The sequence below is a fragment of the Choloepus didactylus genome, chromosome 8, assembly GCF_015220235.1.
Source record: "Choloepus didactylus isolate mChoDid1 chromosome 8, mChoDid1.pri, whole genome shotgun sequence".
In the NCBI taxonomy this organism is placed as follows: Eukaryota; Metazoa; Chordata; class Mammalia; order Pilosa; family Megalonychidae; genus Choloepus; species Choloepus didactylus.
Window position 1 is genome coordinate 26,246,273 of NC_051314.1, and position 288,358 is coordinate 26,534,630.

The 288,358-nt window shown below is 40.6% G+C and overlaps 2 protein-coding genes, 1 long non-coding RNA gene and 2 pseudogenes across 3 annotated transcripts; 2 read left to right on the top strand and 3 right to left on the bottom strand.

The window, feature by feature from the left end:
* Positions 1-35,781: 35,781 nt before the first annotated feature.
* Positions 35,782-36,588, top strand: LOC119543516 (annotated as a pseudogene).
* Positions 36,589-88,240: 51,652 nt separating this feature from the next.
* ASCL1 (achaete-scute family bHLH transcription factor 1) lies at positions 88,241-90,694 on the bottom strand. The gene is given in 3 exon segments (XM_037846952.1): positions 88,241-89,352; positions 89,732-90,325; positions 90,327-90,694. Coding segments are annotated over 2 exon segments (690 nt in total). The 5' UTR covers positions 90,470-90,694; the 3' UTR covers positions 88,241-89,352; positions 89,732-89,778.
* Positions 90,695-102,465: 11,771 nt separating this feature from the next.
* On the bottom strand, positions 102,466-113,208 carry LOC119543197. Its single transcript, XR_005218536.1, has 2 exons — positions 113,106-113,208; positions 102,466-103,209 (listed from the first exon to the last, which is right to left on the bottom strand). It is a non-coding gene; the product is annotated as an uncharacterized LOC119543197 (long non-coding RNA).
* Positions 113,209-118,995: 5,787 nt separating this feature from the next.
* PAH (phenylalanine hydroxylase) lies at positions 118,996-218,926 on the top strand. Its single transcript, XM_037846112.1, has 13 exons — positions 118,996-119,215; positions 127,729-127,836; positions 147,253-147,436; positions 180,693-180,781; positions 191,849-191,916; positions 200,684-200,880; positions 202,353-202,488; positions 203,524-203,593; positions 207,157-207,213; positions 208,791-208,886; positions 209,431-209,564; positions 212,882-212,997; positions 215,087-218,926. The coding sequence occupies exons 1-13, from the start codon at positions 119,171-119,173 to the stop codon at positions 215,128-215,130; spliced, it is 1,344 nt and encodes a 447-aa protein (XP_037702040.1). The 5' UTR covers positions 118,996-119,170; the 3' UTR covers positions 215,131-218,926.
* A 43,946-nt stretch (positions 218,927-262,872) lies between these two features.
* Positions 262,873-262,943, bottom strand: LOC119543532 (annotated as a pseudogene).
* Between the last annotated feature and the right edge of the window lie 25,415 nt (positions 262,944-288,358).

Sequence of the window (288,358 nt, forward strand, 5' to 3'; positions counted from 1 at the left end):
CACAGCGTTAATCTCCTGATGTGCATTAACACATTCAATCATCACCACAGCCCTAGGAGGTAGTTACCCATCTACAGCTGAGACTCAGAAAGGTTAAGTAAGTTACCCAGAGTCACACAGCAAGCTGCCTCCCTGGATCTTCTCCAAGGTCTGGCTGTCTCCAGCAGCCACCCACTCTTCACAACTCCCCCCACTGCCTCCCAACTTGTCCTTGCCTGGATTTGCAGGACCCAGTGACAGCTTCTTGATGAGTCCCTCAAGGTGGAGGATGGATTTGCTACGCTCTGGCTGTGCTGTTTTGTGCAGTGACCAAGGGCACACATTTTATCAGACATTGGGCCTGAATAAGGGGCTCAGGCCTTTAGTCTGTGGCTGTGGAACAGAGAAAAGCTAACTGACCCAGAAGGGGATTGAACTTGTGACCTAGGCTTCAGAGCGCCAGGCTCCAACCTCCTGGTTGCAGACACAGCAGCTCCAGAGGCATGTTTTAGGAGAGGCTTGCCTTGCATTTTAAATATTGTGTCATTTCTCCCCAACACCCCCTCCCCGTTGCTGAAGATTAAGAACTGAGGTTCACGGAGGGGCAGAATGAAAAGAAAATAAATCGTGATTTAAATTCATGCTTCTGGATGCGTTGCTTATCCCACAGAACCCCTCTCCGCTTCATCTCCGCCAGTCCCATTCTGTGATTTATTTCGGGCGATGGCCCTCTGTGTATGTGTAAAAATCCCGCTGAATGCTTTCCCCTGAGGGCAGTCAATGCGTCTCTCTGAAGTTTAGCGCTGATGCTGGTGTGTGCAAAGGGATGAAAAACGTACATTTTCAAGTCTCCCCAAAGCTTCGAGCCAAAAGAAAAAAAAAAAAAGAGAGAGAGAGAAAGAAAAAAGTTGTCCATTCCCCTTTTTCAGCCCTTGCACTTCAAATGCTAATGAAAAGTGTGTTGTCTTGGGCCTTGAATAGGTCTAAAATGCTCTGGTTTGGAAGTATTTGCATACCCTCCTGAATAGGGAGGCAGCCAGCAGACGGGATTAGTGCTACACATCAACTCCTCCCAAAAAGAGCTGACAGGGCTGAAGGAAACTGAATGTAGGCAGAAGTCTGATTTTAGGTGAGATGGGGGTGTATCTTCTCCAGATAATAATAATTTCCTTCTTTCTCCTTAGAAAAAAATTTTAGGAAAAAAATATCACTGAATAGGTGAAATAACCCAAGTATGGAAGTTTGCAAAAAAAAAAAAGGGGGTGGGGTGGGGAGTAGGTATCTTAATCTATCACTCCAAAATAACTTCTATATTTTTAATTTTGCAAATCACCACATACATATGGTTTTCAAATAGGTGGAATTATTTATATTTTTATATTCATTTAATAGTATATAATTATTATCCTTTTAAATTCTGTGCAGTCTTGAAAAGTCTGATTTTATTGACTAGTTAATCTTCCTTTATTTTTTCATAAATTTCTCTTCTTTAGTTACTGTAATAGCTTCATGCTTTTAGCCGTTTGATTCTGTTGAGTTATTTCCTTAGGATAAAATCCCTCCATCGGTTTTCAAGACCAGATGGTATGGATATCTTTACAGATTTTTCTGACTGTTATCAATTTATGAATTACCAACTTGATACAAGAGAAGTGTGTCTTACAATTTCCTTTCAAATGTGCAATTTGAGTGTAATGGATTTTTAAGATTCTAAGATCTTAACTTTCTTATATAATTTAGCATTGCTAAATTGATGTCTTTTAAATATCAATTTCTCTAATATGCAATTCTTCAAACACTAGCAAGGATTAAAATTTTCCATATTTTTATTTCCTGTTTATAATTTCTCTTAGGCGAACTGCCTGATCTATATCTATTTTTCCAAATTATCCATTCAAGTGTGGATTTCTTATATAAACTTGAATGAATTTTTGCAAATTGTAACATGAACACCTAGATGCAAATATATTATCCCAGTCTGTTGTTGTATCATTGTAGTTTTGTTCTTTTACATTGCATAAGCATATTTGGATCTTTGTATTTTCCAACCAATCTGTTTTGCTCCTTGTGCCAGTTTGGATATATTATGCCTCCCCCTCACCCCCCACCCCCATGGCAAGCCATGTTTTAATCCAATCTTGTGGAATATTTGGATTAGATTGTTTCTACGGAGATGTGATTCACCCAACTGTAGGTGATACTTTAGATTATTTCCCTGGAAGTGTGGCCCCACCCATTCAGTGTGGGTCTTGATTAGTTTACTGGAGTCCTTTAAAAGAGCTGGCACAGACGCTTGCTGACGCTTTGAGATACTGGTCCAGAGTTTGCTCCGAAGAAGCTAAGAGAGGACAAAACACCCCAAGAGATGCTTGCTGATTCTTAGAGAAGCTTGGAGATGCGGACAGCAGGACATTTGGAGATGCTAAGCTATGAAGAGAAAGCCAGTTGGAAACACAGCCCGGGAGCAAAGGAACAGCAGATGCCACTCACATTGCCAACTGACAGAGGTGTTCTGGATGCCACTGGCCGTTCTTCAGTGACGGTATCCTCTTGTTGATGCCTTAGTGTGGACACTTTTATGGCCACAGAACTGTAAATTTGTAGCATAATAAACCCTATTTATAAAAGCCATTCTATTTCTGGTATTTTGCATAATGGAAACATTAGCAAACTAGAACACTCCTTGTGATCCCAGCAAAAATTTTTATGGAATATTGAGCTGCAAGTTAATACATGGCAGTGGAACAACTTATCCTGAAGCTAAAGATAAAAAAATCAGTAAAGGGCATTAGACAGCAGTAAGAAAACGACTAAACTGAGCACATTACCGAGCTTGATATCCTGGATTCTTTGATATACTTGCCCTCTCTTTGTCCTGTTGTATAACTCAATAATTAAAAAAAAAAACAAACCTGGACCTTCATCCTGAGAAACACTGAGACAGAGCATATGCACTTAACGTATATACACATGGCTAAGCAGATTCTTTACTCTTTTATTCAGGAACAGCCTAGTGTGAAGGTGAAAGAGCATTGTGGAGGTCAAATCATGTTTCCTAGAAAAACATGTTCTTAATATTAATCCACTTAGGTGAGTGTGAACCCATTGTAAATAGGACCTCTTGAAGATGTTATTTCTAGTTAAAATGTGGCCAAATGAATCAGGACGGATCTTAATCCTATTACGGCAGGCCTTATAGAGAAGGCCTTAGGGAGAAAGCCACCAGGAAGGAGTAGAAGCTGGAAGTCAATGGAACCCTGAAGAGAACAGAGAAGATGATGCCGTGTGCATTGCCATGTGACAGAAAAGCCAGGGACCCAAGCATCACGGGCAGCCAGCTCCAGAATGCCACAGTCTTCAGGAAGAAAGCATCACTTTGTTGAAGCCTCATGGATTTCCGCAGCCTCAAAACTGTAAGTCAGTAAATTCCCATTGTTTTACACAACCCATTTTGTGGTATTTGTGATCACAGCCTGGAAAAACTAAGGCAAACATACAGGTGGATTCGCCTTGTTCTCAGTTATGCTCAGAAAAGGAGGTCTGCCTTGAAAACCCTACCTCTTCTGCCTCTCTAGAAAGAATCTTCTTCCACCTTTATGTCTTTAGAGGCTGTCATCTCCAGAGTCTTGGGGATTTAGTACCAAAGAGTGGAATTCACATTCTCTGCCAAAACACGGGTATTTTACAAAATCATTAAGGAAAGAAAAGCTAAAAGGATGCACAAAGTTTAAAACATATACATTCAAAGTCTATTTTGTCATTTTGCAAAGTTACTGGGTACAGAAATGACTCAAAGGGCAAATTCCCCATCTTCACATTTGCATGGCAAATGCCACATAAAGCTATAGGAAAATGATTAATAATCCAAATTTTTATGATGTGATATAAATATATTCTAAATTTATTTTATTATACATATATGATACAATTCATACTATTTAATTAAATTATGTATTTTGAAACATAATTAAATAATTATATTACTTTATAGCATATTAATAATGATCTGAACATAGATTTATGCAATGTTGGAGTTGAAAGACACCTTAAATAAGGGTTTTGCCAGGTGTTTTGCAAAATATGTTACATAGAAATATTGTGAACAGTTATATAGAATGGGCTCAAATAAGTTTGGATAGCTTTGAGTTAAATAAAGTTACTACTACTAGGTTACTCAGAAACTTTCTTTGTAATTTTTTTCTAAACAAGGAGTCCCCGAATTTTCATTTTGAACTAAGTCCTGAAAATTATGTAGCCAGTCCTGCTGGGAAGACTTAACTGTGAAGTTAACTTTTGCACAAAAAGCTAAAGGAGCCAAGAAGGAAAGAAACCATAAGGAAATCTGGTTGAAGAGCATTCTAGGTAGAGCGGAAAGCAAGTGCCAGTCCTGAAGTGGAAGCATGTCCAGTGTGCTCCAGCAACAGCAAGAAAAAAGCAAAGCGAGTGAGGCAGAGAGGAAAAGTGGCAGAAGTCACAGTGGGTTGGGGATCATGTAGGGCCTGTAAAGACTATTAGCCTTTCTCTGAGTAAGCTGGAAACCCTTAAGTGGAAAGTTTTGAGCATAGGAATGATGTGATCTGACTCACCTTTTACCAGAATCACCTTTGCTACAGGATTAAGAGTAGGTTTTAGCAGTACATGAAGGTGAAAATGGAAAAGAAGAACTTCAGGGCCAAAGCAGGGGGATCACGTGGGAGCCTGGCCCAAGGTGGAAGCAGTGGAAATATCGTGTGATCTGATTCTTGGATATATTCTGAAAAGAGCACAAAGAGTATTTGCTGAAAGATTAGCCATGGGATGTGAGGGGTGTCAAGATGACTGCAAGATTTTAGGCTTAATCAACTGGAAGAATGGAATTGCCATAAAGTGTGATAGGGTACACTGTGGAAGAAATAGGTTTTAGGGTAAAAGATCAAGAGTCCATTTTGGACACGTTGAGTTTAAAAATAATGAGTAAACACTAGGATATGATCATCTGAGGCTCAGGGGAGATATTGTGGCTGAAAAATATAAATTTGAAAATAGTAAGTTAATAGATGGTATTTAAGGCCGTGGGATAGGATGCAATTCCCCAAAGGAGGGGGGAATTGATAGGGCAGAGGCAGGAAAGAAGTATGAGTCTTGGGATATTCCAAAGGGAGATAAGAAAATAACTCCAAAGGAAACTAAGAATTCACAGGAATACCAAGGATTAACACCTCTCCAGTCATCATCTTCTCTTTGGATACTTGCCCTGTGTGATGGTTAGGATCATGTGTCAACTTGGCCAGGTGATTGTACCCAGCTGTCTGGTCAAGCAAACACTGGCCTAACAATTGCTGTGAGGAAGTTTGTGGCTAGTTAATAAACCAACAGGCTGGTTTATTAAATCATCAGTCAATTGACTGTGGTTGTGACTGATGACTCACCAAAGGGCATGTCTTCCACAATGAGAGAATGCAATTGGCTGGATTTAATCCAATTAATCAGTTGAAGACTTATAAGCGAGACAGAAAGAGGCCCTTCACTTCTTCAGCTGCCCAACGAAGCATTTCCTGAGGAGTTCATCGAAGTTGCTGGTTCGTTTCCTGGGGAGTTCATCGAACACGTTTGTCAAAGATCCCAGTTCATTTCCTGAGGAGTTTGTCAAAGTTGCCAGCTCATTTCCTGAGGATTTCATTGGACATCTTCCTTGGAGTTGACAGTTTGCTGATTGCTCTACAGAATTTGGACTCGTGCATACCCACAGTTGCATGAGTCACTTTTATAAATTTTATAGTCAGACACACCTCTCATTGATTCTGTTTCCCTAGAGAACCCTAACTAATTCACCCTGTAAATATTTCATGGCATAAAATACTTAGAACAATCTCTGGCCAATAGTAAGCATTCAATAAATTGTAGCTATTTATTATTACTGATACTTAAGGTTTGTGCTCTCCGTTTCATCAGTGAAGAAACTGAGGTTTCATAACTTCCAAAAGTCCCTTTAGCTAATAACTAAAAGAACCAGAAACACAATCAAGTCCTTCTGTGTCCAAAAAAATCCATTTTCCCCACTACTTATCCTAGACAACTTTCATTTCCAAATATTTTTACTTGAACTGTCCAGAAAATAAGGTTTAAAGTCCATTGTCACCAAGCATTTATTGAGCACATTAATGGCAAAGAAACAGATTGGAATGGAAATAGTAACCTCTGTCATTTATTGAGCACTTAATATGTGGTGAGACTTGTGTTATCTCATTTAATACTCAAAACAGATCTCTGAAATAAGAAGTATTGTAATTCCCTTCTTACAAATAAAGAATGGGAATCTTGGAATAGTGAAGTAAGATGGAGATATGTGAGCTTAGATCACAAAAGAAAATAATTATTAGAGTGACATGGGTGGGTTCTTTCAGGTAAACAATTTCAGTTTGGGATCTTGGTGACACTCAGCATCGATATTTAGCATTTACCAGCTCACCTGGAGACGTAAGCTGTTTGCAAAACTTAAGGAAGATGGACCTACATAAAGGTAGCTTAAATATCTGAATTCTATCAAGTATTCATTGGAATTCTTCTCTTTCTTCTCTCCCTCCCTCTTTCTCTCCTTTCCTTCTTTTCATCTCTCCTTCCTTCTTTTCTTTCTTCCTCTCTTGCAGAGACATGTCCTGAATGCAGATCCAAGGCAGCTTTGTGCAGCATTAGAGAGAACTATGAGGTGAGTCACCTTAGGGTTTACACAAGCACAAGTTACTCCATCAAACATGGCAAATGGTGGATTTTCAGGTGTTCCTTGGTTTAGTCAACTTCCCACTTGAATTGTGCAAGATGTCTTTACCTCCAGGTCCCTGTAAACTTCTGTTATAACCCACACCACATTGTACTGCAATTTACCTATTTTTGTGACCACATGCACTATACTCCATTCACCTCAAGAGTTGGGACTAGGTCTTTCAACAATTAAAAGCGTACTCTATATTTACTGTCTGAATGAATGATCATGAATCCAGTAGACAGGTGCTATGACAGAGTGGTTAAGAAGGTGGGCTCTGCCTCTCTCTCTAACTAAGCCATATTGGCAGGTGATCTCACTGCCTGCCCCCCTATGTGGGACCTGACTCCCAGGGGTGTAAATATCCCTGGCAATGCAGGATATGATTTCTGGGGATCAATCTGGACCCAGCAGCATGGGATTGAGAACATCTTCTTGACCAAAAGGGGGACGTGAAATGAAACGAAATAAAGCTTCAGTGGCTGAGAGATTTCAAATGGAGCCGAGAGGTCACTCTGGTGGACATTCTTATGCACTATAGAGATAACACTCTTTAGGTTTTAATGTACTGGAATAGCTAGAAGTAAATACCTGAAACTACCAAACTCCAGCCCAGTAGCCTTGACTTTTTAAGACAATTGTATAACAATGTAGATTACAAGGGGTGACAGTGTGATTGTGAAAGCCCTGTGGCTCGCATTCCCTTTATCCAGTGTATGGATGGATGAGTAGAAAAATGGGGACAAAACTGAATGGAAAATAGGGTGGGATGGAGGGGATGATTTGGGTGTTCTTTTTCATTTTTATTTTTTATTCTTATTCTGCTTCTTTCTGGTGTAAGGAAAATGTTCAAAAATAGATTGGGGTGATGAATGCACAACTAAATGATGGTACTGTGAACAGCTGATTGTACACCATGGATGATTGTATGGTATGTGAAGATATCTCAAAAAAACTGAATTTTTAAAAAAAAAAAAAAGAAGAAGGTGGGCTCTGAAGACAGAATGCCTAGGATTAAAACTTGACTCTGTTGCTTACCAGCCTTGTGACTACAGATAAGTTGCCTAACCTACCTGAGCCTCAGTTTCTATATCTATAAAATATGGATAATAGAACCTCTTTCCTAAGAGAATTAAATGTGCAACCCTTAGGATATGTAGTAAATGCTGTTGATCCCTCCTCCCAGAAAACTCTTCATCCAGATATCTGCAAGGTGAACTCCCTCATCTCCTCCAAGAATCTGCCTGGAAGCCACCTTTTCAAAGAAGCCTACCCTGACCACCTTATTTAAAATTTCAACAGCCTCCTGCTACAGACCTGGTTCCCAATCTCCCTTACCCAGTTCTGATTTTCCTTTTTCATAGCACTTATCACTTTCTAATGTGCTATATAATTTACTTATTTCTATGTGCTACTGCCTAAACCAGAAATTCAATATTTGGGAATTAAAGAAATTCCAGTTTAAAGCAGCTTGTGTCTGATAACCTGTTTCACCATTTATTGGAGTGTGACATTGGTATGGCTTCATTTGAAATAAGTCCTTGAATACTAAACCTTCTTAACATTTGTTCCTGAAAAGCCAGAAGAATATGTCCCAAGAGTTTGCAGAGTTATTTGCAAATGTTAGTGACAAACATTCCAGCTAGCTTGCCACTTCTGGTCATGGCTGACAAGCTCCTATCTGACTAACTCTCCTGAAAATAGCAACTGTAAACTCTGGACAGAATATAAGAAACAACCACCTGAAAACTCTTCAAAGCCGCCTGAAGCAGGAAGATTCTAGAGAAGGGTTGGCTCCTAGAAAAACAGAATGGTACAGGATGAATTTCCTGTTTTTATGGCTTTTAGCTTGAGAGAAAGCCACAGCACAAACCATGCGGGCAGTTAATACTCAGTAAGAAACCCACAGTTTTTCTGACTTGAAGAACCAGAGGACAGAATTCAGAACAGTTACAGGAATTGAAAGTTAAGGAAGGAATTCCTTGGATGAAGAGAGCAGAGAGAGTGAGCAAGCCCCAAATTCTGGGTATAAATTCTCCTCGAATCTCTGCCTGACCTCTGCAAACTCCAGGCATCCCATCTAAGGCTAAGAGAATTAAACTATAATCACAGCTGCTACCCACTGCAGGGAGACAAGTGTTTTCAGTTTGAGTTGAGACAAGTTAACTGTCCAATGAAACAAATGAATAAAAATCAATACTTCTCAGAGGCGTATAATGGAATTCAGAGTCTAGACAATGTATCATTCACAATTTCCAGGATACAATCCAAAATTACTTGACATTCAAAGAAATAGGAAAATCTGACCCATAAAGAAAAGAAGAGACAATCAATGGAACTGACTCAGAGATGACCCAGATTTTGGAATTATTTGACAATGATTTTCAAGCAGCTCTTATGATCATAATGAATTAAAAGAGAGGAAATCTCTGTATAGAAACATAAATTACAAAAATTCAAATGGAAATTTTATAACTAAAAAATATAATATGTACAATTAAAATTCACTGAATGGGTTTGATGTCAGGTTGGAGGTGAAATAATACTTGGTTAATTTTAAAGATTAATCAATTAATAGAAATTTTCCAAGATGAGGAACAAAGAGAAAAAAAGATTTTAAAAATGAGCAAAGCAATATCACGATGTTTAACAGATGTGTAATTAAAGTCCCAGAGGAATAGAGACATAGAATGGGGCATAAACATTTTTGAAGAAATAATGGCCAACATTTTTCCAAATTTGGTGAAAGACATGGGTTTACAGATTCAAAAAAACTCAACAAATACCAAGCAGACAACATTTTTAAAAAATAACATTGAAGGACATCATTACCAAACTGATGAAAACTGAAAATAAAGAGAAAATATTGAAAGAAGTCAGATTAAAATAACAATGCATACACAGGTAACAGTGATTTGAATAACTGTTAAATTCTCACCAGAAACAATGGAAGCCAGAAGTTAGTATTACACATTTAAAATGCTTGCAATAAAAAGTCAACTCAGAATTTTATGTCCACCGAATACATCCTTCCAGAATAAAGGCAAAATAAAGACATTTTCAGATACAAGAAAACTAAGAGAAATTATCAGTGGCACATACATACTATAAGAAATGCTAAAAGAAGTTCTTTAGGCTAAAAAGAAATGATACCAGATATAAACAGAACTTCAAAAAATAATGAAGAGAGCAGTTACATGTATTCCTGAGTTGTAACGGCTATTTCTAAATTGTGAGATGCTGAGCTCTCTGTGTATAACCTGGTTGGTCCCTGGAATCTTGGGTATCTGTGTGACACCTAAGACTCAGAACAAGAGTCCCGCAGCTATGAATATCAGCATTACCCAATATAGCAAATATTAAAGAGTCTGAAAAAAAAGAAGAGATCAGACTTCAGTTAGAGATATGAACAAAATGGACTTGCTTAAGACTAAGGTAAATTCGATTCAGGGATAAAGGATGATATTGACAGTGTTTTAAAACTTCAACTTCTGTGTGAGACCAAAGGAAGAGATGTTTATTAGGTGCAAAATCTATATTTTTTGTAGCACACTATATAATTTAGCTTATATGGTCAGTTTATTCAAACATCATGATTACATGGAACTTTGAATAAGGAGTGAAATTTAGTTGGTTTGTATAGGTTAGTGTGATGCCCCGGTACATCCCAGAGTAATTTGCACAGAGAACAAAAATGTATTTGCAAAGCCCCCTTGAGGGACTGGGAGAAAATGTGGAAATATTAAACTTCCCCACCTGGAGAATTACTGATATTCTTGCAAGCATTGGGGACTATCAATTCAGAAGGCTGAGCCACAAAGGAGAGGCTAAGCCTACTTTTAATTGTGCCTATGAGTCACCCCAGAGAATGTTTTTTGTTTCTCAGATGTGGCCTCTCTCTCTAAGTCAACTCTTAAGGTAAACATATTGCCCTCCCTACTATGTGGGACATGACTCCCAGGGATGTAAATCTCCCTGGCAATGTGGGACATGACTTATGGGGATAATAAGCTTGGCCGTGACATCATGGAATTGAGAAACCCTTCTTGGACCAAAAAGGGAAGAGAAATGAAACAAAATAAAGTTTCAGTGGCTGAGAAATTTCAAATAGAGTTGAGAGGTCATTCAGGAGTTATTCTCATGCATTATATATATATATCTCCCTTTTTAGTTTTTAGTGTATTGGAATAGCTAGAAGAAATAACTGAAACTGTTGAACAGCAACTGAGTAAACTTTATTATTGAAGATGATTGTATAACTATACAGTTTATACCATGTGACTGTGTGATTGTGAAAACCTTGTGCTCTCACTCCCTCCATCCAGATGAATAGAAAAATGAGGACAGCATGTAAATGAATAATAGGGAGGGATGGGGCGTATGGGATGTTTTGGGTGTTCTTTTTTACTTTAATGTTTATTCTTATTCTCTTTTGTGTGTGATAATGAAAGTGTTCAAAAATTGATTGTGGTGATGAATGCACAACTACATAATGGTGCTGTGAACAGTTGATTGTAACTGTGGATGATTGCATGGTTTGTGAATGTATCTCAATAAAATTGAATTTTAAAAAAAATGAAGAGGACTGAGAATGGTACATATGGAGGTGAACATAAAACACTATTTTTTCCTTTTGATTTATTTAAGAATGTATATGACTAATGCCATAATTATAACATTGTATCATAGAGTTAGTAACATATGTAGATGTAATACATATGACAACTATAACATCTTTATGGTTGTGTACATTTTGCAAGAAGATACATTAGCTCAAACAGATTTTAAAAAGTTAAGGATGTGAATTATAATTCCCAGCAACCACTAAAATATAATGCAAAAAGATATAGGTTTAAAACCAATAGATGGATTAAAATGAGATTTTTAAAACTACAATTAATTCAAAAGAAGGCAGGAAAGGAGTAACAAAGGATCGAAAAACAGAGAAGACAAACAGAAAAAACAGTAAAATCATAGGTCTAAATCTAATCATATCAGTAATCACATTAAATATTAATGAACTAAACACTCCAATTAAAATATAGGAAGGGGAGTAAATGGTGGATACAGAGTGTTGTAAATAAAAATAATTTTAAAATATAGGGATAGTCAAAATGTATTTAAAAAGCAAGACCTGACTATTTACTCTCTACAAGAGACAAATTTTAGATATAAAGACACAGATATGTTGAAAATTAAAAGATGGAAATAGATACACCATGCCAACAGTAAGTATAAGAAGGCTGGAGGGTATATCAAACACTCAGACTAGAGCAATTGCAATCTTGGTTTTCTGATTATGCCTTTTCTAGGGTGACCAATATCTTCATTGTTTTCATAAGTCTTGGAATCACCTGGTAAAAAAAAATTCGCATTTTTTCCTAAGCCTGGTGGCAGAGTAAAGGGAAGGATCTTCGGAGCAGGGTGATCCTGAATTTAAATCTTGACCCTATAGGATGCTAATCAAGTTTATTAAGCTCTCTGTGACTCATCTGCTTCATCTCTAGAAGGAAGCTAGAAATATCCTTGAGATATGTCATTGTTTAAAAGATGAAAATATGCAAAGCATCTAACAATGGCTTAAATGTACATAGAAGACATTTAATACGTGTTAGTTCCTTTCCCTCCTCATTTTCGATTTTGAATAGTCTTCAAAGGCCGAGCACATTCTCTTTTGGTATTCATTCTTTGTCTTATTGAGGGATTAATTAGTTGTAAACTAATAAAAGCCTGTTGAAGGTCGCTCAAATAAAAACAAAAGTGAGGAAAGTAAGGGGTGTTAAAATGATACGAGGCATGCTCGTATACCTTTAAAAGGAAATTAAGTTCAGGTAGCCTCACTGGGAAAGAACTGGGAACTGGGCTCTACATCTGTTGGTATCCACCCCATTAATCTGTCTATGGAGTAGCTTCCCCTTATTTTTACTTCATTCATCACTTCTGCTATTCCATAAATTTGGTTTGTAGCTCTTATTTCTCAGAGTGAGAATTTGATTGGTTGTAGACCAGCCAATAGCTTTTCTTGCATTGATTCCAGTTGATGACTGCCCACATCTCACTCACTTTCCACTCTACAAATAATATCTATTTGCTTTAAAATTTAAAGGGATAAGTAGTCTTCACTCTCCAGAAGAGGTTTCCCTCTCTTTATGCTTCCTCCGAAGAAGAAAATTCTGTTTTCCCAAAAGAAACTGTATTTTAATTCCCCATGTAGAAATAACCTCGGTTTGTTGACCTTCTTTTTAATAAGACATCTTTAAAAATATTTAAGCTGACATTCTCCCAGGAGACAGAGCCTTGTCAGGTTACTTTCATACTTACTGCCGTGCCACTTAATTTAATTATGTCATCTTGTTGCTACACATAATCTCAGGGGACCCTGGGAAATTGGGTCCTGCTGAATGCTTCGCGTTTTAAGCATCTCACTCTCTTCTCAATCAAATCATAATTCTCTAGTCTGGTTATACAAAGTAACCATCCCAAGATGGTTAGGGTCACATTGATAAAGTAAAATGGAGATTTAAGGGATTATCTGGTTAATTTTATCAATTTCTGCAGCCAGTCCAGATAATTAGGCCAGGAATAAAAACTGTCTCTTCTTCTCAAAGCTTGCCTTTGTTCTAAATTGTTCATCCCACAGCTTTATATATTCTCTTTGTTCTATAGACACAACCTATTTATTTTTAAGCCACAGAGTTTCTTAGTTTATTAGCTGGGCAACTTAGTAATTTTTCAGCTTTAGTCACCATTTGTACTGGGAAGAAAATTTTCATGGATAAATATTATTCATTCCAGAGTATACAAGGCCAAAATTGAACCTGGCATTTTACTGTAGGAGACCAAAGGTTAAATGGAAAAGACCTACATAATATGCAAATACATTTTTAGTTTTTCTGTGTAGCTTTCATAAGCAGGCTTAACCTCCTTAAGTAATGGCTTGGGTTTGAGATAGTTTAATTCAATCAAGTCTCTACTTTCTTTTCTGAAGGCACTTGAAGCTAACTCAGAGTGCCCAGATATTGATGTGTTATTGACACTGCCTTGGGGCGGTGTAATCTGACTCATTTATCAGTCTTTACTCAGGAAGACTTAGAGCTGACCTAACTTAGAGACTGAATTATCTGTGGCCTTCAGAGCCAGATGGTAAGTTCCTGTGAAGGTGGGGATATTGCTTCCAGTCATTATTGGGAAGTTAATCTCCACACCTGCCACAGCCTATGGAAGAGGTAGATAAAAAGAAAGAACTTGCTGCATTCCTCCCAACACAGCCCCAAACAAACACTTCACAGCCAAAATCAAATTCAGCATGAAATGTAGAAGTTATTGCCATTTGACCCAAACTCCTTCAAATACTAACTTTATATTTTAAAAAGAAAAATTCGGTTAGCTATCGCTTTGCATCCAGGTGCTTTAAGTAAGTCTTTTCTTCTTTTCGTATTTATGAAACAGCATAGTCAAAGACAGAGAAGAATGGGAAAACACTCCTGTGTAGGTTTACCAGAGTACTGTTAAAGAAAAGAAATTACTTTGCTTCAAAGGTGGAGGTTTACAATACCTGTATAATGTTTCTAAAAGGGATAATGAAAGGTTTGGCTAGAGTTTTTTTTGTACTGATGGGATTTTTTGACTTGCATGCGTATGTTAAAGCATACACACATGCATACACATCCCAATAGATCTACAATACGTGGATTCTATATATCCTACTTGCTGCTTGTGTTTATTAAAAGGATAATTCAGTCCTTTTGTCACATAATAAATATGTTTGGTTGAAGGGACACAAAAATGGAGGATACATGGCCTTTTTTCTACAGGAGTCTTAGGAGAAAGCATTGAAGTATAGAATGATGCACATAGCACTTCATATGATTTAAGAAAGTTGTCATTGTGCTAATGTTTTCATAATTCTTAGGCACTTCATTTTCAGTCAGAAATACTAAATATAGACACTTTCAGAATTATTGGAGCAGGGTGGTTGATAGCAAAGACTTATATTGGTTTGGCATTTTTCATAGTTCTGTCTACAGATATTTTTAACTGATTTGAATCAGTTTCTTTTGGCTCTATTAAATTAATAAGAATAATATACAAGAGACTTGAGGTACCGTAGGGAGAATTTGGGCTTTAGAGCCAGCCAGATCTGGAGTTGACTGTTGGTTTCACCAACAAATCAAATCATTGGATGACATTGGGCAATTTACATAACCTCTCTGACCTTTATTGACCTTATTTATTGAGTGGAGATAACAAACCCTAATTCCCAAGGTTTGTTGTAAAGATCTGTGCCAGTTTGGATGTATTATGGCCCCCAAAATGCCATTATCTTTGATACAATCTTGTGGAGGCAGACATATTAGGGTTGATTAGATTGGAATCGTTTGATTGAGTGTTTCCATGGAGATGTGACTCAATCAACTGTGAGTGAGATGTTTGATTGGATAATTTCCATGGAGGTGTTACCCTACCCATTCAGGACTGGTCTGAATTAAATCACTGGAGCCATGTTAACCAGGTGACAAACAGAATGAGCTGAGAGCAACTGAGAGTGATATTTTAAAGAGGAGCTGCAGCTAAGAGAGAACAAAATACCCCAAGAGCAACATTTTAGAGAATGCCAGTTTGAAACGCAACCTGAGAGCAAGCAGACGCCAGCAACATGCCTTCCCAGCTAACAGAGGTTTTCCGGATGCCAATGGCCATCCTTCAGTAAAGGTATGCTGTTGTTGAGGCCTTACCTTGGATACTTTGTGGCCTTAAGATGGTAACTTTGTAACCAAATAAACCCCCTTTATAAAAGTCAACCAATTTCTGGTATTTTGCAAAATGTCTGTATTAGCAAACCGGAACTAGATCGTGTAAGATGTTATTTTTGAAAATCACGTAGGAGAGTAAGTGGTTTTATAAATGGCAGAAATAAATGATGGTCAAATTCTACGCCCTATAACAACCTGGTCATTATCAAGCAACAAATTAATTGAAGGCCTCAGAAAATTTGACACCTTTCCAAGCCCCACTCTAGAGGATCATCTCAAATATGGCTTAAAACAAAAAGGCCTTATATTAATGTGCAAGATTTTATTCCATCTTGAATTTAAATATTAAAAAAAAGTCATTTATATGACATCCTTCTCAAACTATCAGGAAAAAAAAATGTTATATCCAACAAGGGGATGAAGACTTCAGGCTGCTGTTTTTTTTCCTCCCAAGTGGGCTAGCTCTTAATCAGAGTGTATTCTCCATTCAAAACAATTTGTGAAGACTGGCATGAAAATGCAGATTCATAATTGAACAAAGACAATTATTTTCAGATTGAAGTACAGTGGTGAATAGCTCTGTGCTATCTCCAATTAATGTCAGATTTTTATTTCAAATGGAAGGCTGAAATCACAGATGAGTTAGCCTTAATTGGGAGAAATGGTTGAAACTGTACTTTTAATATGCTAGTGTAACATCGTATATGTAGGTCATCTTTTTTCATGTACACATAACAGTGTGCCATTTACATGGTGTCCATTGTGGACTCCAAGCTGTAATGGTGGGAGGGATGGCCTGTCCTCAAACAAAAGCAAAACCATCCAAGAGTTAATCAGAGCCATAAAACAGTACAGCTTTTAAAAAAAGGAAATGAAGAGCCCAAAACTTATAATAGCTATATGTTAAATCATAAATTATAATGGAAAACAACTCAAGATAGTGTTCAGTTGAACCAGGTTTCCCTTGATCCTGACTAATCCTTCATAATATATTCATTAAAAATGATTTCAGAAGGTTGCCCAACCATGCGTACACGAGCCAAACATATTAGGGTAGGCCTAACAGATTAAGGAAAAAAGACTGTAAAAATATTTCAGGAATGCCACAGATATACAAAATCTGTGCTTCTCAAACTACCAACAAGCATTGAAGGAGTGCTCAGGGACAATAAGTCCTGTGCTAGGAACTTGTGTTGGAAACAGAGTTGGCTCAGGAGACAGGAGGGTACAGAAACCTTCCTAGTCACAATTCCTGTTCGCAGTCCTTTCAGTGCATCTGGGGATAGAAGACTCAGGCACTTAAAGCCCTGTCTTCAACCACCACAAATCATTCACATCTGTGCAGAAGTTCCCAGATTTCAGAGGGATTTCACAAAGTGGATTTCATTTGATCCTCAATCTGCAGGGTGAATGAGTACAGAGTTGGGATTAGAAACCAGCATTTTATTAACAATAACTCACCCATTGTGTAAAACATCATTGGAGGAACTATACATGACTCCAATGCCTTAGGGTGAGGACACAAGATGCCATAGTGATAATAATAAAAACAGCTGTCTTTTCATATTCACTGGCTTTCACAATTAGTGAGATATTTATTCATTTTCATTTTACAGATGTGGAAAGTGAAGCTTGAAAAGAATAAGTGGCTTCTTTTCTAAAGTCATACAGCTAGGAAGTTAGATCCAAGCCCAGACTCACTGACTCCGAATCCTGTGCTTTTTCCCATTCAGCAGGAAAGACCCAGGTTTCTACCTCTGGTGCTCACCTGTTGTTCACAGGATTTATTCATTCATTCGATAAAAAAATCAGTGGAAAAAACAGACCCATATATCTGCCCCTTGGAGGTTACATTCCAGGAGGAGAGACAGACAATGCACAAATTGAGTGAAAAGGCTGTAAGTGCTATACAGAAAAACAAACCAGGAAAGGGTGCCGAGAAGTTGCGATCTTAATTTGAGTGGTCCAAGGAGGCCTCGCTAACAGGTGGCAGTTCAGCGAAGATCTGCACAGGTGAGGGAGTGAACCCTGCATGTTCTTAGGGGAGGGCATTTCAGGCCATGGGGGCAGCAAGTTATCCTGAGGTGGGGGCTTGCCTGGTTTGTTTGAGGAATAACAAAAAAGCTAACTAACATGACTGGAACTGGGTGGGCTAGAGGTGAAGCAATAAGAGAGGAAGTCGAGAGTAACGGGAGGCCAAACAGAGGCAGGCATGCAGGCCAGTACAGGGGCTTTTCTGAGTGAAATGGAAGCTCTTCAAGAGTCATCCGACTCAACATGTTAAAAGTACCGCTTTGGGTGTAGTGCTGAGAATAGACTGAACAAGGGTTCAGAATTGAAGCTGAAAAACCAGATAGGAGGCAAAAAATAATAGACAAAATGAAATGTGGCAAAAGATGATATTAGTTTATGGTGGGGAGATGGAGGGAAATCGGCAGAAAGATGAGAAAGAGGGCTGGTTCTGCCTCTGTCGCTGCCTGTTATCCTTGCCATGTCGTCAAGTATCTTGGAAATACCCAGCAGGAAAAAGCCTCCCAGGAAATTGTTCTTAGGTATGGTAGGCAGCCATAGAAGTGCCTTGCTCAGATCTCCCTTCAAGAAAGAACCTACTGCAAGGGGTGCAGTTAGCTGGCAACCTCCAGCTGCTGCACCTTTGTGATTTCTGCAGCAGAGTTTTCACTGAGGCTCGGCTCCCCCAGGCCGTCTCAGGCCAGTGACAGAGCCCAGCACGTGCACTGGAGCCAGGCCACTCCTGTCTAATACAGGACTTCTCTCACAAGCCATCTGCTCTGGCTGAGGCTTCCTCCCAGCTGCGTTACAGCCTGAGGCTCTTCCTACCCAGTCCTCCTTCCTTCTTTCCCCCTCTCCCTTCACAGATATGACACCTGCATCATGGTCTGAAGAACTTCTCACCTATTCCTGAAATCTCTTACACTTCTAATTCATTTTGGTGTCTTCTTCTAAGACGACCCAAACTGACACATTGCCTCTTTCATCAGCCTTAAGCTTCAGTAGCTCTTTCTTTCTCTCCACTGAGGTTCTTGGAACCCTATCCATGACTTTGACACCTCCTATTCTTTGCTCTGCCCAATAGCAAAAAAAAATAATAATAGTAATGAATATGAATTGAGCTCTTACGTACCAAAACTTGCATATTAAGTGCCTTACATGGATTATATCTTTTTAATCTTTACTACAATGCAGCAAGTAATGTATCATTTTATAATGAGGAAACTAAGTCTTAGAAAGGTTAATAAATTTGCCCAAAGTAAAAAAGTTGGTAAGTGAAGGGACTGGGATTGAAACTTGGGGAGCCTGGGCATGGAATCTGAAATATTATCACTGTGTCAATTTCAGGACAGGGTCCTCCCACTGCCCTACCCCACTGGATTTATGCTTCTTACTATTTGACCCCAGTCTCCAAAGACTGACATAAGATTTTCACCAGACTTATCCTTAGGTCTCAGTCAGAACCTGGGGTACAAGCCGTGGGGTTATACTTCCTACCAACTTTCCAAGGTCATACTCATTCCACCTCTTCAAAAGAGATCTCTCCTAGTTTCTCTGCAAATGTTGGTCTGCTGGCTAGATAGTGTCTTTGTGGCCACATTCCATATAAGTTATTTATTAATTTCATGACAGCTATTTCATAAACAATCATAACGTAAGGGAAAGAGCACTGAGTTAGTGTTAGAAGACTCCTGAGTTCTAGTCCCCGCTTCAACACTAAAGCAGTTCAAGGCATTTTCAGATACAAGTCACAAAATCCCATTTCCACTAGCTATGGCAAAGGGGAAGTTATTGGCTATCTTAATTTGGAAGTCAACAGGGTGGCTCTAATTTCAGGTACAATTGTATCCAGGTGTTCAAACAACAGCTTTGGGACTCTGTCTCTTTCCCTGCATCTATCAGCTCTATCTGATACTATTTTTATTTATTTATAGTACATTCAATTTATTTGCCAGAAAAGATGGCTTTCCCCAACTCCATGGCTACATGGTCCTTAACACTAGAGGTCACAAAAGAAGAGAGACCCTCTCTCAGTATCCATATAAATACCTAAATAAGGACTTGATTGACCCGATTTGGGCCATGTGCTTGACTGAACCAACCACTGGGTCCAGGATGATGACATGTCTGATTGGCCAGCCTGCATCATACATGCATCTCTGCAATGGGCGATGCAGGACCAAGTGATTAAGCATTCCTGCAAGGAAATGGAAAAGATGTCAAGCAAGGAAATATAATAACTCTCCACAACAATCCCTAGGATCTTCCCACATGTAAAAAAGTTACACCCCTCCCCAAGACAAGCAACTCAAAGCCCCATTCATTTACCACATCCAGCTCAAAGTTCAAATCTGGATGATGTGCAGTCCTCTTCATCATCAGATCCAGATGTGACTCCTTGTGATCCAGTAATTGAAAACTAAAAAGCAAGTTATCCTAGCTCACGTACCACACACACATACATGTGTGTGCACATACACACACACACACATGCACACCTGTCAGTATAGAATGGTGATAGGCTGACTGCAATAAAAACCTCCACTCATTGAGAAGAATGAGGAACTAGCAGCCCCTAATTCTTATCAACTGTGAAACCCTTGACCTGGTAGTGGAGAAAGTTCATTGATTTGATCCTCAGTATGTCTAGGATCTATTTGCTTTCAGCCAGTTACAAGAGCCAGTAAACAAACCCCAAATTCTTTCCTAGACGTGGTCTTCAAGCTGGTTTATTATTTACTTCCCCACGGTCTCATTCTTCCTCTCAACTCAGTGTTTATGGCTAACTGGAGGCCATCTCAAGAGACCAGCTGAGCTGGAAAGCCCATCCTTAATCTGAATATTGCTGCAAGATTGGGTCCTTTGAGTTGGTGGAGAAATCTCAATTGACCTTTGTCACGCAAGTCTTTCTCACTGTTTTTTTCTACCATTTGGGATTCAGATGTAAATAGCCCTTCCACCCTGTTAGGTCCCACATTTCTGGACTATCTCTGTTCCCTTTCTTTTCTTTTCAGTTCTTGCCCAAATACATTTCTTTCTTAGCATTCTTGGAATTTACCCAGAATCAGCCAACATGCACTAACATCTGGCTCTTCAAAACTCTTCTCTTACAGCACAGTCTCCAACAGTACTTCATCTGTCATTCAATGACTGTAGGCAACAGTTCTATCAAGTGTTTTGCTCCAGCACCAGGGATCTCTGGTCTTCCATCTGCCACATGTATTTCCTCACCATCTGACAAACAATGCTAAGCCACTGACACATATTTTAGATTTTGATTATAACAGTACATCTGTTCAACTATTTGTAGGGAAGTTAAACTTCTGTAACAAATATAACTAAAAATATATAATGGCCAAGCACAATAGGAGTTTACTGCTAACATACATACCAGGCTGAGAGAAACGTTCCTAGTTATTGGGTGACTCTCTTCCAAATGGCGTCTCAAGGACCCAGGTTCCTGTAACCTAGTGGATCCACCATCCCTTACTGCCTTGTCATCAACTTCATCCAACCAATAGAATGGAAAAGAGAGCATGAAAGGTCCTACCTGCTTCTTAAAAGCTTCAGCACAGAAATGGCACACGTCACTTCCACTCACATTCCATTGACTAGAATTCAGTCACCAGAACTCTCTCAACTGTAAGAGAGATGAGGAAATGTATCCTAGCTATTTGCCAAGAAAGAAAGGAAATATTAATGGTAAACAGTTAGGAGTATCTGTCATGCTGATTAACGAAAAAGTGTACCTAAACGGAGGGAATACTTAACTTTACCAGTTGAAGCTTATGGACCAAATGAGGTAAGGGCTGACATGTGGCTGCCGGGTTTAATGACAAGGATAGCTGGTGATTTTGATGACAGTTTTTATGGTATTAGTGAGGAAGAAACTAGATTGTCAGACATTGAGATATGAATGTAAGGTGAAGAAATAGTCAACACTTTCAAGACTTTCAGCTCTAAAGAGTGGGAAAAAGCTGGGAAAGGTGAAAGTGGGGTAGAAGGAAGATTTTAATTTTATTTTTTGTTTTTAAATTAGAAAGTCTCACATATATGTAAATATTTATGGTAAGAGACCAACAGAGAGGGAGATATTTATAATTCAGCAAAAGGAGAAAGTAATTGATGGCGTGAGGACTGTGAAAGAAGGTGGCAACAGTGTGACAGAGTAGGAGTCATCTCACTCTCACACTCCACTTTCAGTCCCACTCTTGCTTTATTTTATACGCATTTTCTTTGCAATTCTGGGCACAACATGCACAATACCTGCCCTTGTCAACTGAGAAAAGCACAGAGATAATGGTAATTTTCATCTCACAAATGTATGCAATAAACTTGTTACTGACTCCTCCTCCTGCTGCTAAAATGTGCAACAAGCAGGAACATAAAATTAGTTCTTCTTAAAAATGTCCTGTCATAATAGAAGAATCTCTTTCATTGAGTATCTTTTATATGCGAGGTATAGAGAGAGCCACTTTATTTCATGGACCCTCCCAATAATTCTTCAAGGAAAATATTAACCTTAATTTTTATGGATGTTGGAACTTAGGCTTGAGTGAATTTTGTGTAGCATCAGTCATCATTCAGTCCAGGGAACAGCCCGCTCTAGTTATTTTAGGAAGAAAGAGATTTCATTCAGGAATCTTGAATATCATTAGGAGAGTTGAAAGAGTGAGCTTTAGACTGGTCTCTAGTATTAACTCCTGGAAAACTGGTGCCAAGGGAGTAGTTGCCTGGAACTGTTGCTTCAAGCATACTATAGTAGAGATGGAGATGGAGAAATCAAGATACCTCCACTTCAAATGCCTCGAAACATCCAGAAGCTAGTGACTTGACAATGGAATGTTGCTTCAGAAAAACAAGTCTTACTCAGCAACAACAAAGGCTAAAGCCAAAAGGACAATTGTCCTGCTCACTTACACATTCCAATCTCAGAAAAGTGTATCTAACTGGTGAAATATAATTTGCATTCAAAATCTAACTTCAAGGGATTCTGAGAAATAGGGTGTTCAGCTTTCAGCCTCTTGTCATATAGGAAACTCTTAGCAAGGGGTTGCAATGGATTCTAAAGGCCAAGAAATTCATCATGTCCACAAGACATGGTTATTAATAACCTGGGATTAAAAAAAAAAGTCTTTCTATTACTTTCATGTTGTCCTTGGATAAAATTATGGAAGAATTTCCTAATCTGGAGATCCACAGCATTGTTCTACAGGATGTTAATCATTATACCATAAAAATATATTTGGGAAGCACCAGTTTAAACCAGGTTAAAGGTGTTTCTTCACCATAGGACTTCTTGGAAACTTTGATATATATGTAGGCTATCTATTGCTAGAATGGTGAGTAACACACCCCATAACTTGATGGCTTAAAACAACAAATACTTATTATTGCTCATGATTCCACAGGTGGGCTAGAGGGTGCTGCTGATCTTGTCTGAGCTTGCTCACATCTGGGAATTCGATGACTATTGGCTGCTCTAGGATGGTCTCAGCCATGATGACATGGGCAACTTGGTTCTGCCTCACTTGTTGCATCTTCTAGCAGACAGACTAGAAGAGAAAGGCAGAAAAGCAATAGAGGAATAAAAAAAAGCAAAAGAGCTTTTCCAAGACTCTCTTAGCATCAAGTCTGCTAACACCTTGTGTATCAAATAAGTCACACAGTCAAACACAGGATCCAGGGGCAGGAAAATATCATCTACCTTTTGATGGAAAGGGTTTCAAAGTTACATTGCAAAGGGCATGGATACAGAGACACCTGAATAATTGGAGACATTAATGCAACCTACCAAAATATGTTAAAATGTATTATAATTCTTTGAGAGAGGAACAATATATGAAACATTTTCCTAACTTATTTGACTAGGGAATTACTCTTGTTATGGAGAATTTCCTTGGAACAACAATTTGAGAGCTACAAAACTATTGCAAAGTTAACTCGTGCACAATTATGTAACAGTTTCACAAGCATACATCTGTATTTTAAGAGAAACAAGAAATCTGTTTTCCCTATGTGATTTTCATCATACTCTTTAGGCTTGGAGGGTATGGTGCTGGAGATCCAACCCTATCCTCTACCAAAAGAATGCTTTCTAGGTGGAAATCACTTCCTATAACAAATAATTAAATCAAAAGAGCAGAGACTATTTTGACCAGGAAAGAAAGTAGATCTAATGTAAGGGCACTAGTTGTTTTCACCTGCCTGTCATTGACATTTTCCCTTTGGTTCCTTTGGGGAACTTCCCTTTCCCTCCTTTCAATCAATGTGGTTCTTTTGGATCTGATCCAATCCCTAGCTCCAGGAGTCAGCACAGACCCAGGCCTAACCAATTAGTGTGTCTTATCCCCTGACCGCAGTGACTGGTTAATGAAAACAGATCAAGGACTTTTGCTGGAATCCTTCTCGGGAGTTGCTATCCTGATAGGGAATAGGCCTAGAGCAAATGTTGGCCACCTTGCTAGCATGAGGGGAGAACCTGACTGAAAGTTAAGCCCAATGAAGAGAAAAATCTAAGCTGAGAGATGGAGGAAAAGAGTTTCAATAGCATATAATTTGAGCACCTGTATACGACTCTTCCTGAAGCGGTATACTCTTGTATTTTTCTAATTTAACGAACAGATTTTCTTTTATTGCTAAAATGGGTTTTATCTGGGTTTCTTTCACTAACAACTGAAAGAGTTTTAATTAAATGATACAGCTAATGATACCTACCTACATTGAACTTTCTCTATCTACATTTCCTTTTCCTTCTTAACACCACCCTGAATTCTTGATCTGAGAGGTCCTTTCCTCATTGTACCTGTGGAGAAACTCCTGTAGTGGTGGGGTGTTGGTAGAGTTGACTATCTTCATCTCCTCCTCTGTCTATATGGAACTTTAAAAAATACAATAACTTGAATTGTATTTTTGCAGCCACCCATCTTCTCTATATCTCACTTTTAAGCACACATTCAGCCTCAGGTACCACAAGTTTTGAAGGAAGAATTTGGACAGTTTGAAGGAAGAATTTGAGGAAAATCTAGATCTTGATTAATTTTGTCACTCATTGCTAAATAATATTGAGTAATTAAAATTGAGAAAAACCAAAAATGAAGTCAGGCAAAAATGAAGACCTAGTGTTCCTAGACATGCCTTCTTTTAGGGCAAAAATACAAAAATACAAATTTGAAGATGAAGCTTGCATAAGTAGAATGCATATGTAATTTTACTTTTCACTGTGAAATAAAATAAATTGGCAAAGAGTTGGCTGAGCTGTCTGTGGTCCTGAAAATTCTATCTTTAACTACATGGATGCTTCTTATGATTTACTTTTGTTACAGCAATGATTTTTTCATAAAGACAAAACTATTACTAAAAGAATTCTGAATACAGGCAGAGAATTTAATCTCATCTTCCTTAACTCTAATTAGTACTGAACAGATAAATTAATGGAGCAGATTGCTTTCCTTATTCTGGCAGATAGCTTTAATGTACAGCTACTAAGTAACAATAAATACAAACAGGAAAAAAAATCACTAAACAGGAGGTATACTGTCTAATCTTCTTCTTGACCTTAATTATAGTTTTATTACAAAGAAAATATATAACTCTCATATCAAAGCTTAAATATTGTCACATAATCTACTTTGTTAGATTTTTCTTACTGATATTTATGAATAGGAGCCTTTCACAATCATGTCACTTCTCTTTATTTTGAATACTTCAACACATAAATGTAATTCTATATTCTTGACACTCTCTTTGCAGCACATTTTAGACTCCTTTTTTTTTTTTTTTTTTTTTTTTTTTTACTGTTAAAGTGAGGAGAAAAAGAAACATTTCTACAGTGTGGTTGGCCATGGTGGTAAGGGAGCTTTCTTTAACCTGGCTTCCCCATGGGGTAGAAGATGTGCCTGTGGAAAAGGTATTGCCCATTTATATTACACATTAGAAAAACTGATGAGCATAACACTTAAATTTGCACAATAAATAAGTTGCCGGATCCAAGTTGAAGCCTATCTAACTTTGTGTCTAGTATTATCCTTCCTAAAGCAGTTTTCTTGGAAACTAACCAGTGTAGTTTGTCCTCACTCATCATTTTGTGGTTCTCCTCCATCGTTGCAAGGTGGCTGCTCTAGCTCTGTAACCAGGCAGCAAGATTCTAAACATCTGAACTCATGTTGCATCTTCTTTGATAGAAAAAAGTCACAATACCTGTGGTTGAAAGCATGAATTCTGCAGTCAGACAAGCCCAGTTTCAAAGCTTGGACTGCTAGACAGCTCTAAACTTCAGTTTCCTCATTTGTAAAATGTGGTTAACAGTACCTGTTTTATATAGTATGTAATATGCAAGGAGTTTAGAAAGGAATATGATGCATTATAATTCTAAAGTGTTAGTTATTATATATTATTTATGTGACATATATAGCTAGTAAATAGCTAACAGAATAGGTAAATAGATAATAGATATAGATAGGTGATATATATATATATATACACATAAAAGATAGATAGATAGATAGATAGATAGATAGATAGATAGATAGTTAGGTGTAGTAATGGATCCATACCACAATACTTGCATTCTTGGTAACCAAGTAAGAACTGATTTCTTGGGAATTGTGGAAGGTATATTATGTGATAACTTAGATATTATATTAATATCAAATGTCTTTATTGCATGCAAGGAATGCTAAGCCCTGAAGATAAAAGAAAATGTAATATAATAGTCTCTCTGGTTCTCATTAGGGCCTTAGTATGTTTTGTTGTAGTCAACTCAATCGTTGGCTTCCTTCCTCCCATCCTTGTCTTTGCCTCATTCTGCACCCTTTCTCTTGGCAATTTCTCTTATTCCTGTGCTTCAAAAATTATTTCTAGTTGCATTTGTAACGCCAGAGGAATGGGTGTATAGGCTCTGGGCCTATATATCTCATTGCCTAATGACTTGTCTGTACCCTCAAAGTTAACATGTCACAAACTGAACTCATTATTGCCCTTTTCTCCCCTTCAATTTTGCACTTCCTCACCATTCCATATCCCAGCAAATGAGACTCCTGTTAACTTACTAGAAGCCTAGTTTCCTTCTTACCCCTGCACCCAATAAGTCCCCAACTGCTATTAATTCTACCTTCAAAATATGTCTCCCATGACGTCCCCTCTCTTGCTCCACTTAAACACTCCACTGCCACTGTTTTCTTAGTTAAGGTCTTCATTATCTATTTCCTCCTAACTGGTCTCCCTACTCTCTCCAATCCAGCCTTCAGCCAACTGCCAAAGTGAAATTGTGAACATAAAATATCTTATTATGCCATTCCCCTGTTCACACTCCTTCAGCAAGTCCTCTTTCCTCCAGGATAGTTTCTAACCTCTTTATTTTACATTAATATTTTAAGGAGTTAAAAATAGTACCCTTCTTTTCTACTCCACTGAGAGAAATCAAATACAGACAGATATCAAAATGTCAGCTTTATTAATGAAAATGCAGTCTGATAACCAGGCTTGGAGTTGGGTAAACAATAGGTTTCCTAATCCTGTACCACCTCCCAGCTGGACACCCACAGATAGGCAGACTCCTTTTATGGCATGGCCAGGAGCAGCCCAGATGAGTTGCTCTCTGCAAGATAGGAGAAAAAATGAGGCTAAACTCCCCACTCCTAGGGAGAAACAAGTGAGAGGTCAGAGAGAAACAGGGAGAGTAATGCTTATGGAGGTCCCCCACATGGAAGCATGAAGACAGCAGAAATGAGATTCCTGCCCCTCACTCCACCCCCAACATAGACATATCAATAAAGCTATTCATGGTTCTGTCACTGGCTTCTCCAACACCCCAACTGCCCTGAAGCCAGGCTTGCTGAAGTTCTTACAGTGGCCTCCAAACACAGTCTTTCTCTTGCTTCCATGCCTCTGTGCATGCTCTTTCCTCCAGCAAGAACGCTCCCCCTCTACATCTCTGTCCTGAAATTTTTCTGTTATTCCTCCTTCAAGACCTAGCTGTCTCCTTGTGAAGACTCTTTTGCTTCACTATGGAAGAGATCTTCTCCATGCTCCCACTGTACATTGTGCACACAGCCATCCTGCTTGCCATTGAGTGTGGTGAGCTCCCACTGCAAGGATGAAGCTTTTCAAAGACAGCAAATGTCATCTTTGAATTCCCGGGACCTAAGACAGTGCTTGGCACAGAGTAGATCCTAATAAATATTAAGTGGTTGAATGAATGTATGGTGGGTCTTCATTATTTTGCCTCCATAGCATCATGTTTTCCCTTCTTATAGAAACAGCACCTTGGTTTTCTTTTAAAGAGCTAATGTCCTCCTTCCCTGTGCTATACAGGGGTCAATATGACCCAGTTTGAATCTTGAGCAGAGGGACACAAAAATCAAAGAATGGGTTTATGAATTCTGATGGTGCCTAAAAACACTGAGCTGGTAATGAGAGGTGGATGTTCGTTGAAGAAAAGAGGAAGGGAGAGAGGGGGAGGGAAGAAGGGAAGAAAGGAAGAAGAGAGAAAGGAATGAAGAGGGGGAGAAGGTCCAGAAAGAAGGGAAGGAAGAATTGGTTTAGGGTGGCCCTCTTGTCAGCTCTGCAGAGACAGCTAGGAAGAATCAGACTGGCTAAGCTACAGACAACCCTGGGGTCTGCCTGCCTCGTACCTTCTCCTCCACTAACAGCGCTTTTGAATGGCTGCTTCCTTGCCTGAACTATTTTGGTACATCTATTATTGGATCCCATTTAGTGTCTGTTTATTTAAATCTGCTTTCAACTAGAACATAATTCTCTTGATTAGCGGTTGATGCCGCGACACAGTAGGAATACAGATAATTGTCACTCTGCACATTCTGCTGGAAATGTAAAATTATTATCTTTAGAGCCTTTGAGTAGGGTGTGTGAGATTGAATGTTATGCAGCACGGGCGCCGTGGAATTCGAAATTCGTAGAGCGCTAATTTGTTGGCTCTTTCCCCTTCCGCCCCTGGCTGTCATTTGAGCCTCCCGGGGAGCTCAGGCAGACACCCAGCTCCCCGGAGCATTCTGCCATTTACTCAGCTGCAAAGATAGTGCCGTCCATACTCAGAGGTTGAGGCTTCCATTGTGGTTGTCCTGGACCCAAGGGCCTGGAAGGACAACTTAGACCACTGTCTCAGGCCCCACTGTCTTTCCGGGGCTGCCTTAACCAGGGGGCAAGATGTGAGAGGCCAGGACAGCTGCAAGGCGCTAGTCGAGAGCAGCCTGCAGACGTGCGGGTAGAGCTGGGATTGGATCCGCAGTTCCTCACTTCGCATCCCTCCACCCCTCACTCCCCGCTTCCCCTCACGCGCTCCCCACTTCACGCCCACACTCACTACTCCCATCTCCTCCACCTCCTACCGGTTCAAAAACTGCACACCTACCTCTAGCGCTCAGCTCCCCGCCCCAACCTCGCTGCCTCTTCATTTGCCCACAGCATCACTAATTGCTTTTTAGGGTCCCGTTTCTGCTCTCTGTTCAGAATTCACGGGGCGTTCCCCAGCCCCTTTTATGCCAGTTTTCTGAACCCTTTCAGCCTCTTTTACAAACTTAGCACTTTCTGTGCCTCTTTTAGTCTTTTCGAGAAGAAAGAGACTTGAGAGGTTTTTTTTTTTGTTTTTTTTGTTTTTTTTATTCTTGGCAGTAAAGCTCCTTCTCGGCACTCCCTCCCCCGCCCTCTCCAACCTCTGCCTCTCCCCCACACCTCCCCCCCCAAAAAAAAAGCACACGCATTGGCCCTCCTCCCACTGAATGGGGCTTTGTGCAGGGTATTTCCGGAACATAGCCCAGTGCCCAGGCCCCTGTGTGAGGAGAGGAGGGGCTCAGCCGGGCAAGGAGACCCTCAAGCCCACCCCATTACCACGGTCACTGTTTGCCCTGGATTCTCTAAAAGGCCTATTGTTGCTGGTTGCCAGGTACTCCTTAGCAACACTTAAGCCAAGCTGCCTACCCTATTTAGGCCCAAAACTTTTCAATGGCCTCCAAAACCTGTGCTTGTCAGCGCTGCAGACCGACCCTCAAACAGCCTCAGAAGGGAGGGAGAAGCCAAGCCATTTCCCAGCCGTCTCTGCTTTTCAAATATCTGTGTTTGAGGCTGCTCAGGGGCTCTTGTCATTTGCTTAGGATCAGCAGGCCAAACAATTGCAATGAAAATTTCTCTCTCCCCATCCCTGGCATCTCCCTTCTCTCTCCAACCCCCCATCCCAGACGCAGACCCCACTCTAACTTAATATTCAGCTGGGACTGGGTTTCATTATATTCTGCAAGGGCCTCCTGACTTTTCTTCCTGACCATTTCAAAGGAAATTGCTTCATTATTTTAGGACAATTCTGATACCCTTGTATGCAGGAGTTTATACTCCTCCCCATCTCAGGCAGGAGGAAAATAATAGAATCACTGAGTCTGTATTCTAGAAGGAGTCTTAATGATGGTCCCCAGATGAGGGTCTGGAAACCCAGATCCAGGAATGGGCTGGCTCAGTTCTCGTAGTTATTCAGCAACAGACAGGGTCCCCCCATCCTTTGTTTTTCTCTCCTAATGGGAGAAGGGGATTGTCAGAGTGAGAAAAACACAATCAGTGCACCTCAATGAAAAAAAAAAAAAAAATCAAGAGGAAGGAGGAGCAGGTTCTCATTCTAGAAGAAAAGTTCTATGCATCCCAGTCCCAAGTGCTGGCCCAAGATTCACAGGGTAGAAGTCTTATTTTCAGCAGCAGCATGAATATGCCCCAGCTCTGGTGATGAACATCTGTGGTAGTTGATGAGTATCTGTGGAAGTTGATGTGTTCTACTTGCTACCTTACTTCCCTTACCGTGAATATTCCCGGCATCTCTCCCAGGTCCTGAATCTGAAGAGGGCTCTTTGGCTCCTGCAGCCCCATCACCCCGCACTTGCTGTTGGCCAGAAACTGAATGACCTGCTCAAAGTCACATAATACTTAGAAAAAAACTCAGCTCTGATCTGGTCCCTGACACCTCCTGCCTCACTTCTACCCTCTCCTTATAACTCAGTTCCTTCTTGCCATATCTCCCTTCTGTCTCCTTTACACGCTAACCCCTGCCTCAGGACCTCCACTGCTGCTCTCCCCTCTGTCTGGGAAGCTCTGACCCCAGATCTTTATGGGGGGCTGGATCCTTCTCCCCATTTGAGACTCAGCCCATAAGTCACTATCTCAGGGAAGCCATCTCCTTCCACAAACTGAAAGCTTTTTTTCCATTGTCCTTTTGAAATTAGCTTATAACATTTATTATAATTTTTAAAATAATTATTCAATATTTATTATAGACATTTATTATAATTATATTATTATTATTTATTATAGACATTTCGGTTTTTTTTTTATTATCTGTGCCATCCCCAAGTGTAAATTCTATGAGAACAGTGGCCTTGGCTTGTCCATCACCATACTTCCAGAGTATAGTACAGTATCTGGCACTTAGAAGATACTCAATAAATATTTGATGAATGAATAAGTGCATGAATGTGCAGATATGAAAATTGGAACTCAAGCCTTCTAACTCCCAATATGATTTACTTTTTCTTGAGGTTCTGTGAGGATGAAAAAAGGAAAGGTATTGTTGTGTATTTAAATACCATCTTATAATCCAGTGTTGCTCAACCTTTAAAAAATTATTCTTTTTATTGCTATTATCAACCCCTAAGGGGCCTTTTTAGATGTATTTTCCCTAATTGGTCCCCATGAAATTACCACAGATATGCCTATTTATGTTCTGTGACCCCTTGAAAGTCACAAATCCTTGTAATGTCCAAGATTGCTCCCCCCAAAAACTAATTTTCTCCTCTTGGGAGTGACATCATTTCCCTTAAGAATGTTTGTTATTAGCCAATGGAGTCATTCACAGTAAACACGTACATATTTCCAATGGTGCTATAACACCAGGGAATGAATTCTGACTCAGATGAAAGTGGAAAAGAGTTGTCCAGAGCTCAGGTGTAGAAACACTCAGACCATAGAGAATGACAAGAATGGGCAAAAAGGATGGTGGAAGTGTTAACTTTGGGCATCAAGCCCAACCCTCATATTACATACTTCACAAAGGTTTTTTAAGCTCTTTAGAAAAATCCTTTCACTTTAAGTAAATGTGGTGTCAAACCACTAATCATTTACCCCTTGCCTCTCCTTATTCAGCTTTTAATCAGATTATACAAAAGCTTTCAGATGTTGATGGTTTCCAAAGCCAGTGTGTGAGGATGAGGTAGGATTACTAAAATGCTGACTTGGAAGTCTAAAATTTAAACTTTTACTACTGGAGTAGGTCCAAAAATAAAGTCTTCATTAAAAATTCAACACTGCAGTATTTGCAACACTACAGTAAAAGTATCTGTAGACTGTGGACTGACATAACTATATTGTTATGTTCATTCATGCATTAACTCAACCAGTGTTTATCGAGTCCCTCCTATGGACCAGGCACTGTGCTGGGGGCTGCAAAGATTATCCCAACTACCTCTTATCTGGCTCCCAGCCGCCAAGGGTTCCAACAAATCATACTCAACAATGCCAACAAGGTTATCCCTGATAACTGAGCATATCATTCCTTACTTGAAAGCATCAATTAGTCATAATATCTAAGAGCAACACATGTATAAAGTAAAGCCCGAATTCTTTAGCATATTATTAAAATATCTTTGGCAACTTGCCCCAAACATTTTAGTCATATTTCTTACCACTCCTTCTCCATCATACTCTTTCTCTCTCTCTCTCTCCCTCCCTCTCTCTCTCTCTCTCTCTCTCTCTCTCTCTCTCTCTCCATCATATTCTTTCTCTTTCTGTCTCTCCATTTTCCACACACACAAATCACAGTAGACTACTCAAAATTCCCTACTAAAGGCCTCTATGTCTGTGTACATGTGTTTTTCTCTGCCTCCCACTCTTCTTTGCCAGGCAAACCTCTTCTGATCCTTTGCTGTCTGATGCCAATATGAAGCCTTCCCCAACCCTTCTGCATTTCCCAGCCAGGATGAAGTGTCCATTCTATAGTTTTATTCCAGTTAGCCCACTGTGATGGTTAGGATCATGTGTCAACTTGGCCAGGTGATTGTACCCAGCTGTCTGGTCAAGCAAACACTGGCCTAACAATTGCTGCAAGGACATTTGTGGCTGGTTAATAAACCAACAGTCTGGTTTATTAAATCATCAGTCAATTGACTGCAGCTATGACTGATGGCTCACCAAAGGGCGTGTCTTCCACAATGAGAGAGTGCAATTGGCTGGATTTAATCCAATTAATCAGTTGAAAACTTATAAGCGAGACAGATAGAGGACCTTCACTTCTTCTTCGGTTGCCCAGCGAAGTGTTTCCTGAGGAGTTCGTCGAACACGTTTGTCGAAGATCCCAGTTCATTTCCTGAGGAGTTCGTTGAAGTTGCCGGTTCATTTCCTGAGGAGTTCATTGGACATCTTCCTTGGAGTTGACAGTTTGCTGACTGCTCTACAGAATTTGGACTTGTGCATACCCACAGTTGCATGAGTCACTTTTCTAAATTTTATTGTCATAGGCACCTCTTATTGATTCTGTTTCCCTAGAGAGCCCTAAGTAATACACCCATGCTCTGGTATGGAAAGTATCCCAGTGTATCACACTTTTTAATTTCTACATCTGTTTTTTTCCCATGGAAATGTAATCTCCTGGATGACAAGGACTGTGCCTTGTTTCATCTCTCTACTCCTAGAGCCTGAATCCCAATTTGCTTTGCAACCTTGACCTTTTCCTGTGAGAGGCCAAAGGTGAGAAATGGACTAGCAATGAGCATGTTTCTTATTCTCGAAAGGCAGAAGGGGGTATAATTTAGTAGCAATGGGAATAGAGAGTGAAACAAAGGATTCAACTTCTCTGCATGACAATGTGACTTTCTGACATCATGGCAAAAGGTGCCATGCAGGTTATAAGACCATTGGGTAAACATTTTATTCCTCATTATGGGTTTGTCATTCAATAACACTGAAAATTAATGTTTGTCCTCTGGAGTTATGCTTATATGCTTGATCAAGCAGGCAAATGTGTACTACCTAGAAAATATTCAGAAAAATCAATAGGTATGACTATAATTTACACTGATGCAGTGCTCTCCAAGGAAACCAAATCTAAAAGGTTTATGGGGCTCAGGAATCTTCTGACATTTGGAGCCTCAAATCTACCTTAGCTCAGCCTCCTCTATGGGATCTGGGGTGTCAGAGATCATCTCTGTAAGTTCTAAAAAGCCCTATCTCCCACATACCTCATCTAGAATATGATTGAGATGGAATGATAACAAGTTGCAGAAAAGGATTACTGAAGGTGAGGACATCAGGGAACAAGAGTCCTCCTGGAAAGCAGGAGGTAAAATTTCCTATTAAAGAGGTTAGAAAAAATAGGTGCTTAATAAGAAATTAAAACTGCTATCACTTTAGGTAAATGTGCTGCTATCAAGATAGTAGAGCGAGACACTTCAGGATTTTATCCCACCAACCAGCTTTGAAGAACCAACAGGAACTGGCAGAAACATCTTTCTCAAAGCTCCAGAAAACAGACAAAGGGCTGCAGTAACAGGGAAAGCACTGAATCAAGAAAAAGCCTACTTAATTGATAAGATCTCATGGCACCCTGGCTGATCCTTCCCCGACTTTTTACCAGCTGACCCAGAGCCAGCCACTGTGCAGATCACTGGTCTCAGTTCTTGAGGGAGCAGAGGGACCCTCATATGCATACTTAGAGCAGGTATATCTGGCTCAATATGTCTGGTGGTGGCTTGAGGGACTCCCTATCCCAAAACTTGCCCTGCATACAAAGGCAGCTCACAGAACTCCCTTACAGAATGCTGTGGGAGAAAGTCAAGTCATACTGCCTGGGGCAAAGAACTGCTGGCTAAAAGGATATATAATGCAATGCCAAGGGCTGTGAGGGAAGTGTTTCCTATGGAAGATGGGACATTTTGAATCATATAAATGGGGAATTCCTATGGCCACACATGCATGCCCAATACAAGCCATATGTGTGGAAAGGATCAGGGAGGCCCCTACGCTTTGGCCTGGAGCTGTTCTCTAAACTCATTGTATGGATAAGCCCTGAAGGAGAGTACTTGTACAGGTCAATCTACAAAGACTGGGAAAGGTATTTTCTTTTTTTAGCTCTAATTTTTTGGTTTGTTTACTCCTGGCATTCAAGAAACCTCTGTCATAGCACTATTTGGATACAAGCTTAAGGAACAGATGCCTCAGAGTCTAAATTCCAGCAAAAACACATTAAAATATCATAATGTCCAGGTTGCAAAACAAACAAAGAAACATGAAGCAATGGGTCAGGCAAAAGAGAAGATTAAAGAAACTGTCAGTGAGGAAACCCAGACCTGGGACATTCCAGAAAAAGACTTTAAAAATGAAACTAAAAATTAGATACAAAGTTGGCTTCTGGGGTGTCAGCAATGTTGTACTCTTGACAGGTGTTTGCTCTGTAACTATTTGTTAAACTACAGTTTGAAATTTGCTCTATAACTATTGGTTAAACTGTACTTTGAAATTTATCACTTTTTTGCATATATGTTATATTTCATAATAAAAAATGTTTTAAAAAGGTCATCCTAAATATGCTCAAAGAGCATATGGACAAAGAACTAAAGGAAATAATGAAAACAATAACTGAACACAAAGGGAATAACAATAAAGAGATAGGAACTATTGAAAGGAACCAAACAGAGCTGAAGATCACAGTAACAGAAATTAACACCTCCCTAGACAGATTCAACAGCATACTGGAGCTAGTAGAAGAAAGAATTAGTGAACTTGAAGATAAGACAATTAAAATCATTTAGTCTGAGGAACACAAAGAAGAAAGAATGAAAGAAAGTGAATATATTCTGTGGAACCTGTGGACACCATCAAACATACCAATATACACTTTGTGGGAGTCCCAGACAAAGAAAAGAGAAGGGGGCATAAAGAATATTCAAAGAAATAATGACTGAAAAATTCCCAAATTTAACAAAAGACATAAATATACAACAAACTTCAAACAGAATAAACTCAAATAGACCCATGCTAGGACATTTATAATCAAACTGTCAAATGCCAAAGATAAAAAGAGGCTTCCAAAAGCCACAAGAGAGAACCAACATGTCACGTAGACGGCAGCCTCAATAAGGTATGTGTTGATTTCTCATCGGAAATCATGGAGGCAAGAAGGCAGTGGGATGACATATTTGAAGTGCTGAAGGCAAAAAAAATTGCCCATAAAGAATTCTGCATCTGTCAAAACTATCAAAAATTAGGGAGTTTTCCAGCTTGTTCTGCATGGCTCCTGTAGGCCCCATCTCAGCCATGATAATCCATGCCTTCCAGAGCAGCCACCAGGACTTCCCCTTTAAGACCTGGAGGTTGACAGCTGTCAAGACCCACATCATGAAGTCAGCAGATATGGATAAGTTAGCCAATGAGTTGTCTATTCCATCTCTCCCAGAAATGATGTTTAGAAGCAATATTTTAAGAATCCAGCATGGCTCTGGTTTGGGTACTGAGTTCAATGCTACAGATGCCTTAAGATGTGTAAGTAACTACCAAGGAATGTTCAAAGTAACCTGTGCTGAAAAGTGGCAGGAAAGCAGGATGAAAGGTGAACACTCCGAAGATGTTATTAGACCATATGATTGGACCTATGCAACAGATTATAAGGGAGCATTACTTGGAGAATCACTTAAGTTAAAGGTTGTACCTACAACAGATCATATAGATACAGAGAAACTGAAAGCCAGAAAACAGATTAAGCTTTTTGATGAAGTTCTCCTGTTTGAGGATGAACGTCAGAATCATGGAGTTTCAAGCCTGAGTGTGAAAATTAGAGTAATGCCTTCTAGCTTTTTCCTGCTATAATGGTTTTTCTTGAGAATTGATGGGGTGAATGACACGAGCCTTTACCAGGAGGCTGACAAGACCTATATGTTATGAGAATATACATTATGAGAGAGCAAAATTGCTAATTTAATGTATGTTTCACCTTTCCTCTTCACAGAACCTAATGAAATGCCCCAGTATTTACCAATAAAAGAGGCCATTTGTGAGAAGCTTATATTTCCAGAAAGAATCAATCCTAACCCTGCAGACTCACAAGAAAGTACACGTGTGGAATAGAATGGGATACAACATATACTCACCATGGAATCTGACTGGAGACCTTGGCTGTTAGTAGTGGGTTATCTTTATTATGAGAATTAATTGCCTTGTTTATGTACAGATTTTCTGTAGCCTTAAAAGAAAAATAATAAAAGATTGTTGCAGGCAAATATCACTCAACTAATTGCTGTTTGTACTGTCTATCTTCACATTCATATCCCAGGTTTATATTTTCTGGAGTTAAATTTGGATTTCTAAATTGGCACAAAGTGGTACCTCAGCAGTAGTGATATGTGTCTGTCTCAATGAGCAGTGGGCGTACTCTGCTTGCATCAGGAAACACTGTCTTCTACCATGAGGAAGTTAACTTAAACCTCTGAATCACAACACCTTGTGACTTTCATATGATTCCTTGATTGTGCATGTCGAGTGAGGTACTGGCTCTTCATTTTCTGATGTTTTTGTACTTCTGGAGAGTTGCAACTTGTTATCTAGGAAGTTGATCTCACACATTAATGATTATCACCCACAAATGTTTTTAATGCTTCCCCCTCTAAAGTTAAATTTAATTGACTTTTGAAGACTAAAGAAAGTACTAAACATAGAACCAAATACAAAAATAACTTGTACTTTCGGAGAACTTATGCTTTCTTGTCCATGGAAACACATGAACATGGTTTACCACTGACAGGTAGGATGTCAGAGCTGTAGCGTTGTCTTTCCTTCATCTTTAGCGGCTTTTTCTTACATTTGGTTTCTCTTGTACTGACATTTCTGTACTCCCATCTTCCAAGAAACCTCAGAGTGCATAAATCCCTTGAGTTTGGTACTGGTCCTAAAAGGTTTGAAGGGCTTATAGGGATTGTTTTTTAGGAAATATTACATCAGTGCCTAAAACAACCAGATTGATTTTCTGCTCAAAATACTTGGGAAGTAGGTGTGAAGGTGGTGGGGGGTTTATTTTAAAATATAAAAGTCAGTTTTTCTATTTTAATATTCATCTTTCTAACATTACAGGGACCCAGTAAAATGTAATTAATTAGCACAGGACCCAGATAGATACTACAGAAAGTACAAAAAGTAAATTTAAAATCCACTTGGCTATTTTGATGATGACCCATTACACATTTTATATCATTTTCTGCCTTTGTATGTGGTCTTCATAAAGTGAAGAGTAGTGATAAGGCACCAAGTAAAGGATAGGGGAAAGAAACACCCCTTTTTTTCTGGATAAATCATTTAAATAGGAATATTTAATTCAAAGTATTAGCAAAGCTCTTCATGTATTACCTTGAAGATAAATTTTAATGAAATACATACACTTGGATATTCATCACTGCCTAAACTAGTGTATCATGAGCCAAACTGGCCAGGTGTATGTAATCAGCTAAATTAGCTAAATTTGATCATAAATGGTTTTGGTATTTATCTGCTTTCTGCTGCATCACCTTCAAGGTATAGAAAATTAGGATTCTGTTGGCTTTAAGAAAATACATGACATGGTCACTGTATATTAAATATACCTATATTTTCTCTTACAACAGGGAAGTGTATGTAGTATACTCAGATTTCTGGAATTTATTCACCATGAAGATTTGCAAAGAGATGGAATGCTTTTTATTCATGAAAATTATAAAAACTGAAAATCTTTAAGAATATTCATTAGCTGGAATTTCTGGCCTATATCATATCTTGTGTATATATATATATATATATATATATATACACACACATATATATATAATGTTTTTTAACTTGTTGTTTCAGATGTCTTAGTTCCTGAGTCCATCTTAGATTAGAGAATCCATTGTTAGAAATTGTAGAGAATTAAAAGAATTGACCTTTTTCTACAGGGTAGACTGTAGTAGGATGAGTATGCTTCTGAAAACTTCAGTGTATTACTGTGGAGAATACAAGAAAACTTGTATTTTCCCATTGCTAAATAAGACATACCATTTTATATTTATTTGTTCCAAGTGTCTTTTTTGTAAGAGGAGAATAAAAATAAGGAATTACTGATCTAAAAAAAAAAAAGAGGGAGAAAGTAAGAAATCCCCAGATAAACAAAAGCTAAGGGAGTTTGTCACCACCAGGTTAGCCCTACAAGAGATGCTAAAGAGAGTTCTGCAGGTTGAAAGCAAAGAACAACAGACAATAGGTCAAAGCCATATGAAGAAATAGAAATCTCCAGTCAGGGTAACAATATGAAAAATATTTAATTGCCTGTTGTTCTAGTTTGCTAATGCTGCCGGAATGCAAAACACCAGAGACGGATTGGCTTTTATAAAAGGGGGTTTATTTGGTTACACAGTTACAGTCTTAAGGCCATAAAGTGTCCAAGGTAACACATCAGCAATAGGGTACCTGCACTGGAGGATGGCCAATGGTGTCCGGAAAACCTCTGGTAGCTGGGAAAGCACGTGGCTGGTGTCTGCTCCAAAGTTCTGGTTTCAAAATGGCTTTCTCCCAGGATGTTCCTCTCTAGGCTGCAGTTCCTCAAGAATGTCACTCTTAGTTACACTTGGGGTATTTGTCCTCTCTTAGCTTCTCCGGAGCAAGAGTCTGCTTTCAATGGCCGTCTTCAAACTGTCTCTCATCTGCAATTCCTGTGCTTTCTTCAAAGTGTCCCTCTTGGCTGTAGCTCCTCTTCAAAACATCACTCACAGCTGCACTGAGTTCCTTCTGTTTGTCAGCTCATTTATATGGCTCCACTGATCAAAGTCCACCCTGAATGGGTGGGGCCACACCTCCATGGAAATTATCTCATCAGAGTCATCACCCACAGTTGGGTGGGGCACATTGCATGGAAACACTCAAAGAATTACAATCTAATTAACACTGATAGGTCTGCCCACACAAGATTACATCAAAGATAATGGCATCTGGGAGCCATAATACATTCAAACTGGCACACCTGTACTATTGTATTTTGTTTTGCAACTCCACTTTGTACTTCTATAGAATCTAAAAGGCAAATGCATAAAATGTAATGATAAATCAGTAGTTTCAGACTCATAACATATAAACATGTAATTGTGACAAGAACAACATAAAGATGGGGAGAAGGTAGGGTATAGGAATATAGTTTGTGTATGCTGTTGGTTAAATTGATAACAAAGCAAACAAGATTGTTATAGATTTAGGATGTTAAATTTAAGCTCCGTGATAACTACAAAGCAAATATTGGAGAATATGTAGGCTCACAGAAACAGGAATTAAAGTACAAGTACAGGGGCAGGGAGCAGGGGGAATGGGGAATTAATGCATAATGGGTGTAGGGTTTCTGCTTGGGGAGAAAGTTTACTAAGGGAAGGTGATGAGGGTACTGCAGTTTTGTGTATATGATTAATCCCATTGAGAGTGGTTAAGATGAAAAAGTTGTATATATGTGTGCATGTATGTTCCCACAATTACAAAATAAAGAAAGAAAGTACAACTAAAGAGGCAATGACAATTAAATTCAATACATGATCCTGGAGGGGGTCTAAGAATGGAGGAGAAAAGACTCAAAAGGACAATATGAAAGCATTGGAATATAGACTGTACACTTTATATTGTTAAATTTCCTGAACTTGAGAAGATAAATGAAAATCTGTTCTTAAGAAATGCACATGGTGGTATTAAGAGTTCAAGGAGCATGATGTATACAACCTACACTCAAATATAGGAAAATGGATAGGAAGATAGATAGATAGATAGATAGATAGATAGATAGATAGATAGGCAGATAGAAAGAATGTTACATCATATGTGGTAAAATGTTAAAATTGGTGGATCTGAGCATCTAGACGTAGGGGCATGTTGGAGTTCTCTGCATGGGGTGTGTATTATTTTTGTAAATATCCTGTACATTTGAAAAATTTTTTAAAGTTAAAAAAAATACAGATTAGCCAAGTTCAAACCTTGGGATGTGCCCACTTTAGAAATGCTAACAGAATGTCTGGTACATGGTAAATGTTAAGTAAATACCCTTGAATTCCAAAAAAAAAATAAAATGAGGGATTTAGCATTTTATTTGCTTTCCCCTGGGTTTTAGAAAAGTCATAATTATCATACAACCTCCCATTTTTTTCCCTTCCAACATTGTAATTTTTTCTAATTACTCCTCTACTATTTGTTAAGGGAAGCCATCACCACCCCTGAGGCTGTGGAGGTTAAAGGGGCAGGCCAGTTAGGGCAGAGAGTGGCCCACCCCTCACCCATTCCTTGGTGGCATCCTGCAGTTTTTCTATATAGTTGGAAAAACTGGAGTTTTACTCTTATATTTCTCTGGAAGTGACCTTTGGAAGCTGCGCCTCAGTGTCATGTACTCTCTGTCACTCAGCCTGGGAAAGCAAGCTGGGCAAACAAGATACAAAACACAGTGGAGTGCTGGAGCAAGCTTATAACCACTTGAGAGAGCCAATTGCTAAATTTTCATAACTTTTGTGAGCCAGTCCTGAATACAGCCCATTATTAAAAATTAAATGACATAAACTTGCAACAAAATTAATTATATTAAAAAATAATTGTAATGAATAGTCAATTATTCACTTCCTTATTATTTTTCTACATTTTCTTGTTTATGCTTTTGAGGTTATTTACGTCTATTGTATCTGCATAGAAAAAATACTGTAAAATTGTATACCACTATTCATCTCTTCCCAACTCTGTGTTCAGTGATGTAATGTTGATTTCTTGAAATCAGCCATGATGGAAGTATTTTCACGATGAATATTGTCAAATGCTACAAATGAGAGATTTTTCTCCCTAGTAAGTCAGTTGTTAAATATTTTATAGCTTACCAGTGGTGAATCCTCACTCTAGGGCTATAGAAGTGTTTATTGGAACACCTATTATGCACAGAAGAAAATAGGAATCATATTTATTAAGCCCATTGTGCCAGTTTTGATATGTTATGTCCCCCAGAAACCATGTTTAATCCAATCTTGTGAGATATTTGGATTACTTTGTTTCCATGGAGATGTGACTCACTCAACTGTAGGTGATGCTTTTGATTAGATTATTTACATGGAAGTGTGGCCCCACCTATTCAGGGTGGGTTAAAATTAGATCACTGAAGTCCTTAAAAGAGCTAAGAGCCAATTCAGACACCAGATGTTTGCTGATATTTTGAGATGCTAGCCCAGAGCTTGCTCTGGAGAAGCCATGATAAGAGAAAATGCCCCCAAAAGCAGCTGACAGAGACCTTTGGAGAGATGCTTGGTTGCTGATAGAGATGTTCAGAGATGCTTGGAGTTGTGGATAGAAGGGAGTTTGGAGATGCTAAGCTAAGGATGCATAGGAGCTGAGAGAGGAGCTGAAACACAGCCCAGAACCAGCAGACACCAGCCACATGCCTTCTCAGCTGAGAGAGGTGTTCCGGATGCTATTGGCTGTCCTTCAGTGAAGGTATCCTCTTGTTGATGCCTTAGTTTGGACATTTTTATGGCCTTAAGACTGTAAATTTGTAACTAAATAAACCCCCTTTATAAAAGCCAATCCATTTCTGGTATTTTGCATAACAGCAGCATGGGCAATCCGGAACACCCATAATTTGTGAAATATACTAGGATACTTTAGATACAGACTAATATTTATTCATCCGTATAATAACCCTACAATATTAGCTCCATTTTTATACACATGGAAATTGAGGCTCAGAGGGGATAAAAAAGTTTCCAAAGTCACTTAGCCACTTAGTGCATTTAGTTGCAGGAAGAGCCACAAAGAAATTATTATATTCACTCCTTGTCTATAAGAACTTAAACTTAAGCACTAAGTGAGGAGTCAGAACATGTAAATATTAAAAAAAAAAGTTTAATAATCTATTGGTAACAAAAGACAAGTTTACACCGGTTAAATCAATATGGAAATGCATTGGCTCATGTAACTGACAGAGGTAGATGAAGATTTGATCAGTCATAGTTCATTCTAGTATCTGCTTTTCTGTGACTGTATAGCTCCATTCTCCCCTGGTTTCACTGTAGGATTTCCAGGCTTCACTTATGCTCACAGCCACATCCAGAAGAAGAGACATCATTGTTTTCATTTGTGCTCTCTTAAGAATGAGAAAACTCATGAGAATCCCCCAGAAAACTTTCCTTATGTCTCATAAGTCAAACCTAAGTTGTAGGTCCATTCCTGAAACAATCTCTGTGGCTAGGGGGATGCCATGTACTGATTGACAAGATGTCTGAGCTCATGGAGATAATACTTGGACCATTCCAGCTCATGCCTGGTAAGATGAAAATCCTCTGAAGTACATGGGTTATTGGGGCACAGAGCGATACCTAATGAAAAACAAGGGCATTGACTTCAGATTCCAAATAAGGAGAAGTGACAGGAACTAGATTTACTCACCTACCTAAAACAACTTTAAAAACTTAACATATATAACAATGGCTCTTAAACATTGGACGTAAGACAAGGAAGAACAGCAATCCAACTAAAATGGGAAATCAAGAAGGTAATCCCTACAGTTATTCAAACTTCACACCGGAAGCAAATTTCCAGGCTGCGTTGTTGGGGGTAAGGAGGCAGAGCATAGAACTATATCTGAGTTGAGGACAAGAAACTGGGAGTCTGGAAAGCCAGGGCAGGAAGAGGTCACAGAGAAGTATACTGCAGAAGAGAAAACTACTTGAATCCCAAAGGTGGAGTGAGGGCCTAAAATATGTTTAAAGAAATAATGGTCAAAAATTTTCCAAATTTGATGAAAATTACAAACCTAACAGATCCAAGAAGTTTGACAAATCCTAAGCCAAGATATATGAAGAAAACTATAGCAAGGCACAGAATAATGAAATTTCTTAACACCTGGGGGAAAGAAATCTTAAAAGCAATCATAGATAAAAAATGGCATGCTACATACAGAAGAGCAAATGTACAGCAGATTTCTCATCAGAAAAAAATATGTTAGCAGACAATGGAGCAACATCTTGAAAGCACTGAAAGAAAATACTGTCAACCCAGAGTTCTACACTCAGTAAAAAATATTTTCAAAATCAGAGGTGAAATAAAGATTTTTCAGAAATAAAAAAGCTAAATGAATCAATCACTAGAGACCCACACTATAAGAAATGTTAAGGATTGCTCTAAATAGAAGCAGTTACACCAATGGAAACTGAATCTACCGAAGGAATTAAGAACCTCATAAATGGCAGCCATGAGAATGAATATAAAATTGTTTTTCTTATTATTTTAATTGGTTTAAAAGATAATTGACTGTTTAAAGCAAAAATAATAACACTGCATTGTGCTATTTATTAGGAGAAAGGACAGGAAGTGAGAAATGGAAGTTTACTGTTATAATGTTCTTATAAATATAATAGTACTGAAGACAGACTAATAAATTAAAGATGAGTACAACTTCTAACATAACACAGCAAAGAGTTAAGGTTAATAAGTCAATAGAGGAGGTAAAATTAAAGCATAAAAATAATTATTCAAAAGAAGGCAGAAAAAGTAAAAATTAAATGAACAGACGGTACAAATAGAAAACAAATAACAAGATGGTAAATTTAAACTCAAACATATCAATAGTCACACTAAATGCAAATGGTCACCAAAATTAAAAGGCAGATATTGTCACGTTGGATTAAAAAGTAAGACCAAACTACTTCCAATATTGTATGATGTCAATTCTCCCCCAAATTAATCTATATATTCAAATCCATGCCAATGAAAATCCCAGCATGTATTTTTTGTGGAAACTGATAAGCTTATTTTAAAATTCATATGGAAATGCAATGATCTAGAATAGACAGGGCAACTTCAAAATGCTCACATAACCTGATTTTAGGTTTATTTTGTATATAAAGCTACAATAATGAAAAGAGTGTGGTGTTTCATCAAGAAAGACAAATAGGTCAATGGAACAAAATAGAAGCTAGAAATAGATCCAAACATTTACAATCAAGTGATTTTCATCAAAGGTGAAAAAAGCAATACAGTGGGACAAGGGTAGTCTTTTCAACATACAGTGCTGAAATAATTGGATAGCCATATTTTAAAAATTAACTTGGATCCATACCTTGCAACATAAGCAAAAAAAAAAAAAGCTCAAAATGAGTCCTAGATCTAAATAAAAAGCCTAAAATTATAAAACTTATAGACGAAAACAGAGAAGAAAATCTTTTGTGGCTTTGGGATAAGCAATAATTTCTTATGGAGGATGACAAAAGCATGATCCATAAATGAAAATAATATAAATTTAACTTCATCAAAATTAAGAGAATGAAAAGAAATCCACAGCCTGGGAGAAAATCTTTCTTATAAAGGACTTGAATCCAAAAGATATAAAAACTCTGGAAGCTCAGTAATAAGAAAAAAATCAATAGAATAAATGGGGAAAGTATTTGAATAGACATTTCACTAAAGAAAATATACTAAAGAAAATTTCACTAAAAAAAATATAAATAAAATTAACCATCATACAGGAACCAAGAAAAATCACAATTTGAATGAGAAAAGACTACTGAGTCCAAGATGAATCAGATGTTAGAATTTTCTGACAAAGATTTTAAAGCATCCGTCATAAAAATGCTTCAGCAATCAATTACAGAATATCTTAAAACAAATGAAAAAATAGAAAATCTCAGCAAAGAGATAGAAATTATTTAAAAGAGCTAAATGAAAATTATAGAACTGAAATGGACAGCAGAAATAAAAACCTCAATGAATGGCCTAAATAGCAGAGTGGAGATGACAGAGGATAGAATCAGTGAACTTGAAGACAGATCAATATTATTCACCCAATCTGATCTACTTAGAGAAAATAGACTGGAAAAAAAAATTGATGAGATCCTCAGGGACCTGTGAAAACATAACAAAAATCCAAGATTCATATCATTAGAGTCACAGGAAGAGAGGAGAAAAAGAGGGAACTGAAAGAGGATTTGAAAAAATACTAGGAGAAAACTTCCCAAATTTGGCAAAAGGTACAGACCTAACCAAGAAGCTAACAGAATCCCAAAATAATCCATGCCAAAATAATCCACACAATATATTAAACTTTTGAAAACTAAAGACAAAGAAAAAATTTTCGAAATGATGCATTACGTGTGGAAAAACACCAATTCAAATGATAGCAGATTTTTCCTCTGAAACCATGGAAGTCAAAAGGAAGTGACGGCATTTTTCTAGTGCTGAAAGAACTATCGACCATGGATTCTAGAAATGAAGAATATCTAAAATAATCTTGAAAAAGAGTTAAGTGGAAGGAACCACTCTATCTAATATTAAGTTTTACTATATGGCTATGGCTATAGTAGTAAAGACAGCGTGCTATTGGCAGAGGAATAGAATCATAGATCAATGGAACAGAAATACTGAAAGCCAGAAATACTCCCACACAAATACACCCAACTAACTTTTGACAGCGGCACAAAAGCAAAACAATGGAGAAAGCCTTTTCAACAAATGGTTCTGAAATAATTGGGCATCCATAGTAATAAAAATGAACCTCTACATAAACCTCACAACTTTTTCAAAAGATGAACTGAAAATAGGACATGGACTTAAAATGTAAAATGTAAAACCATAAAACTTTTAGAAAAATGCATAGCAGAAAATCTTTGGTGTCTAAGAGTACTTGGACTTGACATCAAAAGCATGATCCATAAAATGCAAATTTGATCAATCAAACCTCAGCAAAATTAGAAACTTTTACTTGAAAAGCCCATGTGAAGAGGATGAAAAGACAAGGCACACACTGGGAGAAAATATTTGCAAACCATGCATTCGACAAGGGGCTAGGATCCAGAATATATAAGGAATTTCCAAAACTCAGTAGTAAAAAAAAAGCTAAATTAGAAAATGGGCAAAAGACATAAACAGATAGTTCACAGAAAAGTCATGAAAAGATATTCCTTATCATTACATAGAGAAATACAAATTAAAGCCAAAATGACATTTCAATGTACACCTATCAGAATGAGTAAAATTGTAAAACTTTAAATGATGACAATACCAAATACTCGTAAGGATGTGGAAAAACCAGATCACTCAACACATTGTTGGTGGGAATGTAAGATGGTACACCTACTCAGGAAAATAATTGCTCAGTTTCTAATAAAACTAAACATGCAATTACCATTCCAGGGCATTTATCCCAGAGAAATGAAAACTATTTGCATGCACACACACACACACACACACACACAAGAATTGTACACAGTTTTATTTGTATAGTCAAATACTGGAATCAGCCTATCTTCAATAGGTTAATGGTTAAACAGAGTGGCACATAAACAGCATGGAATATTACTCAGCAATAAAAAGGACCAAACTGTTGATGCACTCAGCAATTTGTATAACTCTCCAGGGAATTATGCTGAATGAGAAGGAAAAAAAGCAATCCCCAAATATTAAATACTGTGTGATTCTGTTTATACAACATTTTTTGAAATGACAAAATTTTAGAAGTGGGGAACAGATTAGTAGTTGCCAGGGGTTAGGGATGAAGGTAAGCACAGGAGGTAGGTGGATGCAGTTATAAAATATGGGAAACACCAGGGATCCTTGTATTAATATACCTGGTCAGCATCTTGACTTTGGTGGTGAATTCACAAACCTACACATGTGACAAAATTGTATAGAACTAAATACACACATACAACTGAGAACAAGAATAGGTATTCTCATAAATGAGTACACTGAATAAGATTGGTGGATTGTATCAATGTCAATATGCTGGCTGTGATAGTATGTGATTTTATATTTATGTGAGTATACATATGGAAACTTTCCATCATACTTACTACATTGCATGTGAATCTATAATTTTCTCAGTAAAAATTTTAATAAAAAATAAAACAAAAACAAATATACCACATAATCCAATAATTTTATCTTAATTATTTACCCAAGAGAAAGGACTTTGTCATGCAAGGATTTTATATGAATATTTATTTATATGACTATATCAGCTTTATTTGTAAATAATCAAAATCTGTTAACAACCCAAATGTCCATCAGGAGGCAACAAACAAATTGTAGCACATCCATACAATGGAATACTACTCAGAATTTAAAAACAATGAACTGTTGGTACACACAACATGGATGAATCCTAAAACAATTATGCTTAGCAAAAAAAAAAAAAAAAGGGAGTATATGCTGTTTTCATTTTAATGAAATTCTAGAAAATGCAAACTAGTCTGTACTGACAAAGAACAATCACCTTTGGGGTTGATGGATATGTTCATTACCTTGATTGTGATGATGGTTTCATGGGTGCATACATATGCCAACATTAATTAAATTGTTCATAGTTAACGTGTGCAATTTACAGTATGTGATACCTCAATAATGCTATTTTTCCATATTTTTATTGTAACATATAACATATATACATAGAAGTGATAACTTTCCAGGTGCAATTTAACAAACGGTTAGAGAGCAAATTTCAAAGAATGTTATGGGTTACAGTTCCACAGTTTCAGTTATTTTCTTATTGGAAATATAACATACATACAAAAAGATAGTATCTTTCAAAGTATGATTTATCAAGTAGTTACACAGGAAATTTCCAAAGTTGTTATGAGTTACAGTACCATAGTTTCAGTTATTTCCTTATTATGAAATACAACATATATACAAAAAGGTGATAGCTTTCAAATTACAATTTAACATGTAGTTATAGAACAAATTTCCAAGGATGCTATTTTTAAAAAGAGATTGCTGGAAAATAGGGAAGTGGGGAAAGGATTACAATTTCCGTTAGCCCGATAACTGAAATTCAAAGAGGTTAAGTAATTTCTCCCAAAGTCACACAGTAAATGTTAGATCCAGGATTCCAAACCAAGTCTGTCTTATTCCATAACCTGTGTTATTTCCAATGCCCCTTGCTGCATGACAAGTTGTATGTGCTAGCTATTACCGTAAAAATGCTATATAACAAACCATCGCAAAACTAAACATTTTTTCTTGCTCATTCATCTGCAAGTGGGCTGGAGGATGGCTGACATAGGCTGGGTTCGATTGGACTTGATTCCTAGCTGCAGCTTTCATTCTGGTGTATTCCATAGGACTTCCAATGTCCTGAGATCAGCTACCAAGACTATGTTATTTTCCTGAGAATGTCAGAAGTGCAAATGGGGAAAGCTCAACTGCTCAAGCACAACTCAAGCCTCTCCATATCATGTGTGCAAATACTCTACTGGCTGAGGCAAGTTGCAGGGTTCAGCCTCTTGTGGGAGGAACTAGAAAGTCCCATGACAATAGCTGCGGATACAAGAAGAGGGAAATTGGGAACAATAATGCAGTCTACCAACAACTGACCAACGAAAAGGAGGGAAAATGAGTATCATTGTAGAATGGGTAAGATTTGCAAAATTGGCAAAGATAAAGGAAAAACAGCTCTTCAAAGTAGGCTCCGGTGATAGGAGGTGAAACAGAAAAATTAAAGTACAGGAATCAGTGTCAGCACCACACAGCCAGGCCTCAGAGAAACAGTTGACTATTTCCTTGGCAGCATCAGTATCCAGGCCTCCATATTAATAAAAGAAGCTTAGTTCTGTCAAACAAGATTTCCTACAATTCTGTAACCCAGGGACAGACGTAGGATGGGGCATTCAGACTCGCTCAGTGATTTTAACTCTTGAGTGGAGTGACATTGGAGTTGAACTTCATTCACTGCAGTGGCAGAATTCCAAGGGGGGCCTTGCTTCCTGAATCCCCAGAGAGGCTGCCTTCTGCCCTTTGTCAAGCCTGTTTTTCCAAATACTCTTTGATTCTAAGAACTTTCCCATATTTCCCTAATGTATTTCCTTTTTCCTAAAGTTACTAGAGTTAATTTGTGTTACTTTCAGTCTACTAACTAAATAATATAGTTGACCTTATTATTTAAGATGCATCAGAAACTCAAGTTGTCTAAATTAAATCTCTGATGACCCAACTGTCAAAGTAATTGTCCCCTCAGATGGTCCCTCAATGCCACCATAGCCAGGACTCATTCACTTTCTGTCTGCTTTGACTCTACTTCTCTCAAGACATGCCTTTCCTCTGTGCCCAGTTTCTGCTTCCTAATGGCTTCTGCTTACTACCTTCCCTCAGTGGGACTCAGTTCATTCTCCTTCAGGGTCTATCTTCCCTATGGGTATCTTTAGTTCAACCTCTTCAAGAGAGAAGAATGACCTAGGTTCTGTGATCACTGTAAGACATAGGGCCCCCTTATTGGTTAGAAATCTTAAGCCACACTACTTTATAGACTGCCTAGAGATAGCATCCCTTAGGGACTGTCTCCTGGTCTAAAGAGCAGTGGTCAAATTCTTGTGGGTAGACAGCCTCAAGACATACATAAAGTGACTTCCCTCAGAAGGGGCTGTAGGTATGGCAGATGCCTTGAACTCCACACATGTACCAGCCTTTGTCTGGTTGAGAAAGAAACAAGGGTAAGATATGGAGAATGGATGGGAAGAGAGGTTGAAAGGCTAAGTCTACAAATGAGGAATTTCCAGGGAGGGTTGGTGGAAGGGAGAAAGGCAAATGTTTTCAAGACTTATTAAAGAGCCCTGGTGAATAGTTTGATAGACATTTTGTCTTGCCCTGAGTTGCTCAAGCTGAAACAAGTCCACAGAAACTAGTCACATGATAACTTGGAACAGCCACAGAGTTGATGCAAACTGTACAGGTCACACAGTGTGCAAACAAGATGAGCTAATGAGGGACTTTCAGAGACTCCGCAATCTCATACAGCCTAGAAGGGGCTGACAGCTCTTCCCCTACCCTTGTAGTAGAGTGCCTGGGGACCTCTGTGGCAGGAGTTTTTCTCTTCCCATGTGGGAATTCTCCAGCCAAAGGAGTAACTCTGCCTTTAGGATTGACCAGAAGTGTGTGTTACAGCACAGGGCCCAACCTGGGTGATGTTCAGTTTAAAAAAGCCTAGAGAAATCATCCAGGTTTCAAGAAGTGTATGTGTAGATTAACCCCAAAATAAAATACAAGTATAAAAATTGGCATTAATTAGAACTTCACACTTGAGAACTTTGTACCTTAGGAAGTGCTATGAAATGCCTAATTTTAGAATATTTTTGAGGGCTTATTATGGCCAGATACTGTGCTAAGTGTATTACATAATTATCTTAATTAATCCTTGCAGTAGACCTTAAAAGTAGGAAATATTATTATCCCCTTTTTAAAGATAAAGAAATTGAAGCTTATAGATTATATAATATGCCCAGAGTCAAACAGTTTGAGCTTAGACAACAACTTAAGGCTGTCTAAGCCCCAAATCCAGTCTTAGCAACCACATCCTACATCATCTCTCTGGATACCAATCAATGAGGATAACATTTATTCATTCCATTTTAAAGAAAAGTGGTTTCAGCAAAATAAAGACATTGAGAAATTTATTCCAGGTCACACCAGTTAGTGGGAAATGGGCCAGGACTAGAGTCCAGATCTTCTGACACTGAAGGAAATGCACCAAAGTACAGAAGAAAGATGATGTCTTTGAAATCAGACAGACTTGTATTCAAATCCCTGCTGTTTTATATATTCACCGTGTGATTCAGGCACATTTCTGAACCTCTCTGAGCTATTAATGGGGTGTATTATCCCTACCCTAAAGGGGAGTTGGAAGGATTCAATGAGACAACTTACATATCATAAATGTTATCTTCCTTCTTCCTCTCCAAAGTGTCCGTTCATTCCACTGAACTAAACAAAAACACACAGTCACAGGTTTAACCCATAGATATATACTTAGAGAGAAGAGTTCCAACTTACCAATGGATGGTATTCCAAGGTTCCCTTTAGTAATTATTTGGAACCCTGAATGACTTTTCCAATATGAACAATCCTACTGGGTGTTATACTGCATGTCAGCTTTAGCTGCCTAGAAACAAAACCACCACAAAGCTTAGTGCTTTAAAACAGCAGCCAGAGACAGAAGAAGATGGAGGCATAGAGAGGAGTGGAGGTTAGTTAGTCCCGTCAGAGCAACTAATAAACAACCAGGAACAACTAGTAAATGATCTGGAATAACTGATGGGGGACAATCGTGACTGTCCACACATTGTGCACCAACCTGGATTGGGAGGAATGCCTGAGATTGCAGCATGGAATCTGTGAGTAGAAACTGTGGATTGAAGCAAGGAGCCCCCTCCCCTCACAGCAGCCTGAACACAAAGCCTTGCTGTGATAGAGAGCAGCATTCTCTGAACAAGCAAATATTCCTCAGTCCAGCTCCAACTGGGGTTTTAATTGGCAAACATGGACTGCTCAATGCAAGCTGCAAATCCCCAACAAGCAGACAGAGGCTTTTAGTGATGACTGACCTTGAAGAGCCAGGGGACTTCTCTGTCTTGGGAGAGGGAGCCCAGAGTGCCAGGTGCTATCTCTAGCCGACAGGTGAAACTGGGAGCCATGGACTGACACTGAAAGGGGGCTTTCTGTACCTTTTCCTCTCTGCCAACCTAAGTGGCTCAGTGGAGAAAGCCTCAGCCATTTTCAGCTTGCAGCACTCTGACCCAGACAAGGATGGAGACAGCAGAGTCAGAGAGGCAAGAATCTATTTAAATGCAAATGAAAACTCCCTAGGGAGTATATCTTCCTGTTCTAGCTTGCTAATGCTGCTGGAATGCAAAACACCAGAAATGGACTGGATTTTATAAAAGGGGTCTATCTGGTTACACAGTTACAGTCTTAAGGCCATAAAACATCAAAGGTAACACATCAACAACTGGATACCTTCACTGGAGGATGGCCAATGGTGTCTGGAAAACCTCTGTTAGCCAAGAAGGCACATGGCTGGCATCTGTTCCAGAGTTCTGGTTTTAAAATGGCTTTCTCCCAGGAAGTTCCTCTCTAGGCCGCAGCTCCTCAAAAATGTCACTCTCAGTTGCTCTTGGGGTGTTTGTCCTCTCTTAGCTTCTCTGGAGCAAGAGTCTGCTTTCAACAGTCATCTTCAAACTGTCTCTCATCTGCAGCTCCTGTGCATTCTTCAAAGTGTCCCTCTTGGCAGTAGCTCCTCTTCAAAATGTCACTCTCAGCTGCACTGAGTTCCTTCTGTTTGTCAGCTCATTTATTTTGCTCCAGTGATTTAATTTAGACCCACCCTGAATGGGTGAGGTGACACCTCCATAGAAATTATCCAATCAGAGTCATCACCCACAGTTGGGTGGGCACATCTCCATGGAAACACTCAAAGAATTACAATCTACCCAACACTGATATGTCTGCCCACACAAGCTTACATCAAAGATAATGGCGTTTTGGGGGACAGAATACTTTCAAACTGGCACACTTCCCTAAGAGGAAAGAGGTGGTGCCTACCTCTATTACCAGCCTTCCATTCAGAACCAGACACCACAGCCTGGGGGAAAACAGCCAAAACAGAAACTAAGGAGGCCATACCTCCTTACACCAGTCAGGAGGTACAGACTGACAGGTGCCACCTGCTGGGCAGGTTACAAAAAGCACAGCAGCTTGAGGACTCACAGGGTTTGTCAATCTTCTAAGACACACCCTCAGGGAAACTGGATACTGAATATTTCCTCCTTCTGGAACCTGAGCCTGTTCTGGTCTGGGGAAACCTGACTGGGGTAACCAAGGAAACCAGATGCCTAGACAACAGAAAACTACAACCTACACTAAGAAAAGCAAAGTTATGGCCCAGTCAAAGGAACAAACTTACACTTCAACTGAGATACAGGAATTGAAACAACTAATGCTAAATCAATTCAAAAAGTTTAGGGAAGACATGGCAAAAGGGATGAAGAAAACACTGGGTGTACATAAGGAAGAAATTGAAAGTTCAAATAAACAACTGGCAAAATCTATGGAAATGAAAGGCATAACACAAGAGATGAAAGACACAATGGAGACATACAACAGCAGATCTCAAGAGTGGAAGAAAACACTCAGGAACTGGAGAACAAGACACCTGAAAGCCTACACACAAAAGAACAGATAGCAAAAAGAATGAAAAAATATGAGCAATGTCTCAGGGAATTCAATGACAACATGAAATGCATGAATGTATGTGTCATGGGTGTCCCAGAGGAAAGGAGAAGGGAAAGGGGGCAGAAACAATAATAGAGGAAATAATGAAAGTTTCCCATCTCTTACAAAAGACATGAATTTACACATCCAAGAAGCACAGCATACCCCAAAGAGAATAGATCTGAATAGGCCTACACCAAGACACTTAATAATCAGATTCTCAAACATCAAAGACAAAGAAAGAATCCTGAAAGCAGCAAGAGAAATGTGATCTATCACATACAAAGGAAGCTTGATAAGACTATGTGCAGATTTCTCAGCAGAAACCATGGAGGCAAGAAGGAAGTGGTGTGATATATTTAAGATACTGAAAGAGTAAAACCACCAACCAAGAATCCTATATCTGGCAAAACTGTCCTTCAAAAATGAGGGAGAGTTTAAAATATTCTCTGACAAACAGACAATGACAGAGTTTGTGAACAAGATACCTGCTCTACAGGAAATACTAAAGGGAGCACTACAGACAGATAGGAAAAGACAGGAGTGAGAGGTTTGGAATACAGTTTTGGGGGATGGTAGCACAGCAGTGTAAGTACACTGAACGAAGATGACTATAAATATGGTTGAAAGAGGAAGATTAGGAACATGTGGGACACCAGAAGGAAAGGGGAAAGATAAAGACTGGGATTGTATAACTCAGTGAAACCTAGAGTGCTCAGCAATTGTGATAAAATGTATAAATGTGTTTCTTCATGAGGGAGAACAAATGAATGTCAACCTTGCAAGGTGTTAAAAATAGGTAGGTATTGGTGGGAAAATATAGTCAATGCAAACTAGAGATGTAATTAACAGAAACATTGTATTATGCTTCCTTTATTGTAACAAAGGCAATATATCAAAGCTAAATGCATGTAAGAGGGGGGCATAAGGGAGGGGTATGGGACTCTTGGCATTGGCAATGATGTCTGACTCTTTATTCTACTTTAGTTTAATGCTATCTTTCCTTTTGTTCCTTCCTAGCTGTCATGTGTTGTTTTGTTTTTCCTCTCTTTTTTCTTTTTCTTTTGTTTTGTTTTCTCTCTTTTTTTCTTTTTCTCTTGTCTCTACCTTCTTTGACTCTTCCTCCTGCTTTGTGAAAGAAATGGAGTTGTCCTTATACACATAGTGGTGAGAGTGGTGAATACATAAATATTTGACTATAAAGGGAACCATCAATTGTTTACTTAGGATGGAATGTATGGTGTGTGAACAAATCCATCTTAAAAAAAATGGGTTGATGAAGAAAACTTGAGGGCACTATATTGAGTGAAATAAGTCAGACACATAAGGACAAATATTGCAGGGTGTCAATGATAGGAGCTAATTATAACATGCAAACTTATGCCATGAAATATAAGTTACCAGGATATAGAACAAGGCTAAAGAATGGGGAGCGGTTGCTTATTATGAGCAGAATGTTAACTAGGTTGAACTTAAATGTTTGGAAATGAACGGAGGTGACAGTAGCACATTGTGAGAATAACTAATAGTGCTGTGGTGATGGATACACAACTGTATGATGGTACCAGGGGCAATTGATTGTACGATTTGGATCTTTGGATAATTGTATGGTATGTGAAAAAATAAAAATAAATTTAAAAAAACAACAGCCACTTATTTAGCTCATGAATACACGGGTCAGCAATTTGGGCTGGGCTCAGCTGAGCAGTTCCTCCAGTCTTGGTTGGGCTCATTCATGCATCTCCAATCAGCTGCTGGGCCAGCCAGGGACTAGCTGATCTCTGGTGGCCATAGCTGGGATGACTGCCCTTGTACTAGTGGATATCTTTCCCTCCAGGATGCTTGTCTGACTATTTGCAATGGTTAGCAGGGCAGGATTCCAGGACAGAACAGGAGCACACAAAGCCTTTTGATACCTAGATTTGAAATTGACACATCACTTTTGCCACATCTATTGGACAAACAAGTCATAAGACCAGTCCAGATTCAAGAAGTGAGGAAGTGAACTCCGCCTCTTGATGGGGAGAGCTGCAAAGTCAAGTTGCAAAGAGGCCTGGACATAGGGAAAGGAATAGTAGTAGCCATTTTTATCAACAATCCACCTCAAAGAAAGCCACAGACCTTACTCAAGTAAGTTCTGCTGAGTCCTTCTTACCAGCCCCCACCTCCCAATTACCCTATTATAGGACAAGGAGCTTTTCCTTCTCTCCCATCCCAAAACTGCTGGGTGTCCGGAATCTCACCCGTCTTCTCTTGGATTTACAAGTGTCCTGGGACATCTAGGTAAAAAGCTGTCCTCATGGGGTAACACACACTGGGAAGGAGAAAAGTCTTGGGGCACACTGCACAAGGCAAGGTGCAGGCAGCCTCTTGCCAGAAGAGCAACTCATAGTCCCGGGACACCATGGGTGGGTAGATCATGCTCACTCAAGCTGGAGATTAGCAGCTTGCAGGTGACTCAATTTCTGGACACTCCAAAAAAGCCCTTCATGGAAGCCTTTGCCAGACATCCGACAGTCCTTCAGGTCTGGTCATCGTCCTCAGGCTCCACCGACCTCTTTGCTATTTCTCCCAATCATTTCATTTTACCCAGATTTCCCCTCATTCCTTAGGAATGGAGGTAACAGAAATGAGTACCCTGGCCCAGGTGGAGCTGTGGCCAGCTGGGGACTCTCTCCCTTCCAAAAGGGATTGGCACTACCGGCTCCAACCAACTGCTGCCATGTGGAGGGTAAACCCTTGCTCACAGTCTTTCTGAGTTTTCAAAAGAATCCAGAAAGATGAATTTTTATGTGAAATCCTATTAAATATGTCATTTAAAATTTTGAGCACTGTGCAAGTTCATCAGAACACATCTTCAGGCTAGGTTCAAATCCCAGCTCCACAGCCATGAACCATTTGACTTTATGCCATGTGACCACAACTTCTTCGAGCCTATTTCCTTATTTGTAAAACTGAAAGAATATCCTCCACCAGATTCTGCTAGCAGTGTCAGGCACGTAGTAGGTGGTCAATAAACTTAAGTTCCTTCCTTCCTCATGTAATTCTTTGGGATTATAATATCTTATCTCTCCTTACTTAGAGACTTCAAGTTTAACAAAAAGCCTGAAGTGAATAATGACATAGACACTGACATTCTATTCTCTGACATACACTTAAGCATCCGTCAGTGTCAGACTAGAACTCCATCAGTGATGGGTGATTCCCAACAAAAGGCACTGAGTATGTTAGTGATCATATGAGATAATTGAATGTGTCCCTTCAAAGTGTCACTCATCCCTATTGTTTGTCTGCTGAGCTTTTCAAAACCTCTTCAAAATCTGCCATCTTTCTTCTTTACATAGATTTACCAACCAGCTTTTACTTCTGCATCCTAAAATGAAAGATTTCCACATCTCCTGGAAATAGCATCTTTTCCTGCAGAATCAAGAATTTGGGACAATAGGAGTGTGTCCCATTAATGACAGAAAGAAGCTTTTAAATTAGCTATGGACAATGGAGGATCTTAGTGTGCTTTTCTGAACTGCCCATTCGGTTGCTTTCTTGAGTTTCTCCCTTCCTGGTTTCTCCTAATGACCTGAAAGCTCTATACAAAATAAGAACAAGGAGAAGGAGAAGAAAAATTAGAAAACAAACAAAAAAATTTAACAAATGAGAATACCAGTACCATTTAGTCACTGACAGATTTTAAAGATGGGAGAAATGAAAGCTAAACATTTAGGCCAGTCCAGTCTAGAATCTTATCTTGCAAACAGAATGAGACTTGCCTCTTCAGAATAAAATCAAAATTATGAGTTAGTAAAAACAAGGAGAAGACAATCCACCCTGCCCCTTGTGCTATTTGAGCTTTGAACATCATTTAATCTCTCTACAGAGTGGTGGGGAAGCTGACCCACCGTTTTTGCCTGTTTGCCCCACACAGGGCAGGAGGTATTCTCATAAGATCTGGAAAAGTCCAGAGATCTTGCTTGGACCAGCATCCCAGCCTTCTTATTCCTTCAAAACTCAGGGCGATAACCCCACCTTCTCTTTCTGGGCTCTCCGACTCTCTAAGCCTTAAAGACTGCACACAATTGGTGGTTACAGTGGGAACCACTGAGATCTGAGTTCAGTCTTGAAGGGACTGAATCTAAGGGAAAATTGTCCAAAGGGGCCACTGTGGTCCTTGTGTCCTCTGCTCTGGCGAAAGCAGTTTCTCCTCCATCTCAAGAGAGATGGGGTTTGTGAAAGTGTTTGTTAGCAGCAAATCCCCAGGAAAATGATAGTTATTCCACATGGGCACGTCCTCGAAGCTCCCTAACAATGCAGGAGGCATTTGCATACATTTTCATAGTTAGGTTTCTCCTGTATCTGCTTTATCCTGTGTTCACTCTGAATTCAGGGATACACCATTTTTTAAAAGAGATAAATAATGCCATTAATTGTTCATAGTTTCAGAAGCACTTTAAGTACAGTGTACAATGGAATTCCAGAATCACAACAACCTCAGTTTAGAAATGTCAACTAAAATACAGACTGCTTAGGATGCCACAGCTAAGTACATGATGGTTTGGACCAGGGCCCTGCTCTCTCACCCTTCTATGTTGCTGGGAGAAATTGCCCGGGACCCTGACTTGGGGCTGGGGACAAAAATAATAGGAAAAAGAGAGATGCTGGGAAGTATTTTCTTCTACCATTAGAACTCTATGAGGACTCACTAGACTCTGGAAAGAGGACTCTTTCAAGTCTACTAGGTTTAGGGACCAGTAAGCCCTGATGATTTGGCCTATATGGAAAGATACACTTTATCAAGGAATTTACATGCCTTCAAAACACCTTAAAGCTATAAAGATGGTAGGCAAAGTCTTTATACTTTTTAAAATTAATACTTCAAGAACAAAGAGAAAGATATCTCAATCATGAGAACCAGAAAGTGGCTGCTAGGTAATTAGCCAGAATATTTAAGGTCTTCGGTGGAAAGAGCACTGAACTCAGCATCAGAAGATCCTCTCATGTGTGCCCCTCGTCACTAGCTCTTCTGGCTTTGGCCTTAGGTTGGTCAGTGTGCTGGTTTGAAGCTCTTATGCACCCCAGGAAAGGCCATGTTCTTTTAATCCACTCCTGTGGGTGCAGACCTGTTGTGGGTGGGACCTTCTGATTAGGTTATTTCAATTAAGATGTGACCCACCCCATTCAAGGTGGGTTTTGATCCTGTTACTGGAGTCTTTTGTGAGAGGATAAGGACAGAAAAAGCCCAGAGAGCTGAGAGAGAGAAAAGCACTAGAGATACTACAAGAGGACCCACAGAAGCTCCGAGAGGAGGCCACTGGAACCAGACGCTGAAAGCACTGAGACCCGGGAGCAAAGGACCAGCAGACCCCAGCCATGTGCCTTCCATGTGACAGAGGAAACCCGGATGCCAGCAGCCTGTCTTCACAGTCCAGGTATCATCCTGTCGATGCCTTAATTGGGACATTTCCATGACCTCAGAACTGTACATTTTAAGTTAATAAGTTCCCATTGTTAAAGTCAACCCATGTCTGGGACATTGCATTCTGGCAGCTTTAGCAAACCGAAACAGTCATTTAACCTATCTTAGGCTCAATCTGTAAAATGAGGATAATACAATTTCTTGTCTAACTCATAGAATTATGTGAGGGCAAAATTTAACATTCTCTAAGAATATTCTTTTTAAAATATAAGTGACTCTAGAAATATAACTTGCCTTTGTTTCTGCTGTTGTTGAGATGCCATGTAATGGCCCTTTTGACGGAGGTAGCAGAGATTGCTGTTGTCTGCCAATATCTGTTCTCATCTTTTCTTTCAAAGTAATAGAACCTTAAATGTTTTAGCTGGGTGGATGGCCACACAAAAGAGGACATTTCCCAGACTCTCTTGCAGATAGATGTGGCCATGTGACTGCATTCTGTTTATGAACTTCTGGTGTGTCCTCCTCTTCTCTCTGACTGGAATGTGGATATGGCTGTTCGCCATCTTGGTTCAGATGAAAAATGACAACACCCTAAGGAAAGTGGAACAGGATAAAGGAGACTGTGTCTCTAACACCATGGATCTACCATACCAGCCCTGTACTTACTACACTTCTACAGTTGTGTGAGACATTTAATTTTCTAAACATTTTTAGCATTAACTTCCCTGGACTGCAAACAACAATGGGAACAAATCTACTCCCACTACAGGCAGTGAGAAGGTTTCAATGCATACACTTCCTGCAAAGTGTGAAACTACATGAAATTAATTTATTTGTTAATTGGCTAGTTAAATATAAAAATACTTTTTTCTTAAAGAATCACCAGTAAAAATGTATTCATTATGCTACTGAAAGCTGTACAAATTCTAAAGTTGTGTAGCTGCCTCCTAATTAGTATAGGCAAGGAAGGAAAAGGGGATCTAACTTAATATATATATTTATATATATGTGTGTGAAAAACATGGAAATTTGCCTCCACTTATAGTCAAAGCCTAATTAAAAAAAAAAAAAGATCTTGTTTTTTTAAAGGTGAGTTTGTCAGTGAGATACAATGAGCAGACCAAAGGAACCATCTGCATGTTTCTTCCAAACATACTAAAGTGCATGACTTGGGCTTGGCTGAGTTCACGTGGCATGACCTTGGCTTCACAAGCACAATGCTTTGACACAAAAAGAGCAAAGAGGAGTCTGGCCATACGGTCAAAAGCAAATGATTCTTGATGTTTGGGAATTCCAAAGAAAAATCCATCTGCTTATCATCCAAATGGTCTAAAACTGATTAATGGATTGCAGAGTTACAAAGCCTCTCCCAACCACTTAACTTTGATTCTTCTTTGTCCAATATGGGTCATTTTCATATGTAAATAGAATAGAAGCCATGAATCCCTCAGTTTCAAATTCTCTCTTCCTTATCACAACCTCATCTCATTCAGATGTATTTCCAAAAACGCAGTTCACCTTCCTCTAGTCATCTGTAAGACGGTTTTAGATAGCATATAGAAGAACATTTGTTATTTTCACACTTATGAATTGATTATATATATGCATATAATCTATGTATATATATTAATAATTAGCATATCAATCAAGTGATTTCACAGATATTAAGACAATGTGAAGGTTAGAATTTAAATAAATGATATGAGTCAATTTTTACATGGTAAGTGGATATGGCAAATATAATGAAGATCATATTCAAGTGAGTTAAGTTTGGGAGAAACTGACCTTTAGCATCTCATGTTTTACTGCTAAGTACCAAACTCAGTGCCTGAAGGCTGGTTTTCACATGTCTGTCTTCTTCATATTCTGTGAAGTCCCAAATGTCATACACCATCTTGCTTTCCTTTACATGGCACACACTGCATAGAAAGCCTGGTACATAGAAGTTTCTGGATTAAGATACTGTTTGTGGACACAGTGATAATTAACTTAGCTTGACAATGTAAATTGTAAGACAATTTTCCTCTATGACAAATAGCTCTTGGAAAGATTATAGTGGAGTTGACCTGCTTACTTTATATCCATGGTTCTCAACATTGACTGCATATTAGAATCACTTGGATTATTTTTAGAACCCTCCATGCCCAGGCTGAACCCCAGGCCAATCAAATCAATTTCTGGAAGGGGGACCCACTCTTCTGTATTTTTGTAGTTCCCTCAGTGGTCTTAACATGCAGCAAAAGTTGAGAACCACTGAGCTGGATGATGAGGTTGCTACCAACAAGCTTAGTTTCTGAAGCTAGTCAATCCCCACCTGCTAACCTCAAATGACAGATTCAGTAGACTCATAGAAGGCTAAGGTCTTTGCCCTAGAAATATTCTCTCTGCCAGAATGCTTTTACCCCAGATATCTGCTTGGATAACTCCCTCATCTCCTTCAGATCTTGGCCAAATTCATCTTCTCACTGAGGCTTGCTCTGACCACAGAATTTAATACTGTCATTTGCTGTCATAGTCCCACCCACCCACCCACCCTTGACACTCCTGTTCCCCCTTTCTCTGTCCAACTTTTTCCTTTCTTCAAAGCACTTATCACCTTCTAACATATCATAGAATTTACTTACTAATTACCTTTATTGTTAATGATCATCTCCCCCTCCCCCAGCATGCAAGCTTCTTGAGCACAGAATTTCTTCCCAAAATAGCTCAAGAGCCTGAAAAACAGCTAGGTGCATTGTAGGCACTCAATAAATATCTGTTAAGTGAATGAAAATTGGAGCCAGAGAGACCTGTTTGATTGCTTGCCAAATCCAAACTTCTCCTTGGACAAATGAGAAAACTGCAGCTCAGAAAAGAAAATAAATGTATTCAGGTTCACAGAGCCAATCAGTCACAGAACTGGAACTAGAATCCAGCCCCCTGACTCCCAGCCCCATACCCTTTCACTCTAAGAAGCAGATTTACTATTTAGATGCAAGCATACAGACAGTTCCAAATAACAAACCTAGATGAGTAGCCTTTTGTCTCTGTGTAGGGTTTTGAAAAATCCACTCTTTGCTTTTAGAAGGCAATATTAGCGTTAGGCCTTCATGACTCCGATTCAAAATTTGGGACCGTCACTGGATGTTGTCTTTGGAATCACTGGGAGACCACAGAGAGGGATTGGTTTTTGCCAGCTTTTGTTTTTCTGGTGGGGAAAGGATTTTTGCTTGCATTTTTGTTTTGTTTTCCCTAATCTGGACTGAAATAAAGAAGCCGTGAGTTCTGGGCTTTGAATTCTGTAAATAAGCCTGCTGCTCATTGCACTTTGCAGCAAGATAAGACCCAAATGGCATTTGCAGAAATGCTTCACTATCTCTCAAGCAATCCAGCTCCCATTCGGGCCCCTTGGTAACAGCTTGGCAAATCCGCAAAAGGAATGCGAATATATAGTTTGCGTGTGGACCGCGGAGTTATTATGGCTTCCAAATTGCCTAGCAGGTCATTAATCATAGGCCAAGATGGGCTATCGCTGCAGCAGTGGAGTGAAAGCACCCAGCAGAATGCCAGCGAAATCATGTTTAACATGCAGTCCTTGCCGGCGCAGATATGGAAGGGGGAGAGGCAGGAAAAAAATCATTCCCCTTTTAGGAAAGAAAACTTCTACTTATCTTTGATTTGCATTCAGTCCTCCCTCAATAGTCCTTAAGCCTGTTATTTAATTCATTTTGGTGCCAGGGTCCATCACAAAGCAAAAACCCTAAGCGAGACCTATGCAGTCTGTGACCTCCAAACCCCCTGTCTTTTCTTGTCAGTTCTATGTCATTTGTGCAGTTGAACTCCACCAATTTGAAATGCTGACCTCCTCCATAGACAACCTTATTCTCCTTGAGTGAAAGAAAGGCCCAGGGCCGACAAACCACTCAAGCGGGAGATGGCAAGAAAAGAGAAAAGTGGTTGACTCGTAAATCAATTTCCACAGCCCACCCAAAACCCACACAGACATTGAATTTGTATAAATTTTTTTTTAAAAAAAATTGCTGAATGGCTTTATAAAGAAGAGGGCTCCAAGAACAAAATAAAACATTGTGAATTGGAGCCAGAAAGAATGGAAGTTGAAACCTCCTTCCTAAGTGGACCAGAGGAGTGCTGAGGTTCTCCACTCTTCCTTTACACCTGGGACTCCCTGAGGTTGTTTGAAAAGAAAAGTGTTGAAAATAAAATGCAGGAATAAAGTTCCATATTACTGGCAAAGGCGACAAAGGAGAAGGGGTTTAGGGAAACTACCAGAGAAACAGGACTTCAGTCATGGAGCCTAACAGTTGCAAGGCACAAAGCTTGGGGTATATATGTGACCCATTATTGCGCTATGTGTCTGAACACAGACTGCAGGTTTCTCGGTGCTGGGTTCAGGTCTCACCTCCCCTAAAATATAGAATTCACTAATACCCTGGGGCCTATGGTTTTACATAGTCAATGTTTCTTTCATACCATATTTTGTCACCTCTTTTAGATTTTAGATCCTTTCCCATCAAAACAGTCATCAAATATACAATGTTTTCAATATAGATTTCACTAAAATCTGTATTTATTGAGCACCTACTATGCTGCTGCCCTAGATGCTGAAAATATAAAACATAGTCCCTTTCCAAAATATCTAACAATCAAGACTGAAAACAAAACATAAGCCCCCTCTTTCAGGAAAAAAAATAAAATAGAAATATAAGTTTCTCCTTTAACACATGAATCTGTTTTTCTTAGATTTTCTCTCTCCACTCTTTCTCTCTGGATTTTTTAGGCTAAGAAGAAAAGTTCCACATTAGTTTGCAGTTTTCTATTTACTGTTCCTTTTCTGTTCTCTCAACCTTCTGACACTCAACAAGTGAAGCAGATTAGTTCCCTTCTTGTGTTCTGAAAATTGAGGGTCTCCCCCTGTTATGAAGCACATACGAATAGACTCTTTTGTTTTAGTTAATTTTAAGACTTGTGAAACATTGTTAGAAAATGAATGATGGTTCACAAATTGTGGGAGTTGAGTTAGATGAAACATCATGGTGTTTCCTAGCTCCTCTTAAGAGCTACAGTTCTCAGAACTTCAAAAAGCTCAGTGTAATCCCTGGTTGTCAATATGAAAAATTTCATCCTTTCTCTTCTTGATACAGCAGAGTCTGCTTAATACAGAAAATACATAAAAGTTCTAGTTTTCTGAATTATAAACATAATGCAGTGTCCTTTTGTTTTGATCATTTCTTCCACTCTAGGAAGAAAGGCAGAGCTGTAAACATATAAACTGGTGAATATTGTGATATGGGTAACTAAAGAATAGGAGAATATGTAAAACTCCAGAGAAAAAGTGATTAATCTGTGCAGGGTGGGGTCAAGAAAGACTTCCTGGAGTTCAAGCTGGATTTTGAAAGATAAATGGCTATACCAAGCCAACAAAGAGGGAAAGAGTATGTGCAAAGGTACTGAGAGGAGAAAAAGCAGGATGTGGGCAGGAGACTAAGAGTTTCGTATTGCTGGGGAATAAAGGGCATGGCTGTAGATCAGGTTGGGGCTGCAGACTGAGGTAAGTCACCAAAGTGTTTATCAGCCATTCATTAGAATGGAAGCCCCGTGACAGCAGCCACCATGCTTGTCCTACTCAGTGCTGCACTGGCATTGCTTACCACAGTACTTGGCACTTAGTAGGAGCTCCATAAATATTTGTGGAATGAATAAATTAGCTATTATGGACAGTGGGGAAACCAAAGAAATGTTGTAAACAGGAGTGAAACATGATTACCCTTTAGAAAGACCACTTTGGTGATGGTCATAACGTCTGCATTTTTTTTTTTCAAAGTATTTGGGTGGCTACAATGTAGATAATGGATTGGAGACACAAGAAAAAGAGCCTGTGCAAGAGGTGTTCAGGGGAGAAACGATAAGGGCCTGAACAAAGGCAGAAGCAATTCTTCACAACACAGTGCCTGAATGATATAGGGTATCTAAAATGTCTGGAACCAGAAAATTTTAGTTACATTTTCAAATAACATGCTCAGTACATTTCCTTTAATCTTCAGACACCTTTACAGGCAAAGTATCTCTAAATTTTAAAGCTTTGTGTATCTAATCCCTAATCTAGTGTATTTAATCACTACTCAATAAATAATTTGAAAATTTTCCCTATTTATCTAGACTTTTAAGATGTCACACGGACTCTGTTGGATTTGGTGATGCTGACTGGGTATCAGCTGAAGAAGGTGAGGGTGAAAGAAAGGGAAGGAACAGAAAGGACTCCTGGGCAGGTAGAAATAACAAGATATGGAAAACCAAGTTTGGCATGTTCTTTTAATAAACATTTATTCAAAGACTACTAAATACCTAATGAGGGCTGGATTAAGTCCCTTAGAGGCTTTAGGAATGGAAAAAAAAGGAAGGGCTGAAAATATAGTTCAACTGCCAATGCCAGTGCTATGGGCTTAAATGCACATCCCAGTGATGGTTTGAAATTCTTGCTATCTTGAAATGTAATTGAGAAAATACTCTTTTGAAAGAAGGTACTTGGCATTCTCTCCATGGGTTCTCTTTCTTTTTCTTTTTTTTTAATAAAAGGGGGTTTATTTGCCTACAAGTTTACAGTCTTAAGGCCATAAAGTGTCCATCAGCAAAGGGTACCTTCACTGGAGAAAGGCCATTGGCATCCGGAAAACCTGTTATCTGGGAAGGCACGTGGTTGGCATCTGCTTCTTCCAGGTTCTGTTTCAAAATGGCATTCTTCAAAATGTCTGCATCAGCTTCCAACGGCCATCTTCAAAATGTCTGTCTCAGCTCTGGCTAGCTATGAGCTCCTTCTGTCTGAGCTTATATAGTGCTCTAGTAAACTAAACAAGGCCCACGCTGAATGGGTGGGGCCGTGCCTCCATGGAAATTATCCAATCAGAGTTATCACCTACAGTTGGGTGGTTACATCTCCATGGGCACTGAAACAATAAGTTCCAACCCAATCCTCATAAATACGTCTGCCCCCAGAAGAATGCATTAAAGAATATGGCTTTTTCTGGGGGACATAAATATGCAAACCATCACATTCCACTCCCTGACACCAGAAAAACATATTCTTCCCAAATACAAAATACATTCATCCCATCACAATACCACAAAAACTTAAATCATTTCGGTAACAATAGGTAAGTACAAGATCCCATTAAAATCAGTTACAAGCATGATCTGTCCAAAAGCAAAATTCCCCTCTGACTCTGTACCTGTGAAACTAATATACAAAGGAGGGACAGCCATAGGGTAAACATTCCCAATGCCATAAGGAGAAATGGAAAGGAAAACAGGGTTTAAGGGACCAAAACAATTCCTAAAACCCACAGGGCAAACTCCATTAGACTTCAAAGTCTGAGAGTCATTTATCCTTGGTGCTTGAGAGAGCGGGAGTCCAACCTTTTCCAAAGGCTTTTGTGGCAGCCCTTTTCTCTCCAAATGCTGGGTTGAGTGCTCCAACATATCCACACATTGGGGAGACCACCTGTTTGGCCCCACCTTCCTCAAACATTGGGGCAGCACCCGGATTCTCTTCCATCTCTGGAGCATATGCTCAACCCCTTCTGAATAGTGGGGTGGTGGCCAGGCTCTCTCCAATACCCTGGGAATGTGCTCCACCCTTCCTGAGTCCTGGGGTAACAGCACTTTTCCTGAACATCAAGGTGGAAAGCCCACCCTAGACCTCCGGAGCAAACTCACCCTTTCCATGCATGTGGGCTACTCCACTCTCCCAGCCCAAAACCTCTTGACTCCAAACCTCAATCTCCATGGCTCTGTCTTTGAAGACATTTTTCCTTCAATTTGTTCCTTGTCTGTCTCCTCCAATCCCGACCGGCAGCAGCTGTCTGTAAAGAACTTCCAAAAATTCTGTTGGCTCCACATGAAGCACACAGGGGTCAAAGCCATCAGACAATAGGACTTTCCAAAAATCCTTTCTGCTTAACTCCTTCTCCAATCTTGGCTTGTAACGAAATGGCGGCTGGGTTCCATGTTTGGTTACATCCTCACGTTGGGCTGTAGCTTCTGGGATTTCACTCACTGGAAACCTTCACTGGAGAAAGGCCATTGGCATCCAGAAAACCTCTGTTAGCTGGGAAGGCACATGGTTGGCATCTGCTTGCTTCCAGGTTCCGTTTCAAAATGGCATTCTCCAAAATGTCTGCATCAGCTTCCAACAGCCGTCTTCAAAATGTTTGTCTCAGCTCTAGCTGTCTCCATGGGTTCTAATCTTGGATATCCCACTTAATAGCCAGGTGACCTTGGGAAAGTCCTTTAACATCTCTGGACCTCTGTTTCATCATCTGTAGCTCAGGGGGTTGAAGGAAAAGACCTCTAAGGTACTTCCACCTTTAAACATTCTATAACTCCATAAATGGAACTTATGACACTACGTTAAGAAATCTGATCCCTATTTCCAACTTGAAAGTGCAGACAAATAATGAAGACTGAAAGGACTGGGAGCAGATACCAGCTTATGGGTATGACCTATTAACTTGGAGAAAGTGGTTTTGGGGGTAAAATCTACTGTAGGAGGACCCTTGAGTCCCTTTGAGTGGTTGCTTTACACTCTTGATTGCTGACCCAATAAGTGTCTTTCCCTTCTTCCTTATTAATGGAGTCTCACTTGTGTTGGAAGCAGTGGCATTCCTGGCTTGAAATCTCAATTCTGAGTCTGTTTTACCCCTTGCTATAACTATTTGACATAGTTCTGACCAAAGAGTATAATTGGGGGTTACTGAAAGGACTTACAGGAAAGCATTTTAGAAGAGAACAGATTTATATGGCACAAATTTTTTGCTCTTCATCCTTCCCTTTCTTCTTTCCCAGAAATCAGACATGATATTGGAGATGGAGCAGTCATCCTGTGACCACAAGGCAACAAGCCAGGGATGGCTGAGTAGAAAGGTAGTCAGCATCTTTGTAGAATTATATTAACTCAAATGCTTACATCCAGAATTCTTGCTCAGAGATAGATAGATTAGATAGATGAGAAAGAGAGAGAGAGAGAAGCACACCCTTATTTGGTGTCACCACCATAGGTTGACTTTTCTGCACATGCCATCAAACCTATTTCTTACTGATAAAAGTGATGACTGACCCCTCCCCATAGAGTGATGAATTAACTCATTTCTTCACAACATTTAGTATACTTGGGAGCCACAGATATAATAAATCACTACTTCTATGAAAAAAAGCCTTGCTTATAAATACTAACAAAACTGATGGAGGGAGGCTGGGCAAGATGGTGGAGTGGTGAGGTGTACGTTTTAGTTACTCCTCCAGGGCAGAAAGCCAGGAACTGTGTGGACTGGACACCACAGAGCAATTTGACTTTGGGCATACTTCATAGAACACTCATGAATGTGTGGAACTGCTGAGATCAGCGAAATCTGTAAGTTTTTGCAGCCAGGGGACCCGCGCCCCTCCCGCCAAACTCAGTCCCATGGGAGGAGAGGCTGTCAATGCTGGGAACGAGGACAAAGAACTGCAGCCCTTATTGGAAACTCATTCTACTGATCAAAACTCCAATCATAGATAGACTGAGACCAGGTACCGGAGAACCCGGGAGCAGCCAGCCTGGTGGAGAGGAGATAGGGACAGCAAAAACAGCAAGAAAAACCCAAAAAGTAAAAGCGGAGGCTTTTTGGAGTTCTGGTGAACATAGAACAGGGAAGGACAGAGCTCAGGCAGAGTCAGGCTCATATGCAAATCCAGAAGAAAAACTGGTTCCTCTGCCCCCTGGACTGTTCCTTAATGGCCCTAATTGCCTTGTCTCTTAGCATTTCAATAACCCATTAGATCTGCAAGGCAGGCCTTTCCCTTTTTTTTTTTTTAATTTTTTTTATCTTTTTCTTTTTCTAAAACAATTACTCTAAGAAGCCCAATACAGAAAGCATCAAAGACATGCAATTTGGGCAAGTCAAGACAAGAGCAGAACTAAGAGAGCTCTGAGACACAAGGCAATAAGTCCAGTGGCTGAGAAAATTCAATAAACACTACAACTTCCCAAGAAAAGGGGGGTGTCCTCTCACAGCCATCTTCCTGGTGGACAGGGAACACTCCTGCCCATCGCCAGCCCCACAGCCCACAGCTGCCCCAGACAACCCAGTGTGATGGAAAGTGCTTCCAATAACACACACACACACACCACAAAATCTGGTGTGTACATTAGCCTTCCCTGCAGCCTCAGCTGGTTGCCCCAGAGTTGGGAAGGCAGAGCAGTGTGAATTAACATGCCCCATTCAGCCATCCTTTCAGCAGACTAGGAGACTCCCTACACAGCCCTGCAGCCCAGAACTGCCCTGGGGGGATGACACTCACCTGTGACATAGCACAGTCATCCCTCAACAAAGGACCTCAGGGTGCATGGCCTGGAAGAAGGACCCACTCACAAGTCTCAGGATCCATACACCAATACCAAGGACTTGTGGGTCAGCAGCAGAAACAAACTGGTAGGACTGAACTGAAGGCTATTGCAGCAGCTTTAAATCTCCAGGAACACCAGGGAGATTTCATTGTTGGAGCCACCCCCCACTCCCTGACCACCCAGACACACATCCCATGTATAGGGGAGGCAACACCAACTACACATGAAAGCTTGGTACACCAATTGGACCCCACAAGACTCACACCCTTACTCATCACAAAGACAAAGCAGGGGAGAACTGGCTTGAGGGGAATAGGTGGCTCGCAGATGCCACCTGGTGGTTAGTTAGAGAAAGTGTACTCCACAAAGCTGTAGATCTGACAAATTAGAGATAAGGGTTTTAATCAGTTTACAAATCCTAAAAGAACCCTATCAAGTTAAGCCAATGCCAAGAAGACAAAAACAACAGAAAATTTTAAAGCATATGAAAAAACCAGATGATATGGATAACCCAAGCCCAAGCACCCAAATCAAAAGATCAGAGGAGACACAGTACTTGGAATGATTAATCAAAGAACTAAAGATGAATAATGAGACCACGGCACAGGATATAAAGGACATGAAGAAATGCATGGCACAGGATATAAAGGACATCAAGAAGACTCTAGAAGAGCATAAAGAAGACATTGCAAGAGTAAATTAAAAAATAGATGATCTTATGGAAATGAAAGAAACTGTTGACCAAATTAAAAAGATTCTGGATACTCATAGTACAAGACTAGAGGAAGTTGAACAACGAATCAGTGACCTGGAAGATGACATCATGGAAAATGAAAGAACAAAAGAAAGAATGGGGAAAAAAACTGAAAAAATCAAAATGGACTTCAGAGATATGATAATGCAAAATGTCCAAATATAAGACTCATTGGTATTCCAGAAGGGGGAGAGAAGGGTAAAGGTCTAAGAAGAGTATTCAAAGAAATTGTTGGGGAAAACTCAAATCTTCTAAACACCATAAATACACAAATCATAAATGCCCAGAGAATTTAGAATAAATCCAAATAAACCCACTCTGAGACATATTATGATCACACTGTCAAATATGGAAGAGAAGGAGCAAGTTCTGAAAGCAGCAAGAAAACAGCAATTCACCACGTACAAAGGAAACAGCATAAGACTAAGCAGTGACTACTCAGCAGCCACCATGGAGGCAAGAAGGCAGTGGCATGACATATTTAAAATTCTGAGTGAGAAAAATTGCCAACCAAGAATTCTTCATCCAGCAAAGCTCTCCTTCAAATCTGAGGGAGAGCTTAAATTTTTCACAGACAAACAAATGCTGAGAGAATTTGCTAACAAGAGACCTGCCCTACTTGAGATACTAAAGGGAGCCCTACCGACAGAGAAACAAAGAAAGGAGAGAGAGACATGGAGAAAGGTTCAGTATTAAAGAGATTCAGTATGGGTACGTTAAAGGGCATTAATAGAGAGAGGGAAAAAATATATATGCAAACATAAACCAAAGGATAAGAAGGCTGATTCAATAAATACCTTCATGGTTATAATGTTGAATGTAAATGGATTAAACTCCCCAATTAAAAGATATAGATTCACAGAATGGGTCAAAAAAAATGAACCATCAATATGCTGCATACAAGAGACTCATCTTAGACACAGGGACAAAAAGAAATTGAAAGTGAAAGGATGGAAAAAAATATTTTGTGAAAGCTACAGCCAAAAGAAAGCAGGAGTAGCAATATTAATCTCAGATAAAATAGACTTTAAATGCAAGGATGTTATGAGAGACAAAGGAGGCCACTACATACTAACAAAAAGGGCAATTCAACAAGAAGAAATAACAATCATAAATGTTTATGCCCCCAATCAAGGTGCCACAAAATACATGAGAGAAACACTGGCAAAACTAAAGGAAGCAATTGATGTTTCCACAATAATTGTGGGGACTTCAACACATCGCTCTCTCCTATAGATAGATCAACCAGACAGAAGACCAATAAGGAAATTGAAAACCTAAACAATCTGATAAATAAATTTGATTTAACAGACATATATAGAACATTACATCCCAAATCACCAGGATACACATTCTTGTCTAGTGTCTCCAGAATAGATGATATGCTGGGACATAAAACAAGCCTCAATAAAATTAAAAAAATTGAAATTATTCAAAGCACATTCTCTGACCACAATGGAATACAATTAGAAGTCAATAACCATTAGAGACTTAAAAAATTCACAAATACCTGGAGGTTAAACAACATGCTCCTAAACAATCAGTGGGTTAAAGAAGAAATAGCAAGAGAAATTGCTAAATATATAGAGACAAATGAAAATGAAAACACAACATACCAAAACCTATGAGATGCAGCAGAAGCAGTACTGAGGGGGAAATTTATAGCACTAAACACACATATTAAAAACGAAGAAAGAGCCAAAATCAAAGAACTAATGGATCAACTGAAGAAGCTAGAAAATGAACAGCAAACCAATCCTAAACCAAGTGGAAGAAAAGAAATAACAAGGATTAAAGCAAAAATAAATGACATAGAGAACAAAAAAACAATAGAGAGGATAAATATCACCAAAAGTTGGTTCTTTGAGAAGATCAACAAGATTGACAAGCCCCTAGCTAGACTGACAAAATCAAAAAGAGAGAAGACCCATATAAACAAAATAATGAATGAGAAAGGTGACATTACTACAGACCCCGAAGAAATTAAAAAAATTATAAGAGGATACTATGAACAATTGTATGCCAACAAACTGGATAATGTAGAGGAAATGGACAATTTCCTCAAAACATATGAACAACCTAGACTGACCAGAGAAGAACCAACCAATCACAAGCAAAGAGATCCAATCAGTCATCAAAAAGCTTCCCACAAATAAATGCCCAGGGCCAGATGGCTTCACAGGGGAATTCTACCAAACTTTCCAAAAAGAACTAACACCAATATTACTTAAACTCTTTCAAAACATTGAAGAAAATGGAACACTACGTAACTCATTTTGTGAAGCTAACATCACTCTAATACCAAAACCAGGCAAAGATGCTACAAAAAAGGAAAACTACAGGCTTATCTCCCTTAATGAATACAGATACAAAAATTCTCAGCAAAATACTTGCAAAGTGAAATCAAAGACACATTGAAAAATCCTTACACCCTGACCAAGTAGGGTTCATCCTGGGCATGCTAGGATGGTTCAACATAAGAAAATCAATGTAATAAACACAAAAAATTCAGAAGGGAAAAATCAAATGACCATCTCAATAGATGCTGGAAAAGCATTTGACAAAATCAAGCATTCTTTTATGATAAAAACACCTCAAAAGGTAGGAATTGATAGAAACTTCCTCAATATGATAAAAGGAATATATGAAAAACCCACAGTGAGTATAGTGGTGAGAGACTGAAAGCTTTCCCTCTAAGATCAGGAACAAGACAAGAATGCCCGCTGTCACCACTGTTACTCAACATTGTGCTGGAAGTGCTAGTCAGGGCAATCCAGCAAGACAAAGAAATAAAAGGCATCCAAATTGGAAAGGAAGAAGTAAAACTGTCATTGTTTGCAGATGATATGATCTTATATCTGGAAAACCCTGAGAAATCAACGATACAGCTACTAGAGCTAATAAACAAATTTAGCAAAGTAGGGGGATACAAGATTAATGCACATAAGTCAGTAATGTTTCTATATGCTAGAAATGAACAAACTGAAGAGACACTCAAGAAAAAGATACCATTTTCAAAAGCAACTAAAAAAATCAAGTACCTAGGAATAAACTTAACCAAAGATGTAAAAGACCTATACAAAGAAAACTACATAACTCTATAAAAAGAAATAGAAGGGGACCTTAAAAGATGGAAAAATATTCCATGTTCATGGATAGCAAGGCTAAATGTCATTACGATGTCAATTCTACCCAAACTCATCTACAGATTCAATGCAATCCCAATCAAAATTCCAACAACCTACTTTGCAGACTTGGAAAAGATAGTAATCAAATTTATTTGGAAAGGGAAGATGCCTCGAATTGCTAAAGACACTCTAAAAAAGAAAAATGAAGTGGGAGGACTTACACTCCCTGACTTTGAAGCTTATTATAAAGCCACAGTTGTCAAAACAGCATGGTACTGGCACAAAAATAGACATGTTGATCAATGGAATTGAATTGAGAATTCAGAGATAGACCCTCAGATCTATGGCCGACTGATCTTTGATAAGGCCCCCAAAGTCACTGAACTGGGTCATAATGGTCTCTTCAACAAATGGGGCTGGGAGAGTTGGATATCCATATCGAAAAGAATGAAAGAGGACCCCTACCTCACACCCTACACAAAAATTAACTGAAAATGGATCAAAGATCTCAATATAAAAGACAGTACCGTAAAACTCCTAGAAGTTATTGTAGGGAAACATCTTCAAGACCTTGTATTAGGTGGCCACTTCCTAGGTTTTACACCCAAAGCACAAGCAACAAAAGAAAAAATAGATAAAGCTCTTCAAGCTTAGAAGTTTCTGTACCTCAAAGGAATTTGTAAAAAGGTAAAGAGGCAGCCAACTCAATGGGAAAACATTTTTGGAACCCTGTATCTGACAGAAGACTAATATTTTGCACATTTAAAGAAATCCTACAACTCAATGACAATAGTACAGACAGCCCAATTATAAAATGGGCAAAAGATATGAGAGACAGTTCTCTGAAGAGGAAATACAAATGGCCAAGAAACACATGAAAAAATGGTCAGCTTCACTAGCTATTAGAGAGATGCAAATTAAGACCACAAGCAGATACCATCTCACACCAATTAAAATGGCTGCCATTAGCAAACAGGAAAACTACAAATGCTAGAGAGGGTGTAGAGAGATTAGAACTCTTATTCATTGTTGGTGGGACTGTATAAAGTTTCAGCCACTCTAGAAGACAGTCTGGCAGTTCCTTAGAAAAGTAGATATAAAGTTACCCTTCGATACAGTGATTGCATTTCTTGGTATATACCCAGAAGACCTGAAAGCAGTGACATGAACAGATATCTGCACGCCAATGTTCATAGCAGCATTATTCACAATTGCCAAGAGATGGAAATAACCCAAATGTCCTTCAACAGATGAGTGGATAAATAAAATGTGGTATATACACACGACGGAATACTACACGGCAGTAAGAAACAAAGATGTCGTGAAACATATGACAACACGGATGAACCTTGAAGACGTAATGCTGAGCGAAATAAGCCAGGCACAGAAAGAGAAATATTATAAGCTACCACTAATGTGAACATTGAAATATGTAAAACAAATGGTTTATAATGTAGAATGTAGGGGAACCAGTGATAGCAATTAAGGAAGGGGGAACGATAATCCAGTAAGTACAGATAAGCTATCGTGGGTAAATTTAACGTTCTGGGAATGTCCAGGAATGACTATGGTCTGTTAATTTCTGATGGGTATAGTAGGAACAAGTTCACAGAAATGTTGCTATATTAGGTTACTTTCTTGGGGTAGAGTAGGAACATGTTGTAAGTAAAGCAGTTATCTTAGGTTAGTTGTCTTTTTCTTCCTCCCTTGTTATGGTCTGTTTAAAATGCTTTTTTTATTGTATGCTTTTTTAAAAATTTTTTTTATATAGTTCATTTTAAAAAAAAGAGTTAATTAAAAAAATAAACAAGGAAAAAATATGCAGAGCCCCCTTGAGGAGCTGGTGGAGAATGCAGGGGTGTTGGACTTCCCCACCTCTATGGTTGCTGATGTGCTCACAGACATAGGGGACTGGTGGTTTGATGGGTTGAGCCCTCTACCACAGGACTTGACCTTGGGAAGACGGTTGCTGCAAAGGAGAGGCTAGGCCTCCCTATAATTGTGCCTAAGAGCCTCCTCCCGAATGCCTCTTTGTTGCTCAGATGTGGCCCTCTCTCTCTGGCTAAGCCAACTTGAAAGGTGAAATCACTGCCCTCCCCACTACGTGGGATCAGACACCCAGGGGAGTGAATCTCCCTGGCAACGTGGAATATGACTCCTGGGGAGGAATCTAGACCTGGCATCGTGGGACGGAGAACATCTTCTTGACCAAAAGGGGGATGTGAAAGGAAATGAAATAAGCTTCAGTGGCAGAGAGAATTCAAAAGGAGCCGAGAGGTCACTCTGGTGGGCACTCTTATGCACACTTTAGACAACCCTTTTTAGGTTCTAAAGAATTGGGGTAGCTGGTGGTGGATACCTGAAACTATCAAACTACAACCCAGAACCCATGAATCTCGAAGACAGTTGTATAAAAATGTAGCTTATGAGGGGTGACAATGGGATTGGGAAAGCCATAAGGACCACACTCCACTTTGTCTAGTTTATGGATGGATGAGTAGAAAAATAAGGGAAGAAAACAAACAGACAAAGGTACCCAGTGTTCTTTTTTACTTCAACTGTTCTTTTTCACTCTAATTATTATTCTTGTTATTTTTGTGTGTGTGCTAATGAAGGTGTCAGGGATTGATTTAGGTGATGAATGTACAACTCTGTAATGGTACTGTAAACAATCAAAAGTACGATTTGTTTTGTATGACTGCATGGTATGTGAATATATCTCAATAAATGAAGATAAAAAAAAGAAAAAAAAAAGGAGCTGAGAGGTCACTCTGGTAGGCACTCTTACGCACACTTTAGACAACCCTTTTTTTAGTTCTAATGAATTGGGGTAGCTGGCGGTAGATACCTGAAACCATCAAACTACAACCCAGAACCCATGAATCTTGAAGATAATTGTATAAATATGTAGCTTATGAAGGGCAACAATGTGATTGGAAAGCCATATGGACCATACTCCCCTTTGTCTAGTTTTATGGACGGATGGATGAGTAGAAAAATGGGGGAAGGGAAAAAAAAAGGAGAAAAAGGCACCCAGTGTTCTTTTTTACTTTAATTGCTCCTTTTCACTTTAATTATTATTCTTGTTATTTTTGTGTGTGTGGTAATGAAGTTGTCAGGGATTGATTTTGGCGATGAATGCATAACTATGTAATGGTACTTTGAACAATTGAATGTACAATTTGTTTTGTATGACTGCATGGTATGTGAATATATCTCAATAAAATGAAAAAAAAAAAAAAACTAATTGAACATCCTTCAGTACCAAGATCATGAGACCATATTTTAATCACAAGATCACAAAGTATACCAGTGATCAGCAGAGATATGTTATACTTTAGAAGCACAATTCCAATGGGTTGAAGGAATGATGGAAAGAAAGAAACACTCATTTTCCATAAGGGGTTGTTTTACCTATATGATAGCAAACATTTACATCTGATGATTAGTCATTAAGTCCATTGGATTGACTCTCCTCCCTCCCTGGGTCATATAAATCAACCTGTGGGAACATCATATAGAAATCATAAGAAGTAATTGACGAATTTTACAAATGTGGCTGACATGCCTTTAGGAAGAAGTTGATACAGGCTCCTGGGTAGATGAAGCGCTCTCTGGTACCATCCAGAGACAGGCACTGATGAAGCTTATACTAAAAGGTGTAATAATTGTACAGAAGAGCTGAGGACAGGAGCTCCTGGGAGACCCAGGGTCAGAACCTGGAGTGATAATGCAGGAGGACAGAATATGGGAGAGGCTCCTCTTCTGTTTCCTCTTCTCTGCCACACTCCCTACCTGGAGAATGCCTCAACTAATGCTCAGACACCTGAGCTTAAATTCTATTTGAATGCAAATAGCTTATATGTTATTAACCTCCTCACTAGGAACAGTTTTCACGTGAAACCAGCAATTACCAGGGGCTAGATAACTGAATGAGGGGAAACATCTTGCCAGAGCATCATAATTGCAGGAACTGCTATCACTGTCTGCATATATTTCTATCCAGAGTCAAAGAACAGTTTCTAAAGTTGTCTTAGTTGGCAACATCACCATCATCCTAAAGTAGGGATTGGTAAACTATGACCTATGGGCTAAATCTTGCTTTTGTAAATAAAGTTTTATTGGAACATAGCCAGGCTCATTTGTTTATGCGTTGTCCGTGGCTGCTTTGGTGCCACAGTGGCAGAATTGAGTAGCTGCCTGCCAAGCTGAAAATATTTGCTATAAGGCCCTTTATAGAAATAGTTTGCTGACCCCTGCTCTAAAAGATACTTGTGTTTGCTATTTGTTTGCCCTGGTGTTTTTTTTTGTTTTTTTTTTTTTTTTTTTGCTTTGTTTTGACCGCCCAACATCTGTACACCCTTCCCTTGGGGAATTCCTTGTCTTAAGCATTTTAGTAGAAAGCAGAGCCCAACTCCTAGGATAAAAGCAGACTAAGTTAGATAAATCACTTTCCCAGCCTCCCTTGCATCTATGTCTCAGCCAATCAGAAGCTCCCATCCCAGAGGTAGACTCAATAACTAGTGACACAAAGAAGAAAGGACAGAAAATATTTCTTGTCACATGGCAGCTGGGGCTATGACTACAATGACCAGGGAATTAACACTTCAGGACAGCAGAGGCATCCAATGTTCAGTGCTAGTGATGGTTGCAGTAGAAACTGGTGTCCAGAGCTCAGAGGCACTAGTGGCTGTGTCTTCATTCAACTATTCTGTGAGATGACTTTGGCCATGGTTTTGGGTGCTACCCAGCCTCACATTTTTCCAACCCATTTTCTAAACCTGAAGTCAGCTTTCCAGAAATCCTATGAACTACCCCCAAACTCTTTCAATGAGTATTTTTTCCAATTTAAATCAGCCAGAGTTTACTTCTGTTGCTTGCAACTGAGAGCACTCAGAGAGTAAAACCATCTTCTTTTTTTTTAACTTTTCTACAGCAGTTAGCAGTTCAGCAATCACCTTCATATAACTCATGTTATTCTTATGAAGACCTTGGGAAGTGTGCTTTTAGGCCCATTTGATATGTGAATAAACTGCAGCTAAGTGACGGTAACTGATCTAGAACCCATTTTGATGGAAACAGGGAGTTGCTTTCTACTATGCCAAGTGTACGGATCTCTTTTATAACATCATGCACATGCTCATTGGTTTTGCTAATAAATTAAGCAAATCCTGTCTCTTCTTCAAAGCTAGAAGAGAATTCAGAGCTCTGTTAATACTTAATCAGTGTTTTACTGTTTTAGTTTTTTTTTTTTTTTTTTTGCCTCCTTTACTCCCAATCAGGTGGCTTTACTTTTTATTTGAAAATGTCATCACCACGTCATTAACAGTGCACTGTTACCTGAGAGTGGGTAGAAGTGCCCCCAAGCCATATGGCTGAGTTTAATCTGCACGGTCACAGTGAAATCCCATTGAAATGGCTTCCCTTTGCAATCAAAACCGAATTTCACACTTTACCAAGATGGGGACAGCTCTTGTCTTTCCTGGAGTAATATAGATCTCCCCAGGCAGCCAAGGCCAATGGAAATGGCTTTCTTCTCCAGGCCAGCAGCAGGTGGGGGGCAGGACTATGGTAACAACGTGAATGGGAAGAAGCTGGAGAGGACAGGCAGGAACGCTAGGGGAATCAGAGTCAAAAGTAATCTTTGGCATTCACCTCCTAGAGTTTACCATTGGGAACATTCAACCTCTAACTTAGGAAAAGTAAATAAGTCACCTTTATGGGATTGGTGGGTTTACCAGTCCCAAAACTGTGGTTTCGAAAGTTGGTTATCTAGCGTGTCTCTCCAGGAGGACTAAAGTTATTGATTATGTTACAGAATATTGCTTAATGATTCGGAAATAAATAACCACCGGATTTTTGAATGTCATCTTACCCCATACAATGTAATGGCTGGGATTGTACCGATTTTTTTACTATTGTGTCCTGAGGGCCTAGAACAGGGCCTGGGAAAAACTAGGCACTTTGAAAATATTTGTTGAATTAATAACTAAATTGATTAATGCTTATATTTTAAGCAGAAAAGTGAATTATATGGTGCTGTTTCATCAAAAATATAAAGATAATAGAATGTTTACTGTGGTTTTCTCTAGTCAGTGGAATTTTGGTGATGGCTATTCTCTTCTTTTCACTTATGTATAATACATCACAGACATATTTCCATGTTAACAAACATAAGTCTACATCGTAATTTAAAATTCCACACAATATACCATTAAATGGCCCTGCCAATATTATTTGAACAAATATTCCAATGTTAAAGTTTCAGATTGCATTAGATTTTTCAATTTTATATTTTAAAAAAAAAATCTACAGCAAACATCCCTGCCCTTTTATCTTTTGAGCTTGTCTGATTTATTCCTTAGAAAAAGTACTTAGATTTAGAATTAGCATTTCTATTTTCATCTGTAGAGGGTTTCTAGCAACAAATTAGCTGTTCATTGAAATGTATACCCTATTTAGATGCCACAAAGTAAATCCCCCTCATCTCTGTGTCCTACTGAAGGAGGGTAACATTCCTGAGAATGGGAAGATGGCTATCGAGCAAGCCTCTTCCTGGCTGCTCCAACAGAAAAAAAAACTGTCTGGAGAATGAACATGCCCAGCGCAGGTGCTGCACTCTCTCCCAAGCTCCAAACTGCTCAGGGAGCAGGGACATTAGGAACCGTGTCCCCAGTGGGAACAGGTCCAGCCTGGCCGTCTTCCCAGGGCTGCAGTATTTGGTCACTCTGTTGTTTCATGGCTTTTCCAGGGAAAAGAACTCACCACTAGATTACATAAACCACCAATAGCTTTATCACTGTAGTTATACAAACTCTATAGATTTCACTTTAGTATTTTATATCATGTGTAGGTGGGGGAGAAGTTGTGCTTATAAAACTGACTGGTTTATGTTTCAAAACATTACTGCATTCTGAACATATTCAGACAATGCCATATTTTCACAAAATATTCCCAGAATAGACCTTGTGTTTACATCCCTCCACTCTTTTCGGTCATCAGTGCAATGACGTAATGATTATATGTCAAGTATTGAATCTGTGCACAATAGTCTGCTGTCTTCTGGAAGATGAAGAAAGTTTCCCAGAGAAGAGGAAAAAGAAAATTTGGGAGAGACAAAGAGGGACAATGTTGAAGTTCATCTCTGTTTGTTGAAACCAAAATATTCAAACAAGGGATCAGCGAAGAAAACTGACCCAGAAACTGACCATTTTCTGCAGAATTATTAAACAGTACTGGGATTATAAACTATAGCAACAATAGCTTTTCTTGTCTGTCCTTCCTTCCTTCCTTCATTCCTTCCATCCTTTCTTCCTTCTATTCTTCCTTCTTTCCTTCCTTTTCTTTAAATTAGTGTTTTTACTCTTGGAATTGCTAATTGGTAGATGAGGTCAGAGGGAGGTGATGACAGCAATCCTGTAAGTTTGGGAGTTGTTGCAAATTTAAATAATCTCACTGTGTCTGATGCAATGGAAATGATGGCCTTTCCTTCTATATTTCTACTAATGGATTTCTGAAAAAAATGTTCTCTGATGCCTAGGGAAGAGGCTAAGTTCTGAATTAAACCAGATCACTGGGGGGACAAGGCTCCTGGAGTGGGAGCACAGTGACCAGTTCTAACTTCCAATATGTACTTTCTGCTGGCAAAGTGGTCAGAACTTGGGGCTTCATTTTTCTCTTTGGCAAAAAGGAATGACAATTTCCTACCTGCCTCATGCAGGAGCGGTAAGTAACAGCCAAGTCATTCTGCTCTTCCTGGAAGATAACTGCTCACTTCTTGGAAGACTTTGAGTCTTCCACACCTAGACAGTCTCCCTAAGACCCATGAACAGTCTCTGCTTTGCCTCAAACCATCCTGATGGTATGAATTCCACAGAACAGCATACAAAATTCCCTGATGACTTAGCTACAGTACAGCATTTTTCTCCCATAGATGTGATTGCCTGTATGGCATATATTTTCCTGATAACACAAAAATAAAAGATTTAATCCTATTTGATTTTCAACTGACTTTTCTTAAACACCTACTGTGTGCTAGGTACCATGCTAGGCACTTTTGCATAGTTTATCCCATTCTATCCTCACAATTACCCTGGCAGGTTGGTATTATTATCTCTGCTCATGCAGATTAGGAAAGTTCAACTCCCTAGCTGATCGATAGTGTTTCAAGAATACCAGCCAGATCTCCTGACCCAAATCCTAGTATCTCCCAAAACAAAATTCTGTTCAAAGAAAACCCAGGACCTTTCTAAGGAATCCCACTTTTTCTCCCTCCCTTCTTTTTTTCCTTCCTTCCCTCTTTCTTCCTCCAAATTACTTACTGAGTGTCAGGTCTGTGCCAGACACTATTCTAGAAGCTGAGAATGTTCTTGGTAATACAAGGAAGATAGCAAAACTCTGGAGTATTGGTAACACTTTCAGAACAAAAAAAAATCACAGACTTGATCTCTGTATTTTATTGTAAAAACCATGGGATTATGGAAGAAAGAGGATGCATTTTGGAGACAGAGAAGCCTCAATTAAAATCCTAGCCCTGCCACTACCTAGCCATGTGACCATGAACAACTCATATAACTTTTCTGAGCCCCTCAGATTTTTCATCTGTTAGGTAGACATAATAACACACCACCTTACAGGAGTGCTCTGATCATAAAACACAATAAAATGCCTGACACTTGGAAAATGCTCAGTAAAGAGGAGTTGATGGTATGGCCATGTGTAGATATTTTAACCATTTCCATTGCAGGAAAAGGCCCTGCTAAGCTGCCTTCGTCTGGGGGGCCTGCCCCTCTGCCCCTCTGCAGGACTCTCATATGACCTCTCCCAGACATCCTGTGCCTAGTCTAAGAAGCTTGGGGTATGTCTGTGCAAACTGACACTGCAGAAACTGCACTTAGGCGTGAGCCATCTCCTTTGGCTTGCAAATCTGTGCTCGTTTGGCTGGCGGGCACTTCACCGGGTGGAGGACCAATTCGCCATGGCAGTTTGTATTTGCAGCAAGCCTGACAGGCTGGGAGAGGAAGGCGTTAATGTTTTCTGACAGGCGACCCCTAATTGTGGGAGCTTTTCTTCTCTGCCTTTCTGTGAAATTCTGACTTAGGCGAGCAGCATAACAAAGTGGTAGGGCATTGAGTGTAGCTTGCACTACACTGAGCTGGGGGGCTGGGGTGGGGGTGGGCTCGCCCAGCATTATTCATGAAGACTTTCAGCTGTTTTTGTCTTTTAACTAACCTTAGAGTTTGATCAGAGGGCTGGCCGGCCTCTCTTTTGCCAAAGGCCATGCTGGCACCTGGACAATGGAGACAGACTGTTTTTCCTAGTAAAGAGAGATAGTGAGGGGAGGCCAAGGGCTGTGTGTATTGCGCACGGGGGGAGTGGAGGCAGGACACTCCAGTATCCCTTCTGTCTTATACTTGGTCAGAGGGATGGCCTCTTGATAAAATTTCAAACTCCCCCAACACAAGCAACCCCCTCTGACTGCTGAATTTCCAAACACAACTTTATCCAGGAAAGTGCACACTGTGGGCTGGTTTTCCCATTTGTTTTTCAGATGCCCTTCCCCTTCCCCTGTTCTTTCTTGTTACCCCACTCCCTCTTCCAAAGGGCCCATTGGCTGGAGCAGGGCTCCAATCCAAAAGTGTTTGTTTTTGTTTTGTTTTGTTTTTCATTGTAAACAACAATGGGGAAAAGAGGAGAGAGCAAATAGGGGAGGAGAGGAGAGGAGAAAGAAGAAGAAAAGGAAGAAAGAGTCATACAAAAGAAGAGGGTCATAGTGATCAAGAGAGAGACTCACAGAGCAAGACCAAAAGGCAGCAGACAGAAGTGGTTTGGTCCAGAAAAGATTCAGGAGGTCTGCCGTGGAGGCCAGGAGCGGCGGTGCTGGGCAGCGCTGAACACAGTTGTCCGGGCTCCCGGCCCGCGGGGCAGCCCGGAGGAGGCTGAGGGGGAGGAGGTGCTCCCAAAGCGCGCTCGCTTTTGGCAGGTGCGGAGCTTTTGTCTCCTGCATCCCCTTCCTGCCCGACAGCCCAGACCCGGCGCCTGGTCCTCTCCAACACACTTTGCAGAAAGTGACTCCCTTCAAGAAGTGTGGGTTGGCGGCTTCCCCAACCCGCCACCCCCGCGCTTCCCCAAAATAGCCAGGGTAGCGGTAGCCGGACATCAAAGGCAGCTTTGTGAGCTGTCCGCCCGCGGACTGTCTGGAGGGGGGCGCACGCGGGACATTCTGGGAACGAGTCCCACTCCACACTCAGGCTCTCCTTCCCCTTTCCACTCGTCCCGCCAACCTCTCTGTTCTCCTCCATTCATTCTTGTCTTCCTCTCTCCTTAATTCTCTTTTTCTCCCTCTTCTTTTTTCTCCTCTTTTCTCTCTCTCCATTTCTGCCTCTCCTCCTCTTATTCTCGTTCTTCTCTGCTATCTCCCGCCCCCTTTCCTCTCCTCTCCTCTCGTGTCCTCTCCTCTCCTCTCTTCTCTCTCCTCTCTCTCTCTATCTTTTTTCTTTCCCTCTCTGCTCTCTTCTCCTCTCTCTTCCTCCATCTCTTTCCCTCGTACCTCCTACCTCTTCCTCCTTTTCACCTCTCTCTCTCCCCTCCTGACCTGTCCCCGGAGGGTCCCCCTCCACCTCTCTGGTCCCCCAACCCCCAACCCAGCAGTCAGGTAGCTGGATGAGTCCCCGGCGCGCGCAGCTGACAGCGGACGCATGCCTGCAGCCAATCAACGCCCCGATGCTCTGCAGCTTGAATAAATCATTAAGCCTGACACGCGCTCGCGGCCCGCGCTCGGCACAGCAACTTGCTTCCTGCCATTAACCTACACACCCTCTTTTGTAACAACCTAATCTTGCATACAAAGGCAGAAGGAATATAACTTGGACCTGCCTTAAAGCCAAATCCTTCGCATTCGCATGGGGAAAAGAACATTTGCGTCTGCAAATATATTTCCCTCCCCACCTTTGACATCTGGTAACTTGGATTTTCGGGTCCGAGGACATCCGCAAAGGATCATCCCTTGGTCCAGCAGTTGAAAGAGGGAGAAAGAAATTCAGACTTTTCAGCAACAGTAAAAAGGGAAATAAGGTTGCGGGCGCTACGAGAAAAGAATACACCGTGTTTTAAAGACAGACTGCAATAAAACATAACTTCTGGAGCTCGTTCTAGATGATACAATTAAGTCCTAGAAGTGTTGACCAACTTTAGTCGTTTATCCCTCCCTTTTTGAATGAGTGCATGAATGGGTGAGTGCATGGACAGATGAATGGACGGCTTCCCCACAGCAGCAGTGTCTTTTTTCGCCTGTTGGCAAGTCCCCACCACCACCTCTCCACCTGTTTCAGAAGTGGTCATCTCTTGCATTGACATAGTCATTGACAGTTTCTATTCACCAGATGATGTATACAAGAGAAGATACCATCCTCTTTCTCAGAGGAGAAAACCATGATTTAGTTCTCTTGCAAACTTTCAGAGAAGTCATTCCTGGCTCAAAAGATGAAATGATTTTCCAGAATTAGAAAAGGCCAGGGTTCACCCACTGCCTGAATTTCTTGTTGATAGACCTAGTGTCCCAGTAAAGCTTATACAAAACTTGTGTGTCCAGGAGATCCTGTTGGGGGAATGGCCAACACATCATTCAGGATCAGCAGGAACAGACAGCACATTTAAAGGGATAAGTTAAAAGAGTTTAACGGAAAGGCAGAGATGTGGATGGGGTTAAGGAAACCAAAACGTTGCAGCACTCAGGGACTAGCCGCCAAGGGGAGCCAGAAGAGGGAGCTGTTACTGGACCTTGGCAAGAGCTGTAGCTGTGAGGAGTATGGCCTTAGACTGAGGAATAGAACCCCTACCAACGCTTCTGAGGACAAGCAGTGAGGAAGCATGGATATAAATACCTCAGAGTCATCTCTCCTCCTACCTTCTGATCTCCTGCTGGTGCATCCCACTGGCCAAACCCAACAGGAAGCCAGAGGGCAAGGGAGCTCTAGTAATAAATTCCTAGTATAAAGATCAGCCTCATCTTTATAAGACACAGAGCAGAGCAGAGCCAAATGGAGATGGATCTGAAGGAGGAAAGGAAGCAGGAGTAACATAGCTATCAGTGAAACAGAGCAGACCATACATTCATTCAACAAATACCTATCTCCCCAGGGACTGGGTAACAAGACAGGTAAGTTCCCTGTTCTCCCGGAGTTTACCATCTAGTAGGGAACAACTGACAACAATTATGTAAACAAACAAACAAATACAGATAGGTATTTTCAGATAGATGTAAGTGCCAAGAAAGAAAAACAGGGTAATGTATACAGAGTGGCTGTGGAGAATGGAGCACTGTTTTAGACAGGGTCGTCAGAGAAGGCTTGTCTGAGGAGGTGACATTTAAGGTAAAGCAACCTGGACTTCCCAGGAGAGCCTATCCTGACTCCACAACTACTCCCAGACTTCTTTCTAAATGGTTCCTGGGTAAACCTGAAATCTAGACTGATTTGGATGCATCAGCTGACCAGTTCCCACGAAAATGAGAGATAGGACTGGCAGACAATAATAAGAACAACAGGGACTAACATTTACACATGACTTGTACATCTCTTCAGGAGGCCATTTGCTAACTCCTTCACAAATGCTGTCTCATCTAGACTAGGTGGTATCATCAACCTCACTTTACAAACAACAACGCCAGCGCTTAGAAGGATTTGGGCTGTGAGTTCTGTGTTCCAACATTTCCAGATCTGCAAAAACAGTGAAAGTGCAAATGCACACTCCACGCTCTGTCCTCCTGTATCTCAGTCCCACTCTTTTGACAGCTCGCTTTAAGCAGAGAGAAGAATGGTTTCTTCTGTGTTTCTTCGTGGGCCTGAATCTGAATCTCAGATAGATTCTTTTCCATACATATCCCCCACTCCCAATTTAAAAAGAAAAATAAAAATGACTGTGTCAGGGAGGTGAAACGTGTGTCCAAAAGTTCCATCCGGGCCTCTGATGCTCGGTGCATTCAACAGTTCTGTCGCCATCCGCGGGTGGGATTTTTTTCTTTTCGTCCGGCACTCCCCGCCCCTCCTCCTCAATTTCAGACTGTCTCCAGCCTTAACTTGGTGGTCTCCAACCATTTTTGTATTGGTAAGATTTCTTGGTCAATAAAGTCAGCACAGTTCTCTTCCCTCCTCTCCATCCCACCCCCGGGCACAAGTAGGGTGGGGGTTAGGACCCGGAGAGAGGCCGCGATTGCCAGCCGCTAGGGTCCACATTTTGTATTTCGCTGACAGCCTAGGGCCGCCGCAAAGCCCGCCGCGCAGCCAATGGGCAGCAGTGATTTATGGAGCTGACTAATGCTGGCTGAATACGTCCTGTCAGGGCGCAGTGAATGGCTTCCCTTCGCCGCACAAGCCCGGGCTTTGTGTTGCTAAGCGATTAGAGCAGATGTAATGAGATTTTGCCCAATCCCCGCTTTGCCCTTTCCTAGCTTCGGCAAAATTGTGTGTGTTTTTGTGAATTTTCCGAGTTTGCCTTCACATTGTGGCAAACAACGGCTAACTTTGCCTCAAGTTTAACAAGACTGGATTTTTCCCATTCAGAAGTGAGTAAAAGAACACCTGTCCTCACAAGGAGAAGGAAAAAAAAAATCCCTTTGTGGGGGCTAAAACGTTATCCTAATGTTATATTCATAGCCGTAAATGACTTGCTACACTTTCTTTGCATACCTTATCTGAAAACTTGCAAAGGAGCTAAATTAAAAGAAAAGAAATGGGGAGGGGAACCAGCTCTGCTCCTCCAAATGAGAAGATAAAAATAAAGGCAGGCATCACAAAAGCTGCCTTCCAAGTAAGCTCTAAATTGGCCCACTGTTGGGGGAAAGTCTGATTATTTATGGCGATGAGGAATTTACTAATTTTTTTTTTCTTAATTGCGCTCATCTCTTTGAAATGGACTGAAGCCTCAATGTGCATTCTATAGAGGGTCATTTAGCAAAATGACATCAGACGCTGTGGCGTGCTCCGCGCATCGCGGCTGTAAAAAAAAATGATTATTCTGTGCCACTAAATGGTATAGATGTACCAACACAGACTAGATTTTTAACTCTGGAAGACGTGCTGGCTCCCGGCTCTTTGTTGGGTTTTGTAAGATGCATTTTGCGCTCGGCTTTCCGCTTGGCTGGAGACACGCAAACTGAATCTGCAAGTAATGCAGGCGGCGAGCGAGGAACCGGCGAGAGGCGGAGTAGGATTCTGATCACGTCCTTGCTAACTGACAAGAAGCAAGCCAGCCAAAAACCCACCAATTTCTTTTTGAATCTTGGTAATTGGGTACTTTTACACGCTGCTCACGCTATGCGCATAGAGTCACCGCTTACATAGGCCTGTGTCTCAAAGCGACCACATAGTTCTAAAGCGTTCGTTTCTTCAAATGTAACTCCGTCTGCCAGGAATTCGTATCAGACATGCCTTTTACTTAAAATCAATATGGAAAGTGTGTGTATTGGGGAGAAGGAATAGAAAATGTGACCCTGGAAGTGAGGGAAAAGGAACACACACCCACATAGGGGGGCTTATATGTTGAGACCCCCCCACCCCACCTCCCGCACTAACACCCACCCCCTGAGTCTTCATTATTGCATCCAGCCATGCGCTAGTGGCACAATGAGAAACTCTTAATGGGGGCAGCGTTAGAAAGGTGGGGGGTGGGGTGGGGGTGGGGGGTGCTGCCTTTCTAGTTCACTCTTTGGGGGATTTTTTTAATGCTGAAGTGATTTCACCAAAGGATGATGCAACCATTAATCATTGCCTATTCTCTACGTGTATGTGTACACGTTTGCAGTACAGAAGGGGAAGAAAACAATCCTTGCCTACATATCTTTTCCCCCTACATTCATCATAGAGACACCACTGAGCATAGCACTTATCTTGGTCATTTCTGCCACTTGGCATGTTTTGCACCACCCCCTCCCTTCCACCCACTCCTTCCCTTTGTCATTTTGGTAATAACTTGGCCAGAGGCAGCCAAGTCAAAGAAGGCTTGGAGGCAGCTGATTATTTTCATTTGTAAAAAAGGAAAAAAAAAAAACAGGTTTTATTATGAAACTAGTTTGTATAAAACAGGGTTATACATGTTTTTTTTTTTTTAAGTTTGTAATAAAATAGTAAGAAAAAAGAGGCAGTGATAGAAATTTCCCAAAAGGCAACCTATCAAAACCAACTGGCTGCCACTTTGCGTTTGGACAGTAGCTGCATAAACTTTGTTCTTCTTGAACAGGATTTAATAACATCATTAATACATTAACAAAGTCTCTGTAAAGTAAGACACATTGGTGCTGAAGTACATCTGGTGGCCTTTTGACCTCACCTATCAGGAGAGTTTTTTACAAAACCACATGGAAAATGGCAGTCGTAAGGTGAACTACACATCTAAAATAGGCAGAGGTAATAGCATTACATGTTAAGATATCAAGATATACACATTTTAAACCATTTGTACAAAACTTCTATAAATTTTTTCTCTCTTTCTCTCTTATGTACAAAAATATTTTATTATATCCCCAAACTGGTTAGGATAGATACAAATAGATTTTTCTTATAATAAAAAAATTCACAAAAGATCGGAAGCATTCTATAATGAAACGGTAGAAAAGACAAGTGAAGGGGTGTGTGAGGCTTGGGGAAAGGGATCCCTCAAAGAGGGGATTTCAAAGGACTGAGAATAGCATAGTTTCACTGCAGACAAATGTCCGCAGTTTATTGGGATTGCGGCGGGGGGGGGGGGGGGGCTGGGACGAAAGACACCAACCCATTTCTAGAGTGCTAAGAACTGCGCTTTGAGAGAGGGCGGGGAGGTGGAGGCACCGGAGCAAGTGCTTTCAGATCTGCCTGTTAGTGGTGGGTGGGAATTGGCGCAAGGGCGTGTGCTGCTCCCTTCCGCCAGGGGCCCACTGGCTTTTTGCACACAAGCTGCATTTTGGCGTTGACTCAGGTCCTAGTCGCTCTTTATAGCTCCGTGAACGGTTGGAGTGCAAAGATACTGTTCTGAGGGCATCCCTGTTCTCTAAGAGTCTTGCAGCTCCGGCATGCGTCGCTTAGTTCGCATTGGGGTTGGTTGTCTGGCCTTTATTCCTTCTCTTCTACTTTTTGTTATTTTGTTTTTCCTTTTTTCCCCCTCCCAACGTCGCTGAAGAGAAAAACACTAAAGATGCAGGTTGGCGGTCACCCTATAACATAAGGAGAAGAACGGGAGAGGTTAGTGTGAACTTGCAGGCTAATGACGGGGGAGGGGGATTGGGAGTTGGGGGGTTGGGAGGAGGGTCTGTCTGGTACAGCGCCTCTTTAGACACGTCCAGCCCTTGGTTCCTCAGCATCTCCCCATCTCACCCCTACCCTACACTTCCTGGAGACTTGGGCAAAGCGCACTCTCGGAAGCCAGAGCTGAAACCAACAAAGTAGAATCTGAAATTGACAAACTTTAACAAATATGGTAAACCAAAATCTCCCCCCACCTCCCGTCTCTGTGGAGAAGTGCCCCACCCACAGACATTCGGAGGGAGGAAAAGGATGAAGGCCATAGCTCGTACATCCCCAAATGCAACCTACCTGCTTCCAAAGTCCGCTCGCACCATGGCCTGACCAGGCCGAGCCCCTCAGAACCAGTTGGTGAAGTCGAGCAGCTCTTGCTCCTCAGGACTGAGCGGGTCGTAAGAGCCCTCATCGGATGAGTAGGATGAGACCGGTGAGCCGGCCATGGAGTTCATATCGTTGGAGTAGTTGGGGGAGATGGTAGGCGACAGGACGCCGGCCTGGAAGGCGGCGCTCACCGCGTCGTGCTCGTCGAGGAGCTGCTGCAGCGCGCGGATGTACTCGACCGCCGAGCGCAGCGTCTCCACCTTGCTCATCTTCTTGTTGGCTGCGCCGTTGGGGACGTGCTCTCGTAGGGTGGCAAAGCCCAGGTTGACCAATTTGACGCGGTTGCGCTCGCGCTCGTTGCGGCGCGCCACGGCGGCCGGCTGCTGCTGCGGCAGGCTGTAGCCGAAGCCGCTGAAGTTGAGCCGGCGTTTGCAGCGCATCAGTTCCGGCGAGGATGAGCGCTGTCGCTTGACTTGCTTGGGCGCTGACTTATGACCGCCCCCTGAGGGCTGGCCTTCGGTCGCGGGCTCAGCTGCGGTTGCCTGCTGCTGTTGCTGCGCGCTTTTGCGCCGCCGCCGCCGCTGCCGCTGCCGCCGCGGCGGCGGCGGTGGCGAAGAAGCAGGCTGCCGGCTGCAGGAAGGGCTGCTGGGGCTGCGGCTGGGGCTGCTGGCCCGCGCCGCCACTCTCCATCTTGGCAGAGCTCTCCATGCGCAGCGGCCGCCAAGGAGTCGCGGAATCCGAGAGTGCGGGGACGTGGGGCGCGCGAGGCGGGGGCGAGGGCACAGACAGGACTTGGGTGCACAAACAAGAGAGGGAAAGAAGGGGAGAGATGAAAAGGGAGCCCGGAGAGAAGTTTAAAAATTGCAAAATCCCAGGGAGACTTCTTAGGGTGGAAGCAAAGAAGGTGCAAATGCTTTTCCTCCTCCCTCCCCGCCTCCTCCCTCCCCTCCTCCCTTCGCGGGTTGGCTTCAGGAGCCTCGCGTGGCGCTCGCGTGTGAGGCTGCAGCTAGCGCGTTCTGGTAAAAAAAAAAAAAAAAAAAAAGAAAGAAAGAAATAAAGAAAAAGGCAGAAGAAGAAGCGAAAGTCGGTTCTGAGCGCGCTCTGCTGAGTCTCCCGCTCTCTCTCCCCCTTTGGCTGCGCTCTCTTGCGCCGGATCTCGGTCTCTCCAGCCGTGGCTCAGGCTGTTTTTATTATTTTGTTAACCCCCTTTCTTTCTTGTTTCCTTCTTTCACTCGCCCTCCCTGGCCGGCTCCCCGTCGGTGCGCCTTCCACGTTCCCTGGCCAGAAGTGAGAGAGTGCTGGGCGGCCGGAGTGCGGCCGCCTTTTCAATGGGACACCCAGCCCCCACACGCTGCCCTGGCCCCGCCTCCGCCCCCAACTCCCGCTGCTGCAGCGAGCGGCTGCAGCCCCCACTCCCCCCTCCTCTTACCTCCCCCTCCCACCCACTCCCTAAACTCCCCTCCCCCCGCGCGTTGCCTGCACTCGCTCCTTGCAAACTCTCCATTCAGCCGGGTTTGTTGTTGCAGTGCGTGCGCCTGGCGCGTGCCGGACTCCGGGCTGAATAAACAGGCGGCGCGCTCAGGGCGGGCTGTAGCCGGGGGTGGCTCTAGAAAGGGGGGGCCGGCGTCGCAGGAGGGGCCAATGACTCTGCGAATTGGGGTGTATGGGTAGAAAGGTTTGGGGTGAAGTGCCTTGATATTATCCTAAGAACTTGGAGCACAGCGCGGGGTAGAGTTTGGGCAGAGAAAGTGGCACAGGGGTGGTGCGTAGGTTAGGGGGAAGTGGGGCTCCATTTTCCCAGTTTTCTTCTCCCCACTATCATTCTCTTGGACGTCTTCGCTGTCCTTAGGAGCTGAGGCAAATTTGAGGAATTGGAGCTCAGGGACATAGAGGGAGCTTCGTCCAGGGCAGTGGGAGAAGTACTGGACAAGGTTAAGACTTGGGTTCTAGTTCCAACGCGCCCTCTCACTAAGTCTGTGGCCTTGGTAAGTGATATCCTCCCTGAGCCTCAGTTTCCTCATCTGTAGCAACAGAAGATTAGATTAGATGGTCCATAATGTTCTTTCCTGCTCTAAAAATTACGGATGTGTTCCCCACAACTGAGGAAGGGTGGAGACGGAGGCTAGGAGAAGGGAGTCTAGAGCTTTGACGGTGGTTGCTATCAGCACTGTAGATGGGTGTATATGGTAGGGACACCGGGCAACCCAATCCCCAAGACCTACTATCAGCCTGTAGCATCGCTCTCCTCCCCGCCCCCAACCAGGGGATTATTTTCGGACCTGCTGGGGTAGGGATGGGATGCACAAAGAGTGGAGCGCTCTGGGAGAGTCTGGAGAAAAGAAGCTAGGACCGGGGGTGAAGGGTGATGGAGATTGGGGAGTCGGAGGAGCGTCCTTGGTGGTTCAGCGGCGCCGCAGACACCTAGGCGGCCTTGGCGCAGCCTCGATCCCGCCCCAGGCGTGTGCCCGGCGGGCCGGTGGCAGGCGACTGGGAGCTGAGCCCGGCGGGGCCGCGTGCTGGCGCCGCGAGGGAGGGGGAGGCGTTTGCAGCCTTTGCTCGGCCTCTTGGACAGCTCCCGCCCAGGCGCCCTCCCTGGGCCCTGGGCCCTGGGCCTTGGCTCTCGCTGTCCGGCTTCGGGGCGTCTGGGGACGCGGTGCTACGAGGAAAGCGCACCGAGTAACGCGCCCCACCTCTGTCTCGCTTCTGTGGGGAGTCTGGGCTCGCGTCTGAGGTCGTGTCTACATATGCAGAACTGTGCCGAGGGCAATCATCCGATTAATTTGTCCAGTAAAAATGGGCAATTTTGATCAGAGACCTGGGTGCAGGGATGATTATGGTGAATTTTCCGGATTACTGCTTCTAACTGAATTTCCCTTTGTGAAGATGGGTCCTACTAAAGGGCCCGTGCGGGTGACCCAGGGAGCCAAACTGGGTATGTGTGGTTATTAGTTTTCAGAACAGTTGGGATCAGGATTGGTAGCTGCAGAGGTGGAATATCCCTCTTCTCTGCCTCAGTTTCCTCTCTGTAGACAGAGTGGATTTGCACTTCCAACAGATATTAGCCCTGCAAACCTCCTCATCCATGCAACCCCTTCTCACCCTAGCCTACAGCCCTCTCACAGGCCTTTGCTGAACCTGGTCTTATTGAGACCTCTGGCCTTTCCCCTCACACCCGGAAAAGAGCTAAGGGGTCTCCAAAATCTTGTTTGTCTTCTCTTCCTGGTATCATAAACGGTGATCAGGCCTAAAACAGAGTAACATCATTGGTCATGGGAAACTTGCACTTTCCAACACAAATAAGCCTCGAGTGACCTGGTGAAATAGAGGTTTTTCAGGCACACAGCCCCTAACACACACACACACACACACACACACACACACACCACACACCACTAGCCCCAACTGTGAGCTCTGGGTGCAAGCTGCTAGGAGGCGTCTAGGGAAAGCTTTCTCAGGCCCATTCACTTCATATTAAGCTTAGCCATGTGCTCCGAGCTCCCTTCCAATGCAGACATTATCATTTACACACTTGACAAAGATCCAGAATCCAGACTCTGCCACTATTCCGGGATTGTAACCTTGAACAAGTCCCTCTTCTTCTACAGCCTCGATTTCCGGATCTGTCCAGAAGGGCCTACACTAGTTGATTTCGAAACTCGAAGAGCGCAGAATATTTGTCGGTAGCCAGTACGTGTTCCCAGTTTCCCTCTCCGGCGCGGGCTCCACGCGTGCAAAGAGATCCTAACTGCCAGTGATTTCAAGGCCAGAGCCTACCTCCAACAAGGACGCACGCGCGCGCACCACGAAACGGGCGCCCGAAAGAAGCGCCAACTTGTGAAGCCGCGCATTGTAGCAGCTCTTCATGTTGGCCTCAACCCAGCAGAAAAGACAGCGGGCGCTGGGATCCTTCCGGCCAAAGCCACCCGAACATTTGAACATTTGTCCCTATTCTCCCCGCTCCAGCTCCGAGCCAAAACCCCTCCCTCCACCCACCCTTTCTCGGGCATCACAAGCCTGCTTCCTTCCAAGCTTTGCAACTCTCTCCAAGAACCCAGGCGATTGGTCTCCCACCTTACTCCTTCCCAACTTGAGAAAACCAGGAGAATGCTCCCCCCACCCCCCACCCCACCCCCACACACTCCCAGCCAAACTATGGTCTCCACCTTCTCCAACCCTAAGGTAAAACATTTCAGAATTTCTCTTTGTTTGCCCCTGCCCTTCCTGGACTGTACACCACCAGGAAGATTTCTGCTGAAATAGATTTCCTGGCTGTTTTTATCAAATTGAAGCAAAGAACTGAGACTAAAGAGGCAGCATAAAACCCTGCCTAGATCTAGAGTAAGATGGCAACTCGGCCCCACCCTCCAACCTGAGAGAAATGACCACAGTGTGCAGCTCTCAGGGCTGGGTCTAAATAGGAGATTAACAAGGGTAGCCTTTCTAAAGCAATAAAAAAGTCACCATCACACAGCCCAACCAGGGAGCAGCGGCTGTAGGAAGAGGAGACTCAGTCCTTGGCTTACGCCTGGAACCATTCAGGTCAATGGAAACCCAAGGCCACACTGTCCCATTTCCCAGCTCCTGGGGGTGGTGACACTTGTAATTGGGACCAATCAAGGTTTTAACAAACAGAAGCAAGGGAAGTCAAAAGCAGCCATGCTCCTTGGTCTCCACAGGGGAGTGACCAGCAGAGCTTCTGGCCCTGACTTCTATGTCAGCTTCCTGTGGTACCTGTGCCACCCATTTGGCCTACTCTAGGTAAGTCCAAAGGGCTTTACTTGGCCAAGACACTCAGATATGGTCCCGTTTCTCTGTATGTGGAAGGGAAAGAAAACAACTCACAAGGAGAGGGTTTGACACCTTCACTCAAAATGGGATACTGGAGCACCCCTTGCCTATTTTCTGTGGGAATTAGATCACATGATGTTAGAGAACTTGATTTGCAAATCCCTCCCCATGTAGGATTGCCTTTTCCTTCCTTCAAGTTAGCAACATTCAAGCAAAATTCTGTCTTTCAATGGAGAGGGTAAGGCACATAGCCCCTTTTGCTGTGTATTACTCAGAATATAGATATTACAGAAAATAGGAAGCTTTCCCCTTCTCCTCTAATATAATAAAGGCCTTAATTTCTGCACTGAAGGTCACTCTCTTATGTCCAAGAATCCCGGAGCCAAACCATACCTCAGATTAGACATTCGATACCAGTGTCTATCGGGGAGATGTCTTTCCTGGTGCCACACGGAGAGCTGCTACCCAGGAGACCTGAGGCCCTGGTGACCTGACTCCCCTGCCACTTAACTTTCACTCACAGCTGAAGGACAGGCCAAAACTAACTTTGTTCCCACAGTATCCTCAAGTTCCAGACCTTCTCTCTGCAAAAAGGAGATAAGCTTCAACTCTTTAAAAAAGCTCCTTTTCAGGTGGGGAGGAGCTAACTTAAACTAGGGTTTTCATTGAACAAATCATTTAATAATGTTACGTCTATCATGGATCCTGAATGAAGGGCACAGAGAGCACAAAGAAGAGCCTGGGCCTTAGTATTCTTGATTTGGTCCCAAGATTTTTAGTGCAACACTTGATTTGGGGGAAAACTGAGCCACAGAAGCCATAGGTGCTTTGAGAAGTGAGGGTGCAGAGCATTCATAGCAGATCTTGGTTTTCAGTAGTTATAACACAGGGCCTCTGTCCTGGGGTGTATGGTGCCTTAAGAAAAGTTCATCACTGCACAGTCTATTGTGTTGGTAGACATGTGCATTCAGCCTCCAACCATACCCTTCCCAAGGTGACTTCAGAAAATGTTGCTGCCCAGCCTGAGCTGGGTCTGCACCAGCCTGGATAGCCTGTTCAGGGAGCAGAATAGCACAAACCATTTATTTAGCTTGGTCACAGCAGCCAGGCATGCACCTGCATTAAAGGAATCTGGGCTTCTAACAAATCTATCTGCTTTTTCAGTATGCCTTAAAAAGGAAAAAAAAAAAAAGCTGGAAAAACAAAATGGAAAAGGCACCAACTATTATTTTATTGTGGCTTTTTTGTAGGGGACGGGAGGTGAGGTGGTGGGGGGTGGGGGTAATTTGCAGCCACCCTCACAAGTCCTTTTGAAGTTCTCCAAATAAGAAGTAACGCTAAGGCTTTATTTTTTCTAAAGTCCCATTTACATTATGATTAAATACCTTCCTGGGATAAGCATAAAGAAAGTCGTTAATCTATATAGCTCTCCAAAGAATCAATACATTCTAAACTTTTGTGGGATTTGTTACACTCTATTTTGTTACAGTAGGCCAGCTCCTCGCAGTCTAGGCACACAGCTCTCCTTCCCTCCCCTCCCAACCTCCTCCAAGAATGAAAATAAAGTAAAGGTCTTTCACGGTAAACAAAACCAGCTGATTCTTCACAGAGAACCCATGAATAGCTGGAGAAATAAAAAAAAAAAACTTACAATAAATGGTGCATTTTTTTCTCTGCTGGGTATAGTATTCAAGGATCAGGGCAGTATTCAAACAGAGGTCCATTTTTTGCTCAGCAAGAGAGTTTAGAAAAGAAGCGTGGGGTCCATTCAGAGCTTTCCCCCCTTCACAATCACAGGGCTCTATGAAACCTATCTTCCATGCCTTGTCAGAGTATTTCTGGGGACCAATTAGCGCTTTGTTGCACGGCTTCTTTGCTGAATCTTTGAGCAGCAAGAAAAAGCGCTCTTGAGTCTCCCCTTATTTTGACCATTTCAGTCATTACTCAGTGTAATAATTAATATGACAACTGGACGCTCGAGTTTGTATAGAAACACCTCAGCCCCAGGAGCGAGCGTGCAGTGGGTGGTAACCAGCCGCATATGAGCCCGAGAAGCCACACACAAAAAAAGGAATGAATGGCCAGAGAGAGAGACAAGGAATAAAGATAAAATAGTTGGCACAACGCAGAGGAACATAAAACAGACTCGAATGGGGAGAGGGAGGGGGAAAGGGGGACAATTAGAAGGGGAGAACGAAAAAGAAAAAAAAAAGAAAAAGAAAAAAATCCCTAGAGAGGTTAACTTATTTTGAAACTGTTTTCTGAATAGAACCATGAACGAGAGTGGCCGGCTTTCAGCCCAATGCGTTTTCCCCCAACTTTACCGACCTACTTGGAACGGGCAAAGAAAGAAGGAGGAAAAAAAAAGAAAGAAAAAAAAAAAAATGGGGGGAAGGGAGAAGGAGGCCTTGTCGGTCCAGCTTGGTTGGGTTCCCACAATCTTTAGGTTCTCCCCCGTGTTCTTCTGGAAGATGCTCTCAACCAAGCTCCCGTTTTTGCCAAAATCCCCTTCCACCTCGCTCTAACCTCGGTCTTTGGAGTTGGCTGTCTACACGCTCGGGCTCGACTGTAGACGGGAGAGCCGAGTACTGTACCACCTCCCCAGGGATGCATTTTGAGAGAGGGCATTCTCTACCCGCCACGAACAACTCTGCAGCGTTGACTGGAGAAACAGCGCCCTGCGGGGCTCTTGAGCCGGGAGGGGTCTCTCCCTGGTAGCGCGCAGGCAGACTGGGCGCTGCGCCCCAGTCCCTGCGGGTGCCCGGCTCCGCCCTCCCCCGCAAGTGCGTCCCGGAGTTGCAACCCGCTCCGCGACGGCATATTAAATAATTAGAGGGTTTAAGCGTGTTCGCCACAGCTCATGCTAATGAGCCAGATAAGGGCTCAAGCTAACCAGAAAGGACAGTTTGCATATAGGAGGGAAGAAATAAAGCCCTGCTAGTCCCCACCCCCACCCCTCCGAACTCCATTGCTCCTTCTCAAATCCGTAAGTCCCCAATCCCTTCCTCGATCCCCTGAATTCCCTTCCTTCACATCTCCCTCCACTTTCTGCCACACACGCGACGAGCAAACTCCACCCTCTTTTGACCCTTCCACGGCCTTTCACCCGGCCCGGCTGCATTGTGACTTCACAAACCCTCCAGGTGCCTATATCCGTCCTACCGGGAAAGTTCACTCTCAGCGCACCCTGGCGAGTATCAGCACACAAGTGAATATGGTTCGTGTGTCTTCATACAGTGTGAAATGCACTAAGGCTCCCGTCCTCAGGGAGGGACTTTGGGGTCAGGGGCCTCCGAGAGTTCCTAGGAGTCTGTGTGCCCTTGGGCGCTCGTCTGCGCTCAGCCGGGCAAGGGGAACTGTGGGCTGGAACGGGGAACGCAGGCGCGCGCGGAGCCTTCCTGCTCCTGCAACGCTCCCGCCGCCTTCCGAAAGCAGGGGCAGTTTGCCGAAGTGACTGAGGTCAGTCGTGTGTCCCCATTGTGTGGCCACGTGTCCTGTGTCCATCATCACCTCCCCAAAGTCCGAGCGCAGCCCGACTCCTTGCGGCGCGGCCCGGGAATGCTCGGCCCTAAAAATCAGCCTGGTGGTCACCAGCCGCCTCTAAGTCAGAGCAGGCCTGGACGCCAGCTCTGGCTCCGCTGGCCAAGGGGAAAGTTGGCTCACAGCACTTAGGGAGGAAGCAGCAGCTGCCCAGTCTCTTAACCGAGGTGTTTACCTGGGAAACCGCGGGCCCCTGGTTCTGCTCCTTAACCCTTTCATCCCACACCATGAAACTTTCTTAGACCTAATATTTGCAGTGCCATGACTGACCAGTAACTGATTTTCAGTCATTTTCTCTCTTGGGGATAGGGCAGGGTGGGGTGGGTGGGTAGGGAAGGAAGAGGGTGGTTTCTAATATGTGGATGTTCACTGACATGGAACTTTAAAGAAATGCAACAAAGACAAGATTAGATGAGTTAATATTTGTAAAATGCTTAGAACAGTAGCTGGCACTAAGTGAATACTGTACACTTTTGTTAAGTGAGTGCAGGCATATGGATACACATCAAAGGTAGCTTATTCTATTCATCAAAAATATTAGAAGATACCGTTTAGATCTAAAAATGATCAAGGTTGATCTCATTGATTCACCAAACATCACTGAACATAATCAAGAGATAAAAAAGACAGTCATTATCTTCAATAAAGTAGTTTAGTAGATGGAAACAGATGTAAAAGAAAAGAAGGTCCATTAAAACTCTCAATGGGAGCAACAATGGAAAGCCCCTCCAATTGTCCATTAGTCTTTGAACCCTGTCCCCAGCCACTGCCAGGCTAATACACTCCCAAATAAATACACAATCTAGGTAAAAACGGTGGACTTGTGACGCAAACACATCCTAAAGTCATCCAGTCTTGCCCCCCCCCCCACTAAATGGCAGCCCCTAAGTTTCTCCTATAAGGCAATTTTGTGAGCAGACACTAATGAATTGAACACACACACACACACACACACACAGACACACACACCTCAGCACGTGTTGGATGCAGTGAAAAAGCAAGTCTCTTAAAGTCAAGAAACAGACTTCAGGTAATGGAACTTTCTAGCTCTGTGACCTCCGGCAAGTTGCTCACCTGCTGTTCTCCATCTACAAAATGACGGGGCTGTGTAGGATGACTTGCCTCCATCTCTGACTGTGTAGGTAATACAGGCAAGACCACATGACCCTTTGGTAACAGCCTCTCCTCTCTTTGAGCAAACATCTTTTGCTGTTCTTTTCCTCAAGAGCCTTCGTAGGGGCCACTGAAGTCAGCCGCAGCTTGCATGACCTGAGATCAGTCCTTGCTGTAATAGATTGTGGCTCCTAGTGGCCTGAAGGCTGTGTCTTGGGTTCAGTGTGACTTTGACCCTGCTCTGGGGCAGGGAACAGGGCAAGAGGTGGACCGTGGTGCATCGAGATTCACATGCGTTGGGATGCAGCTCATCATGGTAACTATAAGCTTTGCTTGGGAAATAGGATTCTTGGCTACTGCTTGAGCAGATTTTGGTTTGTGGTTGCTGGCAGGGGAAGGTGGAAGCCCTATTTTGCGGGTTGTGTGGGTTGCGCGCCACCTGCCGGCCGTTTCCCTATCTGCAGCGGGGACTGTGAAAATCCATTCGATTCATTCTGTTAATTCTATTCCATAGAATTCAGTTCAACCACAGAGCACCGTGCCGCCTGTATAGCGTCCTTCACAATACCAGTATTAGCAATATCTGAGGTTCTTGTTACTAATGAAGCTTCCACCCAGACTCACCAAGTCAGAATTGGGTGAATCTGCCTTTCTGACAAGCTACATGGTAGTCCTTTCGTACACTGAAGATTGAAAACTACTTCTCTAGAGATAATTGGAGTGATAGGAGACCATCTCCATTACTCGAATCTGTGAAGAACTAATCCCTTCTGATAAAGAATTCACACTACTCCCATAAAAATACTTTCAATCTCTTCAATTATTTCTTTTCAGTCTGGCCTCTTCTGTACTAAGTTTGGAGAATTTGATGATTATTCCATAAACCTGTAACTTATGGAAAGCTTACCTTCCCACTCTAAAAAACAAGCCAACTCATTCCTTTCCCCTTCACCCCCTTCATCAAATTTCTTAGAGGAGTAGTTTATATCCCCAGTTCTGTCTTGACCTCAACTCACTCCTCTAAGGCTCAATGCCATTGGAATTCCTCACCAGTAGACTGATTTGCTGAATGCAATAGGTAGTTCAGGCTCTACTTACTTGATTGCCCCAATGCATTTGACACTGTTGACTTCTTACCTCTTGATATTGCTGATGTTCTCTTTCCTCCTTTGGCTGTCATGATTCTTAACTCTGAGACCACTTGTTTCTCAGTACTAGCTTCTAGTTCCCATCCCCAGTGTAAAGTCTCCTGACAACACATGCTGCCTTGGGTTTTCACTTCCAACACTTCGGCTGATGACTCTCAAATTCTTATGTCTAGCCTGGACCTCTCCCTGGAACCTTATACTGCGTGATCAGCATTGCTGTTGGATTATCCCAATGGTATATCAAATGCAACATGACATTTATACGTGAACACGCACACACACAGGTATGTTATGGATTGTGTCATGTCCCACGCAAAGATGTATTTAAGTCCTAACCCCTGGTCATGAGGATATGAACTCACTTGTAAATAGGATTTGCAAATCCTAACCAACCCCCTGTACTGTGGGCATCAACTCATTTGTAAATGGGATCTTCGAAGATCTGATTAAGGTGAGGTCAATCTGAAGCAGGGTAGGCCTTAATCCAGTATAACTGGAGTCTTTATAAGCTGAATAAATTTGGACACAGTAAAAGGAGTGAGAGGGAGACAGAAGGACACAGATGGCCATGTGTTGGAGGCAGAGATTGGGTTTTGGATTGCTGGCAAGCCACCACCAGAATGCTATCAAACTCTGGAGAAAGAATGGTCTGCTGATACCTTGATTTTGGACTTCTAGCCTCCCAAACTGTGAGACAATAAATTCTTATTGTTTAAGCCAACCACCCTGTGGTATAGTTATAGCAGTCCTGGAAATCTAAGATAATACATGATTTTACATATACATATATATAATTTTAAAGTATATATGTATTTAATGCACTCCCTCCTGTCTATCCCTAATATCACTGCCTGATTTCAATATTTTCCCAATGGTCTTAGTTTGCCTGAACTGCTATGACAAATACCGTACAATGTGTTTTGAAGGCTGAAAGTCCCAAATCAAGATGTCAACAAGGCCATGCTTTCTCCCAGGGTCAGTATCATTCTGGTGATGGAAATCCTCTGTCACATGGTGTTCTCTTTCTCTTTGAGTCTGCTCTTCTGGCTTCTTCTGACTGGCTGTGTCCAAATTTCCTCTCTTTATAAGGCCTCTAGTCATATAGATTAAGACCCACTCCTGTTCAATTTGGCCACACCTTAACTAATAATAACATCTTCAAAAGGTTCTATTTACAAGTGGAGTCACACCCATGGGAACTGGGGTTAAGATTTGAACATGTTCTTTTCTGGGGGACATGATTTAACTCACCACGCTTCTCGAGCTACCACCTCTAAAGACAGTCAGAGGCACCTGCTGTGTGCTCCCAGAACACTTTGGCCTCCACCTAGCTTAACCTGTATCCCATTTGCTGTACTGCTTGTTTCACTGTCTGTCCTCTGAAAGGTCCTAAGTGGGTGAGAGCAGGGTACATGATAGTTTCTGTGCAGGGGTTGATCCATATTTTGGGAGCCCAAGCTTATGAAACTTTGGGGCTCTCCTTAAAGAAAGAACACAAAATTATAAATACAAAATTAAATATAGAAGGATGAATATGTCATTCCAAGCAAATTACACATCTTAAAAAGCTGGCAAAATCCCACAAATTCCAGATAAAATAATATTTTTATTAATTAGTTGCCTAACTTCTGTGGTATCTCTTCCTGTATTTTTTGGTGTGTACTCTTTGATCATTTTGCCATAAGTTTTACCTTCTGTAGAGAGAATTGAAAAATAATTCATCTTTTCTGTTGCATATGATTGGTTAAATTTGCTTTTTATTATGGGATATTTGTATGCTTAAAGCATATGACTTCACACCCAGATGTATAGTAGTTTGTAAAACTGCTATACTATCTCTGTGTCGTACAAACATGAGAATTCTGATAAATTCTATTTCCCAGAATTATCACAAAAAAAGGAAAAAATATGTGTTTATATTGTTTATGTTTTATGTTCAAGTATATTCCAGACAAAGAAAGAAACTCTGTTTCCACTAGGAGTTGATGACAACTGGAGTCTGTAGAACTGGACTCTGCTCAGTGGGCAGTGGGAGTGTTTTGTAAACCTTTCTTATGCAACGATAGTGTATTAGTTTTTTAGGTCTGTTGCAACAAATTATCGCAGGCTCATGGCTTAAAACAACATATATTTATTCCCCAGAGTTTTGGAGGCTGGAAGTGTGACACCAAGGTGTTGGCAGGATTAGTTCCTTTTTGGAGACTCTGCGGGCAAATCTGGTCCTCGCCCTGCTCCTTGCTTGTGGTGGCTGCCAACAGTCCTTGGGGTTCCTTGGTTTGTATATGAGTCACTCCAACCTCGGCATCTTCACATGGTGCTCTCCATTCCATGTCCATTCACCTTCTCTTAAAAGGACACTTGTCGTTGGAATTTGGGATCACCCTAATCCAGAATGATCCCATCTTGAGATCCTTAACTCAATTACATCTGCAAAGAGCCTTTTTCCAAATAAAGTCACATTCACAGATGCTGGGTGGACATATCTTTTGGTGCCTCCATTGACCTTACTACAACTAGCAATACCGTAACATTTGCAAAAGTGACTGCAAATCACATAAATGAATCCACTAAATAAAAATTAAATGCATCTTCAACCTATCTTATCCTTAGCTGGATCTCCAAGATGTCTGTGGCCAGAGGAGTGGACATGGGAAGTGTGATGGTGAGAAAGAGTAGAAAGAGATAGCAGTTTTAAGTGATTTGGTTTAAATGGTCTCCTTTTACAAAATTTACAAAAATATGTAACCAGGTGAACCATTGCTGGGGTCCTTCCCAGAGCCTCAGAATGGGTCTGTTTAGGTGCAGTGCCCTGATGCTTGCGCTTCATTAGCTTCATGATGAATCTGCCTCCCAGTGCCTCTGAGAAGGTAGTAAACACATATTGAATGAATGAATTAGTAACTGAAATGAATTAAAAAAAAAAAAAACATGAGACTTAGTAATTCTGTGTGATTTTGAACAAATCATGTAACTGCTCAGAGTTTATTTCCTCATGTTTCAATATTGGTATAGTAATCCTCATTTTATAAACAATCTATATGAAAATATTCTGTAAACCAAAAAGTAAAATACAAAGAGACTGTCTTTAGAAGTACAACACATACAGACAGGAAGGTGTGATTTCTCCTCCTTTAACTTAAAATCCGAGTCCCGCAAGGATAGTCTCTTCTCGATGGTTTCGCCTGAAGAGTCCAAATCAAAGGAATGTCTTTGATCCTTAAGAGCTGGGATGGAGCCGTCTCTGAGAATGGCACCATCTCCACCTAGGACACACCTTTGACCAGTTCCTCACCCTTGCCCACCATATCTAAACTGACTCCCATTTGAACCTTGTAAATCTTTTTCAAATCCACCCCTTTTTCTTCACCACCAGCACTACTTGCTTAAGCCCAAGGTACCATGGCCATTCCTCACCTGGGTGATTGCCTTCACCTCTTACCTGCTTTTATCCGACCTCCACTCCATTGTCTACACTGTAGCTGGGGTGATCTTTATAAAATGCAAACCTAATAGAGCCACCCTCTGATACATCAATGTCTTTCCAGTGCTTTCAGAATAAAGATAAAACCCCTTGACATGGTCTGCAAGGCCTTGCGTGCTCATGCTCCTCCCTAGCTGTCCAGCCTTATCTCCAACCAAGTCCCCCCGCTGTTCCCACCACAGGGCTTATGCACATGTTGCTCCTTCCATCTAGAAAGTTCTTCCCTTCCCCTTTCCCTTTGATATTTTCTGCTTCATATCCTCAGATCAAGAACACTTTCTGGGGAAGGGTTTGTAGAGCATCATGTACCTCTCCTTCATGGCTTTTGTGGCAGTTGTAAATGCAAATTTATTCCTGTGATTTGACAAATGTCTGTCTCCTAAATAGAATATAAAATCAGGGAGGCAGTTGTATCCCTGTAACCTGGAACAGTGCTTGTCCTGTAGTAAGAGCCTAATAAAAATATTTTTAGATTGGATGGATGAATCTCACTCACTTCGTGTCTCTTCATTAACCTCTGATGGGGCTCAGTCAGCTTCCTCTCCACCCCCACAATCTCTGCTGCTGCTGCCTGATTGTTGTCACTGAAGACAGGGCCTTGCTATCACCCCCGTGAGGCTCCTGGGCTTCCTTCTACCACGCTTTCTAGCACTGTCTTCTACACAGTCCCCACTGCTGTCCCTGGAAAAGAGAGCAACTTTTTCCCTGTATTTATGCCTTTATCTGATAAAGTAAGGGATATACCAACATGTGTCCCTGAGGAACACATCTAGGAAGATGCATTATTGAGGTCATGCTTCTCAGGTTGGGGAACTTAGAAAACAAAGTATCTTTAGGATCTGGCCTACAACTGGGACCAGACAGATTTTGGAACAGGGTATAAGATAGGGGCCTCTGCTGGTGTGAAAGGCTGCATGTTATGTATATGGCTCACATTATATTTCTATAGGCTAGAGCTGGTCTAGTTTATTCACATCCTTCTGCTCTCAGCTCTGTCATCACTTCTTTGGAGAGACATCTTCTATCCTGACTATAAAGGTCAAATCCTGTGCTTGTTGTTTCCGCAGCACTGCTTGCCTTTTTCGTAATTGCAATTTCACATGTATTTACATGATTGTTTTATGAATGTCTACTTACCCCACTGGACTAGAAACTGCACAAGGGCAAATGCTCATCTAGTTTTGTTGCCCTGTGTATCCCCACATGTTGCACAGTCCCTGGCACCACACAACCTCTCAAAAATATTCTTTGAATGAATGTACAACTTCTCTTTCTTCTGCTGTTCTTACAAGTGAATCAATGATTAATACCGTCCTCCTGTAGGTGGAGACATTTGCTTCCTAAGCTGATTCTTGACCATGGAGGGAGGCAGATGTGTAATTTAGAAAGAGAAGATCAATTCTGAAGTGACTTTTACACATATTTCCAATATGAATGGTAGGCAAGGTAATCTCATCAGAATTCATATTTTGCTCTTGCATTTTACAAATCACATTTAGGGGTGTCAATGTGTGTTTTGACAGGGTTTGATCTGGACTCTCGATGCTGATGTCTATCGTGAGGCCATCATGGTGCTGTATACTGGGGGTAGAATAGCCATCTACCTATCAAGGAATATTCCCAAGATATCTTAATTATCAAGGAATATTCAAGGGCTCTCGGAAATGGTTTCCAGTCTCATCTGTTGACTTGCACGGGGCCTAGGAGTCTTTGACAAAGAATTGAGCTCTGTCCTTGATTAGGGTTCTCAATTGGGGTCTGCAGGGAGAGTTGAACAGCCTCTAAGAAAAAGTCTCCACCGGGGTAAAAAAAAAAAAAAGACTGCAAAGGACACAAGCTGAGCTGCCCTGAAGGTCAGAAGATACAGAGGTTCTGGTTTTCGGGTGACATGTGCCTCACCACCCTCCTGACCTGTCTTCCCCTTATAAGGAGATGGCGGTAGTAGTGGAGGGACAAATTGGATCACTAGGAGCTCAGTGGTTCTAAAAGGGAATCTATTTTACTAATGGCCAAAGAATAGTAAAATCTCCTGGGATTCCAAAAAGGATAAGTAACTTTGTAAAAATAAAGCAAAACATATGTGCACACACACTCACAGTCAAGAAGGATGAGGTGTTTGAATGTGGGTCTAATGGTTCTGTACATATACAGTAATTCACAAGATTAAGTAGCACTGCTCTTTGTGTGCTGACTATATATCTGAGCAAATGAATGGAAAAACCTTTTCTCCAAAGAAGAAAAATTTTGCAAGCCACCATCTTGGGATTGACAGTTGCATGCCCCTGGCCTCCTCCAGTATCACAGTGCCCAAGCCAAGATACCAGCAGAGAGTGACAACAGGATTCACCCATTTAGGTCATGCCAAAGCATGTAACACAGATGCTGAGGAATTAGAGGAGTTCATGACCAAGTTCATTTCTGTGCGTTACCAAGAAATTGAGCACCTGAGGTCAGGAGGGCTATGTGCCTCTGAATGTGCTTTCCTGAATTACTACTTGATGAGTAATGACTGTAGCTTCCAAGACATTATCTTTCAAGTAGTCAAACCTACTGAGGCCATTTGGGGGGCCTGGAGTCTCTGAGTGGACAGGGGTGTTTATGCCACCCCACCTTTCATAGAGAGCTCTGCCCTCACTCCAAAGCCAAGAGGGACAGGCTAATGGGGACTTTCCTGAACCCAACCATTGCAAACCCAGGTCTTTCACCACCTATCCCACAAGACCAAAATACCTCAATTTCTTCATCCATAAAATCTCTGATTAAATTAATATGAATTGAGTACTTATTGTGCATCAGGGCACTATGCTTAGTAGTGAGAACTTAGAAAGATAAAGATTTAATCTTTGGCCTGGAATCTCTTAGTCTAGGTAGCAGAGGTAGAAGAGTGAAAACTAGACAACATGAGAGTTTGTGAGTTTACTTATAAAGAAAAGTGTAAGATGTTCTCTAAGTCAAGGAAGGGTGACCACTTCTGAGTGGGGCCAGTGATTCAGAGGAGGCTTTCTGGAAGAGGTGGTACTTGGGTTGAACAGTTGAATATCAACCTTTATATCTTAGTTTCTCGGTAGTGTCAGCCCTCCTGGCTTTGATCTTGGATGTGTCTTGAAAGCAGCTCTCACCCTGATCTGCTTGGATTTGATGCCTGCTGCTCTGTTAACTTGTGGCTGAACCCGCTGTGCCCCAAAGTGTTTTCACTTCCTGGGTGACTTTGGTGTCCTGCCTTCTGAGTCATCTGGCTTCCATTCAGTTTTACTCATGGCTTTGCTCTGCTCTCTTGTTAACTTGCTTCTTGCCATGGTTATTGCCAGTGAGTAGTGACAAATATTTAGCAACCATCTCTCTCCCGCCCCATCAAAACCAAAACCAAAACAAAACAGAACTCTAGTTGGTATAATTTGCTGGTTTCTGTGATATAAATATCTCCACTGTGGCAGATTCCAAGGCTACCAACATAATGTCACTGAGCACAGACTTGCAAAGAGATATGCAGTAGCATATCATTATGTAATATTTCTATCACACTGGTACAATATATGCAAATAACATTAAAAGCATAAATGATAATAAAATTTAGAAGATAATGAGAAACTAATGAGCTTTGAGTATTTATTACCTTGGTTTTAATATAATTTATTTAATTGTAAGTTTATGTAATTTAATTTTTAATCATGGCTGTGTTTAGCAACAGGCTCACAAAATTCCTGAAAATTTAACAGTTGTCTCTGGCAAGTCTGTATGAGCCCTTGAACACACCACTGGTTACAGTGTACATCATCTCATCCTGTTCGTCTCTCTAAACGCATCTCACACCTCTCTTCCCTTCACTCTCCCTATCCACAACTGGCATCTGTCTGTTCTTCACAAAAAAAAAAACACGCTTGCTCATATTTCAGAGATTCTGTGCAGGTGTTTCCTCCGTTGGGAACCTTTTTTACCCAGATATTTGTATTTGGTGCCTTCTCATAATTTGGTTCTCAGATCAAACATTACCTTGCTGTAGAAGTCATCCCTGTGTGTGCAGCTTAAAAGAGACTCCCTAAATCAGCTAATCTGTTTTATAATAACACTTTTTAAAATTTTGTTTTTTTCTTGGCCATTATCAGTACTGAGTTTATCTTGTCTTTTTTTTTGTCTGCCTGTTTACTGTTCACGTCCCTGATAGAATGTGAAACCAATGACAGTAGCATCCTTGGTCATGCTTATCATTGTCAAGACCAGTGCTGGCACATAACACATACTCACCAAATATTTGTTGAATGAAAGACTATATGGATGACTGTGATGTTGCCAAGATGGAATGCTAATAGACTGACTCCAGAGTCTTGAGATCATTTTAATAGCCCTTAGAGCAAATGCATTTGATTTACCAACTGATTTTATTATGACCCAATGTAATGTCTAAGTTCTGCTAAGAATTCCTGGAATAGCCTGCCTTAAATCTTATTTTGACAAAAACTATGACTTCATACTTTAATTGCATTTAGTTCATGTGGGCATTAGTTGATAGTGATCTTCAGATTTCTGGGTTATCTGTGTAGGAAAAGTTAGACTAACAAGAAACATGCCATAGAAATGAGGTTCTGAAGAAGCTCATGAGCTGGGCTGGCATTGCAGGGTGTGGATATCCTAAGCTTTCCCATTGTTCTCCACATTCTGGGGTTGGCAAAGAGTGGTTCTCAGACAGACGAATCCATATCAAATAACTCCCCCATATCTCCTATATTGTTAGGGTTACTATAAGCGACAGCCAAAATAGTGGTGGTTTAAACAAAAGAGAAGTCAATTTTTCTCCTATATTGAAGTTTGTAGTCGAGGATTTCTGAAGTGGTATTCCATGGTGTCTAGAATCAGGCTCCTTCTATCTTGAGCCTCCTTTCTATTTGCTCTGACAAGTATGGCTTCCCCTTCTAAGTTTACCTGGTAATCCAATATGCCATCTCCATCTCCTAATAGCATGCCTACATCCCACCTTTCAAGAAGGAGAAAATGGAGGACACTTTTTAAATGTCCTTCAAGGACACTTTTCAGATGTTGAATAGGCTACTTCCCCTTGCATTTCTTTGGCAAGATATTAACCTGTAGCTATACCTAGCTGCAAGGGAGTCTGGGAAATGTAGTTTTTATTCCAGGAAGCCTTGGGCCTAGCTAATATTCAGAGTTTCCATTTCTATGAGACAGAAGGAAAGAAAAGGGGAAACCATCTGTATATGCCACAACTCCCTTTTATCCCCATTAAGTGGTCAAGCAGTCCCTAAATAGCAGTGTAACTACTAGGCTGACTTGCTGTATCTGCATAAATTTGACGAGTAAAGTAACAATGAGCCTAAATGGATTTAGACAAAACTCCTCAGGGCACAACAGGGAACATGAGCTTAATGTTAACATTGGTTTCTCTTGTATCCAAAGACCCTTAAGATGCAATGTGGAGTGGGGCCAGGTGGATGCTGAGCACACAAATCTAAGTCATACCTGGGGAAAACTGAGCTTAGGAGACTCTCATGTTATCTAGGGATGGATGGCAGCTTTCCCATCCTCCTCTCCAGAGAGAGGCATTATCTTTACTCTGGAATGTAAGCAAATATTCTCCTGGAATAAGATGGAGATGTTTTCAGTCTTTATATACTATTCAGGAAACAAATCCATCCCCTGACCCTGAGGGAGATACTATCTCATGCTTCCAGAGTCATTTGTCTTATAGTGTCTCAAGTTTCTAGAGCTGTTTGTCTTGATAGTCCAGTATACTCCTAGGCTAGTCCTTGGATAATCCAAGACATGTAGAAATGCCATGTAAAATTGCCTCCTAATATACTCCTTCTCTAAATTCTGCATAAATGCATGAGTCTAGTTGAATATTTAAGGAAATGTCTCAAGTTTTTGGAAGCCCTAGGTCTAGCTACTACTCTAAAAATATGTTACATATGATTGTTTTGTTATTGTTGATTTGGAGTCTGAGACCCTCTATACAGCTAAGAGATATACTAAGAGGTAGTGAAGGTTGTTTTTCAACCCTTAACTCTCCATTCACCTTAAGGCTAAAATGAATGATATGGAAAGAGAGCATTTTATTAAAGAGAGGTTGTCTTTTATTTCTATTGAATGGGTATAGAAGGTTCTTCCTCTTTGCCTTATGCCAAATTAGGGAGGTTAAAAAGAACCTATCAAAGAGCTTGACTTATGTCATCTGGAATTAGGGAGTTATAAGGGCTGTGTCTGACTCATGTATAAAGGTAAGAAATTGTGTAGCTTCTTTGAAGATTGAGCATGGACAGGTGGCCGCAGTGAGAACAAGCTGGGCTCCCTCACTGGTAGGGCAAAGGTATATGTTTCTTGAAATATGTTGAGTGGTGAGATGACCTCAACAGAGAGAATTTGTTGTGGGATGGAACTCCCAAAGTCAGGGGGTACCACCTGAACCCTGGAACCATGTTTAAAAGCCCCCAGTAGGAAATCTCCAAGGTACAAACAAAAACATTCCCATTAGAGAAATAATCAGAATTTGGACACCAATACCAAATTATAATTGTAGCTGCTCCCATGAAGAACATGTACGTTCCATGACGGAGTGTTGCTGGGACTCAGAAGAGGTTTCAGAATGAACCTAGGTCTCTGCCTTGCCTGGTGATTTAAAAAGTAAGGGACAGGGATATACACCAAGATACAGATTGTTTGCAGAAAAGTAAATAGACACTGTTTCAGTGTGTGGGAATCTTGCTCAAACTTCCTTATAATTTATATTTTAATATAATTAAAACTATAATGAGATTTTTTTCCCTCCAGATTGGCAAGGATTAAAAAATTCAGTAAGTTCAGGAGAGTATGTGTCTGGGTATCTAATATTTGTTCTGGTCCCACAGCACTAAATTTATAAGTGCTCTTGGCTCAAACAGTTTATGTTCATATGAGGAAGTTGAACATGGTGAATAGGAAGTTAGCTCAGGCCTAAGGGTAGTGTGAGTTATATACTCTTCATTAAGCTGTGCACTATATGACTAAAAGTTATGCCTGGTGCAGATGCAGTGTATGCAGGCAAGGCTCTGACTTGAACTGTTTTAGTCTCATGTTTGCCAGGCTGGACGTGAAACGGGGAGCTGAGCTTCTATAAACCCTGATATACCTTCCATTCTCTCAGATGCTATCATCTGCAAGTGTGTAATCCCCATGAGGATTGCAGACTGGTAATTTATACCCCTGGTTGCCCTTGAATAACATTGATTACCTTTTTGCTCTGTATCCTGACTCAGCAGATTTTCTTTCTTTTCTCTTAGATAAATACATTGTGTTTGATTTACTTAGTCAGTGTCTGGCCTTTCTGTGACTCTGAACCTACTTACTAGCATCTTTCAACACTGAGGTGAGCAACTTCACATTGGGTTGGAGAAGGTATATGGAAATACGCACTTGGCTGCTAGAGTGTAAATTGGAGGGTGTGCCAGTTTGAATGTATTACACCCTCCCAAACGCCATTATCTTTGATGTAATCTTGTGTAGACAGACTTATCAGTGTTGATTAGATTGTAATTCTTTGCGTATTTCCATGGAGATGTGCCCCACACAACTGTGGGTGATGACTCTGATTGGATAGTTTCCGTGGAGGTGTGGCCCCGCCCATTCAGCATGGCCCTTGATGAGTTTACTGGAGCACCATATAAGCTCAGACAGAAGGCGCGAGCTTGCTACAGCCAAGAGGGACACTTTGAAGAACACACAGAAGCTGAGAGAGGAGCTGCGGGTGAGAGCCAGTTTGAAGATGGCCGTTGAAAGCAGACTCTTGCTCCGGAGAAGCTAAGAGAAGACAAACCCCCAAGCGCAATCTAGAGTGACATTTTGAAGAGGAGCTGTGGCCTAGAAAGGAACATCCTGGGAGAAAGCCATTTTAAAACCAGAACTTGGAGCAGACACAGCTACGTGCCTTCCCAGCTAACAGGTTTTCCGGACACCATTGGCCATCCTCCAGTGAAGGTACCTGATTGCTGATGTGTTACCTTGGACACTTTATGGCCTTAAGACTGTAACTGTGTAACCAAATAAACCCCCTTTATAAGAGCCAGCCCATTTCTGGTGTTTTGCATTCTGGCAGCATTAGCAAACTAGAACAGATGGGCAAATCATACTTAAAAATTTACCCTTGACAGTCCCAGTTTACAACTGTTGCCTCAATGTAACTATAAGTATAGCACCTTTATTCACTGAAAAAAAATCCAATTTGAATGATCTGGTCATCCTCTGGAAGGCAATTTGTCAATATCTATCAGAATTATAAATTCCCATATCCTTTTATCCAGAAATTCTACTTGCAGTACTTTTCATGCATACATATTCTGACATATATATAAAATAATGCATGTACAAAGTTATTCGTGGCAGCATTATTTGTAATAACAAAAAGATTGGAAACAACATAAATATCTATCAACAGAGTACTAATAAAATAAATTGTGATGAGCCATATACAAAATACACTGGAGCCATTAAAAAAGATTGAGGAAGATCTTCACTGAGTAAACAGGGATGATCTCAAGATGTACTATTAAGTTAGAGTTTGAAAGAACAAGATTTAGAATAATGAACAGCATGCTACTATTTGTGTAAGAAAAGGAAGGAAGAAATACATGCGTACACACAAACACGAACACATATTTGCTTTAAAATCTCTGGAAGAAATGGACAGCATCAGTTGCTTTGAGGAGGAAAATCAGGTGCCTGGCATGCAGGAAGTGTGAGAGAATTTTCACTGCTTATGTTTTTACTTTTTGAATTCTGAGCCATGTGAGTGTTCATCTCTTCAAAAATGAAAAAAAAAATATATCTAATTTATAAACAAATAAACTAGAAGTAACCACCAAAGGAATTAAAAATAGAAAAGGTAACTTTAAAGCAGCAGAAGAAAAAGTGATCTAACCAGTGGAAGGCAAACAAGGAGAAAAAACAAAACAGATAAACAGCTCAGAAAATGGAAAATATGAAATAAAATGGCAGAAATAAGTCCTAATGTTAAAATTATTATGATAAATGAAAATGAATTAAGCTTAGTAATATAAAACAGAAACTATAAGATTTCATTAAAAAATAAGATTCAGAAATATGCTGTCTATAAGATTCAGACTTAAAAGGATGTACAAATGTCGGAAATAAAAATATGCAAAACTGTATATCAGTGAGGTTGGCAGATAGGAAGCAAAAGAAGAGTGTGATTATACTAATTATACAAAAAATAATAATTCAAGACAAAAAAATAAATACATATATATATATTCAGTTGATTCTCATTACTCACAGTAGAGATGTTCCATAAAGTCCCCATGAACACTGAATTAGTGAATATTGAACGCTTGCTTCTAGGGAAAATATGGTAGGTTCCTGCAGGCCTCTGATCACAGCATTTTCTTCAAATGATCAATATATAACCGTGTTTTATATGTGCTCCTTTTTAGAGAAACCATGTTTACATGTTTAAAAACACCATGTTTACTAAATTTGCTGATTCAGTAACAACTGCCTTGCCAACAGCACTATAACTCATGCCTGAACAAAGCTTATCTAGCACAAATATTTTCTCCAAAGGGCACATTCAACTGTTTTGTGCTTAGCAAAATAGGCAGTATTTCAGTATTATGCTTGGGGACCATTTAAAATAGCAAAATCACCACAAAAGAGAACAAAAATGCAAAAATGAAAAACAAAAAACAAAAAAACCGAAAAGGCATGGCACTAAACATACCATGCAAAGGACATTTGTTCACAGTATGGGAGCTGATATCAAAAGGCAGCTCAATCTTGGCTGGAAACATTGGGTAACTCAAAATATTTACCATTCTGTGCATGTCAATGAATGACTGCAAAAGCGTTGGAAGTATTGATTTTGGGTTACAAATAAATTTGTTAGGAAAATTTGCAAATATAGAATTCATGAATAATAATAAGAATTGACTATATATACATTGGTAAAAGGAATGACAAGACATAAAAAATGTATAACCATCATAAACATATATGCATCTAATGAGATAGTTTCAAATAGATAAAATTGTCAGAATTCAAGGGAGAAATAAAATAATGATAGTTGGATATTTTAAAATACCTGTTTCAGAAATTAATAGATCAAGCAGTCAAAAATTTATTATTGAAACAAACAATAAATTCAAACATATTTTTGCATATATTTTAAATATGTATGTATATGTTCTAGTTTGCTAATACTGCTGGAATGCCAAACACCAGAGATGGATTGGCTTTTATAAAAGGGGTTATACAGTTACAGTCTTAAGGCCATAAAGTGTCCAAGGTAACACATCAGCAATCAGGTACCTTCACTGGAGGATGCCCAATGGTGTCTGGAAAACCTCTGTTAGCTGGGAAGGCACGCGGCTGGCGTCTGCTCCGAAGTTCTGGTTTCAAAATGGCTTTCTCCCAGGATGTTCCTCTCTAGGCTGCAGTTCCTCAAAAATGTCACTCTTAGCTGCACTTGGGATATTTGTCCTCTCTCAGCTTCTCCGGAGCAAGAGTCTGTTTTCAATTGCCGTTTTCAAACTGTCTCTCATCTGCAGCTCCTGTGCTTTCTTCAAAGTGTCCCTCTTGGCTGTAGCTCCTCTTCAAAATGTCATGCACAGCTGCACTGAGTTGCCTGTTTGTCAGCTCATTTATATGGCTCCAGTGATTGAATTTAGACCCACCCTGAACGGGTGGGGCCACATCTCCATGTAAATTATCCAATCAGAGTCATCACCCACAGTTGGGTGTGGTGCATCTCCATGGAAACACTCAAAGAATTCCAATCTAATCAGCACTAAAATGTCTGCTCCACAAGAATGCATCAAAGAATATGGCTTTTTCTGGGGGACATAATACATTCAAACTGGCACAGTATACATATATGCAGAAAAGGTACTTGCTAAATTCAGTACTTACTGATTTTAAAAAGTAACAATAAACACACCAGCACACTAGAGACAAAAGGAGGTTTTGTAAACTTGATGATTATAACTTCAAAAACCGACATCAGGTATAATGCTGATAGAGAAATTGTGGCTGCATTTATAATAAGATTAGGATCTAGCATGTATTCCTACAGCTACTGCTTGAAATAAGTGTCCCCAGAGTAACCAATAAATTCAAAGCTATCACAGTCAAAATTTCAGCTGTAATATGGAAGAATGAATGTGCATTAATAGATAAACTTTGTGAAAAAATAAGAGCAAGAAAGGAGGACTTGCCAACCAGATATTAAGGCAATCTACCAAACCATACTGTAGTTAAAGAAGCAGTATGATACTGCCACAAGAAAAGACATAAAACCAATCAAATAAAATTAAACTTAGAGACAGACTCACATATAAATGGGAACTCCATAAACTGTATATGTGCTACCAAAAGTCAAAGTGGTGTCTCTTAGTATGCATCTCTGAGAAGGAATCCTTTCATCTCACCACACTCTCAAAAACGCTAAAATAAAAAAGTCAAAGGAAAAAGTCTCTGATAACATCCTGTTGGGAAAACTGGCTCATGATATGGAGGGAGAAAAAGAAAAAAAAAAAGCAAATCTGGGTTTTTACTATATCCCATGTACAAAGAAGATGACAGATAAATTTAAGACTTAAATGTGAAAGATACAGCTATAATGATGATAGAAGAAAGAACAGGAGAATATCTTTGCAATTTAGGGATTGGGGAGACTACTTAAATAAGACCCCAAGAATTCAAACCATAAAAAATTTTAAAAGACACATCTATGTTGCAACAGAATTACAATATTTTGCTCAAGGAAAGATACCAGTTGACAGTAACTGACAGATTGGGAGATGATATTTTCACTGACCAAAAAATACACAAGACAAATGGCCAGACCTTACAAATTATTCCTGCAAATAACAGGGAAAGATAAGAATCCTGATAGAAAAATAAGCAAAAAAAATATGATAATGAACTATTCACAGAAGGAGAAATCTAGTGGCTTAAGTTTATAAAGAGGCACTTAAACTCACCGGTTATCAGAAAAACAGCAACGAGATGCCTCTTCACACAGATCAGCTTGGCAAAGCTCAGACAGCTGGGGAATAACAAGTGTTGGGGATATGCAGCAACAGAAGTGCTTTTGCCCTGTTGGTGGGATTATTTACTGGTTCAAGCCGCTTAAAAGGGCAATTTGGCATTACTTTGTGAAATTAAAAATGCACATACCCTGTGATTCAGCAACCGCAGTTGTCTATCCCGGAAAAATTCTTAAACAAGTATATAAGGGGACAAGTTTGAGGATATTTAACACAGCATTATTTGTCATAGTAGAGAGCCAAGAGACAGCCTAAGTGTTCATCACAGGGGAATGGAGAAGTCAAATGTGGTGGATCCACATTTGCTGGAATATTCTACAGCCATCAGAAAAGCAAGGAACTAGATTTATGTTCACTGGTCTGGCAGATCCTAAGAACAGAGCTGAAAGGAAAAGAGTCAGAAATTATGACATGTATAGTACATTGCTTTTGTCCACGAAAAATACATACACACACACACAAACACTTCTGTGTATTTTACAAATGCAAGGCTAAATATTAAAAAGTATTGGAGAAGTTGCCCTGGGGGAGCAGAATGGAACTAGGGTTGTAGGTTTTGACGAAGTGCCATGAGCCCATGGATTATGATTAACTCAACCCTTAGTGCATGAGGTTAAGTAAAAAGGAGTTGATAACATTCAGTGGTTGGGAAATCTTCAACTTCCGTATCAGTGAAGGTCAGCTCTAAGATTGCCAGGTACGCAACTGCACATCTTGTGACATGGCACCCACCTCCCCACAGTTCGACAGGCTGAATTCTTGGGTGCTCCTTCTAGGCTTGCCCTGTCTTCTCATTTCCCTTAGCACCCAGCACCACCTTTGTAAGTAACAGTAATACATGCTGTTCTGTTCAAATTGAACAAACAAGAGGGTTTAAAAATCATCCATGAAATTGAAGTCACAAACAATCTCATATTAGGTGAGCTTTTAATTTAGCCCATAGATAAATTTTCCCTTTTTCCACATTTTTTTTTTTTTTTAAAAGAAGCTTTTAGTATTTTTCTCTGAGGTAGCACACAATTAAATATGCTCTCTACCAACCCAGATCTGGGACATTTTTATGTGAGATGGTATTAACAATTTCATTTTTAGCCAGTGTGGAGAGAAAAGAGAAGTACAACTGCTTTGTTGTCCTAAAAATCACTGTAGTCCTAATTTCAGAAAGGAAAGAAAGAGAATTTAAGAGTCAGTGCCCTGGAGTGAGGTGAAAGGTAGTTTGACCTTGGGCTACTTATTTAAACTTCCCAGGCCTCAGCATCTTTATCTGTAAGATGAGGATGTGTAGTTCATGGGGTTGTGGAAGGGAGGAAATGAGATCATGCATGTGGAGAGCTCAGCACAGGGCCTTACACCAACACTCAGTAATTAAGCATTTAAACAAGTAGCTATTATCATAAGCTTGTATTTATTTAATACCTGCTATATTTCAGGTGCTGTCATTGACATTGTTTTCCCTAGTACACCAGCAGCTACAAGGGATGAAATACTTGTAATGTGATCCTGGGGCTGAGGAAAGCATTGCAATTAAAGTCTAACACCCTCAAAAAATACTGCAGTCAGATAAAGGACATGGATTCTCCTGGAGGGTAGTAGTCAAGATCCTGGGCTTCTACATTCAGCAACATTGAGCTTCCAACTTACCACAGGAAATACTAACTGGAGACCTAATCAAGGACTCCTTTTGGGCAGAAATTATACCTTAATCATCTCTATATTCTTAACAGCCAATAGGAAGCCTGGCCTATTGTAGAGGCTCAGTGGATACTAAAGCATCCTTAAAGTCCTCATTTTTAAACATAAAGAAATTGAAGCATAGGATGGCATTAAATGGCTTGACCAAAGCCATAGGGCTAATCAACAGTGGAACCAGGAGTCTATCCATTTGTTTTGAATCCAGAATCTGTGGTGGTGTTTTGCTGTGTTTTTGTTTGGTTTGTTTTGCAGATCCTTGGCCATGTGGTCAAAGATGCGTGGGAGGGGAGGCATGCGGGTAGATTTCTAGCAATCTTTATCATTGGCTTGTTTTCTCCCAGGCTGTTAACCTCACCTGGGTAAATATTAGGCAAATATTAGGCGGGTACTCAAGAACTTTCTGCCCTGTTTTCCACATCCTTTCTGAACCGCTGACTTTGCAGTATTCTTTTGTGTGCATTTTTTTTTTTTCCCTGCTGGTGACTGATGCTTCCCCTCAGTTTTCTCATCTGAAAAACGGGGTTCATGATAGTCTTCCTACTCACTCCAAGGAGTCCACCCAAGCTAAAAGAGTGCCCTCTCATCCCCAGGCATCCACTAGATCACACCTGTCCCCTTCCCCTATTTTATTTTCTTCAGAAGACTTAGCCCTGCATAAACACTCTTACTGATTTGTTTATTTTTGTGTCCCCAGCAGAATGGCTGCAAGGAGGGGGAGGAGAAATTGGCTATTTGGTTCAATGCTGCATCCTCAGTACCCAGAATATTGCCGGGCACACAATAGTCTATAGCAGGCACCTGATAATACTTGGTTGTCAGATTTATGAGGACCTACTTTTAAACAATAGCTTCCATTTATTGAGTGTATCTGTGACAAGAACTAAACCAAGCGTTGAATTCATGACCTCATTTTTCAAATTCTGAAAACATGCCTGCAGGGTGGCGCTAGGTCACATGACTGAATTCCAGCCCAGATCGCTCTTACTTTGCTTTCTAGCTGCTGTGCCTAACGTTCAGAATGCCACCTACAGTTTTCTGAAGTCAAAGCATGGAAGGGACGTATGCTTAGTGGTTAGCAGAGGGGAACCCCCCTCCTCCCCCCAATAATCTAAATTAGGACCCTGGCGCGGCTTCTATCGCGGGGAGTGGGGGCGGGGAGAAGAAAGGAATTATCATCATCACAGGCGGTTGCAGGTTCACCCCAATTGCAAGGGGCCCTCTTCGCGCGAGGCGAGGCTGAGAGTCCCAGAGGTGCCAAATCTGTGCGCCCACCCGGCTTCGTCCCTCCATCCAGGGCAGGCAGCCAAGTCCTGCCTCCTGGCGTCAGCCGCAATGTCCCCGGCCGGTTCAGTCCCTCCCCTCCCGGCGACCCACAGGTCGCCCAGGGGCCAGAGCAGGACGTGGGCTGCACCTGGTTCATGCGTCAGGACAACGCCCACCAGGAGTGGGGGCGTTGTTGGGCTGGGGTATGGGGCAGGAGGCACCCTTCGGAATCTCTCCTCTCCGCCCTAACGCCAGGTTAAAATATTCAGCACCACGTGTCATTTACAAACCTGCCGGCGACTGACCCCAGAGCTAGAGACCTCACTCGCGGGGAGCCAGCATGTCAAGCCGAGGCTGGGGCAGGAAACTCTCCGACTTTGGACAGGTGAGCGAGGCGGGCTTGAGCTGTGCAGGTAGGGGAGTTTGACCCCTGGAAACGGGTCCGAGGAATGTTGATGTGTCCCAGTTGCATAAGCTCACCAAGAAGTCTGAATTCATTTGAAGATGATGAAAATGTCCAGAAAGTCAGCAGATAAGACATCCCTCCAACAATTGTGTCCAACTGAGAGAACTTTTGTCCTGTGTGCCTTTCAGGGCCAAGAGTGGGTGCTTTAGAAGTTGGAGATCTGGCTTCCAGAGCTGCCATCACTAGCTGTGTGTCCTTGTACAAGTCACTATCCTTCTCTGTTGCCTCATCTCTTTTGTAATGGAAGGGGCTAGTCCTTAATGAGCTGGGGTGGGGAAGGGAAGGCCCTTCCAGATCAGATCTTGTGATTTTTAAGTGCTCTCATCCAAGTATTGAAATGGTAAAATTGGGAGAAAATGTATCCTTTCATCTCTGTGAGAAAATAAGGCATAAAGAAGATTCAGAGGCTTATTCAGAACTGAAGAGGGAGAAAACTAATGAGAGGAAAATGAAAAAGATTTAGTACCAGCCCCAGTGCAAGGTTATTGGAACTTAGTCTGCGAGAGAACAGTAAATGACTTGGGGATAATTCCTGGGGTGTATTCAGTTATACAGGATTTGTTGTCTTTCCCTTGAGATGAACAGTTCCTAGAATACATTCTTTAATTGACTTACACACTCACTTAAGGCAGGTAATCGCCTTCCTGGACTCTGGGATCCAGACTTAAAGCCCAGACCTGGCAGATGATCTGAGCCTGAAGGCACCTATGAGAATCAGTGAGAACTGTCTCCTGAAGAGAACAGTATTCTGGAGCTGAGAAGACTATTGATCTTAAACCTGGTATAACTAGAGAGACTGCAGAACTTTGGACTGACTTTGTTTTGGTCCTGAGAGAAAGGCTTCCTTTGAAAATGGTGTGCGGTGCATGGAAGGCAGGAGAACTTAGTTTTGGAAGAGGAGCAGCATAGAAGTCTAACCAATGCCTGAACAGATCCTGGTTCTGTCCATCATTTAGTGTCTGTGTTGTTGGCAGTGGGGTCCTCACAATCATGGGAGGACATCAGGAGCAGTTATCTGTTTAGGGTAGCAGGGGGCTGAAGCTTCATTCATAGAACCCTTAGGAGACTGAGAATCCACAAATTGTCAATATCAATGACTTGGAGAACTACTAAAGAAAGGAGTTTAAAACACACTCCTGGTTCCTCCTCTGCATCTAAAGCAGAGTATTTAATTTTGTGGACCCTTGAGTTTATTCATCTGAAAAATAGGAATAAAACATCTACATCATAGGGTTGGTGTGAGAATTAAATAAAATATTGCCTATAAAGATCTTAGCACAGTTCCTGGAGCATAGGAAAGTGCCAGAGCATCTGGCCAGAACATATTTGTTTGTTGAAGAAAATGTCTCCTGAGCACTGGGAGGAAGGACAAACACTGTGTCAGACCCTGGCTGGGACAGTCTAGTCGTGGAAAAACTGTTGGATGTGGAATCAGGAGCCTGGGGTTCTCATCCTTGGTCTACTTAAACTTATGAATCATTTTTTCTACTTATATCAGGGAAGTCAATTGGGGTGATGAGTTTTAGTTTGGTATCCATAAAATAGGCATTGGACTAGAATGATCTTTAAGATTCCTTCCAGCTCTGGTATTCTGCAAAAAAGACACAGTATATGCTTTCTTGAAGCTCCTGACCCAGATAAACAGCACACACTGGATGCAATTCTGATATAAGGCAGACTGTGGAAAGGACCTACCATCTGTTGAGCATATATGATATGTCAAGTTCTTTACACACCTGACATGCACAAGAATCCTGCAAGAGAGGTATGGCTCATTCATTCATGCGAAAAAGATTTACAGAGCACCTATTAGGTGCCAGGCATAGCCCAGAATACATCTAAGTTTCTGCCCTGGTGAAACTTGCATTCTAGTGAAGAAGAGAGACAATAAAAAATTAACAAAATGAACATATAATATAATTTCACATAAACATAAGTGCTGTGAAGAAAAATAGGGCAGGGTAATGGGACAGAAGATGAGGGAAACTCAGATATCACAGTATAAACAGTGAAGCCAGCATTCAAACCCAGATCTGATTCCAACAGTTGTGCATACTCCTCTGCTATGGCTTTCTCCTGTAGATAAATCCTGGAATATGTAAGTATGAGGTGTCCATGGCAGGATGTCTGCATCTTGTTTTCTGTAGTCTTACACTATAGGTATGTGTACAAACACACATGCAAATACATACCTCCTACCATGCTCTCCCAAAACACTAAGCTTGAAAATCTGTGCCCCTGGAATATATTTGCCAAAGTGCATTGCTCTTAATTTTGAGAACTGCTCTTTTCCAAAGGTAACAATGCATTTGTTAGACACAACCAAGGAGTATGATTTCTACTGTTAAATGTATTGCTCAATGATCAAAATTCTTTCCTTCCTGGTTCCTAGAAAAGTTCTTTCTCTCTGCCATATTTTTTTCTATATAGTTTCTGAACTCCTTTTCTCTATGTTTTACCCATCCTAGGTATGCACATGTTTGTAAGTCAACTCACATATTGGTGCAAACAAATTGAGGTATAGATTGTGAGCCAATCAAAATGTATTCTAGAAAAACGTTGTCCAAGGGCCCATAACTGGCTGAATCAACACCGTACTGTGTAGCAAAACTGGAATCCACCCAAGGCCACACTATTTGACAAACTTCCATTGTTTCCTTTCATTTAAAACCCCTCAGGCTTTCAAAAGGTGGAGTTATTGCCTCATTTGGGTTTGCAACTGGATGTAGAATAGGGGCTTTGGAATTGTTGGACCTGGGTTTAAGCTCAAGCTCTGCAACTCATTAGCTGTGTGTCCTTGGGCAAGTCACTTAAACTTGCTGGCTCTATCTCCTCATTTGTTAAAAAGAGGAATAACAGAACCCATCTCATGGGGTTATTGTGAGGACTAAATGAGTTATTACATGTAAACCTTTAGAACAGTGATAGTTGTTACCAATGATGATTTTATTAACCATGAAAAGTACAAAGTATGGTTCCTGGCACATAGTGGCTAATCAGTCAATGGCAGATTGTATAATTAATAGTAATGCCAACAAAGAGTAGTGCCTTATTATTTGGTAAATGTGCGTTTTTCAGTCCTGTTTCGAAAAAAATCATAATTTTAAAAATAGGTTGTTTATTTATTAGTGGTTCTCAAAATTTGCTGTGGATGAGTATCATCTGGGATGTTTATGGAAATGCACATTATAAGGACCCATCCCAAAGATTCTGATTTGATAGGTTTGGGTGGGTCCCAGTAGTCTGAATTTTAATGAGGAATCCCAGGTAATTTTTGAGTGGAGATCCAAAGAGCACTCTTTGAGAAGTACTGACTTAGAAAGTGTATGAGGAGAGTGGAGAAAGCAAAGGATCATGGGTAAAATGTAGGGTGTTAGGAGTGGTATTGAGCAACTGTTGATTTGGCAAAATAAATCCCCTCCTATGAAAGTAATAGGGCCTTGGTTACCACATTATGTCCATAGCAGAGAGAATTGAATGGAATAACTAATATTTAGGAGCCTGAATTCTTGACCTGCTATCCAGTACCTGTTGACCTCAGGCAAGTTATTACCTCTTTGTTGGCCCTTAGGTTCCCAATCTGTAAAATGAGGGGGTTGAACTAGATGATTTCTAAGCATGTCTAGCTCTGTGAGTCAATGATTATCAAGTCCCATGTGGACTTCAGAAGCCAAATGGAATACATAGATACAGGAATGATTATTTGCCTAGACTGAAGAGTATGAAGGTTTTCTGAGAGAACTGAGACCCAAGAGGGCCTTTGAGGAAGAGTGAGATATTTGAAAAGTGAAATGCAGATCATTTATTCTACTGGGGATTTGAAAAGGCAAGGAGGAAACCAGTGTGGCTGAAAGGGAGGCTCCTGTTGTGGATGGACCTTAGAGGTGAGGTCCCAAGGAGACCCCTGAGTATCAGTAAGAGATATTTTATCCTGATGACAGTGGGGAGCCTTCAAAGAATTTTGAGTAGACTTACATGATCAAAACTCTGTTAATGCTAGATCAACACAGATTACTGAACTGGACTTGAGTGGTGGCAGTGGGAACATAAGAAAGGTAAGAGTCACCTTTTTGAGAAGATTGGATTAGATTTGGTGATTGGACAGGCACAGGGTTGAGAAGGTGACTGACTTTCAAGCATGGGTGCATTTGAGTCCAAATCGCCCCTAGTCACAGGTGGCATCTGTTGAGGTGTATGTGGAATATGTTATTTTTCCAACGGAAAGAGAGAATGTTGCCAAGTAAACTAGAAACAGGGAAATCCTTTGTCATTTCAAGGAAACCCAAATAGACTAAGGGCTCAGTTTTTTTCTGGAAGGAAGAAGACTAAAGTCAGAGACTGATCTGCGCTACTCTGGCAGGGTTTCAGAGAGGAAAAAGGGGAGTAGGGTGTGTGATAGATCATAGACAATACGGCTGAGTGTTGGGGTCCGATGACATGGGCTCAGATCCTGGCTCCATTGCTAACTGGGTAGCTTTGGGTCAGTTACTTAACCCCTCTCTAAGTCTTAATTTTGTCATCAATACAAGGAGTGGCTGGGTGGATAATAAAACTGAACTTCTGGGGTTGTCATAGAAATTAAATGAGATAGTCCAAATCAAGTGTTTATTATAGTGCTTAGGAAATAATAGGCTCTTAATAAATGGTAGACTTAACAATTATTTTTGTAGAAAAATAACATTATGACACAAATAGGGGTATGTAACAGTTCAATCTTCCAATTCAGTTGGGGATCCCTGGAATCACACTTGCTGATAATTTTGATTCTTCCCCTACAGCCCTATTTCCTGCAAGGTTCTGGGAAAATATGGATTTTCTGAATTCAAAGAATTTTGTCCAAGGGTCGTCAGTATTAATGCAGGGCTTATTGTTTTGAGCCACTGATAGAGACTGCCCAACAGAGCCTTCTCTCACTGAGATGATGTAACATCCATTCCACTAATTTCATTAACTTGCTTACAAGAAAGCAATTGTTTTGTGCATTTTTTTCTTCCTGGTTTTAGACACATACTGTTTACTTGTGAGCATACATAGAATTTTGCAAATTACTTTAAAACTTTGACAAATGTTTTGGCAAACCCTTCCTGGAATGCCAAACCTAAATCCTGCTTTAGATTGCTGGTACATCCATGTAGGAGTGTTAGATATTTTACATTCTCACTATTTAATTTAAGGCATCCATCTTCTGAGAAGTTATTTGTGTACTTTTATATATTTTGTGACTTTTTTTCCAACAAATGGCCACCTCAGATCCTAGCATATGGGAACAAATCAATGCTTCCCTGAGAGCTTTGCTGAAAGCCAAGAAGTCATTCTTGTGTAGTTATATTTCCATCATTTCTATTTACTCTTGATTTTTTATTTAAAACATTTCTATTCTTTTCTTTTTTCATCACCCAGTTTCTGTTTTGATGGTGCTTATTATCAGGATTATTTTACAGAAGAGGGAACTAAGAAGGCTAAGTGATTTGCCCAAAGTGGTCCAGTTGGTAAAGGAAGAGAGAGGATTTCGAGCAGGTCTTTAACTCAAAAGCCTATGTGCTGACTTTCAGGGGTGTAAATCTCTTTGGCAACTGGGACATGACTCCCAGGGACGAGCCTGGTTCCGGCATCGTGTGGTTGAGAAAGTCTTCTTGACCAAAAGGGGGAAGAGAAATAAAATAAAGTTTCAGTGGCTGAGAGATTTCAAATAGAGTTGAGAGGTCACTCTGGAGGTTATTCTTATGGGTTGTAGAGATATCCCTTTTTAGTTTTTAGTGTATTGGAACTGCTAGAAGGAAATACCTGAAACTTGAACTGCAATCCAGTAGCCTTGATTCTTGAAGACATTTGAATAACTATATACCTTATATGGTGTGACCGTATGATTGTGAAAACCTTGTGGCTCACACTCCCTTTATCCTGTGTGTGGACAGATGAGTAAGAAAATAGGGACAAAAAGTAAATTAATAATAGGAGGACTGGGTGTGTGTGGATGTTTTGGGTGTTCTTTTTTACTTCTATTTTTATTCTTATTTTTATATATTTTTTTGGAATATTGAATGTGTTCAAGGGCTAATTGTGCTAATGAAAGCACAACAATATTATGATACTGTGAACAATTGTACACTGTGGATAATTATATGGTATATTATATATCTCAATAAAAATCACAGGGGAAAAAAGGGACTGCATTTGTACTCAAATTGAAATGTTCAAACTATTTTTCAAGACAAGGTTTGTTTACCTGTTTATTGATTTTATAAGTGAAATTTTTCTATATTATCTCTATATATCACATTTGATTTTAATTTGAATGTATATGAAGTATAGTAATAATAAACTTTACAATTCAATAGCAAAAAAAGGAAAGTATGCTGGATTTTGTCAAATGCCTTTTCTGCATCAATTGATATGATCACTTTTTTTCAGTTTTTTTTCCTTTTGATTCATTAATGTGGTGTATTATATTAATTGATTTTCTTGTGTTGAACCACTCTTGCATACCTGAAATAAAACACACTTGGTCATGGTTAGAAAAAAAACCTCATGTGCATTCTGTATTTAGTACTTTCATACTGCATTTCTCAAGGTTTTTCCAGGACACTTTTTTTTAAAATTCATATTTATTGAGATATATTCACATACCATGCAGTCATACAAAACAAAGTGTACATTCAATTGTTTACACTACCATTATATAGCTTGCATTCATCACCAAAATTAATTTTTGACATTTTCATTACCACACACACACAAATAATAACAAAAATTAAAGTGAAAAAGAACAATTAAAGTAAAAAAGAACACTGGGTGCCTTTTTCTCCTTCTTTTTTTTCCTTCCCACATTTTTCTACTCATCCATCCATAAAACTAGATAAAGGGGAGTGTGGTCCATATGGCTTTCCCAATCACATTGTCACCCCTCATAAGCTACATTTTTATAAAATCGTGTTCAAGATTCATGGGTTCTGGGTTGTAGTTTGATAGTTTCAGGTATTTACTGCCAGCTATTCCAATTCATTAGAACCTAAAAAGGGTTGTCTATATTGTGCGTAAGAGTGCCCACCAGAGTGACCTCTCGGCTCCTTTTGGAATCTCTCTGCCACTGAAGCTTATTTCATTTCCTTTCACATCCCCCTTTTGGTCAAGAAGATGTTCTCCATCCCACGATGCCGGGTCTAGATTCCTCCCCAGGAGTCATATTCCATGTTGCCAAGGGAACTCACTCCCCTGGGTGTCAGATCCCATGTAGGGGAGAAGGCAGTGATTTCACCTGCCAAGTTGACTTAGCTAGAGGGAGAGGGCCACATCTTAGCAACAAAGAGGCATTCAGGAGGAGGCTCTTAGGCTTAATTGTAGGGAGGCCTAGCCTCTCCTTTGCAGCAACAGTCTTCCCAAGGGCAATCCTGCGGTAGAGGGCTTAGCCCATCAAACCACCAGTCCCCTGTGTCTGTGAGCACATTAGCAATCATCAAGGTGGGGAGGCCCAGTACCCCTGAATTTTCCACCAGCTCCTCAAGGGGGCTCTGCATATTTTTTCATTTTTTTTTTCCAATTAACTCTTTTTTTTTAAATCAACTGTATCAAAAAAAAAAAAATTAAAAAACACACATACAATAAAATAAAAACATTTCAAATAAACCCTAACAAGGGAGTCCAACATGTTCCTACTCTATCCCAAGAAAATAACCCAATATAGCAACATTTCTGTGAACTTGTTCCCACCACACCCACCAGAAATTAACAAACCATAGTCATTCCTGGACATTCCGAGAACGTTAAACTCACCCACGATAGCTTATCTGTTCTTATTGGTTTATCGTTCCCCCTTTACCAATTGCTCTCTATAGCTAGTTCCCTTACATTCTACATTATAAACCATTTATTTTAGGTGTGTGTTGTTTAACCTCCAGGTGTTTGTGAATTTTCTAAGTCTCTGATGGTTATTGACTTCTAATTGTATTTCATTGTGGTCAGAGAATGTGCTTTCAGTAATTTCAATCCAGGACATTTTTTGAACTATATAGTAGCCCCTATAATGATCTTTCTCTATTTATCTGGTTTGTTCTATGTGTGACTTTTAAGACAGTTTGTCAGCTCCTTGTGGATGGGGCATTGTTTTACTCATCTTCGTATGTCTCAGAGCCCTAATAGGGCTTGGCACTTGGTAGGTGCTCAATAAAAGGTGTTGAATTTATAGGGTTGACTGGCAGTATACATGAATAATTCAGCTTCCTAAAATTGAAATCTGACCTAGGAATATCACAGATAATTTCACTGCCCTTGACTCACTTATTTTCCATCAACACTATATGCTTGTGCATAGAATAAATATATTTCATTGTATTACAAGGCTTACCTAGAAGGTTGACTCTATATTGGTGATCTTGTGGGAAGGAATTGCTAAGCTATGGAAACATTTTAACTAAATCTATCCATCTATCTTGTAGGAAACTAGCTATATTGAAGACAACTCTAATCAAAATGATGCCATATCCCTGATCTTCTCGCTCAAGGAAGAAGTTGGTGCACTGGCCAAAGTCTTGCGCTTATTTGAGGTAAGAGATTTATTCATTTTTGCTTCACATAATGGCACAGCAAATCTCTATGTTATTTTCTGGCTAGATGCAGCGAAAAGAAGACGGGATCTGGAATTGGAAGAGTTGATTTTCAGCTCAGGCTCTTACATTATTCAGCTGTGTGACCTTAATTAAGTTTTTCAACCTCTCTGAGACAAGGTTTCTCCATTTGTAAATGATACTGAAAATACCTGCCTTGCCAACTTCAACAGGGTTTTCCTGATGAGGACATGTGCTTTGTAAAGCAACAAATGTCCATGTGTTACATATGATCATAGTAAAAGTGTAAATAAATGATGATTTAAAACACCATTATTTCTTTCATTTGCCAAATTTATCTTGATTATTTTCTATGTCTAGTCATAAAATAATAAGGCACAATCCCATACTTCAAGCAGTTTAACTCCAAACTGTGTTCTAGGAAACAGCTAATGTTCATCAAACCGTTGATAGATATCTTATAAGTAAAGGGGCCACAATAAAGCAAGTTTGGAAAACTCAAGGTTATATCATTTTATCTGATTTCTTTATTGTAGGTCTTCTCAGCGCCTATAAAACCCCAATGTGTACTAGGATATTCTAACTGGGAAAGGCAGTATGTATTATTTTCCAAGCTTATTTTACTTTGGATCTCCTTTTTTTTTTTTTTAAGTGAGTAAAAGATTTATTTTTCATTCCTTTTACTTTGCCCATAATTCTGTTTACACAATGTCTGAAAGAAGCAAATTTATAGGTCTAAACTAATCATGCTTATAGTTTGGTCCCCAAACTTGGTGAACATTATCTTTTGTATCTCAAGTACATATCTGGTTAAATTTATGATAATCCCAGACATTAAATTACAATTAAGTTGGCAAGTCTATCTTTCTGCTTGTTTGTGAGCTACCTGAACATAAAATCTTTATATATTTTATTCCAGAACCCAGTAGGACTGTAACTGTTTTTTTTTTTTTTAATTAAATTCAGTTTTATTAAAATACATTCACACACCATACAATCATCCATGGTATACAATCCACTGTCCACAGTATGATAACATAGTTATGCGTTCATCACCACAATCTATCTCTGAACATTTTTCTTACATCAGAAAGAACCAGAACAAGAATACAAAATAAAAGTGAAAAAAGAACTCCCAAACCATTCCCCCATCCCACCCCATTTGTCCTTTAGTTTTTATCCCCATGTTTCTACTCATCCATACACTAGATAAAGCGGGTGTGATCCACAAGGTCTTCACAATCACACTGTCACCCCTTCTAATCTACATTATTATATAATTGTCTTCAGGAGTCCAGACTGCTGGATTGGAGTTTGGTAGTTTCAGGTATTTACTTCTCGCTATTCCAATACATTAAAACCTAAGACATGTTAGAATGTCCACCAGAGTGACCTCTTGACTCCATTTGAAATCTCTTAGTCACTGAAACTATTTTGTCTCATTTTGCATCCCCCTTTTGGTCAAGAAGATACTCTCAGTCCCACGATGCTGGGTCCACATTCATCCCCGGGAGTCATATTCTGCATTGCCAGGGAGATTTACAACCCTGGGAGTCAGATCCCACGTAGCGGAGAGGGCAGCGAGTTCACCTGTCGAGATGGCTCAGCTAGGGAGAGAGAGGGCCACATCTGAGCAACAAAGAGGTACTCAGGGGGAGACTCTTAGGCACAATTATATGCAAGTTTAGCCTCTCCTTTGCGGTAACGAGCTTCATAAGGGCAAGTCCCACGATCGAGGGCTCAGCACAGCAAACCGCCAGTCCCAATGTTTGTGACAACATCAATACCAGTCCAGGTGAGGATGTCCAACACATCCGCACCTTCCCCCAGATCCTCGGGGCTGGGGAGGAGGAGGCTGTAAATATATTTTTTATTATCTGCCCTAATTACTCTGGGATGTGTCACTATCTCACTCCAGCCTATACTAACCTACCGTATCTCACTTCCTATTCAAAGTTCCATGCAATTGTGGTGTTTCAACAAATCGAGTGCAGAGTTGTACCGTTTAGAAAATTTAGATCCTGTACCAAATAGATATCTCTTCCCTTGGTCTCATATGGAACTTGAAGTTTTAAAACACAGTCAGTTTCAACCTTTACCTTATGGCCTGGCTTGCCCTGGTCTTAACCAGACCTGCTTCATTCATATCACTAATTGAAGTCTGGGCTCTTTTTCAGCTTTTTTTTTTTTTTTGACAGTGGCTGTATGCACTAATACTGACATTCATATCTGCCGAGCTCTAGCTCTGAGTTTCAGGTGTCTCAGAGATATGCATTGTTCCAGAGACCAATCAGGTTATACGCTAGGGGATCAGCATCTCAAAGTTTAGAGATAGGCATTACAATTCAGGGATAGAGTTAACTGCTATAAGAGCTTACAATCTAGGGACTATTACAATTATTATGTCCACGTTAGGCTATGTTCTAAGATTCAATTCTGAGTTTACACATTGTAGTTAGTCCATATTGGTGAGGCATTAAAGTGTTTGCCTTTATTTCTGGTGTACTTCACTCAAATACTGTGTACAGGATCCATTCACCTCATTGTGTGTCTCACAGCTTCACTCCTTCTTGCAGTTGCTCAGTGTTCCATTGTATGCATACACCACAGTACACCATTCCATTCTTCAGTCAATGTACCCTTAGGTCATTGCACCCTTTGCAAATCATGATTACTGACTCCATGAACACCAGTTTGCAAATGTTCATTCATGTCTCTGCTCTCAGATCTTCAAATGACATACCCCATAATGAGGTTGCAGGACCTTTTGGTCCCCACATACTTAACTTTTTGTGGAACAACCACACTGACCTTCAGAAAGGCTGCACCATTCTACCTGCTCCTCAACAGGTAGATAGGTACATCCCTCTCACCATGTTTTCTCCAACACTTTTACTCCTATATATATATTTTCCTACAATTTTATAGAGTTATATTCACATACCATACATTTATCCACAGTGTACAATCAGTTGTTTGTGGTATCATCATGAAGTTGTACATTTATAACCACAATCAGCACTTGAACATATTGATTACTACAAGAAAAAAAATTTTTTTTTAGCAATAAGAAAAAGAAATGATAAAAAGAAAAATAACATGTCATATGATACAATATGCTAGTAAGGACACCAAATAACACCACTACCAAGAATCCCATATTCCTCCCCTATATCCTCCTCTCATATACGTTTAGCATTGGCATATTGCCTTTGTTACATTTAATGGATGTGTATTACAATGTTACTGTTGACCATAGACTCCAGTTTGCTTTGATTATGTTTTTCCCTGAATACCATCCCTTTTTCAACTCTCTACATGGTTGACATTCATTTGCTTTCCCACATGCAAAAACATTTTTATATTTGTGTATTTAGTAACAGTCATTGGCCACTCCAGTTTTTGCCACGTTATACAGTCCCAGTCTTTATCATCTATCTTTACCTTTGGTGTAAATTTAAATATGAACTAAGGAACTTACGATATTTTTGCTCTCCTGCCCTGGATTTGCAAAAGAAGGATTATGTTTGAGCCAATGAATTTTCACTCTGAAGGTTTTAAATAAAACTAATTCTGGTTATCCAAAGGGAAACGAGTCTGCCTGAGTTAAAGCAATCAATCTATGTGGAAAAGAGAGACAAATACTTCTGAGTGACAAACTGTTTATGAGAAAGAAAACATCTGTAAAATGCTCTAATGCAATGTTTTAGCCTTTCTATTAGACATTTTCTCCTTGAGAGGTTGCCCTTTAGGCCTAAATCAGAGTTAATAGATTAAATAATAGTAAATGAACAGAATGTTTTCAACCTAATAAATAAACCACCAGTAACTAAATTACCCGACACAACGAGGTCCCCAAGAGGGATGTGCATTTCTCTCTCTCTCTCTCTCTCTCTATCTCTCTTTCTGTGTGTGTGTGTGTGTGTGTGTGTGTGTGTGTGTGTTTGTGTGTGTGAGAGAGAGATAGAGAGAGAGAGAGAGAGAGAGAGAGAGAGAGAGAGAGAACTGTTGACAGCGTCATCCAAAACCTCAACCATCCCAGGGCATAAGTGGTATTGTTATAATCCTTTCACAGAGGAGGAAACTGAGGTCACGGTATTGGATGATTGGTGGAAGGTTGTTTTTAGTGTGTGTTGATATTTTTCCCAGTGTGTTTCAGAAGTTGCCTTAGAAATTACATAGGCCACATACCTTCTGCCCTTGTTCGAAGCCTGGAAAAATGTGAAGTCAAGTCCTAATCATTCAAAGTACTGAGAAAGGGACATAAAATCTGGTAGTTGTAGAACCATGTTGTGTGATAAGCCAGGCAAGTGTGATGTTGATTTAATCCTCCTTAAACTTGATAGAGAAGGTATTGCTCTCACTCTACAGATGAGGGAACCGAGGTTCTGAGAGGTTGAGTAACTTGCTCAAGATCACACAGCTAAAGTGGTGGAGGCAGGATTGAACTCTGGACTCTCAGGTTCTGAAACCCATGACCTTTCTATTATGCCCAGACAACTCTGTCAAATACAGGTGTCCCTGCACATTTAAATCACCTGTGGGGCTTTTAAAAGATGAAAATAACCTGACCCCATCCCAGGCCTTTTAAATCAGATTCTCTGGGAGGGGGATATGTCAACAGGAATTCTTTCTTTCCAATTGAGAAAATGAAGAAAAGTACAAGGGAAATACCTACCCCTATTCCCACCATTCAGAATCGGCCACCAATAACATTTTGACTTACTGACTTTCATTTTTTTCATGTATGGTTATGCTGTTTCAGAAAATTAGAACATTAAAGATAAAGCCAAAGTCCTGTCTGATTTTCCCTCATTCTTGACAATTCCATAAACTTCCTGGCTAAAGCAACATTATTGTGAGCTTAATATATTTCCTGCCAGTACGTTAAAAATAATATTGATATTGACAGGTATCATGCTGTGCACACTCTAAGTCAATGCTGAAGAGCGGGGATACAGACTGACCAGTTAGAGTCCTGCCCTGCCACCTGCCGAGGCTGTAGCTTTGGGAGAGTCACTTGACTTCTCAGAGCATCATTTCCCTCATCTGTAAAATGGGAAAAATAGCAAACAGCACCCTCCTCAAGGGGTCGTTCTGAGCATTAAAGGATTTCCTACATGTGAAACCCTCAGAATAGTTACATATTAGGCAATCAGTAAGGATTATTGTATTTTTTCTCTAAATGTAATGTTTTTGAAATATATGCTTGCTGATAAAGATCAAGTTTATAACTCTTGAAGTCTTAACTCCTGAAGAGTGGTCCTTAATATACGTGTATTATATTTTATTTATTCATCCCCCTGTTTTTGGCATTCATGTTTTCTCTTTTCTTCAGTAATGGAACATTCTGTAGTACTTATCTTTGTTCTTTTTTTTTTTTTTTTTTTTTTTTGTATGTAAGGTGCAAACATTTCTCTAGAGTAGATACCAAGAAGTGGAATTGATAGTCTTAGGGTACTAGGATACAGGCATTTTCAGTTTTAATAGAAATGACTAAATCGTTCTCCAAGTATCATGTAACAATTTATACTTCCACTGGTTCAGTGTGGGAACAGTCTTTTCTCTGTACTCTTAAGAATATTTGCTTATTGTTGCTTTTTAATCTTTGACAATCCAGTGGGTAACACATGGTAATTTATTGTTTTAGTTTTTGTTTTCCTGATTATTGGTGAGATGAGGTTTCTTTTTATATTTCATGACACAGAAGTTTCTTATTTTGTAAATTGCCCATTCATACTCTTTAAGCTTTTTTTAATTGCATCCATCTTTTTTACTCATTTCTTGACATTCTGTATAATCTGGATGCTGTTACATATGTGGAATTATTTTTCCCCAAAGTGATTTATTTTATTTTGGTATTGTTTGCCATACTGCAATTTTAAATTCTGATATAGTCAGCATTTTCAGTCATTTCTTTTATGGGTTTTGGATTACTGTTTGTACTTGGATTTTGGTGTATCCTTTTTTAAAAACCCTCTCCTGGTGACTCTGATGCCCAGTCAAGAATGAGAAGCGCTGCCGGAGCTCCTGCTGTGCATGGGTCTGTTCTCCCCACTTTTCGTGAATTCAACCATATATAACCCAGCAGAATCCTAGGGGTGTGTGTGTGTGGGGGGGGGGGGGGTGGAGATAGTATATCCATTTTAGAGATGAGGAATTGAAAGCTCAGAGAACTCCATAGTTTGCCCGAGTCAGACACTTAATGTGGTAAAACCTCAGAATTTGACCTGGCTCTGTAATTCTAAAACCCTCAGGCTTATCATTTTTGTCAGAGAGAAACCAGTTGTTTATGAGAAAGCAGAACACCCAAATAATCATTTTGTAAGTCTCTGTTTTTAAAGAGAGTGATCTTCAAACTGGACATGTTGGAGCAAGGTATTGAGAGCCAAGAAAAGCACATCTGTGTTCTGGTACTCGCTCTACTTCTCAGGGCTCTGGGTTTGGGACAGGCTATCTCACTCCATCACCCATCTGTTACCTACAAGGGGTGAATTAGATGCCCTCCTGAAGACCTCTCTGGGGCCGAGGTTTTATGAGGAGTGATGACTTATTTACCTTTAGATGGGTTCGTATCTTTTGTTCCAAACGCCCCAGTAGTCATACGTTGTGATACTAAGAATGTAAGGAGCATAGACTTTGTACTGGGGATTTTAACCCCAGATCTGCCCCTCATGAGCCCCTTGACCTTGGAAGGTCATTTAATAAATGTGTGTCTTTGTTTCCTTATCTGTATAGTGGGGCTATTGACCCAGACCTGCAGGGCCTGTGAGATATTTCAGTGCTACGTAATATGCAAGGCATGACTCTGAGTTCAGAGGAGATTATCATAAAATATTGGTCATTTACCCCTTCCATATGTAATCTATGAACCCCTGTCAGAAATTTGAGAAAGTGCAGAAATGGGAAAAATGTGGTAGAGTGGAGAGAGTCAAAAGACTTGATTTTTTAGAATACTTTTTCCAAAAAAAAACCTAGAATGAATTACTTAATGTAGTTTATGAACACTTACAGATAGATGGTAATGGCCAAAAATCAGGGTGGGACCATTAAAAAGAAGCAAAGTAGCTTGGCAGAAAGGGGAATTAGGGTAGCCATAGTGTATCTGTGTATTTACATCTCTCATGACATTTTTATGCATGGGGTGGAGAAGAGAGAGTTAGATGAAAATACAAGTAAAACCTCTAAATTGTGTATTTGACATTAAACTTCTGGACCATATAAAATGAAGCCAAAGGAAATAAATGGTCAGAAACAATAAGAAAGGAAAGAAGGAAAGAACGGAGGGAGGGAGGGAGAAAGGAAGGAAGGAAGGAAGGAAGGAAATCTAAACTATGATTTAAGACAGTGTTTCCTAAACAATATTCTATCAAACTCTATGTATTAGTAGATGTTTTAGTAGAAGAGAATTCCATGGGTAAATATGTTTGGAAAATTCTCTATTAAGATTTTCAAAAGCCATAGTCCACATGGACATATTAAAGACTTTAGGATGGCCTGCAGAAAGGAAGCCTATTCAATTATTTTCATTCAGCGTTTCCTAAACGTATTGACCATGGAACCTTGCTTGTAGCAGATCCACCAATATCTTTCAGGGCACTGTTGTTCCACTGAACTTACGGTGTTTTAGAGTTATGAACTCCAGACTATCAGTTATAATCTAGGTTAGGGGCAGTGAAAATAAAAAGTATTGAAGAGTTCAATCTAGAGCCAAACTATTGGGATTCAAATTCCAGTTGCCCACCTACAAGCTAGATGACCTTGGAAAAGTTATTTAACTACTCTGTGGCTTGATTTCATCATTTTTAAAAATGGAGGCAGTAATAAGCCTACATTATAGGGCTACTGTGAAAATTAAATGAATTAAAACGTGTAAAGTGCTTAGAACAGCATCTGACACATAGTAAGAGCCCAATAAATGTTTGTTCTCACTATTTCTATGTACCATATCTTTAGAGGGTCATGGAGCATCAGGGACTCTTAAATTATAGGCTATGTGAAAAATAGCTAAAGGATTGAAATTATTTGGCTTGAAGAAGGGAAGACTTGCAGTGGGGAACACAACAGATTCATTCAGATATTTGAAGGGCTGTCGTGAAAGTAGAATCTTACTTATTTTCTACAACCTCAGAAGCAAAAGGGCAATGGGTAGAAATTGTATGGAGGCATATTTCAAATCCCTTCAAGGCAACATCTCCACTGTAGGAGGTGCTAGAAGGCCTTAATTTCAAGTATTACTGCTGTCAAAACAGCCAGCAAAAAACAGGTTAGAATCAAAGCAAAAATGATAGTATAAATAAACATCTCTTTCCTTAATAGAGACAAAGATAAAAATAAATCCAGCTTTTCCAAGATTGGCAAGGGAGGGAGAAACATTCCATATGGGGAGAATCACCTGCACCCTGCCAATCCCTTACGTGCTACATTCACCTCTGTGCATGACAAGCATTACCACAAAGACCCTCTGTCAATGCCCAATGGCATAGCAGAGACAAAACTGGTGCATTTAACCAAACCTTATTAAATGTTTACAGTAATAAATGGTAACAGTAATGTGAACTTAGCCCTCCTAGGCATCCTGGCCTGATTCATGTCGTGGAAGATTTCTTAGCTCTGAGCCACCAGGAGCACATAGCAGGGCACCCCGGCTCCTCCAGGAAAAGTGAGGTCTGCAGAGCATGGGGCAGAGTTGTCATCTCTTGGCCAAGTTTGCATCTGTGCCTGCTAGTTCATCTTTTCCTTGGATGATTGGAACTGAAGTTAGCATCCCATTAAGGGACACCGTTGCCTGCCAATGGGACTGTGGCTGCATAGACTTCAGCTGGTAACTACTTCAGAATGAAATACAATAAGTTTGTTCTTTATAAAAGAGATGCAGATGCATTGTGATTCTGTGTGTTGAGTGGTGAGAGGAGTGAAGCAGATGTTCCCCTGGGGAACAAATAATTAGGAATATCCTCCAAACCCTACCTGCTGTCATGCAAACATCCCTCTACCCTCAGTAGATTGTTCTAGCTCTTGATTCTTTACTCATTTATTTAACATCTTCTGTGGCTCTCTATATTTTTAGCCTTTACTAGCTAATATCCCATGCTTATTAAGAAAATAATCCCCAAAGAGTCTTTATTGCAAGTGGCATAATCATGGGCTGTGAAATTAGAAGCAAGCTACAGGGGGAAGTAACAAAGAAAATGTCCCCCTTGCTCTGCCAACACTCCACTAATCCCCTTACTATGTATCCTCTAGGGAAAGGAATAAGCAAATAGGCAGATACACAGAGCTCCCAGTGTGCCCTGAGGCTGTCTCTTCCTTCTTGGACATCTGAATTAGAAACATTTAGTTGATGGAGACACAGAAGTTCAGATTAAGCACTCTGCCGGAGGCTAGACACAACTAAAAATTGCTTCAGGGCTTACCCGCCGTTTTCACAGTAGACTCACCTTTTGGAAACAAGTGGAAAAGTTACAATTTACCTTTGTCACATCCCTTCCTGTGTCCTTTCTCTGCATGGAGGATTTGCTCCTTCTGCTCATATAATCTCATGTCTGCATCCAATTAATATATTTTGAGTACCTACTGTTATTAGACCCCATATTAGGCTCTGGGGACACCTGCGGTGAGCCAGAAGTCAGTCTCTGCCTCTGCCCTCACAGAATTTAGAGACTCCACAGAAACAGGTGATTACACTGGAGTATGACAAGTTCTAGGAGGAGCTCAAATTTGGATGAGTGTTCGTAGTGCAGATTTGAAGCAAAGGAGATCAGGAGAAATTTCTTGGAGACGTATGTTTACCCTGAAACTTGAAGGGGTTGACCAGAAGAAGGAAGAAAAAGTGGGGGTGGTGGTGATGGTGGGGAACAAATTCCAGAGTGAAGGAACAAACAACTTCAGGTGAAAGTGTAAGCGAGTGGTCAGGTCACAGAATTTTCACATCCTTTACCATCTACCAACCCCAGTGTTCCTAGAGACAGGGGCAGGGTGGCAGAAGGGACATGCAGGCAGATACACAATGTTTATCACTCTAAAGTTAGTACTTTAAGTCCCTACTTGTGACCCCTGGACCTGGTGAGTAGGGCTGGATCAAGAGTGAATCACGAGGAACATTCCTTCTTTCTTTAAACAAGAGTAGTTTTGAGTTTCACTGAAGGAAAACAAAACAAAACAAAACTTCTTACAATCCAGATGATTTTTCCATTTCTTTAACCAAAAAATAAAGATGATACAAAGAATACCCATGTAACTCATTCTCTGCCTAAGAAATTGAACATTGCAGAAAACTAAGCCTGCAGGGTATCCCTTCCCCATGGATCTCCTCCTCAGAGGTAACTATTAACCTGAACTTGATATATGTTATTCCCGTGCATATTTTAATTCTTTTGCTACAGAGATATCCGTTAGTGATATATGGTATCATTTCTCAAGCTTTTAAGCTTCATAAATTTGGAATCATCCTGTAACCATTGTTCTGCAGTTTTCTTTTTTTGTGGGAAGGGTTGTTAACATTGTTTTTGAGATTTGTTCTTATCGACATCTATAATTTGCTCATTTGTTCTCCTCTCTCTATATTACGTTGTGTGAATATACTATACTTTATCCATTTTCCTGTTGGTGAACATTTAGGTTGTTTCCACTTTTTGTCCTTATACTTTCCATAGGTCTGATGACCTATTATTTAATGGAAGAATCTCAAATAGACAACTGACACTGTTTTTAGCCACTGAACAGTTCATAGCTGGGGCATATTTGAGAAAGGCAACACAGAGCCCACTTTGTAAACTTCATTATGCAATTGGGTCTCAAATTCAGTTTAGACAGAGTGCTGTGCCCATGACTGGCACTTGAGTTCATGGTCACTCATCAGTAGGCCAGACTGAAAAGGCCACAGGGACTTTATGACCCTCAGTATCTTATCACTCTGGTGGCAAAATAAAATATCTTCAAAGAAGAACACAAAGAAAAGAAAGCTCTTTTTTCTAAAGGCTTGAACACAGCTGGACTAAGCTGCTGTACTCAGTTCTTCCCAGGAGGGGTCTCCTCCAAGTTGAGGGAAACCCCAACTACATGGAGGGAAAGGTGGGGGAGACACAACCCAACAAGAGGGAGAAGATGGAGAGAAGACCAAGAGATCATAAAAGGGACACTCTAAGAGGAATCAAGAGTGGGACCCCAAAAGACAGACTCCAAAATGTGAATCCTTCTGAAAGTCCAGTGCTTGAACTTGTCCAAGAATTCCTCCTGCAGGATACAGTGGGGGATAATCTCTGACTCCCTCTATTTAATTTAATGGTGCTGCTCATACTTTCCTAAATTATTCTGATTCCCTGTTAATCCCAGTTGGTGAATCTCCAAACCTAGGGTTGACCAGGGCTATTGCTGCCCCATTAACAAGAGATCAATGAAATTTTTAAGAAGCCCTTCCTACACCTCCAGGAGACACCTTCGTCAATCTTGGTTACCATCTTCTCTCACCCAAAGTATTGCTGGACACTCCGTAGTATGTCTTCCTTTGCCCATTGTAGTTGCTTCTTAAAATACAAGAACCAAATGATGTCTTTCCTCTGCCCAGTTACTCCCATAGCTTGTTTTATCACTCAGGGTGAGAACCAAAACCCAGGTATGACCTACAAGGCATGACACAGCCTGTCCCTGGGTGCTCCTCTGCCTCATGCCCTATTACCCTCCGTCTTCTTCACTCTGCTCCAGTCACACTGGCCTCCTGGAGGGTCCTCTGTCATACCACGCACAATGACACCCCAGGACCCTTGCACTTGCTACTCCCACATGGATTTCTTCCTCACCCACTTCATATCTTTGTTCAAATGGCACCTGTTTATTTCTTGAGGACTTCCCAACCACATTGTTAAAAGTATCATCTCCATTGTACCCCTGACATCCCTGATCCCTCTTTCCTGCTTTGGTTTCCCCCATTGCTATGTTCATCATCTGAGACTCCACATATTCGGTATTTATAATAGTTACCATTTGTCTCCTTCTTCTAGAGTGTAAGCTCCATGAAGGCAGGGATGTTTTCCTGCTCTGTTCACTGTTTCACCCCAGTGCCCAGAATAATGTGCTTGGCACATGGAAGGTGATCACTTGGGTGAATTATTGAATGCTCCTTTCTGTTTACTTGAGATCATTGATTTGGGGCATTCTTTATGAATGTCTTTGACATGGTCTCCAGAAACCTCCAAAATAGACCAGGACATATCTTTATTTATATTTTCTCCAAGGCAACAGCAGGCAGTGATATAAGAATTGCCCCTGTCTAGTCTAGACTCATCTCAAAATATGCTCAGCTTGCCCTCTCCTTTTAAAACACACTCTCAGGAAAAGTGCTGAGAAAAAATTAGGGTGAAATAAATTTTAAAGGGTGAAATGACTCATAAAGCTAAGGTGTTACACCTCCTAGGGCACTGTCTATTTACATCAGTGGTGGGAGGCTGCATATAATGAGTACTTATGGAGTGCCTATTAATACGTTTGAAATTGTGCTAGGTACTTTTCCTTATTTAAATTTTCATAAAGCTGCCAGGTCATATCATAATCCTTATTTTAAACATATAATTAAAACACCCTTATTTTAAACATGAACAACTGGAAGTTCAGAATGACCAACTCATGCATCCAAAGGCAATGAGTAGCAGAACCAGAATTTGAGCTCAAGGTAGGTTCCCAATCTCACATTCTTTTTTCTGTACCATTCTTCTTTCCACAAGGAATGAAAATGAAGGAGGGGGAAAGAGGACCCTATGTTTAAGATCCAGAAAAGATCCAGAAACACAAATCAAGTTTTCCTCATTGTGAGTTCTTCGTGTCTGTGGTTTTGTTCAACTTGTGACCAATCCCCTTTGGAAAGATTTTCCTCAAGGATGAGAACAGAAAGGGGCCTGGTCAATCCCTGGTTAAATAGATCATTCATTTCACTTTGCCTGATTTTCTCTGATCTCCACTCTCTCTGCTCCAGATTCCTGATCCATCAAGGTTTTAGTCTGCTATCTTTTATACATAAATTAACTACTGGACAGATCATGAAACTGTTTTTGAAAGTTTTAGCTCTAAACCTTTCTTGCCTTCCCCCAGATATTCCCTACAATCAAAGAGAGAGTTCTTCTCTCTTTACCCACCCCCCAAAGATGTGGTGCATGTGAGTGGGTCAGTTTGTAATCCTGCACAGAACCTTGTTTAAAAATAAAATTCATTTGCTAAAAGTTAACTATGATCCTAATTAGTATTGGAGGTTAATTGCTAAAGCCTCAGTTGACAGTCAAAATTATTGGTTTCTAAGGATCCACATTGATAAACTGGAAAAACCCAAATAAAAAAATGCCATGCTTAACTAAGGGTTAATTAACAACTTGAATCAAATGGGAAAGAAATAGTTCAAAAATTTAGCTGAGTGTTCAATATATATCTAGCCCAAAACTTCTCTCATATTTAAAAAATATGTTTTTCTTTTCATTATAATATGGTATCAGAACCTTTTGGTAAATAATCTGAAATTACACATAATATCTCGTAATAATTCATTTGATTCATTTCATTCTAGATTTTTGGGAGGTGGGGTGGAGGGTCCTAGGCAGACTCTCTTAAACATGTTTATAATTATTGCATACTTCTATCCTTAAAAAATATTTTCCCAAGTAGTAATTATTTTAACCATTTAAGAAAGTTAATTTTTCATTTAAAAAGTAATAAATAGTGTCTTCAGAAAAGTTGAGTGATGCTAACAAAGAAAATAGAGAGAGAGAGAAAAAAATCACCCTAGGTCCATAATCTAGAGACAGCCAATGTTGACATAAGTTGGGGTGATTACTGACATTCTTTGTTCTATGCACGTTAATGTTGCTTTTTAATGGTTGCAAAGTCTTCCACTGAGTGATGCACTTAATGTTCTATTGTTGGAATTTAGGCAGCTTACCGATTTTGCTGAAAAGCTTTGAGAATTTTCCCCATAGGTTATATCTCGAGAATTAGAAAAGCTAGGTCTTAGGACATAAGTGGTTTTACAGCTACTTTGTGGGGGTTGGGGTGTGGGTGGTGAACACTAATAGCCTATGGTCTGCCCCCAGCACTTCTTCCACTCCACCCCACCCCACCTCCACCTCCATCTCTGGCCTCCTCAAATTGTTCCACAATAGCAGAATGGTCTGTCCGTTCTTGATTGCTTGCTTCGCTGTGTTTGCTGTTGTGTACAAAGCAGGAATTGGCTGTCCCTTCTGATGTAGTTTCAACTTAGGTAAACAGCAGGGAGGCTACTCGTGCTCTTTCTTCTTGAGCCAAGAAGGATGGACATTGCTCTTTGCTTTCTTTAGAAAATAAGCCCTGTTTGCCAGAGAAAGTTTCAGACCAACCACTATCTCTCTGGCTTTCCCCCCGCCACGTTCTCTCTCTCCAGGGGCCTTTGCCCGGGTTGCCTGGCCACAGCTCTCCGGGCCGTGCTCTGCAGTGGAGCGGGTGAATGGCTGCATCATGCACTTCGGGGGATTATAAGGAGACACCGGTAGCAAGGGAGCCTGTTTGGGGTTATGTACTGATTTTACTAGACCCAAAGGGCTTCATTTTTTGTGCTTAGTATAACAGTATTAATAATGATAATATCTGACATTTGTGGAGTAGAAGCCACTCTGTGGAGAGAAGACTCTGAAGTTAGAAAAAATGTGCCTCGCTCTCCCACCACTTATGACAAAGCACCTTCATCTCTGACTTTATTTTATTTTTTTGCATCTTCCTTAACCTCCTCAAAGGATTGTTGTAAAGATCGCAAAAAATAATTCTAAACTCTAGAGTGAAATTCAAATGTGAAAAAGTACTATTATTGTAATTATCCATGTTCTCTTCAACCATATGCCATTAATGATCAAGGAAAAAGACACACCTCTTCAACTACAAGGATGACGAATTTAGTTTCTGAAATTCTTGAGTCACTCAATTTAAATTTTTTTTCAGAGTATTTTATACTTCATGCCCATTTAAATGTTTGTGATAACACCTACTATTTATTTATTTATTTTGAGTAAAATGTAGAGGATAGTCCTTGGGTTTCTTCACAGGGAACAGTGCTACCAATGAAATAACAGTCTGAATAATAGTGGATGACTTGCCAACCATTTGGATTTGGGGATCAGTTTAAGTAAATGACTTTTTTGTTTTGGTGGTAAAACCCATAATAGCTAAAACGTCACCAACTACAGACATCAAAATTGAGTAACTATGGTAAAAAAAAAAAAAATCTGTAATTTTAGTTTTTACTGCTTTTAGTAAAAGTGACTTCCCAGCTCTTTGCACCGCTGTGGGAGTAGGATGTTTTGAAGTATAGTGTGGGCTTCCAGCTGATGGAATACTTCTTTGTATTGGGGGTTCAGTTTGCTTTACCAAACTCAGTCAAGTTCTGCTGAGAAACATTTATTTTTTAGCCCATTCTGCTTCTGAACTAGGTGACTTTGACATATTATTAGAGACGGACCCCAGGTCCTCACCCCATTCCCCCTTTCTCTGAAAGGGACAGACTCAAGTCAGTCAGCCTTATTTTTTTTTTAGGGAATGAATTTGGGCAGATTATACAACTAGCTTTGTGCATCTTATGCATGTGAAGTCTGGTGATCTTGGTGCTAAAATTTGAGAACACTTCACAGGGAAACCCTGGTACTAAAACAGTGGTGAGAAGTTACTACCTTTTTCTAAGAAAAAATTGCAGGTACATTCCTTAAAATCTCTAAGACTATTTACATTTGTTAGTTTCATGCATTTTTTGAAGCCATTTTAAAAACGTTTCATCATGGAGATGTCTAATATTCGAGGAAAATGTAAATTTGGGTATATATGTATATAAAATGGTTAACATCAATATATAAAAATTATTGCTAATCAGCAAAAAATTCTATAATAGGAAAATGACATGAATAATTCACAAAAGATGAAAGGCAAATGGCCACTAAACCTAGGAAAACTGTTCAACCTCACCAACAATTAAGTAAAAATTTAAGTAATGTGTTCTAGTTTGCTAATGCTGCAGAATGCAAAACACCAGAGATGGATTGGCTTTTATAAAACGGGGGTTTATTTCGCTACACAGTTATAGTCTTAAGGCCACAAAGCATCCAAGGTAACACCTCAGCAATCGGGTACCTTCACCGGAAGATGGCCAATGGCGTCGGGAAAACCTCTGCTAGCTAGGAAGGCAGCTGGCGTCCTCTCCAAAGCTCTGGCCTCAAAATGGCTTTCTCCCAGGACGTTCCTCTCTAGCAAGCTTGCTCCTCTTCAAAACATCACTCCCAGCTGCACTCAGTTCCCTCCCCCCGAGTCAGCTCATTTATATAGCTCCACTGATCAAGGCCCACCCTGAATGGGCGGGGCCATGCCTCCATGGGAACATCCTATCAGTATCATTACCCACAGCTGGGTGGGGCACATTCCAAGCAAATCCAACCAGTACCAAAACGTCTGCCCCACAAGACTACAAAGACAATGGCATTTGGGGGACACAATACATTCAAACCAGCACATAATGGGATATGAATTATTGTCTCCTATCACATCAGTAATACTGAAAATCCTCAAAGATAGTTGAGAAGTATTATGCTGGTTTGAAGCTGTTATGTACCCCATAAAAGACTATGTTCTTTTAATCCATTCTAGTGGGGGCAGACCTATTGTGGGTGAGATCCTTTGATCAAGTTGTTTCCATGGAGAGATGACCCCACCCAATTGTGGGTGGGACCTTTTGATTAGATTATTTCCATGGAGGTGTGACCCTGCCCAGTCAAGGTAGGTCTTAATTAGTTTACCAGAGTCCCTTCGTAGAGCTCAGGGAGGGAGAGAGAGAGAGAATGCAGAGCTGACACAGACCAAAATGCTTAGAAAGAAAACGCCCAGAGACATTTTAGAGACAACCATTGAAACCAGAACCAGAAGAGAAGCCAAGAGATGAAATCCAGAGCTTGCCCTGGAGAAGCTGAGAGGACCCCCAGATGCTTAGAGAGATACAAGCAAGGATGCACAGGAACTGTGAAAGAGAAGCTAAGACAGAAACCAAGAGACATTTTGAAGAAAGCAACAGAAATGAGAAGCTAACCCCGGGAGAGGCCCAGCAGACTCTGGCAATGTGCCTTCCCATGTGACAGGAACTCCAGATGCCATCAGCCTTTCTTTGGAGAAGGTATACTGTTATTGATGCCTTAATTGGGACATTTTCATGGCCTTAGAGCTGTAAATTTGTGAACTAATAAACCGCCATTGTAAAAGCCTATCCATTTCTGGTGTTTTGCATTCCAGCAACTTTAGTAAACCAAACCAAGTATGGTCCTATTGCAGAAGGGTACATGAGTACAGCCTTTCTGGAGGGTAGTGAGTATATATACACATACACACACACACACACATATATATAGTGAGAGAGAGAGAGAGAGAGATACTGAGAGAGAGAGATATTGAGAGAGAGACAAGGAGAGAGAGAAACTTTTAAGGGTAAATACTTTTTGATTCAGCAATTTGACCCCTAGGCATTTATCTTGAGAAAACAATTAGGCAAGTAGGCACAAGTGTATGTATAATGACGTTTATTGTTTGTAGTGGCAAAAAACAAGGAATAACTCACATGTCTGTCATAGAATATTAGTTAAATAAATTATGGCAAATCCCATACAATGAACCAGTAGACCACTGTTAAAAGGAGGCCTAATTTATTCATTTTTGCATTGCCAAAGTGCTCAGCTTGGCCCACAATATTTGATTTACAAAAGAGATTCTCCAGGGAGAGATGAGGGCTTTATTGTGCCCTCTTCCCCCTCTTGGATTTCTGAGATCTTCCTTCCCCAGTCACGCAGTGAATCAAAGTCATTGTCAAATTTGAAGATGGTGTGACATGTGATTGACTGTTTTTCCATTTTATTGCCCACAAACTCTTCTTATGTCCCTTTGTAATCTTCATCCCTATGAGAAATTATATAAGGTACCCAGAATATAACCACTGCTCATCACCTCCACATCCACTTCCACACCATGGCCCTAGCCTCCATCACATGTCTCACCTGGATTTCAGCAATGGCTTCCTCGCAGGTCTTGATGTTTCTATATTACCCTCCAAGGTTTATTCTCAGCTCAGAAGCCAGGTCGAGCCTTTCAAAACCTAAGTGAGATCATACTGTTTGTCTGCTCAAAAAGACATTCAGTGAACCCCCATTAACCTTCAGAATAAAAACTATAATCCTTAAGATGTTCTCCAATGATCTGTATGACTGTTGGATCACCCTGTGACTCCCCAGTCACCCCTGTGACTCCTCTGGTCTCTTCTCTTACTCCCCCCCCCCACCCCATTTACTATCTTTGGCCCTTCTGACCTCGTGGCTGTCCCCTCAACAGGCCGGGCATGCAGCCACCTTTGGACTTTCAACTCCTTCAACTTCTTTAGGCCTGTACCTGCATCTCAGCTTCTCAGTGAGACCTCACGTAACCATCCTATTCAATATACAACCTGACCCAGGACTGCCCATGCCCTCGTCCTGATCTGCCTTATATTTTTTCATCACTTATCATTATAAAATAATATATAAATTAGTTATTATGTTTGTTGCTTGTCCTTTCCACTTGAATGTAAGCTTTATAAAAGAAAGCATCCTTCCCTATTTTGTTCACTGATGTATCCCAAGGGTGACTGGCACATGGTAGTTGAAACACACACACACACACACACACACACACACACACACACACACACACACATTTGTTGAATAAATTGAATTAAAAGTAATTATATAAAAATAATAATGTAATTACACTAGATATTTTTTATTGAACATTTACCTTGCCCCTGGAAGTTCATATGCATCTTCTCATCCAATACTCCCAATAAACTTAAGAAGCAGGTATCTTTAAGATTGCTAAATTACAAATGGAGAAACTGAGGATTAGAAGCATTGAAGTAAATTGTCTAAGGTGTCAGAGCAAACATCATTTAGAACATAGATTTAAATCCAAGAAGCCTGACGATTATGGACCCTATTCAAGCAGAGCACAGTTACTTCTATATGATTTACGTATTGAGATTCTATAGGGTTTCATTTGGGAAAAAGGGAGTTTCCTACATAAAGATTTTTGCAAGCCACTGTATCCTAGATGCTCAAACCAAACCAGTGTCTTCTGGTTGCAATTCTAGGACTTCAGCATATTTAGATGTAATTAAACTCTGTGACATTTCCACCACCTCTTGCAATTTTTTTACTTGGTTGTGCAGAAATACAAGTAAATATTTTTTTATTAAGGATTTTCTTCTACTCATAAAAAGAAAATCCTCCACTCTTTACATTTCATTTTATGTGCATTTTGTCCTGGCTTTATCTTGAGCCTGTGTTAATCCTTCATGACTAGTTCCTTTCACACACCCATCCTCTCTTTCAGGAGAATGATATAAATCTGACCCACATCGAATCCAGACCTTCACGTTTAAAAAAAGATGAGTATGAGTTTTTCACTTTTCTGGATGAACATAGCATTCCTGCTCTGGCAAACATCATCAAGATCTTGAGGCATGACATTGGCGCCACCGTCCATGAGCTTTCCCGAGACAAGAAGAAAGACACAGGTAAGAATTAGAGGAGTGCTGGGATACATTCTCTTCACCAAATAAAGGCAAAAATAATGTCTGCCCTGGAGGACTGTTGGGGGACTTCAAGCAGGAGGATGTAGGTAAGGCCTGGTATATTGAAAAGTTCCATTAATAAAACCAGCTAGGCAATTGATAAATTTTAGTTCTTTCCCCCCTTCCTCAGAATCTATATTTCTTATATTCATATCTTTCTTTCTGTTGCTACAATTTTTATATATTTTTCATTCCTGGATTATCACGCCCTTGATCTCATATCTCCTGAGGCTGGATGGTTGGGGGACCAGGGTGATTTCTAGGGAAATGCAACCTTAAGATAGGTTTCTCTAGGTATCTCCATTCTGACCGGATGGCTCCACTGAAATCCTTGTAGCCTGGCCAATTCTGGAGTGGGGACTGCCTGGCTCCTCATTCCCAGGGCTTGCACTGTAATTATCCATCTCTATATTGTCTCTCTCGGTAGATTACGAGCTCCTTGCTGGCAGGCAGAGTCTCTTACCTATATTTATATCCTCAAATTTTAGCACAGTGCTTGGTACACAGAGGTTCACCAAATATTTGTCAATTGAGTGAATAAATAAATAGATGAGTCAGCGATACTTGCTTTGCACCCTTGTCTACTTCCTGAAATGCTTCCCATCACTGTTCGTTGGAAAGTCATAGGGAAGCAGAGCAGAGGGATTACAAATATCGACTGGAGTTGGACAGATTTCTGTTCAAATTCTACCTCTGTTACTTATTAGCTTTGAGACCCCTAATGAATGCCTTTGACTTCAGTTTTTCGTAGAAATTTTTGTGAGAATTAAATGAGATCATCCATCAGCGATGCTTAAAACAGTGTCTGGCCCATCGTAGGACAGAATAAATGTTAATATATGGTTGTTGCATATGATTATGATTAGCCTAAAAATAATCCCAAGGAAAAGATGGTTGTTTTCTTAGGGTCCAGAGCATATTCAGATGAACTAATTTTTTACTAAGTAATCGAGTTATTTTTATTTCTGTTGTAAAATTAAATGTTTCTTCACTAAACTCTGAAGATTTTGAAGGTCAAGAGGACTTCAGGCTCCATAGCTGAAACAGAGATGACTTCAAATAAGGCAAGACCCACCTTTTAACACAGGCCACCCAAACGTTTTCTAGAAGGTAGCTCCAGGGCCTGTGGAGGAGATCTCTCTTCTTTCCCCTCCCCCATCATCCAGTGGCTATACCAGAGGCAAAGAAGCCCAGCCCAGGGCTCTGCCCCTGCTGAGGACAGACAGCCATGTGTAAGGGCACAGGTCACTGGGAGGACAGATCTCTCCTCAGCTCAGTCCCATTTGCCTCCTCTGGCTTCAGTCTTGCAAGCCGCTTCCCTCATGACTGCCCTCTCCTGCCTTTCCAACCACCTGCTCCCAACAGGAGCTGCAGGCCCTCCAGGACACAAGGGGCCTGGCGGGTCCTGGGGCAAGCTCTGCCTCTGGTTGCAGCAGGTGGAGGACGAGCCAGCTGGGGCCCTGCGGCAGAAAATCAAAGCAATTGACAGGCAGGCAGGTGGCCTCTTGGGGAGTCAGGGAGTGTGTATGTAGATCAGCTGAAGGGCTGCCAGCCTGCACTGGAGGTTCTTAGCAAGCCTAGGACAGAATAGTTAGGAGCCCAGACTGCTTTGTGCTTGGTGTGACTTTGGGCAAATTACTGACCCTCCCAGGCTTCCACTGCAGAAATGGGAGTAACAAGAGTCTCTGTCTTAAAGATTAATGAAAAGCAGTTATCTTAGGTTAGTTGTCTTTTTCTTACTCCCTTGTTATGGTCTCTTTGAAATGTTCTTTTATTGTATGTTTTTTTTTTTTTTTTAATTTTTTTTTTCCATACAGTTGATTTAAAAAAGAAAAAAAAGTTAAAAAAAAAAAAAAAAAAAAACAAGGAAAGATTAATGAGATAACATAAGTACCGGGAACAGTGTCTTAAGGCTTACTTACTAGATGTTCTATGTTCTTAACTTTATCATCATTATTGTTAATTTAAATAATGACCTGAGCACTGGGGCCCCTCTCCACTCCCCCCACCCCACTCTCCAAAAAAAAGCCAATTTGCACAAATAGTTTTTCAGGGATTCTGAGTCCTGGAAAATGACCTCAGGGGTCATGCAGCCCAGCCTGCTCCTTAATTTTTCATTGTGAAAATGGAATCCAGGACTTGCCTGAAGGCACAGAGTAAATTCTGTGCATTCGTGAGCAAGTGTGTGTTGAGCCCTGCTCTGAGCCAGGCACTGCACTCAGAGCTAGAGAGAGAAAAGGTCTAAACCGCCTGCCCTTAGGGAGCACACAATCTGGCAAGGGAGACATGACACCCTGTGAATGCAGTTGCGTGACATGATGCAGTCAGATTTGATGGAATTTGGTTTCTTCCCCACTGTTTAACCCTGAAGATCCATCAAAGGTGAAAGTCGAAAAGCTGATGTTTTCACATGGAGGTATCCGGTAATCACTGCTGGACTCATCAGAGCCAATCGTAGCACAGGTTCAATTCCTTGGCAGGACTCCTCACCTTAGTGCTCAACATGGCAGAGGGTTTCTATCTGAAGTCGGGTTGACACTTTGCTTAGTGAAGAAAAAGCTGCTTTATTCTTTTTGCAACACATGTTTCATGACCCTCATTTCTTTGGACGGTTGGTGCCCCATTCCATCATGGCTGCCCCCACCTGACAGGGTTTCCTGATCTTAAGGATCTTAACTGAACAGCTGCTAGGGTATAAATGATGATGAAATGCATGACCTTCCACCTGCTGAGAGAGATGGACCCTCTGGGTTTCTGTGGTCATTTTCAAGAAGGGAAGTCTGGGCCCAGAAAAGATCTTTTTGAGGGGTAATAGCTATCACTCTGCAGAGTTGCTCTTTCTGCAGAACTCAGTGGGAGGATGATTAGAGGAAGAAAAGCTTTGTAGTAGATCTGAACCTTTGATTCTTTCTCTGGACAAAATACCCTTTATATCGAGGTGCTCAGATCTCAGGGGCGAGTCCAAGAGCAGGTGGAAGTGGGAAATCCGAACCCCCCAAATCAATTAGGCTAAACCACTTTCCATTGTAGTTTCTAAACCATTCAAAAGGCTGTATGGGTGATAGAAAATGAAAGTTTTCAGATTCTTAATTGCTTTGGTTCTCCACCCAAAACAGCTTAAGGGAAGGTTAATTACGGTGACATGTTAAAGAAACCCCAACCTTCTAAAACGCCTCCCCGAGAAGCCGATGTGAGTTTAATAGGATTTTAATCCAGAGAGTCTTTTGAATACTTGAGGTCTATTCTCTTGCTCTCCTCTCTTCTGATGACCTCAAATCCTTCCTCAACCCAACATGAAAGAGCATTAATATCTTCCATCGATCAATCTACTAATCCTTTTACCTTCCCCTTTGAGTCTTCTGCATGACATTGCATTTGGTGGGGGTGGAAAACGCCTTCATGGAAACAGATTGCAGCCAGCAGAAGCAGACGGGCAAAACGTCTTAGGTAGATAGAGGTATGGGATCGTAACCTTTTGAGAAATTTATTTGTTTGGATAAAAATGGAAATTTATGTTTGGCTGAAATCTGTTATTCTTTGAGAGTAAATGGACATTTATTAGATTTTGTTCAAGTTGTAGTGATTATAAGAGTACTGGTATGGAATTAAAGTGAGTTCAGACTGCCAGTCCAACTGCATTTTTTTTTTGTGTGGGGAGCAGGAAGATTTTATTTATTTATTTATTCATTTATTTAGCCTGGGGGCACGTATGGTTTTATTTGTCTATTTTATCTGGATCGATATCTGAAGCAATGACTTAAGGGAAAGATTATTGGGAGAAGACAAAAGCAACATCATTATATGTATTCCTTCCTTCTTATTGCCCCCTCCATCCTCCCAGCACTCCTGAGTTCTCTCATTTTTGCTCCAGTATTGCTATCCTCAAGAACAATACTGTGATAGGTCTGAAGTTTCAGTTCAATGTGGGAGGTTAGGATTCTTTAGCAAGGTCTAAAGAGCCTCTGCAGTTGCTGACAAAATGGTACATGTGTGTAATTTTTTAGGAGAAAAGATTTTCAAAGGGGTCAAGGTTCCCAATGAGTTAAGAATCTTTAGAGAGAAGCTGCTTCAGGATGGAAGGGAGATCCAGATGGTTAGGATCTTGCCCTGAGTGCCCAGCCCGTGTGCCTGTTTTCCTCTCTCCCTTCTTCTGCTCATCTGTTCTGTGTTTCCACCATCCCTTGGTCCTCTTCTCCTCCCATGCATTTCACTTTGCACCACATGTGCCTCTCAGAGCTATAAATGCTTCTGGCCCTGGGTCTATAGGAGACCAAGTATCTAAATATTTGCAGAAAGGCACAGGACTGGCTGTCTTTTTCAGCCTGTACCTGGATGCTTGCAGGATGTGTTGATGTAGCCATAAGTCTTGGTATTTGGGGACATGACTTTGTTTCAACAGATGGTGTCATTGAGACTAGCAGATCCACAGCTGAAGGGGTAAGCCCATTCAGGGGTTGGTGGCAGCAACCCTGAAGTTGGAAGCAGAACCACTTGGTGTTGGTATGGAGCTTGCTGTCTGTCAGGTGCAGATCTATTCATTGGCAAGAAAAGATCCTGAGCAAATGCTATTTCTATAATCACATCAGTTAGCCAGATTACAGGGATTTGAGCTAAGGAAGATTGTAAAATAATCAGCAGATTCTCATTCTAAAAGAAATCTCTATTTGCCTGCCAAATCCAGTGTTTCCAAATTCTCTCCCATCCAATTGTCTCATATAAGCTTTGCAACAGCCTACTCAGATTAGCTACAATAAGCAGATCATTTATTCTCATTTTCAATATTAGGAAATGAGACAGAGACCTAAAATTGGGAAGTAGCATGGATTTTGGAGTCTCATTGTCCCAGTTCAATTCGTGGGCTGTATCTGTTTGGCCAACTTGCTTTCCTTCTGTAGGCCTCCCCTTTTTCATCTGTAAGATGGAGACATCTATGCACCAATGTGGTTGTGTGGATCAAAAGATATAATCTGTGTAAAGTGTGTGGCATGCCAAATTCATGCAAAATGTGCTTGTAAACTTATCACTGAGTCTTTCACAAGGATACCCAATGAATCTCATGGTTGAAGAAAGGTCAGAATCCCCAAACTCTTAATTTTTGATAAAGAAAGGCCACCATGGCCTGCTCATCAAGTCAATCCAAAAGATTGCGACCATAAGAAGGAACAAGAATGAGAGCACCACTTCTATGTGTGGCAGAGACATTCCCTCCATTGAAGAGGCAATTAAATGATTGCAACTAAACATCACTTTGGCATTCATGCCGGATTGAGGGAAGCATCACAGTGACTCATAAATAGCAATGAATTTAGAGTCAGGAAACCAGGATTCAGATCCCCCTTCCACACACTGTCAGCTAGGTTTGAATCCCATCTGAACACCTACTCAGCATCCTCTTCTTACTCATCTGTGAGATGGTGCTGAGACCCACCCTTCTACCTCCTAGGACTCATGGAAGGCACCATGCAAGGTAGTAGGATACTATGTGTGTATGTTAGGGTGTTTGCTGGATTGAGTTGAAGATGCTTGAGTTGAACAGGCCCTTGGTTGTAGATGTCCTTAGGCCCCAGCAGGCAGAGATCTCTGTGATATATAACCTTATATAACTAGGGAGTTAGTAATAGCCATCTTCTTGTTAGGGCTAGCCTCACTCCAATAAGGTGTCCAGGGGGCAGCGTCATGCATGAATAATATGAAGGGCCCTGGGAATGATTCTCATTTCCAAATATTACTTCCTTTCCTCCTTTTCTTCCTCCCTCCCTCCCTTTTTTTCTTGCTTCCTTCCTCAGGTATTTATTGAACACTTTCTGTGTGCTCAGCACTGTTCAAGGCACAAAGTCACTGAACATGATACTTCCATTCTAATTGGGGGAGAAGGACAGTAAGCAAGCAGACAACTACTTATGCAAGATGATTTCATATAATGGTATACACATTGAAGAAAATTAACCAGAATGGGATGATAGAAAGAGGAGGTGACATTGGAGTCAAGAGCTAAATGATGAGAAGGGGCCAGGCATGTGCAGAGTGACTATTACCTCACTAGGGTGATCTCAGGTAGGTCTGTGTACCTCCCTGGCTCTCAGGGTTGTTTTTCTTATGATACAAACGATGGTCTTTAGCTATTGTCTTCTGTTATTGCATTAGACTGAATGTGCCCAATCAGTAATCTTTATTATGTAAAGAGAACCAACTCCCCATGGATTAAAAAAAAATCCTCCCTTGGAATCTAATATCTGTCCTACAAACCCCAAGCTTATGAAAGATTAGGCCAGCTACGCTCCATGCTTCCATGTTCTGAACACCTACACACTCTTTGACTATAAACATTCTCATCTCCAACCTCACTACTCACTGAATCTGTTCTCAAAGATTCCTGGAGTCAGAGACATAATGTGGAAGAAGTTAGACGTATTCTGTTTGATCCAGTGTGGATTGACCAGTTGTTAAGTGGCAGTTGTAAGTGGCAGGCAGCCAAGATCTCCATGCAAAATGAGCTCTCAGAAGACAGAATTGTGTATTTTAGGAAGTAGCGGGCAACCTGTCGATATATATGTTTATGAGATACATGGCATCTTAAAAGGGATATTGGGAGGGTAATTCCAGTTTAGGTCAATGGTTGGAATAAGTAACCCTGCAGGTCATTATTTCATTTATTCATTGTTGAACTCATATCCATTCACTCACTCCATCCATTTATTTGTTTCAACACATTTTTACTCTTTACTTCATGTACCAGGGCCCTTTTACTCATCCAGTTCCAGGGTTCCCATTTTAACATGTGAACAGAGAGGTCAAGTGCTTTGCCCATTATGTTGATGATAGAAGTAGGCCTTGAATCCACCACTCCTGACAAGTGCTCTATACAAGAGGACAAGGGTCATGGCTTGGCAACACCAGCCAGCTCTTGGCTCACCCACTCTTACCAAAATCTTCCGGAAGAGCATTCCGCTCTCCAGAGGAAAGAAGAAGCTTCTTTAAAGAAAAAAATAAAACCCTCAAAAATCTTTATCCTGCAGGGTGTTGGTGAGTCATCCATCCTCCCTTTTGGAGAACTGTTGGGATAAGCAAATGCATTGCTTCACTGCAGAGCTCGAGGCTGCTGCCTCTGAGGAGACATCCAGGAGCCTGGGAGGAGGGGGTGAAAATTCCCTTCTATTTTGGGCCAAAGAAATGGAGGACTTATTGCTCTTCCTGAGATGGGAGGCCGAAGTCTGGGGCAGGCCTGGGTGCCTTGTTGGCTAACCCCTGGGGCTGGAGAGAGCCTGGTATAGGAAGGGGGTTGTTAGGATGGACTCAGCCTGCACCTTGAACTGCTATAAATTTAATGGGCCTGCTTCTGACCCCCTGGCCAGGAAGTGTGCTCCAGCCAGGCCTGTGGGGGCTCCTGCTCAGGAGAGTCCTGAGCCAGCCACCCGGCAGCGTCCTGGTTGAGCAGTTGACCCCAACTTAATGGGACCACGACGTGGGTGTCCAGGGCCAGCTCTCCAGCGGGCAGCTTTCCTTGGAGCCAAATCAATATTTATTAATGATCTGCCCCCCTGGGTTCCTCCAGCTTCACAGAGGGCCTCTGTTGCACCAGGCTGCCCACGTCATTCATTAACTAGAGAGCTCAGCAGTCCGAGTGGCTACAGAGGGGCTCACAGAGGCCAGCCCACCGGGGAGGTATTTTGAAAGGTCATTAGTGAGCTAATCTGATTTAGCTTTTCAAAACGGAGGCCTGGGTCGCTGGGGTCAGTCTCCATTGCTTGCATTGTGAATGTGTCCGGGGTGGGGGCAAGGGTCTGTGATCTTCACTAGAGAAGAGAAAGGAAATCTGTTTGAGGAACGGTGAAGTTAGGTGTTTAAAAGTCGCTACCTTAAATCCAGGGAGACTTGAGATGGAAGGTGAGGAAGGAACCGGAGCTGACCCAGGGATATTTTTCAAGCCCATTGGACCTTTTAAGCTCCTGTGTTAGTTTGTCACCTCTTTTCCCTCTCTAGGTGGGAAACAGGAATCTAAAATAAGGGAGACTCCCCCCCCAACCACCCTGCTTTAATTCAAGCCAGCATAGCAGAGTCCAGATCTCAGCTTGGCTACTCTCTAGCTCAGTATTGAACAAGTCACTTCATCTCTTTGAGCCTAAGTTGCTTATAAGTAAAACAAAGAATACTGTCTAGCTCATAGGAATGCTTTGAGAATTAAAAGAGACAATGGAAGTAAACCACTGGGCATGGTATCTGGCATATAGTAAGCTCCCAAAAAACTGTACCTTAAAGGAAAAAAGGTAGGTATAACTTTTTGACTGGGAAAAACTGAAAGTGTAGATGTTGGGGTAGAGATGTTGGAAATGTTGGGGATACAAGGATGAATCCTGGCTCTGCTACCAGTGACCTGTGTGGTCTTATTTACTTAAATGCCAGATGAGTGTCTCCTGGGTTTGTTTTGAGGTTCAAGTGCACTGATTGCTCAGATCAGATTGTTATGGCTTAGATGCTTATTCCCACCCCCCAACTAGGAGGCAGATGAGCAATTGATTGCCTCACCCATTTCACAGATGAAAAGCCTGAGATACAGAAACTATGTAACCTACTCAGAGTCATGGTGTGTAGGTGAGAGAGATGAAACTTGACCTCAGACCTGCTGGCTTCAAGTCCAGGATGTGCACATCCTTTGAGCAGTATAAAGCATAAGTACAAATGAAAAGGCTTAGTATTAATTTGCCTTGGGGTCCTCTGCAATCTCTCTACCTTTAGTCTCTGGTGTCCTCATACAATTTGTTTCACAATCCTCCTTAGGTGAGCCTCCTCTCCAGAAAGTGAGCCATGTCAGGACTTCACTTCTCCTACCGCCCGCCACCCATCTCTTCTCTCTCCTGGGCCTCATTTCCTTAAGCTATGCTGCTGATCTCCAAGATGACAGCAGGTGAACTCCATCCTTAACTGTTCAGCCCAGCCTGGGACCTCCTTCTAGCCTAGATTACACACAGGCTCTTTTCAAGGGCTTTGGGAGACAAAGCTTTCACCTCAAATGATGCCTGGGGAGAGGGTGAAGGAATGGATACAAAGGGATGCTGGGCTAGGCCTGCCACCCCTTATCACTTGGCAGCTATAATCATGACAATAATGATGTTGATGATAAACACTTATAAAGCATTTGCTACGTTGAAAGCACTGTTCTAAGCACAGTATACGTATTTGTTCATTTTAATTCTCACATCAGTCCTCTGAAGCATGCACTCTTTTTATAGCAATTTTACAGATGGGAAAACTGGGGAACAAAGAACTTATGTAATTTGCACAAAGTTGCTAAGCAGCAGAGGTGCAATTTGGACCCAAGCAATTTGACTCTGGCATGGCTATTTTCTGGGCCTTTTCTGTATGGCTCCTGGATTCAGGTGAATGCCTCACAGCCTGGCAGTGCAGTGCTTTGAGCTTCCTTGGGATCCCTCCAAGCCTCTGTAACAAGGATCCTCTGTCTCCTCTTTTCTAAGACTTGAATCTTTTGGGTCTATGCAACCCCTTTATATGCTCCGAACTTTTTTCTCTTTTTTTCACCAAGAGGTCTAAAAGTGTACTAGGCTACATGACCCAGTTAGTGTTTTAGAAGAGGAATAAAAATAGTCACCCAAAGCTGGAAATACACTGGTTCTGCTGCCCTCTGGAGTTTGGTTGGGAGATGGATAGCACATACAGTTCTGAATCAAGCTGGGGACATAAAGGGTTCAATCTATGGAATGTAATGTTTCTTTGATGAGAGAAGAAAAGGAAATTGTAGAGGAGCAATGAATTTTGGGACCTGAGAAAATATAGTGTGTTTGCTACCGGATACAAATGAGGCTGACACATGGATTGAACTGGAAGGGTCCTTTCACGTGTCCTTGGGCCAGCTTCACAGGTGTTTCAGAGGTTTTGAAATATGAAACCCAGAAGGGATCATAGCAACAAGTGAATCAAATGCCTCTCATTTTTTAAAGGGAAAACTTTTTTAAAGATTAGAACCTGTTAATATCAGAGCTGGACCAAGAAACAGCTTCCTCACTCCAGTTTCCATTTTGTCCTCTACTCATCAACCTCATCACCATCGATCATTATCATCATCAACATCATTCAAGTCTTCATCATTCTGATGGCTAACACTGATTGAGCTCTTACTTTGGACCAGTCTCTATGCTTAGTTGTGTCACATTTGCTATAATATTTAATTCATGACAAAATATAGAAAGATCATTTTTATCCATTTTATGAATAAAGAAATTAAGACTTTGAGAGATAAAATACTTGCTCAAAGTTACACAAAAAAATAAGTATCAAATTTTCCAGCCTAGCTGGAAAACTTGTATTCTTTCTACTCTGTGCTATGTTGAACTAAAAGCAATATAAAAGAAAAAACTCCTCTGGAGCTTGTAGCTGAATAAAAATAGGATTGACTATGTGTCAGGTACTGTTCTCAGCAAATCAAATATATTAGCTCATTTAGCCTCAAACTGATTCCATAAAATAGCAGTACTATTTTCACCATTTTACTGATAGGATGACTGAGGCTCAGAGAGATTTAGTAATTTGTTCTGGGTCCCACCGGCAGTAAGTGCAGAGAAAGGATTCAAATCCAGGTTGTGTTGGCTTGTATCCCAGAAAAACATGTTCTTAATCTTAATCCATTCCTGTGGGTATGAAATCATTGAAAATAGGGCCTTTTGATGAGGCTATTTCAGTTAAGGTGTGGCCCAGCTGAATCAGGGTGAGTGTTAATCCCATTACTGGAGGCTTTACAGAGAAGGCCACAGAGAGAGAAAGTCACTGGGAGCAGCCAGAAGCTGGAAGTCAACAGATTCCAGAAGAGAAAGTAGAAGATGCTGCCATGTGCATTGCCATGTGTCAAAAAAGGCAAGGAACCCCAAAGATTGCCAGACAGTCTGAAGATACCAACCCCAGGAGGAAGCAAGCCTTCTGACCTCTGAAACCATGAGCCAAGAGTTTCTGTTGCTAAGCCAACCCATGGTACGGTATTTGTTTTAGCAGCTGGGAAACTGAAGCAGATTTGCTACTGGGAAGCGGGGTGCTGCTATGACAAACACCTAAAAATGGGGAAGTGACATTGGAATTGGGTAGTGGGTTGAGGCTGGAAGAATTGTGAGGGCTTAAACATGAGCGAGAGGCGGGAGAGGATTGTGGGAAGATAGACTCAGTCTTTCCACTAAAACAATCATAAAACAGGCAGGAACTGTCTGGAACAACTATTTTGAGTAGGCCAGAGGAACACTGTGCAGAATCCAGGCAAGAGCAGGAGGAAGAGGCTGATAAATTAAGGTATAAAACAGTAAGTTGCTACCTCCCTGAGGTGGCTACTGATACCATTCCCCACTCTTTTGTCAGGCCACCATGGGGTCCAGCCCCTGGCTAGCTTGCTGGTGACAGAAAGGGACATAAAAATCCTATTCCCCAAGAGCAGGGGTTGCTGCAGCTGACCACTGACCATGACTGCTGGGAGCCCGGCTCTGAGGGTGGCCATTGTTTCACCTGCCCTGGACAAAAGCTTTGGCCAGCCATTGTTTCAGCCTTCCCCAGACAGGGGCAGAGGTGACAGAGATTTAAAGATGTAGCACTGCCTCAGGGATGCAGGGGACAGTGAGCTGAAGGACTGCATTTGCTGGGCAGACCAGGAAAGCTTGGCTTAGGGGAGCCATTGGAGAAGCTTTTGGCACCCTTCCTGATCCTTTCCCCAGGGCACTTTGGAGCAGTCTGTTCCCCGTTTGTGGAACTCTGGACATATTTCAGCTGGGAAAGACTGACTTGTGAATGTCCTCTCTGGCAAGTTCCTCCTTCCAGAATTTGCTCTGCAGGCAAAAGTAGATTGAGACAGTGAAAGGAGTATAAGAAAAAATAGGGGGGAACAGTGTGGGGCAAAGGCCTGCCAGCATCAAGCACCTGGTAGAGGGAGGTCTGTCTCCGGGGAAGCAGACAGGACAACCAACATCTTATAAACAGGGGAACTCCAAAACAGCTAACAAGCAAAATCCCAGGACAAGACAAAGGCCCAGAGAAACACAGAAAACCTTGCACAACACATTTGCCTGAGGCAGACCTTCCTGATAGGAGAGCTGAAGTCAAGAAAAATCTCTGTCTTATCACCAGCTGGTTAAAAAATCAAGAAACAGACTTCTTAGGGAATAAATCCAAGAGTTTACAGTTTAAAATATTAAAATGTATAGTATGCAACAAAGTACAAGACAAATGAAGAAACAGAAATGATGACCCATCCAAAGGAAGAGGATAAAAATCCAGAAAGCACCAATGAAGAAAATGAGAATATGGACATACTGAACAAAGCCTTTAAAAAAATGACCTTAAAGATGCTCAAGGAGATGAAGGAAAATACAGAGAAATAACTAAAGGATATCAGGAAAACACTGAATGAGCAATATGAGAATCTTAGTAAAGAGACAGAAATTTTATGAAGGAACAAAATGAAACTATTGGAACTGAAGACAACAATAACTGAAATGAAAACTGCCCAGGAGACTTTCAAGAGCAGTTTGGAGCTGGCAGAAGAAAGAATCAGGGAACTTAAAGACAAGACACTTGAAATGAGTCAGGCTGAGGAGCAGAAAGAAAAAGGAAATATTAAAAGTGAAAATAGCCTAAGACAACTCTGGGATACCATCAAGTGTACCAATAAATGCATTACAGGTATCTCAGAAAAAGAAGAAATAGAGAAAGGAGCAGAAAGAATAGTCAAAGAATAATAACAGAGAACTTCCCAACTTAGCAAAGAATGTGAATATGTATATCCAAGAAGCCAAGAGAACACCAAAGAGGATAAACATGAAGAAAAGTACACCCCATCATATAGTGATCACATTATCAAATGCAAAGGACAAGGAGAGAGTTCTGAAAGCTTCAGGAGAAAAACAATGTGTTACCTACCAGGGAGTCCCAATTAGATTAAGTACCAGTTTCTCATCAGAAACCATGGAGGCAAGAAGACAATAGATTGAAATACTAAAAGTGCTAAAAGAAAACAACCACCAGCCAAGAATTTTATATCTGATGAGACTTTCTTTCAAACATGAGGGGGAGTTTAGTACATTCTCAGATAAACAAAAGCTTAGGGAATTTATCACAACTAGACCTGCCCTACAAGCAGTGCTAAAGGGAATTCTTCAAATGGAAAGGAAAGGACACTGGTTCAATGTGGCATAAAGAAATGACCTGCAGTAAAGGTAACCATTGGGGTTATTATAAATGCCAGTATTATTGTAGTGTGTTGTTTGTTATGTAACTCCACTTCTTACTTCCTTCAGGTGCCAAAATGCAAACACAGAAAAAGTAAAGAGTATTCTACATTCGGGGACATACAATGTACAAAGATATAAGTGGTAGCAAGTACAAAAAAAGGTGGGGGACAGAGGGGTATAGCAAAAGTATATGTACCTTCTATTGAAGTTAAATTGATATCAAATTAAACATGATTGTTTTATATGTAGGATGTTAAATTTCAACCCAATGGTAACCACAAGGAGAATAGATAAAAAATATATCCAGATGAAATGAGAAGGCATACAATGTGGTACAACACAAAATCAAATAGATATAAAAGCAGGTATTAAAGGAAGAATTGGGGAACAAAAACAGTATAAGGCATACAAACACTAAATAGTTAAACGACAGAAGAAAGTCCTACATTATCATAGAGACTTTAAATGTGAATGGATTAAATCCAGTCAAAAGGAGAGATTGGCAGAATGGATAAAAAAGCATGACCCAACTATATGCTGTCTGCAAGAGACTCACCTCAAATTCAAAAATACAAGTAGACTGAACATGAAAGGATAGAACAAATATACCATGAAAAGCAGTAACCGAAAGAAAGCAGGGGTAGCTATACTAATATCAGATTTAAAAGTCATTAAGTCAAAAACAGTTATGAAAGACAAAGATGGTCATTATATACTGCTAAAGGGGACAATTCAATAAGAAGATGTAACAATTACAAATATATAAGCACCTAACAGCAAAAATATATGAAGCAAATACTGACAGATTTGAAGGGAGAACTTGATGGTTCTACATTAATAGTAGGAGACTTTAATACACCACTTTTGATAATGGATAGAACATCTAGTCAGAAGATAATTAAGGGAATACTAAACTTAATGATTCTCTAAACCAACTAGACCTAACACATATAAACAACAATTCACCCAATGAAAATAAAAATACACATTTTTCTTGAGTACACTTAGATCATTATCCAGGATAGACCACCTGTTAGGTTACAAAACAAGCCTCAACAAATTCAAAAATATTGAAATCATTCAATGTATATTCTCTGACCACAATGGTATGAAGCTAGAAATCAATAACAGAGGGAGAAATGGAAAATTCACAAATACATGGAAATTAAATGGTGAACTCTTAAACAACCAGTGGGTTAAAGAGAAAATCAGAAGAGAAATTAGGAAATATCTTGAGGTGAATGAAAATGAAGATACAACTTATCAAAACTTAAGGGATGAACAGTCCAGGAGGCGGGGCAAGATGGCAGACTGGTGAGCTGTAAGTTTTAGTTACTCCTCCAGGAAAGTAGGTAAAAAGCCAGGAACTGCGTGGACTGGACACCACAGAGCAATCTGACTTTGGGCATACTTCATACAACACTCATGAAAATGTCGAACTGCTGAGATCAGCGAAATCTGTAAGTTTTTGCGGCCAGGGGACCCGCGCCCCTCCCTGCCAGGCTCAGTCCCGTGGGAGGAGGGGCTGTCAGCTCCAGGAAGGAGAAGGGAGAACTGCAGTGGCTGCTCTTATTGGAAACTCATTCTACTGATCCAGACTCCAACCATAGATAGACTGAGACCAGACACCAAAGAATCTGAGAGCTGCCAGCCCAGCAGAGAGGAGACAGGCATAGAAAAAAAAAAAATAACACGAAAAACTCCAAAATAAAAGCAGAGGATTTTTGGAGTTCTGGTGAACACAGAAAGGGGAAGGGCGGAGCTCAGGCCTTGAGGCGCATATGCAAATCCCGAAGAAAAGCTGATCTCTCTGCCCTGTGGACCTTTCCTTAATGGCCCTGATTGCTTTGTCTATTAGCATTTCAATAACCCATCAGATCTCTGAGGAGGGCCCTTTTTTTTTTTTTTTTTTTAATACTTTTTTCTTTTTCTAAAACAATTACTCTAAGAAGCCCAATACAGAAAGCTTCAAAGAATTGCAATTTGGGCACGTCAAGTCAAGAGCAGAACTAAGAGAGCTCTGAGACAAAAGGCAATAATCCAGTGGCTGAGAAAATTCACTAAACACCACAACTTCCCAAGAAAAGGGGGGTGTCCACTCACAGCCACCATCCTGGTGGACAGGAAACACTCCTGCCCATCGCCAGCCCCACAGCCCAGAGCTGCCCCAGACAACCCAGTGTGACGGAAGTGCTTCAAATAACAGGCACACACCACAAAACTGGGCGTGGATATTAGCCTTCCCTGCAACCTCAGCTGAGTGTCTCAGAGTTGGGAAGGTGGAGCAGTGTGAATTAACAAAGCCCCATTCAGCCATCATTTGAGCAGACTGGGAGCCTCCCTATACAGCCCAGCAGCCCAGAACTGCCCTGGGGGGATGGCACTCACCTGTGACATAGCACAGTCATCCCTCAACAGAGGACCCGGGGTGCACGGCCTGGAAGAGGGGCGACTTGCAAGTCTCAGGAGCCATACGCCAATACCAAGGACTTGTGGGTCAGTGGCAGAGACAAACTGTGGCAGGTCTGAACTGAAGGATTAGACTATTGCAGCAGCTTTAAAACTCTAGGATCATCAGGGAGATTTGATAGTTAGGGCCACCCCCCCTCCCCGACTGCCCAGAAACACACCCCACATACAGGGCAGGCAACACCAACTACACACGCAAGCTTGGTACACCAATTGGGCCCCACAAGACTCACTCCCCCACTCACCAAAAAGGCTAAGCAGGGGAGAACTGGCTTGTGGAGAACAGGTGGCTCGTGGACGCCACCTGCTGGTTAGTTAGAGAAAGTGTACTACACGAAGCTGTAGATCTGATAAATTAGAGATAAGGACTTCAATAGGTCTACAAACCCTAAAAGAACCCTATCAAGTTCAGCAAATGCCACGAGGCCAAAAACAACAGAAAATTATAAAGCATATGAAAAAACCAGATGATATGGATAACCCAAGCACAAGCACCCAAATCAAAAGACCAGAAGAGACACAGCACCTAGAGCAGCTACTCAAAGAACTAAAGATGAACAATGAGACCATAGTACGGGATATGAAGGAAATCAAGAAGACTCTAGAAGAGCATAAAGAAGACATTGCAAGACTAAATAAAAAAATGGATGATCTTATGGAAATTAAAGAAACTGTTGACCAAATTAAAAAGATTCTGGACACTCATAGTACAAGACTAGAGGAAGTTGAACAACGAATCAGTGACCTGGAAGATGACAGAATGGAAAATGAAAGCATAAAAGAAAGAATGGGGAAAAAAATTGAAAAAATCGAAATGGACCTCAGGGATATGATAGATAATATGAAACATCCAAATATAAGACTCATTGGTGTCCCAGAAGGGGAAGCAAAGGGTAAAGGTCTAGGAAGAGTATTCAAAGAAATTGTTGGGGAAAACTTCCCCAATCTTCTAAACAACATAAATACACAAATCATAAATGCTCAGCAAACTCCAAATAGAATAAATCCAAATAAACCCACTCCGAGACATATACTGATCACACTGTCAAACACAGAAGAGAAGGAGCAAGTTCTGAAAGCAGCAAGAGAAAAGCAATTCACCACATACAAAGGAAACAGCATAAGACTAAGTAGTGACTACTCAGCAGCCACCATGGAGGCGAGAAGGCAGTGGCACGATATATTTAAAATTCTGAGTGAGAAAAATTTCCAGCCAAGAATACTTTATCCAGCAAAGCTCTCCTTCAAATTTGAGGGAGAGCTTAAATTTTTCACAGACAAACAAATGCTGAGAGAATTTGCTAACAAGAGACCTGCCCTACTGGAGATACTAAAGGGAGCCCTACAGACAGAGAAACAAAGACAGGACAGAGAGACTTGGAGAAAGGTTCAGTACTAAAGAGATTCGGTATGGGTACAATAAAGGATATTAATAGAGAGAGGGAAAAATATGGCAATCATAAACCAAAGGATAAGATGGCCGATTCAAGAAATGCCTTCACGGTTTTAACGTTGAATGTAAATGGATTAAACTCCCCAATTAAAAGATATAGATTCGCAGAATGGATCAAAAAAAATGAACCATCAATATGTTGCATACAAGAGACTCATCTTAGACACAGGGACACAAAGAAACTGAAAGTGAAAGGATGGAAAAAAATATTTCATGCAAGCTACAGCCAAAAGAAAGCAGGTGTAGCAATATAAATCTCAGATAAAATAGACTTCAAATGCAGGGATGTTTTGAGAGACAAAGAAGGCCACTACGTACTAATAAAAGGGGCAATTCAGCAAGAAGAAATAACAATCGTAAATGTCTATGCACCCAACCAAGGTGCCACAAAATACATGAGAGAAACACTGGCAAAACTAAAGGAAGCAATTGATGTTTCCACAATAATTGTGGGAGACTTCAACACATCACTCTCTCCTATAGATAGATCAACCAGACAGAAGACCAATAAGGAAATTGAAAACCTAAACAATCTGATAAATGAATTAGATTTAACAGACATATACAGGACATTACATCCCAAATCACCAGGATACACATACTTTTCTAGTGCTCATGGAACATTCTCCAGAATAGATCATATGCTGGGACATAAAACAAGCCTCAATAAATTTAAAAAGATTGAAATTATTCAAAGCACATTCTCTGACCACAATGGAATACAATTAGAAGTCAATAACCATCAGAGACTTAGAAAATTCACAAATACCTGGAGGTTAAACAACACACTCCTAAACAATCAGTGGGTTAAAGAAGAAATAGCAAGAGAAATTGCTAAATATATAGAGATGAATGAAAATGAGAACACAACATACCAAAACCTATGGGATGCAGCAAAAGCAGTGCTAAGGGGGAAATTTATAGCACTAAACGCATATATTAAAAAGGAAGAAAGAGCCAAAATCAAAGAACTAATGGATCAACTGAAGAAGCTAGAAAATGAACAGCAAACCAATCCTAAACCAAGTACAAGAAAAGAAATAACAAGGATTAAAGCAGAAATAAATGACATAGAGAACAAAAAAACAATAGAGAAGATAAATATCACCAAAAGTTGGTTCTTTGAGAAGATCAACAAGATTGACAAGCCCCTAGCTAGACTGACAAAATCAAAAAGAGAGAAGACCCATATAAACAAAATAATGAATGAAAAAGGTGACATAACTGCAGATCCTGAAGAAATTAAAAAAATTATAAGAGGATATTATGAACAACTGTATGGCAACAAACTGGATAATGTAGAGGAAATGGACAATTTCCTGGAAACATATGAACAACCTAGACTGACCAGAGAAGAAATAGAAGACCTCAACCAACCCATCACAAGCAAAGAGATCCAATCAGTCATCAAAAATCTTCCCACAAATAAATGCCCAGGGCCAGATGGCTTCACAGGGGAATTCTACCAAACTTTCCAGAAAGAACTGACACCAATCTTACTCAGACTCTTTCAAAACATTGAAAAAAATGGAACACTACCTAACTCATTTTATGAAGCTAACATCAATCTAATACCAAAACCAGGCAAAGATGCTACAAAAAAGGAAAACTACCGGCCAATCTCCCTAATGAATATAGATGCAAAAATCCTCAACAAAATACTTGCAAATCGAATCCAAAGACACATTAAAAATCATACACCATGACCAAGTGGGGTTCATTCCAGGCATGCAAGGATGGTTCAACATAAGAAAAACAATCAATGTATTACAACACATTAAAAACTCGAAAGGGAAAAATCAATTGATCATCTCAATAGATGCTGAAAAAGAATTTGACAAAATCCAACATCCCTTTTTGATAAAAACACTTCAAAAGGTAGGAATTGAAGGAAACTTCCTCAACATGATAAAGAGCATATATGAAAAACCCACAACCAGCATAGTACTCAATGGTGAGAGACTGAAAGCCTTCCCTCTAAGATCAGGAACAAGACAAGGATGCCCACTATCACCACTGTTATTCAACATTGTGCTGGAAGTGCTAGCCAGGGCAATCCGGCAAGACAAAGAAATAAAAGGCATCCAAATTGGAAAAGAAGAAGTAAAACTGTCATTGTTTGCAGATGATATGATCTTATATCTAGAAAACCCTGGGAAATCAACGATACACCTACTAGAGCTAATCAACAAATTTAGCAAAGTAGCGGGATACAAGATTAATGCACATAAGTCAGTAATGTTTCTATATGCTAGAAACGAACAAACTGAAGAGACACTCAAGAAAAAGATACCATTTTCAATAGCAACTAAAAAAATCAAGTACCTAGGAATAAACTTAACCAAAGATGTAAAAGACCTATACAAAGAAAACTACATAACTCTACTAAAAGAAATAGAAGGGGACCTTAAAAGATGGAAAAATATTCCATGTTCATGGATAGGAAGGCTAAATGTCATTAAGATGTCAATTCTACCCAAACTCATCTACAGATTCAATGCAATCCCAATCAAAATTCCAACAACCTACTTTGCAGACTTGGAAAAGCTAGTTATCAAATTTATTTGGAAAGGGAAGATGCCTTGAATTGCTAAAGACACTCTAAAAAAGAAAAACGAAGTGGGAGGACTTACACTCCCTGACTTTGAAGCTTATTATAAAGCCACAGTTGCCAAAACAGCATGGTACTGGCACAAAGATAGACATATAGATCAATGGAATCGAATTGAGAACTCAGAGATAGACCCTCAGATCTATGGCCGACTGATCTTTGATAAGGCCCCCAAAGTCACTGAACTGAGCCATAATGGTCTTTTCAACAAATGGGGCTGGGAGAGTTGGATATCCATATGCAAAAGAATGAAAGAGGACCCCTACCTCACCCCCTACACAAAAATTAACTCAAAATGGACCAAAGATCTCAATATAAAAGAAAGTACCATAAAACTCCTAGAAGATAATGTAGGAAAACATCTTCAAGACCTTGTATTAGGCGGCCACTTCCTAGACTTTACACCCAAAGCACAAGCAACAAAAGAGAAAATAGATAAATGGGAACTCCTCAAGCTTAGAAGTTTCTGCACCTCAAAGGAATTTCTCAAAAAGGTAAAGAGGCAGCCAACTCAATGGGAAAAAATTTTTGGAAACCATATATCTGACAAAAGACTGATATCTTGCATATACAAAGAAATCCTACAACTCAATGACAATAGTACAGACAGCCCAATTATAAAATGGGCAAAAGATATGAAAAGACAGTTCTCTGAAGAGGAAATACAAATGGCCAAGAAACACATGAAAAAATGTTCAGCTTCACTAGCTATTAGAGAGATGAAAATTAAGACCACAATGAGATACCATCTAACACCGGTTAGATTGGCTGCCATTAAACAAACAGGAAACTACAAATGCTGGAGGGGATGTGGAGAAATTGGAACTCTTATTCACTGTTGGTGGGACTGTATAATGGTTCAGCCACTCTGGAAGTCAGTCTGGCAGTTCCTTAGAAAACTAGATATAGAGCTACCATTCGATCCAGCGATTGCACTTCTCGGTATATATCCGGAAGATCGGAAAGCAGTGACACGAACAGATATCTGCACGCCAATGTTCATAGCAGCATTATTCACAATTGCCAAGAGATGGAAACAACCCAAATGTCCTTCAACAGATGAGTGGATAAATAAAATGTGGTATATACACACGATGGAATACTACGCGGCAGTAAGAAGGAACGATCTGGTGAAACATATGACAACATGGATGAACCTTGAAGACATAATGCTGAGCGAAATAAGCCAGGCACAAAAAGAGAAATATTATATGCTACCACTAATGTGAACTTTGAAAAATGTAAAACAAATGGTTTATAATGTAGAATGTAGGGGAACTAGCAGTAGAGAGCAAATAAGGAAGGGGGAACAATAATCCAAGAAGAACAGATAAGCTATTTAACGTTCTGGGGATGCCCAGAAATGACTATGGTCTGTTAATTTCTGATGGATATAGTAGGAACAAGTTCACAGAAATGTTGCTATATTATGTAACTTTCCTGGGGTAAAGTAGGAACATGTTGGAAGTTAAGCAGTTATCTTAGGTTAGTTGTCTTTTTCTTACTCCCTTGTTATGGTCTCTTTGAAATGTTCTTTTATTGTATGTTTGTTTTCTTTTTAACTTTTTTTTTCATACAGTTGATTTAAAAAAGAAGGGAAAGTTAAAAAAAAAAAAAAAAAACAAGGAAAAAAAAAAAAGATGTAGTGCCCCCTTGAGGAGCCTGTGGAGAATGCAGGGGTATTGGCCTACCCCACCTCGATGGTTGCTAACATGACCACAGACATAGGGGACTGGTGGTTTGATGGGTTGAGCCCTCTACCATAAGTTTTACCCTTGGGAAGACGGTTGCTGCAAAGGAGAGGCTAGGCCTCCCTATGGTTGTGCCTAAGAGCCTCCTCCCGAATGCCTCTTTGTTGCTTAGATGTGGCCCTCTCTCTCTGGCTAAGCCAACTTGAAAGGTGAAATCACTGCCCTCCCCCCTACGTGGGATCAGACACCCAGGGGAGTGAATCTCCCTGGCAACGTGGAATATGACTCCCGGGGAGGAATGTAGACCCGGCATCGTGGGACAGAGAACATCTTCTTGACCAAAAGGGGGATGTGAAAGGAAATGAAATAAGCTTCAGTGGCAGAGAGATTCCAAAAGGAGCCGAGAGGTCACTCTGGTGGGCACTCTTACGCACACTTTAGACAACCCTTTTTAGGTTCTAAAGAATTGGGGTAGCTGGTGGTGGATACCTGAAACTATCAAACTACAACCCAGAACCCATGAATCTCGAAGACAGTTGTATAAAAATGTAGCTTATGAGGGGTGACAATGGGATTGGGAAAGCCATAAGGACCACACTCCACTTTGTCTAGTTTATGGATGGATGTGTAGAAAAGTAGGGGAAGGAAACAAACAGACAAAGGTACCCAGTGTTCTTTTTTACTTCAATTGCTCTTTTTCACTCTAATTATTATTCTTGTTATTTTTGTGTGTGTGCTAATGAAGGTGTCAGGGATTTATTTAGGTGATGAATGTACAACTATGTAATGGTACTGTAAACAATCGAAAGTACAATTTGTTTTGTATGACTGCGTGGTATGTGAATATATCTCAATAAAATGATGATAAAAAAAAAAAATCTCTGGAATGCAGGGGTATTGGCCTACCCCACCTCGATGGTTGCTAACTTGACCACATACATAGGGGACTGGTGGTTTGATTGGTTGAGCCCTCTACCATAGGATTTACCCTTGGGAAGACGGTTGCTGTAAAGGAGAGGCTAGGCCTCCCTATAATTGTGCCTAAGAGCCTCCTCCCAAATGCCTCTTTGTTGCTCAGATGTGGCCCTCTCTCTCTAGCTAAGCCAACTTGAAAGGTGAAATCACTGCCCTCCCCCCTACGTGGGATCAGACACCCAGGGGAGTGAATCTCCCTGGCAACGTGGAATATGACTCCCAGGTAGGAATGTAGACCTGGCATCGTGGGACGGAGAACATCTTCTTGATCAAAAGGGGGATGTGAAAGGAAATGAAATAAGCTTCAGTGGCAGAGAGATTCCAAAAGGAGCCAAGAGGTCACTCTGGTGGGCACTCTTACGCACAATTTAGACAACCCTTTTTAGGTTCTAAAGAATTGGGGTAGCTGGTGGTGGATACCTGAAACTATCAAACTACAACCCAGAACCCATGAATCTTGAAGACAATTGTATAAAAATGTAGCTTATGAGGGGTGACAATGAGATTGGGAAAGCCATAAGGACCACAGTCCACTTTGTCTAGTTTATGGATGGATGAGTAGAAAAATAGGGGAAGGAAACAAACAAACAGACAAAGGTACCCAGTGTTCTTTTTTACTTTAATTGTTCTTTTTCATTTTAATTATTATTCTTGTTATTTTTGTGTGTGTGCTAATGATGGTGTCAGGGATTGATTTAGGTGATGAATGTACAACTATGTAATAGTACTGTGAACAATCGAATATACGATTTGTTTTGTATGACTGCATGGTATGTGAATATATCTCAATAAAATGAAGATAAAAAAAAAAAACAAAAAAAAAACTTAAGGGATGCAATGAGGCAATGCTGAGAGGGAAATTCACAGCTCTAAATGATGACATCAAAAAAGAAGAAAGACATCAAATCAGAGACCTCACCTCAAAACTGGAAGAACTAGAAAAAGAAGAACAAACTAAAACCAAAGTGAGCAGATGGAAGGAAATAACAAAGATTAGAGTGGAGATAAATGAAATAGAAAACGAGAGAGAGAGAGAGAGAGAGAATCAATAAAACAAAGTTGGTTCTTTGAAAAGGTAAATAAAATTGACAAATCTTTAGCTAGACTGACAAAGAAGATATAAATAATAAAAATCAGAAATGAAAAGAGGAACATTACTACTGACCCCACTGAAATAAAAAGCTCTATAGGAGGAAACTATGAACAACTGTATGCCAATAAATTATATAGCCTAGGTGAAATGGACAAATTCTTAGAAACACACAAACTACCTACTTTGACTCAAGAAGAAACAGAAGATCTCAACAAACTAAATACTAGTAAAGAGATTGAATCAGTAATCAAAAACCTCACAACAAAGAAAATTCCAGGACTAGATGGCTTCACAGGGAAATTCTACCAAACATTCCAAGAAGACTTAACTCCAGTTCTGCTCAAACTCTTCAAAAAAATTGAAGAGAAAGTGCATTCCCTAATTCATTCTATGAGGACAATATCACCCTCATACCAAAGCCAGACAAAGATATCACAAGAAAACTACAGACCAGTATCTCTTATGAATATAGATACAAAAATACCTAGTAAAAGACTAGCAAACTGAATCCAACAGCATATTAAATGAATTATACACCGTGATCAAGTGGGATTTATCCCTTGTATGTAAGGTTGGCCCAACATAAGAAAATCAATTAATGTAACACATCACATTAATGCAGTTGTGGGGGGAAAAAAACATGTAATCGTCTCAATGCAGAAAAGGCATTTGACAAAATACAGCACCATTTCTTGATAAAAACACTTAGAACACTAAGAATAGAAGGCAAATTCCTCAATGTGATAAAGGGCATACATGAAAAGCTCACAGCTAATATCCTACTCTGCGGTCGCGTCTACTGCTTCGGGGGGGGGGGGCGGCTGGTTGCTGAACCCTCGGCTCTCGGTGCTGCTCGGAGGGTACCGGCGGCGGGGGCTCTTTCCCGGAGGCGAGGGCGAGGCGGGGGACTTGGCCAGGTCCCCGGCGGTGGCGTGCAAGGTGTGGAGGGCGGCGAGAAGGGAAAGACAAGACACTCTTCCTCCAGTAGGGGTAGAACAAAAGGGGGCTTTATTCAGGGGTGAGCACAGGTTATATAGGCTGGCATAGAGGGCGGGGGTTGTTACAAGCCAATGCTGAGGGGATAAAGGCTAGGATTGGTTCTGAGAGGGTGCGGAGGTTAGGATTGGTTCTAAGAGGGCGCGGAGGTAGTTTGAAAAGGGGCGGGAGTTGCTCTGGCAACGGTGTCTGGCAACAGTGTATGCACACTGGTGGTGGTGGGAGTTGCTCTGGCAACGGGGGGTGTGCGGGCAAGATAAGGGGGTGGGGAAAAGGCGATTCCCTCCGGCAAGCCTCCCCTAACGGTGGTATTTTGGGTGAGGAAATGGGGCCTGCCTCCGGCCTCACTTTCCCAGGCCTGGGGGGCTGTGGAGGGCGCTGTCGCCCGTGCCCACCACCCTCCCCAGGGGCGGATCCGGTCCCCTGGCCCAGGCCCGCCAAGTTGAAGCACGTAATCAGTATCCCGCACTACTCAATGGTGAAAGAGTGAAAGTCTTCCCTCTAAGATCAGGAACAAGGCAAGGATGCCCAATGTCACCACTGCTGTTCAACATTGTACTGGAAGCTCTTGCCAGAGCAGTTAGGCAAGAAAAAGAAATAAAAGGCAACCAGATTGGAAAGGAAGAAGTAAATTTCCCTGTTTGTAGATATGATCCTATATACAGAAAATCTTGAAAAATCCACAGCAAAGTTCCTAGACCTAATGGATAAATTCAGCAAAGTAGCAGGATACAAGATCAATACCCAGAAGTGTTTCTATATGCAAATAATGAACAATCAGAAGAAATCAAGAAAAAATTCCACTCACAATAGCAACTATAAGAATCAGATATCTAGGACTTACACATGGAAAACTACAAAATATTGCAAAATAATTAAAAGCAGGCCTAAATTAATGGAAGGACATTCCATTCAGGGGTTGGAAGACTAAATATTGCTAAGATGTTATTTTTTTTCAGTTTGCTAAAGCTGCCAGAATGCAATATACCAGAAATGAATTGGCTTTTACAATGGGAATTAATTAGCTTACAAATTTGTAGTTCTAAGGTCATGAAAATGTCCAAATTAAGGCATCAAGAGGAAGATACCTTCTCTGAAGAAAGGCTGCTGCCAGATGGGAAGGCACGTGGCCGGCAGCTGCTGGTCCTTCATTCCTGTGTTTAGCTGCTTTCAGCTCCTGGTTCCAGTGGCCTCCTCTCTGTGCTTCTGTGGGTCCTCCCTTAGCTCCTCTGGGGGCTTTTCTCTCTTAGCTCCTCTGGGTGTTTTTCTGTGTCCTTTATCCTCTCATAAAGGACTCTAGTAAAGGATTAGGACCCAACTTGAATTAGGTGGGCCACATTTCAATTGAAACAACCTAATCAAAAGGTCCCCCATAATATGTCTGCACCCACATGATTGGATTACAAGAACATGGCATTTTCTGGGGTACATAACAGCTTCATACCAGCACAGATGTCAATCCTACTTCATACCATATACAAAAATCAACTCAAAGTGGATCAAAGACTTAAATATAAGAGATAGACCTAACAAACTCCTTTAAGAAAACAGGGAAGCATCTTCAGGACTGCATTAGGCAATGGTTTTTTTCAGGCTGTACAACCAAAGCACATGCAACTAAAGAAAAAAAGGATAAATGGGACCTTATCAAAATTAAAAACTTTTGTTCCTCAAAGGACTTTATCATGAAAGTAAAATGACAACCCACACAATGGGAGAAAATATTTGAAACTGCATATCTAATAAAGTTTTAATATACAGAATATATAAAGAAATCCTCCAATTTAACACCAAAAGGCAAAAAAAATTAAAAATGGGCGAAAGACTTGAATAGACATCTCTCCAAAGAAGATATACATATTTTTATGGCCAGAAAGCAAATGAAAAGATGCTCAACAGCTTTAACCATCAGGGAAATGAAAATCAAAACCACAATGAGATACATTTCACAACCGTAAGAATGGCTGCTATTAAAAGAAAAGGAAAATAATAAATGTTGGAGAAAATTTGGAGAAATAGGAACACTCATTCATTGCTAGTGGCGATGTAAAATGGTGCAGCCACTGTGGAAGACTGGCAGTTCCTCAAAAAGCCAATTATAGAACTATCATATGACCCAATAATCCTGCTGCTAGGTATATTCCCAATTGAAACCACGGACTCAAAAAGATATTTGCACACCAGTATTCATAGCGACATAGTTCATGATTGCCAAAATATGGAAGCAGCCCAGGTGTCCATCCACCAATGAATGGATAAATAAAATGTGGTATATACATACAATGGAATATTATTCAGCCTTAAAAAGGAATGAAGTCCTGATACATGCGACACGAATGAACCTTGACGACATCATGCTGAGTGAACTAAGCCAGACACAAAAGGACTAATATTGTATGATCTCACTGATTTGAAACAATTAGAATAAGCAAACTCAAGAGTCAGAATCTAGAATATAGGTTACCAAGGGATGGGGTGGAGATAGGGAATGGGAAGTTAAGGCTTGGAATGTGTAAGGTTCCTCTTTGGAATGATGAAAATGTTTTGGTAATGGTGATGATAGCACAACACTGTGAATGCAATTAACAGCACTGAAATATATATCTGAATGTTATCAAACGGGGAAATGTTAAATTACATATATGATAGCAGAACAAATTTTTTAAAAAATCCATGGAATTACACTACACAGTGAACCCTAAGTCAAACAATTATTAAAATGTGCTTTCATCAATATAAAAAATGTTTGACAGCAGTGCGAGGTGTTTGAGGTGGGGTGGTACATGGGAATCCTGTATTTTATGCATGATTGTTTTGTAAACCCACAACTTCTCTAATAAAGAACATTTTTTTAAAAAAATAAGTGAGACATCGAGGACTGACAGTTTAGTATGCCGAGCCCTCTATCTTGGGGCTTGCCCTCATGAAGCTTGTTACTGCAGAGGAGAGGCTAAACCTGTTTATAATTGTGCCTGAGAGTCTCCCTGAGTGCCTCTTTGTTACTTATATGTGGCCCCCTCTCTCTGACTAAGCCAATTCAGCAGGTGAACTCTCTATGTGGTACCTGACTCCCAGGGGTATAAATCTTCCTGGCAACACAGTATATGACTTCTGGGGATGAATCTGGACCTGACATTGTGGGATTGAGAACATCTTCCTAACCAAAAGGGGGATGCAAAATGAAATAAAATAAAGTTTCAGTGGCTGAGAGATTTCAAATGAAGTCGAGAGGTCACTCTGGTGGGCATTCTCATGCACTATATAGGTAACCCTTTTAAGGATTTAATGTATTGGAATAGCTAGAAGTAAATACCTGAAGCTATCAAACTCCAACCCAGTAGCTTGACTCTTGAAGACAATTGTATTACAATGTAGCTTACAATTGGTGACAGTGTGATTGTGAAAACCTTGTGGATCACACTCCCTTTATCCAGTGTATGGATGGATGAGTAGAAAAATGGGGACAAAAACTAAATGAAAACTAGGGTGGGATGGGGGAGATGATTTGGGTGTCCTTTTTTACTTTTCTTTTTTTATTCTTATTCTGATTCTTTCTGGTGTAAGGAAAGTGTTCAAAAATATTGGAGTGATGAATGTACAACTACATGATGGTACTATGAACAGTTGATTGTACACCATGGATGATTGTATGGTATGTGAATATATCTCAATAAAACTGAATTTAATTAAAAATGAATGAGAGATGTAGAGAAAGTCTGTATTGTCTTAGAGAATATATGATTCATCATGAACAGAATGTTGGTAGAAATATGAATATTAAAGGTATTTCCAAGGCCTTAGAAGGAAATGATGAATGTGTTGTTGGAAATTGGAAGAAAGGCTATCCTTGGTATATAGTGGCAGATAACTTGGCAAAACTGGGTTTCAATGTTGGATGGAAGGCAGAACTTGCAAGTGGTGAACTTGACTATTTAGCTGAGGAGATTTTTAAGCTAAGTTTGGAAGTTGCAACCTGGTTCTTCTTTGCAACTTATGGTAAAATGAGAAAGGAAAGCTATAAACTGAGGATTGAACTCTTAAGCACAAAGAAACCAGAAATTGATAGTTTGGAAAATTCTGAGCCTAGCCAGTGAGCACTAAGACTAGGGCCAGAAGTTGTTCCATCAGGGACATCCCTGAGCTTTCAGGAAGTGAGACCCCAGACGACAGGGTTCTATGTGAAGGTTTAACTGAACACTCCTTTGCTAAAGAGGGTGTAGCTGAACATGGATAGTTCAGCCATTTCAATGGAAGCAAGGATTGGAAGTTTAATTATCAAGGAAGCATCTGGGGAAAGTTTCCATTATCTGATAGTTTGGACCCACTTTAAATGCATGCAAAGTCAGCAAGTATTTGTGAAATTTGTATGAGCAGAACCACTGCAGGGCCGGACTGCAAGGGACAGAGAAGGGATAAATTGAATGAAGAATAACTTCAGGGGCAGAACCATGGAAACAGAGGTCTGGACCAGAAAAGATCTCCTTGGGCCAGAAGAGCGGATGCACCTAGGTGTGTGGAAAGGGCAGGTCCACCCCTGCCTGATGCTTAGAGATGGTGGAGCCTCCCAGTATTGCTATTTCTGATGCTCAGAGAGAGTGAGGCCTACACCCTAGTGTTCAGAGAGAATGTGCCCACTGTGTAAGTGCTTAGAAAGGGTGGGGTTGCTGATCCAACAGGCCCAGAGGACAAAACATCCTTCTATAGATGACTTTAAGACCTTGAAATCGAATAAAGTTTGCTCCGTTGGGTTGCAAACTGGTTTGGGACTCAAAACCCATGTTTTCCTGCCAGTTTCTCCCTTCTGGAATGGGAATGTTTAACGTATTCCTGTCCCACTATTGCATATTGGAAGCAGATAACTTATTTTTCTAGGTTTCACAGGTTCATCAGACAGAGGAATTTAGCCCCAGGACTGACCACACCTATAAATGGTGATGAGGTTTTGTACTTAGCATTATTCTCAAATGGCTTAAGGCTTTGGGGATGTTGTGATGGAATGCATGTATTTTGCATATGGGAAGAGCAGGTCTTTTGGGGTACAGAGGGCAAACTATGGTGGCTTGGAGTTATGTACCCCAGAAAAATGTGTCCTTGATCTTAATCTATTTTTGTGGGTGTGAACCCAATTTAAATAGGACATTTTGATGAGGTCACTTCAGTTAAGGTGGGGCCCAACTCAATCAGGATGAGTCCTAATCCTATTACTGGAGGCCTTATAGAGAAGGCCACGAAGAGGAAGCCACAGGGAGCAGCTAGAAACTGGAAGTCAGTGGACCCTAGGTAGTATTGTTTTCCCCTTATTATAGACGAGGAAACTGAGACACAGGAGAAGACATTGCTATATGCATTGCCATGTGATGGGAAAGCCAAGGAACACCAAAGATTGCCAGCCAGCCAAAAGATACTGACCCCAAGCAGCAAGCCTTCTCGTCTCTGAAATCTTGCACCAACAAATTTCTGTTGTTAAGCCAACCCATTGTGTGGTATTTGTTTTAACAGTTGGGAAACTAAAACACAGATTGTTTAACTCTGTTTTCCAGGCCTTTAACCATTGTTAGAATGACTTTTCCTGAAACAAATAGGAAAGAAGTAGGAAACCAGGAAGAGACCCAGGCTATCCAGATCATCCATGACTGAAGGTATTTTGCAGTAGGCAGTTTTGTGCAGCAGTGTCAAGAACCTCAATTTGGGTTCTGAAGACATAGGATGTTATATACAATGGTATCCCCATCTTTTTCCATCTCCTTTTTCTTCAAGAGCTACTTGGCATTGTTATATATTTAAAATTTATTTATTCTTTACTTTCTGTCTCCACAATTATAATGTAAGCACCACAGGGTGGTTACTCCATTGCGTTCATCCCTCTATGCCCATTGCCTGGCACATAGTAGACACTCAAAACACATTTGTGGATTCTCCTTTGGGAGTCTAAAGGTCCTACAAGCCAGAAGGTAGTACAGCAGAGGGAGCTGGCTTGCCTTATCTCTGGTGGCAGCAATTACCACTAGAATGATGGATGATTTCCAGGCAAATGAGACCTGATGAATGAGTGGGGCCTCTGATGCCTTGGAAGTGAGGTGATAGGGTTATCAATGGTCCTTTAGCCTCAAGGATAAGGACAGGCCCCCTTGTGAAGGTGGGTGCCACCCAGTGAAGTCTCTCGGTGGCAATATTCTAGAGAAATGGGAATGGTCTTCTAGGAGATCCTGAGCCTTGATTGATTACAATGGGAACTTCTTTACCATGCTTTTACAAACTTGGATGGGAAATAGACTCTATTTCCAGTGCTGATAGCAGAGGTTCATCATACAAGGCAAAGCACTAGACACAAGGAGAAAGGGAAGTTTGCATGGAAGTTCACGTGATGAATTGGGAAGCCAGGTTTCATGCTAAATGAGTGGAGCATGGTTCTCTGTCATTTGATGCTCCAAAGTCTAGGCAGTTGGGACCAAAGAGGTCTATACAGGAGACTTACTTCCCTGACCCTCATTTCCTCATCTGTAAAATGGGGATCATAACAATACCCACCTCATGGAGCTGCAGTGAAGAGTAAATAAAGTAGTATATGTAAACTGTTTAGATACATAGCAAGTGTTACATAAACATTGGCTGGAATTACTATGACAGCGTCAACTTCCATTATTACTATCTACAGGGAGCCGATCTTGAGAAGTGGGCTGGGTTTTAGGTGCATGGAAACCTCCTGGTGGGGAGGTGAAAAGAGCCAATCAGACAATCAGACTACGGAGCCAGCATCCAGATCCAGCATCCAGGGACATTCATTCTGCTGCCTTTCTCCAAGTGACAGAATAAGATGCATGGTCAAGACTATGGAGTCACCTGGACCTGAGTTTGAATCCTGGTTGCCCGGTTCACTAGCAGTGTATATTTGGCTTGTCACTTAACCTCCTTGTGTCTCAGTTTCCTCGTTTGTAATAAGGGAAAGACAATACCACCCATCTCATAGGTATTTAGAACAGGACTCGGTGGCAATTTTTATAATTAATATGGCCAGTAAAGAGTTTAAGCACCTCAAATCTATAGAAACAAGGCTGTAAACTGGCCTCTATTAATGTCTTTGAGATAAACTCCTTGTTGCTTTGGTGGAATATTTATGCAGTTGATTCTTGTTCTGAGGTTCATATGCTTACACCATGGGTGACTTTCCTGAGTTTGGCCACGAGATGGCATGCACGTCCTTTCCCATCCCATCAAAGCCAGTCAGCGTGGATAAAACGGTGAGCTACCATTTACCTGCCAGACACAAGGATGCGCTCGTTGCTTTCATTCTCCTTCAGTTCTCTCAGCAATTCTCAGATTAAAGGAGATATCCATCAAAAATGCTAAGTGCAGTATCTGGCACATGGTAAGCCCTCAAAGAGACATTTGCTATTCTTCCTCTCCATTTTTACAGAGGAGGAAACTTAGGCACAGAGAGGATAAGCACGTGTTGGAGGCAAGATTCTAAGCTGGACCTGACTAACTGCGAGCTCAGTAACTTTCCCCCTAAACCTCATTTCAGGGGAAACTTTGGATGCCTTGAGCTCACTTCATGGTTTTCTATCCATGTCTACTTTGCTCTCTGGTTTCTTTCTGGATCGACCATTTTCTTGCTTCTGGTGTGATCTTAGGCCACTTCTTTAGCCTGTCAGAGTCTCAGTTTCTCATCTATACAATAGAGGTTATAACATATTCCTGATTTTGGAGATATTTCAGATATAGCACCTAGACCCTAACAGATGCTCTGTGAATGAATGGTGGCCACTGTTAACATAAAAGAGTTCATTCCTTCATTCTTTCCTTGCTTTCTCTCTCTCCCTTCTCTCCTTTCTTTCACCTTCCCTTTCTTCCTTCCCTCTCTCCCTCCTTTCCTTCCTTCCTTCCTTCCTTCCTTCCTTCCCTCCCTCCCTCCCTCCTTCCCTCTAGGTGCCTGAAATTACAATATACTCATGGTCTCTGCCCTCAAGGAATGTCAGTCCAGAATTTCCTAGTCTCTGCTCATCCCTGGGACAATTCCATACCCTGGCAATCTCTCTTTCTTTAAGTCATGGGGATTTGTTTTCTACCATCTACTCTTTTCCCTAGGAAGGACCCAATCATTGTAGGTCACACCACCCAGACCCTCCATATTCTCCCCCTCTATGCTGCTTGAAAAGCAAGGCCACAAATTCTTGAGGTACCACAAGTCATCATCAAATCCCAAACAACCTGACTCCATTCATTCCACTTCACCAATGATTTTCAGATTGGCTGTGGGATCAAAAGATTTTGCAGGAGTGCCTGGGGGCCTTTGATGAGGAAAACACATAATAGGAAGAAGAGGAGGGATGGTCTCATGGACCCATTCTTGTTTCCAATAGACCAACTCTGGTTTTATCTATTTATATTTTGGGGGTTGCATGTAATATTCTGCTGCTAAGGAAAAAATCATTCTACTATACCATGAAGAGTAGGAGATAAATTTTGAGATATTTCAAAGAAAATCTCCAGGAAAGGTAATATGTTTGGGAATATGTTTTAAATTAGTTTCCAAGGCAATGAAATATAACTTAAATTCTTATAATTTGGGGGTCATCTGGAGCCCAACTTGTCACCATTGACTTAACGCACTGGAGCTGATTCCTTGCTTCTAACCTTGCTGAAGCCTTTGGCCATTTCCTGCCAACCTGATCAAGACGTTGCCCTTCTGTGTTGCAGTGCCCTGGTTCCCCAGAACCATTCAAGAACTCGACAGGTTTGCCAATCAGATTCTCAGCTATGGAGCAGAACTGGATGCAGATCACCCTGTGAGTCCTTGCCTCTTTGGATGAGATTATTTCCATTCTATCCTCCTCCCCCCACCCTACTCCCACCTCCATCTTGGGCAATGTGTCCCCAGTTACTTGTTCAACATTTATTGAATGCCTACTTATGCTAGAATTGGAGAAGCAAAGATTAACAACACATCATCATCATCATCATCATCATCATTGTTGTGACTAATATCAATTGTAGTCCAGAAATTATGGTGTGTGTGTGTGTGTGTATGATCATCTTAGTTTCTGGCTTTGTACAGTTACCAATCACAGAGATTTTAAATCAAGTACTCGGGAAACAGTAACTGAACTAATAAGTCTGATGGTACAGGGTGGGATGGGATGAGAGTGAACACATTGTGACTGGATCTTAAAAACTGAGAAGATGCTAGTCAGATAAGGAAAGGGAGATTCATGAGGGCTGAGAGAATAGTAAATGAAAAAGCTCAGAGTTCTGAAAGTGTTTGAAATATTTCCAGAATGACTGGCTGATGCATTAGGTATGAAGGAGAGAGTGTGGGGACATTAGGCTGGGCTGTGTGTTGTAGTCTGATCTAAAAAGGTCTTCTAGTAAGCAAAGGAACTAGGACTGTGTCTTGTGTCCTGTGGGCAGGGGAGGAGGTCCTTCAAGGATTTCTGAGTAGAGGACTGGGATGGGGCAGGGGTCCTGGGGAGGAGCAGCCCAGGCTGGGAGTCGATGCCGATTCTGACAGCCTCCCTCACTGTGTATTGAGAAGTGCCATCCTCCCCCACCAACATGTTGCCTGCCCTTTAGTCTCTGCCAGGTAAAATGCTCCTTAATCTTTACATGACTTTGAAGCCTTTTACATTAGTCACGGTTTTGTGTGACCTAATGGGAGCATCTGCATTTTATAAGTTTTCTCCTCACATCTATCTGAGTATAGTGGACAAGGAACCCTCATGATGGTATTTACTCTTTACGATGGCGTTTTTCAGTAAGCAAAGCAGATGTTCCCATTTTACAGAGAGATGCATTGAGGCCCCATGTGAGTAAATGATTTTTCTAAGATCCCATGCTAAATTTTGTGTCCTTAGACTCTTAATCCAGTGCTCACTTGTGCCTGGAGATAGAGGTCCAACAAATGTCGGAATTCCAGGCTCTTTCATAGAGACAAAAGGAGAGGTATTTTGTGGGTAGACTGCCTTTTACAATATAAGCAATTTATGTTTATTTTGTTTCTAATTCAAATAATTAAACTCCTTATAGTGAACTTGGAAATACAGAAAAGCATGATGAAAATGAAGATCACCTTATTTTTATTTTTCTCTCTGTACCATTCTGTTTTTGAAATTTTTACAATGAGAAAGTATTTTATCAACAGAAACAAAGTGAATGCCCCTTTCCCTAGGATTTAAAACAGAAAAAATACCTGATTACCATTGTCTTCAGAAATAGTCAATATTAACATTTGATTTGCTTCCTTCCTCTCTTCCTCTCTCTCTCTCTCTATATATATATATGTATATACACAAGTATATTTTTGAATGCAGTGCCATAAATTGCTAACCAGTCCCCACTGGCAAGTAGGTGGGAGGTTGCCAGCTTTTCACTGTCACAATAAATCTGCATTAAAAAGCCTTGCCTGATCTTCATGTGAAACTCCAATTGCTTCCTTGAATCTTAGTTGTAAAATTACTGAGTGTAAGGATAGAAATTGTATTTAAGGTTCCTAACATATATTACTCAAATATCCCCCACCCCCGAAATAAAATAAAATAAAGGTAAAATTGCAGGGTTTTGATCTCCCTTCCATCTTCCTCTGTGTGGAGCAGCCAATCCCTGCAGACCCCTGGGGTGGCAAACGCTGCTCCAAGTAAAGCTCTGTCTGTATCCCCTTTGGAGGTGTCTGTCTGGGACAGCTGTCAGCCCTGTAAGCAAAGCATCTCCAAATATGTCATTTCTCAGCAAAGCTGAGTGGCCCCTGGTACCCAGTCCAGGGGGTTTGTCCATCAGGGTGTTTTCTCCTCCTTCCAGCCTCCTCTCCTCTGCCCCCACCCAACATTCCTGCAGTTGGCCTCCCTCCCTGCTCATTTGGGGCAGTGGGAGGGAGGCCAGCCTGGACACATTGACATTTCCTTCACAGTATCCTCCTGTCCCCTCAGAGGCAGGCAGGGCTGGCCTTAAAACTCTCTGGAATTCATTTTTCTTTACAAACCCAACCCACATCTTTGGCTCCCTGGCCTCTTGGTGTCATGATTTTATCATAAAAATTCAATTTATCAAGTACACAGTCCCCCCAAAGAGGAGGCTCCAGGCTCTCTCTGTCCCTGGATGGTTTCTCATCAGGTCCTGGGGACGTGGGCCAAGGGCAGAGCAGACCCACCAGGATGCTTCCCCACATACCACGGCTCTGATACACAAACTGCAAAAGGACACCAGCCCAAAGGGAGGCAGGGGTGTTCTTTCCAAAAGGACCCTCTGTTCTGCACTGTCCCCGTGCACTCAGCATGATGTCTTCTTCCACTGACCTCTGCCTTTGGCAGCATGTGCTGACATTTGACCCAATATCTCACATCAGGGCCTCCAAAAAGGCCTCACTGAGAAATGAGGCAAAGCAAGGATTGTTCTCGAAATAGAAGGCAAAGGGCGTCTGCCTTCCAGCTCTAGCTAAGTGGGAAAATGAAATAGGCGAGCTACACTGCACTCTCTCTGTCCAGCCTTCATTTCTTTGTTGCCCACCTCCTCACTACCTCCTTCCTTTCTTCTTTCTTCCTTCTATAAACATTAAGTAAGCTAGTGATATTCCTAGCTAACATTTCATGAATGTGGACAGGGTGCCAGGCACTGTGTTAAATGCTTTACATGAATTTTTAATTTAAACTTTTTAACAACCCTGCGAGGGTTGCACTCTCTGATTTTCAAACAAGAAATCTTAGGCACAGAGGGCTGTGCAGTCTCAAGTGTATATGGACCATTTCCCAGGCCATTAGAGGAAAAGGGGTTGAAATAATAAATAAAACATCACCCCTGACCTCCAGAGGCCTCCAGTAATAAGATAGAGGGAGATGGGGTGTCGTGTCTGCTCTTCCCAAAAGGATGCCAGAGGGGCCTGGGGTAGCAACTGTACACTTGGCAGGCCAAATCCAAGTGGTTTCTGTTTGATTCCCATTTTTAAGGTTGACTCCCCTTTCTCTGATCATTTTCTAGTGTCTGTGCTCCTGTCCACGTTGTTCCCTTCACCTGGAATGTTTTGCCGTATCATCCCAAGTTGGAAAATCTCTATTTGTCTTTTAAGACCCAACTCATAAATAACAACCTCCCTGAAGAGCTTCTCCCATCTCACCCCCGGCTAAGCTTTTCACACTGTTACTGTAGAGCTGTGGCCATGTCTCAGTGATGGTGTACATCACGTTGTGTTTTATATTTTAGGTGTAGAGTATTAAGTCCAAAATAAAGTCAATTCTTCATGACTTGTAAACTCACAGGAAGCACAAGATGTATATAAGTGAAAGAAATATACGTATTTCCCAAAATGTTCTCTATTAAAAAAATCCATGATCAAAGAGAAGAACACTATATTCCAGAACCCTTTTTTGAGCATATATAAGCCCCATTATATCATTAGAGGCTTTGGAAAGTCCTACAAAAATGAAACCCATTCAACAATGTGCTTCTCAAACTTATTCACCCATGGAGCCTCTTTTTAATGGAATACCTAGCAACATTATTTGAAAAGGTAGCATTCCATGGAACACAGTTTGGATACCACTTAGTTAAGTCATAACTCAAAATAGCACATAATTAGATGCCAGATTTAATGAGCCATATAGATTCTGCTACCAGTTCCTGGGAAGGAGAGGTCACTGTGTACTAGAACGGTTAGGGAGGGCTTTCTGCAACATGGAGATCTAGATCGATTCCTCTAGCTACCAGGGTAGGTTAACTGCTTATCAAACAACCCCTAATCTCCATGGCTTAACCCAATAAAATTTGACTTCCAGTGTGGGTCAGTTGGGAAACTGTTCCACACAGTCTTTCAGGTAGCAGTGCTGTTTCTCACTCCATCCTCCTCCAAATCCTTACAGACTGCTGCATTCTTCCAGCACATGGATAAAGAGAGTGAGAATTGCCCCAGGGAGGTTTTCATAGGTCAAACCTACAGGTCTACTCACATCCTTGCACTCAAGTTCCATCTGTCAGAGCTCAGTCACGTGGCCGCTACTAGCGGCAAAGGAGATTAGAGGATGTAGCTTAGCCAGGTGTCCTGGAAGAGGAGGAGAGGGCAGGTCTTGGGGAACACCAGCAGCCTCTGCCTCACCTGCCCTAACCCTGGAGCTTGCTCTTTTAGTTTAACTGGCCCTGGTGTCTGGGACCAAGCTGAAGAGCTATACTGGGAGGCCTTTCTGTTAGGGAAAGTATCAGCCTGCACAACAGCCCTTCAGTGTTCATTTCCATTTCTTGATCCAGGTCTCCACCTGCTTTTCCATCTTTCAAGGTGTGGATATTGAGTTTCCCAGCTGTCTTGTCTTGCCGGAGCTCCTATGACAAATACCACATACTGGTCAGCTTAACAACAGGGATTTATTGGCTCATAGTTTAGGAGGCTAGAAGTCGAAATCAGCAAGGCCATGGTTCTCCCCAAAGTCTGTAGCATTCTGGTGCTGGCTTGCCACAAGCCTTGGGGTTTCTTAGCTTGCATATCTGCCCCCCATCACATGGCAAACTCTCTCTCATTGTGTCTGTTCCTCTGGTTTCCTCCAACTTCCAGCCTCTTCCTGTGGCTTTCTCTGACCACATCCAATTACCTTCTCTTTATAAGACCTGCATCAAGCCTTGTGGATTAAGGCCCAGCATAATTCAATTTGACCTCTTTTCTAAATAGGATCTTCAAAAATCCTAGTCACAAATGAGTCCACACCTTAACTAATTATATCTTCAAAGGTCTTAGTTACAAATGGGTTTACACTCACAGAAATATGGATTAAGACTTGAACATGACTCAATCACCAACACCTACTTTCCATCATATTCTTCATGAACAGGGCTATATTTTCCAAACCTCTCTCCTTTCCTCTTCCTTTCTCCCACTCAAACTTCTCAACCTCTGTGCCCTGCTGGAGACTTTTCTAAGGGTCCATCTCTTGAGTCATCAAATACTTGTTCCATTTCTACCAAGTCACTCTGACAAAGCATAATTTTCAAAACATTAAAAAGGCAACTATCATACAGATATATAGGGAACACTTATCAAGCATCCATTTGACTCATTAATGAGAGCACCAAGAAGATACAAAAGACCAAAGTATATATAGTCAGTGAAAGATGGAATGCTGGATAAGATTCAAAGATGAATTCACAAATGATTAATGTCCTACAAGGCAATAAAACCATAACCAGGCAGAAATCACTTGCAACTTAACCAGAAAAAATCTTTTGCAACTAATTTATCTTCTAAAAATCAGGATCTAGCTTTTCAGAGTCTGGGCCTTAATAAGTAGTACATTATACATTAAATAAATATAACTCCCCCTAGACCATCCAGGGAGCTTGCTAGACAATGATCCAATATGACTTTGAAAAGGTACATGGTAAATTTTTGCCCCTTTTCACGTTTCAGATAATTTTCTTAACAGCTCTTACTCAGGGATGTGCTAGGGAAGCAAGACAAACAGGTCCTGAATTTAACAATTATTAACAAGGGTAATGACTGTCTGAAAGGAGACACACCCTGGTTGCTGAGGGAGCATGTCATAGTGGGAAACCAATACAGTTTGGAAAATCAAGGAAGGTTCTAAATGTGCACTTCAAACTAAAACCAAAAGAACTGGTAGGAGATAATCAGCCTAAGATAGTGTGGAAGAGCATTTCAATCCGAGGCAAGAGCACGTGTGAAGGCCTTCAGATGTGGAAATGAGCATGGTGTGTTTAAGGAATTATGGTGAGGCCAGTGTTATTTGCAGCATAGGATGAGGGCAACAGTGGCTCAGCAGAGAGTAGGAAATGTCAGCAAAGGCCAGATCACATACAGCCTTTTAGACTGAATTACGGATTTTGGACTTAAAGGTAAGGAGAAGCCACTGAAGATTTTTAAAGAGTGGAGTGACCTTCCCAGGTCTGCATTTTATAAGCCCACTTTGGCTTCAGTGGAGGAAGAAGAGGAGACAGAAAAGGACCACTTAGAAAATAGTTATAGTATTCCAGGCAAGAGATGACGGAGGCCTGATTTAAGGTGTTAGGTATAAGAATAAAATAAAAGGATAGACTCAATATATTTAGAAGGTAGAATAGTCAGAAATTGATTATTGGATGTGAAGGAAGAGGTGAGGGGAGAAGTAAAACAATGACTCCAGGTATCCGAATCCATTCAGAACAGGCTTCTTGGTCTTTCTAGTGATCATGGCCAGCAACTCAGAGTGGACAGAGGGGGGAGCATTTGTCAGCAAATTTCTGCTTCCCATTACATGGTGATGTTTTCTCCTTTCTAGCTCCTCTTCCAGGCTCTGCTGAGTTTGAGCTTTTCCCTGTGGCCTTCTCTAACTCTGGCTTTCAGTTTCTTCTCTTTATAAGGCCTCTAGTAATATGGAATCAAACCCACCCTCATTCAGTTGGGCCATATCTTAATTAAAATGATGTCTTCAAGAGGTCCTATTTACAGTGAGTTCATACCCACAGGAATGTGGATTAAAATTAAAAACATGTCTAAATTGGAGTACATAACTTAATCTACCACAATGCTCTCCCTGCATTACCTAAGCCAATTTTCACAACACTGTGAAATGAGATCTACTAACAGCCTCTTGATGAGTCTCTAAGAGATTAATTGATGACATCCCAGGCTATGCTTCTACTGAATGAATGGGTCAGAATTCCAATGAAGTCCTGTCTGATTCTAAAACCCAGGTTCTTCTCCTCAAGAGTCTTAAGATGGCATTTCTGATGTTTAACCTCAACCACGATTATCAAGAAATGATTGAATAAATGTCTCAGTCTAGAAGAATATTCAGAACACTTTTCCATATACAGGTAGTTACCCTCTCCCCAAATCTTCCACAGAAATAAAAATCACACCCCTCAACACCCCAACTATTGTCCAAATAATGAAGCTTTTCTGCAATTAAGGAAAGTGCATGTAGACTTAAGTAACGTTATAACTTTGCATCCTGCAGAAATCTCCACACTTTCTCCCATCCACTCCACTCCCCAGCCCCCCAACTCCTTCACCAACAGTATATTTTCCTGTCAAAACATACTTGGTTACATGTGGTGCAACCAAAATTGCTGCTATTAGTTTAATTGAGACAGAGTGATTACAAATAAATTACATGCAGTGCTACCAAAATTGCTGCTATTAGTCTAAATTGAGACGGGATAATTAGTCATTCACCAACTGTAGCTTAATTCAAAATGCTTTCTGCATGTCCACAGACACTCTGTCTGTGGTCTTCCAGCAGCCCAAAGGATGGGAGGCCAGATCCCCGACACTGTACTTCAAGGCCACAGCTCTCTTTGGCTCCTGGTAACTGGGAGAGCAGAAGTCCTTGCAGTCTGGTTTGTGGGTTATCCTTGTAGGCTAGTAGTGAACTTATTAGAAACTTAGAGCCTGAAAGGACCATGGTTAGGAGCCTTTCTGTATGGAAAACCTTTGTAATATATTATGCATATGTGTGTCCCTGCATGTCAATATGTCACTCTTCTGCTGCCTCCAAATGATTTGACAGATTTTTCACAGTAAAAAAACAAAAAAAAAAATATACATAGTGTAAAAGAGTAAAACAATCAACCATTTTTTCTACTACCTAGAGATAATTCGTTATACTTTCATGTGTTTCTTTTCTGTCGTCTCATGTATACATGTGTGTGTATGTGTGTGTGTGTATTCCCACTGACATAGTTGATAACCCCAGTGGATATACAATTTTGCGTTAAGCTTTTTTTCACCAATGGAAAAATCTTTAAACCACCTAGAAAAGACATAGTAAAAATAAAAGATAAAGAGCCAAATGGAGAAGTGAAATTTTCATGGGCATCCCATATCTGGAAGCAGGATAAGAAGTAAAAATCCACTGATTAAGAGGAATTATTGTTTTTTTTTTTCTTCCTTGGTTTCCTGCCTCCACCATCAAACCTCAACTCTGCAGGATCAGAAAACCCAAATGAAGGTGCAGTTAAGGCCCCTTGGGCAAATGACCTTATGGGCTTCACTTTCCTTATTTCTAAATTAAAATACCAAAGTAAATATTCTCCAAGGGGCCTTACAGGTGCGAAAGGCTACATTTTATACTTATGAACTGGAGGACAACTATAACAATCAAACCTTAACTACTGACAAACATTAAGGTTATTTTTGAGTCCTAAGTACGGAGAGATGTTCAAATAAGCGTTCATGGTTTAGCCCAGTAGACAAGTTCCTGAAAAGGTGTGTTAGTGCTGCTTGGAAATCAAGCCGTATTTGCCCACTTTCCTTACTGCCCCATCCCAAAGGGACTTTGGGGCCCAGCAGTTGTCAGTTCTCAGATTCCTAGGTTATCCTACCTGTATGTAATGATTCAAAGCCATTCAATGTTCTAGGAAGAACAATAGTGCTACACTTTATAATTACCATGTCATGAAATATTTTCTAAACTGAAATATCACTTAATTTGTCTTGGATTTAATTTTGGAATTTAAAAAAGTATATGGAAACTTTACTTTCCCAGTTTGCAAATTTGTATTCTCTGTTTCTCAAAATATATCTTAGGAAATTAACTTCTCTCTCCCTCCCACCCCCCTCCATCTCTCCTTTTCTTTCTTCCTCCTTCAACAAGTGTCTGTAGTTCTTTCTGTATGCCAGACTCTCTGCTACGGATTCTCAGAGGAATTAAATTATATACATTGACCCCTGATTCTTTGGAATCACTGGTAGACCCTGATTTTAAAAACAGAAACCAACCAACCAACCAATCAAATAAACAGAAAAGCAGTATCTGAAAATGAGGGAGTACTTAACTTAAGAAAAAAAAAAAAAAACTTCTTTAAATATTGAACTCCATAATACAAGCCTTTATTTCCGAATCATTAACAATTTGGTTTGGAGGGGTGATGGGTAGAGAAATTGCAAGCTAAAATGATAGATGCCGTGGCTTGTTGGGAAATGTTTAGAGGGAACGAACTGAAGTTCTGTAGTGATACAGCAGTTTCTTGTCATACCAAAATTTTGGATTACAATTAACATTTTAGGAGAATGTCCTTTTTATCAGTTGGGATCACCATCAACTCAGGGATGTACCTCTCCAACACTGAAAGACACACTTATCTATTTTCACTCCCAAACGTGCAGCTTAAGAATTGTTGGAAGAAAGGTTGTCTGCAAATCAGCCTCAGAGGAGAAAGGATTATCTCCTCTATTTTTGTGTACTGAGCCAGATTTCTCAGTTAGTGGAGCCCCTGCCAAGATGTACAGATTGACAATTATAGAGGTGTAGCAAAGCAAGCATGGGAGGGTCCCACCTTAGCTGTGACTTGACTTCTCTGAGTCACTGTTTATTCTCCTGGTAAAAAATTAAAAAAGGGGCGAGGTGCGGTCATGGGACTTGCCCTTATGAAGCTCATTACCGCAAAGGAGAGTCTAAACTTGCATATAATTGTGCCTAAGAGTCTCCCTCTGAGTACCTCTTTGTTGCTCAGATGTGGCCCTCTCTCTCTCTAACTGAGCCATCTTGACAGGTGAACTTGCTGCCCTCCCCCCTATGTGGGACCGGACTCCCAGGGGTGTAAATCTCCCTGGCAATACAGAATATGACTCCTGGGGATGAATGTGGACCTGGCATCATGGGACTGAGAGTATCTTCTTGACCAAAAGGGGGATGCAAAATGAGACGAAATAGTTTCAGTGGCTGAGAGATTTCAAATGGAGTCGAGAGGTCACTCTGGTGGACATTCTTACACACTATATAGATAACACTTCTTAGGTTTTAATGTATTGGAATAGCTAGAAGTAAATACCTGAAACTACCAAACTCCAACCCAGCAGTCTGGACTCCTGAAGACAATTATATAATAATGTAGATTACAAGGGGTGACAGTGTGATTGTGAAGACCTTGTGGATCACACCCCCTTTATCTAGTGTATGGATGAGTAGAAAAATGGAGATAAAAACTAAAAGACAAATGGGGTGGGATAGGGGGATGATTTGGGTGTTCTTTTTTCACTTTTATTTTTTATTCTTGTTCTGGTTCTTTCTGATGTAAGGACAATGTTCAGAGATAGATTGTGGTGATGAATGCCTAACTATGTTATCATACTGTGGACAGTGGATTGTATATCATGGATGATTGTATGGTGTGTGAATGTATTTCAATAAAACTGAATTTAATAAAAAAAATTAAATTAAAATTTAAAAAAAAAAAAGGGGGTGAGGTGGGGAATGGGGAGATAATCGTACTGGTTTGCTTTACTAGTTTGCTGTGAGATTTATGAAAAAATAAATTTCCAGCACAGGCTCCCACAGAGCAGGCATGGAATCAATGGTATTTTTAAAAAATGCAATTAGCTGTAGGCATATACCTATTTGTCTGTATACACACACATACACACACATGCACACACACCAAAGAGAACTGACATTGAAAAAGTTAGGAGACAGTGTTAAATACATACTATTCATCAGAAATTTAATGTGTATTGTATACCTTTATCATAGGTATATGTCCTACGAACTTCCTAATTTAGCATGCTTATACTTTAGACTTCTTTTACTGTTTGTTTTTATTAACTTTTTTTATCAAAAAAAAAAAATTTCCAAACAAAACAAAGCAAAGGAATAGGAAAAACAAATATCCTGAAATAATTTCATTGCTTCCAATATGCTTCCAGTATGTTAGACTTCTTACTTGGGAACCCGTGGCAGGGAGACTTACTTTGACTTGAAGGTATTGCAAGTTATGTGTCACTCTTAATATCTGATGGGAGAGCTCAAATTAAGTTAAACTGAGACTATTTTCAGAGTGTAGTCAGGGGAAGGAGAGATGCATGTTCAGGTCTCAAAAACCCCCAGTGAGGGCATTCATAGGTATACCATGCCTCTCCTTCCAAAACTCAAGTGTCTCTTTTCTCCTAGGGTTTTAAAGATCCTGTGTACCGAGCAAGGCGAAAACAGTTTGCTGACATTGCCTACAACTACCGACAGTAAGTCTGCCCTGCTTGTTGGGGAAGAGAGAAGACTCCACCCTTAGTCTCCTACTCCCTTGCCCAGGGTTGGAAAAGACTTGTATGGAAAATTCTGCCGTGTGTGTGTGTGTGTGTGTGTGTGTGTGTGTGTGTGTGTGTGTGTGTGTGTGTGTGTGTGTGTGTGTGTGTTTCAACCCTCCCTTTAATAACACTTCTTTTTCTAATTGCCTGTAGACAATATAGAATTTCTCACTGCTCTGGGGCCAGGCTCTCTCCCAAGCTTTGTTGTCTTGTTATCCTGTGGGGTCTGAAGCAAATACAAAAGGCCTCAGTCCTGAATAAAACAGGCCCTGGCATTCTCCACATGAAACAGGGAAGAAGGCTGAAGAGAATCATTTACATTAAAGAAGGAGTTGGCTGCTTTACTGAAATAATGAATCATTTGAGGTTTCAGGCGAGCCTAGCTTCAGCATTCTACTTTATCCGGTCTGACCCAGCTGTGAAGGGCAATTTTAGGATTGGGTTTGCGTTTTTTTCTGTTTTGAATACTATGCTCCTCCTCTACCCTATTTCAGCCAAAAGAAAATGCAAATAGCAAACATTTGAGAGGAGGCCTGTTGTGCTGGTTTGAGTAGGAGGAACTAGAGAAATACACGGGGAATTAAGGTTTGGGACGGAGAACCATTCCTGGGTGAAAAGACATGCAAAAGAAGAAACAGGTGTTAAAAGTTGACCAGAACACTGAAGTAATAGTACTTTAAATTAACAGCTTTGATTTAATATCGGGGAGCAAAAGAAACGATGGAACTTTGTATACTGCATACATAGTTGCCTTCAAAATGAAAAGAACCTCAGATAAAATGATAGCATTTCCTTTTCTGAGTATTCCTGGGGGTGGATGGATCCAGAACTTTGTTGACCTTGGTCAAAAACTGTAAGGCCCCTCTGGGTCTTGACTTGTGTTGTGCAAGAATCAAAGAACATGGTGACTTCTCTCTCCACTGTCCCCACCTTTGCCCCATATGTTTAGGTGAAACCATCGAATCAAGTACAGGCAAGAGTTTTTCTTCAGATAATCAGTACTAATAATAGGTCATATTTATTATCTGCTTGCTGTGAATCTGGGGTTTTGCTAAATACTTAGTTTATATTATTCATCTAGTCTTGCTCCCCATTTCTCAGATGGGGAAACTAAAACTTCAAAAAGTTAAAGAACTTGTCAAGGTCAAGTGGCATAATCAGGTTCTGAACCCAGATTTGTATAACTCCAAACTCATTCTGAACTACCTCCCTGAGTTTGTGGAGACTCTCTCTCAGGGTGAGGAGACAATAGTTCTCTATATAATCAAAGAGGGGCTGTTTAGGAGGTATATTCACTCACATCCTAGCTGTTGGAATTTGAGAGCAGAAACTGACCTTCCTCACTGATCTTTCTTAGTACAATTCCCAGGCATTGTACTAAGACTCCTTTTGATAAAAATGTAAAACCTGATGAAAAGGAGGTTAAGCTAAGTAGAAGTTATTTCATACCTCACAATCCTGGATGTAACCCAAATAAGTTAAATTGATTGTTGAAAACTGTCCATAGACGATTGGGTTCTTGGAGGAATGTTAGAGACCTTCTTCTTGATTTCCCATTTTTTATAAATGAATCCAGATGGTTAAGCGATGTGCCCAAGGTCATGTGGCTAATTAGGGGCTGAACTTGTCAAATTCAAAGCCTATTTCAGACCTGATTTTACCTCATTTCTTTTAAGCTTTTGATGCTATTTATCTTCTCTTCCTTCTTTGAGATATTCTCTTACCTCAGTTGCTGGCATTCTACTTTCTACCTTTCTGAATGCTTCTTCTCAGTCTCCATTGGCCTCTTCCTCCCACCTCAGAAATTGCCGTGTCTTTCAGGATTCAGCTTTGGCCGTCTTCCTTGGCTTCAGCCACTGTCCAGCCAATAGCTTCCACATTTGGATCTCTAGCTTTGGCCTCTATCCTGAGTGCCACATGAATGTTTAACCCTGCATATCCCACAACCCCTTCCAACTCAGGCTATTTAAAATGAACTCTTTGGTCACATTATTTATATGCTTAAAACCTTCCATTGGGCTCCAGCTCTTCAGTGGTTCTTAACTGTTGGTGAACTCATGGATCTTCTCGAAAATCTATTTAAAACTGTGGGGCCTTCTTCCCCACCAAAAAAAAAAAAAAAAAAAGGTGATACAGACAAATAAATGCACAATAATACCTAACATGGTATTGAATGTATACTATGTCCCAGGCATTGTACTAAGACGTCTTTCCTTGTATTTTTATATTTATTACATTTGTCTCATTTATTCCTAAAATAACATTATGATGTTGTTAACTCTTCTTGATGCCATTTGATAGATGAAGAAATAGAAACTCAGAAGTAACTTTCCCAAGTTCACACAGTCAGAACATGGTAGAACCAGACTTTGGACTGCACAGTCTGATTCAATGTATCATGCAATACTATCATCTTTCATATACTATCTTTCATATACTATCTTTCATATACTATCATCTTTCATATACTTTCATATACTTTCATTTTTCAATACTTTTGCAATACTTTTCATCTTTCATATACTTTCATATACTTTCATGGGCTTTGCGGATGCCCCTTCATCCACACTTTGGAGAGTGTCATAAAATACACTCTCCAAAGTAAAACTTAAGAAGCCGTTTGCTATCTGACTTCTGCCAACATCTCTAATATCATCTTCCAGCACTTATCCAATCCATTCTAGCCAACTGAACTGGTCAGACTGTACCAGGTGCACAGTCTCTACCAGGTGCACCGAACCCCTCACTCTCCTTCTATGCCCCAGAGTACTCGGCTCACTCCTCAGGAATCATAGTTACTTATGACTTGTCTGCTTCCTCTGCAAGCCATAAACTCCCTTCTTACAACTTTATCTATTTCCCTAGGGTTTGTTACAGTGCCTGGCACCGAACTGAATACTTACCAGATTGAACGTTGAATCAAGTACAAGAGAATTACAGGGTTATAAAGGAACTTAGTATCCATATAGTCCTTGAGGTTTTTCACTTGGGTTGAATGTGGGATTTTCAATCAAATTACAAATATTGGTGATTGTGCTATCAAGGGAAAAAGAGCTGTATCAAGGAATTAGGAAATCTGGATTTTAGGTATGGCTTTGCTACTACATTACGTATCTCAGTTTTCTTCTCTATGAGGTGATGCCTTCTAATTGGGTAATCTCTAATCCCCTCTTTTTTTCCAGTACTAACATTGTATAATTCAAAATAAGTAATTACCATCTGCCAAGCATTATGCTAGATTTTAGTGTCTAAAAGGTATATTTAAATTTTTTTTTTTTTTTTTTTTTTTTTGGTTTTGTAAGGAGAGAGGAAGGAAGGAATGAAATCTAGGGCCAAGAGATATGTAATGGTGAAAGAGTAGGGAGAAAGGGAAGATCGATGATCCAGAATAGAGCAAGGATGGGGTCATACTTCCAAGCTTCTGAATTGTAAAGAATCGTTCAACCCTGCTCCCAAGTTGGTGTCTCTGAATTATACCAATGAAACAAAAGATCCATTTTGAACCTCAATAACCAATAGGGATCAAAACTCACTGAACAGAAAATTTTATTTCATTCCCATACTTTTTCTCTCCCTTTATTGAATTCCATGTGTTTGGGGGATCAGAACAAAGTACATTCTTTAGGGAATGTGCATTATTGCTTTCATCTTAATCCCAAAACACTTTCAGCCAAAGATGTAGTTAAGAGAAAACAGAAACTCTAGTGACAAGATTCTGGTCAGAATCCTTTTAACCTTTGCCTAGACCAACCAACGAACACCGTAGACCAGCAGTTCTTGATAATCAAGCACCTGTCACAGTCTGACATGTAGCAGGGGAATGAGAAGGGACAGCCTCTGCAAAGGCATCAAAGGTGATTGGTCTCCTTGCTTCAGCTTTAACATCCAAATGACTTTGACCATCAGTGAGCTTCCATGTGTTGGAGGCGGAGGCAGATGCCAATGGAGAAAGATGCCAGTTAAAGACATCCAGTGTCCTTCATCTGAGTCCCCCACCAGTTATTCCACTGGCCATCTGATAGTGGCAGGTCTTCATCCCCTTAGATCAAGTCATTGAGACCTTGTGGTTTGGGGTCCTCAAGAATCCTGACTACTAATGTTGTAATCATATCACTTTGGGTTGATTTCACCTTTAGGGCTCTCTCTGGCTACTCACTATGGTCACACAGACATTGAAGTTTCAAAAACAACTTTGAAATGCAATACTTTAATAATTTTAATATTCTAATAACTTTGAAATACAATGTCATGCTTATAGACACTAAGCCCTTATTTATAGACTCAGAGAAAGGGACAACCTGCTGCTCCTTGCCCCTGTGCAGAGTTTCTGGTCTCTGTTTATGGCTAAATGTTGGCACATGCTCCAGCCTTTGCTCTCCTTTGAGTGGGTGAGGAGGAACATGGATTCTGGGCCCAAGTGTCCTGCTGGCTTCAATCCTGTAGACGCTTGTTCACACAACTGAGGACTCAAACTCAGTGGCCCTCAGGGAGAAACTATAAGACAAAAATCAATTATTTTAAAGAGTAACAAAAAATAGCTAGAGCATGCCCAAAGCCCTCTCCCAGCAATATCCCAACTGGACATCAAAAGAGTGTAAGTCAACTGTTGAAAAACTAGAGAAGCCATCCCCATCCTTGAATCAGAAAACTGAACTCTCTTTCTAACAGCTGCAAAATATGATGCCTGCATTGTTGCATCAAATAACAATACTGCTACTACTAATAATGAACTATATCAAAACTAGCATGTCAGACAGCACCTTCCTATTAATTGTTCCACACAGGGACCAGACTCCCTGCTTATGTATCATAGAATCACAGGATATTGATCAGTTGATAAAAATGTGTCTGCTATGTGCTGGAATCTGTGCCAACTGCTGGAGACTAGTGCGATGAGCAAGACAGGTCTACGTGCCCTTTGGGAAATATTGGGGAAGACATGTAATGACAAAAGTTATGATAATTATCATTGGTGCTACCAAAACCAAAACATGGGTGTCATGAGACCATATAATTAGGAGCTTTACTGTTGTCTGGGGGGTGGGGGTGGGGGTTTCAGGAAGACTTCCTAGAGGAGGAAGTGAAGTTTAGGCTGAGAAGTGAAGGTTGAGCAGGAGTTTGTCAGCCAAAGAGAATGAAGGTAGTGAGTAGGAGGGTGAGTCTTGTTAGCTATGGGGATTTTGTTTTGAGATGTGCATGTTTGGGGCCAGAGCTGAATTCCTCTGGAACATAGGAAAGAAGCTAAATCCTGCCCACCACTAGCTACCCGTATTCTGTGCCCATCCACCGTACAGTGCTCCAGCTCTCCTCCCTAAGAATGTTGAACAAAGTTTTAAAACATCAATTCGAAAAAGTACTGCCACACTAGTATTGTGTTCTGGAACACCAACTTATTTTGCTTGGTAATAATTAATATGTATGAGACTTGGAGTAAAATAAGACTGGAAAGGGAAGGCTATGTCAGCTATTGGAGTACCATGATTGCCATGCTTGATTGGTGGAACAATTCAGAAATAACATGATCTATTTAAAAGATTTTTTTGGTGGGGAGGATCCTAAGTGAGAAAGAGAAATCTTTTTATTTCAGGGCAAATTGGTAGTCCTCCTAAAATATCTTAGTTTATTTTACTTTATGAGATCATGGCCCAGTAAACATGATTGACCAATTTCTTTAAAGGCTGAGGATGTCATAAAACATCAGGTCTCTTGGTGGAAGTAGAAAGTGGAAAAATATGTCCTAAGTAAACAGATGTGCATGTGTGTACATCCCAGAATAAGCTTGTTTTCTCAGAATTTCCCCTATTATCTTAAAAGGGTCAGAAAATTCATTTATTGAATATTTACTATATCTGGGCACTATGATAGACACTTCACACATTGCTTATTTGATCATGTTTTTAATATTGCAGGTTATGTTTGATCAATCATATTTTTTTTTTTTTTTTTTTTTTTTTAAAAAGGCTTGTCCAAAGTCTCACATAGCTTGGAAGCTGCTAAGTTGGAATTCAGACTCTCCTACCTTTTCCCAGGAAAGCAGGACCCCTGGGTTGGGATGAGTTGCCCCAGGAGGTGGGTAAGAGGTAAAGGGCTGTCACTTCCCCCAGCTGCAGAGACTGGTGCTGTCTGGGTAAACTACAGAAAAACTGAGTCAGAACCTCCAACAGGAGTGTCCAGGCTCAAATGAAGAATCCATTGTGAAGCAGTGAGACCTCACCTTTTCGGGTCTTTATTCCAATTTCATCTTAGCCAGAACATCTCCAACACCCTATGCAACATTACAATACTACGCCCTCTGAAACTCCTGATACCTTTGCTCCTTTTTCACCATAGCATGTATCACCATCTAAGATAATTGTATTGATTTCTGTCTCCCCCCAGGGTAGGGATTTTTCACACTATTGAGCAGTGTGGGTGCTCAATAAATATTTGTTGAATGAATGAATGAATGAACCCAAGAGTCCATATGTGAATGAAGATTCAGAGTGATAGGTGGGAGGCAGAATCAGGAATTGAGTCTAGAACCATCTAGAAGGCAGCTGCAGCAACTTTTGATTATATTACTGAGGTGGCAGTTTGGGTTTAAAGATTTATCTTGGAATAGACTAAATGCATCATAGGAGTTTGTGTCTTCAGCTACAAGTCACCTCAAACAAGAAGGTAGTCTTTATTGGCTCCAACAAAGGAAAAGTTTAAGGGGGTTAGTCTAGGCACAGGTGGATCTGGGACTCAATGTCTCATTCTCTCCCTCTCTGCCTCTGGTGTCTTCCGTATTGGCCTTGCTCTTAGGCATTGGCTCCATCTCTCTTGAATATGAACTCTAGCACCTCCAGGCTGATGCATCAACTCAATTAGAGGTTCTGTCTCTTTCCGACACAGTCAACAGAAGTTCTGTAACTGAGTCTTACTGGCTCTGAATGGGACATGAGCCCATCTCTCAGCCAATTATTGCAGCCAGGGGAATGAGACATTCTAACTGGCCCACCCTGGTCACATGCCCATCTCTGAAGGCAGAAGCAGAGTCTCCTATCGTTTGAACCACATAACTGAGAGGGGCGGAGGGGTCCTTTAGCAGAAGAATCAGGGATAGATGATGGGCCCTGGAATAGCAAATGTCATCGGGGGTCACCTCCATCCCCAGGATGTTACCACCTCTTGGGAGTTTGTTGCAGAAATCACAGATACTCTGCTTTTTAAATGAGAGTCCATTATAATGATAATTACCAATTATTCAATTGTTGTTATTAGTCAGTACCAATGTTGGGTACTTTATACATAGTATTTCACTTAATTCTTCCTCCATACCCTATGACTAGTTTTTTTTTATTAACTTTATGTTACAGCTGCAGAGACTGAGGCCCAGAGAGAGCAATTTATTAAATTGCCTGAGGCCACACAGCTAGGAAATGGCAGAACCAAGTATTGAACCTGTTTCTTTCTGTTTCCAAAGTCTGTTCTTTTTCATCAGCAATCAGCCTTGAAATAATGGTGCATACTGAGACATGAACTTAGCCGATGTTTTCTTCACAGTCCCTGCTGGCCATCACGGGACCCTCTGAGATATCTTGTTTTCAATTCTTCAGCAAAACTCTGTCTTTTTCTCCTAATCCATGCCTACCTTTATCTAGAAAATATCAGTGACTGCTTTTATGTGCTTGGATGAGTTACAGCTCTGAAAGGGCAGGCAGGACCTAGTTTGGAGCTTGGTGATGATTCATAATTTGAAGGTAAACAGGCCTGCCTTGTCCCAGACATTGTGTACCCTGTTATGGAAATAGGCCTGAATCCCAAGGAATGATCACTGGTCTTTGAAGTCAGGATTTGTTTGGATTTCATTTGTTTTTGCTGTTCAGAACGGAGGTCATTCTTAGGTAGTTTTCACAAGGATCTTTCACACTAATGAGTCTCAAACTATAGAGTGCATCAGAATCACCTGGAGAGCTTATCAGAATCCAGATGCCTGGGTCCTTCCCTCACCTATCCACTTTGGGTCTATGTGTCAGGTTCTGCCATTTGTACTTTAACAAGCCCACTATAGTTGTGATGTCATAGCAGAAGATGCTGGGTAAATGTATCTGATATCTAATATGCAGCTAAATACCTTTGTGACTTCCCAGGGGCAAAGATATTGAATCCAGCAAGTAAATGCACCACTAAGCAAAGGGTCTCAAACTTGTGGCCCCCATTTTAAATCCAGCTTAGCCCATAGGCATAATTGCTTTGGTTAACGTAACATAATACTCTTTGTTGCTTTAATTGAACTCGGAAATCTTTGTTTAAAAAGAGGGTGCATTCTTTAGTTCATCTCAGCCGCCTCCTTGCCTTACACCTGCTATTTTATACATTTATGTTACCTGCCTGGCTTCTGAAGGTAAGTGAATTTCCACCCTGGGTAAAGAGTTGGAAAGGTAGGAGAGAAGAAAGACTAAGTGATTTCCCAAAGTGACACAGCAAATCCTCAGTGTAGCTGCTGAGATGAAAGTTTATATTGTTGCTTAAACCAAATCACTCTCTTGGTTGGGAAACAAGCATGAATGTTTCCTATATTGAGAAGTGGAATTTTCCTCTGTAAAACAGCTTTTTCAACTCGCTGTAGTGGGGGGGGTGCTCATAGACTCGGGACCCCCTCTCCCTCTGCTAACCTTTCCTGTGTCCTCTGCTCTGCACCTGCTGTGCTGGAGACACATGTTTTGTGTCTGTGTTCTAGTGGGCAGCCCATCCCTCAAGTGGAGTATACAGAGGAAGAGAAGAAAACATGGGGGACCGTGTTCAGGACCCTGAAGTCCTTATATAAAACCCATGCTTGCTATGAGCACAATCACATTTTCCCGCTTCTGGAAAAGTACTGTGGCTTCTGTGAAGATAGCATTCCCCAGCTGGAGACTGTTTCTCAATTTCTACAAAGTAAGTCCTTGTCAGGGCCAAAGGCCCAGCAGGAAGTGAGGGGAGAGGATGGGGGATAGCGGCAAGATAGAAGGGGGGAAGAAACGTCAAGTGAGAAGTGTACGTGTTCGTGGCGATGCGTGCATTTGATGCTCCCAGGAAAAACCGCATTTCTCTGCCATGCTCTGCCTTCCTATCACTCACCTGGCCTCCACCATTCATCCGTTGCCATTTGAGAAGACACATTGGGCCTCTTGAATTTTGTGGCTATACATGACCATAAAAAATATTTCCTTTCTTCATTAAAGCCCAGGCACCAGTCAGGGTTTTCTCCCCAAAGCTCCTGCTGTGTTATGAGATAGCAGCTGTGTGTGTGTATGTGTGTGTGTGTGTGTGTGTTAAGAAACATGTATTTATGAAGCAGTGCCTGGAGCTCTGAGCTCTGAGTCTTTTCTAGCTGGGTGAACCTGCCTCACTATAGTCACTTGTAAGATGGAGACTGTATCAGCCCTCTAGCCTATCTTAGAGGAAAATTGTGAGAATGAAATAAGACATTGCTCATGAAAGCCCCCAGCACAGTGCTGCAGATACAGTAGGTGCTCAGTGAATTTGGGGTGAATTGGAACCTGGGTAACTCCGTGGTAAATACATTATTTAGAGGCCTGGCATCTGGGCATTATTTCCAGTGAAGATAGGTGTTTTCTTTTCTATCAGGAGGGTGTTAATTCAGCAAAAACAAACCAAAACGAAATAATACTGATAAAAGCTATTCAGAGAATGTGATAGAGATGTGTGGCCAAAATGGACTCTCTGATATTTTACCCCTGAATGAGATAATCTTACCTGCCAATTCTTTGGCACGGTGCATAGTCCATTGCATGGCCGAGAGAAACCAGAATGCACTCCTCTATATGCAGGCATAGTTGGGAGAGAAGGAGCAACTCAGAAAGAGGTCAACTTGAAAATATTCATTTCCTCCTCCCAAATGCTCCAGTCAGAGAAGTCACTGCTTCTCACGGGGTGGATGGATGGTGTGATGTGCAGTAGAGAAGCTGAAAGTGCTCCTTCCATGGTTTTCCCTTCTGGGAAGGGCAGTGAAACTTCTATGCCAACTCTTAAAATACAAGAAGAAGGAAATAGGTGTTCTAGCCTAACAAACAATATTGAAAACTGAGTTAATTCAGTGCTTCCAGTGTGCTAGGCTCTGTGCTAAGTACTGTATATTCATTAGCTTTTTTGATTCTCAGAATAACCCTAAGAAGTATCTATCCCCATTTTGCAGATGAAAAAACTAAGGCTCAGAGAAGTGAAGAACTAGACCCAAGTTACCCAGCTAGAAAGTAGTAGAGCAGAGATTTGAAGCCAAGTCTACTTGGCATCAAATCCTTGCCCCCAGGTAGCTCGGTGCCCTGTTTCTCTGCCTCAAGGTCTTTCAGGACCCTCTGGTTTATTGTGATGGGCTTTGAATTTCCTTTCTCTTTTGTACTTCCCAGGTTGTACTGGTTTCCGCCTCCGACCTGTGGCTGGCCTGCTCTCCTCTCGGGATTTCTTGGGGGGCCTGGCCTTCCGAGTCTTCCACTGCACGCAGTACATCAGACATGGATCCAAGCCCATGTATACACCTGAACCGTGAGTACTGTCCCCCAGCAGCCAGTCTGCAGCCACATTGAGCATGGTCTCTCCCTGTGCCAGCTTGAAGTTTGGTTCATTGTAGGCTGGTCCACAGGGATAGTTGGCTGGGTTGTTTGACAACGGTACTAAGAGAGAAACTCATCCACTCTGGAGATTTTCTCTGTCAGAAGAGACTGGACTAATTGGAGATTTGAACTGGGGACTCAGAACCCTTCTCCCCCAAGCCTGGCAGTGGGAATGAGAGGTGACTTTCAAGTTCTGAAGGGATTGTAGATGTCAGCACTACAAAGTTCCAAATGACAACAGGAACAAGTGGTGGCCAAGCTATCTCAACACCTCCTGGATACATGTCTAGATAATTCTGATCTTTCTTTGCCTAGATTGTGTCTTAGCTGGAAGTGGACAATGACTGGCTACCATGCTTCTTACTTTTGTGTGTATCCACGTTCTTAGTTAGAACTCATGCAATTTATGCAAAAAAGTCAGCAGGATGTCAAAAATGATTTTTCTCTGTCTACCAAGTTCATTGCTACAAATCAGTGAAGACTTGTTCCTAATGGACCTGGCACATAAAGTGTTGAATAAATGTAGGTTTTCTTTCCTGACTGCTGCCTCTTTCCAGACAAAGAGAGGAGCAGCACTATTTTTTCCAATTTCCATCAGAAATGACTGAGCATATTGTATCTGCCTAGAGCTGTCAATACCAAGTAGAAGGCTGGAATGGAAAGTGCTCATGACTCACAAGTGTATGGGAGAATGCCCAGAGGAGTATTAGCTCTTCTGTCAGGCTCCCCACTGGGCACACTCCCCTGGCTGCTGTGTTCTGGCCTGTTCCTTACTTTCCTCCCCCTTCTTCCTTTTCTCTTAAACTTTACCTCATCTGACCCCAAACTCTGCACACAACTTATTCTTGAGAGTGAAGTCATAAGCTGAATGAGTTATGATCTTTCTTCCCACCCATTCCTTGTACAGAAAGAGTGAGTCTGGCTTGGCAAGTAGCCTTCTCTGACCTCCAGGCTTTCTGTCTTTCAGTGATATCTGCCATGAGCTCTTGGGACATGTGCCCTTGTTTTCAGACCGCAGCTTTGCCCAGTTTTCCCAGGTAAGGAAGAGATTGCTTTAGTCTAATGGTTACAGAGCTGGAGCCTGAATTGTTCAAATGAATTGAGGCCATGGAGGGACCCCAGTTCCCTCTGCAGGGTGGAAACCAGGTGAAATTCTATGGTGCCACTTGAGATGGGTGTGTGGTTCCATGGAGCAGGCTAAATAGCCATCCCAGGGATCCAGGGTGTGGTTGGTGATTCAGTCATCCTCTGAGTGTTATGTGTGCTGTTGTCCTACCAGGTGTAGTTCGAGAACTTTCATCCATGAAGCCCTCCCTGGTCCCCATACAGAAGTAACTTCACTTTCTTCCAGTTTCTCTTGATACTTTTCCCTTTCTCTTTTAAGACTTCTGCCCTTTCCCCCTTGTCAGACAGTCATGATTATATACCCTAATTATATGAGATAGTATTTGCCAAGAATCTGGCATCAATAGCCAGCCTTATAGTTGGCAAAAGTTAATGAGCCAAATATCTCATCACCATCATCAAAGCAACAGCCTAGATCTCGATTCATCTGTGCTATAGTTCAAAGTGGTGAGCAGTTCTGGATGAGTGAAAGAATTCTACCAATTCTCTCCAGGCACTGAGAGGCTAGGACCATGGCTGGGCAGCTGGGATCATGGGAGAGTCCAGTGGTGGCTCTGATGCACCCACAGCTCTCACCACCACCACCACCACCACAACCAGCTGTGTGAGCTGGGGCAAGTTGCTAGACCACCCTGTGCCTCAGACTTCATATGTGCTGGTCAGCAAAAACCTTCCTTGCCAGACCTCTTCCTCACATGGAAAAATGAGGATAACATGGAATGGCCTATAAGCAAATGCTCATCCAAGGCAAAATTCTTACCAAAGTATAAATTTCAGAATAATGGGATTGTGAATTTTATAAGCATTTCCCATTAGCTGGAAGAAATGAAATATTCCCACTGTTGAATGAAGAGGCTACGACTTAGTATTTTAAACAAACAAATGAAAACACTGAGTCTGTTGCTTGCTAAGTAAGGGAGAACGGCACCTGTAATACACAGCCTTTTCAAATAATGAAACTGCTGTTTATATGTGGGGTTTGGGGAATTATGGAGCTGAGAGACTGTTGGACTTTCAGAAGTGGGAGTTTAGGGATTAAACTTTAACTGTGGAAGCATCACCACTGGAGTGAGCTTGTTGCTGACTGCCTGACTTTCAGAAGAATGCTTGCTGTTGCCAAGGTGTCATTGACTGCTTGGGAAAGGTTTATAACCAGAACTTGTTACTACGGCCAAAGAACAATCAGTTTTTTCCTCATATTATAGGAACTTCTTATTCCCCCCACCAGAAACTATTCTGTCCAGTCAGAGGCTCAGTGGCTATCTTCCTTTAGCCACTTCCCTTTGGGGAACTGGACAATTAGTGGAGTCAACAGACAGAAGTTTCTGGGCCAGTGTCAGGTAGTTGCAGCTTTGATCTGGACAGTCCCAAGGCAGAGAGTTCATTTTGGAAGTTCCCTGAGCATATCTGCTTTTTATCTAAAGGCAGGAATTGCTTACCAGTACATTGCAGGATGGAAGGGTACAGAGCACAGGGAAATCTTGGTGCCCTTGTTTTAGTTAAGCTCTAGGCTTACAAAGAAGAAAGATGACTAGAAGAACAGGATGCCATTTTGGCCTTGGCATTATCAAAGGCTTCCATTAGACTCAGGATTGTGGCATGTCTGTCCAGGGTGGATGGAGCTGAAATGGGGAAGGGGGAGGGGAGTAGACCCAACTTGAGGACTGTGTCTCAACTCAGTTTACATTGAATCAGCATTTTCTAAGCATGTAATCTGCGTCAGGCATTGTGCTCGGCTCAGGAAGGGATACAGAGATCAAGTCCATGCACAAAGTGGGCATAATCCTTAGTCCTCTTTTCTTTCTGCACTCAATCCCTTAGTGATCTCATTCAATCCTATGAATTTAAATATCATCTCTGTTCTGATGATGAGCAAATTTATAACTCCAGCCCAGACTTCTGTACAAAAACTCGGACTTACATACCCAGCTGCCTACTCAACACCTCCACTTGGATAAGTATGAGACATCCCTTTCATCCTGTCCAAAACTGAATTCCTAATCTTCCTGCTCAAATTTTCTCTGCCCATAGCATGCCCCGCCCTTCCCCATATCAATTCATGACAACTCTGTCCTTCCAGTTGCTCAAACCAAAGTCACATGGAGACATTGCTGACTCTTTTCTTTTTCACACACCTTTCAAGAAATTCTTTCTGCTCCACCTTCAGATTATGTGTAGACTCTAACTGCTTCCCATCACATCCTCTGCTACCAGCCTGGTCTCTGCTACTGTTGTTACTCACCCTGGTGACTGCAGTAGCTGCCTAACTGGTCTTTCTGACTCTTCCTTAGACCCCCTGCAGTCTATTCTGCGTAGCCAGTGAGATTATATCACTTCTCTGCTCCAAATCCTGCAATGTCTCCCTATTTCACTGGGAGAAAGCCCAAGCCTTAAAATGACTCTAAAGGCCCTATATGGTCTGGCCTCTGAATCTTTCTTTGGTATCATTTATGTTTGCTTACTCTGCTTTAGCTGCACTGGTCCCTCACTGTTCCTTGAACCTGATGAGATTTCCCTGCCTCAGTGAGCCTTGGCACTGGCTACACACTTGGCCTACCATACTCTTTTCTGATGTCAGTAGAGCCAACAGCCTCAACTCCTTCAAGTCTTTGCTCAAATACCACCTTCTCAGTGATGCTTACCCTGGAACCCTATTTAAAATTGCAACCTCTTCTCACTCCCCTGGCACCTCTGATTCCCTTCACCCTTTCCTAAACATTTGTTCCTTCTTTCCGAAGAACTTATCACCTTCTAACACACCAATTTATATGCTTATTGTTTATTGTCTGTGTCCACCTACCCAAATGGAAACACCAAGAAGACAAGGATATTTGTCAATGTTATACACTGCCTGGCACATAGAAAGCATTCCATAAAGATTGAGTGCAAATAGTAGGGAAGACAGATATATAAACAACTCTGACTGATACAAGGCAGGTTGGAACAAATGCTGCAGATGAGACCAGTAGAGGAATTCTACAGTTGGAACTGTGATGAGAAGTTGTCCACAATAGTTTGAACTCTCCAGCTATGTGTATATCTGGATGGCTGTCATTTCTCCTGTGATGTTTCCAGGGTACATGATTAAGACTCAATCAAGTATCCCAGAAGTGTTCCAGGTGTGCTGTGGGGGAGTAATCACTGGGCTGGCATCGAGACAAGGTTTAGATACTAACTTTCTCCGTGACCTTGGGCAGTCACCTCCCTTCTCTGAGCCTTGGTTTTCTCATTTGTAAAGTGAACACAAAGGACCAAGTGATAATGAAAGATTTCCCCTGCTCTAGAGAGCTGTGATTCTATGGTGTGTGACCAGGGAAAGCTTAACAGAACAATCAAGGTCAGTCTGGGTTTTTCTAAAGGTATCTAGCTACCCATCACCTTCCTGTGGTCAAAGCACCAGGTTGGTTCTGGGGGTAAAGGGTGAAGGTGGGCAGATCCCAGCCATGCCAGTAACTCTTTTTCTCCACAATTACAGGAAATCGGCCTGGCTTCTCTGGGTGCACCTGATGAGTACATTGAGAAACTTGCCACGGTAATCTGGAATATTTACATCCCTACCTTTGCACTGAAGCCATCATTAGGGTCTCTCCTTTCCCAGACACAGGGTAGAAGTGGGAGTGAGCTTTCCCCTTCTTACTGAACACTTCCCCCTCCTGACTGAATCTGATGATACTCATCCACTGAAGCTGTGGGAGCAGCAGCTCTGGAAGGTGATTTCCTTCCACTGGACTCCTAATTTGAGCCCTTCCCTCCCTTGCTTCTAGCCGCATTTCTTATAATTTGGAAACTTTATAATCTAGAAGATGAAAAATAAAAAATTTATAATGGTGTTTGGGACCACTAGTGAATGCAAATCCATCATTAAAATGTATCAGCTTGAAAGTTTACAAATACTATTTATCAGCAAATTTGAAAATCCCAGAGTTTCTTTTTCACTGACAGCTGCTCTGAGACCCAGTGCGAGTGACTTCTGTTGCCTCATCTCCAAAAATGAAAAGAATAGTTCATATCCTGCCCATCTCAAAAGGCTATCATGTGGGTCTCAAGTGTTAAATTTATGTGAACATGATTTTTTAAATGCCAAACATTGTTCAGATGCTAGAAGCAGTTTTCAGAGAAGCTGCAGCCTGAACAGAATCTGTCACTTGCAAGAAGAAAATAAAGTTGGAACTCAGAGCATCATATTACCTGCTGTAACAATGAAAAAAGAACCCACCACTTGCTTTTGAAGGGATGGATCCCACCAGTATTATTTCACACTCATAAATGACATCTTATTATTGATATATTGGGCTCAGAACAGTCTTGGGTTCTTTCTCTTCTCTTGATTTGCTCTGTAACCATATGAACATTGCTTCATCTCCCTGGGCTGAAGACTTATCTGCGTATCAGGAGGTCACACCACCTGAGCTCTGTTGGCCGCCCCATGTTTAGCATTCTCTAGCCCAATGAACAGTTTTAACGTGTAACCCATCCCTAATTCTCCAAGACTGTGACTCTTGGCCCCATTCAGCAGTGTTATGCCAAAACCCCAGGACCATCGTCCCCAGGCCAGGCATCTAGGACATGTTGGACCAGAAGCAGTTGGAAGAAAAAGACTCAGTTATTTGGAGAGGATTAGTGCAGGGGTGGACAGGAGGCATTTCAGAAACACCCCAGTTTTATCATAGAAGACAGGATGCCCCTCTCCTTAATTCTATCACTACCCAATCCCCCTTCCTCCCACACTGAGCCCAGTGGGATTGCCTGACAACTCTGATTATCCTAAGGGAACATCTCACTTGGTGAGATGCCCCACATGAACAAGCAAAAAGCATTGAGAAGTTCCTGTCAGGGAGAGGGGAACTGGTTGGAGGTGTTGTTTTAAGTGTCCTGATTTTGGGGCCTCTTCAATAATTCCCACTGTCTTCCATCATAGTCAACCAGTGTTGATTCAACAGATGACTTGATTGGAGGAGACATGGGACACAGAGAAGTGAGTCCATGTCACATTGATTCAGAGAACAGACCTATACAGACTCCCACCTGGAAGATCCTGTCCTTGGTCATGGGGCATCTGCTGCCTTCCCAACCCTTGCGGTGTGTTCTCAACTTGACTTTCCATTCCAGATTTACTGGTTTACCATCGAGTTTGGTCTCTGCAAACAAGGAGACTCCATAAAAGCATATGGCGCTGGGCTCCTGTCATCCTTTGGTGAATTACAGGTATGATCCTAAAAGGAACCAAGGATGGATTTCATATGGTGCAGAGAAGAGACCATTCTTGTTTACCTGGTGCTGTTGAGACCCCATTTACATCCACTTTGAGATGTAACCTGAGAGCTTTTCCTCCAGTGATTGGTACCTTGATAGCTTTGATTCGGCCATGACTGTGGGTGTTACAGGTAAAATTTGAAATGCAAGTACACAGGTCTCCAGAGCAGAGAGACCTCCCTGATTCCAAGGTTGGGCATGTGTACCAATGTAGGCAAATGCATGTCAGAAAATGTGGATGGCCCCCATATCATCTACTGATGACCTTACTGATCAAAAGATGGGATGAATTATTCCCTTCTCTCTTGGTTGTAGGTTTCAGGTGGCTTTGAAGTGTAGGATCGAGGAAATACAAAATAATTTACTTCACTGTATTTTGGCTGGGGTGCAGATGGAATCAGGGTGAGACAGGAGGAGGTACACAAATAGCCTATGGGATTCAGTAGGAACCACTGACATTGATTTAACTCTGAAAATTTTCATTTGGGGCTTGCAGTACTGCTTATCCGACAAGCCAAAGCTCCTTCCCCTGGAACTGGAGAAGACAGCGGTCCAGGAGTACACTGTCACAGAGTTCCAGCCCCTGTATTACGTGGCTGAGAGCTTTAATGATGCCAAGGAGAAAGTGAGGTGAGGCAGATGCCAAGGTGGGTCAGTAGCTCTATGGATCTCTGGGCTGGGTCTGGTGTCACCAATTAATGAGTGTTTGGCCAGGACAAGGAGCTCAAATGCCTATAGTAACATTACGGAACAGACAGAGTTTATTTCCCAAGCCGCTCCCCACCCCCAGCCTTGTATCTTTCCATTCTCTGTTGGGAGATGCTCCTTAGCAGACCCTATTTCACAGTTAATGGGCTGGACATGCTGCCCCCCTACAGACAATCCATCACTGCCCAACACAGCCACCTGATGCCCCATGCTCAGTGCAGCCACAAGTCCAGGCAGCAGAAGCTCCTGTGTACAGAGTGGGCACAAAAGATCCCTGTCTCCCATTCAGACAGAAGTCTTCTAACCTGGGGAAGTCCTGTGTTTGTTTTATCCTCTCAGACACCTACATAACTTGCTCCCTCACTTCCTTCAAATCTTTTGCCCTAATTTTACCTTCTCTGTTAGACTTTCTGTACCTTATTTAAAGTTGCTAACCACCCCTTCCCCCAAAACTCCTTACATCCTTCTGTGATTTATTTTTTCCATAGTACTTTTTAACTTACAATATACTACATAATTTGAGTTTCATAAGGACAGGGATTTTTTGTCCTTTCTGTTTTCTGCTGTTTGCCAAGGCCCTGGAATAAGGCCTAACACATAATAAGCCCTTAATAAGTAACTGCTGAATGCATATGTCTTAGAGGCAGCTCAGCAGGAACTGACAGAGCAGTAAAAGGACACTGAGCTGACAGCCCTGCCTACAACCTGCTTTAGCAACCATCCAATTAGACTCTCCCTCTCCGTGACTGAGTCCCTGTGAGGTCCTACCAAGCAGGAGACAGGCCAGGCAGAGGGTCTACCTGGTCATTGCTATCCTGATAGTCGCTCTTAACACTTTTCCTTTGTCTATCAGAGATAGAATAACAGACTGTGATGGAATGTAGGCCTCTGGGATCCTATGAAGCTGGGTAGTGTCAGCTTTCAATGTGTTGGACTTTACGTATCTAAAGGTAAAATGCTGGCCCACGAGTCTACTTGATTTGGTCTAAAATGATCCTCTTTCTTCCTCCGCTCTCCAGGGCTGTCAAGTTCTTCTTGCTTCTATTTTCTGCTTCTCTCCTAAACCCCCACCCCTCACTGGGAAGCTAATCTTCCTCCAAACCCCTGGAGGCTCTGCTCTGCCATTCCCAGAACCCTTCAGGGTTAAGGATCTTAGTGGGTTAATGTACTACCCCAGCTGGGTAATAATAATGGTACTAATAATTATAAAAATAATAATAATTGATAACAGAAAATACATCTCTAGCATCTACTGTGTGCCAAACACTGTTCTAACTGCTTTATAGCTATTGATTCCTTGAATCTTCAGATGAGACTACAAGGGTTGTAGGTGAGGGTACAGAAGCATACAGGAGTTAAGTCACTCACCCATGGTTGTTAACTAGTAAGTGAAAGGATTTGGTCCCAGGCAAAGGAACTCAGAGCCAGTGCTCACAAACCCACGGTTATACTAAGATCGCGTTTGTAAGGGCCCTTCTGGAGACAACTTCCTGACCCAGGAAGTGGTCAGTTCCACATCAACAGAAGAGAAATTGCCAGGACATGGGCATCTCAGGCCTCTGAAATCCCACTTACTCTGCCAGTCCCTAGGGCCCAGAGGACATTCTACAGAAGCTCCAATGCTGCTGTGAGGTGGCTGACAGAGAGAATGCTGAAGAAAAAGAAGGGATCTGGGCTTCTCTGGGGATTGTCTCAGAACATCATGGCTAAGAGAAACTGACTCCTACAATTTTCAGTTTCAAGATTCAAGTTTCAGTCAAAGGCTTGAATGACTGAGCTTGGGTCATGTGCCCACCTTCTGGCCAACTGAGGTGGATCCAATTGGTAAAAGTAGATTACCCTGAAGGTGTCAGGGATTGATTTTGGTGATGAATGCACAACTATGTGATGGTACTGTGAACAATCGAATGTACGATTTGTTTTCTATGACTGCATGGTATGTGAATATATCTCAATAAAATGAATATTAAAAAAAAAAGTAGATTACCCAAAGCAAAAATGAAGTATACTTTTGGAAGAAGGGAAAAATGGTTCAGAGCAGGCAAAATCACAGATGAGCATTACCTGGCTTACATCACCAACTGTACTCAGAAAACCTCTTGTCAGAGAAGAAGAGGTTGAGGTATATGCATAAATATTTATTCTTCATGAGTCTCCAGTCACTAATAAAAGATAAAAGCTAACACTCATGTAGCTCTTTCTCTATATTATAATGACACATACTACTGGCCCTGTTTTATAGATGAGGAGATTAAGGAATGGAGGCAAGGAGCTGCTTGCCCATGGTCACAAGGGCTGTAGTTGGCAGGGGCAGAATTTGAGCCTAGCCAGTCTGGCTCTGAAACTTGGGTTTCCAGCCACTGTCTGTATCATTCTTGTCAACTTGGAGAGCCTACTAGTCTCCTTTAGATTGTCTTCTCAGAAGAGCAACTTCCACTTAACCCAGGGAATGTCATTTGTGATGCCTTTGCATCTTACAAACCCTTTTGGAATAACTTGTTAATAATTTTACTTGGTGTCCTTTGTAAGGGCCCTCATGGTAGATTCCTCCCAGATCCAGGAGTACCGCATTGGTCTGGCAGGGAAGCTAAGAGCATATGCCAAAGTCATACTGCCTGGGTCCGTTCCCAGCTCCACATAGCCTCCCTAAGTCTCAGCTTCCTCATCCACAAAATGAGGTAGTGATAGTAACCTTCTCATAAAGTCATTATGAAGAAAAAAAAGTAGGAATGATATTTGTAAAGAGCATAGAACAGTTAGGACTTAGCAAAGTTTCTAGTACATAGTACATGTTTTATTAACACAGTGGCTTTTCTTCATTCTCAAGGGCTGTGTTTTCCTCTTTGCATTGGTTGTCAGGCATCTCAAAGCTTCTTTTTTCTATTTCCTTTCCTTGGTCAGATTTTGCTCATTCTTTTGATTTTATTTAATGATAAGAATTTTTAGCCTTATTATAATCTATGCTTTTATTGTAAGCTACTCTGCCCTTTTCAAAGTATACGAATAAATATTTTGTATTTGTGTTTGTGTACGCATATAGACACACCTATACGACACACAAAGGCTTCTGAAAGGGATCACACTAAGACTTCACTCGACTTCTCAACCCTGGCTTCTGACATCCCTGTTCTCGTGGGGTTTCAGTGCTACTAATAACAAAGTGAAGTTCCACCAGGAAATCCTTTAGAATTACTTTTCTCCAAATGATGCCTTTCACTTGGGTTTGTTTTTGGTCTTAGGAACTTTGCTGCCAGTATCCCACGGCCCTTCTCAGTTCGCTATGACCCGTATACACAAAGGATTGAGGTCTTGGAAAGTACACAGCAGCTTAAGATTTTGGCTGACTCCATCAACAGTAAGTAACTTACATCCTCTGAGGCCACTCTCTTTCTCAGACAGAGTTGTGTTTTCTTTCCTTTGCCACAGGAACAGGAAGAAATTTATTAAATATCAAATTAAGGAAAAAGACATCTCCTGGTAAGCCCTGTGTTCACTGAAGTAGGAAAACAGTGAAAAGGCCAGAGTTGCCTTGTTGCCCCCTTTCCCTTTTGACCTTCCTGTAATTTCCACCCCACCCCTTACCATCATACCACTTTTCTGCCCCGGGCTTGTCATTCCCGTATCCCTCTTTCTCCTGTGCCCCTCCATCCCTTTTTCTCTAAGCGTCCAATCACCCAATCGGTGCTGCTCTTCCTGGAATCTCATACTCTAGGAGACAGGTTCTACCTGCATTCTTAGCCTTCAAGTAGCTCATGTACACCAAAAGAGAACTACTGGCCTTTCATTCTTCCTGGACAGTGAGAGTATTTTAGTAGTTGCTGTTAAAAATCACAAGAGTTGCCTTGTTCATTACCTAATTCTCTCTCCAGTCCTTCACACTCCCCTCCATCCACATTTTTCAACTCTCTATTCTCATGCTCTCTCCTGGCTCTGGTGCTTTCCCATGCAGGTCTTTATGTTTAAAATGCTCTCTTTCTCACTCCCATTTAGAGTTGCCCAACTCCATTTCATCCTTTAAATCTTCCATAGACACCTCTTCTTGCAGAAAGACTTGCCTGAACGTCACTCCTCCTTTCCTCTTCCATGACTGGTTTGGATGTCCCTCCTATGTCTCTGCACACCCCCAGTGCTCTCTTGGAACACTTATCATAATATTGTTTTGTGATTATCTGTTTATTTGTCTGACTCCCAATTAGGCTGTCAAATCCCCAGCGCCTAGGCCTCTACCTAAAAATAATATTAGGTACTCAAGAACTATTGAATGAATAAATGAAACCACAAAAAGGGGTGAGCCTAAATGCAGAAGTTCTAGGCCAGGTGGGGGGGGGGGTCCCTGCCTTATGTAATCCATCAAAGACTAAAAGGGCAGTCAGACTTGAGGTGTCCTTTTAACACCCTTCTGATACTGCCTGCAGCCACCTGTAATGCATCAGCTGGCCCTGGCCATTGTAGGCATTCCCCAATAGGAATGGTCACCCCTGATCAGTCATTTTGAAAAGGTCCAAGGCTGAATCACCCCCATACATTCCATCTTGGACATACAGCTGGAGAAGACTTGTCCACAGAAGAGGCCAATAAAGTGCTGCAGAGGCTGGGATGGGGTCAATCCATGGCTGTTTTTTTTTTTCCTCCCTCTCTCATTCCCTCTGAAAAGGCAAAAGCAACCCCATAGGCCACTGTTTATGAAGGGGTTTGCAAAATCACGAAAAACAGATTTAGGAACTGAAAGTGTCCTTAGTGCTCTATAACCTTATGTGGGGCCTTATTGCCTCTCTATACATGTTTCCTCGTGAATGAGGGCACTGGCTTGCTCATCTCCAAGGCCCCTTCTGCTTCTGTGAAAAGTCTATGTTCTCTGTGGCCTGTTGGCAGTGGGAGAACATGGCGTGAATGGGAACCACTCCATCATACCTCAGACAGTCTAGCTATCCAGGCTGAGATACGTGCAAACTTCAGTGTGCATCAGAATTGCTTGGAGAGCTCATTAAAAATTAAGTCTTGGGTCATACCCCCAGACAGAATTTACTAAATTTGGGGTAAATTTTTGGAATTTGTATTTGTAATAAGGCCCAAAGTGATTATGACATAGGAGGTTTATGTGAACCACACATTTAGATGCAGTAACTTAGCTCTTTACAAGCTTCTATGGGTGGTCACATAAAGGAGAAACAGAACAGATAGTGATTTTCCAGGGAGAAATCTATTAACTTCTTCTCTGGAGAAAGGCCTATTGAAAGAGGAAGTTAATTACATTAACAGCTCAAGCACTTCTAAAAATTTGTAAGTGCCCAAATCTTCTCTCTAAACCTAAGCTATAAGCTCTTTGAAGGTTGGGGAGGCACCTACCTTATACAAGCATCACATTGATCTTTTAGAGCTTTGTAGGCACTTGAAAGGTGTTTTCTTATTTTATAAGTAGCCCATGCAGATGTTTTTCTTTGTAGGTGAAGTTGGAATCCTTTGCAGTGCCCTCCAGAAAATAAAGTGAAGCCATTGGCAGTACCTAGTCTGTCAGCTGACAAATCTGTTGATGGAAATCCACTACTTCTTTCATTTCATTTGAAAATATCTGAAAAGACAAACTTTAATCTAAAATGACAGGCGTAAATCCTTTTTGAAATAAGATGGAGGATAAACAAATCAAAATAATCTGAAATAACTACACACTACTACATACACGAAAATGTAATGGTGTATCTTTTGGGATCATCTTTGATAGAAAGATAATAATTTCATGCATTCAATTGGGTTAAAATCAATAATCTGTCACTTTGGTCAAAATTAATTAAAATTTTGGACCTGCTTCACTCAAGCTTCACATATAGGTTTGTTGTTTGCTATAGAGAACCCTAAAGGAGAATACATGGTTAAATGTAAAACACAAGGCTGTCATTAGAATTTAGTTTTCAAATTTAATATAAATATTAACTGACAAAATTCATTTTCTATTTGGGTTAACTATGATTCCAATTACTGCTTTGTTATTTTGCTTGCATAGACTTCCTTTAATTCAGGAGTCCATTAAAATAGTTACAAACATTAAATTCTATAGTATTATATGCAAAATCTTCCTGTAAGTTTTATTGTAATTATAAATAGTGCTGTGGAAAGTAATGAAAGCCCCTACCTGACCCACGCAACCTCTGGTATCATTTTCCAATGAATTCTCAAGTTGTTTTGAAGTCCTTTATGATGCAAAAGATGTTGTAATTCGGGGACTCGCTGGTAGCCATACAGTAAATATTTATTTAATGGATAAGTGACTACATTATTGAATAACAAATCCACAGCAAAAGTGAGAATTTTAATTATATTAAACATCTTAAATGGTTACAAAATTTATCAATTTCAAATATTCCTTGAAATAAAATATGATTTTGGAGTGTGTCTTCTCATTGTCATAGAAATACATTAGCTGGATAATCTTGTGACCTAAAAGAAAGATCAGAGGCTCAAATTTCCAGCCCATTGTAGGGGTTCATTGTGATTATCAAAGTCGTGTCTGCACTTGACTTTGACTCTTGTGGTTGTGCATTTTACATGAATCTATGAATATATGAGAGTTGGATATGAGAAGATTAAAATAGTCTTTAAAGGCATGTTTTCAAATCCTCCCACCGCTTTAACATTTTTATTTAAAAAAAAACAAAGCCTTAAAGGTTTTGCATGGTATTTCTTCAACTGTAGTTCTCAGACCAGCTGTTATCATCATCAACAGGAAATTGAATAAAAAGCAGATTCTACCTGTTAGCATCTCTGGGAATGGGGCCCAGAAACCTGCATTTTTAGGTATCTAGGTGATTTTTTTATACACAGCCAAAACTACTGGCACATTAAATTTGAGAAACTCTGACTTCTGGTGGTCAGTTACATCACTTACCAACTGCATCACCTTGGAGAAGTCACTTCCTTTCCTTGAATCTCATTTTTACTTTGTAACAATAAGGGTGTCAGGCTGGATATGGTGGGTCAGAGTTATGCCCCCCAGAAAAACATGTTCTTAATCCTATCCGTTCCTGTGGGTGTGAACCCATTGTAAGTAGGACCTTTTGATGAGTTTACTTCAGTTAACGTGTGGCCCAAATGAATCAGGATGGCTCTTGATCCTAACACTGGGGACCTAATAGAGAAGGTCATGAAGAGAGAAGCCACAGGAAAACAGCCAGAAGTTGAAAGTCAACAGAACCTGGAAGAGAAAGAAGATGCTGCCATGGGCATTGTCATGTGACAGAAATGCCAAGGAGCCCCAAGGCTTGCAGGCCAGAAGACACTGACTCCAGGAGGAAGCAAGCCTTCTAGCCTCTGAAACCATGAGCCAGCAAATTCCTGTTGTTAAATCAACCTGTTGTATGGTATTTGTTTTAGCAACTGGGAAAATAAAACACTGCATAAATCAAGTTCCCTTCCAGCCCTAAGATATGCTTCAAATGCTTATATGTGTCTTTAAACTTCTGTTCCTGATGAGCTAATGTGGTGTAATAATAATATTTGACTAAGCATGTCAGCCAGGAGAAAAGAGCAATTTGTTCTGAATGAGTTTCTTTTGTTGTTCTGAAGTTGGGATTTTGTTGCCTGTGTTGTCTGTTTTCTTATGTCTTTGTAGAACCTAATGACAGACACTGATGTTCACTAGAAGAGGAAATGGATGGTTTCTCTGATATTCCCCTAGACCATAAACATTTCTGCAAAGGGGCTATTTTGATAAATGTTTCTTTACTTCACATTAATTAGAAAATCTATTGGCTTTGGAACTTAAATATTACAGTATTTTAGACTGAATATTTCATTGCATAGTGAATTTTGCTCCTTCTGAAAATGTATTAATGTGTTGTAAGTTAAGTTCAGGTTTAGTTTGAGGTTTTCACAGGAAGAAATAACACATTGACTGAAAGATAATCTTTAAATTTTTGTTAATGTGCTACTCAGCAGTTAACTCTTTTTATCTAGATATAAAAGTCCAGTCTACAGGGATTTAGTAAATTTCCAATATGTTAGTATTATTATCTGTTTAATATCTAGTAAGTGGGTAGTCTTTTAGAAAAAAGAGTAACATTTTCTGCTATATCCAAACAAAAGAAATTCATGTTAAGAACATTACAAATGTGTAAGCATTAATATTTAATAAGTTTCTGGAAGGGGTAATTTAATTTTATTTCTAGTTTTCCAAGTTGTCTGTTTTAGTTTTGCATCAGAGAATATATGATTAAAATGTCAGCTTCAATAAAAACAGCGACCTTGTCCATCTTCTTCATTTCTGAAACCCTTAGTACCTAGCAAGCAGTAGGTGCTCCATATTTTTTTTTTTTAATTTCTGAGTAGGTTCAATCACAGGGACTGTAGTGAAGATTTTCTCTCAGAAATGAGCAATTTTACAACAAAAATTTGAGAAACAATTAAATTTTCAATTTCCCTTTTCTATGAAAAACTACTGAAAAAATTACTTCCTAGTCCAAGCTATGATTTTTTTAAAGAATGATATTACCCCTTGAACTGTATCCAGTTTTGACTAGATTATGGCTAGTTGGTTTGGATTTACACTGCTTGTATAAGAATTGACAGATGGGAAGTGCTTAATAAATGCTTATTAATGGATAAAGGAAACAAAATTGCATCACTGAAATTTCACAGTTGTCCTTACTGGGGCTAAAATGGTCAGAAAGCAATGAATGACTTGACTAACAATTGCAAAAATTACAGAGGAGACAAAATAGGAATGCCTATAAAAATGCAAAAGAGAGAAAAAAAAAGTGTGATCAAAGCTTTCTCTTACCAGTGGAGTGCACACACACACATACAAAAACACACACATATGGTCATTGTCTTTTAACAGATTTCCTGGGCAGTTTCAGAAACTATAAACATTAATAGATTTTATATGTAATACAAATTGCTCTACTAGCTGTGAATTTTCATCTCATTTATAATCTTTCAACTCTGCCAGCTTCAAGGCACAGTTTACCTTCTTCTCTGTAGTACACACAATTCCTTTGAAGAAAGAGCTCAGAGTAATAAGCAATTGAAGAGAAAATTGTTTCTAGCCTCCCAGTGTATAGATAACTCTATAACATTATTCATAACTGTTCAGCATTACTCTTTAACAGAACTTGTTTTGTATGTTTCTTGCACATTACTTCTATTATAACAGCAATCTCTAAATAATGAAAAATTCACAAAAATGCCAAGAAGATGTGCTTTTCTGAAAGATGGATTTCTAATATCTCCAAACAGAAGAAGTTATGGCAGAAAGGAAAAAAAAAAAAAAAAGCCTGTTTGATTTCTAGTTTGCCTAAATAGATAAAAGATGAATGGCAATTAGCTTGAATTGCCACTCTTATATTTCCACACACTATTCTAGGACATAGGTGATGTACAGAGAAAGCAAGTAGATAAGCATCATTCATTGAGATTATTAAAATTGACACATACTTTGGATGCCTATGGCTTATTATTCCTAGAAGTTGAAATAAATTAAGAAATGTCTATTAAAGAAGAAATAAACTTAATTTGATCTCTAAGATATCTTTATTCGTAAGTGTTCACAATGAAATGTCAGTTGGATCTTGCATCTTTCTGCAATCATGATGCAAATGCAGAGAGGATCATGGCAAAGAGCAGATGTCCCTGCTTCCTTATGAGGGGTCCAGGGAACATGGAGTTTGGATTCAAAAAGGGAACTATGAGGCATGAACCTTCCTTTGTGTCCTTGACTTTCTCCCTCATTTCTCTCTTCAAAATTGTGGTCCTTGGATTTCTTTGAGAAGCCACTAATCCCTTCACCCACCCTTTCATTCCTCTGACCTCTCAGAGGCCACAAGATGAGGCTGAGTTGAGGAAGTCATGAGAGGGGCCACAGAGCCACTGGCCCTGACCATAAACCTCCCATCCCACCATGTATATTGGGGGATGGGGCCACATTTTAAAACCACTCCTTAGAGGGCCTCCCGTCAGCAACACCACCTTGTAGCTAAGAATCAGCCTGCATGTTACTTGCAAGGAGTATGTGTTGGATTAGGGAAGCTTCTGTGATGGTTAGTTTCATGTGTCTCCTTGGCAAGGTGATAATGCCCAGGTGTCTGGTCAAGCAAGCACTGGCCTAACGTTACTGTGCAGACATTTGTGGCTGGTTAATAAACCAGTAGGCTGGTTTATTAAATCATCAGTCATCTGACTGCACTTGTGACTGATTACATCAACAAAGGGTGTGTCTTCTGCAATGAGAGAAAATTGTTTTGGAGACTTTTGGGGACTTTTCAGGGAGAAAGAGAGAGGACTTTCATTGTTTCTTCAGCTAGCCAGTGAAGTATTACCCAAGGAGTTTATCGAATACCTTCATTGGGGTTGACAGTTCACTGCCTGCCCCATGGAATTTGGATTCATGTATCCCCACAGTTGTGTGAGACACTTAACATAAACTCTTATATTTACATATATCTCTTGTTGGTTCTGTTTCTCTAGAGAACCCTAACCAATACAGCTTCCAATGCCATATATTTCTCACTGCCAGCCCTTGAGCTGACCCTGGGCCTGATGATCTGTGTTTCCATGACCTAATAAAAATAAATCAAATTTAGAAGTGGGGGAGGAGGAAGCAGAACTTTTCCCAAAGTTTCCATTCCCAGAATGTCAGTGGGTTCTTGGGAAAACCAGGGAAGTAGGAGACTCTCTTCAGAAAAGTAATTTTCTTCCCAGCACAGAAGATGACCTAGGATTACAAACAAGTGGGTTTCTGAAAGTGAAGTGCCTCCTGAGAAAGAGGGCCTGAGACTGGAACAGGAGAGGGGACCAGACTAGCCACGCCTAGTAGTGCAGAGATTCTCAGCACCGCGGACAGCGCCCAAGGCCAGCGCGTGTGAGGTGGGCAGGGAGGGGAGGGGGTTTGGTAAACCACAAGCTTACCCTTTTACCCAGGAAGGGTCAGAAGGTGGAAAGAGTGAGTGACTGAAAAGATCAGAGAACAAGACTTTGGAGATTTTACTTCTTATTATAGACTTTGAATAAATTTTGGCTGTGTAAATGACAGAAGCGGAAAGCGTAACATTTATCTCCTTGATGGCAATGCCTGGTGTCTTACACTTTATACAGACCAAAACCCAGGAGCTATGTTTTTACTTTTTTTAAAAAAAGTACTCTCCTCACGTGTTAGTATTTGAGATGGGAAGATGTTGCATCTGACCAAAGCACTGATCTGGTGATCCTTATTCAAATGCCGTTTTGTGTTGTTTTGTGTATGTGTTTGTGTTTGTGTGTGTGTGTGTGTGTGTGTGTGTGTGTGTGTGTGTTTTCCTTTCCCATCAAGCTGAACCTAGTTAGACAATCTCCTGTTTCTCTGTAAAATGGAAAAGATGTGTACCTAGCTCATAAGATTGTCTCAACTGTCAAATAACATTGTGTAGATAGAAGCCTCTCACTCACTTTCAGGTGCATCTAACAATTTTAAGTGTTATTATTCTGATATAGAGCACAAATAGTCTCCCGTAAGAATTGGTTGCTTTTTCTGCTCATTTTGGTTCCACAACATGAACCCAATCAACCCCTCCTTCCTGCATAAGAACTCTCTGACTTCTGTGTGTGAAAAGAGTTTTGATAAAAGCAAAATTTAAACCTTTAAACACAGTCTATATATATAATGTTGTGAGCACCATTTTATATATGTATATAGAAAATATATATATATAAAAATGTGAGCAATTAAAATACTGGAATTTGCATAAAAAGGTGGCTTTGGGGATTGAAAGTGAAATGTCTCCTTTGAAGTGCTAGATAGTAGACTCTCACTCCTCCACTCCTATTTCTGACATTCACTCACCATTTTGCATTTTTTCTTTTCCTCCTGGAGCTATGGCACTACTTGTGTCAAAGAGTTTTAAATCATAACCTCCAAAAAGTCAGTATTTGCTCTGTTGCAAATGGTACTTCTTTCATCTGAGAATATTGAGTTGTACAGTTTTATGAGATGATTAACAGAAACAAAACTGATTAAAATATGAACCAATCCTCAGACATCATTTTAAGGGGGAACTAACACAAGAAAACATAGCTTCACTTTGTTGCTCATTTTTAAGGTTGCCTTGAAAGGGGGAAGGTCTGGAAGACATTTTGCTTTTCCTGGGGTGGGAAGTTGAGACAAATTTTAAAAATAAAAGCCAGTGGTACTGTGGTCAAGTCATTTCTGCCTATGAACATTTCACTCAAACATCAGCCCTTAGAAGAAATCAATTTAGGAGGCTGAGTAGGAACAATGACTCTTGCAAAATAGAATAAGACAAATCAGTCCCTCAAATATGCGGATGTGAAAAAGAAAGCCCCCTGGTCCCAGAAGAGTATTGCTCCATCTGGTTCACTAAGTGACTGTAGACTGAAAGGCACCAAAATCTGTCATCAGCTGTATAGTTCGAGGGAAGGAAAGAGAATTAATTAATATACAGTGTTTAAAAATACATTTTATTACACTTAGTTTAATTAGTTTAATTCAACAAGTATTTATACAAGCGTCTACTTCATACTCAGCATCGAACCAGGCATGTGAAAATGATGACTGTGGTGTCAGCTGTTACCTCTTCGCACGGAGCTGATTTAGCCCATGTTCTGTCGGTGTCTCCCTTCCCTGACCTTTGTTTTCCCTCCTTACCCCGCAGCGCTCCAAACCAAAAGGAAGTCAGCGCCTTCTGGGATAGAGGATGGGCCGTGCTTCAGCTGAGTGTCAGTTCAGATGAACTGGAAACACACGCTCCATTTTAAAAGCTTCAAACCTCACCATTCTTAAGATACAGTTTCTGTTTGATGAACCTAAAGCACCATCCCCTCAACATACAGGCCAGGGCAGAGGGGTTCAGCCCAATTGGAGCGTCAGCTTCTCCGGGAATAACCAGGGTCGGCCTGGCTACCTGGGGACCAGGAGCAAACTGGAAAGGCGCCTCTGGGGGACCACGTTGCCTCCCCGTCCTCGCCTTGCACTTTTTCCACCTAGATCTGGAGGTGGGAGGGTCAGGGAGGATGGATTCCGGGAGAGGAAGGGGAATGGGCGGGTAGGAAGTATCAAAATAGCCAAAGTCTTTTTTACACCCTTAAAAGAAGATGGCACTGAGGGGCAACATGTAAAGAAACTTTCCGAACCGCCCGGGCAATGACTTGTGCTCTGGAGGGCGCGGAAACACAGCTTTCAGATCCGCCTGAGCTCGGGTTAATTAACACCAATTCCCGCTCCACTGCCCATCAGATTTAGTTGAAAGTGAGCGGGCTGCTCCCGGCTTTAAATGCCCACGCGTGGAAGTCTGCCAGAAGCCGCACAGCTCCCGGTCTGCTGCCCCTCCTGGGCAGTTGCGCCCGGGTGAATCAGAGGTGTTGCTGCTGTGTATCTCCTCTTGTACTGCTCCTTCACCACCCGTCCTCGGGTCTCTTTCGGGCTGCCGGGGTCCGGCCTCCAGCCTGGCGCCGCTCTTGAGGGGTAGAGCCGGAGAGCCTAGAAAGCTGAGGCCTTGAAGTTAGAGGTCTGCAGCTCGCTGGGAGTTGAGCTTCCCCTCCCAGGGCCAGCAGCACCCAGGGAAATGACAGTGGAGAAAACCCGATGGCGGCCCCCGAATACGACAGAGAGGAGAGGACCTTGTTTTTCTCCCCAAGGGAGACTGGCTTGTCCCGGGCAGTCCAAGTCCTCGGGGTACCTCTACTCTTTGAGCCCCTATTCGCTTGCAAGTGAGGGAAGAGAGAGGGAAGCGTCAGGGTCCTCTCTGCGCGGCGTGTGAAGATGAGATTTTGCAGGATGACAACATGGGCGGTCACTCTCTGCTCTCACCTTCCTACCCCATCTCCACCCTCTTCCTAACCCAGCCCTTTGGGGACTTGCCAGCTGTGGAATTCCCTAACTCATCATGTCGTCTCAAGGTCCAAATTTCACCAACCACTGGGAGGTCTCTACATTCCCCCACCTCACCTCCTTCTGGATCCACCTATCTCAGGAGCTGAGGGAAGAGGGAGGGAAGGAGTAAAAGCTAAGAAGAAAGTCTGGCCACCTGGGTTCTGGTGGAGTGGGGCCTGGGGCTTTGTCTCTTCTGTTGGAACGAAGCAGGGAGTATAAGATTCCTCTGCTAAGGGCTGGTTTTCTGGGCTGGCTTCCATACTAAGTGTAGGAGCAGAACTCAAGGAGAGAAAGTCTTCTTCTCCAAAACTGAAGAAGCTTTACACAGATACACCCTTTGTTCCAGGAGCTGGACTTTTCTTTAGGTGTGGTGCTGGGGGTTGGGGGTGGGGCAGATACATTTGAATTCATTTGGGCTACAGCTTCCAGGGCTTTTGTCTCTGCAAACCTAAGAAGACTCAGTGCTGGCCCTGGAGAGAGTGGTCAGGGTGAAAGGCTGGGTCTAGGGGGTGATGGAGGAGGTGAAGCTGGAGGAGGGAGAAGGAGAGAAGCTGGCTAGGTTTCTTTTTGGTTGCGTATTAGAAAGGATATTTGATTTCTTGTAAGGATTCAGAATTTAAATCATTTACTATTGGTTGTGCGCATCTAAACTAGAATCAAAAGCAGGAAGTATTTGCTGAGAGGAGTATGGGGATGTGAAAACTAAATAGTCAGTCAGGCTTTTACCTAGTCAGTTTGAGGGAAAAAAATTCCAACCGTCTGATCCTCAGGCAAGTGCTAAATGCTTTAAAAAGACACCAATTAGACTGTGTAAAAAGATATAACAAAATGATCTTTTAGTACTTTTTGTATTAGCATATGTTTTGAAAAAACCCAAATGATTATTTAAATAAATGGTAATCTCTGCAATGGAATATTTGTGCAGGAGCTGAACAATAAAATGAAGTCAGGGGAGTCTTGAAATATTGTTAAATGAATAAAAGAATGATCATATTTCCATTTACTTTTTTAAATAAAAAGCTGTCAATGGTGTATATTGTGAAATACAATGAAATGGCTGCCTGTATTGGCATGGCCAGTAGCGACCATTCCAAGAAGGGATAAGGACTTTCCAAACGGTGAAAATAAAAGCAGGGGCTTTCAGAGAAAATGGAGTATACCCTGCAAAAGTTGCAGTTTAAGCAACACTTGGGAATAAGCTGGTTTTGGTCCAACAGAAATAACCTCTCAGAAATAGACAAGTATGCCATGATAGCCAATCTAGAATCATTCCCCACTTTGTGAGACCCTCCTTTCAAATAAGGAAACTATTACAACCAATTATTGTAATTTCCCTTTTAAAAGTGTCCTAATTGCCTTTAAGGGCCAATGGAGCTTACTAACCACTTGGGACTCACAGTCCATTTGAGATCTCCCTGTTCTGTTTGAACAGTTTCTCTTCCAAAAACCTGAGGTGTTGATTATATTGGTGAGTTTGCTTCTTTTGACAATATGTATATACATGGTCTGTATGTATATTTATATGATTACTGAGAAATAAAAACCAGAAAGGTAAATACCAGAATGTGATTATTACTGGAATAGAAAGGGAGTGTAGAGATGGCTTTCATTCTTTACCTTATCTAATGTTTTAAAGAGCAGAAAAAATGACGTGATTAATGGTAATTTTAACTTTATTTTTGTTGTTGCTTTCCTTTTCTTTATCCCAATATATTCTGTAATAAACAAATACCACTGAAATCAGAAAAAAGTAAGCACAAGAAGATGTCAATTGCTGATTCATCTTTCCCTTTCAGTCCTTTAAAGAAAAGATCCACCACCTAGAATCCAGACCTGTTCCCAAAGCCAAGAATGCTTTGTACCAGTTAGAATTTTACATGAAATGTGGCATTCCTAGATCCAGTGTCAGTCTGTTTAATGATGCATTACAACATGAGCTCACAGATGTGTATGTCTACTCAGAAGAAAGAGCTGTATCGTTATATTTCCGTGTTCAAGCTTTCTGAATCAAAACTGAGAATAGAGTTGAAGTTCTCCCACTCCTTGGGATTGGGTATGCCCATTAACATTGTTTTCTTTTAAAGACAGATTCTCCTGACTATAAAGACAGCAGAGCACAGTGATTTAGCAAGGGAGTGTCAAACTGGGCAGAGACAAGGTTTCCCCATTCCCTGAATATATGGCCTTGAGCAAGTTTTTGTTTGTTTGTTTGTTTTGTTTTGTTTTTTGTTTTTGTTTTTTTACCACTTTTTGCTTCCATTTCTTCACCAGTAGCATGAAGATAGTAAGTATATACGTGGTAGAGTTGATGAAAGTATTAAGTAAGATAAACTTGTAAAGTTCTTTGGAGAATGCTAAGCGTCAGCAGCTATTATCACCAACCCTGCCTAGAAAAATGCAAATCAAGGAGCAGTGCAAATATGTTGGAAGTTGCTTGAAGATTTTCCAGATAAGAATATCCATAACCAGGTGGACAAGTGGGATAGAGCAGAGGAAAGTTGGGAAATGGGAATAGATTAAAAGGCTGAAGCTAGAGCCTGCATACTTAGATGGATAGCATGATGGGCTTTAGAGTCAGACCACTTGGGTTCAACTCCTGGTTCTGCCATTAACAGGAATCTGACAGGCAGGTCTCCATCTTTCCTAAAATAATAATAATAATAATAATAATAATAATAATAATAATAATAATGTGGAAACTTACATGTGTATTTAAAGCAATGTACATTTCGCATTGCAAAAACTCTAACCCCAAATACATAGAACTTTTTTCTTCATGAGTATCTTGGAAGAAACAATTCTGAATAATAGAGTGAGGGATCTGGAGTCACGTGCCTGGGGGCATACCTTGGCACCTTCACTACTAGCTATATAACCACAGGAAATTTACTTAACCCCTCTAAGCTTTGGTTTTCTTGTCTACAAATTGGGAATGATAATAATAATGCATACATGCCTCACAGGTTTTTTTGTATGGATTAAATATTCTAATGTATATTAAGTACTTAGCACAATGTCTTAGCATATCGTAAGTGCCCAAGAAATGTTAGCCATTATTATTTCTATTGCTAAAAGCAATGACATTTTGTATAGGAACCATAGAGGGAAACAGAATATACTAAAAGCAATGACATTTTGTATAGGAACCATAGAGGGAAACAGAATATACTGGAATCTGGAAGCTGAGAAGAGTCATAGACATCTGCAGCACAGTGATTCCTTAACCAAGGCCGGGTGAGGTAACATTCTAAAGGACACACGGTTTCAGCAAACTCATGTATTAATTACTTACTAGATGTTAGATTTGATTGTTGGTATTGCTCTTGTTACTATAGGCACTACAGGCAAAGAACAGAGCTGCTTGTTGAGAGATGTTATGCCTAAAGATCAGTCCAGAGCCTTTTGTTCTCACCTAGCAGGTGACCACAGGTAACATCTAGCACCAGCTGAAAATAGGAGACCATGTCTCTTCTCCAGACCAAGAATATGGACACAAACTTGTCTACTTTGAAAGGATAGGTGGGATTTCCTGTGTGTAATTTGCCAGAGGGAGAAGTAGGTTTAATTCAATGGGATGGGACTAGATAGAGACAGAGAAAGAAGTATAACTTCTGTCTAGCATAGCTTCCCCAATCAGTGGGTTGGACATTTTTTTTTTTTTTTTAGTTTTTTATTTTGAAATAACTCCAAAGGTATAGGAATGTTGCAAAAATAACACAAAAACAATACATGGAACTCCAGTATAGCCACCACACAGATACCCAGATTTACCAAATTTAGCATTTTGCAATATTTACTATATCATTCTATTTATCTATCTATCTATGTATCTATCATCTATCTATCATCTATTGTTCAAACATTTGAGAGTTGGTTGCATACATCATGTTACTCTAACACTTCCAGGTACATTTCCTGAGAGCAAGGGCACTCACTTTGCAACCACCTTAAATACAGCTATCAAATTCAAGAAGTTTAACATTGATATAAAGCATACAATTCACCTTTCAATTTTTTTAAGTTGTCCCAATGTCTTTTTTTACTGGGTTGGGAGACTTTTTTTAAATTTTTATTTTATTAATATATATTCAACCTAAAACTTCCCCCTTTAAACTCATTCAGATAATAATTCAGTGATGTTAATGACATTCACAATGTTGTGCTGACATCACCATCCTCTATTGCCAAAAATTTCCATTACTTCCAACAGAAATTCTGTACCAAATAAGCTTTAACTCCCTATTTCCTATCCTCTCCCTGGCCCCTGGCTGCCTGTATTCTAGTTTCTGACTCTATGGATTTGCTTCTTTAATTATTTCCTATCAATGAGTTTATGCAATATTTGACCTTTTGTGTCTAGCTTATTTCACTCAACATGATGTCTTCAATGTTCATCCATGTTGTCGCATGTGTCAGAACTTTGTTCCTTTACATGGTTGCATATTATTAAATTGTATTGATATACCACATATTGCTTCTCCATTGTTCTGTTGATGGACACTTGGGGGGCTTCCATCTTTTTGCAATTGCAAATAATGCTGCTAGGAATATCAGTGTGAAAATATCTGTTGAGTCCTTGCTTTCAAGTCTTTTGTGTATATATCTAGAAGTGAGATTGCCAGATCATGTGGTAATTCTATACTTAACTTTCTGAAAAACCACCAAACTGTTTTGCATAGTGGCTGCACCATTTTATATTTCCACCAAAAAATGAATGAGGGTTCCTGTTTCTCCACGTCTTCTTCAACACTTGTTATATTTCATTTTGTGAATAGTAGCCATTGTAGTCGATGTGAAATGGTGTCTCTGTGGTTTTTGATTTTCCTTTCCCTCATGGCTAATGATGTTGAGCATCTTCTCATGTGCTTTTTGGCCATTTGTATATATTCTTTGGAGAAATGTTTATTCAAGTCTTTTGCTCATTTTATGATTGGGTATTTGTTTTTTTGTTGTTGAATTGTAGAATTTCTCTATAAGTTCTGGATATAAACCCTTAACATATATGTGGTTTATAAATATTTTCTCCCATTCTATAGGTTGCCTTTTTACTTTTGTGATGACGTCCTTTGGTGCACAAAAGTTTTTAATTCCGATGAAGTCCATTTACCTATTTTTTTCTTCTGTTGCTCATGCAACAGAATCAAATGTAATGTCTGAAAAAACATTGCCTAATACAAGGTCCTGAAGATACTTCCCTATATTTTCTTCTAGGAGTTTTTTAGTACCAGTTATTATATTTGGGTCTTTGATCAATTTTGAGTTAATTTTTGTGTATGGTGTGAGGTAGGTGTACCCATCCTTCTTTTGCATATGGATATTCAGTTTTCCCAACAATATTTGTTGAAGAGACAATTCTTTCTCAGTTGAGTGGACTTAGTACCTTGTCAAAAATCAATGGCCGTACTCTGTCTCTAACTAAGCCACCTTGGCAGGTGATCTCACTGCCCTCCCCCCTACATGGGACCTGATTCCCAGGGGTGTAAATCTCCCTAGCAATGCAGGATATGATTCCCCGGGATGAATCTGGACCCAGCATCATGGGATTGAGAACATCTTGACCAAAAGGGGGATGCAAAATGAAATGAAATAAAGCTTCAGTGGCTGAGAGATTCCAAATGGAGTCAAGAGGTCACTCTGGTGGACATTCTTACGCACTATATAGATAACACTTTTTAGGTTTTATTGTATTGGGGTAGCTAGAAGTAAATACCTGAAACTACCAAACTCCAGCCTAGTAGCCTTGACTCTCGAAGACAACTGTGTAACAATGTAGATTACAAGGGGGGACAGTGTGATTGTGAAAACTTTGTGGATCACACTCCCTTTATCCAGTGTATGGGTGGATGAATAGATAAATGGGGACAAAAACTAAATGAAAAATAAGGTGGGATGAGGGGGATGATTTGGGTATTCTTTTTTATTTTTATTTTTTATTCTTATTCTGATTCTTTCTCACATAAGGAAAATGTTCAAAAATAGATTGGGGTGACGAATGCACAACTATATGATGGTACTGTGAACAGTTGATTGTACACCATGGATGATTGTATGTTATGTGAATATATCTCAATAAAACTGAATTTAAAAAAATCAATGGCCATGGTTGTTAAAGTCTATTTCTGAACTCTCAATTCTATTCAATTTGTCTTTATCTGTCCTTGTGTCAGTGCCATGCTGTTTTGATCACTGTAGCTTTATGACACACTTTAAAATTAGGAAATGTGAGTCCTGCAACTTTGTCCTTCTTTTGAAGAATGATTTTGGCTATTTGGGGCTCTTTACCCTTCCAAATAAATTTGCGATTGGCTTTTCCATTTCTGCAAAGAAGGCTGTTGGACTTTGTTTGGGATTGTGTTGAATCTGTTAGTTGCTTTGGGTAGAATTGACATATTGACAATAATTAGTTTTCCAATCCACATGCATGGAATATTCTTCCATTTGTTTAGGCCTCCTGTGAGTTCTTTTAAGAATGTTTTGTAGTTTTCTGTGTACAAGCCCTTTACCTCCTTGATTAAATTTATTCCTAGATTTTTTATTTTTCTCCTTAGTATTATAAATGGGAGTTTTTTCTTAATTTCTTCTTTAGATTGTTCATTACTAGTGTATAGAAGCAGTACTGGCTCCTACATGTTGATGTTGTAACCTGTCACTTTTCTGAATTCATTTATTAGCTCTAGTAGCTTTGCTGTAGAGTTTTCAGGACTTTCTATATTTAGGATCATGTTGTCTACAAATAGTGAAAGTTTTCCTTTTTCCTTTCCAATTTGAATGCCTAGCATTTCTTTTTCTTGCCTAATTACTCCGGCTAGAATTTCTAGTACAATGTTGAATAACAGTGGTGACAGTGGGCATCCTTGTCTTGTTCCAGATCTTAGAGGGAAAGCTTTCAGTCTTTCACCATTGAGTATGATGTTAGCAGTGGGTTTTTTATATATGCCCTTTATTATGTTAAGGAAGTTTCCTTCTACTCTTGTTTTTTTTGTTTGTTTGTTTGTTTGTTTTTTGTTTTTTTCCTTATCAAGAAGAGATGCTGGATTTTGTCAAATGCCTTTTCTGCATCAATTGAGATGATCATGTTTTTTTCCTCTTTGTTCTCTTAATGTGGTGCATTACATTAATTGATTTTCTTATGCTGAACCACCCTTGGCAAAGCTGGAATAAATCCCACTTGATCATGGCATAAATTCTTTTCATGAACTGTCAGATTTGGTGTGCCAGTATTCTGTTGAGGATTTTTGCATCTGTATTAACAAACAATATTGATCTGTAATTTTCTCTTCTTGTGGTGTCTTCATTTGGCTTTGGTATTAGGGTGATTTTGGTTTCATAGAATGAGTTGGGAAGTGTTCCTTTCTCTTCAGTTTTTGGAAGAGTTTGAGCAGGATTGGTGTTAATTTTTCTTGGAATATTTAGCAGAATTCACCTGCGAAGTCATCTGGTCCTGGACTTTTTATTGTTGGGAGGTTTTTGATTACTGATTCAATCTCTTTACTTGTAATTGGTTTCTTGAGGGCTTCTATTTTTTCTAGAGTCAGTGTAGGTTGTTTGTGTGTTGCCAGTAACTTGTCCATTTCATTTCGGTTGTCTAATTTGTTGACATACAGTTGTTCATAATATCACTTATGATCCTTTTTATTTCTGTGGGGTCAGTAGTAATGTTCCTCCTTCATTTCTGATTTTAATTATTTAACTCCTCTCTCTTTTTTCCTTTGTCATTCTACCTAAAGGTTTGTTAATTTTGTTAATCTTTTCAAGGGACCAATTTTTCATTTTGTTAATTCTCTCATAATTTTATTCTCTATTTCATTTATTTCTGCTCTAATCTTTGTTGTTTCCTTACATCTACTCATTTTGGGTTTAGTTTGCTGTTTTTTCTAGTTCCTCCAGGTATGCAGTTAGTTCTCTTCTTTGAGCTCCTTCTTCTTTTTTAATATAAACATTTAGGGCTATAAATTTTCCTCTGAGTACTGCTTTCTCAGTGTCCTATAAGTTTTGATGTTATGTTCTCATTTTCATTTGTCTCAAGATATTTCCTGATTTCCCATGTGATTTCTTCTTTGACCAATTGATAATTTAGGAGTGTGTTGTTTAGCATCCATATATTTGTGAATTTTCCAATTTCTGTCCGTTATTGGTTTCTAGCTCCATTCCATTCTGGTCAGAGAACTTGCATTGTATAATTTCAATCTTTTAAAATTTATTGACTCTTGTTTTGTGACCTAAGTTGTGGTCTATCTTGGAGAATAACTCAGGTGCATATGAGAAGAATTTGTATCCTCCTATTTTGGGATGTGGTGTTCGGTATATGTCTGCCAAGTCTAGGTCTTTTATCACATTATTCGAGTTCTCTGTTTCATTATTGATCTTCTACCTAGCTGTTCTATATATTGATGAAAGTGGTGTATTGAAGTCTCCAAATATTATTGTAGAGGTGTCTATTTCTCCCATCAGTTTTGCCAGTGTCTGCCCCGTGTATTTTGGAGCACTGTTGATAGGTATATAAATATGATTTTTATTTCTTCTCCTTTTATTAATATATAGTGTTCTTTTTCTCTTATAACATATTTTTCACTTAAAGTGTATTTGTCCAATATCAGTATAGCTACTCAGCTCTCTTTTGGTTACTATTTGTATGGAATATCTTTTTCCACCCAACCTTCAACCTATTTGTGTCTTTGCATCTAAGGTTGGACAGTTCTTTTTTATCCATTATGCTAATCTGTATCTTTTGATTGGGGAGTTCAACCCATTAACATTCAGTGTTATTACTGATAAGGCAGTACTTATTTCAGCCATTTTGTCCTTTTTTTAATAGTCATATCTTTCTTGTCACTCTTTTTCTTTATTGCAGCCTCCTTTTGTGTATAGTTGACCTATTATGATGTAACTAATTATTCCTTTCTCATTTCCTTTTTTTATATATTTTTAAAATACTTTCTTTGTGGTTACTCTGAGGTTTGTATTAAACAACCTAAGTCTATAACCCTCTAGTGTAAAAAGATACCAACTTTATTTTGATAACATCATATTCTCTGCTCCCATATCCCTCCATTTCCCCTCTTTATGTTGTTTTTATCACACATTACTTCTTTATATTTTGCAAAACCATTATAAGGAAATGTGATTATTTCTTATTCAATTGTATTCAATTCTTATAGGAAATAGGGTGTAGAGTTATACTCTGAGGACTCAGTACTATTGGGTTTTGCATTTACCCATTCAGCTACCTTTTTTTTTTTTTTACTTCTTAATGCTGTACCAAGCCACTCTCTCCTGTCTGTTTCTTTCAACATGAAGAACTCCCTTTAGAAATTCTTGTAGGGCATCACTTTGGGTGATGAATTCTATTTTTGTTTATCCATAAATGTCTAAAATTCTTCCTCATTTTTGAAAGACAGTTTTTCCAGATAAAGAATTTGGGGCTGGCAGTTTTCCATTTCAATACTTTAAATATATCATGATAGTAACTTCTCCCCTCCATGGTTTCTTATGAGAAATCAGCACTTAGTCTTATTGAAGATCCCTATGTGATGAATCTACGTGATGAATCACTTTTCTGTTGCTGCTTTCAGAACTTTTTTTTATATTTGACAATTGACATTTTTATTAGCATGTGTCTTGAAGTAGGTCTATTAGGGAGTTTTTAGGCCATTATTTCCTCAAATATTCTTTCCACTCCTTTTCTCTTCTCTTCTGCTTCTGGGATGTCCATGATGTGTATGTTCATATGCTCCATGCTGTTACACAGGTGCCTTAGATACTGTTCAGTTTTTTCTATTCTTTTCTCTATCTGTCCTTCCAGCATACCATTTTTATTGTCCTGTCTTCTAGTTTACTGATTCTTTCTTCTGTCTGTTCAAATCTGCTGTTAAATGCCTTTACTGTATTTTTAATCTCCATATTGCACTTTTCATCCCCATAAGTTCTATTATGTTTGTTTTTAAAATTTCTAATTCTTTTTGTTCACACATTGTCAACCTAATATTCTTTAGCTCTATATCCATATTTAGTTTGTTTCTATCCATATTTTCCTTCAACTCCTTGAATTGAGTTAGAACATTGATTTGAAATTCTTTGATTAGTTTTTCCAAAGTCTGAGTTTCTTCTGAAGTTTTAATTTGCTCTCTTGAATGAGCCATATCTTTCTATTCCTTAGTATGGCTACTGATTTTTTGCTTATGTTTGGGCATCTGATTATTTTGAGGTGCTAACTCTGAAAATTGGTTTCTCCTGCTTGCCTCAGGTTTTATTATAGATTGGCTATGAGTTAAGTCTCCTTTTCTATGCTTGGTCCAGCTTATACTGCACTTTTAGTGAAGCCCATGTTTAACTGCTCAAATTTTCTCAGATCTTCTGTATTTGTTTTCTGCCCTGAACATGTGGTGCAACTTTGATTGCCATTTTATGTGTAATTGTTTCACCTCCAGGAGATTTCCTTTCTTCTGCTCCTTCTCTGGGAGTCCTGGACTATTCTGTTTGTTTTTGTACAGACTTTCCTCTTCAGTGGTTATGACTTGGTCAAATGCTCTCCCATACTCAGTGTCCCCTTTCCATTGAAATTTTAAGTCCTGGGATCTGCCCTGCTTTGTAGCAGTTCAGCTTTCCCTTTTTTCCATAAGGCTACTTTGCCTCTGGTGAATTCCACATTCAAGTGTCCTGCCACAGGATTGGTGTTCAAAAACACCTTTTTTTTTTTTTTCATTGCAGTGCTCCAGCAATTAGAGACCAGGTTGGTTATGTGCACTGCTTACCAACAATTCTGCCATAGATCTCCGGGGGGTCTTATTTAATTGAGATTGTTCACATACCATACAATTATCCAAAGATCCAAAGTGTACAAGCAATTGCCCAAGTTACCATCATACAGCTGTGCATCCATAATGACAATTAATTTGTTTTCAGTTTTTAGAATACTTTCATTACTCCAGAAAAGAAAAAAAAAAAAAAAGGAAACTCAAATCCTCCCATACCCCTAGCCATCCCCCCTCCATTATTGATTCATAGTTTTGGTATAATACATTCGTTATTGTTGATGAAAGAATGTTAAAATACTACTAACCGTAGTATATAGCTTGCAATAGGTATATTTTTTTCCTGTATGCCCCTCTATTATTAACTTCTAGTTATAATGTCATACATTTGTTCTAGTTCATAAAAGAGATTTCTAATATTTGTACAGTTAATCATGGACATTGTCCACCACAAGATTCACAGTTTTATACATTCCCATCTTTTAACCTCTAACTTTCCTTCTGCTGACATACATGACTCTGAGCTTCCCCTTTCCACCACACTCACAGATCATTCAGTACTGTTAGTTATTCTCACAATGTGCTACCATCACCTCTGTCCATTTCCAAACACTTAAATTCAACCTAGTTGAACATTCTGCTCGTAATAAGCAACTGCTCCCCATTTTTAGCCTCATTCTATATCCTGGTAACATATTTCATGTCTATGAATTTACATGTTATAATTAGTTTGTATCAGTGAGACCCCGCAATATTTGTCCTTATGAGTCTGTCTTACTTCACTTAATATCATGCCCTAAAGGTTTCTTTATCAACCCATTTTTTAAGTTTTGTTCACACACCATGCATTCTGTCCTAAGTAAATAATCAATGGTTCCTTGGATAGTCATGTATTTATGTATTCACCACCATCACCACTATCTAGAGAAGGACATCTCCATTTCTTCCACAAAGAAGGAGGAAGATTCAAAGAAGGTAGAGAGGTGAAAAAGAAAAAAGAAAGAGAGAAAAATAAAAACATGACAGCTAGGAAGTGACAAAAGGGAAGATAGCATTAAACTAAAGTAGAATAAAGAGTCAGAAAACACCAATGCCAAGAAGTCCCATACCCCTCTCATATGCCCCCCTCTTATATGCATTTAGCTTTGATATATTGCCTTTATTACATTAAAGGAAGCATAATACAATGTTTCTGTTAATTATAGTCTCTAGTTTTCATTGATTGTATTCCTCTTTCAACCATACTCACAGTCATCTTTTTCCAGTGTACTTACATTGCTGTGCTGCTATCACCCAAAATTGTGTTCCAAACCTCTCACTCCTGTCTTTTCTGATCTGTCTGTAGTGCTCCCTTTAGTATTTCCTGTAGAGCAGGCATCTTGTTCACAAACTCTGTCATTGTCTGTTTGTCAGAGAATATTTTAAGCTCTCCCTCATATTTGAAGGACAGTTTTGCCGGTTATAGGATTCTTGGTTGGCAGGTTTTCTCTTTCAGCATCTTAAATATATCACTCCACTTCCTTCTTACCTCCATAGTTTCTACTCAGAAATCCACACGTAGTCTTATCAAGCTTCCTTTGTATGTGATGGATCGCTTTTCTCTTGCTGCTTTCAGGAGTCTCTCTTTGTCTTTTATGTTTGATAATCTGATTCTTAAGTGTCTTGGCATAGGTCTATTCAGATCTATTCTGTTTGGGGTACACTGCACTTCTTGGATCCATAATTTTATGCCTTTCATAAGAGATGGGAAATTTTCATTGATTATTTCCTCTATTATTGTTTCTGCCCCCTTTCCCTTCTCTTGTCTTTCTGGGACACAAATGACATGCACATTCTTGCTTTTCATTTTGTCCTTAAGTTCCTGGAGACATTGCTCATATTTTTCCATTCTTGTCTCTATCTGTTCTTTTGTGTGTAGGCTTTCAAGTGCCTTGTTATCCAGTTCCTGAGTATTTTCTTCCATCTCTTGAGATCTGCTGTTATATAGTTTCCATTGTGTCTTTCATCTCTTGTGTTGTGCCTTTCATTTCCATAGATTCTGCCAGTTGGTTTTTCGAACTTTCAATTTCAACCTTATGTATGCCCAGTGTTTTCATTATACAGGTCATCTCTTTTGCCATATCTTCCCTAAAGTTTTTGAATAGACTTATTATTAGTTGTTTAAATTCCTGTATCTCAGTTGAAGTGTAAGTTTGTTCCTTTGACTGGGCCATAACTTCATTTTTCTTAGTGTAGGTTGTAGTTTTCTGTTGTCTAGGCATGTTTTCCTTGGTTACCCCAATCAGGTTCTCTCAGACCAGAGCAGGCTCAGGTTTTAGAAGAAGGCAATAGTATCCAGTTTCCCTGAGGGTGTCTTAGAAGATTGGTACACCCTGTGAGGCCTTAAGCCACTGTGCTTTTCTGCCCAGCAGGTGGTGCCTGTCAGCCTGTCACTCCCAACTGGTGTAAGGAGGTGTGGCCCATGGCTATTTTCTACCAGGTTCTGAGGTCTGGTTCTGAATGCAAGGTGGGTAGTAGAGCTTGGCACCACCTTCTTCCTCTTAGGGAGGATACACATCCTGGTGGTCTTTTTGTATGCATGTGCTCACTGACTGCTTGGGCTCTGCCCTGGGTCTATGTGGTTTTGGGGTCCCATGACTGAATGTGTGTGGGGTTCCAACTCACTTCTGCTCATGATTCTGTGCCCATGCTGGAGTGCTGCTGCTATGTGACTCTTAAGCCATGTAGGACCAAGAGAGGGGGAGGGACAGGCAGGTCTGAGTCACAGATCTCCTACCTTCTCTTTTAGGTATTTTTTTCTTTCTTTCTTTCTTTCTTTTTTTTTTTTTTTTGGATTCAGCATTTATGGAGTCTTTCTCCAGTCTCTATAATCCTCCAGAGTTCCATGCAAATGGGAGTTGCCCTTTCATTGTTTCTGAGGGCAAACTTTCCCGGGGATTCTTATGTCTTGAAGATATCTGGGTTGAACATCTTCCTTAGTCGATTGGTCAGTTCCAAAAATAGATTACCCAGAGTGTGCCAGTCACATTGCTTCTGGGGAACCCACAGTGACATTTGCCCTTGAAATTTCAGCCTCTTTTTCCCTAAACTCCAGCATTAGTGGTCCTATCCAGAGTGATAGTTCCAATTCTTTCAGAAATTTTAACCTGAATGAAACTTGACTGCCTTGTGGCTATCTCACAGTATTGCCATCTAAAGGAAAATTGTTGAGTAATTTAAATCTTTACTGAAATCTTTGGAAAAGGCATCTGTGGGAAAGTCCATTTCTTGCCATTCAGCAAAATATCCTGATGCTCAACTTCACTCACTTAAATCCCTTAGAGGCATCAGATCGGCTGCTCATATACTCTCTTCTCTATCACCCCTGAACTTTCTATCTCCCTCAAACCTTCATCTCATGCAGCTCATCTTCTTTCCTTCCTTCCACCCCTTCCCATCCTTCCTCTCCCCCCCCCCCCCCCCCTTACTCTCTCTCTCTCCTTCTTATCTCCTTCTAACTTTCTGGCTCTAAAGATAACATTGTGTTATGGTTCAGAACCTGGCCTCTGGAACTAGATCAACAAGCTTTAAATGCTGGTACTGCCACTGTTTGTGGCCTTGGAAAAACTACTTAATAATATAAGCTGGCATGTATTGAGTGCTTACCTTGTGCCAGACAGGTATTAAGTAACTTGCCCAAGGTCACAAAGCTAGTTTGTGGTAAAGCCAGTTTTGGGGCTCAGGTGGCTTGACTCCAAAGACCACACTCTTGAACACTGTTCTAGTTTGCCAACGCTCCCATTAAGCAAAATACCAGAAATGGACTGGCTTTTATAAAAGGGGATCTATTCGGTTACACAGTTACAGTCTTAAGGCCATTCAGTGTCCAAGGTGACACATCAACAATCAGGTACCTTCACTGGAGGATGGCCAATGGCATCTGGAAAACCTCTGTTAGCTAGGAAGGCACGTGGCTGGCATCTGCTCCAGAGTTCTGGCCTCAAAATGGTCTTCTTCCAGAATGTTCCTCTCTAGGCTGCAGCTCCTCTTCAAAATGTCACTCTCAGTTGCTCCTGGGGCATCCGTACCCTCTTTGCTTCTCCCAAGCAAGAGTCCGCCCCCAATGGCCGTCTCCAAACTGTCTCTCATTGGCAACCCCTCCCCCAGCCTCCGTGCACTCCCCAAAATGTCCCTCTTGGCTGCAGCAAGCTCGCTCCTTCTGTCTGAGCTTATATAGTGCCCCAGTAAACCAATCAAGGCCCATGCTGAATGGGCGGGGCTACACCTCCATGGAAATTATCCAATCAGAATTATCACCCACAGTTGGGTGGGGTGCATTTCCATGGAAACAACCTAATCCAAACATTCCAATTTAATTCCCACTAATATGTCTGCCCCACAAGATTGCATCAAAGAACATGGCTTTTTCTAGGGGACATAATACATTCAAACCGGCACAAACGCTATAACATTCCTCCATACTATGCCTCAATTTTCTCATTTTAAAATGGGGATAATTATAACTCTTCATGTCAGGAAGGGTAGTGTATGAGGAGTGTGATAAGGCTGTAAATATTCTATTTTACCTTGACATCAAATATTCTCAAAGGTTCCATTTTCCTGAGTTAACTGAAATTCAGAGAAGTTAAGTTCTCTCCCACAGTCATACTAGTAAGTTGTTGAACCTGGCTAGACTCAAATCAATATCCAGTATTTCTGGACTAAGCATCCAAACCCATACTCAGCCATTTGTTAATGATTAGGCATGTTTCTTTATTGCCTTTGGCCTGTTTCCTCAACTTTAAATTAGGAGATGATAATACCTGTCCTTCCCACATCACAATATTGGTATAAAAATTAAAATAAAATATATAAATGCAATTTGTAGATCTTAAATGGTATGGAGATGTAAGTGTGGTATGGTTTAGATGGGGTCTTCTAGAAGCTTTCCCACAGAATGAAACCATCAGACACATCAAAATAGCCCAAGGGACTTATTAAGAAAGAAAAAAGGACAGAGGGTTGGGTCTCTGAGGCCAAACATACAGGAGAATTGGGGCATTTTTCCTGCTGCACATTTGGAGATGGGGGAGAATCTCTGTTCTACTGAAAACTGTAGAATACCTTCAGAGAAGTTATTCGTGCGGGAAAAAAGAGGCTGCAACAGCTGAGCTCATAGAGAACCCAGTCTCCTACACATCCAATCTTCCCTCAGCCCCTGTCCCAACAGAATAGCTGGGGTTGCTTTCCCTTTGGGTTACAGGTTGCCTCAGACATTTTTTTAACAAGTTTTTATTAAGCACTTACTATGTGCCAGACAGGCAAGATTCTTTTGTGGAGTCTGCATACTGATTCGTGAGTAAGGGAAGCAGGAGGGGGGGACATAAGATAAAGAAAGAAATAAAGAATATAGTTCTTTTGTGTGATAAAAGCTAGGAAGAAAATAAGACCTGATTACTCATTAAAAATAATAGTTTTTGATCACAGATCACTACACACTTTTTGGCAAATAATCTGAAGGCATTCAAAGAATTGAGTGACATTATTATAATATACTTTATATTCTCATTTACTTATTTATGTCTGTAAGGTTTCTCAGCACCTATAACTATAAAAAATTAAAAAATATATAAATAGACTCAATACTGCTTCCTGTCTCATTCTGGCAATATGTAAATTCCTAATGAACTAACTGGAATAAAAAACCCATCTAATTAATAAATGTGTTTCCACTAAAAGTGCACCCTTGCGGTTAATGACTATTTATAAAAGCTTATAATATAGAATAACTGTATATTAATAGCATTTGTAAAGATTATTCAATCCAAAAAAATATTTTAACTCTTAGGAGCTTATGGTGACAGAAAATTAGTAAAGCAGATTAACTTTCAATTTATATGGATATTTTTGTTGTGAAGTTCAATTAAATTATTTTAGGAATAAAATATTTCACATTGAGATAATATTCTGTGTGCAATGTGGAGTGGAAATAGGGTTTCAAGAAAAAAATGAAGGATACAAAATTTCTAACTATTACTAGAGAGTCACATTTTTTACTGGATTATGGTGAATATTAATTTGCAGTTGAACTCATATTTCTTTGGTTACCTACCGAAACAGTTTTGTTGTTGTTGTTTAGAGCGAGTGGGTAGGAAATTTATAGAGAACACATGTGAGAGGACATGTGGGCAGTCTTGCAAATACACAGGTGAGGAAGGCGAGAGGCCCTGGCAATGGGGAGCTGTTTGCTTTTATGGGGTAGCTTTACTTACCACCACCCCCCTTCCTTGCTCAGGGCTTTCTCCTACCCTCCCCTGTCTCCAGCCGGGTGCCTGGTGGTAGACAGTGCATTTGGGTGGGTCGCTTGGCTCCACTCTTCGCCTTAGATGACTCACTCAGGTGGGGGTCATTTGGCCCCAGGTGCTGTTTATCCCTGTTCTGCTCAGAGATCTCTTTCTCCTTGAGGCTTGACTGCTACCGGGAATTTGCCCTTTGCTTAGCTAGCTCTACCCTAATTCTAATCCTGCATCATTACCCCTTCAGACACGTCTAACTCCCCTTAACCTTAAGGGAATTTGAGCCAATTGATCCCTCTTCTGTAATTGCTTGAAGGTGTCAGTGGGTTGCAGGCCGTACTTGGGAAAGCATAGAAGTCTCCGGCTATGCTATTGAGGGGGGTTGATTGAGCGTAGGGAACAGGAGTGTAGCCTCTGGTGAGGAGAAGCCTGTTGTGAAAGGCTTCTAATCCCGAAGAAACAAACTGGGTGAGAAATTATATACACGGTCTGAACATAAGCAGGAGCCAGATGGAGCTCTTACAGTTTTATTTTAAATATCGATATTTTAATACACCAGGAATTGTATTCTTTAAAACATGATAAATTTTTTTTAGATGACAACTTAAAATATATGCGGGAGTATACAGTTTTACAAAATTATTTTAGGAAGCTTCATGAAGTAAATTTTGAATACCACGCATTTAATTTGAAGGCTGCATTATACTTAGTGGCCCCTAGAGGGAGTCTCTTCTCACACATTGCCCCAGTCCCACTTCAAGGCCAACCTGGAGAGGTGCAGAATTTTCATTTGCACTGACAGCTCCATAAATTATTAGAAAGGCCCTGAATGGGAAACTCACTGGGAGGAAAATGTGGCATAGGGAAATAGCACTGGATTTAATGTACATTCTGATTCTTCTCCTAACCAGATATGTTGCATTCTGAGCCTCAGTTTTGCCATTTTGAAATAAGGGCATAAGAAAACCTGCCTTCCTTAACTCAAAGTATGGTAGAATATGGGAGTAAAGGATACACATTCTGGGATGGGACTTCTTGGTATTAAATTCTAGCTTTGCCTCTTGAAAGCTGGATGATCTGAAATAAGTTTTTGACATTTCTGTGCCCTCATTCCATCATCTAATGATATCCATTAGAAAACCTACTGAATAGAGTTTTGTGAGGGTTGATAAAGTTATAATTATAGGTAGAGGGCTTTCAATGATGTCTGGCTCATACTTATTATTACTTATCATCTTAACTGTTATTATTATTATTGTTATTGTCATTCACATGGCTCTTAAGAAAATAACATGGGTCAATGCATGGAAAATGCTTTAAACCCAATGGCTGCTACACAAATAAAAGAAATGCTGATCAAACTATATTAGTTGTGTCTCAGCAGCAAATTACAAAAAAAACTAATTAAACCCAGCTTAACCTATAAGGAGATTTGTTATTTCCCATGACAGGACGTCTGTAAATGGGGTAATCGGGGGTCAAGGCTATTACCCTGGATGCTGCTCTACAAGTCACACTGCTGTCTTTGTCTTCACAGTGACTTCCTCATGCTTACAAGATGGCAGCTGGCAGTATTGGAGGTCAGCGACGTCCCTCCCACCTGACTTGAGTCAGGTGCCAACCTCAGGATCAAAACATTTCTTAAGGAAATACCATCTGCTGAGTGCTTTAACCTTAGCTTCCTGAATCAGTCACTGGCAAATGGGATACTGTGATTAGATTAGGCCAATCAGAACTCAGCCCCTGATACTGGGGATGTCTTACCAGGGTCTCATCAGGAAGCAGATGGCATATTAAGACCAGCCAATTGAGGAGAATTTAGTAAAGTGACTATTTATAAAGTTGTGGTCCAAGTTTAGGGAACCCAACAAGGGAAGGTGCAGTACCCAGGGGCTACCAATAACAGGGAGCCATTACTGCCCCTCAGCCTGACCATCAACAGCAGGGAGATATTGCTACCCTCTCAGCCTGGCCAGCAAGGAGAGAGAGCAATTACAGGAACACACAGAGAACCCTATGGAGAGGGCTGTACGGGAGGATTTTTGTCCATCCATGGAGGGATGCTGTCAACCTGCAGCTACCTTGCAAAGGAGGAAGCCCAGGGAATAAATGCCCCAACCTCACTCTTTAATTTTCTGCTGAAAGCCACAGTGCAAGGGAGCTGTTGATGCTGGCAATGTACATCCATCGCCAGGTCTCAGGTCAGAATAGAGAAGGATGAAAATGGATTTGAAGGGGCAAATGGGCTGCACAGGAAAGGGGAGAAATAACTCAACAAAATCATGTCCTGGTAGGAAAAAGAAAGGGGAATGCTGGATAGACATCTAACAGGATCTTCTATAAATATCTTTGTTCAAATTAAAATTGTTCTGTTTGTTTTTCAAAGATTAAGTTATCTAAAATTGCAGACATTTTGAATTTGTAACTAAAATTCATCCTCAAGGGAACTGCACAAGATGATAACAAAAGGCTGAGCTTCCACTGCTTAATGAGAGATTCAGGGAAAGGGGGATGTCTTGGCCTTTCAGGGAAAAGTTAGGAAATCCATTCCCAGGAGGGATTGTAACAGGGAGTGGCTGTTTGCTTGATAAAGCCAAAGAGGGCAAGCCTAATGAGGCCTAAGCCAGTTACGTGGTGTAATTTACTGAATGGTGTTGGATGCCTTGCAATATTTCCGGGCAATTTTTTGCAATACGTGATTAGTAGGAAAAAAGAGATTTGCTTGTTACCATTTTCCAAAGGAAATCTGACTACACTAGTAACAGAAATGTGCTACTTGGAAAGTCTCATGTTTCTGTGCAGAGTGGTGTCTTAAGTCAGAATTTACACAATTTATTATTGCCTTGTTTACGAAAATCAGATAATTAGTGATTAACTAAATGTCAAGGTAAACAAGACCAATCCCTAAAGGACTCTAAGAAGCTCTATGACTAAGTGGCACCATTAAGGATGAAGAGACTCTACACCAGTCATTCTCAACACTGGTTGCATATTAGAACTCCTTGGGGAGTTTAAAAAAAAAAAAAAAATTCCTGTGCCTAGGCTCCACATCACAGCAATTAAAGAAGAATTTCTTGCAGTGAGGTCCAGGCATTGGTACTTTTTGAACAGCTTCCTAAGTGATTCAATTTTGCCATGGTTGAGAAACTCTGGTCCACAGGATATCTACACATCCAATAGCTGCAGCATGTCCAAATCAGTCAGATCAGTTGCTTTACTGATTAACTCACTGGTTCAATCCAAGTAGCCACCCTGGTATGTGAAGCCTGTGGCTCTGTTTTGCTGTGTCTTTCAGCCAGATATTTATGGAAAACAATAGAAAGGTAAAGAATGGGGGCACTGAGGTCAAGCTGCCTGGGTCAAAATTCGACTCCACTTACAGGCTATGTGACTTCAGGCAAGTTTAAGCCTTAGTTTCATCATCTGTGAAATGGGCGTAATTGTAGGAACTACAACAGAGAATTGTTTTGAGGATTAAATTAGAAATGTTTATAAAGGGAACCCTCTATAAATGTAACTATTATTATGTGTTTAGATTTAAGCCAATTGGAAGAATCCCTACATTCTGTCTTTGGAGAGTCATCTCTGGCATGGGGGATGTTGAAGCAGCTGGATCTTTTGACCCTCTTCCAACTCAGAATCTGTGGTTCTGTAAGATGCTTTGGAGTGTCTGCGTGACATTCAAGAATGTTAACAATGAAAACTATGACTGTAACTGCTCCTAACAGTCACTATTTATTGAGTGTGCCAAGCACCGTATTAGGCGCTCTCCATCTCTCAATGCCCACAAGTCCCTACAAAGGGACTGATGAGGCTCCTTTGACCTCATGAGGTGAGCAACTTTCCCAAGGCCACACAGCTAATAATTGACCAAATCATGATTCAAACCCAGGTATCTATGGCTCCAGAGCTCATGCTTTGTCAACTAGGCAATGACACTTTATGACACTTCTCAGCCTCAGTAACATCTTTTCTTGGGGAATGAGAAAATGGTTGATGAATAAATAGGGCCATGTCCCAGGGATGGATCCTTCTCAACAAGTCTCTTCCTTTCCAGGAATTGGTTTTGAGCTACAGAATACTAAGGCATTCAAGTAGTGTTCCCGGGTCCAAGGCTCTCCCCGTGGGAATATATTTAATCCTGCAGGATGGGGCAGCAGTTAACTCTGTTCCATGGGAGACAGAGCTGTCATGTCTGTCTTCCATGTTCCTCTGAGAACCTTCTCTTGTATTCAGTGGTGGGGGTAGCTACTGGGTGAAAGAGCTGTTTATATTCGTTCTGTAACCACGAAGAACCTGCTACTTACAGGGAACTAGAGTCATTATGGTCCCACATTTTCCAGCCCCAAATGAGGACACTTGGTCACTTGTGAATTTTTCCTGAGTTTAGAAAGTGCTTACATGAAAACTTTTACAAAGATAAAAGTTTTATCACATTTTTCTCTCTATTTCAATATTCTCATTGCAAAGACAAAATGATCATAATAATGGCCTGGCTTTATTGAGGGTTTTCTATGTGCCATGTTTTACCCATTTAAGCATCAGCCTAATGCTATGAGATATTAACCCTATGTTTCAGCTGAGGAAACTGAAGCCCAGAGAGGTTAAGTAATTGCCTGATCGATTCTGTGGTAGGTCTCTGGTGATCTATCAGAGTCCCAGCAGGAAGCAGAAAGGACATATATTGGTAAATGGGGTAGGATTTAACACTGGAACTATGACATGGGCTGGACAAGGTATAAGGGAATCCAAAAGGGACACAGTTCCCCAGTCCTAGGCCCCAGATGGAGATCTCTGACAGGAGCTGTGGTCTTGACTGGAGAGAAGTAGCCAGGACATGGCCCAGCAGGAAGGGAGCTGGAGGAATAAACATCCCTAATCTCTCCTCTTCCTCCCTCCCATTTCCTCTAATGCTCTCCATTGTCTGAACCCAGCTGGAAGCCAGAGAGAAAGGACCTTTGATTCAGACCATACAGCTTGGCCTCCCTGGGACACAAAGCATGGATTTGGAGGAGGAAACAAAATACTGGGTGCACATCTGACCTCAGTTGGGTCAATCCACCTCCTCTCTCTCTAGAATTTGAGATTTGAAGCACGGGGTGGGGACAGTGGCAAGCTTCTCTGTCAGGGACACCCTGTTCTAGGAGCTAAGCACATCTTTGGATTTGAATTCTAGTTGACACTTCTGCTAAACTATTATTAGTCTAATTACCTTCCTTAGTGAGTACTGAATTATCCAGGAGAATAAGTTCCAAGCCTGGCATTTCGTGTAGATCCTGCAGCAGTTCCTGGAGCTCCCAAAAGAATCAACTGGAGAGGCACCATTCACTCAGGTTTTCTGCCCCTCTTTGCAGAGAAATCAGCCAGTCATTTACCCTACAAATATTGGTTGATAATGTGTGGCGTGCTTGCCAGAAGCAGAGCTCTAAACAAGAGATACAAAAATGAAAAAAGCGTCTTTTCATGGGAACCAACAAAGATCCTTAGCTCTTACTGTTCCCTCTGCTTGGTAAAATCTACATTTAAATTCAGCATTTTATAAAGAGCTCTTTTCCGAATTATTTTAAAACACATCTTAGAAAAATTGTTTGGTTGTTTATTTTACTTTCTCTTAACTACGCCTTTGGAGAGCTTGGCTTTTCAGACTCGAAGTTTCTGTCCACCTGGGGGCAGTATGTTCTTACAAAGAAAAGGACTTTGGTGGAAACAACTGTCTTTCTGAGCTCCTGGCTTCCAAACCCAAGCCTTCAGAGTAGTGTTTCCCAAAGGATTGACTCCTTAAATATTAATTTTGCAGAATTATACTGAAAGAAAGAGTTTCACAGTCAAATAAGTTTGGGAAACCCTGTGTTAAGCAAAGTTGAATGAGTATCTTCACTGTAGAATTTCTCAGAACCTTTAACAGGCTTTTATAGTGAAAAAAAAAAAAAATCGACACTATGACACTCTTACTCTGCCTGGCACTGTGCTAACTGCTATACTAACACTGACCTATTTAATTCTCACAATACCTCTGCAATGCAGACGTTATTATTATTGCCCATTTTTCAAAGGAGGTAACAGAGCTCATTAGCAATGGATAAGTTTCAAACCCAGGCTACCTAATTACAGAATGTGTATGCTTGACCATTACACTATAATGCTTTGCATTGGGAGACTCCAAGAGGGGTAATTTAATATTCAGTGTTTCCCAAACTATTTGGCTTTGGAACACTTTTATTCCTTCTTGTCAACATAGAGGGCTACTGCTTAATAGAACACACTTTGAGAAATGCTTCCATAAAGTAATAACTAATATCATCCCTCTTTAAAATATAATAGAAAATATAAGTCCACAGGACCATTACATAATTAAACAGTGAACATTCACTTGCATTCAGATTTGATGGAAAGGCTAGGGTCATGTTCAACTCAGTTCTCAAAATTAATACCACTAAGCCAAGACTATTCATGGTATTTAAAATATGACAGATACCACCAGAACTGGTTTCTTCTAAGAAGGAAAAAGAAGTGTGGTAGAGAAATAAGGCAAAAAAGCCATGGGCCTCAACTACCTATAGGGTGGAACATGCCAGGAAAGTGGGGAAATGCGTACCTCCTCATGAAAGTTAAAAAACAAGATCAACATTCAAAATAATGTTGGTGAATTTGACCTGGAACCAACATGGCACTTCTGACCAACACAGAAAAATTAAAGGCAATAGCTAAGGGATGATCTATTAGGAGGTTGGATGCCAGATAGGCCTACTGGTTAAGTGCATTTTCTAAACTTCATGATTTTTTTTAAATCATAATATCACAACTATTATTTGCTAGCATTTTCTTTAAATTGTTTTATACCTTTGCCTAAATTTATTTTTTAAAAATCTTAATACACTAGAATGCATGGTTTTGAAAGAATAATTAGGAATTTTTTCTAATATACAAATTTAACAATATAAGAAAAAAATAATTGTCTGCATTCCATCTAAAGAGGTGTGTGTGCCATTCTTTGGAAAAACTTTCCTAAAAGTTAAAAACCTGCCAATGTTGTGAAAAAAGAAAAAGGGAGAAATAAGACTGAGTTTGAAAAAAAAGGGTAAAAGTAAAGTTGACAGATAGGACTAAAGGTGAAAGATAAATATGTCTATCTCTGCACTGAAGCAAAATTTAAAATTCTTTTCATAGGCTGTTCTAAATACATCAGCTCTTTTGTTTTTATTTCAATCAGTGCTTGACTAAACAAATCATAAACAGATTATCTCTTTCTTAGTTCTGTCTGATAGCTGCAACAAAAATACCAAATATACTTGATATTAATTGTCAACCAAAAGAGTGTTCATTTATGGGATATTTTTATGATAATCTATATTATAGTTTTGAGTTAACATTATCTTGCTTGGCTTTTTAAAAATCAAAGATATATTAACATACTACAGATGCCACATGCTCAGACAACACTTGGTCAATACGTAGATAACCATGGCATCAAGTCTCTTCTACAGAAATTGGAACATGGATAATTAAACCTGTTTCAACAAACTATGAATCAGCAGAGTGTTTGATAAAACAACAGATATTCCCTAAAGCAATACTATTCAATAGCACTTTCTTTGATAATGGAAATATTCTTTATCTGCAATGTTCAATTCAATAGCTACTGGCCATATGTGGACAGTAAGCACTTGAAAGGTCCTAGTGCCGTTAAGGAACCAAAATTTAATTTAATTTAATTTTAATTAATTTAAGTTTAAGTTTAAATGGACACAGGCAGCTAGCAGCTACCATATTGCACAATAAAACCCTGAAGAGTAGTAAATATTATGCCCAGAACACTGCTCAAATGAATGAACTTTCATTCATATATGATTCCCTTACCTTACAGAGGAAATCATGATTATTCTGCTTGAATTTTAATAAGATGGTTTATAGATTCTTCTTTAATAATTAGTCTCATAATTAGTCATGCTCAAAGAACTCAACTACAATATGCTAAAAAATTTAAAACTACAATATGGTAAAAATTTTAAAAGAAATAACTTCTTCAGATATTTGATGGTCTTTGTTCATACATTCATTGTATAAGAGGTAAATTTATTGATTTACACAAACTGGCAAATGTTTTTACTCAACAGAAATATAACTTTCATACCAACAAAAATTTAACACTTTTTTTCTTAAGGAATTTTGGAAATTATGTTTTGGAAAATTCTCTAAGGTAGCTGTTTGTTTTTTTTTTTTGTTTTTTTTTTTTTTAATGAGTTGCATTTCCTCTGAAAGAGTATTTTCTGATATAAGAAAGTTGAAGGCTCTAACAAAAAACATCCCTATTCCTTATAGGTGATATTGACCAATGTTGCATGATAGCTCTTACACTGGTTGGTAAACAATGAGAAAATGAAGTCAGAACTAAGTCAGGAATTAAAAGTTCTGCACAGAAGGGCCATCTGTCTTGAGAGAGTTTCACACCAATCAGCTAGTTGTGATAGTGTGACATTGCCCATGCCAGGAGCCAGGAGTACTGATAGTCACAAACATATCACATCATAATGGGATCAGCAAATATTTACCAGAATAGCCTATAAATGTTTCATGATTTCTCAATCATGAGCCCAGATAGATAGAACAAATGCCAACTTGATTTGATCAGAATCTCATACCTGTATCTCTTGATAATGCTATTTTCAGATTTTCTAGTAGGCTTAAATTATGACTGTTTATTTCATTTGTTGCTAGTTGGCAACAGCACACCATTTGCAAAAGCAACTGGAGTTCATTCATTTGATAAACATTTATTGTAAGCCTTCTGTTGGCAAGGACCTGGGGGTACAGTGCTAAACAAAACTGATATGGTTCCTGCTTTCACGAAACTCAGGCTCTAGATGGGTAAGGCTGGTTGGTATCAAATCTTCATCAGAGATTCAACAGCTTCCTGACAGCACTGCACAGATGCATAAGCCAGAAGCTAAAGTACACGGGACTCTGTAAATACGTACTCTTAATTCTAGTACTTGTGTGGCAAGAAACTAATCTAAACCAGGAAGGGCAAATCTACTTATAAAATGCTTTGCTTTGTGTCTTCTTTTTTATTCTACAACTTTAACAGTGGTGATTCCTTGCCAAGAGTGAATTATATATCCCAGGATTATTACTTGGTGAGTTCTCTTTCTTTTATTTTTATGTATTTATTTATTTATAAAGAGTGCCTTTGCACTTTCAGAAGAGAATTTGTAAAATCATCATAAATATATTCTTTGTCTCTTTATGTTAATTGCTCTGCCAGGCAGGCTTAGGGAATTCCTTGCTCTATATGTCAATCCTCCTGACATCAATAAGCAAGTGAATAGAGATGAAAAGGCTTGGATCTAATCTTGGGTTGACTCTCCGTAACAAACGGATAATCTTTAAAGATCAAATAGAGTCAATTGTATACCTTAGATGTAGCAGCTAATCTGATGTGCAAGGGCTGTTCTTGGAATGCAGGTAAGTAGCAATTTATAAAATAATAAACAGTTGAGTCTGAAAGTATCTGAAAATTATCTCATGATAGATAATGGGTAACAATTCCAAAGCCAGGCAGATAATACAGATGTATGAAATAGATGGAGTATAAGACCTTGGAGACTAAACTCTATCAAGCTAACTCATAGCTAGTTTCATTTCCCATTAAAATACTCTACTGGCCAAATAAAACTTCATTCGTTAGGTACTAAAGACATAGTATCTAAAGCCTAAGATTTTTTAGAGTTTATAATAATGTTTGAGACCTGGAAAAAACAATGTTTTGGCTCCAAAATATAAAAAGACAAATACAGAGTCAAAATTAATAAATATTTAATTGGATGATCACAAAATGTAACAGGCCAACCAATCAATTGTAGCTGAACTCTTTTCTAGTTAAATTATATTTAATTAGGTATGTGAACAATTTAACATGCTTGATAGATTCAATGGGGCTTCATGCCTACTACATGACAGATTTTGCACCCAATCTTACCCAAAGGCCTTTGGATCATGCAGATTCATAGGCCACACTGCAGCTCTACTGAATTAGGATGTCTGGAGTTCCAGCCAAGAAACATGTATTTTGCCCCACACAGTGCTACCTATTGTTTTACCTCTTTTCTGTTCAACCAGCTAATTTGTTACCAATAAGTTGGTAAGTTAAGATTCAATTAATATGACATAATATTCAAATAACATGGCATAATATAACACAGCTAAGTCTACAAGTGGTCTGTCTTTTATAACAAGATCTGGAATGGAGAAATATGAATATTCAAGTTCTTTCTTCAACTATACCATTGGATCAAACATTTCAAAGCTCTTTGAGATCAAGGACCTTGTATCTGCTGGTCAGTGTGCCAGGAAACAATTGTGATGGAGGGGAACTAAGGACAAAGACGGAAACAGTCACCTGTTAAAGGCTCGGGATTACCAGGCAGCTACCTAACCTCTTGGCCTCTCTGCTTCATTGACTTCTTTACCTGAATACATTAGCTCAAGATGGTGGATGCATGGATATATGAAATGCCCCAAACATGTAAGTGCCAGGCCCTGTCCTAGGTGCTGAGCAATCTATGATGGGCAAATTAGACACAGTCCTTGTCTTCAATTTGCTTACAGTCTAGTTCAGAACAGGGCAAGCTAAGATTTAATCCCAGCTCTGCATGATATTGGGGAAACCACCTCACCTCTCTGGGTTTCTTTTTCCTTATTTTAAACTCTAGTTCAGAATAGCTTCTACAGGAGCACCAAAGGCCTTGGGAAATAGGTGGGGCTATCATCATATCGATAGTTCATTGGTGCTTAGAGTCTCTTCTTCATACCAATCAATTCTTGTTTATTTGGAGCAAGGCCATGCCACACCATGATAAAGCTGTCTTCTCCACATGACCCCACCCAAGGATCCCTGGGGCCAATTACATCAACCCTTTCTATAAATTTGCTTTTCAGATTAACTTTCATATGGTGACTATGTAAGAGGGTCACATCCATTACCTCATGGATGTGATGGCTCCAGCATAACCCTGAGGGAGCTGTGTGGCTCCTGGCAACCTCCTCCCAGAGCCTTCCAAGGAGAAGAAGCACGACATTCCCCTCTGCGGTGCTACAGGCCCATAAAAAGGAAAAAAATCCCAGAGTCAAAAGATTCACTTCCAAAACAGCACCAGGCTAAGACAAACTGTGGTGGAGAACTGGAGGAAAAAATGAGATAGAGAATGTTACCCACAGGGTAAAAATGAGACCTCTAACCGTGACATTTGTGGCTATCAAGGGAAAGTATGCATTTTTCCAATCACCTGCTAAGTCTGGTAAATTCTGATGGACTTATTTTTATGAGCATTTATGTTTACTCTGGATTTTTCAATTACTAAATTGATCTAAAATACATACTCTGCATTACACAGAAAGCACAGTAGTACTACATAATCATTGCCAGTTTAACTAATATGTATTGAGCACCTATTATGTGCCTGTCATCATTAAGGGCATTGGGATAAAATGGTGAACAAAACAAAGCCAGTCTCTTTCCTCATGAACATACATCCTAGTTAGGGAAGACAGAATATAGTACTGAACCAAATAAATAAATAATAAATAAATAAATAGCCATAATTTCAGGCAATAATAACAAACTATGAGGAAAAAGAAAACAGGAAAAGAGATCAAGAATAAAAATAGAAAAGGCTGCTCTTTGAGATGGGGATGGCAAGGAAGACATCTCAACTGAGGTGACATTTGAGCAGAAACTTAAATGAAGGGAGGAGATGTGTCAGGCAGATATCTGAGAAAAGAACATTCTACACAGACAAAATAGCCTAATCAAGCTGGCTGCTATGTATTTTACACATATTATAAACATTTGCTGAGTTAGTTAATAAATCACGAGACAGGGATTTGTGTTGCCATTGAGAAAACTGAGAGGCTACGTCAGGGTCACACGACACATCAGGTGGCAGAGCTGGAAAGTGATGCTAACTTGGGGCTCTTCACTCTGTGACTTACTGACACTGGGTCTAAGCACTCCTGAACCCCACTTGAATCAGATTCTCTCTTTCCTCCACATGAGGCACACTTACCACCCATCCCAAACTTCCACCAGCTCTGAGTTCTGGAATTTGGTGCAAATCCCTAGGGACAGAACTTGGTAGTGATGCCTGCTTCCTGTAAAAAGTTAGGTGAAGAGACCCCAAGAAACAAGCTGTGGTATGTGTTCAAAGAATTCTGACTCTGAAAGAACCTGGAGGCATCAGTGGAATGTGTCCTTCTTCACATTTCCTAATTGTACTGTGGGAAAGGGCTGCCTTTCCCAGAACCTCAGTTAGGCTGCTGACTCGGTGAACTGACTCCATTTCTTTCTTTCTGGGGAGAACTGGGTGTGGAGGGGGGTGTCAGTTACACCCGCCCTGACTAAGTAAATATGCAGAATGGAAAGACAGCCATTACCCTAGGCTGGCCATCCTTCCCTAGCAACAATAGCCATGTACACATTCACACACAAACACTGCACCAAAACAAGCAAAGGTCACTCTCTCTGGGCACTTCCAAGAATGATCTCAATTTTTCATAAAACAATGTTTATAAATTAGATGGAACCCCAGAGCAGTCCGGGAATAGAAATAACCATTTTTATGAGGCTTCCTGCCATTACATTATTGCGTGTTTGCTTTGAATTAGCAAATACAGTGTGCAGCCGACTCCTTCCAAGGCCAAACAAAGACCTCTTTGCAAAGCCTCCAGCCAAGTTAGCCTGACCTGGGAGGTGTCGTTGGTACTAGTAGGGGCTTCCATTCAGGGCTTTTTAATGGAAGCATCTTAAATGGAGGGGCTGTGCCCTATTCATCTCTCCATCCCAGTACCTTGCATGGTACTGGCATGGCAAAAGCATTTAAAGCACAATTTTGATTGTTGAATGAGTATATGCCTGGCTGACTGAATGAATGAATGAATGATCTGATCTTGAGGGGAATGAAGATACCCAATAAAGTCTACAAACATTTTTGAGCACTTGTCACATGCCAGGCTCTGTGTTCAGAGCTTCTTATGTGATGGCAGTGAAGAAACATACATGTTCTTTAACCTGTTTTCTGATCTTATTGGCTTTTCCTTGGTTCCTCTGTCCCTCCATGCTGCTTGCTAGAGCCTCCAACAATGGCTGATCTTTAACTCTAACTCCAGAATTTACTTCCACTCTTTACCTATAAAAACTCCCACTATCTCAATCTCCTGCTTGTAACTGTATGACATGAAGAAAAGGACTTGATGAACTAAGTGCCTTAGATTGAGTTCCCTGAGAAGCAGACCCTGAGGTAAGGGTTGGAGTGCAGGTGGTTTATTTGGGAAGAGAAGGCAGCCAATAAAAGGTGTGTTATTAAGCCAGTTACCACTACAGGCAACTGGCCCTTAGTCCCATGTGGAAAACATGCCACTTGCCGAGTCATCCCATCCAGGGGCAAGGGAGCTGGGGTGTTTATACACTGATTCCTGTCAGTTAGGGTTTGAGGGGTGCTAATGCTCTGGCATGTCCAGGTTTCTTAGCACACACGAAGATGGGTGGCCTTTTTTGGCTTTGGAGAAAGCCCTCAGCAAAGCAATGCAGGTATCTATAGGTGGAAGTAACTGGAGCAAACTGAAGTGGCAAAACTGAGGGAACGTGGTTGGGGCACTGATAACATCCCATCCTCTACTCTAACACTTGTAGGGTGAAATGGCTGATCACAAATACCACAAATTACTCTCCTAGAAGTGTCTTAATTTCTAAAGATGAACCTGGATGGGACAATGCCTTAATCCAAAGGAATGACTCTCTTATTCAGGTTGGAAGATAAGAGAGGAAGCAGAGGTTTGGTGGTAGAAGAAGACAGATGGAAGAAGGAAGAGCTCTTTTTGTGGTTTTTTGGGTGAGAGTAGGTCCCCTCCCAGAAAGGAGTGATAATGCAAATGGTATTCTTTCCAGGAGCAAGTCTACCAGAAACCCAGCAGCCTCTATCTAACCCACACCTGTAAGAAGTACCCAGATGCCTTTCAGCTACTGGAAATTCTGTGGATTAAAAGATGACCATATCCCTCAGCTTCAGAATGTATCCAGCTTTTTAAAAATCAAGCTTACTTTCCCTTTGCCCCCTTGCTGCCCATAAACCTGTGGGACGGAACTTAGAGTTTCATTGAATTTTACTAAGGGTTAAAACTAGAAGGAAACTTAGAAGCCATCTCTTCCAAACTTGCCATTTTACAGAGTAGAAGGTGAGGCCCAGAATGGGAAAGTCACTTGCCCCAAATTGCCTAATGGTTAGTAGCAGGCTGGTTTTATCATGAAGGGTTCAGCCAATAAATAAAAATCTCTCTAGGTCTGTCAAGCAAAAAGGGATTTAACACAGGGAACTAAGTACTTATAAAACTACTGAAAAGGTTAAAGAGTCAAAAGTCAGGCAGTTTACCATTAGCCTTTAAACTATGTTTCTGAGAGCCATAGAACTGTTGAAGTTGCCCAGAGTTTGGAAACAAGTTCTTCCCACAGGCTTGAGGCAGGTAAAGTGCAGAAGACACTGCCAAAGCTTGCATATGCATGACCATCACGTCTGCTACTCCTTCTGGAAGAAAACAATGGTTTTGGTCTCTCTTCCACCTTCCACATCTTATACTAGTGCATCTCACTGGCAGACTATAAATCACATTTAGACAACCCTGAAGGCAAAGTAGTCTGTGAAATTAGTTCTCAGGCTTCTAGTCCCTGAGGTTAATGGGAAAGAATAAAATGAGTAGAAATGAGTGCTAATTGTCCCAAACAAAGCAAAATAATATCTAGCACTGTGGTAAGCCTCAGTTTGTAGACATAGGTGTAAAACTGGATAGTAAAGGGGACCTCGGCTCAGTGGTATATACTTCTATCAAAGAATGAGTGGAGCAGAGGGGCAAGGAAAAGGGCCAGCCCTGGCCAGAATTTTGTAACTAGTCTCCATTTGGAAGCAGTTCTAGAGGCCCTGACACAGGAGTATTTTCAACACCAGACAGTCTATAATACTCTACAAGGGATGTACAGTGACAAACCTCAGGGAAAGCTTAGGAGTCCCCAGGACCTATGGTGGCTACAAGTGGAGCAACTGTAGATGGGCATTTGGTAAATCTCCATTGGTGGAGCCTCCAGATGTTCATGAGGAACCTTTGCTAGTGCCTCACTTGTGTACAGACATTTGGAGTAACTTGACTTGTTACTGATATGCTGCACACCTTTGGGCAAGTCCCCTTAGTTTACTCATCTCTAAAGTGAGTGTTGCTGGGCTACATTCTCTGTGTTCCTTCCCAGTTCTGACAATCTAGTATCTTGACATCAAAGCATATTGTCTTAATTGTAAGGTTGCAACATTGTTCTGAACCCCAAGTATGGATAATGTTTCACTAGAATCTGGGATGTTCTATCTGAAGGAGAAAGGTTTTGTGTAGACAATTCTCTGCTGATCCTTTTGCCCTTAACAAGAGTTAAGACTGGCTCTTTGAGGCCAATGAAGTCACTCTAGCATTTAGCTCACAAACAAATGAGGCCCCATAACCATAGTGCACAATATAATTGTGTTTTATCCCATCAGAAGCTACCCTAGGGCCCTGAATCCTATGCTCAGAGAGGTATGGAGAAAGGTTCAGAAATAAAGAGATTCAGTAAGGGTACGTTAAAGGATATTAAGAGAGAGAGGGGGAAAATACTTCTGACAAACATAAACCAAAGGATAGGATAGCTGATTCAAGAAATGCCTTCATAGTAATGACATTGAATGTGAATGGATTAAACTTCCCAATTAAAAGATATAGATTGGCAGAATGGATTTAAAAATATGAACCACCAATTTATTGCTTACAAGAGACTCAGACACAGGGACACAAAGAAATTGAAAGTGAAGGATGGAAAAAATATTTTATGCAAGCTACAGCTAAAAGACAGCAGGCATAGCAATATCAATCTCAGATAAAATAGACTTTAAATGCAAGGATGTTATGAGAGACAAAGAAGGCCACTATATACTAATAAAAGGGACAATTCAACAAGAAGACATAACAATCACCGATGTTTACGCACCCAATCAAGGTGCCGTAAAATACATGAGACAAACATTGGCAAAATTAAAGGAAGAAATAGACGGTTCCACAATAATTGTGGGAGACTTCAATACCACTATCTCCTATAGATAGATCAACCAGACAGAAGACCAATAAGGAAACTGAAAACCTAAACAATCTGGTAAGTGAATTTGAATTAACGGACATATATAGAATATTACATCCCAAATTACCAGGATACACATTCTTCTCTAGTGCTCATGGATCTTTCTCCAGAACAGATCAAATTCTGGGCCATAAAATAAGCCTCAATAAATTAAAAAAAAAAATTGAAATTAATCAAAGCACATTCTCTGATCACAATGGAATACAATTAGAAGTCAATAACCATCAGAGACTTGGAAAATTCACAAATACCCGGAGGTTAAATGACACACTCCTAAACAATCCATGGGTTAAAGAAGAAATAGCAAAAGAAATTGCTAAATATATAGAGACAAGTGAAAATGAGAACACAGCATACCAAAACCTATGGGATGCAGTAGAGGCAGTATTAAGGGGGAAATTTACAGATCTAAATGCATACATAAAAAAGAACAAAAGAGCTAAAATCAAAGAACTAATGGAGCAACTGAAGAAGCTAGAAAATGAACAGCAAACTAATCCTAAACCAAGTAGAAGAAAAGAAATAACAAGGATTAAAGCAGAAATAAATGACATAGAGAACAAAAAAACAACAGAGAATAAATAACACCAAAAGTTGGTTCTTTGAGAAGATCAACAAGTTTGACAAGCCCCTAGCTAGATTGACAAAATTAAAAAGAAAAAAGACCCAAATAAACAAAATAATGAATGAGAGAAGCAACATTATTGCGGATCCTGAAGAAATTAAAAAAATTACAAGACGATATTATGAACAACTGTATGCTAACAAACTAGATAATGTAGAGGAAATGGACATTTTCCTGGAAATGCATGAACAACCCAGACTGATGAGAGAAGAAACAGAAGACCTCAACCAACCAATCACAAGCAAAGAGATCCAATCAGTCATCAAAAAGCTTCCCACAAATAAATGCCCAGGGCCAGATGGCTTCACAGGGGAATTCTGCCAAACTTTCCAAAAGAACTGACACCAATCTTACTTATACTCTTTCAAAGCATTGAAGAAAATGGAATAGTACTAACTCATTTTATGAAGCTAACATCACTCTAATAACAAAACCAGGTAAAGATGCTACAAGAAAGGAAAACTACAGGCCAATCTCCCTAAGGAATACAGATGCAGAAATTCTCAACAAAATATTTGCAAATCGAATCCAAAGACACATTAAAAAAATCATACACCATGACCAAGTGGGGTTCATTCCAGGCATGCAAGGATGGTTCAACATAAGAAAATCAATCAATGTTATACAGCACATTAGCAAATCAAAAGGGAAAAATCAAATAATCATTTCAATAGATGCTGAAAAAGCATTCAAGAAAATCCAGCATCCTTTTTTGATAAAAACACTTCAAAAGGCAGGAATTGAAGGAAACTTCTCAATATGATAAAGGGCATATATGAAAACCCCACAGCCAGCATAGTACTCAATGGTGAGAGACTGAAAGCCTTCCAAGATCAGGAATGAGACAAGGATGCCCGCTGTCACCACTGTTATTCAACATAGTGCTAGAAGTGCTAGCCAGGGCAATCCAGCAAGACAAAGAAATAAAAGGCATCCAAATTGGAAAGGAAGAAGTAAAACTGTCATTGTTTGCAGATGATATGATCTTATATATGGAAAACCCTGAGAAATTGATGACACAGCTACTAGAGGTAATAAACAAATATAGCGAAGTAGCAGGATACAAGATTAATTTGCATAAGTCAGTAATGTTCTATACACTAGAAATGACCAAACTGAAGAGACACTCAAGAAAAAGATTCCATTTTCAATAGCAACTAAAAAAATCAAATACCTAAGAATAAAGTTAACCAAAAATGTAGAAGACCTATACAAAGAAAACTACATTACTTTACTAAAAGAAATAGAAAAGGACCTAAAAAGATCAAAAAATATTCCTTGTTTATGGATAGGAAGGCTAAATGTCATTAAAATGTCAATTCTATCCAAACTCATCTACAGATTCAATGCAATCCTTATCAAAATTCTATCAACCTACTTTGCAGACTTGGAAAAGCTAGTTATCAAATTTATTTGGAAAGGGAAGATGACTCGAATTGCTAAAAACATTCTAAAAAAGAAAAACAAAGGGAGGACTTACACTCCCTGACTTTGAAGCTTATTATAAAGCCACAGTAGTCAAAACTGCATGGTACTGGGACAAAGATAGACATATTGATCAACAGAATCGAATTGAGGATTCAGAGATAGACCCCCAGATCTGTGGTCAACTGATCTTTGATAAGGCCTCCAAAACCACTGAACTGGGACATAACAGTCTTTTCAACAAATGGGGCTGGGAGAGTTGGATATCCATATCCAAAAGAATGAAAGAGGACCCATACCTCAGACCTTACACAAAAATTAACTGAAAATGGATTAAAGACATCAACATAAGAGACAGTACCATAAAACTCCTAGAAGATAACGTAGGGAAACATCTTCAAGACCTTGTATTAGGAGGTCACTTCCTAAACCTTGTACCCAAAGCAAAAGCAACAAAAGAAAAAAATAGATAAATGGGAACTCCTCAAGCTTTGAAGTTTCTGTACCTCAAAGGAATTTGTCAAAAAGGTGAAGAAGCAGCCAACTCAATGGGGAAAAACTTGTGGAAACCATGTATCTGACAAAAGACTGATATCTTGCATATATAAAGAAATCCTACAACTCAATGACAATAGTACAGACAGCCCATTTATAAAATGGGCAAAAGATATGAAAAGACAGTTCTCTGAAAAGGAAATACAAATGGCCAAAAACACATGAAAAAATGTTTAGCTTCACTATTAGAGTGTGCAAATTAAGACCACAATGAGATATCATCTCACAGCAATTAGATTGGCTGCCATTAAACAAACAGGTAACTATAAACGCCAGAGGATGTGGAGAAATTGGAACTCTTATTTATTGTTGGTGGGACTGTATAATGGTTCAGCCACTCTGGAAGACAGTCTGGCAGTTCCTTAGAAAAGTAGATATAGAGTTACCCTTCTATCCAGCAATCACACTTCTCAGTATATACCCGGAAGATATGAAAGCCGTGACATGAACAGATATCTGCACACCAGTGTTCATAGCAGTGATATTCATAATTGCCAAGAGATGGAAACAACCCAAATGTCCTCCGACAGATAAGTGGATAAACAAAATGTGGTATATACACACGATGAAATACTACATGGCAGTAAGAAGGAACAAGGTCGTGAAACATATGACAACATGGACGAAACTTGAAGACATAATGCTGAGCGAAATAAGCCAGGCACAAAAAGAGAAATATTGTATGTTACCACTAATGTGAAAGCTGAAAAATGTAAAATAAATGGTTTATTATATAGAATGTAGGGGACCTAGCGATAGACAGCAAATAGTGAAGGGGGAAAAATAATCTAATAAGAACAGATAAGTTATCATAGGTAAACTGAACATTCTGGGAATGCTCAGGAATAACTATGGTTTGTTAATTTCGGGTGGGTATGGTAGGAACAAGTTCATAGAAATGTAGTTATTTTAGGTTATTTGTTTTTCTTATTGCTTTGCAAAAAAAAAAAAAAACTTACCAAGTGCCTCTCCTTCCTAGGATATTGCCCTCTATACTGAGATGAGGGTAACATTAGTCAGTTAATCAAATCGCCCTTATTAATGAACTAATGTTTTATCTTGTCTAATTTGTAGAATACTTCAAAAAATTTAAAATGTGTCATTCATGGTGAGTTTATTAGTTGCTATTGCTGGAACTACTAAAATTATAACAATAGTATTTATTGTTGTTGTTTGATAGCACTTTACCTTGGCAGAGAGTTTTGTGGTTTTCAAATTGTTTTATGATTGATTTTACCCAAGATCACCCAACTGTTAAGTGGTAGAGCTGAAATAAAACTCAAGTCTTTTGGCTTCCAGCCTATTCTTTTTTCACTGCATATCTCACTAATGGAAAGAAAGGCTACCGAAATCCCAAGAGGTTAGGAAGACTGAGGAGAATGGGTGAACCAAGTAAAAGGACTGATGCTACAGTGTGTACCAATGTGGTATTAGACAATCTGCAGTCCTACCCAGCAAAACACCCACCCAAGAATAAGACCCAATAGTTGGTCCACAGCATAGTCTTGTTTCTGAATTTTAGAGATAAACTAACTTCTAAATATATCAGTCTGTTTCTCTGCCTTAGGATGCAGAAAAACCTACCTTTGTGTAGTGGGACACTGCACAACTCTGGGGAAAACAATTCACACTATAGGTGTTGTAGATTTATGTATTTATCATTACAATTTTCTGGAAGATGACAATAAAATGTCTTGTTCTTGCAAAATCAGTCTACTATGACAATTTTCTGGGAGATGGAAGGGAGGTGTCTTGAAGAAGGGGGCTCCTTTTTCTAATTTGCACAAAGCCAGGTGGGCTAGTATTTGTCTTAGACACTGTCTAGGATCCAGACAGATGTAAGACATGGAAGGGAAATTTGGCTTTCATTCATTTACTCATTGATTTATTCATACATTCTTTCATGCATCATATATTCATTTAAAAGTAGACTGAGCAGTATTTTGTGTTAGACGTGGTGCCAGACACTGGGGATGTGTAAGACCAAATACCTGCTTTCAGGGACCTCAGTCTAAGAGGTAATCAGACAAGTAGATAAAATGTATTATAGTAGAATAGGGTTTCATGGGAACCCTGAAGCTGGAAACATAACCCAGCCTCTTATGGGGCCAGACAGACAGGATGGGAGAGTCAGGGACTGTCACTTTCCTACCCAGAGGCCTAAGGCTGTTGCAGGCTGAACGATCAGCATGTGCAAAGCTGCAGATAACAGACTATATCTTCAGCGCTCAATATGTATTAACTCCTTTAAACCTCATACAACTCTATGAGCAAACTGAGGCACAGAGAGATTAGGTAACTTGCTCAGGATAACACAGCTCATGAAGAACAGACCTACCATTTGAACCGAGAAAACTTGACTTTGGAGTCCACACTATACCCCCCTGTCTCTCAGAAGCGGGCATGGGTGTTTTGGGGGAATGCTGAGTCATTCAACATTGATGTTGGAGGACTTGAGCTACTAGGCTTAAGAAGTTCATGGGTGTGAGTAAATGGAACTTGAGTGCGTGGGGGTGGTTGGAGTCAGGGCTGGTTGTAAGAACACGAGCCTTGTGTTGTCTTTTTTAGCTCCAGCTGGTGACTCCAGCTTTTCCTCTGGCTGCTTCTCGGAATCCACTACCCAGTCCCCCAAGGGGCATATACCTAACAAACTATGGGGACCCCAGGAAATTACTCATCTTCCCCGTCCACGTCTGTACTGACTCCAGAAACATTTTCCAGAAGTTGCTTTGTCAATTTTTAGACTAAATTTCCATCCACTTGTTTTGTTGCTATGAGGCTCTTTTCTCTAAATGTTGAGTGATGGGAAGAATGGCCCCAAAGCTGAATTCCAGTTATTTAAGGACTCACGTTTAGATCAATTACAGTTAGTTGTGAGTTTACTCTATTGCGTGATTATATTATTCAAGCTCCAAAAACACTGGAAGGAATGCATAAATATGACAAGACTTGCTATTTGCCCTCTTGGAGCTTTTGGTCTGCTTGGTCAAAGTAAAAAAATTATCCTTGAGAGATTATTAGAAAATATTAAATTAAAACTTAGCTCTCTCCAAAACTTATTCTGTACATGTGATAAATACAATGGCCCATCAAAGTCACCATGCAAGTTCTTACCAATCGTTACAGGATTTTATCTAATGAGCAGAGAGCACTTTTATTTTGGCTAAGTCCAATGATTATTTAATCATCAGTTATCAAAAATGCAACCATTGAAATAGCTGCTCATTGCACATACTAGTTACAAAATCTGTTTTATCAAACACTAGAGTATTTCTGTGCAATACATAGCAAAAAACTCTTAATAACATGTCCCTTCTGAAAACCAGTTCAGTGTGGGTATTTTGCTGTTATTCCTAGAAAGCAAAGACCTCTCACTTTGGTTCATTTGTTGTGTGGATTAGCTCCCTTTTTGGAGAGACAACTCATTTGATGGAAAGGTCACTGGTCTGGGAGTCAGGGCAACTCAAATTTTTTATTTGTTTAATATTTAAATTTTTTAACTTTATGAAAATACTGAGTTTATTTCACATGTATATTTTTGTCTCCCCCAAAATATGGAAATGTGTCACAAATTTGTGTGTCACCTTTGCGCAGGGGCCATGCTAATCGTCTTTGTACCAGGGAACTCAATTTTAAGCCCAGCTCTACCACTAACGCTGGACAAGTCACTTTATTTTTTAAATCTCAATTTCTTATCCAAAGTAGATTGGACTCCATGATCTCTGAAGATACTTATTCTCCCAATACCATCATGAAACAAGATCCAAGCTTTGATACAGATACAGATAGGCAATAGTCAGACAACCTTAAATTTTATTTAGATCTGGAGTCTGCAAACTTTTTCTATAAAGGGTCAGAGAGTACATGTTTTAGGTTTTGAGGGCCATATGCTGGCAGTTGCAACTACTCAACTCTGCCACTGTTGCTCGAAAAGAGCCATAGACAATAGTCCTGACTGTGCTCCAATAACATGTGATTTACAAAAAACAGACAAGAGGCAATGGTCAGGATCAGGCCAGAAGGCTCTAATTTACTGACCCCTGATTTAGATAATGGCTGTATTGCAGGAAGTTGGGGGTAGTCTTGGGGGGCAGAGTCTTGCCCAGCTCAGGGGCCCGACTGTGACAGGGGAGGTCACGTGAACCTACATTGGACCTACCAGGCAACGGCCACCAAGGCCACTTAGCCTGTTCCACTCCCAAGAAACCCAAGAACAGGCTTGAGCATGTTTCTCCCTCGGCGGTGAAATAGTTAAGGAGGCAGGGACAGACACAATCGTTTCTTTCTAGGGAAACTATTTGGACTTGGGGATTTGCTCTGCCACACAGCTGGAACTCATTACTGCTGAAGTTTTTTAAGTTAAAAAGTTTTATTTAGGCCCCTGCAAAGGTTTTCTTAGGCCAAGAAAACCTTGTGCTCATACCACAAGCTCTCCCCAGCCAAGCGCTTCTGTCAGGCCTGTCTGCAGGCCTTGGTCCTCTCCACACTCATGCTGCCCTCCTCACCCCTCCTGCTCACCTTCCCGCCTCCCTGCCTCTGTCCTTCTTTCCTTCTGCCAGCCTCTTTCATAAAATGTCAGTCCACATGGATCCTCTCTGGCAAGCGGGAGGGCCTGTTTCAGCAATATGGCAAATACACAACTGAACAAAAGAAACACCTTCTTATTAGACAGGATCCAAACTGCTCATGTTTTGGGTGAACTCTGGAATCTCACACCAGAGTTCTGGGGAAAGCCACAGGGGTTAGTATCGACAGACTCATCTAAATCAGGTCAACACACACACTGAAAATCAAGTGGAAAAACATATGCTCTTTTCCTTCTTTTCTTGTTGATTCAGACAAAGGAGGTAAAGGGGAGTTTGCCTGGAGTGAATGATGGTAAACATCTTAATTAACGAAAACCCTTAATTAACTAGACATTGTTTTTCTTTTTTCCTTCATTTTTAGACTAAAGAAATAAGGGGTTAAGGAATCAGTGGGTGTTAGGGCTTGATAAACAGATGTTTGAAGTCAACCCCCAGAGTCAACGTCTCTGGAATCCAGTCTACAAAGACCCAACCATAGGGACGATTTACTAGAATGCTAATAACTTAGGATCAGATGAACCACCTTCAGTGCTGAAGATTCAGAATCATCACAATTCAATTCCTTTCCCCATTCTGTGCTCCATGAAAACAGGGGAGTACCCTCAGACCTGCTAACAGGATTGTCACTAAGACTCCACACCTTTGGATTCATCACAAAACTGCCAAAAAGAGCAACCCTTTCTCCAAGCACCATGCTAAACATCTGCTAACTTTAAGTAACTTTGGGTAACCCTGGTTAGGTTATCTGTCCTTTCAGAAGTTCAGTGGTTAGGCTACTTGTGGCTGGAGTAGAAATAGGCTACAGAGGACCATGAGGCAAAGATTTAGGACTGAGCCCTGACTCAACAATTTCAGGGTTCAGTGCACAAATTTGGATAATGACAACCAAAATATTATGGAGTTAGGAAGGAGAAGATAATAAAAGCAGTTATATTAGTGATGACCCACATTTGATGAGAGCTTACAATGTGCTAGGCATTTCCAAGCATTTTGTGAGGGAGCTATGACAGCTCCCATTTTACAGGTGAGTAACTAAGACCCAGAGATGAAGCAGCTTACTCAGTAGCACATGGTTACCATGCAGCAGAACCAGGACGTGGACCCAAATCTGGCTGATTGTGCAGCCTGTACTCTCAGCTCCATGTTCCGGAGTGGACAGGAGAAAGGCCGTCTGGATTGGAGTTGGAGGCCTGGATTCTAGCTGAAGCTCTGCCACCCCCAGCTGGTTACACCCTTTCTCCTCCCCGGGCCTCAAAACCCACCCTTACAGTAAGGGGCTGTCCTGGAAGGTCTGGGGGTGCAGTGGTGCTTGGGACTCTTGAGTCCATTGGTGAGCTCTCAGAGGTCCAGCTCTTCCTCTTTTCTGTGTGCAGAGAGAATGGCTTCCAGCTGAGACCTGCTGCAGGACAAGTGATGACTTGGGAGCACCTCACCAGCCTTGCATTGGGGTCTTCTGGTACACCCAGTACCTCAGACACCCCTTGTCCCAGATGTATTTCCCCAAACTGTAAGTGGAGGGGTGGCCCCCTGCCTCCCTGCTTTGTGCTTTGCTGGTTGCAGTTGCCCTTGCTGTACATCCTCCCAGGGCCGAGTGCCATGTGCTGGGTCTGTGAACCTCACTTAGGAAGGGCCACTTCCCTAAAAGGGTCCCAAGCAAGGCTGCAACTCAGCCAAGAGCCAGGACAGAAGTAGAGTGGCTGTTAAAATATTAGCCCTTGTGACCCTGGCCATTCCCCTGGTACTCCTAGGCCATCTTAAAATCCAGCCTCTGGAGGGTTGATGCCTGGTGCAGTGACTACTCTAGTCTACTGCTGACATCAGAACGCATCGGTGGAGGCTGCCGTGCTGGTTGTTAAACATTTTGAATATCATCTCTGGCCCCAAGCCCCCTGTATTATCTCTGTACAGAGCAGATGGTCCTCTCTGAGAAACCTTTTCAGGAACACCTGAAAAAAAGCTCCTTTCTCCTGATATTTGCTCTATCTACTCAGTATTACTTTTCTTACTATAATTAGAAAAGTCTTAATATTCATTCATTCATAAATTCATTCATTCTTCGTCAGATATCTGATATACTCTTGATATGTGCCAAGTACCTGATTCAGTGCTGAAAATACAGAGTTTGTTATAAGGAGTTCATTGTGTGTGTGTGTGTGTGTGTGTGTGTGTGTGTGGCGTGAACATGTCACATGTGGTACAGTATGACAAGCACTTGAGGAATACATGCGATTCATTCATTGAAAAATAGATTCTAATAACCCTAGAATGTTCTGGGTTCTGTTCTCAGTGCCGGGAAAACCAAGGAGACTGAGAAGAGGTCCCTCCTCTCCTGGAACTTCCTTTTTCATGGGGAGACACAGACAATAAATATGAAATAAATATACAACTGCGGTAACTGCAGAGAGTAGTGAGTGTTATGAAGGAATTAACATAGAGTTAGGGAATAACTGGGGAAGGGCACTCGAAGTCCAGACTGTTCAGGGAAGGCCTCTTGGAGGAGGTGAGACCTGGAATGAGGACTCCTTCAAAGGAGTCAGGGGCACAGGAATGGGGCTAGGGGATCTTGGCATGGCCCTGAATCTGTCAGAGCCCAGTGGAGGAGCAAATAGCCCTGCCCAGGGGCTGGGGCCACACAAGGCTGCCCAGGAGTAGTGATATCTACCTGGGCTTTGTCTCAAAGGATGGCTTAAGTTCACCAGGAAGAGGGCATGGGTGGGGGGGTGGCTTGGAGGCTTGAAGAAGAGCAGCAGGAGGGGGATGTTTCAGGCAGAGGGAACAGACAATGATCAGGCACAGAAGCCCAAAGGCAAATTATTAAATGGGACAGGGTGTGGGTGGCTGGGAACCCAACTGCTCCATAGGAGTGATAATATTTGGACTAAATTCACAACAAGGGATAAATTACTGGTACTGTCTTCTTGGCTGGAAGTATTTTTTGATCACGGACATCTTGAGTATGTTGTGGTGTTTGTGTGGAGGTGGGAAAAGCGGAGAGAAAGGGACAAGAAGTTAGAGACAAAAGGGGAGGTCAGAGGCAACAAAACCAAGTGATCCTCCTCTCAAACCATCCTGCTGAACCCCAGTGCAGCTCTTCTCGGGGGTCCCTGCTGCAGGCCGGAAAGCCATTAACACCTGCTTGGTCTGGTGCACTTGGAGGCTGTGACTCACCCCTGAGTCCTGAGGCATTGAAGAGCTCAATATTCTTCCTGATGGAAGGTCCCTTATAATTCATCTTCTACTCTCTTCCCACAGAAGGGAGCACTGAAGCTCAGAGAGGTGAAGCAACTTGCCCAAGATCACACAGCCAGGTTTAGGTTCCCTACCACACTAGCCCCAGTGCCCCTCCAAAGTGCTTATTATGCAGACTACAGGTTCATTGTTTAAAGCAGCTGCTCCGAATCTTTTCTCTGCCAAAGCATATGTGGTGGCTGTCATATACATTTATGACAGATGCCCTGACATGGGTCGAGATCAAACACCAAGAGAGATGAGATCCACTATAGATTATGTACAATTCATGGCAATACTCTGCATATTGCCATGCAAATGGGTGAGAGGGCAGCTAATATAAAAGGGATCAATTTTGAAAATTGTTGTGGTAGATTGAATCATGTCACCCACAAAGACACATTCAAGTCCTAATCCCTGCTCTAGTGGGTGTGGACTCATTTGTGAATAGGATCTTCAAAGATCTATTTAGATGAGGCCAAGTTGAAGGAGAGTGGGCCTTAATCCATACAACTATAGCCCTATAAGCAGAGGAATTAGGATGCACTCAATCATTTAAGAGAAGCCAGAAAATAATACAGAAAGCCATTTGATGGGTGCAGAGATGCAACCAAGAAAGACCCAGGCTTACCAGCAAGCCAACCCCAGGATGCTACAGACTCCTGGAGAAGGCCTGACAATACCTTGATGCTGGACTTGCAGCCTCCAAAACTTCAAGATAATAAGTTCCTGTTGTTTAAGACAACCCATCGCATGGTATTTGTCGTAGCAGCCCTGGAAAATTAATACAAGTATTAATGTGTTTTTTCTATGCATTCTATTACAATGTTCTTAATTTCTCCTCTCTACAGGTGGATATATTGAGCCTTGTACTAGGAAAAGCAAAAGAATAAAGCATATTATTATTTTCAAATTATTATCTCCATTTCACTCTCTTCTGGGTAAAGTTTTGCATACCCCTAAATAACTTTTACCTACATCTAAGGGTCACCCCACTTCAAGTTGGTTTGTTTCAGGTCACTGTCTCAAGTCTATTTTTCTATCTACTCTCCAGATGCTGGATTTGAATCCTGCCTTGGTAAACCTTGGAAAATCTTGGTACTGTTGGAAGTCTCACCTCCTGCCACTAGGGATCATTACTCAATCCCCACGGAGGTGTGGTTCTCCCCTAACACTGACTTCAAGACTCCCCCAGGGATCTCAGCTACTAGAGCTTTATCAGCTTTCTTAAGAAGAGCTAAACCAGGAGTGGGTCTTATGTAGTTGGAAGTGAGAAACTGGTTTGTTACAGCAAGTGTGGGCTGACACTTTAACCCAATCAGTCATTATATTCTCCTCTTAACCTTCTTGAATTATAATTTAAAGCTTATTACTATTATTATGCCTGGCTTGAGAAAGGGCTTCTTATACAAGCCTCACTATCTGCTTTAATACCTCTGTTCTCTTTCTGATCTGGTTATGGAGTCCCATTTCTTCTCCCAAGTTATCTCAAGTCCCAAGCAAGTAAATTGATGGTCTGAGTTCTAGCTGGAATTGATCTTTCTTTTCTGGAAGAACAATTAATCTTTTAAAATTTCAAAATTCAAGCAAGGGTCATCATGATAACTTTCTCGTTCCTCCCATCTGCTGATAATCCTACCTCTATTTCTGACCTTGGCATGATTTGCCGCCCTAAATTCAGTCTGGGCATTTGTTAATCTATCCAACATTCAGATACAGGATGCCCACAGATCCTTGAAATCCTCATCAAGCCCCTGCATGTAGCTAGCCACAAATTCGCTCACTCAGTAACTGGGATGTGCAGGAAAAATGCAATTTCATTATTTTATCTATAAGAAATTCTGATCTGCCTCCTGATAGCAGGGAAAAAAAAAATAACTTTCAGTCCTAGCTAGCTTAAAATTTTAGTCAGATCTGATCATCATAGATAGTGCTCAGTGTCTTGGAGTTTTCAGTTTTCTTATCACCTCGCTGATTCTTCTGCAAGATGGCATCTGGGTATCTAGAGGGAAGAAGGTAGCTATGTAACCTCATGGAGAAGAAGTAGAGTCAGAGACTTTTAAGGGAGTCTCTGACATTCCTGGTCTTTAAGGTGATGTTTCTTATTACCTGGAAGCTGAGCATGCTTCTGGCTCAAATGCTGACCATTCTTTGACGCAGGCAGTGCTTTGGAGAAATTTGTCCATTCCCTTTCTTTCTTATTTTGCTTCGTCTTGCTCCCCTGTTTCAAAGGCCCACCCCCAGCTTCTACTGCAGGATCAGAAATAGAGAAGACCCTCCCACAGGTCTGATGGCTCTCAACTCCACATTTACCCCACATGGGAACAGAAGGCAGTTCAAAGAATCTAAACCCAGTGCCTCCTTTAGCCGGACCATGTTGCCCCATTGAGCCTGAGTTACTGGGGCAACACCACAGGATAGTATCAGGAAGTCTGTGACTTGGCACCTTCCCAGAGCTTCAAGCAGGGACTTAAGGACAGGAGCCTCCTCCTCCCTCAGTGTTATCTCTACTTTTTTTTTTTTTTTAATATATCTCCCCCTCCCCAGGCCAAAGATGGGAGAAGAGAATGTCAATATATCCAAATTTACCTGCTTTGTTTTCTTAGCCCTTTTTCTTTTTCCTAAGATTGGTGTCTGGATGTATGGGGAGATAGATCTGAATTTCTTTTATATCTTTTACATTGTATTCTACCACCATGAGTCAGCAAGTCCTGTCACATACAGAAGGGGTATCCTTAGCACCCTACAGAAGAAATCTTAGAGCCAGGTCTTCCAGGAATGACCCATGCTAAAAGAGAGACAAAAAGGATTGGAAAACCTTTCTCAGAACAAAAGTTCCAGTTTCACAACTTCTTTCTTGCCTTAAGATCTTACTTTATGTGTCAAAAAAATGAACATGCCCCTAATCTTTACTTTTGGATTCCTTCTATAACATCTCTAATCCCAGGCAGGTGGATGACCAGGTCAATTAGAGTGAAGGTCAAATACTTAAAGAGAAAGAAAGAAAAGAATATTGAATTTTTAAAAATTATCATCTCCGTTGTGTTCTTACAAAGATGATCTTGTGTCCACTTTCAATATTTTAGCTGTTATTAGTAGAAAACTATTTGTTCATTTTTGGTGTCTATCAAACAGAGGAACAAGTCACAATAATTTTGTAGTTTGGCTTTGCAAAACCTCATAGGCTTTCAAGTTATCCCAAGACATGATGCAAAGTTTTCAAGAATAAATTATGTCTATTAGCTTTCTGAAATGCATGAGGTGTTGGTGAGTGAGTGAAACTTTGATGCCTCCAAATTATCATTTTGAACCACGCTTGTTATTTATCAGTTGCAGCTGAACACTGAAAGGGCCAAAGAATGGATGGAAAGGATGTTTAACCCTGGATGCTCCCTAAAAGTAATCCTTTCCTCCTTACCATATTAATTATGTCAGTTGGTTTTCTTATCACTTCAATTTTTATTATAAATATAGGATAAAAATCATCTTTTTATTTGAAAGGTCTTGTTACTTTGGTTTTACTTAATCAAAATGCTGCTATAATTCAAACATAAGCAATCTTCTTGTTCCAAAATTTGAAGCAAACCTCCTGTCCTTTTCTTAGAAAAGCTGGTCAGGATTACTATTTAAAATCTGGACAGCCATAATGCAGGCCTGCTCTAAAACTGTGGACAGTCCCAAGGCCAGCTACAGGAAATGTTGGTCAGAAAGCTCCATTATCATCCCTAAGTCTCAATATTCAGAATGCTCAATTAATGCCCTAAATAATAGCCTTCATAATGTTGGCCCTGCCAAAGGGTCCCCAGTTCAGTTGGATAATCTTACCCTTTCTGCTTCTCTCTTGTTATCATAGCCTGGTTTAAGAGAGGAGATTGAGGAAGAGGGCTGGTTTGATGCTCCTCACTACAAATTTGATTTTATACATCTCCATTAAAAAGAGACTTCAAATGCCTGGGTTTCCAAAGCAGACTTCCTGTTCAACCAGCACTTCCTGCCATGTCTCTGGGCAATCTGACAGGTAGAATGTAGTTAGATGTAAATCTATTAACTGTCTGGGACTGCACTGGAATTCTTCCTCTTTAAAAATATTCTTTGGCTACAGGTAAAGAACTCTGCTGGGCAAGGCAAGGCCTACAAGCACTAATTTTAAGCCAACTGACTTCCTGCTTTCTAAAAATACCCGAGATTTTGACTGTGGGTGGGAACTGGAGATCTCCTTTTAAGACCAACAAACTTGGGATGGACTCCCTTTCTCAGCTACCCTCTTTGAGACACTGGGAAAGTGTACTCATTCACTCAGATGGATACAATGTTCTATGTTTTATTTTTGGAGTGTGCAGAGACATGATTACAATCCAACTGGGACTGTGTTTTATTATCTATCTAGTTTCTTTTATAAATATTGGAATCATTCAATAAATGGTTTGTGAATGTCAGCTCTTTGCCAACACTTCCTCTAGGCCAATGGTTCCCAAACTTTTTGTTTTGGGGATCCCTTTACACTCTAACAAAATAATTGCGATCCCCAAAGAGTTTTTGTTTATGTGCATTGTATCTATCAATATTTACTGATTTAGAAATTCAAACTAAGAAATTTTAAAATATTGATTAATTTTAAAACAAGAATAACAAATTCATTGCATGTTAACATAAATAACATTTTATAAAAAATAACTTTTTCAAAAAAATGAAAAGATTGGCTTTGTTTCCCATTTTTGCCAATTTATATAGTATCTGGCTTAATAGTAGGTAGCTGAATTCTTGTATCTGCTCCTGCATTCAATCTGTTGTGGAATATGTTTTGATTGAAGTACATAAGGAGAATAAGGCTTCATACAGATATGTCATTGGAAAAGGGAAAGTATTTTAATAGCCTTTTCATATAATTGTGCATAATTTTCTGTTACTAAACTGTAACTCATCAGCATTAATTTCTTAAAAGTTAGTTGCAATGAGGAACCTGAAACCATGTAAGTAAACTTTTCATTCTCTGTTATATTAAAATCCATTGGTCCATCTTGCACTTGTAATTGATCTTTTAACTCTGTGCATGATTTTTACCCTTGTGCATTGTTCATTTGGAAAATATTAGTTCACTTTGTTATTTAGATATTCAAATATTGACATTGATTCATTATATTATATTCAAAATATCACATTCATTAATATCATCAATTTCATCAGAGGAGTCTGTAAGTATTGGAAAGTGGTCAGCCTTATGGTGGCAGATGCAAGTTTTCCAAAATTCTAATTTTCACTTGAAAGTTCAAATTTTATCATGGGCAACCTCTACTGTCAATTCTTAGAGAGTCATTTTCATTCATTTTTGAGAAAATTTCTGCCAGATACCCAAGTCAAAATAACCATAGTTTGACTGTTGCTCATTTTTTTTAAGTAACAGTGGTGTCTCATGAACAGTACAGTTAGTTCAGCTTACAACTCAAACAGTTGCAGAAGTACTTTTCTGTAAGACAATTAATTATTGTACTTCATTATGAAGAGAAAGTGCTTTATGTGTCTTCCTTTTTCATCACGTAACATTAAAAAGATGTATACTCAAGGGTCACAATTTAAAAAAATGAGAATTTTTACTGCTTCATCAAAGGCATTCTTAAGTGAAACTGTTTTTTTTTTTTTTTTTTTTCCCCTGTGAGGGCATGAAAATGAAGAATACTGTGATGGTTAATTTCACATGTCAACTTGGCTAGGTTATGGTGTCCAGTTGTTTGGTCATGCAAGCTGGCCTGATTGCTGTTGTGAGGGTATTTTATGGATTTAAAATATTAGTCAGTTGATCGCATCTATGGCTGATTATATCTATAATCAAAAAGGAGATTGCCTTCAATAATCAGAGAAGTCTCATCCAATCAGTTGAAAACCTTAAAGGGAGAGCTGATGATTTCAGTAGTCAGAAGGAAGAATTTCCATCTCTGCTTCAGCCAGCCAGCTTCTCCTGGGGAATTCATTGGAAATCTTCATTGGAATTCCCAGCTTCTGGCCTGCCTATGGATTTTGGACTTGCCCATCCCCCATGTCCCATGAGCCAATTCCTATAATAAATCTCATAATACTTACATTACATATATTATACATTCCCTGGAGAACCCTGACTAATACAAATACAGTGGCTCTTAGTACATCAAGCAGTTTGGTGCCACTGCTGGATTCATGCTAAGGAGCCAGTAGTTTTACCCACAAATGGGTTCACACAATTATTGGAAATGTCAACACAGTGAAAAATGCATATGATGTCTTAGTAGTATTATGAAAATAGTTTTGATCAGGGTCCTTGGACCATGCTTTGAGAACCACTATTCAAGACATTGAGAATACTGACAAACAAGGTACCTGTTCTCATGGATCTTGTGTTACTCTGGAAGTCAAGCAGTGAGAAAGAAGACAATAGACAAATAAATGAATAAGTTAATGTCAGAGTGCTATGATGAATACATAGTGAGTGGTATGGTAGAGGAGTAAGACTAGAATCCAGGGATTATTTTAGATTGGATGGTCAGGTAAGGCATCTTTGAGAAGGTGACACTGGAGCCCTGAGGGACAAGAAAGCATCAGTCCTGTAATTATCTGGAGAAAAATTTTCCATACGGAGGGATGAGGTAGTGCAAAGCCCTGAGAGGGGTTTTGTTTAGCATGTTCGAGCAAGGCAGTGGAAGCCAGTGTGATGGAAGCTGCCATATGAGGTGCATAATGGTGGGAGATGTGTTTGTAGAGGTCAGATCCATTCATAGGCTCTCCTACCGAGTTGAGTTGCTGACTGGTGTGCTGGACAGAGCATGGAATTTACATTCAAGTTCTGGTTCTGCTAGTTGCCAGCTGGATGACTTCGGTCAAGTTACCTGGAGTTATCAGGCTGAATTCCTGGTAACAGGCTCTGAGGCAGAGATTTGCATGCAGAGTGTTTATTGTGGAGCCCCTGGGGATCCACATCTATGAGGGAATGTGTAAGGAGGACTTGGAAGAGGCAAAGGGTGAACTGTGATGAAATTTCAACACAAGCTTCAGCTGATCACCCGAAGAACTGTGAACCTGGGATGGCACTTCAGAGATATCTAAATGGAAGCAAGAGAGTACCCTTTCATTGACAAGTCAGTAGATATAGGCTGACCCAGGGAGGGGACATAACTTTGGGTAAGTCAACTTCCTTTGGCAGAGGGCAATTCCAGGGAAGGAATTCAGCTGTGATCCATCAGCAGTCTACAATCTTGTCTGGGGGAAGGGGACCCTCAGTCTTAAGGGTGGCACATCACAGTATCCACTACACTTAACCTCTCAGAGTTTTTCTTTCCTCATCTATAAACTGGAGATAAAAATCAGAATGGCTGAGTGACTCAAATGTGATGAAGTATAAGAAAGGACTTTATAGACTGTACAATTTTGCAAATGGAGTTTGCTGATATTATATGACTTTAGTGCTTCTGCTATGAAATCTTTATTATATTTGAACCATCTGTACAATGTAGTAATATTTGTTATATATAGGAATTTATCTTCAGAATAGCTGGGACTTTCTGAGATGACATTTTAAGAAGGCAGCAGGTGAGCTACTCTGGAATCATTTCTGAATTTGAAAACATATATCATGTTTAGTTTTTTTCATAGATATCCATTTATACAACTTTTTCTATGTGACTATAGATCATATTTATCACCTCTTGATTTTCGCCTCTAGAGACTATTGTCTTGTAATACTGGGTCATGTTCCTATGTTAGAAGACAAGGAATTTGCCCAGTTCTCACAGGCAATTATTCTTTCATTTTCCACTCACTATTGTGGAGATGTTAGAAGTTTGAGATTATGAAGGTGTTTTAAAGGTGAAATTGACTGTGTTTGATGACAGATGTGGCTGCAAGAAAAAGAGTTGAAGATGACACCAAGATTTTTGGATTACTTGGATAGGATGAAATTGCCATTAACTGAAATGGGGGGGAACAAGCTTTTTGAGGGGGAAGGTATCAAGAGTTTGCTATTAGCCATGTGAACTATGAGACATCCATTGGACATCTAAGTAGATGTCAGATAGGAAGCTGTGTACACAATTCTGGAGTTCAGGGAGAAATCTGGGCTGAGGAATAACTTGAGCATGATTAGTGTTTAAATGCTATTTAAAGCCATGATCCTGGTTAAGATCATCAAGGGAGGGAGAGTTGAGAAAGTACAGACTTTAAGACTTGAGCTATAGGGCATTTCCACTTTTCAGAGGTGGATGAATTAAAGATGAAGGATCAAAAGAGCTCAAGAAGGAGTAGCCATGAGATCAGGGAGAAATCAAGAGAGTGTAGAGTTCTGGGTAACAAATGGTGTTTTCAGAAGAACAGGAGTGATCAATGGAGTTGTAAGCAGTTGATAGGCCAAATAAAATGAGAACTGAGGATTGGCCACCTATTTAGCAACGTGAAGGGTAGTGGAGTGACGGGGCAGTATTATGACTCCAGTGGATTCAGTAGGGAGAGGTGGTGGAGACTCTTTCAAAGAACTTTGCTGTATTTTGGAGCAGGGAAATAAGGTGGTAGTTGTTAGGGAAACCAGAGTTAAGAAAGATTTTTCCTCCTTCCTTCCCTCCCTCCCTTCCTTCCTTGCTTTTCTCTTTCCTCCTTCCCTCCCTTCCTTCATTCTCTCTTTCCTTCCTTCATTTTCTCCTTTTTGTGTGTTGATGGGAATGATGCATTTCAGAGGAACAGCTGATTATGGAGGATAGGGTGAGGGAAAAATTGCTGCAGCAAGATGGGATGTGAACCAAAGCTCAAGGAGAAGGTTCACCTTTGATAGGAGCAAGGACAGTTCATGCAATAGCAGGAGAGATGGCAGAGTGTAGGAGTGCACTTGCCAATTGGTAGGATATGTAGTTGAGGGAACATGAAGATATTCTTTTCTGATTTCTTCTATTTTTCTCAGTGAAATAATAAGCAAAGGACATTAGCTGAGAGTGAAGATGAGAAAGTAGATGTTAAAGATTTGAGGATACAGGTGAAAGTATGAAATTGTCATTTATGGGAGTAGAAGAATGAATGGACTAGGAAAATGTAATTTAATGCCAGGTAGCCTTAGGGCCAACTTGAAGTCAGTGACCCCAAGTTTGAAGTGAGTGTGTATTAGTTAGCTGTTGCCAAATTGATGCTGTGTAACAAACAACCACAGAATCCCAGTTGCATACCACAGTAAGCATTTTATTTAGCATGTTGGCTGCAGATTGGCTGAGGATTCGTTGATCTCTGCTGGGGTCAGCTGGGCAATTCTCCTTTAAGCTGAGAGTACAGCTGGACTTGATTTCTCATCTCTGATTGTGCTTAGGTTTGCTTTATGGGCACTTGCTCAGAAATGCAGAGTGGAAGAGGGCAAACAGAACATGTAAAGCCTCTTGAAGCCTTAGCCCAGAACTGGTGCATAGTCAGCCCTCCCCACCTTCTTTTGGCCAAAGCAAGTCACAGGTCCAACTCCAATATCAATGGACTAGGGAAATATACTCGCCTACTTTTCTGGAGTAATAAAAAGTTATGTGGCAAAGGGCATAGATGTGTAATTCTCAAACAGGAAGGGAGTAAAAATTGCAATGATCCAATCTCCTACAGAATATAATATGCATGGTTGTTTGCTTTGCTCCAATCTCATTCAGCTGTTGGGGTACAGTTGAGAATTAATAGCAAAAAATATACACAAAACACCTAGCACAGTGCCTGGCACAAACTAGCCACTAAAAATATGATTTATGCTCCACCACTCTTATGAACACTATCATCAAACAAAGGAAGATGAGGAAGGCATGACTTATAAATAGTTTGTATTTATTGAGCACTTATTACATGCCCTGCATTGTTCTAAGTGTTCACAATGCTAATATATCTACCAAAAATATATATGAGCTGGAGAAAAATAAATTCAAAAGTCATAAGGAGGCACTGAATAAAGTATCTACATAATGAATTGTTGCTATCCTGTATGCTTGTTAAGGTTGGGGTACAAGCAAGCAGTTTGCTTATAATTAATATCCACAAAATGTTTCTTGGTGTTAGTGCCAGGGCACTACGTAGGGCATAATGTGGGGTAAACGGGCCATGGGTCTGAGCCAAGGGGCAGTCATTATGTTTGTTAAATGAAATGCCATGCGTACAGCACCCACTGCAGCACACCTAATAGGTGCATAATAGGTGTTAGCTCCCGTATGCCCTGGAGATGTGGTTCCCAGATTTTCAATACTGTTTTCTTAAATTCTCCCTTCAAAGAACTCCCTGTTTTGAAATATTTTAGTTTCCAAACCAGATTGATTAGGTAATAATTAATTCATTTCAAATGTGCTCCACTACTTTTCCATTTCGACGTGATGGTGACGACCATAATGATGAGAAAAACAACAACAATATTTATTGCTCAATAATTTCCATGTGGCAGGCACTGTGCCAAGTATCTCCTAGACATTGTATCATTTTCTCTTCACACGAAGGCTGTGAGTCAGGTGCTATTATCATCCCCACTTTCAGATGAGGAAATGAGGCATGGAGAGGTTAAGTAGCTATCTCAAGTCAGACAGCTGGTTCGTATGGTTAAATACTCAGAAATGCTGGCTTAAATAAGTGTTTCTTCAGTGAGGTATTTCTGAGTAACCTGAGAAATCAGAGGTAGCTACAGAGGGATTGGGGCCAAGGGAGAGTCAGAAAAGTTAAGAGATCTAGAAGAGAACTACTCAAAGCACAGTTCAAGGACCCAAGCCAGACTATGAACTAAATGTCTACCAGTAATATCACCAAGCAGAATGTTTACTTCAGTTGACTTTTGTTTTTCCATAGCCAGACTTCCTTGATGAAGGAAGTAACACATTGATTTACATTCTGATTTAAGCTTCTTGTCCCTGCATGGGCCAGTACTTCATGTAGCACTGATCTGGAACGTTTTTATGCTGACGAGAATGATGCAGCAGAGAGGGACAAGCTGATGATGCAGGAGCAAAGTGCCTTTGATGGTGAGGGGTTGGAATTCAAATCTCAAACAGGGGTCAGGGACAGGGAATGACCTTTGGTGGAACATGAATACAATTTCCACTGATACAGGGAGATAGGCAGAGAATGTAGGTAAGGATATATGTGGATTTTTGTAGGTGTTTGTGCCTGGTAGAGAAAGGAGTTTTGACTGTCTGGTCCTGTTTCTTCAAGCAAGGTCATGAGCTGAGAGTTGGAGTGGGTTGGAGAAGGAGGGTGTGGAAATTTGAAGAAAGAGGAGAAAACCTTCAACAACTATCCTTGAGAATGGGAAACTGAACTTACTAGGAAGTGTAGTAGGTCAGCAGTGAGTGCTCAGTTGAGAGTTGGAAATTTGAGCATAGGTCAAATCAGTTAGTGCAGTCATTTCATTTCCTCCAGCAATAAAAAGCTACCTGGGTAAGCACAGAGAATATGAATAATTAGGTTTAAATGGGGCAAGGTGATCGAGAAAGGGAGGATAGAAGGGAGGGAGGGAAAGAGGAAGGGAAGGAAGAGAGAGAGAGAGGAAGGGAGGGATGGAGGGAGAGAGACAGAGACAGAGAGATGGGGAGAGGGAGGGAGAGAGAGAGAAGGAGAGAGAGAGAAGGAGAGAGGGAGAAAAAGATTTATCATTGTGATTATAATATTGGACCACAGAATTTCTGCCAGTTAAAGAGAAAAATGAAGACATGAGGGGGTGACAGCTCTGCTTGGTGGACTGAGGGGGCTCTCAATGAGATTGAGGAATTGTTAGGACCTAGGTACTAGTAAGTGAGCTGAAAGAAGAGAGGGTATACTTAGAGGAGACAATGCTGGAAACAGATGTGGGGAGTGCAGATTTTATAAGGGTGAATGACTATGGGCTGTGGGGAGTGGGTGCCTCAGGTGAGGTGAAAGACAGGATTATCAGTGGTGAATAGTTTGAAGAACTAAGAAGGCAGAGCATTAAATGGATCAGCTTTATAGATATTGAAATCACCAAGAATGATGACAAAGAGAGATGGAGAAGAAGGTAGTGAGCTACATGCTAAAGTCCTCAATGAATGGATCTGGTCATCAAGTGGTCAGTAAATGTTGGTAATAGGGCAAAAAGAAGGTCACATGAACTTCAAAGAAATGGGGTTTGGAAACAGGAAGAGGAGAAATGGTTTAGAATTAGTAATGCCAAGCAGAGAGAATGCCTACCCCATCTTTAGGTCTTGAGGTTCTCAAGAAATAGGGAAGTGGGAATAAGCTTCCATTTCAGAGAGTTATGGAGAAATTGGTGCCTTTGACAGATATTTGAGTTACTCTTGCAAGAATTTTATGGGCAGGGAGAGGGGGTGGGCATCATAGAAGCTGCTCTGCAGAAGAGCATGATTTTGTCCAGTATATTTTGTGAACATCGTCGAAGTATACCCTGCTGTACATATGCATCAGGGCATACTGGGCAGCTGTGGAGATGGATTTCCCTTGCCACTTGATTGGGGCTAGATATTGAGCCCCAAATGCCAAATCTCATAGCCCAAATTTGGAAAGTACTCTGACCCAGCTAGCCACTGTCAAGACAGATTCATGGCTTCAGAGATACCCATCCAAAGCAAGGAAAGGTTCATTTCATCAGATGGGGAGGCTTCACCCAGATGGATGTCAATCCATGCCTTCCCCTCACTGGGGCTACTGGAGGGCTTCTGTGTGTTCTAGCAATCAAGCAGTTTCCATTATAGGTCAAATCAGATTTCAGATTCCCTCCAGCCTGGAGTGGCACGACATCACTGATACAGCTCATGCTGGGAAGTCCAAGCCTAATCTCTCTTGGGAACGTAGTTACTGGACCACAGGAAGAAATAACATGTATAAGGCAGTTTCCACTGTAATGAAATTCTCCTTAGTTACATGGACTTGGCTACACTGCTATTTAGAAGCAGGTAGAAAAATTTTAAATAAAAGTATTATTAAAAAATGTTTCAGATTACCTTGAACAAGCATTGGTAGATGCCTGGCTCCCTCCCACACAGCCTGGCCATCTGGAACCAAGTCATTCCATGCTTTCAGCTGGACATACCTTGCATGAGGTCTTTGACATGGCAGCTTTGTAATTGGCTTTGCCAACCCCGATAGAAAAGCCAGGCAAGCTTACCACATGTTCCCTTGATGAAGCACTTCATTTAAGGATTTGGTGAGCAATGCAGCCTGCCCCAGGTTATCCCAGACCTAGCAACCCACAACCATGCAAAAACACAGAGGCTCCCCAAGAGGCCTTCTGCAACAGCTCCCTGGCCAAATGCATTTTTGGCACCTGAAAACAGCCTTCCACTGGAAAAGTTTGCTTGCTACTCATCCTCTAAGGGCTAGGAGATAGGGCCAGGGTTGCAGAGAGGCTGAAGCTATTGAAAAAAGCAGCCTTCTTAACTCTCAGTTTCTCTCTCCCAGAGGTGAATATCCAGGAACTAAAATCCACAACCACCTATTTCTCCTTCCTTTGGGAGTCATCAGTATCCTACATCACTTGGAAATGGTCCCCATGTTGTTTGGCTCTCTGTAGCCTCTGTAGGATGGGATGAAGAATTCAGCCCCATTTCTAGGACAGTCACTCTTAAAGGAGAGGTGCTGGATTGCTTGTGTGGTCCATGAATTGAAGTGTGGGCTGGAGAAGTTCAGTGGTTAGAGAGATGGCATTATTGCATTACTCATCCAATAGAAGCAAGATGGTGGGAGCTACAGCAATAGCAGCTGAAGGATCCGACGAAGAAAAATTGAGGCAACATTTATTTGTTCTTATTATGGGATTGTGCCACAATTCAAGCTAATTTTAAATTCTGGTTTCTGGTTTTGCACACCAGGCTTTAGAAGTATCAACCTCAAGTGCAAAACTAAAGCATGCATGCTCTCTGCTCAAAGTGCCCACACTGACATTCCTCTCAAGGTCAGAGAATCCCTTATCTTCACTTCTAATTGAGCCTCTCTCTTTAGTGCAGATTATGTGAAGACAATTTTCAATTTTTCCAAGTCAAAACCCTCAGCAGCGCTCTTGATATTTTTCCCACGTAACTGTTACGTATTAGTTTTGCAAATGCAGACATGCTGCCCAGCAAACTTGACAGCAGACATGTCCACCAGTCCAAACCTGTTTTATTCTGAGCCTACCATCCTAGAATAAAAATGGATTGTGCTTTTTGTGTCAGAAAGACTTGGGTTTGAATCTCAGCTTCTCCACCTATAGTCGGGTTACCTTAGCTGATTTTATGGCCTTTCAAAAAGTTCTCTCCTGTATCCTGAGGATAGTAATACCTACCATTATGAATTGATTTTATTAAACTTCTCAGTGTATGTCAGGTGTTTGGTACAATGAATGGATAAGTATGTACTCAATAAATCTTTTTATAGCTTTCAGAGAAGGGTTATCTTTAAAGAATTCTTTAGTAAGATTACCAAAATCAGAAGTGTCCATATGGAGCAGTATTTATTGATATGTCAAATGTAATTACCAGAGTATTATATAGGCCATTTTTAGTGACAAATTCTCTAAAGGATTAATAGCCCAAAAAACAAAACAAAACAAAACAAAACAAAACAAAAAACATGGATTACATTATAGAAACTAGTGCCTAATGCAAGATGATTGATGTATCAATACCAGCCTAGAAGGTTTCCAGAGCTGGATAACTACCTGCCAATGATACAGATGAAAATACAGAGTACGTGTTTATCAAGTCTATTGATTACTTATAAGAGGCTAGGAGACAGAATGAATACTTTAAGTAACAGATTCAGAATCAACAACATCATTACAGGCTAAGTTGATGGACCAAGATGAAATGTAGTTAGGATCAATGAGAGCTCCTATACTTGTTTCCAAAAGAGTGAATAAGATGGAGAAGGAATATTTAACATTACTGCAGGTAAAAAAGAGGCTTACAGATGTTAAGGACAAGTGCAATTTTTACAAGTATATGTATTAGTTTGCCAGGAAAGCTAATGAAAACACAGATTGCATTAATAAAACCATATATAATGAGGGAATTGTATTTGAGACTGTCCTCCAAACCTAAATAGGCATATAGATAAATTGGAGGCAAATAACTAGGGTAGTAAATTAATTTTTTATGATTGTTATATGATTAAAGTGCGGGAGATGTTTGTCCCACAGAAGAGAAAACTCAACGAAGACTGCAGTGGTTGTTTTCAAATACTGTGTATAGAGAAGAGTATGTTTGGTGTTTCCAAAAATGGATAGCCATATCACCAGTGATACACATTTGAATAATAATATAATAAATATGCATTAGAAATACATAAAATCACATATCAAACCTTTGATTTCACAGATATCACTTAGTATGAAATTAAAATAGGCATTTAAGCTAAAACTGAGTTGAAAGATAAAACATTAAGAATATAATAGTATAAGTGTGTGGATATGGCAAGAATCTTGACACACTACTCAAGTGGATGGCAGATCAGATTTCTGGGTAGCATCAAAGGGGGGAAACTAACGCCAATGGTTTATAAGCAACCTGGGGCTCCAGTCCATCAACTTAGCCTGTAATGATGTTGTTCCCAAGAGAAAATGGGCTACCCCAAGCATGAACTACGTCTCCAACCCTGGGGGTGTAAGAGCACTGGCTAGAGGGCACTGGTTGGGGATGGAGTAGAGGAGAATCACACGGCAAGTAAACAGGTGGACTGGGTGGATTTCAGGCCTCCTCCGGCTTGTTGCGGAATGATTGAGCTCTGCATCAATGCTTACTGGGTACAAGGACTCCCTGCCTTTAGATGTCATGGAACTCTGATTGTTTTGCTTTATTTGGAAAATGTTGGGAGGAAATCAGGACTGCACTATCAGAGATGCTATGTTCCTATTAGGTTGGGAATGACAATGATTGCTTTCAGGGCATTGATTTCAGCCAATAGCCATGATTCTCATCTCCAGCTGGGACATGTTAGACAATCCCCTCATCCATTCTCATTTAGTTCAGCCTGGAAAAGAGAAGATCATGTTCCCCAATAATAAAAATGGAGTCTGAGGACAGAACAAAACTTCCCCCTTCAAGGAGGAGGAAAACATATGTTCTCAGATCACTGGTTCCTTTACTATCTGTGCTCATAGTTTTAAAACCTGGGTAAATTTTTAATCTTTCTGAGCTTCAATTTTCAATCTTTTAAAATGGGAGCATGAATATTAAAAGCAATGGTTGCTAGGAGGACAATGATTGTAAACTAATGCAACGTCATATTCTTCACCTAAGTGTATTAATACATAGAGCTCAGTGACCACGTCCTTTCATCATAACCATTGTTTTCATCACAAATGGAGTTGCAGTGTTAGTGTTTCTAATTCATTCTTCTATTCATTAATTCATGCAGCAGACATTTCTGTGAGTGCCTAAAGAACCAAGCACAGTGCCAATGAGCATGATAATATTCCCTATTCCTCCTGGAGGCCAAGGTTGAAAGCAGTATTACTTTTAACCCTTCAATAAATTACCTTTCAATAAATTATAATAGTACTCTGTATTTACCCAGCACTCCATGCCACAAAATACATTCATATCATATAACCTCATTTTAATCTTTTCCAAAATCTTGGGACAGCAAGCTCCAGCAGGGCAGGGTCTCCATCTGTCTTCTTTATTACTATCTTCCCTGCTTCTAGCACAGAGTCTGGCACATAATGGACACTCTATAAAAAGATGAATGAAGGAATTGATGAATCATTGAGGTCTGCCCAAAAGATAGTAATTGGTAGTGTCATTTTACGGGTGGAGAAATAGAGTGCCTTTGGAGTTGATATTTACCAGTCATCGAGTAGCGGAGTAATTTCACCAACTAAACCACTTGCAAGCAGACAGCACCTTACCTTTCCATTTGCTTTTACAGTAAGAGCAAAATGAGAACAAAGCAATGCAAAATTTAATTGTCGTATATAATAGCAATAATAGTGATAATGACAACAAGAAAAGCTGACATCTATACAGTGCTTAAACCATATGCCAGGCAGTGTGTTCTAAAAACTTCACATGTTCATGGTGAGAACCCCGTTGGATGTGTTTCACAAGGCAATGTATTCACAACTCACTATTTATTCATCGACTGAGGTCTTCCTTAGAACTGAGCCTGCATTGTCCCCTTTTCCCATCCTCCTCGGTGATGGGTTCTTTGTCTTTTTCAGATCTGTATCCCCAACCCTGTATTGTGCATATAGTAAGTATTCAATAAGTTTTTGGTGAATAAATGAAAGGATGAATGAATGAAAGATCAGAAAGGGAAATTTCAACAGGGCCTAAAGTGATGAGGAAATTTGAATAAGCAGACGCTTGAACTAACACTCTGATGTAGCTGAAATTTGACAGAGAACAGGGGCCAGGTGACCACACACATGATGTCTTAGGAGAACTTTCAGAAGGTTGTATAACTTGCAAGACTGTGATGGGTTGTGGGGCGGGGTCTCTCAGCTGACGTGGCATCTTCCAGTCCTTGGCACTACTGACCAGATATTTCATTGTAATCATCACTGTGTTTTTGGCTCTGCTGTGCCTTGGACAGCTCTATTGGTTTACCATGGAGTTGGGTCTCCGCAAGCAAAATGGAGCCACCAAAGCCTATGGGGCAGGCTTGCTTTCACCATACAGGGAACATAAGATAAGAATTCTATTTGTGTTTTCCCACTAACATTCTCCAAAGTGTGTTCCATGAACATTGTCCCCTGAGATGATATGGGGTTCTATGAGAAAAAAAGAAAAAGTTTCAGTGGTCAAAATATATGTGGGAAATGGAGTTTTGTCACCGTGCAACTTCCCAGAGCCTTTGCTATGTGAGCCTTTACTAAATATTCTCCTCTGTAATGGGGAGCTCAGGGGGTAGTGTGCAGAGGATATCCTAACTTATTTAACCACGGAGACCTTTGAGAGGGTGTGCAAACGCAGTATTATATGGGACAAGAGATTTACAGAATACTATATTCTACCAGAAGCACCATCCTAGACCTTTTTAGAAGAGACTTTTTTTGCTATTTCATAGAGCACTTGGGTATTTATTAATTCATGGCCCTTTTGCAAATACAAGAATGTTTAATTCCTTGTAGCCTCTCCAGCTTTCTCCTGAACAGATCCCCACCTCTGCCCACTTTGCACACTAGAGGGTAGTATTGTGCCTGTTTAGAATATCTTGCACTTGGGACTGAGAAAAACAATGATGAAATTGCCCTTCCTTTTTACATAAATTAGGGAGGACTAAGTACCCAGCAGCTGTTTCTCTTACTGTAAAAACCATTGTGATAGCAGGATTTTGTTCACAATCCCAAAATTCAGTTCTCGAAAATCCCAGTCCTCATCCAGATTCCCTAGGGGGTTGGGAGGCATACAAAATGATGACGATGTGTACATTTTTTTTTTTTTAAATGTCCCTGTCTTGTCCCATTTAGAGTATAATGGTTTAAATGACGTTGAAACATTCAACAAACATCAGTCATGAGGCCTTTCTACATAAACAACCTTGATCTTTCTTTAGCTATCCCCAATTCCAGCCTTCCCATCTACTCAATCTTCAAGACTCAGTTGAAACCCCACCTCTCCTTAACAATTCAAAACCTGAGGGAGTCACCTCACTGAACTCATATCCTCCACCTTGGATTATTAAACTCTTAGTATGATTTTTTAAAAGTTTTGTTTATGTTCCCTTTTTCCCCCATCAACTTTATTTTGAGAGTTTCAAGAATGAAGGCTATATTATACTTGCCCCCATTCTCTGGTAGGGATTCAGATGCTTGGCTGAAGGAAACAGATCTGTCGAGTTCCTACCACGTAGCAGTCACTGAGCAAGTTCCTTTTATACATCAGTTCAGGAAAGCTGGAATTTGAACCTAGCTCAGACTAGCTGCAAAACCTGTGCCTTTTCACAAAGTTGTGGGCCACTCAGAGTACATTTGAAATGGCAGTATACTTAGGGTGACCTTATGTCCTGGTTTGCCTAAGACTGTCCTGGTTTACATCTGTTGTCCTGGCATAATTATTAATAGTGTCTCTTTCACTCTTAAAAGTGTCCCAGCTTGCTCTAAAACTTATATGATAACCAAGCTCTGGAGCCAGACAACTTGTGTTTGGATCTTGGCTCTGTCACTCTTTAGCTGTGTGTCCTCAGGCAAGTTATTTAACCTCTCTGGGTTTCAGTTTCCTCATGCAGAATCTGGAGATGATAATATCTTCCTGATAAAGTTGTTATGAAGATTAAAGTTAATACAATAAAGTGCTTGGATGAGCAGCTGACACATGTTAAATGCTCAGAAATGACAGTTATTACTGTTAAAATGGAATCTTAATCCTGGGCAATCCTGGAAGGCTCAAACTGACTCCTGTCTGAATGAGAGGGAAGCTAAGAATTGAATGCCAGTTCTAAGGCTAAAGAAGACACTTTTGTAGTGAGTAGTGAGTCTAGAGCAGTGGTCCTCAAAATGTAGACCCTGGGCCAGCAGCATCAGCACCTCACTGCCTGGAGCCTTATTAGAAATGCAGATTCTTGGGCCCATCCCAGACCTTCTGAATCAGGAACTTTGCAGGGGCAGGGGTCCTGGCAATCTGTGTTTGAACAAGCCCTCCCAGTGATGTGGATGCATGCTAAGTTTTGAGAACCACTGATTTGGAGTCTCTCAGCAGTCAGGTCCCCATTTATTTGGACTGTGGGATAACCTGAATATTTTGTTTTTGTTTTTTTTTTTTTTCCGGAAAAGAGCAGGCACAGCTGAGACACTCTAACCAGTGACAGAACAATTTGTTGAGCCAGGGATATTCAAAATCCCTATATCTCAGATCTGTCCAGCTGAAAGCAACCTTGGAGAGCTCTAGTGCACAAGGTTGCAATTGTGAACTCAACAGCCTGAATGTACCTCAGACATGTACTTTGGTCTGTTAAAAAAAATTAGCCAAAAATTAAAAATCAGGAAAATTTACATGAAAATCCAGATTTCTGGCTTCCCTTAAATTTTCAGATTTGGCTTCACCCTGGGTTGCAGCCCTACCCGGTCACAGTTGGCTACATTGGAGAAGTGGTTGTTGTCCTCCTAATCAGAGCAGCTTTCCCCAGTTCCTGCCAGGCCAGCCTCACTCATGTATGTATATTACTTGCCTCGTTCCTGTTCCCATTCGTGACTTAGATGCCATCTCCTCCTTTAAGAGGAGAAAACTTAGGGTGGAGGGTTTAGCTGATGTGTGTAAGATGCATCATGCAGGCTCTTGACATTACACAGTGTGTGTTATGGAAGAGGGAAGATCCTTGATTTTTTCGAACAGGGTCTTGAACGAGAAAAAATCTGGGGAAACTGAAGTGCTGGTCTTGCTGAAGTTCTCAAAGTTTACTGAGTATCAGAGTCATCTGGGCCAAAATGCAACTTTCTGAGTCTCCTCCCTTCAGGAGAGTCTGGATAAATAGGCTTCAGGTCAAGGCCAGGAATCTGCAGATGAAAATCCCCCCCTTCCTCCTCTTTCCCTTCCCTGCCTCCCCATCCCCTTCTTCCCATGATTCTGAAGCAGATGGTCCAGGGAGCACACTTTGGGAAAAAACGGACTCCTTGGAAAATATTCCAGGTGTGGCCCACACCTGGGATGGGAGTTGGGGCGGGGGTTTTAGGGAGCACAGGATGAAACTTTGTCACAGGCTTTGTGCAGAGAAGTTAGTCAAAGGCATGGGGGAAGCTGGGCAAGAGATTTAAGTGTGGTGGGGTCAGATTCAGTTGGGTCCTAATCATCTGAGAAGTTTTATCCTTGGGGTAAAGCACCCCAAGCCAGCCATAGGTTACAGCCTAGCCGATGCCAGAAAGCAAAGGGGCAATGGTGGCAAGAAAAAACACAGAGGGGATTTCACAGTGCCAGCAGGCAGTGAGTTACTGGGGCTGAAGGGTGGGGCCCCTTGTAGGGCTTTAGGAGATTATTATGTGGGTACCATTTGAAGGACATCTGACTATCCTTGAATATAAAGAACCAAAACCAAGAGAAGAACCAAAAACAAGAGAGAGTCCTTCCCTGCTTCCTTATTTGACTCTCTATCTCCTTTCCCCAGTACTGTTCTTTTTCTGCCCTTTTCCATCTACTTAAAATTTTGTTTCTTTTTTCTTCCTCCCTTCCTTTTCTCTCTTTTGTCTCTCTGTTTCTTTCTGTTTGTCTTTCTTTCTCTTCTCTCTGTCTGTTCCTTTCTCTCTCCTGACCTTCTTCCTTCTCCCCAATATGACGCTCACAAACCACAGAGTCATAATATTAAAAAAATGTTCAGGAAAAAAAAAATCT

Excerpts from the sequence above, each read along its gene's own strand:
- PAH (XM_037846112.1), top strand. The coding sequence starts at position 119,171 with ATGTCAAGCCGAGGCTGGGGCAGGAAACTCTCCGACTTTGGACAG. Across the intron at positions 147,437-180,692 it reads AGACAAGAAGAAAGACACAG|TGCCCTGGTTCCCCAGAACC; the intron begins GTAAGAATTAGA and ends TCTGTGTTGCAG. Across the intron at positions 207,214-208,790 it reads ACATTGAGAAACTTGCCACG|ATTTACTGGTTTACCATCGA; the intron begins GTAATCTGGAAT and ends TTTCCATTCCAG.